The sequence below is a fragment of the Xyrauchen texanus genome, chromosome 24, assembly GCF_025860055.1.
Source record: "Xyrauchen texanus isolate HMW12.3.18 chromosome 24, RBS_HiC_50CHRs, whole genome shotgun sequence".
Classification (NCBI taxonomy): Eukaryota; Metazoa; Chordata; class Actinopteri; order Cypriniformes; family Catostomidae; genus Xyrauchen; species Xyrauchen texanus.
Window position 1 is genome coordinate 20,850,495 of NC_068299.1, and position 288,358 is coordinate 21,138,852.

The following is a 288,358-nucleotide window of genomic DNA, read 5'->3' on the forward strand; positions in this document are numbered from 1 at the left end:
CACATGAGACTACACAACGAAATAAAATACCTATATAAAAAAACCTATATATATCTATATAAAGTGCACGTGCAAACATGTGCAAAAAGTACAGGACAGTACAACAAATTACTGACAATGAACAGGACAATAGACAGTGCAGCGCCGACCAGTACTCAGTAGTGCAAAAAGATGACAGTTTCTAAAGATGTAAACATAACATACTATGAGATAGTGTTCTATGCACATAGCAGTTATTGAGGTAGCAGACAGTTATAAAGTGACAGTTATTAAAGTGCAACTCAGGACATGTGTGTGTCAAACCAGTCTCTGAGTATTGAGAAGCCTGATGGCTTGGGGAAGAAGCTGTTACACAGTCTGGCCGTGAGGGCCCGAATGCTTCGGTACCTCTTGCCAGACGGGAGGAGGGTAAAGAGTTTGTGTGAGGGGTGTGTGGGGTCGTCCACAATGCTGGTTGCTTTGTGGATACAGTGTTTTTTGAAAATGTCTTTGATGGAGGGAAGAGAGACCCCAATGATCTTCTCAGCTGTCCTCACTATCCTCTGCAGGGCTTTGCGGTCCGAAACGGTGCAAGTCCCAAACCAGGCAGTGATGCAGCTGCTCAGGATGCTCTCAATAGTCCCTCTATAGAATGTAGTGAGGATGGGGGTTGGGAGATGTGCTTTCCTCAGCCTTCGAAGAAAGTAGAGACGCTGCTGGGCTTTCTTGGTGATAGAGCTGGTGTTGAGGGACCAGGTGAGGTTCTCCGCCAGGTGAACACCAAGAAATTTGGTGCTCTTGACGATCTCCACAGAGGAGCCATCGATGTTCAGCGGAGTGTGTTCACCTTGTGCTCTCCTAAAGTCAACAACCATCTCTTTTGTTTTGTCGACATTCAGGGACAGGTTGTTGGCTCTACACCAGTTCGTCAGCCGCTGCACCTCCTCTCTGTATGCTGACTCATTGTTCTTGCTGATGAGACCCACCACGGTCGTGTCATCGGCGAACTTGATGATGTGATTCGAGCTGTGCATTGCTGCACAGTCGTGAGTCAGCAGAGTGAACAGCAGTGGACTGAGCACACAGCCCTGGGGGCCCCAGTGCTCAGTGTGGTGGTGGTGGAGATGCTGTTCTCGATCCGGACTGACTGAGGTCTCCCAGTCAGGAAGTCCAGGATCCAGTTGCAGAGGGAGGTGTCCAGGCCCAGCAGGTTCAGCTTTCCAATCAGGTGCTGGGGAATGATTGTGTTGAATGCTGAGCTGAAATCTATGAACAGCATTCGAACGTATGAGTCCTTATTGTCTAGGTGGGTGAGGGCCAGATGGAGGGTTGTGGTGATGGCATCGTCCGTTGAGCGGTTTGAGCGATCACGCAAACTGCAGTGGGTCTAGTGAGGGGGCAGCTGGGTCTTAATCTGCCTCATGGCGAGCCTCTCGAAGCACTTCATGATGATGGGTGTAAGTGCGACGGGACGGTAGTCGTTGAGGCAGGACACTGAAGACTTCTTTGGCATGGGGATGATGGTGGTGGCCTTGAAGCACGTTGGAACAACGGCGCTGCTCAGAGAGATGTTGAAGATGTCGGTAAGAACATCTGCTAGCTGGTCTGCACATCCTCTGAGCACTCTGCCAGGAATGTTGTCTGGTCCAGCAGCCTTCCGTGGGTTGACTCTACGTAGAGTTTTCCTCACATCTGCCGTGGTAAGACAGAGCACCTGGTCGTTGGGAGGAGGGGTGGACTTCCTCGCCATCACGTCGTTCTGCACTTCAAACCGAGCGTAGAAGTCGTTCAGCGCATCTGGAAGGGAGGCATCTTTGTCACAGGCAACTGATGTTGTCCTGTAGTTGGTGATGGCCTGGATGCCCTGCCACATGCGCGCGTGTCACCGCTGTCCTGGAAGTGACTGTGGATTCTCTGGGCGTGTGCGCGCTTTGCCTCTCTGATTGCCCGTGACAGTTTGGCCCTAGCTGTTCTTAGGGCTGCCTTATCGCCTGCTCTGAAGGCGAGTCTTGGGACCTCAGCAGCGTGCACACCTCCGCAGTCATCCACGGCTTCTGGTTGGAGCGTGTGGTGATGGTCTTGAGAAAGTGACATCATCAATGCACTTGCTGATGTAGCTGGTCACTGATGCTGTGTATTCCTCCAAGTTGGTAGAATCGCCATATGTTGCAGCCTCCCTGAACATGTGCCAGTCAGTACACTCAAAACAGTCCTGAAGAGCAGAGATGGCTCCTGCTGGCCAGGTTTTCACCTGCTTCTGAAGCGGTTTTGTGCGCCTGACGAGCGGTCTGTATGCTGGAATTAACATAACAGAGATGTGGTCTGAGTAGTCGAGGTGGGGGCGGGGCTCCGCCCGTGCACGCCTGGGATGTTTGTGTAAACAAGATCAAGCTGCTCAGCCTCTCGTTGCAAAGTCCACATACTGATGGAATTTAGGGAGCACTGTCTTGAGATTTGCATGGTTGAAATCTCCGGCACAATAAACAGTCCGTCGGGGTGAGCGTTCTGAAGTTCGCTCATAGCCCCATACAGTTCACAGAGCGCTTCCTTAGCGTTAGCGCTGGGGGAATGTAAACCCGGTTATGCAAACAGTGGTGAATTCCCGTGGTAGATAAAAAGGTCTGCATCTAACAGTCACAAGCTCCAACAGCGATGAACAGTAACTAGAGACTAGCATAGAGTTCTTGCACCATTCCGTGTTGATGTAAACACACAAGCCACCACCGCGAAGTCTTACCGCAGAGAGCTGTATTTCTGTCGGCACGAAACGAGGCGAGCCCGCCTAGCTGAATGGCGCATCCGAACTCTGTCGCTGAGCCACGCCTCCGTGAAAACAAAGACGCAGCAGTCTCTAAACTCACGCTGCGTAGCCTGCTGGAGTCGGATATAGTCCAGTTTATTGTCCAGGGAGCAAACATTTGAGAGCAGGATAGACGGGAGAGCCGGCCGGCTAGGGTTTGTTTTTAGCCTAGCATGGACCCCCGCCCTCTTTCCGCGCTTCGCTCGCACACCGCTACGACGCCCTCTCCCCGCCACCGGCATCAGGCGACGCCGAGGGCTGGAGGCCTGGTCTCCGCAGCAAGCCGAGCACGCGTAGCGCCTCCTGCAGGTCATCATGCAGCTTGGTTTTTGCATGAGTCTTATATTTGAGTAGTGTCTGGCGATGGTAGACACGAACACTGGTTGCTCCGATGTCCATGTGTTGCAAAAGTCGGGCTTTTTTAACAAAAATAGCACCATTGTGGATCCGGAGTGGCCGCTGCGTGCTACCGCGCCGCCATCTTGGATTTGAACGAACGAGTTGAACGAACGAACTCATGAACGAGTGCGCCCAGTCAGTGCCGACCTGTTTGAAGGCGTTCAGACAGAAGATGGTGGTTCCACTGAAACTATTTCAGAGGCTCATTGGGCATATGGTATACTTGGTGGTGGCCACACCGCTCGGGTTTATGCATATGAGACTTATTCAGCTCTGGCTCTGGACTCAAGCCCCGAGATGGGCATGGGGCCACGGGACACATCACGTGGCCATCACGCGTTCAGCCTTTTCAGCCCTTGGAACGACCTTGCATTTCTAGGGGCAGGTGTTCACCTAGAACAGGTACAGGCATGTCGTGGTTATGACTGACGCCTCCATGATGGGCTGGGGTGCTGTATGCAATGGGCATGCAGCCACAGGCTCCTGGTCGGGCCTGTGGCTATCAACTGCCTCGAGTTGTTGGAAATACTGCCTTGCGGAAGCTCCGGCCATTGATCCAGGGCAAGCATGTGTTGGTTCGGGCAACACCGCAATGCTGGCATATATCAGGCACAGGTAGACCTGTTCACCTCCCCAGAATCCTCCCACTGCCCGCATTGGTACGCCCTGACTGAGGCACCCCTCAGTATAGATGCGCTGGCACACAGCTGGCCTCATGGACTATGCCAATATGCATTTCCCCCAGTGAGCCTGCTTGCACAGACCCTGTGCAAGGTCAGATAAGACAGGGAGCAGGTCATCCTAGTAGCACCCTACTGGCCCACCCAGACTTGGTTCTCGGACCTCATGCTCCTTACGTTAGCCCCTCCTGGAAAATTCAGGGACGGGGCACCATCTGGCACCCATGACCAGACCTCTGGAACCTGTCTGGCCTCTGGATGGGACACGGAAGACCTCAGTGTCCTACCACCCGCCATAGTAGACAAGATCACTCCGGTGAGGGCCCCCTCTAATACGAGGCGCCGGTATGCCTAAGCGGTTTCTGTTCGCTAAGTGGTGTTCTTCCTAGAACGTGAAGACCCCCAGAGGTGCACAGTCGGCTCAGTGCTTTCCTTCTGCAGGAGAGGTTGGAGGGACGGCTGTCCCCCTCCACCTTGAAGGTGTACGTAGCCGCTAGAGTGGCACACAACAACACAGTGGGCGGTAAGTCCTTAGGAAAACAAGAACTGATCATCAGGTTCCTGAGAGGCTCAGGAGATTGAATCCCTCCAAACTGCGCCTCGTTCCCTCGTGGGCCCTCTCTGTAGTCCTGCAAGGCCTACGAGGGGCTCCCTTTGAGCCCTTAGAGTCAGCGGAGCTTCAGGCACTCTCTGAAGACTGCCCCCCTGACGGCGCTTACCTCCATCAAGAGGGTAGCAGACCTACAAGCGTTCTCTGTCAGCGAAACATGCCAGGAGTTTGGTCCGGGTTACTCTCATGTGATCCTGAGACCCCGACTAGGCTATGTGGTCAAGGTTCCCACGACCCCATTCAGGGATCAGGTGGTGAACCTGCAAATGCTGCCCCAGGAGGAGGCAGAACCAGCCTGATGTTGCTGTGCTGGTGTGCACTTTACACATCTATTTGGATCGCACACAGAGCTTTACAGTCTCTGAATAGCTCACTGTCTGCTTTGGCTCAGAAGGACTGGGACGTGTGTTCCGCATGAGGTGGTTCCCTGTAGGTAACCCCTTGCGACGTATAATCAGCTGAAAAACGTTTCCCTGTGGGTAAACTGCGTCTTCCTTGGGCAAAAGCCCCTCTGCCCCAGTCACCATGCTCGTAGAGCCTCCTTCCCCATTGGGTAGGACCTACAATGGGATTTCTCCACATGAACCCCCCTCTGGCCAGGATGTGGTCTCCGTGGGGTCTTCCCCTTGGGAGTGAACCCAAGTGGAGTGAAGTAGACACTGGTGTCCCAGTCGATTAATGCTCTCTCACTTTTTCTGGGAAGAAAAATAAAAAAAGGGAAGAAGCACGACTGTGCTAGCCTGTCCATATCCTTTGGGCAGTCAACTCGTCCCCAAAACTCGACATTCATACTAGCATCATGGCAGGTTATGTTCCGGTGTGCTGGCTATGCGGCACACAGTAGTCTGCCCATCTCGCACCGCCGATCCACGTAACACAGTTCAGCTAGTGTCACTAGATCAACACAACATTGAGTGAGTGACAGATAGGGAACATCCTGGTAACTTCCATAACCTCCGTTCCCTGATGGTGGGAATGAGTCATTGTGTCCCTCCTGCCACAATGCTGACCTACCCGCTGAAATGGCTGGTACCTTATTATCGGCTCCTACCCAGATAGCAATAAGTCGGCGGGCCGCTGGCGGTGCACCGGCGGCAGTAGAAGCGGCAGAATGGCGATATCGCAAACACGTTTGACGGCGACCGCCGGCGCCAGCCGCTTAAAAGCCGCAGCCGCCTTCCTACCGCCTTCGCTCAGCCGCCCGCTGGCTATCCGCCGCTCCGCCGCTATATCGACGGCGGACCGTCGGAGGCAAACGCTTTTTCGAGCGATCTGTCACGCTTATTGTATATATATATATATATATATATGTATATATATTTATAGCATGCAGTTTATCAAGAATAATGATTGATCAAACCAGACAAATTTCCATTTGGCGCTTTAATTCCACATTTCAAAGTACAGTAACTGTCATTGAAACAAGATGTCAGATCACTGAAATATAAATAACAGAAAAATACAAACATTATATATACACACACACACACACACACACACACACTAAATAACATGCAGGTTTCCAATTTTTTTAAAAAAACACTATTGTAACACTTACAATAATTGTTAATAATATAAAGAGGTCAGCTCTGGGATGAAAAGAATTACCAGTAAACATAAGCAATGAGGATATTTGGTACCAAATAAAGTGCAGGATACCAAATAAATTGAGGTATAACATCATATTTACAAGTCATTTCTAACAATAGGTTAAGTGGTAATAATTTAGAGTAAAGCTCTGGAGTAGAATATACCATTATAACTGCAATGCTGACCTGTGGCACAAGGATTTACAAGCTATATTTAACAATAGAATAACAGTTAAGCACTGTGACTGAATGAAAGTAGAATTTTTGGTACTAGTTAATGTGCAATATCAAGTATCAGAGGTATGAAATAGGATTTACAAACTATAATAGAATCATTAAGCACTGACGGAATGAAATAAGCAATGCTAAAGTCACGGTAAGTAGAATATTTGATACCAGATAATGTGCAAATATCAAGTATTAGATGTATAATCTAGCATTTACAAGCTATATTTAAAAATAGAATAGTTAAGCACTGTAACAATGAAATAAGCAGCAAATTGTATATTAAATAATTGAGATCTTTGGTATCAAGGAATGTGCAGGATAACAGGTATAATATACATTTTGACATTCAACTTACACATGACAACAAGTGGGAATAAATATAATTAATAGCAGAAAATCTGGCTGTAGAGAACACAGCCAATCAGAATGTCTGGAGAGGTTGGGGACTGCGTGGCGTAGTGGGCTAAGAATCACCGGTTTTCCCGACCTCCAGAATGAGGCAGTGCAAATTGGCATATCTTCAGTGATTCCTCGTGCGCCTGTATAAAAGGACAAACCATCCCATATTCATCCAAGGAGCTGCCCTCAAAGCAGGGTCACGAGAGAAAAAAAAAAAAAAAAGCAATTTCCACAGTGAACAGTGTGGATTGGGTGAGTGTAGTCTGACACTTTTAGCAGGCTTTTTTAGGGGTCTTGATGTTACTGACTGCAGGATAAAGAAAGGGTTCCAGTTGTCAGTGATGCTGGGGTGTCAGTAGTCAGCCTAGGTTTAAGGGGTCGGCTGTGGGTCCCTCTCAGCTGTGCGGCGCCTTTTTCCACCTTCATGTTCAGATGCTCCTTTCAGGTAACGCGTAACGTTAACCTGGATCGCCTCATCAGTGGCATCCTGGGTTGCCGGGTTCTTCCGGATGGCTCCTGTAGAAAATAAAGATCTGTCATTCCATTTGAATGGCATAAGGTCATACACATCTACTTAAATATAAAAAAATATCCAACTTACTTTGAACAATGGTCTTCAGGAACATGTCTCTAAAACATGCTTTATCCCCTACACCAGTCCAGGTTGTATTGATGGAAAGGTGATTAGAGAAGATACTCTGAAGCATTCGCCACACGGTTGTCTTTAGGTCCCTCCCACATTTGATTGCCAAAACCGAAGCTGAAAATACAAAAAAAACATGTTACAAATTACATTTCTCTGAAGCTTCTCATAAATTTAAAATGTGACAGGCTGTGGATTCAGACTGTAGAATATGCAGTGTACAATCTTAATTTTACTTTTTAGATTACCCTATGGCGCTATAAACTAAATCGGCACACTTACAAATCGTTGCTGGAGCTCTTTATCCTGCCTCAAACTGTTGTCAAGCAACGCCAAATCTTCCTGGGTGTCTAGGGGAGTAACAGATCCCCTGGCAGGGATAACTCTCCAACAGACACATTGGCACTGAAATGTTGCAGCATAGCATTTTGTTGTCCATGCTACGCACAACATCGCCAAACTCCAAGACGCCGCAGCATTAGGGTTTGATCTGCACCTACAGGGATTCCCAGAATAAAAGAATAAAGTAGTCAGTCCTGGTCCTTCAACTACTAAACTATGACATTTATATCTAGGTCTACTACATGTACAGGTGGCCCCAGTGGGAATTAAACCAACAACCACAGGTGTTGTTTGCAAGTTGTACCCGATTGCCCAGTGCGAGCAAATGTCTTCAACATTGTCCCAACTTGCTTCACCTGCTCTTGAAGTGAGCCGCTGTCACCTGGGAAGTAACAATATATTGATTAGCAATACACTAAATATAATAGTAATATAATATAACCACAATTATCATACCAGTAACTTTCCCTGTAATTTCTATCCACAGTATGTTATGCATGGCATACAAGTTCATAATGAAGAACCCTTATGATAACATCAATTTCATTTTTTTTCTTTGAAGCAGAATATTTGTTTGTAAAAGGGAGGAAAAAGAAAATAATGAAATATTGGTATACAGATTTTGGTTGATATATCATACTGTACAGTGAAATTTGCTATTGTTGTATCCCTACTCACCTGAAGGACGGATAGATCAGGCAAATCTCCAGTCAGGCCTTTGTAGAGTGTGTGCTCCTGCATATCCACAGGTATTTTAATTCAAACATGCAACATATTGTAATAAATCTACAATATTCAGCCTTTACCTTACACCCTCGGTTGTTGCTCTACACTTTTATTATATTAAATACTTATTTATATAGCTTGCTCACTGTATAATCATGATAGGCTAATACTTATAACACAAGATTGCATCTTAAACGAATGACTGAGTTGAAAACTTGAATAAGAACGCATTTTACACAGAGGGGACCAGCTAGGGAAACTTACCTGCCTACAATAACTGTTTTCATTTGATTTGAGTTACATTAAACATGAATAACCTTAGCCGAGTCCCCAGGAACATCGGGCTATTAAAGTAACAAGCCTGTAACTGCGGTCTTATCAATTCTAGCTTCACCATACACTCAAACTGTGAGGTTTATCTGTTTTCCCCGTGGACCTGTAACACAATGCCCTGACAGTGACTTCACCTGTGCCCTGATCTTTATTAGAAACTGAGAGGAGAGCAAGTTAATATAATTTATATTACAATTATCACAAAAATTAACAAACAGTCTGCTTTAAAACTAAGAAAAAACAAGCTTCTATACTAACCTTACATAAAAAATGTACACGTGGCTTAACTAGCTTAGCCGCTATCTGCCGGCACACCACATTAGATTAAAATACTTACCCTTGTAGTTGTGCAGATAACTCGATATGTAGAGTTTAAAGCCCTTGTCCCTCTTGCTTGTCGGAGCAGGGGACCAGGCATCAACAATGCGATGAACATCGCTGACGCGTATTTTCGGAAGATTCTGGAGACATCGAGTAAAAACAGACATTTTGGGCGACGCGCAAGTAAACCGGAAACAGATATGGCGACAGCAGAACTTCACAGTTCAGTCTTTGTAATGTGTTTTAGCAATACATTTAACATTTATAATGCGTTTAGATTTTTTTTTTATTGCCTTTACAGGGACTTTAACACTTTCTTAAACATTTGTACAGGTCATAATTGCAAAACCTGTAAAAGGTAAAATAACAAAAAAAAATCGAGGTTGGAAAAAATGTAGACATAAACGAAATTTCTGTGCAACTGTGAAACCAGAGGATAATTTCGCTTTTCATTGAGTTTATCCTTCACGTCAAAACAGGGATTTTCATGTTTATGACAGATATCACCATGGTTGCAAATTAATAAAAAAATTAAAGTATACCCGAGATTTTGGCCATGTTGCAGATGTCTTTCACTGTTCACTGATAGTCAGGCATTCGTGAAAAGTCTAACTTCATCAATTTATTCTGCTAAATTGTTCATACCATGAATTAAATATCTATTTTAAAACCTAATCAGAATCATAAAGATATTTATTGCCAAGTAAGTTTTACAAAAGGAATTCTTTTTGGTTTATTGGTGCATGTCTCAAATGCGCAGCAATCAAAGAAATGTAAACAATTTTCAAGTGCATAAAATAATTCAATATATTTTACATATATTACTGTATAATCGCTTCAGAGTTTCAAAGTAATTTAAATGTCATTTCCTAAACCTTACCTTATCATGGAATCAAGAGTCAAGACTCTGTTATAAACCCTAATGGCTTTGGAGCAAAAAATAATAATAGCCAACATGGCTGGTCGATTTTGAGAGTAGAAATCCTTGTATTTCAAAGCGGCTTTGCCGCCAGGGACGGCGGCAAAAAGAAGCCGTGCGGATATTTTTTGCTATCTGGGTAAGCACAAAACCTGAATGAGCGGTATGCACGCCCCGTCCTTTATACCCGTATGTCCGGGGGAGTGGCATGCAAATACCACTCGCCAATTCCCATTGGCCTTTTATAAAAGATCAGAAGGTGTCTCTGGATCCCAAGACTGACCCCTAGTGTCACTACATCAACACAACGTCTCATTCCCTCCATCAGGGAATGGAGGTTACAGAAGTAACCAGGATGTTTGTTGCCAGACTGACTCACCACAGCTGTGTAGTGTCAATTAACCATTCAGAAACGTCCTAGTTCATTCTCACACTTGTGACTTCTGCCGGAATCTCTCCTTCATCATTGCCTGACTCTGGTTCATACATATATGGCTGAATTCCGGTATTTATGCTGTAAGGCATATGGTACATACCTGAAAAGTTAGCGTAAGTACTAACAAAACCGTCTGCTCATGCTGCCATCTTGGATAGACCCCTCCAACCACTGATATATAATAAAGAACTGAATTGCTCAAGATGTCATAACAGCGAAGCCAGTGCAATGCCATATTGCCATGTCCATACATTCCAATGTCCCTATTGACTTAATAGGAAATCATCTCATTTCAGTGAGTAAACATTAGTCATTCAATCATAGATTTTATATCTGCATGTACATCCCCACAACACAAATGTCATAAACATGTAATTATTTATTTATTTAAATGTTGCACCCCCGAAAATACTAATTTGACAGAGGTATTTCTTCTTTTTGTGCAACTTTAATGACCCAGTTCATTACAACACATGTTTGTGGCATGCTCTCACTTCTTTCTAACAACTCTGCACTGTCTTAAAGAAGTGTTATTTTTTTCTACTAACAAGGGCTTCTTAAAGGGGCATTAACATAGAACAACTGATCAAGTGATTTGATGCAAAATACATTATAAAATGAAATAAATTACTGATACAATTATTAAAGTTAAATTGTGACAGCATAATAGTAGAATGTACATTTGATATCAGTGTTAGAATTGAGTGGGCGCTACACCCTCCCCCACTAAAAAAATTCATAAAACATTATACCGTAAACAATTTTAAGCTTCAGTCTCTCTCTGAAACTATAAAACTGAAGATGAAACACTTAAACACATATGACACATATGAATTTATGCTACGAGTATTGACATATCACTTTCTGACAAACGCATTTACCGGATGCATAATTTCAGTTCGACTCTTCTTGTAGTGGTGTATAGGTGTATAAAATGGTCCTTTGGAGATGTCCCTAACACCCATAAGTAAAAAATGGACAACTACCAATTGTCCATACCATCTATTACAGAAGGCTTTTGTCGAGCATTTTCCACTTCTGCCAATAGAACACATTTTCCCCTTCTGTCGCTCTCTCCACGTTGTGTCGGAGAAGCGACACTAGGGGTCTCTCTTGAGCGCCGATATTCACCTCTGATCTTATTGAAAAGGGCCAATGGGAGTTGGCAGTCAGTATTTGCATACCCGCCCCGGACATACGGGTATTTAAGCGGGGCAAATACGGGAGTTCATTCAGAAAATTTCTTCGAGCCGATGGTCTGTCTGCAGTTTGCTGCGAGTTACACGCCACTTAAACGTTCCTGTTTTCCTCTGACGATCTGCATGCTGTTGGATCTTGATGGCGCACAACAGCGGCTTTCTCCTTCTCAGTGCATGGCGTGCATTGTTGCCCCTGAGCGCTCGACAGCGCAGACACGCATCACACACACACTGTGTATTAAAAGAGTTTTAACTAAAAGAGTAATTTTCTCTAAAAGAGCAAACACAGCGGCGTTGAACGTCCTTTTAAGGACCCGTTGCAGTCGCGGCTTGCTTTCAACAGAAAGCAAGCCACCCCAGCTGCACCCGCATTGCTCCTTCTTCCCACGGGATTAAGGACGGTGCGGTTGCGCTGAGGGCGATTTGGGGCGGCAGCGGGTGCAGTTTCGCCGGGTAACCCCCTCGAACCTCCCGTTCCCGACACGCTCGCTGGTCTCCGTCCACGCTCGCGGCGATAGCGGCTCGCCTCACGGCCCAGCTGTCTATCCTCCCGAGTCTGAAGCAGATGAGCTCGCCGCTGCATCGGAGAGTGCGGTGTCTGATGCCGAGGACTCCCCTGGACTGCCGCCTTCGGGCCAGCAGGCCCAGGCTGAGGCCGACGCTCAGATGTCCGACATGCTTTCTTCCCGGAGGTGCATGATGAGCTGACGTCTACGTGGAGAGCCCCGCTCTCCGCTCGTCTAGGTGCCACCCGCTCCACTCTCTCCACCCTCGACGGCGGAGAGCGCCACTGGTACGACGCGATTCCTCAGGTTGATAGGGCAGTTGCGCACCATCTATGCCCCGGTAGCCCTACCTCCTGGCAGGGTCACCCCGTACTCCCATCCAAGCCCTGTAGGACAACATCCTCGCTTAACACGAAGGCCTACACTACGGCTGGACGCGCTGCCTCTGCCCTGCATGCGATGGCCCTCCTGCAAGTCCACCAGGCCAAAGCTCTCAGAAACATGCACAGGGGTGGACCTGATCCTGATGTGCTGCAGGAACTGCACTCAGCGACCGACCTCGCCCTGAGGCGACGAAGGCCACAGCGCAGGCAACTCGGACAGACGATGGCCACCCTAGTGGTCCAGGAACGCCATCTTTGGCTCAACCTGGTCGAGATGCGTGAGGCTGACAAAAACCGCTTCCTGGACGCACCTGTCTCCCAGATTGGCCTTTTCGGTGACACCGTCGAGGACTTCGCCCAACAGTTCTCCACGGTGAAGAAGCAGACGGAGGCCATTTCGCACATCATACCCCGCCGCAGACCTGCCGCCATGGGCCCTGCCCCTTCTGCCCGCCGAGGGCGTCCCCCTGCGAGGAAACCAGCTCCAGCTCCGTCTCAACCCGGGCCGAGCTCTCAGCCCCAGCGTCGAGCACTCCGCAGGCGGCGCACGCCCCCTGTCTCACGAACCCCCTCCAGGACCCGGAAGGCTCCCAAGCGTTCCTGAGACAGCCGACCCAGATCTGAAGACGTTAGCTCAGGAGGTGGTAAGACCGCTCCGTCCTCCTGCAGAGGGGGCTGTGGTACCCACATTCTCAATAAAAGAGCTATTTCCTTTGCCTCTGGGTCACCTGGCCCGCAAATGCCGTTTTCACGGCAATGTGCTTTCAGATCACAACAGTCCCGGTACACCGGACGCGGCCATCCCGCCTTCCGCCTGCCCACGACTGTCCCCCGGCCGGCCGGTTCAGACGAGTCCAGAGGATGCCAACATCAGACCTCCTCCTCAGTCAAGAACCCGCCCCTGCGGCGGCGGAGCAAGGTAAGTGCTTTGAGTCTATTCTCAGCACCTCAGCCTCAGGCCGCAACGAAGCCGCCCGACGCTGCATTACCTGTTCCGCCCCACTGCGAGGCCCCGCCGGGTATGTCCAAAATACTCATCCCTTTGGTGCCCCTAGCGCAGAGCTGGGAAGCATGGCTTTCGCTTCCCAACGCATCACGCTGGCTGTACCGGACCATTCGACTCGGTTACGCAATTCAGTTTGCCCGGCTCCGCCCCCTTCAGGGCGTCCGCTTTTCCGCAGTACACGGCAAGCACGCCAGTTCCCTGCGCACGGAAATCGCGACCCTCTTAGCCAAGGGCGCAGTAGAGCCCATCCCTCCAACCGAAATGAGGAAGGGTTTCTACACTCTCGAGAGTTACTATGCACACACAGAGACCAGGTGCTCCGGCACCTCAGCCGCTTGGGGCTTCAGGTCAACTGGGAAAAGAGCAAGCTCACTCCGGTTCAGAGCATCACTTTTCTCGGGTTGGAGTTAGACTCAGTCTCAATGACAGCACGTCTCACGAGCGAACGTGCTTAGTCGGTGCTGGACTGCCTCGCTTCCTTCAAGCCAGGCACAGTGGTCCCTCTAAAACTTTTCCAGAGGCTCCTGGGTCATATGGCGTCCTCACGGCGGCCAGCGCTGGGGTTGATGCATATGAGACCACTCCAGCACTGGCTCCAGACTCGAGTCCCGAGACAAGCATGGCACCGCGGCACGCATCGGGTAAGGATCACCCCGCCTGCCTCAAAACACTCCGACCCTGGACAGACCTCTGCTTTTTACGGGCAGGAGTGCCCCTGCAGCAGGTGTCCCGACGCGTCCTGGTCACAACCAACACCTCCCGGTCCGGGTGGGGTGCCGTGTGCAGCGGGCACGCAGCAGCGGGCCGTTGGAAAGGGGCCCCGCTGCATTGGCACATCAATTGCCTGGAGTTCCTGACCGTCCTTCTTGCTCTCAGGAAGTTCCTCCCGTTAGTTCGGGACAAACATGTCCTCGTGAGATCGGACAGCACCACGGTGGTGGCGTACATAAATCGCCAAGGCGGCGTACGCTCCCGCCACATGTCACAACTCGCCCGCCGTCTCCTCCTATGGAGCCAGCAGCGACTCAAGTCACATCCCCGGCAAGCTCAACGTCGTAGCAGACGCGCTATCACGACAACGCCTGCCCGGCAGGGAGTGGAGGCTTCACCCCCAGTCGGTCCAGCTGATTTGGGAACGGTTTGGCAAGGCCCAGGTAGACCTGTTCGCCACCCAGGAAACCTCCCACTGCCCGTTCTGGTACGCCCTAACAGAGGCTCCCCTCGGGACAGACGCGCTGGCACACAGCTGGCCCTCGGGGCTGTCAAGTACGCATTTCCCCCAGTGAGCCCAGTTGCCCACTCGGACTTGGTTCTCAGAACTCAGGCTCCTCGCGACAGCTCCTCCCTGGCGAATTCCCCTGAGAAAGGACCTCCTCTCTCAGGGACGGGGCACGCTCTGGCACCCGTGCCCAGACCTCTGGAACCTCCACGTCTGGTCCCTGGACGGGATGCGGAAGAGCTAGCCGGCTTGCCGGCGACCGTTATGAATACCATCAACCAAGCCAGAGCCCCTCTACCAGGCACCTTTACGCCCTAAAGTGGCGCTTTGTTCGCAGATTGGTGTTCTTCCCGAGCCGAAGACCTGCAGAGATGCGCGATTAGGTCAGTGCTTCTGTTCCTACAGGAGAGGCTGGACAGGAGGCTGTCCCCGGCCCACCCTCAAGGTGTATGTTGCCGCCACGCCCACCACGATCCTGTAGACGGCAAGTCTTTGGGTAAGCACCGACCTGATCCTCAGGTTCCTGAGAGGCTCGGAGGTTGAATCCCTCCCGGCCAGGCCTAGTTCCCTCCTGGGATCTCTCGGTAGTCTTGGCAGGACTCCAGAGACCTCCCTTCGAGCCGCTCGAATCAGTTGGACTCAGGGCCCTCTTTCTTAAGACGGCCCTGCTGATCGCCTCGCCTCCATTAAGAGGGTCAGGGACCTGCAAGCGTTCTCTGTCAGCAACACTTGCCTGGAGTTCGGTCCAGCAGATACGTCTGTGATCCTAAGACTGCGACCGGGCTATGTGCCCAAGGTTCCTACCACACCATTTCGAGATCAGGTAGTGAACCTGCAAGCGCTGCCCGGAGGAGGCAGACCCAGCCCTTTCGTTGCTGTGTCCAGTGCGCGCCCTGCGCATTTACCTGGACCGCACACAGAGCACCAGACGCTCTGAGCAGCTCTTTGTCTGCTTTGGGGGACGGCAGAAAGGGAATGCCATCTCCAAGCAGAGGCTCGCCCACTGGGTTGTCGACGCCATCACACTGGCTTATCACACCCAGGCCGTGCCCCTACCCTTGCGGGTCCGAGCTCACTCAACAAGGGGTGTTGCGTCCTCGTGGGCACTGGCCCACGAGGACGCAAGAAACATAGAGAGAAAAGAGGCCCAGCCAGGCTGGCCCGTTCCCATGTTGGCAAACATCGCCTTGTTCCCCTCCCAGGGTAACTAGAAGGACTCCTATGTTCTTATGGGGCATTGGGGAAGGGTACGTGCAGCCAGGTACAGACGATGCGTGGCACTGGATGAAATCCCTGCCCGCCTCTGTATCGGTGGTCCACGTACAAGGTTCAGCGCATGGCAAGATTGGAATGGGTCCCCTAGTGTCGCTTCTCCGACACAACGTGGAGAGAGCGACAGAAGGGGAACGCTTGGTTACGTATGTAACCTCCGTTCCCGAGGGAGGGAACGACACGCTGTGTCTTTCCTCCACCATGTCGCTGAACCGAGCCACTGTTGTGGCCGGACCATTTCCGGCTCCTCAGAAAAATCCTGAATGAACTCCCGTGATTTGCCCCGCTTAAATACCCGTATGTCCGGGGCGGGTATGCAAATACTGACTGCCAACTCCCATTGGCCCTTTTCAATAAGATCAGAGGTGAATATCGGCGCTCAAGAGAGACCCCTAGTGTCGCTTCTCCGACACAACGTGTCGTTCCCTCCCTCGGGGAACGGAGGTTACATACGTAACCAAACGTTCTCTTTAGATGTGTAAAGTTTTTTTTATTTTTTCAGAAACTATTCAAAGTCAGTTTTACTTGTTCAAATTCTCTAGTATGTACTTAGAATTCATTTTCTGAACACTCTTTTTAATTCACTGAACTAAAACAAAGTCCTTTATAGACAGGGTTGGGGAGTGACAGAATATTTTTCCGTTAGCCATTTTACATGCACATGTTACCAGGCACAAGCAAAAAATGTTATCAAGAAAATTCATGTTGGATCATAAGGTCTTTTTTCTAGTAAGACCTTTGATATCAGGGCAAAAATTATTCTTGATGATAATTTTTGTATTGTTTTCCTGTAAAATATCTAAAAATCCTTAAAACAAGAAAACTTTGATCTTGTTTTAGAAACAATACTGCATAATATATTTATGTTTTTTCAGAGAATGTATTTTTAACATGTGTATTTTGTCTTACTGTACTTGCAGAGTTCTTATAGTCAAAACAAGTGAAAAAAATCTACCAGTGCTGAAGAAGTAATACAAAATATTTAGAATACGTTACTGACTTTGAATAATCTAATGGAATACGTAAACAAATTACATTTTTCAGCACGTATTCTGTAATCTGTAAAGGAATACATTTCAAAAGTAGCCCTCCCAAACCTGTTTATAGATGCTGCTCCTACTGTATCCATCAGCCCTATTTGTTTGCAACAACATTATTTCAATGCTCTGTATGTAGGTTGTCCTAGTTCATTATGTGTAAAAAGTTCATTTTGGTTGATGAACTCTGACAGAACATCTTATCAACTGATTCTTCTTGGCTTTCATTTTCAATTTCAATTTCTGTTTCAACAGCTTGACCATCAAACTCACTTTGCTCTCTTTGTTCATCCTCAGATCTAGACTAATCCGCTGGATTCTCATCCTGAACATAATCCTGATTTACATACAGCTGATACCTCAATGTAATCTGGATACTTCACAACAGGTACGAAGGTAGTTGCTTGAGGATTTAGATTGCTTTGGACTTTGTGTCTAGGAGTCCACAGTGTATATTCTCCATCACTTGAATTATCAGAGCTTTCATGGTAAGTAAGAGTCTTGGGTTGTTCCTTTGTAACAGTTGCTTTTGAGTGTTTGTGGGATTTTTTGTTTTTCTCTTTCAGGTTTTATAAGTTTTCTCCTTCGACAAGGTAAGGACAGGGTAAGAGAAGATTCCAGTGTAGAACTCTTTCTCGTCCATCTCCATCAAGAGGATTGATTTCATAGACAGGAATACTTTCTCCTTTTCGCTCTTTGACAACATGGATTTTTTTTCCCAGTAGGCCGATAAATTCCTCACTAATATATGATCACAAGGCTTATGGACTGAACTCCATGATTTTTTATTGTAATATTTCTGTCCTCTTGCAGCCTTATTACTGACTCTGTGGCAGCAGAATCTACCAAAAATTGTATTGGAGTGTTTCTTATTGTAAATGTTATCCCCATCAGAAAACATGATGTATTTCGTTCCCTGTGTCATGCGTATTTGTGTGTGTGTTTTGATTTTGCTCACGTGTTGATGTATTTTGCTGTTGTCCTTCAGATGTCACCTGATTCGTTCCCAGTCCTCCAGACAGTCAGTCAGAATCCTCTTCGTGCTCTGCTGGTCCCTTAAATGCTTGTTTTGAACATTCTTTGTTCCTAGGACATTCATTTGCCCAATGTTCAAGCTTACCACAAATGAAACAACTTCCCTCTTTTTTTCTTTTTAGGGCATTCTCTTGTCCAGTGCTCCATAGACCCATATCTGAAACATTTCCCATTGTTTCCGCACCCTCTGGATCCGCCCCTCATTCGTACTCCTTTTCCCCTAACTTTCTCTCTGACCCTCCCTGCATGGGATCCCTGTGCTTCAAAGGCATTCAGCTGAGCCATTTGCAGGCATGCTGCCATATTCTTTTATTTTTTTTGTTGTTTTCTCATTCAGAGCTTTCTCAGCATGTACAGCATATTTTCAACATCAGCCAGTCTGCCAGTATCACAGTCAACACAGTGTTCAAATACGTTTGCTCTGATATCAGTTATCAGTCTTTCAACAAAACGGTCGTGCAAATGCACTTCCCAAGATGACATAAATTTAGTGTCCGGTGGCTTTTCAGTGAGGCGAGCCAGATAATCATACACATTTTCATTTGGGCATTGTTTGCATGCTGATATTTTACAGAGACACATGCGCTGCTGGAATGTAGTTCTGATGCTGTTCATCAGGTCGTATACTGAATGTGTGTTCGGCAAGCCGTGTTCTTCATCATATGGGAGATCCAGATTTGGGAATCCAGACGATACTTCTCCAGTGAAGGGTCGAAACTGTGAGATTAACTCTTTCAACTACCGCACATACCCTTCCGCCCCAACTTCCTCCACATCAGGCAATGTTTGTGCCACTTCTTTGATATCAGCAAAAGTCCATGTTCAATATACATACTGAACCTCTCCATTTCCAGCTGCCACCTGAATCTGTGGCATTTGGACTGTTGCTGCACGGGGAGAGAGTTCAGCTGTCAATTTAGACACCCCTTGTTTGCTACGTAGGCGTGTCATTACAGGCGATCCGGGGTCCCCATTATAGAGAGGGGGTTGCTTTTTGGGTTCTGCTGGAAGCACTGGGGCAAATGGTGACACTGATCTATTGTGCTGCCCCTGCTGTAACCCATATTCCTCTTGGTGATATCGTGGGCGAACTCAAATCAGAAGTTCAAATCAGGATCGTCTGAATATTTCAAATATTTGTTTTTCCTGCCCCTGCCTGCATTTTCCTTTCCCTCAAATATGCTTCTGTCTGCCAGTCTGCATATGCTTTCCAGTCTGCTTGTGAAATTACATGCTTCTTTTGTTTCCTTTTTGACATATTGTTATGTTTCTCCCTACTTATTTTTTCCTTTTAATCTAGTTTGTCTCTAAGTTGTTTGAGCTGCCTCATACTAAAACTCCCTATTTTAGGAAACCCACACTCCACTACCTAGACTCGCAGTTGATCACAACACCCATTGCCATAATTAGTTACTATGTTCTTACAATTTGGAGAAACCAAATTGGGTTAATCTACAACCCAATAATCTTGTTTTTGTTCGGACCCATACCTTCCAACTAGCGGTGTCGCTGCAACAGCCCTAGTTGTAAAATGTACAACTAGCAGAGCATCCAGGCCCTACAGTGACTGGAGTACTCGAGTAATTTTCTAGCGGCCTGCCTTGACCTGCTTTAGTGATCTGTCTGATAAAATAATTGCCTGAATTATTTATATCACTGCCTTTTACCCAAAATGTCTTATGAGGTGTTTTCTCTGACCAGAAAGTAAAGTCCTTGAGTCAGTCTTAGTTAAGCACCTTGGTTCTTTGGGCCATGCGGTGATCCAACCCCGTTTTCAGCTGTCCGGGAGCTGCGTCTCACCCACTTTTTCCAGGGAGGTTTGGCCACAGGGGACTCCAACCACTGCCTGTGCACAGTTTTTTCCTTCAGCACTGAGTTTGTTGGTCAGATCAGCTAACGACCCACCCAGGCATGCCAATTATTGTGGAAATTCTGAAATAATAGACAAAGTCTTTCTTTAATTATTTCATTCACAATTTGGAATGCTAAAGCTTCCTCTTGATGAGTGAACACTGAGTTTCTGTTACATTGGTTTTTATCAGTATCTGTGGAGTGCAACCCCCACCTTCGCAAACTCCACACACATCTGCTCTTGCTTTCATCTCTGAGAGTTTCGGCTGGTAATTGTCTCAAGTCGTTAACCTTGCTGTTATCTTAAACACCCACACTAGAGTAAATCAAAAACATCTTCAACACACACACACAGAACATTAGTTCAAATAGAGGACAGCAAAGTTCAGTAGAAGACAGCATTAAAAGCAACAAGTAGCATTGAAGAATAAACTGTAAAATTATAAGACATTTGTGGAATGAGCGTAAATTCTATAACACATGCTAAATGGATTATATATGCAGTATATTTTAAATAAACAGCAGAATCTACAGTTGTGGTATGATGTTTACCACACGTGTGCTGCAAACAAAGGACCTCTCTCATCTCCCAGAATAATTACAGTAAGGTGAGTTTATGTGTATATCTCAGTTTACACGTGGCGTTAATTCTTTTAAGAACAAATTTACAAACACTTGGATTCATTTTGACAGGATGGTATGATGTCCATTTATCATTTTGCCATTAAACGGTTTAAAACTGAAAAACAATACTGAGCATGCACTATTGAGCATTCATTATTGAAGTCTGAAGTAGATTTATTTATTTAGATATTATGTTTACAAGGAACTACCTAATTCAGTATAAATATGTGATTCTATATGAAATTGCTGAATGAGCATACCCCTTTGATATCTCAATATCTTGTGGTATAGACTGATAATTGGTCAAGATGACCATCAAATTGATTTTGAGTGTATGCCCTTTTGGATTAATGCATTTGTTTTTCTTTAAAATGAAAAAGATGTTAGCTTAACGATGAATATGGTACTGAAACATTCAAAACAAACAATTTACAACAGAGGGTAAGATTGTGCTATTCATGTTTGAATGCTTTTGTTACTTGAAAGTCTGTAAATAATTATTTCTTAACTCAAGCATTAATGGTTTGAACAAAATAATACATATGTATGTTTATGTTGTAAGCAGAAACTATGTGCCTGTTATTTGGGTGAATAATGGTGTGTGCGTCTAGCCTCCATATAAAAGTGAAACAATTCAGATGGGCAATAAAGGCTTTGGAGCGACATCAAGACAGTTGGACTTACTAAAGTCATGCATACTTCAAGTATTTCTAAATACAGTTCATAATCATGTGACTTATTAAACAAATGCTAATAGTAAGTAACATTAGCATGGATGTATTTGATTTTGGAATTCTATAATTCACAGATTTTTACAGCAAAGCATGACAGAAGCAGTGTCTGACAGAGCAGCAGCAGCAAGCTGATATTCAGTCAGAGGAAGATATAGATTCTTGAAGCCAATAAAAAGGAAAAACAAGCAAGATTTTGAATCTTAAGTTGCAGAGATTGGTGTTCATTTAAATTTTTTGTTTATTTGTTTGTTTTGAATAACTTGTTTTGTATGTTTTCTTCTCCAAGGAGGGGTGGACCAGTGTGTAACACAAGCATTCAAAAGAAGCACTCCTTTGGTATCTGACGAATCACAACATAAATGCTCATTTGAAAGGTCTCAAAAGTCTTCAGACACTACTTCAACAGAATCAACACTATCCATGGCTTAAAACTAATGGGGCTTTTCCACTACATGTTACAACTTGACTCAACTCGACTCTGCTCGCTTTTTTGGGGTTTTCCACTGTGGATAGTACCTGGTACCCTGATACTTTTTTTAGTACCACCTCAGTCGATGTTCCAAGCGAGCCGAGCCTATGTCCTGCTGAGTCCCAGCTAAGATATCATACTGCGATCCCTTCCCAAGATGTTAGATTGTTTTTTCTTGATTCTTAATATACAATAAATTGTCTAATCATATGTTTAGTATAACTCATATGTTCAGACTGCCAGAAACGATGATATATTAACCTTAATACTGAGTTAAATGTTTCATCATGAGACGTTAACAAAACAAAAAATTATGATGGATCAGATAAGGAACCTAATAAGAATGGTGCAAGATCAGTCTTCAATAACACGACAGGGAAATCGCAGCTGCTATCGTTTTGGATCAAATATGCCTTCCCATTGGGGAGCTTCGATCCAGTCCATAAACCAGAAGAACGGTGGTAGGTATTTTTATATCACATAAGTCTGTATCTGATTATTATTGTTTAATGTATCATAAGTTGTGGGTGATTTACTTTTTGAATATTTGATTGACTTATCAAATCTGGCAGGTTTCGTGTTGCTTAGCATGCTTTAGTATTGCTGGCTTAATACTGACTGCATGTTTCTACAAAATTCCAGGTACTTGTGCTATGGTAGTTGGGTGGCATTGAGGAGTGTTGGAATTGTGTGATTGGAAGATGCCTGGGACTTAAAAGAGTGTTGTGACTGGTAAGTGCTTTTGTTGTAAACATTTAAGGATTTAACCTTAAATCTAGACACTTTTTGTCATGAGCTTGTGCAAATACTGTAGAATATTCCATTCTTTTGTTATGATGGATAGCCAGTCCTTGGAATGTTTTAAGGCCCTCTTTATTCAGAGTTAGATTTCATCTGCTGTTCAACAATGTTTCTGTATTTACTCTAATCTTGTATGCTGGAGGTGGAACAAAGGATACAAAAAAGTTGACTTTACATCTTTCTGGTATGCTATATATATAAAAAATGTTCTTAACAAGGAGACCAAAGACAAGCACTGGATGCACGATGAACAGCATGTTTGCATATATCTAAAAAAAATCTTAAATCAAAATTGTTTTTGAACGATAGATTACAAGCTTGTTATGCTGCTTTTGTTTTTAACAGGTAAAACTTTTTCAGTGTATTTCTCAATGGTTTTTTGTCTTTTGCAGGTTGTTTGTTAATTTATATTTCACATAATTCTCTTTTTAAAAACCTTATATATATATATATATATTGCTTTAGTTTTCTATGGTCATTTTGCAGCTTGTTTTATAGCTTATTTTTTATTTTATTTTTTATTTGATACGTTCATTGCATGCTTTTGTAATTACATATGTTATATTTTTAATTTTTTTACCTTTTATTTTTGAATGTTTAACAAGTTTTATATTTATTGGTTGCTTTTGTAATAGTAGTCTCGATTACATACTTTAAATTTGTAGATATTTTTTTTTTTATGTTTTCACACATATGAATTTTAGTGTTATAGAGAATGGAGAAACATTCTTTGCTCCCCCTTCAGGTTGTGGGTGAGTTCTGGTGTGGGTGTGGCATGTGTTCGGCTGTGCTATGTGCTTTCTGATGTAGTTGTGGTTCAGTAACTGCTGCTTTCTGGGGATACAGAGGACATGGGAATGTTATGGATGAGTTTGGTCCGCTTTCTGTTGTAGGTCCTGTCAATATTCGGCAGGTGATTTTGGGTCAATTTTGGACCGCAATTCCATGTGGTATTTTGGCCAAACTCGCTCTCGAAATGCTGCCAGATCCGGTCCAAGCCTATTTTGCTATTTGCGTTTACTGACATCTTTTTTATTTTATTTTAGAGAAGAAAAAAAACACTGAGAGCGAGGAAGTCAGAAAGAAAGAGAGAAGTTGTCAAATAACAGCTATTAGGATCTGAGATTATCCTCAGCATCTTTTCACAGGTGTAAGAGGTGGGTTTTATTATTCAGGTGACCATCTCTAGCTTCAAGGCATAGGTAGACATCCTATGATTTCTGTAATCATACAGCAGAAGGGTAATTCAGTAACATCAAGATAGAAGCATAACAACTTAATACAACGTGGCTCTAATATCTGTGGCATTTTGTTTTAAGAGGGGTGAAATCTAAGTCAAAGTTGGCTGTTTTACAAGCTGTGCAATAGAGATGACTTAACATTATGAGTTTTAAAATGTTTTAGAATATATAAACAACCTAATAAAAACTGAAAAAAAAAAATCATTGATGACTTTAAAATGCCATTTTAATTATTAACAAATCCAGATGTACAGTATGTGATCTGGCATTATTATTGTTCATATTATGCCTCACACGAGGCACTATAATGGATGTGTTATTTAAAGCATGAAAACACGCTGAGTAAATGTCAGCTCTTGATAAGAATACAAAAAAGGGAAATTGAGGGGATATTGAAATATGCATTAAGACTACTAATATTTAGACACTGGCTCAAACTCTGGAAATTTCTGGGTATGTGCAGTCACCATTATTTTCAAAAGCACTGATGGTAACATCTGTCAAGCAAAACAGTCCCCTGACTCAACTAACAGCAACATAAAAAACATTAGCAACTCCATAAACAGGGGACAGTATCTACACCTCACAGGCATGATGAGGACCATAATGGTGATAGAGGTGGTCAGTTATGGTGACTTATCGACCAAAGTTCTGTGGTCTCAGTGCCTCCTAGTGGATATCAAACCTGTGTTACAATAGTGGTTTGTAACAACATCTCTTCCTAGCCTTGAATTTTTTTATTTTTATTAAACCACATAGTAATCTTTGAATACAGGTGTTTAGTCTTTGTCCTGGACTTTTTATGTGTAATTTATTTATAATAAATGCATCTCTATAACTTATTTAAAGCAGGCTTAGAGATTTATCAAAAGTTATGTAAAAAAAGAAAACAACACATAGGCATAAATATAATCCATTAACATATTTGTGTTTTATTAGTTGATTTATTCATTTTATTTAACCACACCATTACTTTCTTGTGATTATTTATTTATTTATTTTAATACAATTCCAACTCATACAATACAGACACATGTAACCTGCATTTTCATTCCAGTTATGGCTGTGGTTTTTTTTTTTTTCCTTTATGTTTTTGTTGTTCAGTAATAGCTCAGCATAAAAAAATATATCCATCACACCTCAACATACAAAATGCCAGTCAGATAACCTACAGATATGCTTCTTAAAACCAAGAGAAACATTATATTCATGGCTTCTTGGCTAAATTGTAACACATTGTTACTCTGCTCTTTTGTACTCATTTCAAGCACATCTATTACAGTAACTACAAGAAACCAAATGCTTAACGCATCCAATAGTTCTAACAACCTATCAACAGTTTAGAGTATTTTGACTCCAGTCATATAGCCTTTTACGTATGTGTTGTTGTATATTTAATGTATTACTGCAGTTATTGTGAGATAGTCGAATCTCAGCCTGTCATTGCACCCCTGCCTCTGCACCCTGTCCGCAGCTCGCGCTCCGTGAGCTGACAGCTCCGCCGCGCATGCGCAAAGCGTCTCCACTGGCTCGGTCGCTCGGTGCTGAAGTTGGGCGGATGGACGGAAAACACCGCTGATGGAGATAAAACGGCAGCATGCAATCTCAACGCGCGATACCCCCGATATCCGCATAAACGCGTGTAACGACACCCTTTTAGAAGACTGACACCTAGAACTAAAGGGGTAAGGCGATATACGCTCTTTAACGGTCTCAGATGTCCCGCTAGCTCGTCAGCTAACCCGCTAGCTGTTGCCTCCTCGCGCTGAGAAAATCACAGAGGCAGCGCGAGAATACAAAATAAAGTGTTAATTACGTTTCGGCGCTCGCTTGTCTGAAATAGCGGTGCTTTAACGAACATTTTGCTCTTTAGTTTCAATTGCACGGCAGTGTAATGTGATGGTAATGGTTTGGGCTTTACCTGCGATCACTTTAGCAAAGATGCTGGCTGCGTCTCGAAACCTAGCGAGCTGCCTATATAGACAGCATTTTGGGGCATCATTGGCGCGTTTGAGACATTCAAACAGCATTTGGAAGATTTTCTACCATTTTGGGGCTTCACATGGTCGTTTGAAAGGTCGATCCGACCGTTCCAACATTCATACGATGTCTTATAATGCTCTCTTATGTTCTATACTAGAGTTTGAAACACTGCCGCCGCAACGGAGAGTGAAGGCGAATAACGGGATGACAGCCTCCTAGAAATATATACATGCACGACGGAGATTTGCAATATAATGCTGTATTTCAGATCCTGGAACAGAGTTCAAATTTTAGTTTGAAGTCAAAATTTACCTTAACGTTTTCTTTGGGGTAGTCGACCTGTTCCCACGCTTGGCTTGACCTTAAATATAATAAAGCGCAAAGTCTGTGTGTTTTTATTCTTTCACTTGCCTACATTCAGTTATTGATGTCAACCTTCAAGCGCTGTTTGCATCGTGATACTACGGTTAAGAAGTTCCTCCCATTCAGCTGTGCTTCTGTATTTAAAATGCAGGTGGTTTCGTGAAGTAAAATCTCTGTAAATGTAGGGAAAATGGCCAAAACTAAGCTAATACCCCAGTTCTAACTTTTGTACACTAATTATTTTGTTTTAAAATATAACTCTTAGAATGTGCACAAATAGCAAATAAAATTCAGTTGTACATTTCAGTAAAGCCTACTTGTGCTTACTGCTTAATATGTCTGATATCATGTGATGCAAACCGCTGTGATAGATAATGCAATACATATTTGTGTCTTTATTGACTTGTAAATGATACATGGTTAAAACATAAAAAGAAAAAAATAACTTGATTTTAATTTAGCAATTGTTTATCATAGCAGTAAGGGTTATGCTCTAAGCATTATGCTTAGAATAGCATTACAAAGGGGATTACTATGATTTCTTTGTTTTGAGGTAAGCTTAGTTTAGCAATTTATAGCCGTATTTATAGCCCAAGGCAGATTACAAGCTATTCTGATGTTTCCTTTATGGTTTGATCTATTTCTTAGATGTCTAATCCTGGATCATTTTGCCCTTGACTCAAGGAAAGGGTGTGCCTGCAAACAGGTGTTCGAAACCTACCTCCATCCACCTCCTGTGTTCTCCATCAGGCATGATAAGAGAAGTTACAAGAGGCCACTACTTGTATTCCAGCACTCTGCCCGTCACAACTTTTGACATTACCGCCATGATTTTCTTACCTGATCTCTGGATGAATAGCTGCTAATTTGCATGGTAAGTTTGAGGTGGTCCTTTTCTTTTAGATTGATACAGCCATGAGGAGATGATGGAAGCAAGTGATTGGTTGTGCACTGATGATGTGGAAAATCATGAAAGTGTTTTCAACATTTCAACCTGTGCTGCACAGTTAATTGAAGAAATAATCAAGATAACAGTTACAGCTGCCACAATTAACTATTTGTGAAAAATGTCAATTATTGATTTCCAAAACTTTGTTGCTTACTTTCTGTGTATAATTTATTCAAGATTTGATAAAGAGTTTTGTTTTTCATGCGGGTAAAGGGGCCATTGTGAAGTTGACCACTTATGCACTTAGGTCTTGATTTAATCCAGGAATAATCCAGGAACACTGCAGCTTGCTGTGTGTAGCATACATTAAGAATATGGCATGCATATTTCTACACAAAATAAGTATTTTAATATAAATTATATTAAATTAACCGAATCACAATTACAATATCAAGGGGGACAATATTTATGTTTTTTTTCCCCCATAATCGTGCACCCTCTATTTGAAGCAGGTGAGAATTGTGGGCAAATCTAGGGCCTCTGTGTGATTATCACTTTGATTGGATCTACTATGTGACATGTCTGTTGAGCGAGGCTTTGTGGGTATCGGCTGTAGGAGGCTTCTGTTGTGCAGCCAGCCATGGTCTATGCTATGCATCACTTGCTGCCCTGGAATGTGTATGGGGAAGTGTACAAGGGTGCACGAGACTTCCAGTGGGAGAAGGGGGTTAGAGGCGTGACAACTGAGGCCTCTGAGCATGCTCACACACATAAACATTTTCACACATTGTAATGAGATTCAAGAGTGTCAGCTGTGATGTCTTTTAGGCAGGCAAGCGAGCACTCAATTGCTTTTTATAAAAATGCATATTTAAAGAATCTCTCATTTTATTTTGTTTTAAAAATGTGTTCAAACTATAAAAAAAAAAAAATTGCAATTCATTCAGCCATTGGCCAAAAAAAAAAAACTGGTCAAAATAACAAAAAAGATGCAGTGTTTTCAGAACTCGAATAACGCAAAGAAAACAAGTTCACATTAATTTTTAAACAACACAATACTATTGTTTTAACTTGGGAAGAGTTCAGAAATTAATATTTGGTGGAATATCCCTGATTTTCAATCACGGCTTTCATGCATCTTGGCATGATCTCTACCAGCCTTTTACATTGCTGTTGGGTGACTTTATGCCACTTCTGGTGCAAAAATTCAAGCAGCTCGGCTTTGTTTAATTGCTTGTGGCCATCCATGTGTATGCATATATATATATATATATATGTGTGTGTGTGTGTGTGTGTATATATATATATATATACAGTAACTCACAAAAGTGAGTACACCCCTCACATTTTTGTAAATATTTGATTATATCTTTTCATGTGACAACTGAAGAAATGACACTTTGCTACAATGTAAAGTAGTGAGTGTACCGCTTGTATAACAGTGTAAATTTGCTGTCCCTCAAAATATATGTACACACACACACACACACACACACATATATATATATATATATATATATATATATATATATATATATATATATATATATATACACACACAGGACATTTTCACTTACGGTTGTACTCACTTTTGTTACCAGCGGTTTAGACATTAATGGCTGTGTGTTGAGTTATTTTGAGGGGACAGCAAATTTACACTGTTATACAAGCGGTACACTCACTACTTTACATTGTTGAAAAGTGTAATTTCTTCAGTGTTGTCACATGAAAAGATATAATCAAATATTTACAAAAATGTGAGGGGTGTACTCACTTTTGTGAGATACTGTATATATATACATACACACACACACACACACACATATGTGTGTGTGTGTGTATATGTATATATATATATATATATATATATATATATATATATATATGTGTGTGTGTGTGTGTGGAAAATTTTATATATATATATTTGTAAATGTGCTGTGTGTGTGTATGTATAGGCATAAATCAATCCATTATAGAATGACAAAGACTGAAGAAAAGATATGGCCTAGTTAGATTATTTTATATTACGGTTATTATTTAACGATTATTATACGATAAATTTTAACCTGTTGTTTCAATTGTAGCCTTCCCTCTTTGAAAGTTTAATGCTTATTTGGACATAAAGCTATATTAATGAATACTGCTAATGATTTCTGTTTGATTGTATTTTAATTTACAAATGATGCAGCCTAACCAAAGTTAGCAATGCCACCCAGCTTTTTAGCTACTTCTTTTTGAAATTTGAAGATCATAATATGATTACCCATGGAATTGGACCGGGGAACATCCATGGACGACTGCTTTTACGCAATACTTCCTGTTTTACCTATTATGCAGAGTTGTTGGTGAGTGCGCTAGCTGCAAACAAAGGGACTCCTCAGTATTTTGCATCAGGGTGCATGTTTTCCAATGCCTGCAACTGCATAACTGATGATAGAAATGTTTTGCATATCTCTTTTATTTGGCTCCATGATTAGGGAACACTCTCGAAGGGTGCACACATTATACCAGGCCCAGACACACTTGATCTGTTATCAACTGGTAGAAGGGATCTTTATAATAAAACTTTTACATTTAAAGATCAATGTAGAGGTAAGGAAAAATCTGTTTCAAGATCTATAATTTACTTGCATAGATTCCTGTTCAATTTACATATTTTCCAAGACATTGTTTTTCATGTATTCATGTTTAGGTGGGGGAGGGAGGGTCAGGCAAAGTATAGTTTAGTAATGTTGAGTTGTCTGTGCTCAGTATTGCATACGCTGGGTTTGTGGAATATAGAAATGTATGAAATCCAACTCTAAATTGTTTCATTGGCTAGAAATTGCTCTTTGTGTGAAATTTCTGTACAATTATTTCAAAAAATGTGTATCCCGTATTCACGTAGGCCCTACATCTGGAAAAGTCATCGAAATTCATTGGTCAAAAGGTGTGGGAAACCTGCTGATGTAATTGTGTTTCTTATGACAACACACATTATTTTTCATCACATTCACTCATCTGCAATGCAAAAAGTTTACAAAAAAAAAAAAAACTCTTGTGAAAATAAGCCACACGTGTATAAAAATATATATATATATGTATTAAGTGAGACAATTATGGAATAATATATGTTAATACTTTTTTTTTTTTCTTACATCAAAATTTAAGGGCAACATTTTTTTTGTCCTTATCATGGCAATGCATTTCAATCAGCAGTGATCTTTAAATTATGCACCACACGTTGCGACTAAAAGTCAGCCAACAATCCCCTGTGGTTATGTCATACAGTGGGATATTTACCAGTGGCATACTGGGAAATGATAATTTGATACCTTCCCAGACCTCCAATTCCATCTAGTGCCCAGACTGTTTGTCCCAAAATATTGGGATCAAATATCTATGTGATGTGATATGGTGTTTGTGCTGTTAAATCCTGATTGTTTTCCAGAAAGCTTTGTGGTAAAATTAACAAATTGTTTATGGTGTGAGGCATCATGTTTAACCGTGTTAGTTATCACTTTATTCATAATCTTAATTTGTAATTCATGGAGGACATTTGTAGAGCCTACAAGTGATTAGAAAATAGATTTTTAATTTATTTTTATTATGTATTTATCAGTTATTCAGTTTCATATCTAAAAAAAAAAAAAAAAAAACTTTTGAATTATTATCATCTATAAAGTTCCAAGATGCTTTTATGATATGATCAGTTTCAATAAAATTGTCTAACAGAATAATGTGTTTAAATAACAATGGTAAGGTGATGGATCATTGTGATCAACAACAACACTCTTGCCTATTTACTTTCCCAAAAGAAGGCTTCTCAGAAACACATGCAATTAAATGGCTTGTTTGTGGTTAGGATCCATTGCATACTCCAATGTTGTGTTAAACAAACTAGTGATATTAGTAAAGCTAACATAGAAGAATAAATTGAAAATTATTTTAGTTCATGTTTGGTCTCTGCTTGTAAATGTAAAGGAAAAAGTCCCAATGGGAAGTGGAGCAAAGCCTCCAATGTACTGATCCTCATGGATCCCCTTTATCATCAAAAAGCCAGGTCTGAATAGACTTTCAGATGACCAGATATAGAGGCACCAGTGAATTTAGTTTCATAGACATTTTTACCCTGATTTGATCCAAATTGTATGTATTTATTTGTGAAAGTTTGTTTAAAACAAAAAAAAAAGCACAAAAAAAGAAAGAAAAGAGAACTAGAACATACAACAAACCATAATGGGGGAAGGGAATAACAAACATGCCAGTATCAAAGAGCAATCGGAGTAGAACGTAGAAAAAAACAAAACTCACAGAGATATTACAGAGTAACAGAGCCTGAGGCAAGTGGATAATTTATATCTAATTTTTAATAAATCTTTTCTTTCACCTTTGTAGTTTTCCCTTGAAGAATATAAATTTGATTGAGGTTATATTTAGTTTAAACATTTATAAAACAGGAAATAACCGCCATTACATTTTTACAAACCATATGCTTAAAAGAGTAGTTCCTGCAAAAATGAAAATTCTGCCATTTTTACAACATACATGGAAAACAAAAAAAGTTAAGATATATTACATTTGATTTCTATCCACTTGCTCAAAGTACATGAAGCTAAATTCACTGCTACCTTTAATGGTCATCTGAAAGTCTCTTCAGACCTAATCAATGAAAAGAATGTCGGAGGTGCTCTCTTCCATGGAATGAAAGTGGATAGGGGCTAGGGGGTGTCAAGATAAAAAAAAATAAAAATAAAAAAGCAGCATTAAAGGATCATAACATAATTTTTTTATGGCTTGTGCACTATTCAAGTCTCCTGAAGCCATATGATAGTTTTGTGTGAGAAACAGATCGAAATTTGATTGAAAATATTGAAAAAAGTTTGAAACCTTGCTTGACAACTGTGGTCATCATTCTTTTTCTTTGCATGGAAAAGAGCAGCTTGGACATTCTGCTATAATGAACCCTTTTCACAGACTGTGATTCGTTTCTGCCCGATTTAGCAGTGTAAAAATGTATCGAACGTTTTTATACTTGCAATTTTTTTAATATTTATTTTAAATTTATAACATTATACCTTGTATTATATTACCCTGGAATTAGTTAAAAAAAAACCGAGTTACCACAGATGTGATGAGGTTTCTAATACAGCTGTTGAGAAAGTGAGAGTACATTTTCCATCTTCTCTATTCTGATGGCCGTAATCCATTGTTCTCTATTTTATTCTTTAGTTGGAATGTTGAGGAAACGTAATAGGGGCATTTTTCTTTTGATGACAGAGCAAATATGTTAGCAAAAATGATATTAGGTACAATGTCCCAATCACTCCCATTCATCGCTATTGAAGTTCATCCTGCAATCGTTTTCTTTTGCATTCCAAAACAAGGACATGTAAAAAGGGTCCGTTAACTCCAAATGGGTTCCACAGAAGAAAGCAAGCCACACAGGTTTGGAACTACATAATAGTGAATAAATAATTAGAGAATTTTAATTTTGGGTAAACTAAGCTATTCCATTTAATGATTTACATCCTTAAGAGAAACGGTTGCAACTCCTCATGTGTTAAAACATGTCCTACACTACTACTACTACTACTACTACTACTACTACTACTAGTGTGTGTGTGTGTGTGTGTGTGTGTGTGTGTGTGTGTGTGTGTGTGTGTGTGTGTGTGTGTGTGTGTGTGTGTGTGTGTGTGTGTGTGTGTGTGTGTGAGAGAGAGTGAGCGTGTATTTATCACTTTGTGGGGACCAAATGTCCCCATAAGGATAGTAAAACACGAAATTTTTGACCTTTGGGGATATTTTGTCGGTCCCCATGAGGAAAACAGCTTATAAATCATACTAAATTATGTTTTTTGAAAATGTAAAAATTCAGAAAGTTTTCTGTGAGGGTTAGGTTTAGGGGTAGGGTTAGGTTTAGGGGATAGAATATAAAGTTTGTACAGTATAAAAACCATTATGTCTATGGAAAGTCCCCATAAAACATGGAAACCAAACGCGTGTGTGTGTGTGTGTGTGTGTGTGTGTGTGTGTGTGTGTGAGTGAGTGAGTGAGTGAGTGTGTGAGTGTGTGAGTGTGTGAGTGTGTGAGTGAGTGAGTGAGTGAGTGAGTGAGTGAGTGAGTGAGTGAGTGAGTGAGTGAGAGTGTTTCAGCACTCTCTCTCCATTCTAAATCTCAGACTTATTTGCCATCTTGTCAGAGGAAGGAATGTGTAGTTTAAAGAGGGAATTTCTTTTTCAATCTTTATTTCTGTCTGTCAATCTCTGCTTCTTTCCTTTTAACCCCTACGGACATCCTCTCACATGCATTCCTGCAGATTTCAGTTGAATAAGCATCTAACAGTAGTGTAGGAAGTAGGCCTAGTTCAGCATAATTTCCATTGAAATAGTTTTCAATGCAATACAATGCAATTGTATTAATCCCTATGGTTTTGGGTACAGGGTGCAATAGACAAACAGATACAGACACTGGGGTAGAGGCAAAGTGAAGATGTGACTGTTTAGTATTAAATTAAGAAATATGTATCTTAAAAATATTTATAAAATATATAAATAATATCCAGATCTATATCCAGAATATAGAAGGTAGTAGTTACAAACTTTTAATAGAGATATTGCACTATAATCTTAATTACTTTCATCTAGTGTTTTATTTTATTTTTATCTTACTTCATCCTAAAGGGATATTTCACTTCACCCTAAAATGAAAATTCTGTCATTGTTTCATAATTTACCGTTCTCTTGCCCTGTTCCAAACCGTTAGCCTCAGTCACCACTCATTTTCATTGGATGTAAAAAAGATTAAATGAAAGTTAATGGTGACTGAGCACGTCAGTATCTGTAGTTAACAAGAGCAAAGGCACAGGCACCCACTATTATGTCTCTAATCAGATGTGTCTCTCTCTTCAGCCTCAGAGTGTGAGTGGAGTTGAAATGAGGAAAAGGCAGCAGGGACACATTGAAGGATCCCCACAGGCGCCAGGTCACCCGAGGCCTAACACCTGCTGTCTGTGCTGGTGTGGATGCTGTAAATGCCTTTGGTATGCCCCATATTTCATAACATTTTGCTGTCAGTAGAAAGATGTGATTGTGTAGTCACTAACATTTGCTCAGAAATGAGTTGTGGTTTGGGGCTAAATTTCAGTTTTTCCAGAGGGACAGTTCACCCCAAAATGAAATTTCCATAATTTACTCATCCTGATTACTCACCCTGATTGTGTTCCAAACTCATATGACTTTCTATTCTATTCTTTAGATGAACTCAAAAGCAGTGTTAGGCAGTATGTTAGTCTCCATACAATGAAAGTAAATGAGTTTGGAACACATGAGGGTGAGTAAATAATTATTTAATATTTTGGGTAAACTATCTCTTTAAGTAACATACAGTCATTGTAAGTGTTCTGTCATTGCCACTGGCCTCAGGCATAGACAACATCGGTGTAATTTGCAAAATGTTAGTGCCAGTTATTTATTTATTTGTTTTATGCTTAGGCATTGTTGTAAGTAAAGCCTTTTAAAGTCCTCCTGCATGAATATCAAGAAAACCTCAGGATGTCATGTAAGACGATTTATCAAAAATAATGTCTCATTATGCAAGCAAAGTATTGTGCATTATTTTACTATTATAATAATGCTCATAAATATACAAATACACAACATTGGGATCTTTACAATAGATATTTTATTAATCCCATATAGGAAATTAGGTTGCATTAAGCAGTACAGAATATGCAGAATATAGATTGTGTCATAGAAAAAGTCTGTATTTAAAAAAGATTCACAATGTACACCATATACATTACAATAAATAGACAAAATTAGACTAATAAACATAGACAAGAATACACCACACAAATAACATATTCTACAGGTTTTACAACAGGATATACACAGTGTGCACAAAAACTACCTATTGCACATTTTACAGCCATACAGTGTATAGTGGTTGAGCATTGCACATGTAGTAAATTGCAAAGTGATTTACAGTAAACTATTATGACTGCCAAGGTTCATAATTTACATTGGCAGTCTTGCTTAGCCATAGCTGTTAGTGAGGCTGAGAGCCAATCAAATTTGGCCTGCCCCTACAAGTTTGCCCTTACAGTATTCATATTGTTTACAAGGCAAAAATGGTCTTGATTATTTTGAATCAGACCCGTGAAGAAAGTAACCTCTCAACATCCACTGCTGAGAGAGTTTGCCTGTATGTTTATTATTTATTCATTAATTTCATTCACAAATATACTGTTATTCTTTGACCAAAAAAAAAGAACCAGTGTTTCTTAAAGAGTAAAATTAGCTTGTTAAAAGATAAAAGTCCATAGTTTGAGGCTAGCTGGGCCATTGGACAAAGAAAGATTGGATAGGCTGTTGCGCAGCTTGCAGAGGAACTATAAATAACATGAATGTGTACAAGTATTGCATGAAATAAAGAAAACATTTAGGAGGCAGTACAAACGCTTGTCTGTTACCTTGGGTTTCCACATCCATCCCCCCACCTGCATTATCTGCTCAGAACAGCTATTTCTGTCCCCACATCACATGCAAAACAGCTGTGTAGTATGTTATATATTTAGAGTCTTTTCAGCATGTTGGACCCCATGGCTAACATATCCAGTTATACTTGCTCCATGGAGACTTTATTTGAGAAACGGAGTGGTTGTGCACCTGTACAAATCCCCCAACACTGACAGATTCTATGACTATTCTGTTGCATTCATATATGAAATTAAGCTAAAAGTCTCTTGTTGAATTTCACCTCAAGTTTGGCAACTGACATGTTTTTTGCCTTATTTTGGGCCAAGAACCCATGTATCAGTGATTGTGCACGTAGCTGAGAAAGGTGAATACTTTTGAATCTATGCAAGAATGTCTGATTGGGGATGTTGCTTGTCAGTAATTTTATAGATAGGAATGGCACCTGTCTGTAATTTGGCATAATAGTGTCGATTTCATGGTACACAAACATTTGGAATCAGTATGCCGATTTCCTGTGTGATCATGTTGGTGGAAACCCTGTTGCACGGTAATCAGTGCAACGTGCAAGTTTATTTTAAATACCACTGTGACTTTGCTGTGTCCAATGCTTTTCTGCTTACCCTAGGAATGAAGACAGAAGGGAGCGCTCAGAAAGGCAAACTTGTACAAAGATGGACAGCATTGAAGCAACAGAGGAACCGTAAGTAGTTAATAACATTATATATTTTGTATAATTTTATTTATTTTTGCATCTGTTCATGCCTCTTTGACCACATACTGTCTGTCCACTTGAAATTATTATTTGTTATAGTTTTTCTCCAGTCTAATGTGTTGTGTAACAGATGATGAAATATTAGTGCCATTATAAGCAAGATCAGATTTTTATACTGAAGTCAGTAGATTTGTAGCCATGCAAGTTTTAATAAAGGAGAAGGTAAGGATGTTATTGAAACTCACTATTATTGGATGAAAAATAATGCTCAGTCTGAAGGAAAGACTATAGATCTGCTTTGTTCTTTTAATGCTTAAACACTATAAAGTCTCTTGGTAGATTTCGATCATGAACGACTCAAATGATTAATTGCCTCACTCATTGCACATAAGACACTCATTTGCTGCCACCTTGTGACATTTCCAGAAGGGGTCATTGAACTAATCAGTTCATAAAATTTAACAAATTTGTGAAACAGAAGAAAGCCTCACCAAAATACTCTTTATTTTGCAGCTAATTCTGCACAATTGTAATCTTGAATAAACTTGAATCACTAAAATAGCTGGAATTGATGCTTTTAGTTTATTCATAAAAAAAATATCCCCAGAAAAAATGTCTGTGGTCCAGTGATTGTCTTAACTTTTTCACCCCTCATGAGTTTGCAAGAACAAATCTACAAATTAGAAAAGACGCAAATTTGTTGTTTTTTCACTACTCCTTTAGCGCTCTTGCCACCTGTGACCTCACACAGCATAGCCATGTGACTTGTTTTTATTTTTTATAATATAAATTGTTTGTATATTCAAACATACAAGCTACTAAGACGGACAGAAAACATGGACAAGCTCTTGAAAAGGACAAATATTGACAATGGCTAGCCTATGTGGAATAGTGGTGTGCCGTAGAATTTTTTTGTTGTAAAAACTGTGCCGTTGCAGAAAAAAGGTTGGGAAACACTGCCCTAAGCCACACTTGCATTGTCTAGGCTGTGTGCTTAGGGTCATTGTCCTTTCAGAAGGTGAACCTTTGGCCCTATCTGAGATCCTGAGCACTCTGGACCAGGTTTTCATTAAGGATATCTCTGTATTTTGCTGCGTTCAGCTTTCCTTCAACCCTGACCAGTCCCCCAGTCTCTGAAAAACACCCCCACAACATGATTCTACCATTACCATGCTTCACCGTTTGAATGATATTGCGCAGGTGATGAGTGGTGCCTGGTTTCCTCCAGACATGATGCTTGGAATTGAGGCCAAACAGTTCAATCTTCATTTCATCAGACTAGAGTATCTTGTTTCTTTAGGTGTCCTTTAGGTGCTTTTTTGCAAATTCCAAGCGGGTTTTCGTGTGTCTTGCACTGAGAAAAGGCTTCTGTCTGGCAACTCTGCCATAAAGCCTAGATCGGTGGAGTGTTACAGTGATGGTTGTCCTTCTGCCATTTTTTCCCATTTCCACACAAGATCTTTGGAGCTCAACCAGAGTGACCATCAGGTTCTTGGTCATCTCTCTTACCAAGGCCATTCTCCCCAATTGCTCAGTTTGACCAGACAGTCAGCTCTAGGAAGAGTCCTGGTTGTTCCAAACTTCTTCCAGTTAAGAATTATGGAGGCCACTGTGCTCTTGAGAACCTTCAAATCAATCAAAATCAAATCACTTTATTGTCACACTACCATGTACACAAGTACAACAGTAGGTGAAAGTCTTGTGTGCCGTTCCGAGCAACATAGCAGTCATGACAGTGACGAGACATATACCAATTACAATAAACAACATATTTACACAACACAATTATAATATACAATGTACAGTAAACAATACACACAATATAAAATACACATACAATAAAAATAAAAAATAAGAGTATATAAAAAATATATATATATACAGTAGTTGTATTGTGGAGAATATAATTATGACAGTCCAGTGTGAGATATAATATTAATAAAGTGCAGTGCTGATTATTGATCGTGAGAGATCAAGTGTTCAAAAGTCTGATTGCTTGGGGGAAGAAGCTGTCATGTAGTTGGCTGGTGTGGGTCCTGATGCTGCGATACCGCCTGCCTGATGGTAGCAATGAGAGCAGCCCATGACTCAGGTGGCTGGAGTCTCTGATGATCCTCCAAGCTTTTTTCACACACCGCCTGTTATATATGTCCTGGAGGGAGGGAAGCTCACCTCCAATGATGTGTCTGGCAGTTCGCACCACCCTTTGCAGGTCTTTGCGGTTGTGGGCGGTGCTATTGCCGTACCAGGCGGTGATGCAGCCAGTCAGGATGTTCTCTACAGTACTGGTGTAGAACCGTGTGAGGATGTGGTTGTTCATTCCAAACTTCCTCAGCCGTCTCAGGAAGAAGAGGTGCTTGTAAGCCTTCTTCACAACTGCCTCAGTGTGGACGGACCATGTGAGTTCCTCAGTAATGTGGATATCGAGGAACTTGAAACTGCTGACTCTCTCCACTGGTGCTCCGTTAATGGTGATGGGGCTGTGTTCTCTGTCTTTCCTCCTGAAGTCCACTACAAGCTCCTTGGTCTTACTGACATTGAGGGAGAAGTTGTGCTCCTGACACCAGCGTGTCAGAGTGCGCACCTCCTCTCTGTAGGCTGTTTCATCATTGTCAGTGATCAGACCTACCACCGTCGTATCGTCAGCAAACTTAATGATGGCATTGGAGCTATGTGTTGCCACACAGTCATGTGTGTATAGGGAATACAGGAGTGGGCTGAGAACACAGCCCTGCGGGGCTCCAGTGTTGAGGGTCAGTGATGAGGAGATGTTGCTGCCCATTCTAACCACCTGACGTCTGCCTGACAGGAAGTCTAGAATCCAGCTGCACAGCGAGCTGTTTAAGTCCAGAGCCCGGAGTTTCTCATCAAGCTTGGAGGGCACTATGGTGTTGAATGCTGAGCTGTAGTCTACAAACAGCATTCTCACATATGTGTTCCTTTTTTCCAGGTGGGAGAGAGCAGTGTGTATTGTAGATGCAATGGCATCATCAGTGGAGGGTTGTTGCAGTAGGCAAACTGCAAATGGGTCCAGAGAGGTGTGCAGCACAGAGCAGATGTGATCTCTGATTAACCTCTCAAAGCATTTGCTGATGATGGGGGTCAGAGCAACAGGACGCCAGTCATTTAGGCAAGTGATTTTGGCTTGATATGGTACAGGCACAATGGTTGATGTTATGAAGCATGTGAGGACTATAGACAGGGACAGGGACAGGTTGAAAACGTTTTTATTCCCTTTGTACTCCGTGATGATGTTAACTCCCTTCCACATACTTCTAGAGTCGGTGGTGTTGAACTGTCCTTCAATTTTGTGCCTGTACTGGCGTTTGGCTGCACAGAGTTACGGAGGGCATAACTGGCTTGTTTATGCTTCTCCGCGTTCCTGGAATTAAAAGCGGAGGTCCGCACATTAAGTGCTGCGCGAACATCACCGTTAACCCATGGTTTCTGGTTGGGATATATCTGTATTGGTTTGGTTGGCACAATGTCCTCTACGCACTTCCTGATGAAACACGTTACGCTATCAGCGTAAACCTCGATATTGTCATCAGAGGCGGACCGGAACATCTCCCAGTCCGCGTGGTCAAAACAGTCTTGTAGCATAGGGTCTGATTGGTCCGACCAAAACTACAGTCTTGTAGCATTGAGTCTGATTGGTCCAACCAGCACTGGATCGTTCTGAGGGTGGGTGCTTCCCGTTTTAGTTTGTGCCTGTAAGCGGGCAGAAGCAGAACAGAAGAGTGGTCTGATTTGCCAAATGGTAGGCGGGGGAGGGATTTGTAGCCATCCCGGAAAGGAGAATAGCAATGGTCCAAAACCTGGTCCCCTCATGTGTTGAAGCTGATGTGGTATTTTGGTGCGACTGTTTTAAAATTGACTTTGTTAAAGTCCCCGGTAACAATGAATGCAGCCTCAGGGTGCGTGGTTTCCTGCTCACTTATACTCCCATACAGTTCCTTGAGTTCCCGGTCTGTGTCGGCTTGTGGCGGGAGGTACACAGCTGGTCGACACAGAAGCATGAGATATTCCAGATCAGGAGAGCAGAAAGACTTGATAAAATGTACGTTCCTCTGATCACACCATTATTTGTTCAATGCAGCTGACATATTTTTTGTAGCCTTCCCCAAATCTGTGCCTAGACACAATCCTGTCTCTGAGCTCTGCAGGCAGTTCCTTTGATCTCATGGCTGGGTTTTTGCTCTGATATGCATTTTTAGCCATGAGACCTTATGTAGACAGGTGTGTGCCTTTCCAAATCATGTCCAGTCAATTGAATTTGCCACTGGTGGACTCCAATCAAATTGTAGATACATCTCAATGATTGTCCAGAGAAATGGGATGCACCTGAGCTACATTTCAAGTGTCAGAGCAAAGGGTCTGAATACTTCTGTCAATATAATGTTTCTGTTTTTTATTTTTAATAAATTAGCAAAGATATCAAAAATCATTTTTTTGCTTTGTCATTATGGGTTATGGAGTGTAGATTGATGTGTGAGTAAAAAAGCATTTTAGCAAACATAACAAAATGTGAAAAAAATGAAGGGGTCTGAATAATTTATGAATGCAATGCATATATATAACTGGATCACTGATGAAACTGCTAGAAGGAGGTGAAGCCACCCAAAGTGTTTGAGCGGCCATATTGGCGTGCCCAAACTGTCATAGTGCATCAATGACTGACGGGCAAAAATGCCACCTGTTTCACTGTCTCTGACCTGCGGGTATGACGATCACATTTCACCCTCTAACGACAATTATGTTTAATGTTTAATTTGCTCATTATGGATAATATTCGTTATGAGGGAGAAAAGATATACACGGATTGAGATGTCGGAGCAGTCACCTCCCACGGTGTGCAGCTTATTAGTACAGCACGATTACCAAAGGAAACGGAAAAACTGTCCACAAGTTGTAATGTATGTAAAAAAAAATCTGTAATATCTGCTTGTTTTAGGGTGACAACATGTCCTTTTACTCTGAGGGACTTTAAAAAAGTCAGACCGGGATTTCTAAACAGGCGCGTAGATAGCCCTGGGCTTTTTGGGATAGAGCCCCAAATTATTTTTCTCCTGCCCCGAATTATTTCTTCCTCATTTCCATACCGTGCATCTGTATTTTCCCTATGGTTGCAAGTAGCTGTAGCATCGCCCCTCCCCTGATTTTAGCATGAGCAGAAAATTGCCAGTGTGCGGACTCTGTGGCTGTGTCCACAATAGCACATGAGCATACTAATCTTACTGTTTCTGCAATACAAAGATATGGCAGAACTAGTAAGAGTAGTATGCAAGTATGCTATTCCAAACAGCGAAAGAGACACGCGCATCCATTTCTCTTGCGTATTTGAGTGAGAGACTGAAACCAGAGTGTAATGGAGAAAGAAGGTGATCAGAAATGGATATCCAACAGTTTTGTGATAAAAAACACACATTCGTCAGATGAGAAAAAGGAAGCAGGAAAAACCCTCATGGTTCGGGCAGCTGCAGCCCCAGCACAAAGATTACTTTGACCCAGGTAGACTGGTTGTGGTAGGGCAGGTTAACATGATGTTCCAGAGCAGCTTTAGGCTGGAGACAGTAAACCAGTAGCAAAGAGCTGTTCAGGTTGTGGTCCACAAGCCCGGAAGAGAATTAACCATTGGTTCCCTTGGGATTGTCCCTTGGGGTGTTATTATGGGAGTTTATTAAGGTCTGTGGTAAAAATTACTTGTCGATACGTGGACATTTTGTTCTACAACATATATTAACACACTTTCATATGTCAAAGTGAATTTTTTTTAAAATCACACGACGGCTTCAAAATTCATGTTTGAGGTATAAAAGTGTGTAATAGATGTTTTAGAATATAACTCATAAGTTGAAAAACCCCATTATAAAACCCCAAATGAAAATCCAGAGTTCGCCTACAAATTGATGTCATGACTGTACAGCTCTATAATGTACAGTAGGGCTAAAAGGATTAGTCGTCGTTATTGACAACGTCGACAATAAAAAAATTGCCGTAAAATGTTTTAATTGTGGATATAACTGCATTTAAGATGTAATGCCGGGGTGTTTCCTTTAAAGAGCTCTAAATAGTCGTTTGAGCTCATTTAGCGTAACATGAGATCATATTAAACTCTAAAAATGATGCACGAGAACAGCACTGCAGCTCGCGCCTGACTGAGGAGAGAAAGAAAACAGCTCACAGTCCAGATGCACTCTATACTTTACAAACAGCTTCAGGTGATGTAGATCACAAAGTATGAGGGAATTATACACAAATACCAAATAAGTAAATACAGAAGCACTCTCATTGTGGAATAAGAGGAGTCGGAGCTCTTTAAAGGAAACACCTGGTGTTACATCTTAAATGCAATTATATTTAATGCATTATAGCTTTAATAAAGTTCAAATAATACGGAAGCAGGTCATGTTATTAACTACAAACTCAGACTCTGGCATTTCTTTGTGCGGTCTGCGCCTCTTCTATGTGTTGCGCGAAGTGTACTAATCTAAGGGGGAGAGACTGGAACTGCACCCGGCTGATGCGCACACTGTTGTGTGGATGCTCATCCCTCGAGCACGCACTTGCTGCAGCTAGATTATAACGCGATGGCTCGCGACTTATTGAATCATAAAATATGTCACTGTGCATTTCTTGTTGTGAAGAAAATTGGCAATACACAGCTTTATTAATAAGAGAGAGTTTGTTTTTTTGTGAGTTAAAGATGGATTGAATTGAACAGAAAGGTGAGAGAGGGTAGTCTTTGCCCCATTTTACACAGCAACAAAATACATTAATGATTTGTTTTCCGATAAACAATTTATTGGAATGTTTTCCAATAAAAATATCTAAAACTCTTTTAAAAGAATGTACATTTTCTTTAGCAGCTGTACTGCAGAAGAAATTTTTTTTATCTAAGAATATTAAATATAATATTATATAATATTACAAATATTTTAAAATATCTAAAATCCTTTAGAAAAGATGCATTCACCTGAGAAGCAGCATGTAAGATATTTATACTTGCTTTTAGAGAACTTGAATACAAGTATATTTTGTCTTTACTGCACTCGCAGAAGTATAACCAAGTGAATAAAATACACGTATATACAAAATACATTTATATTTAAGATACATCCTCTTAAAGCGAGTCTATCTTATATGTTGCTTCTCAAGTAAATTCATCTTGTTTTAAGGATTTTTAGACATTTTTTCATGTAAAACAAGACAAAATCACTTGATAACAATAGGTTTTTTTTTTTGCAGTGAATATCTTTACTGAATTAAACTTAATAAAAGTTATCTTTTTCCTCTTTATTGTTAGTAAGCATGCTTAATACAATCTTTTAAGCTGGGGCACGTGCAGAATAATCAGTTAAGAGCTAATGATTAATCTTTCCAATAATCGCAGAATAGTCGAATAATCGTTCTAATAATCGTTAGATTAATCAATTGTCAAAATAATCATTAGTTGCAGCCCTACTATACAGTATATAAACTTCCTCGAAGCTTGTGAATGAATTAAGCTGTATTTAGTTTTTATGTCTTCTGTTAAAGCAGCTGTTTTTACACAATATAAGCTGTTATTATCAATATTACTCTGGTCAGTATCAAATATGTCATGTCTCATGTTTCTAGGCATCCCACACTGGATGAAGTGATTGCCTGGTCACGGAGCTTTGAGATGGTGATGCGCTCTCCAGAGGGGAGGGATGTTTTCCGGGAGTTCCTGCGGTCTGAGTACAGTGAGGAAAACCTGATGTTCTGGATTGCCTGTGAGGAACTGAAGAAAGAATCCAACCCATCGGCTATTGATGAAAAAGCCAGGATCATATATGAGGACTATGTCTCCATTCTTTCACCAAAAGAGGTTAGATGTGAAACTTAACTTTCTGTTAGGGTCCTATTTTAGCTATGCGATATGTCATACGTGCAAAATCAGTAGGGTATCTTCATGACATTTTTTTATTTACTTACAAACAGGCGCTAGTCTAGGTGCAAGTGGGTTGGCGAATTATGCATGCAAATCACTAATGTGCTGAGTCAAGTGCAGTTTAATTCAGAGGTTCTTCTCCGGTTAATGCACCGTCTGCTTCCTATTATATATTCCATTCCCTTTCAAGCAATGCCAATATAAATGAAGACAATTGAAGACTACCTATTAATAATAATTTTGTAGTGTAAAAGGGCTGTATATAGTGCATTATAAAAATAGAAATACATTGTTCCGACTTACATTGTTCCAGAGCTATGGTGGTTAGTGGTAAAATATTATGGAAGATGTTTGTTTTTCCTCCTGCCTCTGCACCATGATGTATGTGTAGACTAGCAGTCAAGACGACATTACAGAATAATGCTTTCCTGCTCTCCCATTGTTCGTTGTTTTGTAATGTATATTTGTTTTATGTTTCTCTGTTTTATGTTTTATGTTTCATTTCCATCCTTGAGCTTTGGAAATGCACTATACAAAATAAACTTATTATAATTATTATTATTATTGATCTACTGACACACAAATCATGGTTTTAAATGGGTTTGATAGCTCTTTAATATCATCTGCTGGAGGAATCCCCAAAACTGCAAATACAGAAAAGGAGTTTAGACTTTGCACTGAAAGCTGACGTGCTTCACAGATGCCTTTGCACAATGACCTGTTTCTCAGGAAAATATCAAATTGCGCTTTGCGGCACTTCATTGTGCAGTTTAACGTGCAATGGCAATGCGCTACCTATTATACAATTTTTGAGAGAGCTCTTATTCTAAGCACAATTAGAATAAGTAATTCTAAAAAATAAATAATTCTGAGCATAATTTTCGTTTCAGCATAAAATGCTAGTGGGTGTGGGTGAGAGTGTTTGCGCTACTGTGGGTGTATGCTAGGGATGTGCAAGACAAGTTGACTAAATGGTTCTGATGCTGCTAGTCGAAACTGGTCGGCTAGTCGAAACTAGTCGGTTAATATTTTTTCCCATTAAACTGTTCAACATTTTTATACATTTACGTTTGGCTTTATATTTTTACAAATGCTGCGCTTAAATTACTGTCATCTTAATGTTACAGATGTTAAATATAATTAATAATACAAATATTTAGGCCTGTCACGATTATTAAATAACCATCTGATCACGGTTATTTTATCTGTCCAAGGTTATTTGAGACAACCGTGATTTATTGGGTATTAAAATTCCATTCACATTTTATGGGAATTTTAAGCGAATATATGTGTGTCATTCAGTTGAACATACCGAGACCGAGTGTCACTGAGCCGCACCACTGAGGTCAACCAGCTCCTGTCCTGAAGAGGCCGTGAAGCACTTGTGCCAAACTCCCACGAAAATATAAACTAACAAGTATAAACTGTGATAGTGAATGCAAAGCTCTCCGGTTTCACTTTAAACGATTGGTAATTGCAAATGTTCCTGGTTCATACATGCTGTGTTAATGTCACGCATGCAGTGACAAAGAGGAGACGACACACATTTACTCTATTTCTGTAGAGTGACAAAAATATGAAGTCTCAAAAGTTTTACTTGATGACAAGTAAGGACTGTGGGTATAAGAGTATTCAAATAACGTGTGAAATTGAAGAAATTGGGAAAAAATAAATTATTATTTCATATTTTAATAAAAATATATTATAATAAAAATTATGAAATATATGGGTTAAAAAACAAAAAGTGTAATGTTGAAGTCATAAGTTTACATTCAACTTAGCCAAATACATTTAAAGTCAGTTTTTCACAATTCCTGATATTTAATCATAGAAAATATTCCCTGTCTTAGGTCAGTTATGATCACTACTTTATTTTAAGATTGTGAAATCTCAGGAGGCCTGGGTAGCTCAGCGAGTATTGACACTGACTACCACCTCTGGAGTCACGAGTTCGAATCCAGGGTGTGCTGAGTGACACCTGCCAGGTCTTCTAAGCAACCAAATTGGCCCGGTTTCTAGGGAGGGTAGTCATATGGGGTAACCTCCTTGTGGTCGCGATTAGGGGTTCTCGCTCTCAATGGGGTGAGTGGTCATTTGTGTATGTATCGCGGAGAGTGGCATGAGCCTCCACATGCTGTGAGTCGCTACAGTGTCATGCACAGCAAGCCACGTGATAAGATGCATAGATTGACTGTCTCAGAAGGACAAGGAAGTAGTGTGAATTGGGCATTCCAAATTAGGAGAAAAAGTGTCAGAATAATAGTAGAGAGAATTATTTATTTCAGCTTTCTTTCATCACATTCCTAGTTGGTCAGAAATGTACATACACGTTGTAAGTATTTGGTAGCATTGCCTTTAAATTGTTTAACTTGGGTCAAACTTTTGGGTAGCCTTCAACAAGCTTCTCACAATATGTTGCTGGAATTTTGGGCCATTCCTCCAGACAGAACTGGTGTAACTGAGTCAGGTTTGTAGGCCTCCTTGCTCGCACAAGCTTTTTCAGTTCTGCCCACTAATTTTATATTAGATTGAGGTCAGGGCTTTGTGATGGCCACTCCAATACTTTGACTTTGTTGTCCAAAAGCCATTTTACCACAACTTTGTAGGTATGCTTGGGGTCATTGTCCATTTGGAAAACCCATTTGAGACCTAGATTTAACTTCCTGGCTGATGTCTCGAGATTTTGCTTCAATATATCCTCATCATTTTCCTTCCTCATGATGTCATCCATTTTTATTAAGTGCACCATCCCTCCTGCATCAAAGCACCCCACAACATGATGCTGCCACCCCATGCTTCACGGTTGGGATGGTGTTCTTCAGCTTACAAGCCACACCTTTTTTCCTCCAAATATAACGATGTTCATTATGGCCAAACAGTTACATTTTAGTTTCATCAGACCAGAGGGCATTTCTCCAAAAAGTAAGATCTTTGTCCCCATGTGCACTTTTAAACTGTAGTCAGGCTTTTTTTATGGTGGCTTTGGAGCAGTGGCTTCTTCCTTGCTGAGCAGCCTTTCAAGTTGTCAATATAGGACTCTCTTTACTATGGATGTAGATACTTGTCTACCAGTTACCTCCGGCATCTTCACAAGGTCCTTTGCTGTTGTTCTGGGATTGATTTGCACTTTTTGCAAAAACTACATTAATCTCTAGGAGACAGAATGCATCTCCTTCCTGAGCGGTATGATTGCTGCGTGGTCCCATGGTGTTTATACTGGTGTACTATTGTTTGTACAGATGAACGTGGTACGTTCAGGCATTTGGAAATTGCTCTCAAGGATGAACCAGACTTGTGCAGGTCCACAATTTTATACTGAGGTCTTGGCTGATTTCTTTGTATTTTACCATTATGTCAAGCAAAGAGGCACTGAGTTTGAAGGTAGGCCTTAAAATACTGTACATCCACAGGTATAAAAAGAAAATTGGCAATACGCAGGTTAGTCTTCGAAAACAAGCCAAAACAAAACAAATAAAAAATAAATATTTTGTTGCAGTGTACAATGGGACAAAGACTACCCTCTTTCACCTTTCTGTTCACTTCAATCCATCTTTAACACACCAAAAAAACACTCTCTTATTAAAAAAGCTGCGTATTGCTAATTTCCTTCACAATAAGAAATGCACAGTGACATATATTATGATTCAATAAGTCATGAGCCATCACGTTATAATCTAGCTGCATTCGTGCTCGAGGGATGAGCGTCCACGTGACAGAGTGTACATCAGCCGGGTACAGTTTCAATCTCTCCACCTCAGATCGGGACACTTCGTGCAACTCATAGAAGAGGCACTGACCACACAGAGAAATGCCAGTTATGGAGTTTGTAGTTATTTACATGATCTGCTTCCATATTATCTGTATTATTTGAACTAAATATAACTGCATTTAAGATGTAACGCCAGGGTGCAAGTTTTGCTACAGCGAAGCGTCAGCTCCAGTTCTACTTATTCCACAACGAGAGTGCTTCTGTATTTAATAATTTATATTTTTACATTATAATTCCCTCATACTTTACGATCTAGATCACCTGAAGCTGTGAAAGTTTAGAGTGCATCTGGACTGTGAGCTGTTTTCTTTCTCTCCTCAGTCAGGCACGAGCTGCAGTGCTGCTCTCATGCGTCATCATTAAAGTTTAATATGATCTCATGTTACGTTAAATGAGATCAAACAACTACACAACAATGAAAATTTGTGTCTACAATTTTTTATTGTCAACATTGTCAATTACATTGACTAATCGTTTCAGCTAGAGGCTACATCACAGGCCTATTTTTTTTGTCATATAGCTATTTTGTTTTTACATCGTATCTGTTAGGTCTATTAGTTAACGTTCTTTACTGAACAGCTGTTATATTAGATCAATGCACGTTGTGAAATATGCACAACTTTTCAGTTAATTTTTTTTCTCTCTCTTGTAGATTTGGCTTACCTGTTAATTATTTTCAACAATGTCCTTAACTATGTTATGTTACTTTTAATTGGTGAATTCCATTTAGAACAGGCTATTAGTTTTGCTCTATTGGTCCTGCACTATTTATTCAATTGTTTTTAGTAAATATGCATGTACTCACAAATGTTATTTCAGTGAATGTGGGTTATGTTCTTTATTTAATGTACTATGATCAAAATGCAAGGCAATCACGTCACAGATAAATGCCCCTTTTCTGCTGAATTTGGCGTCGGATTTGGAATAGATTAAGCATTTTAAATGTGTCGCATCGACACATTTGGTTTCTTATTTTTTAGATTAATCGACTCCAAAATGTTAGTTTAAACATCAGTGAAATCAGTTGTTCCGCACATCCATATGTGTATGTGGGCAAACTGTGGGTGTATTTTATCTAAATGAAGTAGCGCAATTTGCTATTTTCCTGAGAAATAGGCCATTGCGTCTCAGCGCAATGTCCAAATTCAGTTCCTGCATTTGCAGTTTGGAGATTTCACCAGCAGGTGGTAATACATTTCAAATCCTTGACAACCACTGTCGTAATCACAAATCATATATTTGTGATAAACTATCTAGAGGTCAAGGTTATTTTACAATTATTATTATTATGTTTATATTTACAATTGTATTTATGAACTAATTTATATTGGTATTTTTCCACCTGTTGTCATAAAGTGATTTTTTAAGTCACTGCAATAGGGGCCGGTAGAAGTTAGAGAGTAAAATGTTTGGATTTGGTTTGATTTTTTAACCACTTCATTATTTTGATTATTGTTCACTTCGTTTGAAGTGTAATTTGAATTTATAAATATTTTGGGTTTAATTTTTTTGTGCTTCAATAAATTAAATTTTCTTATCGTATAAATCACCGGTAGAAGTATACGATACAATCACTAATTAAAACTAGCCATGATTTGTGTGAAAATTATTAATAATACTTAACATAGCCTACATCCAATTTCTGATGAGAATCACATTTTCCATGCATATAAAAGGAGTGTGTCATTGTCATAGAAATATGCCTGACATTCAACAAGGATGCAGTTAATGCACAAATGAACATAATTTTCAATTATTCTCATTTATTGCATACAGTCCATTTACACTACCAACCTCTTATGAATGTGCTGTCTTGGTTTATATTGCTAGTGTTTGAGGGATGAACTATATAAAAGGATGCAAATAGTGGAATAACCATAGAAGAACCTCCGAATTAAGTTGCACTTGACCCAGCCCATTTGCATGTTGTGCAGGCGATTTCGCCAAGCCCACATGTGCCTAGACTTAGCACATACTTGAACGAAAATACCAAAAATTCATGGTCATACCCACTGACTTTGCACATAGGACATAAAGTATTGCACTGCGCTTAGTGCTAGCACTCTTAAAATAGGGCCCTATGTCCCAGTGCAAAACACCTTAACAGTCCTAAACGTAGGCTTACTTTTTTTTGTATGGGTTTAGGGTTAAATATGACCAGAACATTTTCTTTAAAAGTTTCATCAGAATCACCAACATATAACATTTTATAAGATTTGTTTGTTTACTTTAAGTTCTAAAACTGAATTCATCTGTACAAATTTCCAGGTTTAAATTAGAAATTGAATCCCAGATTTTCTCTCATACTTTTGAAAGGCAGTCTATATTTGTAAAAATATAAATACATTCAAAAACTGATCAGACTTAAACCTACAGCACATTTTCATTATTCTCCGTGGAGAATAAATAAAAAATCTGCCTAGCCTCTGAATGAAAAAACTGTGAATATTTGCTAACTGAAAGAGATATATTGTTTTTGTTTTCAAAACTTGTGAATTGGCCTTTTGAGGGGCAAGTTACATGAGCTATACTTGTATTGTCCGTTGACAGGTCAGCTTGGATTCACGGGTGCGGGAATGCATCAACCAAAGCCTGGCAGAACCCAACAATTTGATGTATGAGGAGGCCCAGCTCCAGATCTACACCCTCATGCACAGAGACTCCTTCCCCCGATTCCTCAACTCATCTGTTTACAGGGATCTCCTTAACAGCAAGAGAGCCTGCTTAGACACCTAGCTTTCAGCAAGAACACTTGAGACAAAAAAGCCCCAAGGTGCCACTTTATAAAGGTGTGATGTTTCTTATTTGAAGAGTGAGTGGTTAAGCAATTCTGAGCATCCACTAGTGACCCTGAAGTTCAGTTCTGTTTAAGTGCCAATATGAGCTGCTCAGGCAACTGTGACACAGACAAACATGTAGGAAAACAGACCGATCCATGCTTCCTACTCTCAACTTGTGTTTTCATCCACCTGTTTTGTCTCTCTTTAATCCTCAAAGCCTTTCTCTTCTCTCTTCTTGTTTACCTCACTATCACCTTTCTCTTTCTCTCTTATTCCCATATTCTTGCTACCTGATCCTTTCCATCTTTTATGCCTCATATGTTTGAGGACAGCTGAATAATGTTTTTTACAGAAAAACAAATGGAAACGTGGTAGACGTTAAGCTATACTCAATCTTTGCATGACACAAGGTTATGGAATTTACTCCAGTTTGACAATTAAGCCCGGACTACAATGTTTTTTTAATTAAAAATGTTTTATATGCTGTCATGGGGATACAACATTGTAAAGCTCTTGTAAGCGAAGGGAAAATTAGCTGTGCCAATTGTTTTTTTAAAGAGAAGCTGGAAAGTGTAATCGCCGTCTTGCCATCTATACTCTACTTTTTTTTCTTTTCTTTTTTTAATGCGTGTTGACAGTTCTTTAACTGGGAAACATAAGGGCTAGCTAGTAGTGTTGTGATTGGGCAGCTAAATGAATCATGAACATTTCTTTCTCTCTGCAAAAATCACAATGCCTCAACACTGAATAAGGGCACAAAAGCTGCTGATGCTGGTGACAACACATTTTATTGTGTGAGTTGTCCTAGCCCCTCCCAGTCCATTGCTAACCAAGAGAAGCACAGGTACTGTATGTCATGGGCTGGAAGCTTCGCTGAATTGAAAAAGAATTGATTGAAAATAACTCACTAACGTTCTGGAGGTTCTTCAGAGAACTTAGATTGTCTTACACATTAAATACATTTATTTTATTAAAGAAAAGTGTAGTGAAAACTATGCTTTGTTTTTGAGAGTTAAACTTGCTCTACTTAAAATAACTGTGATAAATGAGAACTGCTCATCGATACATTTTTCTCAGAGGTGGCGTTACGGTTTGGTGTAAAATGTCTTTGCGGACTGTTTTGTGTCAACACAAGATGGTTGGATCCATCAGCAAAGCTTTTGAGGAAAAGTTTTCTGTGCCTCAGATTCGAAATGAACGTCCTTGTTTAGTTTTGTGACTTTGCCGTTTTAATCTTGCTAAAATACGGAGCAGTTTTAGTCATTTTCAGACTCCGACAAACAGCAGGTTTACAAAAAGAAAGTAAATCATTTTATAATACGTATTCCAGCATGTGTTTATTTTGTTGTGTCACGTACACTTTGCAATACTCAACCTAAATATGATGTGAACCACTGTGGCTAGCATCATGTTAAAGACACTATTAGGATGATTTGCTTAAGAGGTTTAGACTTGTGTCCCTTAAGAATGACAGCTTTTTCAGCTCTGTGTTGTTGGATTCAAACTTGAATGTTGCTGTAAAATGTTCTAGACATTTTTGTGCTATTGCAATTGCAGCAGCCAGTGCATGGTAACACAGTATTTTAAATAATAGTGTGTTAAACCACTATCTTACCTTTTAGCCGAGTAATTCAAGAGTGAATTGCATTTAAACAGACTTTTTTTTTGGTCACGATACCCAACCTCAAAATGTCACTTTTCTCCTGAAATATTGTGCCAATGAATTAACATTTGTTGAGTAAATACTGATCAAGAGTGTTATTGTCGGGTTTTCTTATTGGTACTCTGAGAGTTAAGTGCCATTCACTCTGCAGGTTAACCAGATTAAAAAGAAGACCTTTGTCGCTTTACCAGGTGCATAGATATCCTTCTTTGAAATATCAGTGTATTTGAGCATCAGCCAATGTAGGTCTTTGATTAATGTTGCTATACAAATAGAATAGGTGTGACCTAGTAGTTTACAACATTTAAGCAGCGAACCATCATGGGAAGCTTGGTTTTCCCACATTTCTAAAACAAATTAATGACATTTTCTTGTTTGTTTTAAAATAAAAAAAATGTATGTAATTAAAGTAATGAGCAATAAATTATTATCATCTTGCTCTAAAACAGAAAGACCCTGCATGCCACATGGACAAAATAAGTGTCTCCGTGAAAATGGAAAGTGATGTATTTATTCATTTTTCTACAACTATTTCAAACAGTTTATGACAGATATCTGTATGGTCCAATATTCTGCGAACCGTTAGACGGGGAAAAGTGGTATAGCTGAACGAATGTGTTTTTACGATTTTTATGGGTCACTTAAAAGCAGACATGTATCAGTTTTGTTTAAAAAAAAAATAATTAACAATGGAGATAATCGGGATTTGTTTATCTTAAATGATGAGTTCAGAAATGTTTATACCTGTAAGGTATTTTTCAAAAAATCCTTTCTCAATATTGACTAATAATTGAGGCACATAAGGCAAGGAAATTAGTCCAGTATTATACTATCTTTCGTTGCAGGCAAATTGTCAGTGTTGTGGGATCATACTTAGATAATACTGTAAACATATCACAAACCAAGTCATAAAACTATTATATGTGATTCCATGAGTTTATGATTGATATTTAGCTACTGCCACAAAGTATTTATATAACAAATAATTTTTTTAATGCTTCTATCTGTCAATGGAACGTTTACCAGAGAAGAGATCCTATATTTAATCTTTTTGTTTTGACATCTTGCACCTTTTTGAGTGTGATTCAATGTTCTGTAAATTACAACAAATTCTGACATTAAAATGAGTACAGATTAGCCTATACAAAAACAGTCAATGTAAAATGTTGTCCCATTTACAAATAACCATTATCGTGTGAGTAGTTATCTATTTTAAATGACATTTTCTTCATTTATGCTGCTAATGATCCATCAGACTATAGGAGGGAGTTTAGGAGTTTAGCGAACAGCTGTTATACGAGCATTGTCTGCATGGACAGTGTCTCTTTTTTGAAGACTTTGATGTTGGTTTTCCACTACCTCTCGTTTTTCTCATCTAGTTGTTAATATTAAATGTTTATTTTGATCTACTTGAAGCCTAATACTGTAAATGAGATGTACGCAGGTATACTGAGGGTTTATGACGAGAAGCAATTTCTTTTGTTTGTTTTTTTAATTCTTTTCAGCAGAATTATGATATATACTTACAAAGAATTCAGGAAACATACTATTTAAGGGCTAATCCCATATTGCCTATGCAAATATCGTAATTGTCATATTGGAATATTTAGTGATTGGGTGGAACACTGGTTAACATTGCCCTTTTCTGATATTCTTAAGACTAAGTCACTCAGTATGTCATATATATATATATATATATATATATATATATATATATATATATATATATATATATATAAAATCCTTCTTGAAAAAAGCTACTCAATTAAGATTGAAATAAATTTGTGTTGTGTCCACTGTGGGTGCGTTTTGACATCTTGATAGGTTGACAGTTCACTATTGATGTAAAATGCATATACTGAATGTAAGGTACTGTGCATGCTAAAATATATTTGTGCACGTGATTCATCTTTAAATGATGACAAAACTCCGGCCTCAATATCCACACAGTGCACGGTGCTGTAATTGAATTATTTTGGGATGAAGCCAGTGTCTATTATTGTTATGAAGAGTGCTTCATTCTTTTTTCAAAGGTTGAAAGGCTACTTTGGGCACGTTAAACATGCTTTCCAAGAAAAATAATATCTACCTCTTGGTTCTGTTATTTCCATATGCTTAAAATAGAAGATTCAGCCTTGGAAAAACATTGTAGCTTGCAAACATCTTGATTGTTTAGACTGTCAGTATGGAGCATAGAGTTGTTCTGGCAGATGCTTTTTAAGGCTTTGCCTTGTTGACAACAAGACTGAAATTTAGCTCAACCCCAGATTAAACGTTCATTATTAAGTTATTTTACTTTTCTCTCTGTTTAAACAAAGGATTGACTTGCAAAGTCAAGATAATGGGCAACATTTACTCAGCAGTACTTGCTCTGTAGCAGCATTGCATCATAAGTGTGCTAAGATTTAAGCACATGAAATATGTTTTTTACATTCATAAGACACTATTGATACTGATTTGACAGGTCATGTGGGATAGTGACCAGTATGTTACCTTTTGGTGACCCTCAATATTTATGAATATTGCAACTGGGAGGAAGGCTTCATGTATGGCAGCTTTTTTGACACATTACTGTTGTTTTTCTTTAGTCATCAAAATCATTTTCACATTCATATGGAATTAACAAAAGAGGTCAGGCAATGTCATTAATGTAAAATATGACACCGTCCTTGTTAATTTACTGTATGTTCGTCATGCTCCTTTTTCCAGATGGGTTAGGATTTAAGCAGGTGTTTTATACTGCTAAACACTGGTTGAACAACTTTTTAACGTGGGATTAAGGACACATTTAACCCTAGTTTAAGCAACGTAATTTTGAAACCGGGTGGCATGGCTTTTAAACTTGTATTTAAACCTGGTCCTGAAAAGGTATACAGTGTGAGTTATTAACCAAGGGTAAAGTGTGAAACATGGAAGAAGACAACACAGAATTAAAAATGACCGTGGATTAACAATTGCAAGTGTGAAGGTCAAAAGTAAACAATATTTTGAGGCATGCCATCATCAACAGCTGTTCTTAAGGACAGATTAGTATTAAAGAACATTCATTTTGATGTCTAATTTCATTGCTGTTGCTAGGATTGTTGGAGATTGCCGGAATGGAATCACTTTAAATATATCATATTATAACATAGTATTATAATTTGTGCAGTACCACAACCAACCTGCCATTTACCCAAAATTGTTAAAAGTGACAAAGAAGCACTGTCAGTTAATGCTTTGAAGGATATGAAGAATTAAGTGAGCTGGTAAAAATATTAAAAACTGACTATTGTAAAACCCACATCACAGTTTATCACAGTCACCCCAAAGTGCCTTGAATGTTTAGGCCAAGATCTACAATTTGATTTCTTATTAATATCAGAAGGGAAGGTGTTTGTGTTTTGATAGTCTGTGCTCTTCTCTAGGATTGAATACATGATGCATGTTTGCTCGTGTGGAAAACCATTAAAGCCAAAATCTTTGGAAATACTGAAACTATTTGAAAATGGAGCTCATCACCCTTTCAGCTCAGACACTCTTTATAAACCATCAGATGTGTCATTGTCCTCTGCATTAAACAAAAAAACCATTGTTCATCATTCAAAAGTGTCTGAAGTGTTTGGTGCTCATTATATGTCCCAACCTTTTCTTATTTCTTTTTTCTCTCTCTCTCTTAAAGAATACAGCCCTTCCCTTATGTTTGTTTTCCTTAGATCAGACACAGATCACACCTTCACTGAAGGTATTCTTTAGAGCTGTGTCCTAACTAATACTGTTTTGTAAATACTATCACCTATTTTAATATAAATATTTTACAATGAACTATTATTGGATCATAATGCTGTTGTTTTTAATACCAGATGACAAAATATAATGTCTTTGTAAAATATAACTGAAGAAAAAGATGAGTCTTTTATATTTGGCATGCTTTTGCTATTTAAAATAGTCAACACAGTACTGTACAAGTATATGTAGAAGTACTGCAAAATGCTGATAGGATTACTGTATCTCATGAAGGAGCTTTAGAAATGGACATTTAAATATTAGCAATTTCTTTATAAATGAGCAGACAGTATTCTATGCTGTACATTCAAAACTTTCTGGAATGACTTAATACTTCTTATTGGCAAATAGCTTATTGTAAAGTGATGCAGTTCAAGAATGGTAGTACTGATGTACAAGTTTATTAATAATTGATCCTGAGAGGATGGGTATCTTTCAGATCACATGTATTCCTGCATGAGCACTATTAAAAAGAGAGAGAAAAATGTGTTTGTAGACATCAAATAAAATGACTTAAAAAATTGTGCCTTTTCTGTCTGTCTAACAAATGATAACATGCACTATACAACTAAAGTGCAAAACTACAGGATTTTGTTTAGAATACATATGACTAACAATTTCATACTCTTTTCTAGATAGTATTTATTTAATGGAATAGCTTGTGTATATAGTTTTAATGGAAAATATATCTTGATGTTGTATCATCATCTTCTGTATGTAATTGTGATTTTGCCATTTAACTTATAACAAGAATTACTGCATAAGCAGTTGACAGTACATGTCCTTGGATCCAGATTTTTTTTTAACCTAGAATGACAAATGTTGTAAAGTAGAAATTCTCCTTAGCTTCAGATGTTAAAGACTAGCATATTTTCTGCAAACATTTTCTGTAAATATTTAGATTAAAAGGTCTGCAGAATTTAACATATCTATTCTGTCAATTCCATTTATTTGGAATTTTTCCATTAATTTATTTTACATTTAAGTTTGTGCCCATTAACAGAAACCTGAAACTAATTGGGATTCTAAAATTGTACATAGCTGCAACAGCATGTTGCAGTAAAAAGATTTCAATTTAACACATTAATTATGTAAAAGATAACTCAATTAGTCATGTCGCCGGACAGTAATAAGAGTATGTCTACCATCGAAGCAGTTCAAACTTGAGGTAGCACTTGTTTTCAGTAGGGGGCTATAAGCGAAACACCAGATGTATATTCTTGTGTTCAAAACATTTTAGAACATCTTGGTTGAAACACTGCAAGATGGAGTGCATTTCTGAATCCAGGAATCTAAAGATTTCTTGACACAGCAACCTAAAAACAAATGAGGTTCATGACACGATACAAGTATCCGTCTGACGCATGAGTAAATTAAAGTGTCCCTAGAAAAGCATTTATAATAAATATCTCAGACAGAATGACAAATTCAGTTAACTTAATTATTATATTAATAATGTATATTTTATTTATTATTATTTAAATATAACTATAAGAATGTAATCATTATATATTGAATTATTGTTATTTGATTAATTACTGGCATATCATGTAATTAATTTGATGAAATATTTTTATTGACAGCCCTAATGAAGATGTAGAATTTCTGATGACAAGTTTGAAGTCGGTGACAGCTTATCATGGTAATTTTGTCTGATAGATGTTCACGTTTTCCATATATTTTGGAGAAAAATAAAATGTTGGCTGCTTTTCCTTCACTGGTCCAAATAAAAAAAACATTTGTAAAGAAATTCACACATAGACACTATTTAAATTTTTGTCTACAAAATATTTTTCATAATTAAACAAGAGCCTTAGATCATGGGTCTTGATCAAATAAATAATTAAGACCCCTTTCATTTTAATAGGTTATTCTTAAATTTTTTTTTTTTTTATACATAAGTTTCCTTAAAGGACAGTAGCAATATATATATATATATATATATATATATATATATATATATATATATATATATAGTATCTCACAAAAGTGAGTGCACCCCTCACATTTTTGTAAATATTTCATTATATCTTTTCATGTGACAACACTGAAGAAATGACACTTTGCTACAATGTAATGTAGTGAGTGTACAGCTTGTATAACAGTGTAAATTTGCTGTCCCCTCAAAATAACTGAACACACAGCCATTAATGTCTAAACCGCTGGCAACAAAAGTGAGTACACCCCTACGTGAAAATGTCCAAATTGGGCCCAATTAGCCATTTTCCCTCCCCGGTGTCATGTGACTTGTTAGTGTTACAAGGTCTCAGGTGTGAATGAGGAGCAGGTGTGTTAAATTTCGTGTCATCGCTCTCACACTCCCTCATACTGGTCACTGGAATTTCAACATGGCACCTCATGGCAAAGAACTCTCTGAGGATCTGAAAGAAGTATTGTTGCTCTAAATAATCAGAAACAGAATCAGCTTTATTGCCAGGTATGTGTACACATATGAGGTATTTGACTCAGGATTGTACATTTCTCATGATGTGCTTACTCATACAAAAAAAAACACAATAATAAAATAAACTCAGACACAGGCTACAGTGTAGACAACACAAATATACACACTATGAACAAAAACAATATAGACATATTGACAAATAGTGCAGTGATCAGAGTGCAAAGGATGCAGCAGTAAAGTTATTATTATCATACATTATGCATACATGTACACAGTGTGATGAAAAATAGTGCAAAGGATGCTGGAATAAATAGTATAGGTATTTTGTGCAGGAGTTGTGACTTGAGGTAGGTGGATTGGTATACAGTATATACAATATGGCAATATAACAATATGAACAGTATGAACATTATGAACAGCTCTGAAATAGAGAATAAGTAGTAACCAGTAAACAGGTGGCTGATTAGAGACAGAGTTACTGGGTTATTGCACAGGAATTGTTCCTCACACTGTGAGTCAGAAATCAGCTGTTCATCTGAGTGATGGTTTGTGGGAAGAAACTGTTTCTGTGTCTGTTGGTTTTGGCATACATTGCTCTGTCCGGGGTGAGATGGATCTGCAGTGATGTTTCCTGCCAGTTTCCTGACTCTGGAAATGTATAAGTCCTGAATGGAGGGCACCTTAGGTAGGTTGAGCTTCCTAAGCTGGCGCAGGAAGTATATCCTCTGCTGGGCCTTCTTGATGATGGTGTCAGTGTTGGACTCCCACTTCAGGTCCTGGGATATAGTGGAACCCAGAAACCTGAAGGATTCCACAGCAGACACAGGGCTGTTGAGTATGGTGATGGGGGGCAGAGTGGGAGGGCTCCTCCTGAAGTCCACTGTCATCTCCACTGTTTTGAGCATGTTAAGCTCCAGGTTGTTCTGACAGCACCAGAGAGCCAGCTGATCAACCTCCCGTCTGAAGGCTGATTCACAGTCCCGGACGAGGCCAATGACCGTTGTGTCGTCAGCGAACTTCAGGAGTTTGACAGATGGGTCTCCTGAGGGTCAGTCGTTGGTGTAGAGGGAGAAGAGCAGTGGAGAGAGCACACACCCCTGGGGGGCGCCAGTGCTGATAGTCCGGGTGCTGGATGTGATGTTCCGCAGTCTCACCTGCTGAATCCTGTCAGTCAGGAAGTTTGTGATCCACTGACAGGTGGAGGCTGGCACAGTGAGCTGGGTGAGTTTGGTGCTGAGAATGTCTGGGATGATGGTGTTGAACGCTGAGCTGAAGTCCACTAACAGGATCCTTGCATATGTCCCTGGAGCGTCGAGGTGTTGCAGGATGTAATGCAGTCCCAAGTTGACTGCATCATCTACTGACCTGTTAGCCCTGTAGGCAAACTGCAGGGGGTCCAGCAAGGGGACTGTAATGTCCTTCAGGTGGGCCAAAACCAGTCTTTCAAAGGATTTCAATGACTACAGGCGACAGGCCTGTAGTCATTTAGTCCAGAAATGGAGGGTTTTTTTGGGACCGGGATGATTGTGGAGCGTTTGAAGCAGGCTGGAACTTCACACAGCTCCAGTGATCTGTTAAAGATCTGTGTGAAGATGGGGGCCAGCTGGTCTGCACAGATTTTCAAGCAGGATGGTGACACACTGTCAGGGCCAAGAGCCTTCCTGATATTCTGTCTTTGGAAGAGGTGGCTCACATCCTCTTCACAGATCTTGAGTGCAGATGAGGGGTCAGAGAGGGGGGTTGACAGCATGTCAGAGGGGGAAGGTGGTTGTTTGAAGATGATGGGGAGAGGTGTGACTGTGGGCTTTTCAAACCTACAATAAAAGCCATTCAGCTCATCTGCCAGTTGTTGAGTACCAGCAATGTTGGGGGATGGTCTCCTGTAGTTAGTGAGTGTCTGCAGGCCTTTCCACACTGATGCAGGATCGTTGGCTGCAAAGCTGTTATTTAGCTTTCCGGTGTAGATCCTCTTTGCAGCTTTGATCTCTTTAGTCAGTGTGTTCCTGGCCTGGTTATACAGGACTCTGTCCCTACTTCTGAAGGCCTCCGCTTTGGTCTGACGAAGCTGCCTGAGTTTCGCTGTGACCCAGGGTTTTTGGTTGTATGTGCGGAAGGTTTTAGTCGGCACACACATGTCCTTACGAAAACTGATGTAAGATGTCACAGTGTCGGTTAGTTCGTCCAGGTCAGCGGCTGCAGCCTCAAAAACACTCCAGTCAGTACAGTCAAAGCAGGCCTGTAACTCCAGCTTTGTCTCGTTGTGGTCCATCTTTTCACAGTCTTTACAACAGGTTTAGCAGATTTCAGTTTTTGCCTGTGTGTTGGGATAAGATGGACCAGACAGTGATCAGAGAGTCCCAGGCCTGCACGGGGAGCAGAGCGATAGGCATCCTTTAATGTAGTGTAGCAGTGGTCCAGTTTGTTAGTGTTTCTGGTGGGACACTTAATATGCTGTGACCAGAACAAATGAGGAAAACTCCCGCGGTGAATAAAAAGGTTAACAGTTTATAAATAATGTCTCTAAGTGAGGGCTGCATGATTTTTTCAACACTGTGACATCTGTGCACCAACCTTCGTTTATATAGAAACAGAGTCCGCCTCCCCTTGTTTTTCCTGTGAGCTCCTTTTCGCGATCCGTGCGGATGAGATTAAATCCCGGTAGGTGAAGTGTGCTGTCCAGGATGTGAGGGGTGAGCCAGGATTCGGTAAAACAGAGGGTGGCAGATCTGCAGAAGTCTGAGTTAGATTTGTTGAGGAGAAGCAGTTCATCCATTTTGTTGTCCAGAGAGCGGACATTTGCCAGGTGGATGGAAAGGAGCGCAGTGCGAGAACCCTGCTGTCTCAGCTTAACCAGTGCGCCTGCAAGTTTTCCCCTTCGGCATCTCCTGAGAATCCCAAACAGAGCTGCTACTCCTCCAAATAATAACTCCAGGAAAGTTCCGGGTTCGATAAAGAGCGGTGGAATAGTATGAGCAGTTGAAAGTCCAATATTTAAGAGCTCTTCTCTGGTAAATGTTACCAGAGAGGGATGGCAGAAAACAGCGTTAAAAAACAAAAACACAAAAAACACTACGGAGCGTAATCCAGAGACGGCCGTCTGCAGTGCCATTTTTTTATATTTCTTAATGATGGCCTAGGCTATAAGAAGATTGCCAAGACCCTGACACTGAGCTGCAGCACGGTGGCCAAGACCATACAGTGGTTTAACAGGACAGGTTCCACTCAGAACAGGCCTTGCCATGGTTGACCATAGAAGTTGAGTGCACATGCTCAGCGTCATATCCAGAGGTTGTCTTTGGGAAATAGACATACGAGTGCTGCCAGCATTGCTGCAGAGGTTAAAGGGTTGGGGGGTAAGCCTGTCAGTGCTCAGACCATACGGCGCACACTGCATCAAATTGGTCTGCATGGCTGTCGTCCCAGAAGGAAGCCTCTTCTAAAGATGTTGCACAAGAAAGCCCACAAAGGGTTTGCTGAAGACAAGCAGACTAAGGACATGGATGTCCTGTGGTCTGATGAAACCAAGATAAACTTATTTGTTTCAGATGGTTTCAAGAGTGTGTGGCGGAAACCAGGTGAGGAGTACAAAGACAAGTGTGTCTTGCCTACAGTCAATTATGGTGGTGGGACTGCATGAGTGCTGCCGGCACTAGGGAGCTACAGTTCATTGAGGGAACCATGAATGCCAACATGTACTGTGACATACTGAAGCAGATCATGATCCCCTCCCTTCGGAGACTGGGGCGCAGGGCAGTATTCCAACATGATAAGGACCCCAAACACACCTCCAAGACGACCACTGCCTTGCTAAACAAGCTGAGGGTGAAGGTGATGGACTGGCCAAGCATGTCTCCAGACCTAAACCCTATTGTGCATCTGTGGGGCATCCTCAAATGGAATGTGGAAGAGCACAAGGTCTCTAACATCCACCAGCTCCATGATGTCATTTTCACTTAGGGAGTACTCACTTTTGTTACTAGCGGTTTAGACATTAATGGCTGTGTGTTGAGTTATTTTGAGGGAACAGCAAATTTACACTGTTATACAAGCTGTATACTCATTACATTACATTGCAGCAAAGTGTCATTTCTTCAGTGTTGTCACATGAAAAGATATAATCAAATATTTACAAAAATGTGAGTGGTGTACTCACTTTTGTGAGATACTGTGTATATATATATTTTATTTTTATTTTTTTTTTCCCAACATGGCTTTTAATCAGTCAGGTGTGTTCAAACATTTGATTGGTACTGTATAAAGAGATACAATGAAATAAGCAAAAATTCCTTGTTATTATTTTTTATTAAAATTGTGTTATTGAGTGGATTTTTTTTTATTTATTTATTGCTTTGTTTTTTTTTTTGTTTTAGAGATCTCCCATTTATGGGAGCATTATAATATGCAAATATTATTAAAGGGTTCCAGATCCGTTAATCTCCTCTATCCTCAATTTGCTTTCTTATTATAGGTACTTACTAATCTGAGCAAGAAAAGTACATCCTCTTAAACACTTAGATTGTGCTTGCAATAATATGTAAAGACCAATTTTCAACAATCCTCCATGGGTCGGCAGCACACTATAACTCTGTTTTATAATATTTGCTCCTTTTTAAAAACGATTATAGTAGGCCAATATTCACCTTATAGTTAATAAAGGTATTATAATTTTAGACAAAGATTTCGCTAGAATGTTTTATGACATAACATTTTTGCTTGTCAAGTTTTGATGCATCAGTAACCAGTTTAGAGTCCTAGAAGTGCAAGTATGTTCATATATACTAATGACACACCTGGATCACAACTCATTTCAAAATAGCAGTGTGCAGCAAGAAATGACTATGTAACCACACCAGACACTTTCTTTAGCCAAGTGATCTTACATAGCTTGAGCAACAATCATTATTTTGCCACTCCAGAAAATCACTACTGTGAGTGACGGTGTAAATGTAGTGCATTACTAGCAAATGTAAATACCATTTAACCTTAGAGACCTTAGAGCAACTGGTTGTGCACATCTCCAACTACACATGCCCACGTATTTATGGATTTAGCCATCCAACAATTGGTTTTGTAGAGTTCTTTGTTTGTTTTTGGAAAAGCAGTTATTTTCCCTTAAATAGGATACTTACACTTCTATACATGGCAGATATTTAGCTTTAAAAAAAATGTACGTAATGAACATTACTGTCAGGGCTCAGATGTTTGAACAAGCTGAAGTGAGGCATTTGGTGATTATGGTCTTATATGGTCTTCTGCTCTGGTGTCTCAAAGAAGACTCAGGAAGAGTCATCTTGGCTTTTGTCTGTGCTCCGTACCTTGGGTCCTGTGGCAGAGGTGGCGTATATGCTTTCGTAAGCCTCTGATGTCCACTGCTGAAAAGAAAGGAGATGCTAAAAGGAGATGCAGCTTGATTTCATAGCAAAGTCTAAGAGGAATAGTCCTCCCAATAGCATAATAATATAATTATTTACTAACACTCATGTCATTCCAAATCTGTATGACTTTCTTCTGTGGAACAAAAAAGATGATTTGCTGAAGATTGTCCTGACCACTTTTTTATGATGAAAATAAATGAGAACTAGGGCTATCAAGCTCCAAAATGGAAAAAAGCAACATAAAAGTATCTTAAAAGTAGTCCATTTGACTTCTGCAGTACATTTCAAGTCTTCTGAAACCCTATAATTATAGCTTTGTGTGATGGACAGAACAAAATTGAAGTTGTTATTCACTAAAAATCTTGACATCTACACTAGCTCTCCTCATAAGAGAAGTGGCGATGTCTGCTTTGTGAACGAATCATTCGTTTCAATGAATCGACTGATCCAGTTCACAAACCAGTCTGAATGATTTATTTATGAATTGCTCTTTTTAATTTATTTTTGTTCAAATTAAAGGATTTGGTCACAGCGGTTAACAGTCCACAGGATGGGAATATTATCTGTAAATAACTTAAAAAAGATGCCAAGATTTTCTTCAATAGATCAGCAGAAAAAAGAAGTCAAACAAGTATGGAATGTCATGAGTGAAACTAAATGTAAAACACTTGTAAAAGCATCTCACCTGTGTTACACGACTTGCTGAGAGACAGGACAGACCCAGGGCGATATTGACGGAGCTGGAAGACTGCATATTGCTGGTGTTTCCAACCTCAGCTGCAGAGAGGCCACAGATGACCAAACCACTGGAGAAGCTCCGCTTGCCAAAGAGCAGGCTCGGTGTGGAACTGGAGGAAGACACCTGGCTGGAGCGATGGTGACCTGTGGCTGAAGCCAGAGGCCCTGTTGTGAACAGACGAGGCACCTGGGAAAAGAGGCAATGGAGGAGGTGTTGAAGGACAGTTGGTTATTGAATGTGGCAACATTTATCACGTATGCTCAAGCGGCTATTAAAACAAAATAAGTAAATGTTATTAATCTTGTAAATAGACAAATTATTTCTATCTGGAAGCTTTCCATAATTACTTTTTAACCCTGGTTGAAGTATGAACAGTGTGAAACAGAACAAGATAACTCTGAATGAAGCCAATCAAAACTGTCTACTTCAGAAAGCACTTTAGTCAAGTAATTCCTCTTTATATTAACAGAAGAGCCAATTCCATGTTTGTTCTGACCTCCATGATGTCTGGACTGGGAGCTGCAAGGACGGCCGTGATAAAGGCTCAGGCTGTGGAAGGTGGCAGAGTTATGGTTTTGACTTAATGAGTTGCTGGCACAATCCACATCCTCCATGTTCATGCCACTGTTACAGCTGGTAAGGTTCTGCTTACTCACCCTGGGAAGTGCAAAGACTTTTTTAAATGGAGACAGACAATACTGAGAGAGAAAGGTTTAGAGCCTGCTCGTGTCTACATACATACTGAAACCACCTAGAGGAGCCAGGAGCGGATACTCTCCCAACTGAGAGGGCCACCCCATATGTTCCTGATCTGCTTGTGAGTTACCATGTAGGAGCTGGTGAGTGGGGACACAAGTGTGTAATTTCTGAGCCACTAGCCTCACCAAACATACCTGCAAACTAGTTATATTTCAAGGGATGTCCCGATAAAAATCTTTTGGGAACGAAGAACAAGTACTCCATATCAACAGTTTATTTCAATTTTATCATCAAAATGGTGTTTAATTTTTTTTTTTTTATTAAAACTTTCATCAAATGAAAGTATAACAATTAATTTTGAACATGATATTGTATTATTTATATCAAATGAAGTGATTTTATACAGAACCTCACAGCACAATCCAAAATAAAACAGCATCGCAGATTTAAGATATTGCTTACATATAATTATATTACTATTACTATTATTAGTAGTAGTAGTATAACTGAATATTACATAACTATACTGTAGAGATATATTTCTGTCATAATTTTTTCATTTAAATTGAGCTTTTATTTTGGCTGCGCTTTTATTTTGAAATGTTTCTGTGTTTTTAGACCAAGGAGCTCTGATGTTATGATGATAATTTCCCATTTCGAAAAAGACGGCCGCTATGTAACTCAACTTGAATATAGAATTAAAAAAGGCTACCATTTAAATAAATAAATATGTAGTATGTATGTGCCTCTTTAAAAAAAAAAAAAAAAAAAGCGAATCAGCGCTCTGCCTAATGTCATCTGCTGTTTTGAAAATGCCTCATTAAAAGAGTTCTCATTAAGGTAGACTACGTATTAAATTTATTATTATTATTATTTTATAATTTTCTGATCTGATGGTAATTTCCTTTTAAAGCCCTTTCAAACAGGTAAAGTTTCAACTCTTGTTTTAGTGCAGCGGTTGATTGACAGGCGAGGGGTTGCTCTTCGCTGCTGTCCGGAACACATTCAGGACGGATTAGCGTTTACACCTCAAAACTGATGTGGTCACATGTGTTTTTGACTACCTTCATATGTGATAGGATCACAAAATGATTTTCAATCCATTTACACCGTATTTAACGCTGACCACATGTGATTGGATCACCTGAAACCAGGGCAGAACTGGTAATCTGGCATGCCGGGCATTTTCCCGGTGGGCCGACGCACTTTCGGGATGATCAGGGGCGGACTGGCCATCGGGAGAACCGAGTGGGCCGGTGGGTTGGCCGCAAAATGGGCCAAATGGGCGATCAAAAGTATAAGCTAAAATGAGCCGCCGCGTTATGCAGAACGGACCACAAAACGGCGCCGCGATATGCAGAAAAGGACAGCAAACACTCTTCACACTTATTACTTTATTATTACACTCTTCAGCTTTAATTATTGGTCTGTTACTCAAACAAACCCATTCTATTGCCTCAGAACACTTTAGAAGAAATTAGTTCATGAGTACGGACTTCTTTATTCTTTTTGAAGCTTGACAGCCACTGTGTACTGTATGCTTTTTTTGTATGAGATAAGAGCAGCCTGGATATTGTGCTAAATAACTCTTTGTGTTTCATAAAAGGAAATAAAAGTGATAAAGTAGATAATGACAGGATTAATTAACCCTTAAATTCCTGACAAACGTTAAATTTAGCTCTCTTGCCTATATGACTTTAAAGAGCAACATGCAGGTTGAATTTATAACTGAATTAATACTTTATATTGTCTGCAGAGGTCTTTTAAAAACACATATGTAGAAATTACTAATGAAATCTCATTTGATGTAGAGATTTTGATGAAAATGTGCTAGGCTCTGGAATACGCCTTTCCCGCTATAGCAACGCGTCATATGACGTAGGGCGAGGCAAAATAAAAAGAGCTCGCTGTCAGCTCTCTATTGTTGGGTGTTGATGTAGTTAGAGCAGTAGTGAGAGACAGAAAGTTTTAGATCGAGTTTTAGAAAAGCTATAATGGTCAATTATTGTGTTTGTGCTGGTTGCACGAATTCCAGCCTGTCAGGACATCGTGTCCATTATTTTCCTTCTAGGAAAAACAAGGCTTTTCGGTCTTGGGTTCGTTTTGTGCAGGTGAAGAGAGCAGACTTCACTGCCGCGTCTGTTACCACACACTCGGTCATTTGTGGCGCACATTTCACCTGGAGATTTGTTGGAGTCTCGGATGGGATTTCGGAGTAAGGATCACGTGAGGCTGATTACTGATGCTGTTCCCTCGGTGCACTCGATGGAATCAAGTCCACCGTCAAAGTTTACACCGGATTTTGGCGCGGGCGGGACTGGAGGACCAAGTGCTAACGTTAGCAGACATTCTGTGCAACGAAAACGAGCACTTAGCAGAGTAAGTCTTACTTTTAATTATTTTAACTCTTAATTTGTGTAATTTCGTAATAATAATAGTATAATATTTTTATATAATATATATTTTTAATATTAAATATTTAATATTTATTTAGTATAATAATACAGAGAGAGGGAGAGAGACTGAGCTTTAGGACAGGTTGTCGTAACGTAATTGTCTGCCTTCTGAAATGAATTTAGTAGTTTGCACAATGCCATCATAGGCATGTTCGTCCACACCGGAGAACTCGGTTTCTTCATTCGCATCCATTGTAACCTGAGCTTGAGCTTGACCAGACTCCCTCGGCCATCGTCACTTCCGGTTAGTGCTTTATAGACGCGGAAGTTATTTTAACACAATTTATCTAAAAATATCGTTAATGGCTAAATATATATTACTCCAGTTCAGAAAATCTAGTTGTTTTATCATCAACATACACTATGCTATATGTGTCCAACCTGCATGTTGCTCTTTAAAGGAGACATATCCAGCTGCAGACCCGCAGCACCACCAGTTTCAGAACCCCAGCGCCAGAACCTGAAGTGAGGGGCGGAGTTATTGACAATGAGACAAGCATGGCTGAGAGCATGGTGAGTTGTGTAACGTTTTTGACATCATGTTGTGAAAAATTATCGCATATATTAAGTTCAGCGTTTATTTGCTAAATATTTAATTTGTGCATAACTTTATCATCTTAATGAAGCTTGAATATGTTGTCATACGTTCGATACATTTTTGCGTGTTGTAAATGAGCCTTGCGGTGACGTTTTGAAGACAGCTTGTGAAGGTGTTAAAGTGTTTGTTCCACGTTCCTCTGTTATATGCATTGTTTGTGAGTTAATGTTACCTTATAGTTGAGGTTTTTTTTTTACGTTGAGATTATTGTGTGGTGCTTTCATCTCTTGTAGAGACATTTCGAATGAATGAAGACCACAAGGAAAAGGCCCGCAACAATCTCCTGGAACAGTCAGAAGCTTCCAGAGAGCCCTTTCTATTTCATTTTGTGTTCAGGGATGACATGGAGTTATTTTTGCAAGAATGTAAGGACAAAATGGGCCTGAGAGTGAATTCCTCATTTGATACATTTTAAGTTTAATTTATACAGGATTGTCATGATAAAATGGGCCTAGGGGTGAATTGGTCATTTGTTGTATATATTTTTATTGTTTCTTTTAAAATTATGCTGAATTTTCTCTCTTTTTAGTTTTTTGACATGTTTTATTTTACATAAAGAAAAATGCATGCTGCACATGTTCTTGTGAAATAAAGTGTATTTTATATAAAATGCCCATAAGTTTCAAGCATTTTTTTTCACCATCATGATCAGGAAGTAACTCTCATAATACAATGAAACGGATAACTATATACAATTATATTACACAAGATCAATGTTTTAAAGTGCTTATTGTACTGTACCTTAAAGAATCGTTATAACATACGTATAAAGTATGATGTTTCGTTTGTAATAAAAGCAAAGTACTCTCCAAAACGTTAGGTGGCGCTACTCTGTTTCGAACGTAAGCTCCGCCCCTCACTTGAGGTTCTGGCGCTGGGGTTCTGAAACTGGTGGTGTAGCCTACTCTCCAAAACGTTAGGTGGCGCTACTCGGTTTAGAACGTAAGCTCCACCCCTCACTTCAGGTTCTGGCGCTGGTGTTCTGAAACTGGTGGTGCTGCGGGTCTGCAGCTGGATACTATTGCTTTAAAGCTGAGATGGTGTTTGTAAAGCATGATGATCTTGTACTCATCAGTGCCTTCATCGACCATGTGACGGAGCGTGAACAATGTGTCTTGGCTGGACAGTACTGCTCTATGCCAGGTGGGGTCGCTCTCATGACAAATCACCAGACTGGTTCTATAGTTGCTGATGGCCTGGTGAAGCAAAGCAGGCTCCTCTGTCTCCTCCAGGCTTGTGAAGTGGTCCTGAATAATGAGTAGATATTAACAAAGAGGAATATGGGCTGTGAATCGTGAGCAATGTTGTGCTATATCCCAAACTGATGTTCAATATTGTCCAATGATCTCACCTGGTGAAGATTCAGACTCATTCGAACTGCAGGGGCCACCACAGTCTGCAGCAAGTCCATGTCAGCAAACACCCATTCATCCTCAGCAGCAATGCGGAAGTCAACTTTGAACAGCATGCTATAGCCATAGAGGAATGACTCCAAACTGTAAAGGAACCCATCGGGTGTTAAACACTTAAACCTAAAAACTCTTTTATCAAGGGTCTTATTAGAAGCTGCATGATAGTGGCACACATATTATTGATAATTATGCCACTGCATTGTTGAATTTTTGGAAAGGAGATCGTTTAATGAATATCTCTGTCTTCTCAATACAATGGTAGCGGATAGGCACTCACTTTGAAGCAAAAAAAGGACCTCAAAGTATAATAAAAGTAGTCCATGTGACTCGTGCATCATATTCCATGTCTTCTGAAGGCATATTTTAGGTTTTGGTGAGAAAGAACCTGAAATGTAAGTTTTTAAAATCTAAGTCACTATGCACAGTATTAAAAAGATGAACCAATATATTAATTAAAACACCTCCTCTTGTGTTTTGCATAAAAAGAAAATCATACAGGTTACGAACGACATGAGGGTGAGTAAATTATTACAGAATTTTCATTTTTGAGTGGACTCTCCCTTTAACCTATATTAAACTGGACATGACTTCTGAAAAATGTAACATTTATGCTGCAAGATGCTGAAAAATAGCGAGAAGTGGTTCAACAAATAAAGATGACGTGTTGTTTAAAGTATACCTGCTGGATCTTTTATGTGCTGCTGTGCTGAGGGACCTCCGGCCAAGCACAGAAAGAGCAAAACGCAGAGTGACCAGAGGAGAATCTTCATCGCTGTTCACTGGCTGAGGACAACAACAACAACAGAAAAAGTTATTTGTGTTTGTTTTGTTTTTGTTTCATAGAGATGGTTTGGACAGCTATGCCATTCTCAAAATCATCCTTAAAAGGATAGTTCACAAAAAAATTACAATTAAAATTGTCATTCTTCTTCTTTCCTAGCATTTTGTTCCACGTGGGTGCAGGGTCCACTTCACATATATATTTTATTTGGCACAGTTTTACTCCAGACGCCCTTCCTGACGCAACCCCAATGGCTGGGGACTCACACTCACACACATATGGAGCAATTTAGAGACTCCAATTCACTTAACCTGCATGTTTTTTGGACTTGTTGAGCCGGGACTCGAAATCAGGACTTTCTTGCTGTGAGGCGACAGTACTACCCACTGAGCCACCGTTATTAAATAGAATGTCCCACCATTCACTTGCATAATATAGAAAAAAAAAAGATTCAAGATTCTATTATCTACTTTGTGTCCCAATGAAGAAAGTCATAATGAATTGAAAATGACAAAACTTTCATTTTTGAGTGAACTATCAATTTAACTATATTAAGTTGTTTTGTTCATTCAATAAAATGGCATTTGGATCTGTTCTCACCTCCTCCAGCTTGTTGGTACAGTACTGAATCCACTCCAGGTACACGTTACAATAGCTGGCTCTTGTGACACCCTGCAGACAGTGGACATAGTCCTCATCAATCTTCATGCTGAACACAGCTGGTTCTTTCTCAATGTAATGCCATTTAGTGTAAGACTGCAGGGCTTCCAGTGTGGACTGGTCTTTAATCCATATCTGCAGCTTGGGGTTGACCACCAGATTTTAGTGTGATCAAATTCTTACTAACCTTATCTGTGTAAGGATATCACTGATAAACTCTGTAATCTGGTAAATGCCTATAAATCCCTGATTTTATTTAAATAAAATCATGTTAACATGTATAATATTTACATCTTGTGGCTATACTTTTGAAACAGTGAGTATGTTAATGGACTGACCCAATTGACTTCCATTGTAAGTGCCTTCCTTTAAATGTGATTTTTACTTAAAAAATCAACATTATGACACAGATGTGGATAATTATTAAACTTAATTGATTAAACTTATATTGAACCCGGAACATCCCTTTAAACTGTATTGTTAGTACCTTAAGGTAGTAAGTGATGAGCAGCTTGCACATGTCATAAACTTGCAGCATGGTGGCAGCATTGTTCTCACTGATGCTGTAGCCCTCTAGCAGATACTTAGTGGTGGTCACTTCCCAGGCCAGCCAGCGTAAATTGAAAGCAGCATTGCAGGACAGCACATAAGGCAAATGACCAGGTTCACAACAGCAACAAGAATCATCCTCTTCCACTCCCTCTGTGATTGCCTCCACCTCCCACTGCTGACATTATGTACCTGAGGAATCAAGAACAAGAGAGTATGGAGAAGACGTCTGGAACATTATATAAGATTAATTATATAATAAGATTTGTCACATGGGACTTATTTCTGAAATGCTGTAATATTTTTTAAAGGGATAATTCACCCAAAATGTACATTTTTCATAATTTTTCAGTCACATGTCATTCCCAACTTGTATGATTTTTTTCTTATGTAGACCATAAAAGGAGATGTTTAGCAGAATGTTCATGCTGCTATTTTCCATTCAATGAAAGTGAATGGTGACCAGGTACCGTCAAGGTCCAAACAAGTCAAAACGTGCTATATTCTTTCTTTTTACTTGTCCAAATGATAGCTTTAGGGGAGGAACAGACTGAAATTCTTGTAATTATTCACTAAATCTTCTCCTCCATCGCAGCATTATCAGTGCACATTATCAATGAATAACAATTTTAATTTCAGTATGTTGCTCACTGAAAGCTTTTGTATGGCTTCAGAAGACTTGGAATATAGGGCACGGGTCATATGAACACTTTTCTGGAGCTATTGCCATTTCTAGAAAATGAAATCCCCTGGTCATTATTCACTTTCATTTGATGGAAAAGAGTGACACGAACATTGTGCTAATCTGAGAACTCCTTTTTTGTTCTACAGAAGACAGAATTTCATACAGGTTTGGAATGACATGAGTGAAAGTAAATGATGACATAATTGTAGTTTTTGGGTGAACTGTCACTTTAAGAGCATTTACCCCTGAACTCCAGGCCTCTGAGTTGGAAGGTGACCAGACAGTTACCGACCTCGATGAGGTGAACAAGTGCATTAAGGTAGTCAGAAGTCAGGATGAAGCAATCTCCAGCGCAGTAATTTCCCCAGCGGCCCAACAGCAGATACCCACACAAAGAATGCTGCAAGGAGTGTGTCAAGTACTCATAGAAGATCGAGTTGAGGTTGTTGTCATCACATCCTACATGGTGAGCATATGCATCTCTGAACATGTTTTAAATGCAATGGATAAAAGCATTTTTAAGACAAATCTAAATCATGTATAAGGACTCTATTGTGTCTTCAGAAATAGTACATACTATGCCATCATAAGACAACACTTAGGATATTTACAGTGAAAACTTCCTTGCAACTCAAAAATAAAAATTCTGTCATCACACTCATGTTGTTCAAAGCCCATGTGACTTCTCTGGTGAAACACAAAATGTTAATTTTTTTAAACATTTCCTGTCTGCTTACATACAACAAAAGTGAAAAAGGAATGGGCCAAAAATGAACCATCACAGTATAATTAAATTAGTCCATACAGCTTGTGTGATATATTTTAAGTTTCTGAATTCATTATTGGCCTAAATTATGGTCCGTTACTCATACAAAGCTTTTCAATGGCTTCAGAAGACATGGAATAGATCCCACAAGTCATTTGGACAGCTTTTATGAAACTTTAATTTGGCTTTTGTCTCATTTGTAGCAAGGCAGACCCACTACATGGAAATGAGTAGCCAAGATATCCTTAATAAATTCTTCTTCTGAGTTCCGAAAAATAAAAAAGATTATATGGGTTTGTAAATGGTGGCTTAGTAAATGATGACAAATGTTTTTGGGTGAACTATTCCTTTAATACAAAGAAAAAGCATTGTGGTAAAAGTGTTGTTAAAAAAATGAATAGATAAAGACAGTATTTACCAGTCTCTTTGTCAACCTGGGACACCAATCGGCTGTTAGAATTGTCAATTCGTTTGGTGCTGAAAATGTCAAATCAAAGAAAGTTTTTAATGTCATGTAAATCACCCCATTTACTCTAATGCATTTGCCTGTGTCACCATTCAGTTTTAATATCAACAGCAGCAACATTCTGTGTCATCACATTTGTGTTTGGAAACTACATCAATAATTGAAGATTATCTTTCTCCATGCACGTACAGGCTGAATTCAGATAAATCCCATCCACCATAAATTAACTTTATCCAGGAGGAAACAACACAAGCACACCTATTAAAAGCAAGTCAAGCAAATTATGAAATATGCACAACATTTTTCTAGTGTCCTTTAAGCCTGAAGACTACATTGGCCTCAGCCTTTGCGGTCCCCCTCTGGGTATACACTTTCGCCGCTGTGAAGTTCGTACCAGTCTGTAGGAAAGAAAAAACACAAATTAGTCAATATAGACCAATTGTTCCCAATATCCCAATTGTTTCTCCCAGAGAGCAATGAGATTCATTGGAGACAGTGGCACAGCAAGAAACATGGCTCTGTTTGCCAGTGCAAAAAAGATGTACAAGAACTGATGCACAATAAAGTGACATGTACTGTTAACAACCATTTTATTCATATCTTTTTAGCTCTAAATTCCTTTTTAACCCTGTGTTGTGTGATAATGTGGTAATGCCACTTCTATAATTGAAATAGGTAGGCCTATTAATGTATTCAAATGTAGAGTTTAATATTTAATCATGATATCTGAAAATCTGCCATGATTACATTATTTTGGAGAGATTAATTTATTAAAATGTACTGAATACACAAATGTAAATTTAGGGACAATTTGCACTATATGGGAAAATTGACAAAAACGAACTTCTCCTGAGATATAAGAAAGCAACCTCAGAGCACCAAAAAATAAAGGAGAAGAAAAAACAACACTCCTCTGGGAATGTGGGTTCGGCAAAAGGGTATTGATGATACAGACTGGCCAAAAAGGAGGCACTCAGCAAACTTCTGAAACCTAAAATGACAAATGGGATGTGTGCAAACAAAGGCCACAAGTCTGCAAGTTCACATCAAGTGCGCCATTTAGCGACAGGGCCATTAACGCACTCACTCAAGAATGCTGCTGGCTGAGAATGCATCACATCACTCTGAGACTGAATGCATGTTCCATGTACATGAGGAAATTGCAGGGAGCTTACTTGTAGTTCCTCTCCCAGAACTTTACTGGCTGTGGATAGGAATTGATAAAAATTGCACTCCCGAGAAAGGGGCTGAGAGGTGTGTAGAAGAGTGTAGTGATGAACGTCTGAGTCAGGAAAACAGTCCTTTAACATAACTGAACATAATTAGGAATGAACATAGCACTGGGGCCAGGCTAGACAGATTGCAAGGATATGAGAGGTACAGCAAAGGGTTGTGCAAATGCATGAAATGCACTACCCCATGCTATCTGCCAGGGGGCAATATATACCCAAATGAAGTGCAGCTTGTGCAGAAGATCCCAAAGCTTTGAACAAAACAAAGAGATGTTGTCAAGTGTCTGCAAAGAAAAGAAAGCTAGTTATTTTGGGACCAGTAACTGAATGTACAGCACTGTCCGCTAAGAGCTATTTTAGACTACAGTCAGGCACTTGTGTAAGCTTAAAGATTGTGGAAAACTGTAGTCATTGACTTTATAGATTAATTTTATTAACTTCTCATTTATTAACAAGCTATTTTACTTTATGAAACAAAATGAATCCTTTTGTAATATATCAGACCTAGTAATTAGAGCATAGTCTCTATTTACTTCCATTGTCCAATAGTGCTCCAATGTTTTGGGCCTGGTTGCAAAAAAACAAAAACAGAATTTTTTTTTTTTTTTTATGATTGTTATAGTATTTTTTTATTAGCTTAAGGAGTTTCTTGCAACAGGGCCATGGAAATTATATAGTTTCAGCTTCAGATGGCGCACACACACAGTTTGCTCACTGACCAGCTAATAATGTATAATTTCTTAAAATTGAAGGCAATCATATTGCCCCACTGCAATGCAACTTCTAGGAATGAGGTGGCATTGTTTCTTACTTGGAAAGTTATTTGTGGTGAAAAACGAATCACTGTATGTTTCAGTATTTGCCAGGTTACTAGTATCAAATCTTTGAAAGATAATAAAAAAAAATTCCAGGCAACTAGTTGCAAGCATACTAGATAGATATTGGATATTTTGCATAGTTTCTCTCTGTGACATAATCAGTTATTATTTATGGAAGACTACCAGTACCTAAATAAAAGCAAAGGGGAAAAGTTGAAAAGAAACACAAATTTGCTATTGCTCTTCTTATAGGCCATAGACCATTTCATGGATGTTAACAATAACAAAGGAATTAGAACGCTACTGGCCTGGGAGCAGGCTTTCGTTTGTCCTAGGCATCCAAGGAGCATCCAGCAACCAAACAACATGGTCCACATTTTAATCATGATATTTTATGACAATCGTCTTAACGTTAGTATTGTTTATCATGTCAAATTCACTAAGAATGAAGTGCCTCCTTCTGTTGTTTTGAATGAACATGACAACTTGTAGGAAATGGGACAAAAGGGCCAAGAAGACACTTCATTAAACAGTCCTTGAAATGGTCTATAAACAAAAATTGTGTCATAATTTAAAGCAAAATGCAAACCTTTTTTTTTTTTTTTTTTTTTTTACTTTGTGTTTTGCACACACTGAAAGGCAATCCTGGCTGGCAAGTTGCAACATTGTTTTTTCATTAACAGAAACACGTTTTTCATGCCACTTTGGAAAGTCAATTCAGCACTCTGAATAAGCTATTGCATTTCACTCCTGTGTCCATAAAAATGACAAAGAAATGCAATGCATAACATAGTTCTTCAACATTGTACTTTCAACATATTGCTTTACCCACTTGCTTTTATTTATGCATTGAACATTTTCCATAAATAAGTACTGATTATGTCCAAATATAAGCAAAATAGACAATATTATTATCTATCTAGTTTGCGTGCTACTGGTCGTGCCTTTTACATGCATTACTTTTAGACAGCCAGAAATTCTGATCACAAAGTCTACACACTTTATTTAGGTAATTCCTCCATTGTTTTCTGTCCAACTGTTCATGGATTTACCCCACCCTTAAATGATACGTAAAAACAAAAACTGTGGTTGGTCACTGTGCATGTCGGTCAGACAGTCTCTTCCTGTCTATGTGGGTGGTTCTTAACAAGAACAAAGCTGCAATGTTGACCAGACTTCTTAAAATTTTGGCTAAACAGGACTATTGTCAGACAATTGCACTAATGTTGCCTCTTAAGCCCCTAGAACTGACCTTACTGAAGATGATGGACATGAGAAAGAAGTTGAGCAGGAACGTCTCAAAGAAGATGATGATGAAGATAAGCGTGAGGAACTGGTAGCTGGGATTGCAGGAGACACGAAGAAGCTTCATCCCAGCAACTCTCATCAAGAAGACACAGCTGGAGCGAGACAGACATCTGAGCCACTAAGCATACATCCAAGCAAAGCAAAGAGCAATAACGGGGGCTCTGAAACAGGGTTACAACTTCTTCAAAACTGTGAGGGTTGAACTAAAAACTTACATTGTAAATATGCATTTGATGGACATCTTTGAATGTTTTGCCATATTTCGCTGTGTTTCCAGTCTCACACATTTTTAGGTGTCAGGTTAAAAAGGACTTCAACTGTTAAAGGGATATTTCACACAAAAACTCAAAAATTCTCTCATTTACTCACCCTCATGCCATCCTAGATGCAGATTACTTACTTTCTTCTGCAGAACACAAACAAAGATTTTTAGAAGAATATTTCAGTTCTGTAGGTCCATACAATGCTTGTGAATGGTTGCCAACATTTTTACACTCCAAAAAGCAAATAAAGGCATCAGAAAAGTAATCCATATGACTCCAGTGTTTTAATCCATATCTTCAGAAGTGATATGATATCCCTGCCCAGAAGGGGGCAATATGGATGACGAATGTGAATCACCAAAAACACAAGAAGAAGAATGTGAAAGTTAAAGTGGAGACTGACTGAGCAGGGAGGAGCATTTATAATAAAAAAGGACTTAAATATTGATCTGTTTCTCATCCACACCTATCATATTGTTTTTGAAGACATTGATTTAACCTCTGGAGTCTTATGGATTACTTTATACTGACTTATGTGATTTTTCGAGCCTCAAAATGTTGGCACCCATTCACTCGCATTGTATGGACTAAAACAGCTGAGAAATTCTTCAAAATATCTTAATTTCAGTTCAGCAGAAGAAAGAAAGTCATACACATCTGGTATGGCATAAGGGTGAGTAAATGATGAGAGTATTTTCATTTTTGGGTGAACTAACCAGTACACTTCTTGAGCCACCTGCGTTCGGTTCCATTCGAGGACGCTTTCGGTCTCAACAGCCACTTAAAAGACTAAAATATTAATAATGTTGTCCAAAATCTGTATAGAATGTGCTGTAAGAATAAGTGAAGAGAAACTTCCTATATTCCTAGTTTCTTACGATGGCTGAGGGCAAAGCCATCGTTGGTAAGTGCACTGAGGACAATGGCTGGGTATACCACATACATTTCAAAAGTCAACAGCCCCACATAGAGACGTTCAAACCACATCAAATGAGCATCCTCTGAAATGAGGGTCTATTTCAGGAATATCAGTGTAATTTGCAAAATTGTTTAAGAAAAGCAGTGGTCCTCAACCCTGTTCCAGGAGCGCCAAGGAGGTTTACAATTTTATAACAGTTATAAATAGACAGAGGTTTAGCGTGCAAAGTTTTTGGTAACATTCCATTCTCTTTAAAATCACATATTCATATAACTCTAAATCTACTGTATGTGATCGCACAGGAGTAAAACTGAGAACTGACTCTGGGTTCAAACTGCGAGTACTCTTTTCTCTTCAGCACAGGATGGGAGATCCACAGCCAAGGATGGTGTTTAGGTAACTGAGAGATGAGATAGTGGGTGACAAAGCCCACAGTGCCTGCTAAGGCATACAGCACTATGGACACAAACAGCTGTATGACAAAACATAAAAAAACAAGTGAGTGATAGTTGACAGAATGATTATGACAATTAAACGTGTGGTCCCCTATACTGATTAAGAACTGAGAGGCCCATGGGCTGTTACAACATGGAGGCCCCCATGACACGTCACGTGACTTTGTTCACTTTTATCCGCTACAGGATGCTTGCCAAATTTGGTTGGATTTTTCAAATTGAAGGAAGAAATGTTTGGAGCAATGTCTTACACGGCCAGTTATATATACTTTTTAATTATGAACTGATCCAAAATCATGTGTTATTAATAGGGATGTGCATGGTATTCAATACCAAAATCACAATTAATTTATTCTGCTCGTGTTTAGAGATCTTCAACCCAATCTGAGTCCGACGGTACCCGACAAACCTACAGGTTTTGGGCCAGGTTCGGGTCAGTTTTTCAAGCAGGTTATAAGCAGGTTTTGCGAGTTACGGGCTGTTCACACGTGTGTTGAGGCTATGTAAACACGCACTGGATGGATGTCTTTGATCGTTGTGCCACAACTCACTTTTTTCAGCGTAGGCTACTGCACAGTTGCATTTTTTAGACACTTTATATACACATCTCAAGACACTTGGGTTCTGTTTTAAAATTCATTGAGCAGGACCATCACATTTGTTTAGACTGTTTACTTAAAAATAATTTCAATATTTATGAACACATCTCGAGACACCTGTGTTCTGTTTCATAATTTGTTGCGCTGCATCAAGCTTTATTAACATTGGTGTCACAAATCGACATTCTGATGAAGTTAAGTTTGCAAAATGGACTTAATGTGTCTTGTTACACATGATTCCAGATCGTTTTTCACCTGGCAAAGTTTCAGCGCTTGATAAACGGTGAGCCAATATTTTTTCCCCCTTTTGCTCTAGTGTGCAGACAATAATTACACAAGTTAAATGCTCAATCATTTAAAATCAAAGCATCCCCAAGAGGTTTATAACCCGTAGCATTTGCTGCATCATGGAAAGTGAACCTGCCCAGGCAGAATTATGCATTTTCCACTGATTAAGAATAGGCCTAGTATGTTGCAGGCAGTGACTGAGATTATTGTTTGACTTTAATGTTATTTTATAATCTACATATTAAATGTACATAGGAAAAAGAAATAAGTAACCACAGGAAATAATGTTTTCACAACTCACTAAGTGTAAAGAAGACCACTGCTCTCCAAAACGCAGAGTAGAAATGTGTATTACCAGCGACATGCAAAATGAACCCAATTTCACCAAACTTTTTGTACAGTATGTCAAAGTTTTTTGTTATATTTTTCACAGAAAGTGGCTTTTTCCTCTGACATTTCAGGAATTCCTCAATTAACATGAACTATTTTTTACATTTCTTTTTTTTCTTTTCATTTTGCATTTGGTATCTACAGTATTTATGTAATTAAACACATACAATATTAAGCATCATGTCCCTGTTTAGAGTTATTACTGTAAATGTGATAGCAAATAGCAAGCTGTCATTTAGCAGATGCTTTTATCCAAAGCAATTTACAGGTTAGGTAGACACACAGAGTCTAAATTATAAATAACATTTATTTTCATTGGAAAAACAAATAATTGTAAAAAGGATATGCATCTAATTCTACCTTGTATAACATACAGTATAGTACACTAGGGGGTAAAGTTAGCTATGACTATGGAGTTAAAACAACAGTTTACATATTACCACAGATAAAACAAAAGAATGTCAAACATTTGGTTTGATGTAAGCTGTATTCACACCCTTTGCACACCATTTATATTCTTTTGCAAAACATTTTTGCAACCACTCAAAACTTCAGTATCTACCTGTCCAGCACAAACTGAAATGCTCTTAAGTAAATTGTAGGGCTGTCAATCGATTACAATTTTTTATTGACTTACATGGTGTCCCGATTAATTAATCACGATTAATCGCATATACACATATTTGCTGAGAAAGCCCCTCATATAACAATAATTCAATATATAATGATACACACATTATTAACGCGTTAAATCAACAGCCCTAGTAAATAGCTACTGCAGGATTCTTATTCATCTCAGCTGTCATTCTCCATGATAACCTAAAGATGCTGTAATACCCACCTTTCTGGAGAAACAATAGGAATGAGTGTTTCTGGAATGGTTTTCACTGTATCAGTAGCCAGACTTTTGGGGGATTTGGACACTCCTGTCTCCCTGTAGACTCTGAGATTTCAGAGCTATTCTCCATTACCATGTTTTCCTCTGAAACGTAAATATTAATGATGTGATAAGTGTGTAATTTGTGTAACACCAATGGAATTGCAATAATAATAATAATGATTGTTTTCAAACAGATTTCCCAAATTACATTCACCACCTTTAAAGGCATAATTTGAGTAAAGATATTAAACTTAGTGCCAAGCATATACGAACAGTCACCCTTTTTCTCTTCTTTATCCTCTGCCTGATTTCCACCGCCGAATCTTGCACAGTTGATAGACTCCAGCAAAGAGACAAACTCAACAAAGTTGGACTCATTGGGTATCTGGCCCTACTTGGCTTCTAGGTCTGATTTGGAGGAGGTCCTCTTGCAGGGCTTTTCTTTGGCTCTGTTGCTAATAAGGACTGCATCCCGTCCACTGTCAATGCTGAGTCCTCTACCATGTGTTCTTCCACTTTGGGTACACCTCATATATGCTGATGGAATCTACAGGAATCCATCAGCATCCAACTTAAGCTCTGGAGGGTCGTTTTCATCAGGATGTGAGTGCACATCAATGCCAGAGGTGCTGTTATTTGTCAACTGGGGATTTATGAGATTGGACATCTCATGCTCATTGCTCTCAATTTCTTTGCATTCCTGAGTGGAGTCAGAGCTTATTGGTTCTTTGCCAAGAAGGCTGTCTTGATGCTCTGACTGCTCCTGAAAAAATATATCTCCTGCAAGTTGCATCTCTATTTTGTCATCATCGGCAGATGGATCTTTTACTTCATGAGGCGAATCAAAGGTGATGATTAGAATTTTGACAGTAAAGTCTGAGTCTCCGTGATGATATTGAGCTGACTCTAAGATGCTAAATTTGACCGACTCTTCCAGCTCAGCTGCTGTCTGTGGATCCCAGCTCATTGTAATAATGATATTTACTGTGTCACTCTCGTCTAGGTGGGGAGAGGGACACGAGTTATCCACCAGCACCACAGCAATTTCATCAGAGCAATAATTATTTTCAGGTCTTTCTACACTATCGCTATCTCGTGTGATTCTAGGTAGGCATTATTGTTGTTGGGGTCGGTTGGGGGCTTCTCTTTCTTCTCTATATTGTCCTCAGTAGAAGGAGGCAGATAATCATCAGCTTTGTCTGGGTCAGCTAAATGAATCAGCAGACTGGTCAGTGTTGGGACTGAATACATCTTCAAGAGTGAGTCTCTCCTCACAATCTGGCCTAGATCTTTCATGACAGAGCACATCACCTTGGCCTGCAAAAGCCACACAGTAGACAAACAACATCTTTGAAATGTCAGATAGAGATATGGTTTATGAAAGATTTAATTTGAAGGAGCTACCAAGTGGTGAACCTTGTAACATTATGTCACATACTGTTTTGACAAAAGGAATTTAATCTGAACAACGTCAACCTACTTCATTAAAGGTGAAATGTGACATTTCTAAACCACTAGAATAACTAAAAGGAATAATATTTCTAAAAAAAACTCATGCCATTGTTTGATTCAGTGTTACTATGTCAGGCTAGTTAAATTCAACCACATATTGTGAAATGTCCATGTTTGAGATCCTCACAATATAGTTGTATTTGGGTTTTCAAGAAAAAGCTGTCTCTCATTTTAAGAGGTGCTGACAGGATGTCACAATGATATCCTACACTCAGCTGACATGTAATTTAGGCTAGACTGAAAGCTGTCAAGTTATTCTTCAGCCCATATGATCGACTCTGATATACTGTTTCTGCAGAGCCTGTTTCCAGAATTGCGAGGATCTCTTACACTGCAGTAGAGCCAGGCCAGTTCTATAAATAAAGCTGTTACATACCCTCAATGTTCTTCAACTCCTCAGAATTTGGACACTCCTTCATAGTTGTAGAAAGCAAGATTAACAAAAAAAAACATTAACATTAAAAATGCAGAAAAATATTACACATAACAATATACACAGCAAGATTTAATTTCTTCTTATTTCTTTCTTCTCATAAAGCCATTATGTTTTACTGTATATTTTGTAGTACAATTGCTGGAAAAGGTAACTAATTGCCATGGAAAAAATGTGTTACTATTTTGCAAGTAATACATAAACATATAGTTCATATTAAATGAATAAAAATACTACTTACTTCAATAAGGCCAGGGTCTGTTTCAGTCTGTTTTACAGTGATCTGTATTATTGGGCTTTGTCTGATTTTGGCCAATACTGATGATGTAGCAACACTGTCAGGTACTCTGCTGCTCTTTCTGTAGACAAAAGCAATTCAGTAAATGGGACAACATTTTTTTTTACTTACCTCAAAGATGGAACGCAGGAATCAAACACATTGCTTTTCTTGTCTACATCTTTGCTGATTTCACCATGATCGAACATCAGATGAAGGCGATAATTGATCATCTTAATGACAATGAAGAAGACACTGAGGTGCAGTAGATGCTGAGGGTAGTGGTGGTGGGTGGAAGAGCCTGAGGAAGGACAACAGGAGAACATACACATCACAACCAAGACATCTTTGGAGCCATTTAGGATGGCCAGACAGACAGCGGGGGAGGGAGGGAGGGAGGGAGGGAGATAGATAGATAGATAGATAGATAGACAGACAGACAGACAGACAGACAGACAGACAGACACACACACACACACCCGGCTGCTAAAATAATACCATGCTCACATGCGTGTGTCTGCCCATGCACTTGTGTCTTGTGATGAATGCAGTGCTCCTGTACGAGAATGTGCACTGCTTTTAATCAAAAAACCTCTTTAGGTGATATTAATGTAAACACAGCTGTTAATGAATTACCAGTATAAACAGACGTGATTAAATCTGCACTGTCTTTACGAGATATTAAAGCAAACACAGCCATTAATGTATAAGCAGACTGGACAAATTCTTCAAAATGTTAGATCTGTGCAATGTCTAAATGCTCATAAGCTGCATGATGTCTGTTATAGGCATTCAGGCACTCTTACTGCATCAAATCAGTATTAATGTAGATCTAAAAATCACACAGTAAAGAGTTTCAAATATTTAAGTACTGCATTTTAATGTTTTTATATTACTTTTTTTTTAAATGACTAATTGCTACTGTTGCTAAAAAAAAACTTAAAGCACTGTTTCCTTGGTTCTCTATTTAATTACTGGCTCTTGAATAATTCCTTTACAAGCTCGAAGCAAGCTTTAAGGCCTCATTGTTTTAATTTAAATTGTTCATATTTTTTTTTTACTTTTGTAAAATAAAATATTTGATTGCATATTTGCTTACAAGTCCAATACCCAGATAACACAGAACTGTTTATTTTTTTTCAATAATCACAAGGTACTGTTTGGTTTATAATGTAGGACGTAGTGGACGTAGGATATTTTTATATTATAAATGTATATATTTGATTTACAACTTTATTGCATTTTTGAATAGATTGAAGCAGAGAACATTTAGTCAGAACCACTAGTAAATTACATGTTAATTAGTACCCTTATTTCCAGGTTTTGTATATCACTGAAATAAAAAACAATTCTTTAGACCCGTGAGAGAATCGTGATCTTTATTCTAAGCAAAACAATTGTGATTCTCAATTTATCCAGAATCGTGAAGCTCTAATAGATAGATATTAAAATAAAGTGTGTTAATATGTGAAGTGATAAGTTAAATTACATTTTTTATTTTTGGTTAACAGCCATGTTATTATTTTTTAAATATGAAATGTATTCACATTTTAGAATAATAGTAAAGTCATCACAACTATGGAATAATAGAAAAGGAAATATGGAAATTATGTTGTGAATAAAAAAATCCTATGTTATATTTTAGCATCTTCAAAGTAGTCACCCTTTGCCTAGATTTTGCAGAAATGTACTCTTGGCATTTTCTCTTCTTGAGGTATCACCCTGGGATGCTTTTGAAACAGAATATTTGCTGGGCACTTAGTCGCTACAATTCTTAATTATTTGGTTTTGCAATTAACTAAATTAATATGGTGGCACAATAATACATTTTTGTCTACAAAACTAATTTCAAACATTTAAGCATACGCCTTCAGATCAAAAGGTTTTTAAGATCATGAGAAGACAAGTGACCCCAAATATTTGAACGGTCGTGTGTGTGTGTGTATATATATTATCATAATACATTATCAAAATTGTTAATAACGTACTATATGAATGTATGTATTATCTTGTTTTTTTTCTACGGCACTTTACTTTAGATGATGCAAAATAAATTGTGACAGTGCCAGCATTGCACGTGGAGCATCTGCTCCTAAACTGAAGTATAATAAAATACATTTATGACGTAAATCTATTTTACTTATTTTGAGAATTATTTCGCGCAAAGCCGGAAGTAGCCTATACATATTCGCAGACCACAGTGCTATCGTCGGCCTGCGACATGATTTCACTCACCAGATGAAGAGATAATGGAAGCATTAGCAAAAACATCCATAAATAGAGGTGACATGAATTGTTGAATGAATTTATTCAGGTCTGGATCATGATACTATCCGCCGGTCAGCGAAGCCCAGACCCCTTGGCGTAACGTTTGCACAACTCGAGCCCATATTTGCTCTAATGTCGCTACAGATATAAGATCATACTGCAAGCTACGAATTTACACCGGAATGCTCTACTCGCCTCCCCTGCGCGCAATTGCATAGTTACAGAAGCTAGCTCTACATCCTATTACACAACATAAAAAGTATTTTTCTGCGGTGCAAGGTGCACAGCAACATTCTCCTGCGCCTGCTTCTCTGAGACTGGACTGATTCATAGCGATGCTCTCTTCTCCCCACTGAGTCATGTGTCCCCACCCTGTGCTCTTTGTCAAATCAAGTGTATAGCCGTGGCAGTGACAGATCAAGTATTGCCAGTGACATAAATTTTGTGTTTTGCAAAGTTTGCTGCAGTATTTGTAGATCATTTTTCACATGTTTCTATCGTATACTGGAAAACAATGATAAGCATTTCATAAGTTTTAAAAGGCTTTTATTGGCAAAAACATTCAATATATGCAGTAAATATTTACAGTGTTGACCCTTGTTCTTCATAACCTCTGCAATTCACTCTGGCATGCTGGATATCAGCTTCTGGGCCAAATCCTAACAGATGGCGATCCATTCTTGCCTTATTAGTGCTCGGAGTTGATCACAATTTGTGGGCTTCTGCTTGTCCACTTGCCTTTTGAGGATTGACCACAGGTTCTCTATGGGATTAAGATCCGGGGGGTGCCTGCATGGCCACGGATCCAAAATTTCAATGATCTCAGAGCCACTTCATTATTACTCTTGCCTTGTGACATGGTGCTCCATCATGCTGGAAAATGCACGGATCACCACATTGCTCCTGGATCGTTGGGAGAAGTTGCTCTTGCAGGACGTTTTGATACCATTCTTTTTTCATGGCAGTGTTTTGGGCAGAATTGTGATAGGGCCCGCTCCCTTGGATGAAAAGCAACCCCACACATGGATGGTCTCAGTATGCTTCACTGTTGGCACAACACAGGACTCATGGTAGCGTTCTCCTTTTCTTCTCTGGACTATCGATTTTCCAGATGTCCCAAACAGTCGGTAGGGGGCTTAATCATAGAAACTAACTTGCACCAGTCTTCTGCTGTCCAATCTTTGTACTTCCTGCAGAATTTCAGTCTGTCCTTTATGTTTTTCTTGGAGAAGTGGCTTCTTTACTGCTCTACTTGACACCAGGCCATTGTCCAAAAGTCTTCGCCTCACTGTGCATGCAGATGCACTCACACTAACCTGCTTCCAATATTGAGCAAGCTCTGCACTGTTGGTGACTCAATTCCATAGCTGACTCCTCAGGAGGAGACAGTCCTGGTGCCTGCTGGACACTCTTGGATGTCCTGAAGCCTTCTTCACTGCAGTTGAACCTCTATCCTAAAAGTTCTTGATGATCCGGTAAATGGTTGTTTCAGGTGCAATATTCTTTGCAGCAATTTCCTTGCACGTGAGGCCCTTTTGATGCAAATTGATGATGGCAGCACATCTTTCTTTAGAGGTAAACATTGCTAACAAGGACACAATGCTTGGAAGCACTTCTTCCCTCCTTTTATAGCAAACAGTCTGCTCTTATAATCCAATCAGAATGATAGAGTGATTTCAATTGACTAGTACTCATTCACACTTTCCCAGGTGCTGCTGATATGATTAGTGAAATTATGTTAGCTGGTCATTTTGTGCCAGGGCCAAAACACAGTGAAATTTGGGTTTTTGTGATATAGTAAAAAAACAATTGTCACTTCAAAATAAAAACAATATTTATTTAATTACTCCAAAAATCGAAATAGTTTATTGTGTCCACAGATCCCCTATTAACAAATAGACATAACTTTTAATATCCAACATAATAGAATGTCACAGATCACTATTTTCCAGTGACAAAAAATAAGATAATTTAACCTCAAAATTGTTGATATTCAGATGAAATATCAAGACTAAGAGGAGCACAGACATTTAGCAAAGGTGTTGAGATTATATTTAGTGCCGTCTATGGTCAAAAAATGATAATGATAATTTAGCTTAATTTTTAGCTTCTTAAATTTAGCTTAAGTTAGAAGTTTACTGAATATTGTTTTTTGTTTAATGCATTTTTTCACAAAATGTACTTAAGATTATTTTATAGATTTTTATATTAGCTGTATATATGTCCATTGTTTTATACAGTATATCCCAGACAAGGCCGTAACCATGTCTTAAACATTGGGGGGACCAAACCATTTTGGGTAGTGGGTCACAGGTGTTGATGTCACAAATATAATGGTCCTCTTTGTTTCTTTAATATAGGAATCTTGGTGTGTCTCTAGAGTCAGACCTTAGTTTCAGTAGTCATGTCAAAGCAATAACTAAATCAGCATACTATCATCTGAAAAATATTGCAAGAATTAGATGCTTTGTTTCCAGTCAAGACCTAGAGAAACTTGTGCATGCTTTCATCACCAGCAGGGTGGATTATTGTAATGGACTCCTCACTGGCCTTCCCAAAAAGACCATAAGACATTTGCAGCTCATACAGAACACTGCTGCCAGGATTCTGAGCAGAACCAGAAAATATGAACATATCACACCAGTCCTCAGGTCTTTACACTGGCTCCCAGTTACATTTAGGATTGATTTTAAAGTATTATTACTGATATATAAATCACTCAATGGGCTAGGACCTCAATATATTGCAGAAATGCTCACTGAATATAAACCCAACAGATCACTCAGATCATTAGGATCACATCAGCTAGAAATACCAAGGGTTCACTCTAAGCAAGGAGAGTCTGCTTTTAGCTATTACGCCAGCCGCAGCTGGAACCAGCTTCCAGAAGGGATCAGATGTGCTCCTACGGTAGTCACATTCAAATCCAGACTCAAAACACATCTGTTTAGCTGTGCATTTACTGAATGAGCACTGTGCCACTGTGTGTCCGACTGTTTGTACTGTATTTTATTTTATATTCTAAACTGTTTCAATTATTCTTATTTTTGTATTCTTATTTTAATCTCTTCTATGTAAAGCACTTTGAATTACCATTGTGTATGAAATGTGCTATATAAATAAACTTGCCTTGCCTTGCCTTGCCTAAAGGCACTGAATGCAATAATTTTCTGAATAAAGGCTTGAAATACAATAAAGGCCCAACATTTGTATAATTTTTTATTTTAAAAGATACATGTTTTTTTAAACTTCACACAGTACACGACAAACTATGTCTGCATTGCTAGCAATTTGCCTTGAGCTAATTTTTCTTTCTTTTTTTGTGCTGCCTCAAAGAAAATATAAATATAATTTACATTTCTTTTCATCATTGATGTATCTGTAAAAATGACATGACTATGTCAGCTGGCTAGCAAAAACAAAATACATACAATTATTTACTGCCCTCAAATAATTTTTTCCTCCCAGTAGAATCTTAACATAATAGTTTCCTCAAGAATCCTAACGCTGCTCTTTTCCATACAAAAACAATTCATATTGACCACTACTGTCCCCCCCAAAAATAAAAAATCATTATACAAATCTGTAAAAGTAGTCCATAGAACACACAGCTGTTGTATGGCCCCAGAAAGCTTGGAATATAGTGCACATGTCAGATGGAGTAATGTTATGATGTCTTTATACTGAACCTTTAATAGTGCTTTATAGTATACAGTTTGTCCTTTTTGAAGCTTGACCCCTCCTGCTCACTATAAACTGTTAATCTCTGGAATAGAGCTGCTTAAATATCTATTTTTATGTTCCTAGAAAAAAAAAAACATCTTATGGGTTTTGAACAACATAAGGGTGAGTAAATGAGTGAGTAAAAATAAATTAAAAATGTTTTGGTGAACTACTCTTTTAACTGGTGGCTCATTTTTTTAGCACAAACCTGACATTACTCAAATAAAATGGTCTCTTTTCAAAGAAGACTCTTAGGAGATGCTGTGCTAAATTCAAAATTAATTAAAGAAAAAGAAATTATTTCGAAAAACTTAAATTGATTTTAAATTATTGCAAACAAATAATGTTTGCATTAAGAATATCAATCAATCAAATTATTATTTATAGAGCATTAAAAACAACTACCATTGACCAATGTGCTGTACAATAAAACATAAAGTCCTATCAGATACAATCAGCACTAAGTCACACATAATACCAAAACAGAGCAAATACAGTAAAGCATCACATCACAAATTGTAGGCCAAATCAATTAAAAATGTTTTAGCTTAGATTTAAAAATAAGTAGTGTGGGGGCAGTTTTAATTTGACTTGGTAGGCTGTTCCAAAGATTGGGAGCTGCTATGGTGAATGCCGGATCGCCCCATAGACTTAAACTTTGATTTTGGAACCACTAAAAGGCTTTGATCGGCAAACCTGAGAGCTCTTACTGGGTGGTGATCTATCAACAGGTCAGAGAAATATGATGGTGTTAAATCTTTTCTAGACTTAAAAACCAATATGAGCACTTTAATATCAGTTCTATAGAGAACAGGTAACCAATGCAAAGACCGTAAAATAGGGGTAATATGTTCCCGCTTTTGATCTCCTGTTAAAACTCTAGCAGCCGCAAGCTAGATATAAACTAGCTTTTACAACCTAGTTAACTTGTCTATCAAGTTTTAGCGCACTGTCCAAACGGACTCCCAGATTTTTTACATAGGGCTTAACATAGGGTGTTAAGGCATCAACATTTTAATTGCCATTACTCTTGGTGTTTTAAGAAGTAAATACCACAATCTCTGTTTTAGACTCGTTTAAACGTAAACAATTTAAAGACATCCGTGTTTTAACATCCACAAGGCAAGCTACCAAGGGGTCTAAACTGCTCTTTTGAGTCAGTGGAAGATAAATATGTGTGTCGTCTGCATAACTGTGGTAAGATATGCCATGTTTATTAAAAATAGAACCAAGTGGTAGCATACAGAGTGAGAACGGTATGGAAGCTAGAGTAGAACCTTGGGGGACACGGCAAGTCAAAGGAACAGACTCAGAGTGGAATTGGCCTATATTGACAGGAAAAACTCCTGTTTGTAAGGTATGATTGAAACCAACTTACGGCTGAACTCTTTATGCCCACAACTTGTTCTAGGCAAGACAAAAGATCATTATGATTCACAGTGTCAAAAGCAGCACTCAGATCTAACAGTACTAGTGCTACAGAATCTCCGGAGTCAGTGGCTAATAATACATCATTTAAAATATTTAAGAGAGCTATCTCAGTAGAATGAGATTTCTTAAATCCTGATTGAAATGTATCAAAGATCTTGTTTTCAACCAAGAAACTCAAAAGTTGATGGAGAACTAAAAAAGAGAGGTTAGAATTGGGTTTAAAATTTGATAGAACTGCAGAATCAAGATTAGGCCTTTTAAGTCTGGGTTGTACCAAGGTATGCTTCAAGTAGTCAGGGACAACTCCTGATTCAAGGCACTTATTAATCAAATAGGTCCAACTACATCAAACACTTGTTTAAGTAGCCATGGGGGAATAACATCTATGGAAGAGCAATTGGGCTTTAGTTGGTTTACAACATCATGCAAGTGAGAAAGAGAGATAGTTGTAAACTGGCTAAAATTACCAGTATAATTTGATGGGACAGCAGGGTCATAAACAACATGGTGAATATTTTGCTTTATCTCAGTTACCTTATTAATAAAGAACTTGCAGAAACATTCACACATAGCTATCGATTCTGTAGGATAATACAAACAGCCAGGTTTAACACAGCATTAACTGTAATAAATAGTGTACTTGGGTTGTGATGATTCTTGTCTATAAGAGCCGATAAATACAAAGACTAAATATATGACACTGTCCTTGCCAAAACCTAAAAGCACATCAGAAGTCACAAGTCTTACATGTTCTAGTTCTGATCTGGGTGATAACGCTCGCCTTTGTGTTTTTCTATAGATCATTTTCTTAGGCAATGTGAAGAGAAGTATCTAAAAAGCTACCTCAAAAGCATACCAGATTACCACATTCATTAAATTCCTACAATACAGACACATTCGCTCTATTTTCTTAATCCTGACAGGCTGAAAACAGCTCTGTTAATGTTTTCAATCTGGCCATATCTTATTATCCCCTCAAAGTATATTGTGGTTACTGCCCAGATCCCAGAAAGCACATGTACATCACCAAGATGTCTGGTTTAGATCCTTTAATCTGGAAAGCATCACCATTTTAACATCTTAAGTAGATCAGATTTACAAACATTCAGAACCATAAACATCTCAAAGACATCTGCTGAATGTCTTATTAACATCTAAGACATTATTGACATCTTATAGACATAATTAGATAGACAGAAATATTCCTCTAGATTAAAAAAAACACATCAAATAAACATCTGGGTGATGTACATGTGCTATCAGGGTATATCTCTTTAAATATTGACATTTGAGAGAAGCAGGATATATTTTATTAATGTTTTTTTCTTTTGCTAATTTCAAATATACTCATTCTGTATAAGCTAATTAGCCTACACGTGTATAAACAATACAGAGTTTTGTCTAGTGCTAAAATTGTTTAAAAGTGCCAATTAAGCGTAAAGTTGGTATATCTGCCTAGTAACAAAGCCTAGTCGTATTATATACATTGCATGTGTAAAATGGTAAACTAAAGAGACATGTTTTGTTTTTTCACAGACAGTCCCCTATAGTTATTAGTCTTGACAGCATAACATCGCAGACTGAGAGGAAAGTTTCCTCTTTTGTTATGCGCGCACGCATAATTGTCACGTGAGCTCCGCCAGCCAATCAATTTCCACTTTTCCCTGCTCGTCTCTCGGGTCAGTCGAGTTGGAGGAGCGAAGAAGTGATGGCGGTGCACTCGTAGGCTTATCGATCAAAGTTTTGTTGCTCTAAAAGTCTTGGGAATCCATGATCGATGGAAAAGACCTTACTTTTTGGAATGCTGTCGGTTTATTGACGTGCGCGCGACTCTGGGGAGCGTTTCCTGATGTGCGTAAACGACGTGTCATTGGCGACAGGAGAATTTTGGGAGCCGAAGAAACTAGTTTTTGAATGAACCTCGGCAAGAGAAATACGTGAGCTAACGCGCTAGCACAGCTCAGCCTGCTGTGTTCAACTCATGCCAACAGTGTCTGTTTTTGTTCTAGTTGACAAGTACGTTAATAACTTACTTGAATTCGTTTATTTAAAGAGTCTTCGGTTGTGAAATAAACATAAAGATATGTAGCTTAATTCAATCGCCTGGGATGAGCAGGTACTTTGCACCTGTAGCTCAAGGCTTGAAAATTGCTGTATTTCTTTTTTTCTTTCTGAATTTTGTATTTACAAAAATTGAATTAGCTAAGGGACCACTTGAACTAATAATGTAGTTTTTACTTTAAAGATTATGTTTAAAACGGTGGACGTTCGTTTAAAAAACACTCTGGCTAATGTTTATGTCCGAGCTTCAGAGACACTACACTGCCAGATTGGTTGACTGGTTTACGCGGAAACAATGTAATGCGTCTCTTAACCTCTCTTAAGCAGGACTTAACCTGAGCCTCTCGTCATTAACGACACGTTGATTTGATATAGTGACCAGGAACATTTGTACGGAATTTTGTGTGTAGATGTTTCAAATGGGAATACAACTAGCGGACTACTTTTTACTTTGATTTGACATAAGCGCACCCTATGGTGCTCCTGCAGGCACCGAGACATGGATGTTCCCCAGGCCGTTTTCCCAAACGGTGAGGGACGCCTGAGCCTTGAAGACCATGTCTGGACGGAGTCCTCCAACTCTGAGTCTTGGTCTCATTCTGCTCCCGTGTGTCCCCGCTCGCTCTGGACCGCAGTTTTTGACTATGAGGCCAGCGGGGAGGACGAGCTCAGCTTACGGCGAGGAGACGTGGTGGAGGTCCTGTCTAAGGACGCTGCTATCTCGGGAGACGAAGGGTGGTGGACTGGGAAAATTAATCGTCGTGTGGGCATCTTCCCATCGAATTATGTTACATACCAACCAGCTATTTATAGACTTCCCACCGGTGGGTCGATTGGGGCTCGGGTGAGTGACCCGTCCGCCCCTGTTAAGATACCTTTTTCTGAACTTATTTTAGAAGAAATAATCGGCGTTGGTGGTTTTGGCAAAGTTTACCGGGGGACTTGGAAAGAGCAGGAGGTCGCAGTGAAGGCAGCTCGGCAGGACCCCGACGAGGACATTAAAGCAACTTCAGACAGTGTGAAGCAAGAAGCCAAACTTTTCTCAATGCTGCAACACTCTAATATTATTAAACTGGAGGGGGTCTGTTTGGAGGAACCGAACCTGTGCCTAGTCATGGAATATGCCAGAGGAGGGACTCTGAACCGCGCCTTGACGGGCAGGAGGATCCCCCCTCATATCCTTGTGAACTGGGCCGTCCAGATCGCCAGAGGCATGCACTATCTCCACGAGGAGGCTGTAGTTCCCATTATTCATCGAGATCTGAAGTCCAGCAACAGTAAGAGAATTATCATACATTCTTGAGCCATTAAAATGCTCCTTATCTTTATCAATAATTGCAGGTATTTACTCTGCAGAGAAAACACTCCGGTTTAAACAGGTTGTCACATAGGTATTTCCTTGAAATTCCTAGCATGCAATTAGCATGTTAATCATTAATCCCCACCTTCATTTACAAACCTTATCGTTGGCACACAGCATGTCAACCTTTCCCTTATAAGCCTGTGTTTGTACCAGAAAGGAGGGGAACAGAAAGCACTTGTTCTTTACACATTCCCAGACAAAAAGCACTGGGGAATATCATGTGAAACCTTTGGCATCATCCCTTTGAAACCCTTACTATGATAACACAAGACATCCAGGAAAGTTTTGCCAGGTTTGTTGCAAACGATGATATCCTATGTCTATCTGTTTAATGAATATGGAATATGTCTGCCTAAGACATCCATCCATCCATCCAATTCTAGTTCAAAGCAATATGATTCTTAAAGGACATTCAACAGCCATTTGCTAATGACATCTAACACCAGAAGAAAGCTATAAAAATTGATGGATGCTCTGAGATTGAATGGAGCCTTTGTAGTTAATGTTAAAAGACACTGGATCTCTTCAGGCCCTTTTGGCAACTGCAGGATTCCCCCATCTCAGAATACCTAGGCTGTGAGACAAACGTTCAATATTTTATTGCAATTCATTCTTGAGTGGTTTTTGCCAAAACCTAAATAAAAGTATGTACCTTAATTTCCCTATTATAATGTATGCTTACATGCCCAATGCTAAACCACTAAATGGGAATTACCATTGTAAATCTCGGTCCACAAAAGTCATCAAGATTTAGGGTTTAATTTTTTTCCTCGCCCAAATTGTGAAAACAGCACCTGCACTTTAAACAGTAGATTTAAGTCATGTGCTTCAGCAGAGTTTCTTAGTCTAGAGTCGCATAGCTGACAAATGAAAAATCACAGGCTCTTTTCTAGCCTTTCAAAGAACTAATGATGGCTGGAAAGTTTCTGAATGAGTTTGACCCTTAACAGGTTGAGAGCTTAGAGTTTGAACAGTTGGCATCTTACTAGATAAACTGTCTGTCTGCTAACTAGGTTCAGAAAACACTGATTTTGAATGAGGTCTGCTGAAAGAAGCATCAAGTCTGAATACAAATGCTTTTTAATGGAAAATTGACTTGTTACACAAGTGCAACAGTAGGTGAAAGTGTTTTGTGCAGTTCCGAGCAACATAGCAGTCATGACAGTGACGAGACATATACCAAGTACAATAAACAACATATTTACACAACACAATTTACATATCAAATGTACACATACACAATAATAATATACATTATACAGTAAACACACAATATAGAATACACATACAATAAAAATATATATATATATATATACAGTAGTTGTATTGTGGAGAATATAATTATGACAGTCCAGTGTGTGAGATAAGATTAATAAAGTGCAGTGCTGATTATTGATCGTGAAAGATCAAGTGTTCAAAAGTCAGATTGCTTGGGGGAAGAAACTGTCATGTAGTCTACTGAAACAGCATGAATATGACTGTCATTTTACTGCATATTTTTATACCAAATTTCTGCAGTGGTCTGCATGTTTTGTTGGATACAATAACCTTATCCTGGGGATCAAACTAATATAAGTTGTGGGCTAAGGACAGACCAAGTCCTAATTAATCTCTGTGTCTACAGAGTAATTGATATTTATTAGGCAATTTGTCCTGTAGTATTTTTGCTCCCTTATATCCCATTCAAGCTGTAGAGATTTTTTTTTTGTAGACTGCAATATTCAGTCTTTTTAAATATAAGATATTTAAACATAACATATGATCATATGAACATATGACATTTGATCTTTAAGACAAACGTAATTGCCATTGGTTGTGCTACATGACCATGAGAATGTAGTATTGTGTTTCTTAAGCCCCTTTCACACAGAGATCCTGGGATGAATCCTGGAAAAGTAATCCCTGGATCTGTTCTGGGACTGCAAAATTTTGATCATTCACACTGCCCGGGCTTTCCTGGAATCTGTGCTTGCATTTACACACGTCCCGGAAATGGAACGAAGTGACATCTATGCACTGCATCTCAAGTTTACTGATAAACCGCGTTTTTTCGTACCTTACCTAAAAAAAACCCAGTTAATTTCATCGTCTGTGCTGATGGTCCCGGTGTGAGATTTGCATGATAGATAAGATCATTGTGGCAGGGCGGAGGGTGGGGCCGGGTCGTGATCATACACACCCGGTCCCTTATCAGGCTAATCAAGCCTCCGAGAGGGATAAAGGCCGACTGCAGAGGATTGTGCGGGTGAGAGAGAGAGTTTACGGACATGTCTGTCATGTGTGTGTTTGTCTTTTGTTTGAGTTTGAAATTAAACTATTATTTATATTGAAAAGCTGGTTCTCGCCTCCTCCTTTCCATTGGCTGCTTTACAATGATTTATATTGTTTGATGTAAATTGTTTTTGGCCAATAAAGGACAATAAAGATTGAAAGTTAAAGTGAAACCTGTCAAAATATTAATGTGCCACAGTGCATTGCAATATTATTAAATAATAAATAAATAAACAATTTTCATGTGCTGCAACAGTTGTGTACTTGATTCAGCGTTTTTTTATTTTGCATTAGCTCAATATTTGTATGCCTAAAGCATTCTTTTTTATATATAAAAAAAGTAGGCTATTTTACTAATAAAATGTAGGCTAACTCTTGTGCTACACTTGCATTTAGAAGCCTTGAGGTAAATGTCCAGGTATTGTTTTCATGATTCTACAAGCTGTAAAATAAAAAAAAAGTTATATCCGGAAGAGAACCCGAAATCTGAGACAATGTATAAAAAAATAATTTTCTGTATCGTTATGTTCTTGCCCTTTTAGGGTTAAGAAAATAAATGAACAGTTTTTTTTTCTTCTCCCAACACAATGGATTTGGGTTATCTTCAACATTTTATATAACCAAAGTATTCACACATCTCGGAATTCAACCACACCGTACTGCTCCGACATTAGTTGTGCGGTGCTTTGAATGCAAAAGGAATTAATTTTTTCATTTCAGGTTTGTGATGCTGTAATTGTAGCCGATTGTTGTTGAACGTATATTTACAATGGGAGCATTAATTCTTTTACTTGGTTTGGGGGGGACTGACTGACTCAACTGAATTTTTATTAACACAATGCCACGAATGAGAATTTATGGAAATATATAACATTTTAAATAATTTTTTTTTAAACCCGCGCAGTACAAAGTAAGATGCTCTTTAAAAAAGAAATCTTAATTTTAATGGTATAAGACTGTAAAAATGCTACAGTATTACATTTGTTAATGGGTAGTTGCCTTATACTTGCAGTGAATTTCTGGCAACCACAGCTGCCAGTTTTTTTTTACAGTAAATTTAACAGGATTTTTTTAAAGTGTGTTAAATCTCTATTTTGCAAACAGAATTTATCCTAGAGATAAATATGTCATCACTAGGACACACATCATTCCCGAGAAAAAGTTACTTGGATCTGATCCCTGGACCAGATTTTCTGGGATTCTGGCTCTGGCTTGCATTCACACAGAAGGCATCCTGGTATTGACCCCGGCAGTGTCCTCTGATTGGAGCCCAGTGTGAATGAGGTTTTAGTCATAGATGAATTTGGCAAAGGCCCTTATCTGCCTCCGGTATACTACACATTGGTTAACCTAACACCTACAAGAGGCATTTCAAATGTTCAAAGTGTAAGTTTGTAAGTGTAATTTCTTAACAGAACAGATTAGCCTGTCTGATGTACTACTACTACTACTCCTAGATCATTTACAAAATGAACAAAACAATTGTAAATCGTAATGAAATGTAAATTAAATAAATCTCTTTACTCAAATTAGAGTATTTAGTGCTTTAAAAATCTGATCAGTTGATGACACTTGTTTAATATTGTACATTTATTTTGTGTTAATCCATTTTGGTTTCATTTAATGATATTATAAATCAAGCGGTTTCTAATATTTCAGATCTCTTTCTGTAAATTCACTATAATCTTTGTAACCATGTAATTCTCTCTAACATATGAAAATTAGCTGAGTATTTCCAGAACTGAAAAAGGCAGCATTCCACTATCTACAATAGACGCAATGTGGCACCCTGCCCCCGTGCAGCATGGTAGATCTACTGTTAACACAACTCAGTTTGTTCATCTCTCCACAGGATTGTGACAAACAACACTGGAAGCTTGCTGACCTTAATTGAAAAAATAACGTGTGTTTACACAGGGCTGCACTCAGGACAGCACCCATTATGAACCAGACCTTTTCAACCATGTTCATTTGCCAACTCAAGTTCCAATACATTGTTTTGCAGGTTAAAGGTGGAGAGTACATTTTTGGGGAGGCACAAAACATAAGGTTTTCCTTTAGGAAATACATTTTTTCTTTCTTTTATCGATTTGCTTGGTATCCAATCTTGTCTAGCTGATCAATGATTATTTTTAGCAATAATAATAGCAAATAGTGAGTGAAATTATGTTTTTGCAGCCTAATCTTTTAATACCTCACTCAAAGGAATGTCTCTAACGAGGGGGCAAAAGCTTAACATAAGTTTGCACAATGGAATGGTCAAGCACTGGTTGCTAGGTGACTGCCAGCCCGAGAATGCCTCGACTCCTAAGCCTGAAAGGCTTATTTTCATTATTTTTAATCTCCTCAATAGCTGCTATTTTCTCTCCAAGACAGGGAGCTTCCCCTGATTGGGGGTATAGTATATAGCAGAACTGTAGCCAGCAGTCCCTGTGAAACTTGGCCTCTCCCCACACTTCAGAACTCACTTTAATTTAGCAATTTTGCTCACATGAAATGAAACCTTAAGGAATCTTTAGCATGTGTGCTCTCCAGAATACACACACTCAGGCTGACAGCGTAGAAGACAATGAACTTGTTTGGGGGGGGATAGGGAACGGTCCACGATAATCATACCACAGGCAATGGTTATCTGAATATAAAGGTGATTTTCTGCCCCATGAAACAGTCACCACTGAAATCTGAGCCAAGTAAAGGCAACTAAGAAAAAACTGGGGTCAAGCAGAGCAAGATTGTTTTTAAATTTAAAAAGTATTTAAAAGTAATATTTAAAAAAAATATTTTAGTTTCACATTGCTGTCTGCAGAACTTGTTTGACCCGGTCAATTTTGCCTCTGTCTGGGTATTTAAAAATGTGGTAGGCTTAAAGGAATAGTCTACACAAAAATTAGCATGCTCTTATAATTTCCTCACCCTTATGTCATCCCAGATGTGTATGACTTTCTGTCTTCTGCTGAACTCAAATTAATATTTTTTGAATAATTTCTCAACTCTGTAGGTCAATACAATGCAAGAGAATGGGTGCCAAAATTTTGAAGCTCCAAAAATCCCATAAATCAGCTTAAAAGTAATCCATAAGATACCAGTGGTTTAATCAATTCTTCAGAAGTGATATGATAGGAAGCAGATCAATATTAAAGTAATATTTAAGACTTCCTGTTCTGGTTGCTGCCGGCACACTGCATGAGTCTGTGTTTGTAGCTTGCTAGCCTGCTTAGCTGCATTTTACTGTGTCCTTTGGGTTTATCTTCTTTTCTACTATTTCAACAACGTGTATTTTACTACTCTCACCCATTTCTCTCTTTTTATTTTCTTTTTTCTGCTTCTCGCATCTCAACTGCATGCATTCGTTTTCTCCATTGTGTTTTACATGGATTATTGCACCAATCAAAATCATCTGCTGATTAGCAACCACATCAATCTCTACCCCTCACCACTCAACCATAACAACAACAAACAGATATGGTAAGTCATGACATTTCTTCCTTCATTGTATGCCAGATGGTTACTAGAGCTTCATCGGTCAGTAGAGAGAGATTCAGGCTGGCGGAGAAGATTAAGTTAGAAAAATTCATCCAAACACTAGTGGAGGTCAGTGAGACAGAGAAGCTGGTAGATACGGTTTCGGATGTGGGTAGGACAGTGAGCAATACACACACTTTGTTTCCGGCTGTAGAGCTCCCGCAGCAGGGCATTTGGGTGACGTCTCTGCGGCATACTCAGCAAAGCGACACCACTCTCCTGTTCCTGTTAGTGTTTCCAGTCGTTTCTTCCCACTCGGCGATGCACCCACTGAGAATTATGTTGAAAGAGCCCTTGTTATTGGGGATTCTATTGTAAGGTACGTGGAAATCGAGATTTCTACCACCATTGTTAAATGCATTTCCATGGCTCGAGCATCTGACATCAGATCAAATTTACAAGTGCTGGCTAATACTAAGCATTTAGATTTTCTAAAATGTAATCACTTGACAATTGAGTCACTCAATGGCTGGATAAATCACTAAAATATTATTTGACTCTTGATGGATGTACTGTTACATCATCTGCTACAGCGAAGAATTTGGGTGTTATATTTGATACCAACAGCATTCTGCCACCTCAGAAATATTGCTAAGTTACGACACATGCTTTCTGTTACAGATGGGAAAAACTAATTCATGCGTTCATGACCTCAAGACTAGATTATTGTAATGCATTACTGAGAGGATGTCCAGCAAGTTCAAAAATAAATGTTGTCACATATTTGACAAAATCCATCTTTCTTGTAAATATTAGCCTGTGCTCGTGATGGAACGGTATTGGAGCAATGAAAATGAGATAAAAAAATGCTCTTCTGTGGTGGCCAAATTTGTCAGTTTCGCTTCTATTCCGCAAAACTCCCGTAACGTGTGTCACGTTCACTGATCAGGACGATTGGTAACACAGTCGGCTATGATGTATATCGTGCAGTCTGACATAATGTCGCACAGTGTGCCATGGCGATATCAATGCTTTCATATAGTACAGTCTGACATGCAACAATCGTAAAGGGCTATTATAAATCGTACAGTGTGCACCCGCCTTAACACTGTTCGGGATACAGACACACTCAGTTTAAATCTAGACTAAAGACTCCTATTTAGCCAGGCATGCACCTAATTTATCCATCAACTCACAATTAGGCTGCTTTAGTTGGGTCTGCCGGATCCAGAATCATTTATCATGATCTATAACTCTGCATAAAATGAAAGGGCATCTACGCTAATATTATTACATATTTTTTCCATGTCTCAACCTCGGGATTCAGATCCAGAGCCAGCCAGATCCAGCTCCGTTCCTGCTTGGTGTTGGGCTCCACTGCTACATGTCACTGAGCGATGACAACAAACTACAGCCGGTGCTAGCCAGACATCACTTCAGTCTTTTGACTTGAGAGGATGATCTGATGCAACTCCCAACTGTAAGACATCGGATACTTGATATGCCACTGCCTGAACCTTGGACATAGGATGGACCTCACCGAAATGACCTGCATTGATCTCTGCCTGCATCACCTTTTTCTATTAATGGAATACATAGACTATCATTTAATTGTCAACAAAAGCCTTCATCAGCCAACTACAAAGGACAATGCATCTATGTGAACTTCTGCAGTTAATCCAGGATGGACTTCAAAGACATTAGTCATTACATTTAATAAATAATATTTTTTTAACTCTGGACCTTAACGCTTGGTTAATTTTAAACCATGACTTGCACTGCAAACAAATAACTAATATTAGCATTATTTTCATGTTGTTTAGCCAAAGGGGAACTGGCCCCCTCAGTGAGTCTGGTTTCTCCCAAGGTTATTTTTGTCCAATGACCAACATCTTATGGAGATTTGTTTTCCTTGCCGCATTTGCCTTCAGCTTGCTCACAGGGGTTCTAAATACAATTATTTAATTTAAATAATGCTTATACACAATTTACAATCATATTTAATCAAACTACACAATGATCACTCGAAGACTTTATAGATATTACAGTTTCATTATTTGATTTTGTTAATGCATGATTTTGCTGTGAAGCTATACAAAGAAAAATTAATAAACTTTACTATAAATCCTCCTCTCTGCTCAGTCAATCTCCTTTTTTACTTTCTCTTCTCGGGTTTTTGGTGATTCATATTCTTAATGTATATCACCCTCTACTGGGCAGGGAGAAGAATTTCTTGCAAAAATGACTTAAATATAGGGCTGGGTATCGAGTTCGATACATTCGTTACCTCTAAACAATCGAGTATTGAAAAATGTCTTGTTGTTCAATACCTAAGGGGTTAATCTCGTCAACGTCAGTGATAAGCATGTAGCATGTTAGATGTACACAAATCTAAAAGTGCCGGTGATTGACTGTGTGTAATGGCATCAAGGAAAAACAGTAGTTTACGCCGGTTACGCCCAGAGACACGGCTCACATGTGAGGCTGTAGTGTGTATGTGTCCCAATCCCCATAGATGGAAAAGATGTGGAAAATATCTAAAGTGTGGCTACGTTTCACCAGGCTCGATGCCAACAGCGCGTGATGCAATATTTGCAACAAGATAATTGCTGCCAAGACCGGCAGCGTATGATGAAGCACTTGAAAGTGCACGGAATAAACTTAAGAGCAAAAAGTTGCTCCGTCTTCGAATGCAAGAGACCGAGCCGGTGCAGTCATCCTCTCAGCATCCTAATACCACTCGAGTCCTCATCAAAAACTACTGATGAATGCAGCGGCGCTATGGCTGTGACACCGAAAGGAGGTCAACGTTTTTCAAACAAACTTGTGTACATGTTAAATTAACGTTTCTGTGTGCGGTGACATATAAACTTGGACCTACATAACGTTAGGTATTGTTTGGATTTATGGCTATAGATAGCTAGCTAAATCGATGCTAAAAATGCTTTAAGGTTGACAGTAACTGATCAAGTTTAATGTACATTAAACTAGTTATCTTGTTAAACCATACTTATCCTTAGGGTTGGCTGAATTAACAGTTCTACATTTATGCATTTGGCTGATGCTTTTTATCCAAAGCAACTTACAGTGCACTTATTACAGGGACAATCCCCCCGGAGCAACCTGGAGTTAAGTGCCTTGCTCAAGGACACAATGGTGGTGGCTGTGGGGATCAAACCAACAACCTTCTGCTTAACAGTGTAGTGCTTTAGCCCGCTACACCACCACCACTCCAATACTTCTCGTATTGATTCGATCCAATACGAATCAATACTTAACCACCTCTATTACTACCCCCCCCATCCCCAACCCCACCCACAAGAACACCCCAGTGGTCCCACATGATTGTAGACACAAAAAGAAATATTAAAAAATAAAATATTATAATCACACACAACATCTACACCTCTCTCTCCACTGTCCCTCACCGAGAGCCCTCCAAAAATATCAGATTTTTGCCCCACTTTCCCTCAAACAAGTCCAAATTAAATTACCCAATCCTCTAGATACCCCTTCTTCAAAAGCTGCCATCCTCCCCATCTCCTGTGGAAGATAGAAATGGCGCTCTGTCCAACTTCCAAACCCTTAAAATTACTTGTCTGCCAATCATAACACTTTTCAGAACCCAATTTTATAAATTTGTCCCCAAATGTATGACAAAGTAAAACTTGAGTGCCCAAAATGTCACACAAATAACTCTGAACCCTCAACCAAAAATTTTGAATCTTAACAAGTCCCCAAAAGACAGGAGTTGTGTCTCCAACTTCTAATTGGCAATTCCAGCAAGTGGGTGTGTCTTTAAAACCAAGCCTATATAATCTAGAGGGGGTCCAGTAAAGTCTATGTAAAATCTTAGATGCAGACTTGATATTGTTTAGAATCCTAGTCCACACTCCTTCCTCCAATACCAAATTCAAATCTTTCTCCCATAATCTCTTGATAGAATTTAAAGCTCCATCCTCCAGACTCTGAATTAGCAGGGAGTAATACACTGATGCCTCATGACCTTTTCCAAAAGCAATAATCACCTCTCCCAAAGCATCTGGTGCATTAGGGGGTTGCCTCTCCACCTCTGGCCTGGATATTAGACAAAACCAATCTTTGCCCCTGAGGTTCTGCTAAAACAATAATGATTCTCCCTAATTTATCTTTAATCTGTTTGAGAGATTTGAATTGTAGATGTTTACTTGTCAATGTAATGACTCTCCTGCTCTTACTTGAGTGCTAAAGAAAACATGCCCACCCCATTTCTTCCCACATTTTTCAGCTTCCTGCGTGGAAAGATGTTTTTCTTGAAGAAACACTATATTACATTTCTCACACTTAAGAAAAGAAATAACCTTCCTTTTTATGGGATGCCCCAACCCATTCACATTCCACGTGGAGAAAGATAACCCACTCATAATAACATTTGACATTTTGATATAATATAAAAAATAAATTATGTGTCAAAAAAAAAGATTATAAAGACCACATTCCAACATTAGTGCAACAATCAAACCCCAAACTCCCACAATTCACAGAACCAAATGAACAGAAAAAAGAAAAATGTGTGGATTAACCCTGTGCATGACAGTGCCATCTGCTGTCAATCCTTCAAACTCAAAAGGTCCATGTATGCCTACGAGAGCCCCCGCAACAACTTTGCCATCAGATTGCTCAAGTCCGGTGCTTCTACACAAATTCTGTTAGGCAAAACTACATAACAGAAAATACTTTGTAAAACAAAACCCAGCCAATAGGCAGAATAAACCCAAAGAACATGTAGATTCATTCACAAAACTGTCTCGAAGGTGTGTTCCTCCACAAAACTAATTCCAGCCGATATAAAGCCATTCAGTTTCCTCAGACAGACACACAGGTGTTCAGTGAGCCGGCTGTTTATGAGTGCAGCAGATGATGTAATAATTCCAATGTCCTGCAAAAATACTCCACAAAACAAACTCCAACCAACAGGAGGTTATAACGAACGGATTCATCCGTCACTGTCCCGAAGCAGTGTTAGTTCACAAAATGAGCCAGCACAAAAAGAAACAAAACGGGTATCCCGGTTCCTCGGGTGGTCAAGAGTCAAATTCACTCAGAGGCCGCATGAAAAATCACACCATGAATTACTCAGTCTGTCAACTTTATAAAAGACATCCTTTGTGTGGGCATGTCGATATTTTGCAGCCATCCTCAGCATCCACACTCAATCTGTCTGGGAACCCCCGTGCAAATGTGTTCCTTCGTCAATGCAAAAGTTTCTTGAAGGAGAAGTGTTATAACACAAACAGAAACTCTTCAGACAGTGTGTATGTTTAGTGAGTCAATCCACTCACATGATAAACACCAAATGGCTTACACACTCCAATGTATTTACGAAGGACAGTGCTTGTTTGGGACACGTAAATACTTTGCGGCCATCCTTCGTATCTGTTCTTAGTTTGGCCGGAAACATCAGTGACAAAGCGATCTTCCGTTGATGCAAGAGTTTCTTACACTCATTGAATCTATCGCGTTTCTCTCTTGTCGAATGCACAAAATCCTGGAACAAGAAAATATTGCGATTCTTCCAAGAAAGCTTTCCTTTGCTCCTCGCCTCGCGCAACACAAGATCTTGATCGGATGATCTAAAAAATTTGGCCACAATTCATCGGGCCTGTTTACCTCAGCCGATTTGCGGACATGGACTCTGTGAGCTCGCTCGATTTCCATCTTATAGCCTGTTATGTCGAGCAGACTCTGGAAGAGCTCTTCTAGGAATTTCACCATATCTCTGCCTATTCCTTCGGCTCCTATTTTTGAGATTGAGTGGATTAGCGGATAATTCCCTTTCTGATGACTCCAGATAATCGATCAATTTCTCAACATCTGCCTCTCTTGTAACCAACTCCGAGAATTTTGTTTCCATCACCATAATCAATCGACGCATTACAGCGAGATATTCCAAGTCAGCAACAACCTTCGTCAGCATCACAGACAGTTGACGCTGGATTTCTTCTCCCGTTGCACCATCCAAATCGAGTCCACGGTCTGCAGGCCCGTCAGAGGTTTCAGCTTGAGCACATAAGTGTCTTTTAATGTCTCCAGAGCCCCAGGATTTTGACTTCTTTGCCATGTTCACCTCACAGAACAAATACTAGGTGTATCAAATCTCACCAGATTATAACAAGAAAATAATTTAAAAAGTGCGCAGAGCTTGTCGCTCACACGTCTGCTCCTAGCATGGCGTCACGTGACCTCCAATAAATTGTAATCTTAAGTGTGAGTGTTACATTCAACATTTATAATCCAAACAAACTTTGTTGCACACATTTTACTGAAATGTGTCCAAATTCAAATTATGACAGTTTATTCGTATGTTAACAGTTTATTTACTTAAAAGAGAGCAGACCTAGTACATAAAACCAACAGTTGAGATTAACCCCAAAGCGTCAAACAGCTGTTGGAAATGGAGTCTCAATTTTCATGTCTTAAAATAAGTTTTGTGAACATAATTTTTCATCAGAACTCGCTAGCAAGCAAATATTTTATCTCTTGTTTAAAATAAGACCTGACTCCCTGTTCAGCATTCAAAAAGAACCAAACTCATCTCTAAATATGTATAATGTTACACTAAACTGTTACAGTAATAGAAAGAAATGTTACAGACATTCTAAATGCCTTCTACTGTAACATGTAAATAACTGGGAGTGTAGTCAATGTCAGTACTGTCCAAAGTAAGCTGGTTGATAACTATGAATCAAAAAAGCATGGGAAAGTTAAAAACTGTTTAATGATACATGACTACAGATAAAAGTGTTCCGTTACTCCCTCAGGTTGTAATGGAAAGGGATCCAAGGTCAAATTAAACAGGCGTCTGGTTGTTTTCTGTCAGCTGAGGGCCTCCTTTTTTATTACATACTGATATTGATAAAGGTTTGCAATTGGATGTTTGTCAAGGACAGAACTAGTGTGAAATAATACTACTCCTGACCTCCGGATGTTCCTGACTTCAAAGCAAGCTGACCTTTATTCTCGTGTTAGTTGTCACTTAGTACATGACTGTATTGTAAACTAGAGCGACTTGAATGTCACTCTGAGTTCTTTATGTAGGCCTGTGTCCTCAAAGATTCCACTTCATGATAAAAGTGTGGAAATATGATTGCTCTCTTTGCATTCCTGTATTGTTATTCACTGACAAAAATGCTCAAAGGCTAATGCTCTTGCATTGAAAACATTCCCATCATACCTTAAAATGGCTGATCAGAACAGACCGGTTAAAACATTTTGCAAGGTCTTTTCAATTTCTTTTTACACTAAAATATAGTGAATAAAATGTTAAACATTTCTCTTGTTTCTGTTCTCTTTAGTTTTGTTACTTGAAAAAATTGAAAATGATGACATTGGTCGAAAAACCTTGAAGATTACTGACTTTGGCCTGGCTCGAGAATGGCACAAAACGACAAAAATGAGTGCAGCTGGAACTTACTCCTGGATGGCTCCTGAGGTTATCAAGTCCTCCCTGTTTTCCAAAGGGAGTGATGTTTGGAGGTAATATTTTCATTTAGAAGTGAATTGCCTTGTCAAAGCCTATTCACCAGTAATGTGACTCTGTGATTTGTTGTTGGGTTCAGAGAAATGTAGGATCAGATTCAAATGATTAGAGCATTGGGTTGTGTTCTAACTGGCCCTTTAGTCTGTTAAAGAATAGTTCACCCAAAATTTTTAATTATCATTTATTTACTCACCCTCAGGCCATTCCAAACCCATATGTTATGTTTTCAATATAAACCAAAAAAAGTAAAGAATTTTTGCATTGATCATTACCATTTAATCAGTGATCATGGGATGTCAAGTGACAAAAAGGAGAAAAATAAGCACCATAAGAGTAGTCCATGTAACATATTCCAAGTCTTCTGAAGCCATAGACATAATTTTCTGGTAAATTATTCCTTTTAGCTAATTTGTCAATTTCTCATACCACTTTGCTCAGTCATTGATTACTGCATGCCACCATATAATTGGCTTCACTTAGCTTGAGGAAACGGAACTCTTTATTGATAGGGGAAAAATAACTCACAGAGACATCTGTGGGCTGTATGCACACTTGGTTTAGGAATGTTTAAGCGGCCAACCTGGTTAAAGGAATAATTCACCCAAAAATGGAAATGTTATAACTTAACCCCATGCCGTTCCAAACACATGACTTTTCTCTCAACTCAAAGGAGATGTTTTAGCAAATATCGTGGCAATTACATTTTGTAGTGGATAGCACCCTCACTGTAAAGCTTAAAGAAAGGACCCAAAAGCTTAATAAAATCTGTGCAACATTTGTCAAATCTCAAGGTTTTTTTGAAGGCATACAATAGGTTTTAAAGATATCCCATCACCCTCGAAATGTAAGTAAATTTTCAGTGATAAGACGTCCATTACATGTGCATGTGAGAACTTGCTTTATTTTATCAATAAATTATGACAGTTTTTTTTATTTTTGGATAACTATTCCTTCAATACTGTAGCAGGAGTGCACAATTACTGTTGTGTGATTAGAATAAACATATGGTGCACAGTTAGGAAATTTGATCCATTTTGTTCCCTAATCGTTTTTATTTTTCTCTCTCTCTATCCAGTTATGGTGTCCTCCTTTGGGAGTTATTGACTGGAGAGGTTCCTTACCGTGGCATTGATGGTTTGGCAGTTGCCTATGGTGTGGCTGTCAACAAATTAACACTTCCCATTCCATCTACCTGTCCCGAGCCCTTCGCCAAGCTCATGGAGGGTATGTCTGCTCTGCTATTAGATGGTATTCCACATATATTTGTTTTGTCCCACTGTGTAGTATGTTATTCCGCACAACAATGCCATTACCATTGACTGACATATTCTGACATTTAGCCATCACCTTTTCCACAAAGTTTCCTAATAGATGGACCAATCATACTATTAATTCAGCAATTAATTTAAATTGGGTCTAATTGATCATTCATTTCCATCTATACAAGTTCTAACACATTTTGTTTTCATAGAATGCTGGGAGCAGGATCCCCATATCCGTCCATACTTTGCTGCCATCTTGGAGCAACTGACTGCCATAGAGGAGGCTGTGATGGCCACAATGCCACAGGACTCCTTCCACTCAATGCAGGAGGACTGGAGAGTGGAGATCCAGGAGATGTTCGACGAGCTACGCACTAAAGAAAAGGTCCGTGGCTCCTCTAATTTTGCGATGACCTTGGGTTTTAATTGACACCGATTTAAAGGTCTAATTATGGTCTTGAGGGTTATTTTCAAGGCCAGTTGAGACTGTTTGTTATTGTGCTGTGTAGCTTTGTTGTTTCAGTTGTTGTTCAATGGAAACTTGACTACAATAAAGCCCAAAGTATACTTCGATTTTGTCATGACTGCACAGCGTCTACGTACAATCAAACACGAGACGGTCAAAGTATGCTCCATTTGACGGTGCGCGCATACACAGGCGGTTGGCACATATGCGCTATGACTGTTGTTTTTATCTTCATCTCCTGTTATTTGCTGGCAATTACATCTAGCGTTTCTTCGTGACAATAATGGCCACTTTTTGGATCCACTAATTTGTGCAAATAATTCCAGGCATATGTGCATTCTGCTTTTTCAAAGATGTGAGTTTAGAAAAATCATGCTGCACATGTTCAGTGCTTGCGCAATCTGCTGATGATGAGATTTGCGTTACACTTGACCGAAGTATACTTTGGGCTTTAGTCATAGGTAAAACAGTGACTGGGGTGTTATAGCCTTGTTGTCAAGGCTCTTGGCTGGTAACAGAAAAGCTAATCCAAGGTAGAAAACACATTAACTGGGGAACTGCTGAAATTAAGTTTCACTTTTATGCCATTGATCAAAACACTTTACTGTGGTTTTGTCTGGGGACTATACCTGGATTTAGAGTATTGTAAGTTTCCTTGGACAAAAAGTATCCACTATATTACAAAAATTTGACGATGTCAAATCTGAGCTGTGGCTCAGATGGTAGAGCGGGTTGTCCACTAATCGCAGGGTTGGTGGTTCGATTCCAAGCCCACACGACTCCACATGCCGAAGTGTCCTTGGGCAAGACACTGAACCCCAAGTTGCTCCCAATGGCAGGCAAGCAACTTGCATGGCAGCTCTGCCGTCATTGGTGTGTGTGTGTGTGTGTGTGTGTGTGTGTGTGTGTGTGTGTGTGTGTGTGTGTGTGTGTGTGTGTGTGTGTGTGTGTGTGTGTGTGTGTGTGTGTGTGAGCGTGTATTTATCACTTTGTGGGGACCAAATGTCCCCATAAGGATAGTAAAACCCGAAATTTTTGACCTTGTGGGGACATTTTGTCGGTCCCCATGAGGAAAGCAGCTTATAAATCATACTAAATTATGTTTTTGAAAAGGTAAAAATGCAGAAAGTTTTCTGTGAGGGTTAGGTTTAGGGGTAGGGTTAGGTTTAGGGGATAGAATATAAAGTTTGTACAGTATAAAAACCATTATGTCTATGGAAAGTCCCCATAAAACATGGAAACACAACGTGTGTGTGTGTGTGTGTGTGTGTGTGTGTATGTGTGTGTGTGTGTGTGTGTGTGTGTGTGTGTGAGAGAGAGAGAGAGAGAGATTGGGACACAGTTAGGGACACAGTTAGGTTAAGCTAAGCTACCGCTAAGGTTAAAAAGGCGCTATATAAGTGCAGACCAATGTAACCTTTTCTCCCAGGACCTTTTTTGTTACTGGTATTCACACTTGCATTGTTCATCCTGCAGTGCTCATACCTGCTTTCTGTTATTCAGATATTGTTTAGATTTTAACTGAATAACTGTTTTTAGTTTAACTGATCCTCTCAACAAAGCAAGCTATTTGCAATGAATCAGGATTTAGTGTTCAATAAAGTTAATATGATAAGCTGCTTCCGGTCTAAGCTGCTTGTTATGTTGAAAGGGATTTGTCATTGCTTGATCAAGAATACATTTTCCTGCAAGTCAGCTAAAACTACAAGTAGCTATCTTGACTTTGTGTGCCATTTAAAAATCAGTGAATTTTCCCACCGCTTTAGGTATGGTACAGTCCTGTCACAAAATTATTTCCTTTTTTACGTGGTGTATCAAATGAACATTTACTCAAGTAAATAAACTATTTCTTAATTTGTTAATTGTCATTGTAATCCAAATTATCTGCCCTTGTGTGTTTCTTGGCAAAGTTCCCCAAAGCTTCTTATGAAGTTATTCACTAGAGATTAGGCCAAACGGCTTTACTCAATGAGAGCAGAAACTGTTTTGATTAATGCTTAACAATTCTGTTAAAATGTAGTTTTGCACTTGACTCTGTATTTTAGGCGATGGGGCGTTCATTAAACATATGTATATGTATTAATGTGTTTCTTTTTTTCTTTTTTCTGTGTATACTCATGTGTGACCATAGGGATGTTTGTTGAGGGTCAGGTTGGGGATTGGGAGGGGTAATAGTGGGGGTTAAATATTGATTCTGTTAATATATGTTTTGCTTTTCTTTGTCAATTTTGTGAGTCAATAAAAGAGTCTCTGTTCTGTTTCAGGCTTGTATATACAAGCCCCACGTTCTGTACCAAATCAATTTTTTTTCTCTTTATTTTTGGGATTTTGGATGAACAATAAACTGCATCTGGAATTGTATTTATTTAGGTCTCTTTGTCTGTGCCCTTCATAGTAAGGAAAGAATAAGAATTTTTTTTTACATTCTATAAATTATTTTTAAAAACTATCAGCTGATTAATCTGTTAATCTACTGGTCGACCTCCACTCTAAATAACTGTGCATGCATACACAGGAGATTGTCGAATACGTGCTACAACTGGTATGAAACACCAGACTATTTCTCTTCAGGAGTTTAGATCCATAAAGGTGTCTTCATAGTCCTTCAGACTCGAATTATACAAATGCTGGTATCTCCAGACCTCTTCACACACACACACACACACACACACACTCTTGACTTGCACATCCGCTATTGTTGTTGTTACATCCATCTGCTGAAGTTCACCGGGGATTACATCATGCGTTTCTTTGTGAGAGCAATGGCTCAAATTTGAGTGTTGCCAGTTTGTTGAACTACTAATTAGTGCAAATAATTCTAGGTGCATGCACATTCTGATTGTTCAAAGATGTGTGGTTATAAAAAGTGCATGAGCACTCCACTGATGACAAGAATTGCGTCACGCGTACTGTAGGCGGACACTCAGCATTTGCATCTGACCGAATATACATTCTGCTTTATTCTCTTGAAAAGATGCAATCACATAGCATTTCCTAGTTAAATAAAAGCTAATAAAATGTTACAGTATTCTAGTTCACTTAATTTTCCACATTCTTGTTGGTAAGTTGAGTAGAAAAGGCATCAAACTTTTTTTGTGTGCTAATTTACTGTAAATTACAGTTTAATGTGTTTGCCTCTACTTTGTGAATAACTCGCAGGTCTTGCATTATAGTCATGTTTGTGGTGCTCAAGGGTAAAACCAAGAACAAAATCTGATTTTAAATCAGCCATTCACAGCTAGATAGGAATCTGAGATCTGTCCTCCAAGGCCAAAGGTAGTGAGACTGCCATTCATACTACTGATGTATTTTTGCTGATGGGCACATAGTAGATAATCAGCTAGGGAATAGTCAGGTTTTGGCTCCTTTTGTTATGATTCTGTACATCAAAAAAATGTTTAGCCATTTTGTTATATAAATACATAATTACTGAATGTACTTGATTGTAACTGTTCTTCACACCAACAGGAGCTTCGTTCTCGAGAGGAGGAGCTGACACGTGCAGCCCTTCAACAGAAGTCTCATGAAGAACTTTTGAAGAGGAGGGAACAGCAACTGGCTGAGCGAGAAATTAACGTGCTTGAGCGAGAGCTCAACATCCTCATCTTCCAACTCAATAAGGACAAGCCCAATGTTAAGAAACGGAAGGGCAAGTTCAAGCGCAGTCGTCTCAAGCTCAAAGATGGCAACCGCATCAGCTTACCCTCAGGTAAGAGCTGGAGAAGTGATCTTATCAGTGAGCTATTGAGGACTGATTAAAACTAAAAATACATATTTTTAAAACGGACTAGCCTGTGGGTTGCTTGAACGACTAGTCAACTGATTGGTCTTAATAATTAGGCTGGCTTCGGGTTCACCCGATACTGATCAGACATGTTTCTTAGGGTATATTTACCTAAGATTTGTTCTTGTATTCAAAAACAAGTAGATGGTGCTCAAAGGAAGGGAACTGCTAAAATGTAGATATACTGTAGTCAAAATGTTTGCATTTTTAAATGTGTAATTGACTAGTCAGTTGTTGGATGACAAGTCAACCAACATGACCCACCCCTAGAGCAAAATGTATTTAGTTCATAGTTTAGAAATGAATGTCTTGTGGGACAAATTTATCTGTCATCATTTCAACTTTATTTTTATTTTTTTACAATCACAACCTTTTTGTGTGCAACAGATTTTCAACATAAGATCACAGTTCAGGCCTCGCCCACTATGGACAAGAGGAGAAGCCTTAACAGTACCAACTCCAGCCCCCCCAGCAGCCCTACACTGATCCCCCGCCTCCGAGCCATCCAGTGTATGTACCCCCTCTTTTACACAACATCTGTGTTTGAATTTAATTTTATATTTTACCAAATATTTTTTTTTATATTGCTGTTATGTAATTATTGTTTGAATTTCAAACTTTATTCTCTTGTTTTCCTCTTGATTTTCTCACTCTCTGAGTGTCCAGGGATTACACAAGTACATAAAATGTAACTTTAGCAGTGATATAAGTTTGTTAGCATCGCTGTTTTGTCAACCTAATATCACGATTAGGATAGCTTTCCTTTTTAAAGGTTTACAGTACAGTGAAACAAGATCATGTGCCAAGGAAATGTGATTACCCATGATTCATGGTTTGTTTTCAATGTGTTGTGTCTAGCAAACATTTAAACTGAGATATTTCTGGCCAATCCTGATATTTGGTAATTAAACACCGATTCTATCAAACTAATTAAATCAATCATTCAATCTATTTGTCAGCATTTTTGACATCAACTCAATGTGACCGTACATGCATTCAGGTCATAGTGACATCCAGGTCATTGCCAATGGTTGGTGAATCCTTTGTCTGTCACACATGTGTAACATATTTTTTCCCCATCAGTGAGCCACCCAGTTGACAGTAGCCAAAGACACAGTATGTTTGTGTATCACCAAGATGTGGATATCACAAGCGAGTGTAAACCACCTAGCGGGTTTAGGAAGAAAGGCAAGGACACTTTAGTCCTGTGGGATAAAAAAACACCCAATCCACTGTGTGTTGGTGTGATTTCTGATCACTATGGCTTTGGTTTAACAACATCTCTTTTTGTTTGTTGCCTATGGGAAACAATTTTGGCAAAATCATAACGCATTGCTTGTGCATGTGTGTGCCATTTTGCTTTGACCGCTTTAGGGGTTCATGAACATTTTTGTAGATCTTGAGCTAGTGCTGCCAAGCATTGTTGAATCAACTAAATGTGATTGGTTGCACTAATAGCTTGCCGTTGCAAATAAACTAACTCATCTCTTACTGAATTAATATTAACCTCTTTAGGAAATGTATCTAACAGATTCCATCTGTATATTGCTGGGTGGTGGAGGTTGCATTAATTGCCTATTTCCTTAAATGCTTTTGCTGCTCTGCTATGAAAGACTAATAGATTGAATCTCAGTCTGTGATGAAGGCCTAGCAAATATTGGCCACTGATACTTTTGTGAACTGTCAGTTGGAGAAAGTTTCATTTAGTTTAGAATGAAAGATTCTGTTTTCAAATTCTGTGTACCTTCTTTATCAATAGTGACCCTGGATGAGAGCAACAGAACATGGGGGCGGAGCACCAATTTCAAACCAGAGGAGTTTGAAGATGTTAAGAAAGGGTTTAAGAAGAAGGGGCGCACATGGGGACCAAACTCCATTCAGACAAAGGAAAGGGGAAATGGTGCTGAAAGGTTGGAGCATGTTTTGGAATCTTTTTTTTTTATTTACTACTTTGATGCCTTTCAAACAAGTTTGTCTTTGTGGAGAATCATCATTTTATCTAACTGTCTTCAGAGTTCGACCTCTCTCAGATGGAAGCAGTCCCTGGTCCACTAGTCTTCTGAAAGCCCAGAAATCTGTTCCATTAGCTGCCTTATTTGCAGAGCAGGGTATGTTAGGAAGACTTATCTTCCATTTACTCCTTTCTTTTAATCATGTAGAAAAGTAGTCTGAAACACATTTAATTTTAGATTTAAATGTTCAAAAGCCAAGTTATTTAAAGTCATTAACTGGAAAATGCTTTAGCTGAACTTAGTTAAGTTTCTTGCTTGGCACAACTGTTGAAATTATGGGCAGGGCAACTCAGCACTTAAGCATCTCAGTTTCTGAACCTAATAAACATCTACATTATATTTGACTTCTATTTGTTCCAGGAAACGATAAAGATGAAATATGCTCTGCAGATGGATCCGACAACAAACCAAAGCAACTCAAGTTCCCCAACCAGGTGTATATTGATCTATCTCCGTGGAAAGATGAGCAAGGTGAGAGCCAGGGGCCGGGAGGAGGTGATAGCCAGGAGGACCCAACAACATCCACTAGTTCCACCAGCACCACACCGCAGCACACACCCACCAACAGCCTAAAGCGTGTCGCCACACACCGCCGCACTGACTCTGTTCTCTATGGCTGCGCCTCCATCCTAGCATCTGTCGCATTTGGCTTTGACTTGCGAGAGGTCTATAAGGCCGCTGCCAATGAGGAACCAGAACCACGAGAGGAGAAGAAAAAACGAGAGGGCCTTTTTCAGCGCGCCACTCGCTTCCGCCACAGCACCAGCCCACCAAGTGGCCGCTCACGCAAGGAAGAGGTCACCACCGGGCCTGTTAACCTGCTATCCATGTCATCGATTTCTGAGTGTAACTCCACCAAGTGCCTCCTTCAGTCAGATTTTGTGGGGTCTTCTAGGAACAGCCCATTGAAAGAGTCTCCATCCAATTCCCAGACACATCAGAATATGAGTGTGAGCTCCAGTGTGATGACCCCTGTAAGAAGTGATGTTATCCCTGCAACCCCCTTACAAGATCATAATTCTGGATCCAACTCCAGGCTTCGAAGAAAAAAGTCTAGTCCTGCTGTGTGTCAAACCAGTGAGTGTTTTGTGTGTGCGTGTGGGGGGGGAGACTCCAAAATTAAACTTCTCTCATCTTTTACTCGCCTCTGAAAAGAATGCATGAGGGTCAATCTCAGCTTTGTAGGTACTCACAATGCGAGTGAATGGTGACCAAACTTTGAAGCTCTAAAAGCACATAAAGGCATCATAAAATGAATCCATAAGACTCCAGTGGTTTAATCCATGTCTCTAGAAGCGATATGATAAGTGTGGGTGAGAAACGGATACATTTTTAAGTCCGTTTTTACTATTAATTTCCACTTTCACATTCTTCTTTTGTTTTTGGCGATTCACATTCTTCATGCCAATCACCATCTACTGGGCAGGGAGGAGAATTTATTTTAAAAAAGGACTTAAACATTGATCTGTTTCTCACCCATACCTATCAGATCACTGGAGAAGACATGGATTTAACCCCTGGAGACATGGATTACTTTTATGATTCCTTTATGTGCATTTTAGAGCTTCACAATTTTGGCCACCATTCACTTGCATTGTGATGATCTATAGAGCTGAAATATTCTCCTAAAAGTCTTAATTTGTGTTCTGCAGAAGAATGAAAGTCATCCACATCTTGAATGGCATATGGGTAAGTAATTGATGTGAGAATTTTTATTTTTTTGGTGAACTATTATTTTAAATGGTGGAATGAAGGCATAATTGGTTATTACTTTTGAAAACAAATAGCACCCAAACGTTTTGAGGTTTTACTAATTTGTACATTTCTGCATTAACTTAAATTGGGCTCAAATTGACATTTATTTGAAATTATTTAGTTATTTGTCCATCAAAATATGTTTGTGTAGACAAATACAAGTTGTTCCTACAGATTAATTTATTTTTCAATACTACAATTATAATTTAGGGAGGGGGGGGGGGGCAGGGCAGCCAAGTACTGAGCATACAGGTCCTTCTCAAAAAATTAGCATATTGTGATAAAGGTCATTATTTTCCATAATGTAATGATACAAATTAAACTTTCATATATTTTAGATTCATTGCACACCAACTGAAATAGTTCAGGTCTTTTATTGTTTTAATACTGATGATTTTGGCATACAGCTCATGAAAACCCAAAATTCCTATCTCAAAAAATTAGCATATCATGAAAAGGGTCTCTAAACGAGCTATTAACCGAATCATCTGAATCAACTAATTAACTCTAAACACCTGCAAAAGATTCCTGAGGCTTTTAAAAACTCCCAGCCTGTTTCATTACTCAAAACCGCAATCATGGGTAAGACTGCCGACCTGACTGCTGTCCAGAAGGCCATCATTGACACCCTCAAGCAAGAGGGTAAGACACAGACAGAAATTTCTTAACAAATAGGCTGTTCCCAGAGTGCTGTATCAAGGCACCTCAGTGGGAAGTCTGTGGGAAGGAAAAAGTGTGGCAAAAACGCTGCACAACGAGAAGAGGTGACCGGACCCTGAGGAAGATTGTGGAGAAGGACCCGATTCCAGACCTTGGGGACCTGCGGAAGCAGTGGACTGAGTCTGGAGTAGAAACATCCCCGCATTCCCCAGGTCAAGCCACTTTTGAACCAGAAACAGCTGCAGAAGCGCCTGACCTGGGCTACAGAGAAGCAGCACTGGACTGTTGCTCAGTGGTCCAAAGTACTTTTTTCGGATGAAAGCAAATTTTGCATGTCATTCGAAATCAAGGTGCCAGAGTCTGGAGGAAGACTGGGGAGAAGGAAATGCCAAAATGCCTGAAGTCCAGTGTCAAGTACCCACAGTCAGTGATGGTCTGGGGTGCCATGTCAGCTGCTGGTGTTGGTCCACTGTGTTTTATCAAGGGCAGGGTCAATGCAGCTAGCTATCAGGAGATTTTGGAGCACTTCATGCTTCCATCTGCTGAAAAGCTTTATGGAGATGAAGATTTCATTTTTCAGCACGACCTGGCACCTGCTCACAGTGCCAAAACCACTGGTAAATGGTTTACTGACCATGGTATTACTGTGCTCAATTGGCCTGCCAACTCTCCTGACCTGAACCCCATAGAGAATCTGTGGGATATTGTGAAGAGAAAGTTGAGAGACGTAAGACCCAACACTCTGGATGAGCTTAAGGCCGCTATCGAAGCATCCTGGGCCTCCATAACACCTCAGCAGTGCCACAGGCTGATTGCCTCCATGCCACGCCGCATTGAAGCAGTCATTTCTGCAAAAGGATTCCCGACCAAGTACTGAGTGCATAACTGAACATAATTATTTGAAGGTTGACTTTTTTTTTGTATTAAAAACACTTCTTTTATTGGTCGGATGAAATATGCTAATTTTTTGAGATAGGAATTTTGGGTTTTCATGAGCTGTATGCCAAAATCATCAGTATTAAAACAATAAAAGACCTGAAATATTTCAGTTGGTGTGCAATGAATCTAAAATATATGAAAGTTTAATTTTTATCATTACATTATGGAAAATAATGACCTTTATCACAATATGCTAATTGTTTGAGAAGGACCTGTACATGGGAAATCCTTCAGTATGGTTTAAAAAGCATCCCAGGTGGATGCCTCAAAGTTGGTTGAGAGAATGTTAAATTTAGGTTTGAAAATTTTTTATTTTGCAGGATGCAAAATAAGACACATCATTTTACAGTTTTGGGTCTACATAATTACCATTTGTGTTATCTCATAGTTTTGATGATTTTACTATTACTCGTAAATGTGGAAAATTGTACAAGTAAAATTATTATTAGGAATGTCCAAACATGTGACTGGTGGTGTTGGTTAACAGTGACTATGTATGCAGATGTTGTTGATTAATGATGTTACTCTCTTTCCTTTAGTTAATGGCAGCAGTATCTCCCAGCCCAGCCCAGCTGATTCTTCCACCACTTCTTCGTCCTTAAGAAAGAAGCCTGACAGCGAGTCTGCTCAAGAGAAGCAAGCTCCCAGCGAATCAGTATCCAGACCCAGACCGCTTTCCCTTAGAAGTAAATCTCACTCCTGGGGTCTTCTAAAGAGCTATTCACTTGGGCACTATTCTGGGGAGAAGAGTGCTCAAAACTTGGACATTGTCCTCCCTGCAGAGGTCACAATGGGGTGCTCTTTGCTGGACATGGACACAGAGGGTCAGAAACGAGACTGTACTGTTCCACTCTGTCGAATACAGAGCGCTCCTGGTCGGTCCTCTGTCTTTGAACTAGAGAAAAAGTTTTTATCCTGAAATAAGCTGCCTTTTTCCTGGAGCACAATCGTAATTTTGTCTTGAATCTGTCTGTTCCGCATGATATTTAGTTTTGTTTTTCCAAGATTAACATCATGGCCTTTGATCTTTATTTGAGCCATTGCTGCTGTAGTTATTCTGTGGTACTTTTATTTATATTCTGTTTGCTTTATGTAATTTAATATTAAGTGACATTCCAGTAAATGTACTGTAGAATTGCTGGTTTGTAGTTTTTTAAGCAAGGACTTGAATCATACATTTTTACACTGATAAACAATATCTCCGATACTTTTAGAAAGTATTCAGGCATTTTAGTCTGTCACATAGTTTCATATGAAAGACATGAACATCACCAACAGTGTTTATAAATATTATATAGATGTTGGAAAGAGGAGCTATTAGTAATCTGATTAAGTGGCATAGCTAGTTAAAAGATGCCAATACTAATGTCTATACCAACACTACCTTGCTTTGGAAGGTTTTGTCTGTTATGACTTGTTTGAAATTGATTCCTGAACCATGCAGTTGACTGCTTTGTTTTTAAAGCTCGATTGGATACCCACTTGATTGACTTGCTGGATGAAATGAATGCACCTTTTGACATTTTTAACATGAATTCAAATTCATTTTCATGTAATTATGTCTGCCAGAAGTGCACATTTCTGGATTGTATATCTGTAAGTTGCATTTCTAAAATTCAATTTGGCATGAATTTAGTGTTGTTAATCAACTCAGTTGGGAGGCACTCAGAACTTTGTATATGGACATCACATTGTCAATCTACAGCCAATTTGAATAAAACGAATATTGATAAAGTATGTTAGCTATTGTTCAATCATTGTAATGTGATAAATATCACATTCCAACAATAATTTCATTCAAATGCTAGAATGCTTTTAAAGTTTACACTGCAGTGGGTTCATTAAAACGTCAAAATAAAATGTTTATCAACGTAATTGGATGTTATATATGTTAAATCATGATTTGGTGCATCTTTACCTGTACTGTATCTTAGTTATTTAAGGCTGCTGCCATGAATCAAAAATGGTCTTTTAACTGTCAGTCTTTTTATTCTAACTGTACTTTAAATCATTACCCTGTTTAGTGGACTGAAAGATTTTGTTAATTGTCTATTGTTGAATTTAGTACATCACCTTGATTTCAGTTCTCTCTGTGACATTTACAATATCCTCCTAAAGGATTAATCATTTTGTATCTTTTCAAGAAGTGGAGACTGTGATTTGAAACATGCTTAATTGAACAAAATGAACAGGTTTTTTGGGTTATATGGTGTCAAGTGGAAGAGTATTATAACTGTTTGTTTGTTGGAATAGCTGTGTTTGATGAGACGTGACTTCCCATATACAGTATTGAAAAGCTTTTCTTAGTTCTAGTAAGGACTGGTAAATTATATACTGTAAATTACTATAATTATAGAATTCAGAGTAAATATGCTTTTTGTTCATAATTCACAGGTTTTCACAACGACCAGCATTTTCTCCTGTTCAACAACAACCATTGTGCAGTGATGTGCTTTGAAGAACAAATTGTGTTTAAGGGTAGCACTGGAGTTAAAAAATGTAAACTATGTAAATATGGTTGCTCATTACTTTTATTTTGTTATCTTAAGATGTTGTAAAAAAAAAAAACAATTCTCACAGGACTGGATTAGTGTTTTGCTAACTGCACGTTAATTCAATGTATTCAAGAGACATTGTGGTGCCTCTTTTTTATGTCTTGCAATGATCACTACTTTTAAAATGAAGTAACATAATATGATACCTGTTTTTGAGGGATTCATCTGGTATTATTTAAGCACAATCATTTCTCCTGAAATAGGAGAATTACATGTATCAAATCTTAATAGTTGTTTCATTTGGTCTGTGAAGGACACAAAATGTGATAGACAAATCTTCAGTGGAGTTGGGAATTAAGCAAAAGAAGAGTTGTTTTCACCAAAGTTGAAGTTGCCCATACTGTCTTGGGGTACGTGGTTTCCATTTGGAGTGCAAAGTGGTTTAGAAAAATTGTTACATGGTACACATGCACTGCAAATAGTTTTGTTTTTATCCAATGGATTACCCATGTGACCAATTTAATGTTTAAAGTTGTTCTATTCAGAGATAGACTGGTGATGCTTCACCAAACTGGTCATTTGCTCCAGGAGGGCTCAGAGAAAAAAGGGCTGAGCCCACAAGCATCTCATTTATATCAAATTCTACTATTTTACTGTACACAAGTGACCAATAAATCCTTTATACAACATTTAAGTTTTGGTCTTCTCACAATTTTCTTTCATGATTCCTTCCACTCGTCAAGTGCTGGATCTCTCTTCGTTTACTGTAAATGTGGTATGTTGGAGCATTGGGTTAAAAAAAATTGTTAATCTTTCTGCCTTAAAACAGATCACTGCATTTGTTTATGCATTTATTTTCTGTAGGCATTAACGTTAAAAGGATAGTTCTCCTGAATGTATAGTTTGTCTAGCATCTTTTCCAAGGAAGAAAGTCATGACAGAATATTCATTTTGGGTGAACTATCCCTTACCTAACATAATGTATACTAAGGCCAGGCCTCGATCTTGTAGTAAACATGACATTTGTGGGAATTTGCAGTGTGTGCACGTATGTGTGTAATGTGTGTTTAAGAAATTTCCAGAAACAGCTTCAGCCTGCAGGCAAATAAAAAGAAGAGAAACCGAAATGTTACAATCGCTACAGTTGAAACCGGAAATAAAATATAGGTACATCTTGTAAATTGAGATGGAGAATACAAAAGAAGTATCAAAATTCTTTGAATTGATTCTCTTAGGAAAGTTCACAATCAATCTAATTTTAGACTAAGGTGGATGGAACTTGATCTGAGGGTGTCTCCAGGGTGCAATCTCTCAGATGACAACTAGCGTGCCTATGCTCATTTTCTCTGCCAACCATCAATGTCTGGAAGGCAACCTGGAGAAAGCACAAAGGCGGGATCTCAGGTGTTCCCCATACTAAAGAAACCATTCCAAGTGTTACGTAAGGCTTACTTGTGGGAGACTCCCTTGCCATCAGTGAGTTCTGATACAGGTGCTGGAACTCCGTAAGCTCTTGCGGCCTGTGAGAGGAATCACAGACACAGCATGGAGGCAGTAGGTGGTTTTGGGACGCAGCCCCTGGATCACAAGCTCCTTTGAGCAACTGTCAGTTTCGAGGACTTCCTGTTTGGGGAAATGGAATTGGTGACTCCAGGGTGTATTTAGAGAAAGTCTATTGTATTTGAGGATTAGAATGAGCTAGGTTTAAAGAATTTACAATAAATATAGTAATTTTAGAAGCTGGTCTTATTTCAAAATGTTGTCAATTAAAAAAAATACTGTATATAATAATTATTAATACCTATGTAATACCATAATAAATATGGAGTATGGTCTAATCACATTAGATTTTGTAAGATAGGGCCTTCTTACCTCTTCTACATCATTGTGCATTAGGTATATCCTGAATATTAGTTTCTGCAGTTTTGTCACTCGTATCCTATTGCCATTCTGTCCTAGCAGTGGAGATCTTGGAGGTCGGATCTGAACCGAAATGACTTGTCCTGTCACTCTCGGCCTTATCCGGGGTGGGCTGAAGCTGGCTGTGATTTAAAGGAAGTTTTAAAGTTCCAAGTTTTTATAGAAACCTACAGTGTAATGCATGTTATGGCTATCACAAATTTCATTGTGAAATCTTTCCTCCTCTCAGACTCGCACCTCTGTTGCTAAATCAACCATAACACATAGGAAAATATGTGTATGGATGATCATTTTCAGTGTATGCTTTTCAGAATTTTTGATTTAAAAGTTTCTGAAGTAAAATTAGAATTAAACTCACTATCCCACTGAGGGTGAAATCTGGGGCTGATGACCCACAATGAGGGGCCTTTAGGGGAGTGGGAACGGACCTTGGCGTAATACCATTCTCTGGGATCTGATGTCACCTCACTCAGGTCACACTGGAGCATTCTGGTGCCTTGACAGTGTTCACAATTAGTCCATTCCTTGTCTCCATATCTGCAATCAAGAGAAGCCACCAACCACAATTTCATAGGTGCCATAATATGAGAGTTACTTCTAATGGGAATGTTCAACGTGCCATTTAATTTTTTTTTAATTTGCGTTGCACAGATATATAGCAATATTACCAAGTTATACAATTTTTGGTTATCATAATGAAAATATTTATAAAATTTTCAAGCACTCAGAATAGCTTACACTTTATACTGAACAAAATATTTCAGGCCGTTGGCAGACATATGTGGGTGTTTCCAGTGTAAGATATTTCTGAAGTCCAAGGAATGGAATTCAACTTTAAGAGGTGCCATATCATCCTGCTGAGAGGGGCTACCTTAAAGACAGTACAAATAAAACTTTGCATGAACTACTGTGAACTTAGATGTTATTATGTAGCTGCAGGCAGCAAATTATACTTTCAGATGGTTTACTTTACACAAATGCATATTTTTCTTATGCTTAAAATTAATAACTTTTTTAATCAATTTTCAAAAATGTTACCTTTTTGCAGAACAGTATGTAATAATAACATGTCACAATAATTAATACAAGAGAAAAACTATAGAACTTACAATCTGCCCAACAGAGAATGGTGATCCAACAAACAAGTACAAGAGGTCCACTTAGGCCAGACATGTTTGCAGATGAAAGGCAATGGGTGGTTCATCCCTCAGACCTTTAAACCTTACTAATTTCCTCTTTTTTAACATATGGACATTTGCTTTCACTGTGGGCACATGCGTTTACACGTTTATTGTAACGTGATGCCTAAATACATAAGAAAAATGAAGAACAAACTAGTATATATTTTAATAGATATGCAATATAAGGTAATAGATAATGAGCAAAGATATGAATTTAAAACATGTATGAACAATGAAGGCCTACACCCATAAAAAAGACCCAAAATAAACTCTGAAGAAATTATTATTATTGTTATTATTTTACTTAATTTATTTTGAATTCTTCTGTTCTCTTTTTGTGGACATCACACTGAAGTCATATTCCAGGAATAACTTAAACGATCAGTAACTACAGAATGTGTACATTTTCTTAAAACAAAAAGAGTGGTTTTATATTTAGATTTATACACCTAAGACTGAACACATCTGCTGTCTCACCAGCTCATATTGCAGCTTTGAACAGGACAGGGAAATACATGCACTGTAAAAATGAACAAGCTGTGACGCAAAGGAAAGATCAGCTGTGACCTGCATGAAGCTTGGACAATGCTGTGACCACATTTCCTCTTTCATGTGTGCTTTGAAATGTATCTACCTGCTTGTATTACTCTGGTCAGGCAATGACCTTTCGTTTTGTTCCTCAGCCTTTGTTTTTCAAATTCTCACTTCACTTTTATTGTTAAAAGGCCATTCACATGTCTGATCTCTTGCAAAGTGTTACGTAATACAAGCCAAATTCCACTTTTTGCAAACATTTTAAACATACAATCCAAGTTTTCGCAATGGAGAGCTGTTATTTCCACATAAATAAGAGCTAATCATCTTTAACAGCAATACGAATTTGACAATGACAATGAAATTATTGGTATGTAATTCCATACTTGATACCACAAATGACTTCTGCTTATCCAAAAGTAGGGAGAGATGGATGAAAGGTTCAAATTATTTAAAATTTTGGTCAACTAGATTATTTTACATATAATATTTTACGTATTTTTCTATTATTTTAGACAGATTAAATAGAGTTTAAGACTATTTCCCAAATATACAAAGAAAGTTTCATGACTGGTTGTAGTTTATTACATGCAGTGGCCCCTCAAGGGTTTGGATACATACGCCACACGTAAAATTGTATAAATGTCATTATATTAGATATTAAAACATTAAACCAGGTGACATTTATAAAAATAAAAAAAGATTGAAAGTCCATTTTTATGCTATGATACATTGCTGCTTTAGTCATACCCAGTGAGATATTGAAGCATTACAGCAGAAACTTCACACATCTACTAAAATGACCTTGGAACCAGTAGGTTAAAAGTGATTGCAAAAATGGTTCAGAAAGGTTTAGTCTGGGAAGGTCTATCATCACTTGCAGATGCCACTTGGTTTGATAGTTTACTATCTAATGCAGTGAACATTATACATTACATATATTATTTTAAAGGGATATTTCACCCCAAAGTGAAGATTATGTCATTATTTACTCACCCTCATGCCATCCCAGATGTGTATGACTTTCTGTCTTCCGCAGAACACAAATTATGATTTTTAGAAGAGTATTTCAGCTTTGTAGGTCCATACAATGCAAGTGAATGGGTGCCAAAATCTTGACGCTCCAAAAAGCACATAAAGACATCATAAAAGTAATCCATAAAACTTTAATTGTGTTTTAATCCATATCTTCAGAAGTGATATGATAGGTGTGGGTGAGAAATAGATAAATATTTAAGTCATTTTTTTTCTTCCCCCTGCCCAGAAGGGGGTGTATGCATGAAGAATGTGAATCACCAAAAACACAAGAAGAAGAATGTAAAAGTAATCTGTTTCTCACCCACACCTATCATATCACTTCTGAAGATACTGATTTAACCACTGGAGTCTTATGGATTACTTTTATGATAACTTGTGTGATTTTTGGAGCTTCAAAGTTTTTGGCACCCATTCACTTGTATGGACCAATACAGCTGAGAAATTCTTCCAAAAAACCTTCATTTGAGTTCTGCCGAAGAAAGAAAGTCATACACATCTGGTATGACGTAAGAGTGAGTAAATGGTGAGAGAATGTCCATATTTGGGTGAACTACTCCTTTAAGTGTGACTTAAAGGGAAAGTTTACCCCAAAAATAAATATTCTGTCATCCTTTACTCACCCTCATGATGTTTCAAACCCAAGATTTTATTTATTTTGTTGAATACAAAAGGAGATGTTAGGCAAAAAGTTAAGGACTGATAGCCTCATCAGCATACATAGCATCTTATTTCCATATAATGGAAGACTATGTATTTACAGTAATATTACTTCACAATTATGTCATGCTCTGACTAACAGAAGAAAAATAAATATATAACTTGCACTTGCTAGATGATGTAAAATAAAGACCGGGGCAACATCTCCCCTTAAAGGCAAGGTGTCAGGATTTTTAAGCTCTTGTCAGCGCCCACCATGTGCTCATTCATTTGGAGTCTAAAAGCTTCCAGATGGGCAGGGTCAAGACTACTTTTGTTGATTGATCAAACTACCTTTGACCCAGTTACCATGGTTTCATTATCATTCCCTACAGTTGACTACCCTGCCCCACTCTGTTGTTTCCCATTCTCCTCAATCTGATTTACTCCCTCTCCTGTGAGGTCTATGTAGCGGTGAGCAGTTAGGCATCCCCTTGACATAATTTCCCAGGAAGAACAAAGGCTGTGTCCCCCTCACCTCTTAAAAGAAATCTTTACAGAAAGCTCTTTTCCTGGCAAAATTATTCAGCCCACGAGTCACGCTATTCTGAGACAGTGCTGCAGAAATTATGAATCATAGCTAAGAAAACCCCCTTAGAAAAAAGAACTCTGAAGAAATCTTCATGATATAGCATTGGAAAGAGCTGACGATATTTACATTATGTTTTACTGGTTGTCTAAATCGAAATGTTGTTCTGTTGTGTGACAGTACTGCGACTTGCTTCGTCAGCAAAAACAATACAAAAAGACAAAAAAATACAATAATTAAAAACAAAAGAAAAATACACATCTTCAACTTTATTTGTTATTTAAGAAATATCACACGAGCAAGAGTGCGATATGGGCCTACATCAGCACTGCCGTGATTTGGCCGCAGGCCGAGTGCCGTAGGTAATCAAAGCAGTGCTGATTTAAGGCCATATAGCAATATTGTGAGTGTGATATTGCTTATATATATTATAACATTGAGTTGAACAAGTACATTTAAAAACAATTGGAAAAACTGAGTACGGTCAGAAAAAGAGCATTTGTGCATGGAACTACTTTCTTACACGTTGGATCAGAATCTGCCACTGCTGGTTCAAACCAAATGATGCATCCAAGTTTTCTTTAGTAATTAAAAAATGTCACTTTTTTGCTGAATGGAGAATCATGTCTGTCGTCCAATCAGATTCGAGGACCTGAACTAACTGTTGGATATCAACAAACATAAAGCAGATTTTATTTTTCCTGCTTAACAAGATGTGTCCAACTTAATATAACTAAATGGTTTAGGTACACAAAGAGTGGAATTCATGTTTAAATTTGCTTATGTACTTACCGTCTTTGCATAACATCCCTTATAAAAGGTCATATTTTTGTCCCCATGAATAATAAATATGAAGAAATTCAAATCTTCAATTAGGTGTACTTGACATCCAGTTTTATGTTAAACTTATGTGTCTATTTGTCAGATTTAAATTCTGACCAGCAAAACTCATGCTGGTGGAGATCCATGTAAATCAACATTGTCTAATTGCTTTTAATAAACAAGCTCTCAATTGCATTACAACAACATTCCCCTGTAATTCTTATTTGTAGTCACCTAAACATAATGCTACATCAAGACACATTTTATTGCTAATATTTGTGTTAAGCTTATTGGCAAAGGAAGACATTTAAAAGAAAATAAATACTACTAATGGATGGCCAATGGAGGGCAGTGTAAGCTGAAAGCTACACCCCCTCAAATGTTAGGTTTCTGCATGCTATCAAGCAATTTGCAAGAAGCAGAAGTTATTTTAACCCTCTGATCCATGATGTCAGAGTGGACAGATATTTAAAAGTAATTTTAACCATTCAAGGTGTGATGTATACATCCAATTGTGATTAGCCACATACCCATAATTCTATATAATAGTCATATTTATATATACGTTTCTTTTTAATTCTGACAACATAAATTCAAAATGGCTAACAAAAGTGATGATCCACAAGTATCTCACCAAATACTCTTGCCCCTTATCTTCTATTTCAATGGAAAAATGTGTAACTCTCTCAATATATATATATATATATATATATATATATATATATATATATATATACAGGTGAAACTCAAAAAATTAGAATATCGTGCAAAAGTTCATTAATTTCAGTAATTCAACTTAAAAGGTGAAACTAATATATTATATAGACTCATTACAAGCAAAGTAAGATATTTCAAGCCTTTATTTGATATAATTTTGATGATTATGGCTTACAGCTTATGAAAACCCCAAATTCAGAATCTCAGAAAATTAGAATATTGTGAAAAGGTTCAGTATTGTAGGCTCAAAGTGTCACACTCTAATCAGCTAAACACCTGCAAAGGGTTCCTGAGCCTTTAAATGGTCTCTCAGTCTGGTTCAGTTGAATTCACAATCATGGGGAAGACTGCTGACCTGACAGTTGTGCAGAAAACCATCATTGACACCCTCCACAAGGAGGGAAAGCCTCAAAAGGTAATTGCAAAAGAAGTTGGATGTTCTCAAAGTGCTGTATCAAAGCACATTAATAGAAAGTTAAGTGGAAGGGAAAAGTGTGGAAGAAAAAGGTGCACAAGCAGCAGGGATGACCGTAGCCTGGAGAGGATTGTCAGGAAAAGGCCATTCAAATGTGTGGGGGAGCTTCACAAGGAGTGGACTGAGGCTGGAGTTACTGCATCAAGAGCCACCACACACAGACGGGTCCTGGACATGGGCTTCAAATGTCGTATTCCTCTTGTCAAAGCGCTCCTGAACAACAAACAACGTCAGAAGAGTCTTACCTGGGCTAAAGAAAAAAAGAATTGGTCTGTTGCTCAGTGGTCCAAAGTCCTCTTTTCTGATGAGAGCAAATTTTGCAGTGTGTGTTTCCACAGTGTGAAGTTTCCACAGTCTGTGTTGGTTTGGGGAGCCATGTCATCGGCTGGTGTTGGTCCACTGTGCTTTATTAAGTCCAGAGTCGACGCAGCCGTCTACCGGGACATTTTAGAGCACTTCATGCTTCCTTCAGCAGACAAGCTTTATGGAGATGCTGACTTCATTTTCCAGCAGGACTTGGCACCTGCCCACACTGCCAAAAGTACCAAAACCTGGTTCAATGACCATGGTATTACTGTGCTTGATTGGCCAGCAAACTCGCCTGACCTGAACCCCATAGAGAATCTATGGGGCATTGCCAAGAGAAAGATGAGAGACATGAGACCAAACAATGCAGAAGAGCTGAAGGCCGCTATTGAAGCATCTTGGTCTTCCATAACACCTCAGCAGTGCCACAGGCTGATAGCATCCATGCCACGCCGCATTGAGGCAGTAATTAATGCAAAAGGGGCCCAAACCAAGTACTGAGTACATATGCATGATTATACTTTTCAGAGGGCCGACATTTCTGTATTTAAAATCCTTTTTTTTTATTGATTTCATGTAATATTCTAATTTTCTGAGATTCTGAATGTGGGGTTTTCATAAGCTATAAGCCATAATCATCAAAATTATATCAAATAAAGGCTTGAAATATCTTACTTTGCTTGTAATGAGTCTATATAATATATTAGTTTCACCTTTTAAGTTGAATTACTGAAATTAATGAACTTTTGCACGATATTCTAATTTTTCGAGTTTCACCTGTATATATATATATATATATATATATATATATATATATATATATATATATATATATATATATATATAAATATGACTGCATTGTGGTTTATAAGTAAACATTTTTATTGTTACTTAGTAATTTAATAGTTAATGCATCAGAGGGTTAAAGTGTCACTTATAAACATACTGATCCTTTTGCATAATAGAAAGAAAATATTCGAGCAATTATAAACAATCAGCATGTGGCACAATACACCATCTGAATCTTCAATAATAAAACATGTCAGAGCAAATATGTAAAATTCTGGTAAGGTGTAAACCGGCTTAAAGGTCAACTAATACTCTCAAGCAGGGGTTGCGCTGTTCCACTTGAGAGGTGAGTATAAGAGAACATCAGTTCCCATAAGATCTGTTCAAATAATGCATAACAGAGATTGATACAGTCAATTGGCCTGGCTGAGTCTCATGTTTAGAGAGTGCTGTGTATGTGTGCGTGTGTGTTGGAAACGGACAAGGAAGTACACAAATCTCTACATTGTTTTCTACCTTAAAATTAGATTATGATGCGGAATGAACAATCTGTCTCTTTTGTATTCTTGTGTTGAAGGACAATTTTTTTCAGTACTTTGCTCTCATAATCCATAAACAAGTCATATGGAATACAGATTCAAGTGGCCTTTGTTATACTGTAAATTGGTATGTCATGAATTACTTTTGAGAAGTCGACCACGTTTGGCATGCTAGGCCAGAGCTCTTCTATCTAGGGGAGCCTACAAGGTTAGCAAATCAATGCATAATGCGGCGCTCACAAATACATTCATTGGTCGGTACACTGGCGAGGAAACAATACTTTTTTTAATGGATGTTTATGGAGGAGAAGCTTCAGTATGCTGAGTAAACTGCTTTTGTGAGGAAACAGCTCATCACTTAATGAATTGACCGCCTGTCCACTAGTCTTCAACATGTTTTACACTAAACAATGATTTTGTTATTTACTATGTGTACAAAGAATAAATTGCTGTTTTATACACAGTTTTCCTGAGCGGTCAGTAATTATTCGAATTGCTTTTTTTCTCTTTCTGATCTCAAGAAGCAATGCAAAAACTACGAAAACAAGTGATCCGAATGGAAAACAACAACCATTTAAGTATTAGCTGGAGTACAAATACATATCTGGCTCAAATTGTGCAGTTGTTGACTGTCATAGCAACATGTTAATATAACTAATTAACAAGTAAATTGTATTAACATAACTAACGTAGGATCATCGCTTCATGTCATCTACACACTCGAGTGGTGCACTGTGAAATAAAAGGTTTTCTCGACTGTGGGAAGTATTGGCAATCGAGCCACATGACTTTTAAAAATATAGCACTTTAACATTACATTACTCGCTATTAAGAATACACGCTGATGCGAGTGAAAACACCGAAGACAAAATAATACAAATATTGGAACACTTCAGCGTTTAGGAAAAAGGTGGATAAGAGAAGCCACGGATTTTATAAATTATTTTAAGCAGTACTGCAATATTTAGTATAAGTGTAAAAATAAAAAAAGCTTCCAGTGAATGTAATTTTTTTTTTGCAAATTCAAAATTGATAGATTTATGGCTTTATATCTTTTATGTTTGTTTTGTTCTATATTACTCTGGCATTTTTATTTGTTTAGTTTTTCTATATTTTATTATTTGAATAACTGAACCCTTTGTACCTGAGATGGAAGTTATGCCATGTTGATTTGGTGGAATTTTCTATTGATGTTATGCAGTTTAAAGAAAAAATAAATAAAAAAAGCGAGAAGTCGCTGACATATTTTGCGACAGGTTGGTGTCAGTTTACGGCTCTCCCCATTAATTTGTACAGTATCCGCAAACGGTGACTTACTAACGTAACATGCTAGATAACCGTTACGCTGTCTCCTATCGTAAAAACGCGAGGTTGTTATATCGGTGTATAAGATCTTTGGCAACGCACACGCCAGGAACAGCCCGTTGCAGAAGGTGTGACGTCATATACCCGCGCTTTGTTTAGAACATCAGGCACTTGGCGGGAATCGGGCTCCTCGGGAAGAGACATACAGCAAGTGTTTTGAGAGGTGAGTTTTTATGTTTCGTTATGATTTACATGATGTAGATGTTTAATTTTCATAAAGTCGTCAGATATTATTTATCCAGCAAGTAATTATGTAGAACGTTGACCTGTGACAGAAAGCATCTTGTTCGCTGCGAATTATGATCTATGCTAGCTAGTTAATATAATTTGTAACACAGCATGATTCTCCACTGTCTACTCTCTGCTGTCTTTAGTCCCTCTCGCTCTCTACTGTAAATTCGTTTTTTATTGAATTGAGAAAGATAAGACCAAGAAGAATATTTTACAAGTTTTAGTATGTTTTAGTAAACTTTCTGTTCAAACTCTGTTTTTGTCTAGAATCACAATGCAGTTTTTAGGCAGAAAAAAGAAGCTGATTGGAAGCTCACAGAATGATCTCTACGATCACTGTCTTCAGTTCTATGGACAGCCTCCCCTGGAGAACATCTCTCTCATTGAGTTTGAAACCTTTGCAGTCGAAAGGTTGAAATGTGAGAAATGTGCATGTGTCATGTGTATTGTAAGAGTGTCACTGTAATGTCTTACAAACCAAGTAACACGTGTTCCTGGATCAACATCTTTTGTTAGTCCAGCAATAACATTCCTGTCAAAGAAACATAGTCCTTATTGTAATCTTTCGCTAAAATCAATGGGAAATTATAGCCCCTGTGCCTTGCTCGAACATTAACCCTAAACCTAACCCTAAAATCTAATTGGTTTATAAGAATGTTGTAACTGGACCAACAGCAATGTTGAAAGCTGAACATGTGCTATTTATTGAAATCAAGAGCTTGTGTCTGTTGATTTATTGTTATCTATTTGTAACATATAGTTGTGTGCTTTCCCCAGTGCTCAAAGCTGTGGAAAACCTTGGAGTGAGCTATGTGAAAAATTCTGAGCAATACACCAGGAAATTGGATGCTGAATTTTCCAGTCTGAACTTCCCTCTCAGAACAGAATTGGTGAGTACATACTCTTCAATTACACTTGTAAACTTCAACTCAGGAAAGTGTGAATGGCCTCGGATGGATTATCAGAGAGTTTTCATGAACTCTTTGGACACGTTTGTTAGTTTAATATGTATGATTGTACTTCATATGTGTTTGATGCCCTCAACAATCTCTTCTTATAACCTAGGATGACCGAAAGGTTCAAGGAGGGTCATCTGAATATGAGAAACGAAGGAAAGATCATATCTCCCATTTTATTCTTCGCTTGGCATACTGCCAGACGTAAGTATTATGTGTAATTAGGTGTATACTCCTACAGTCTACATTTACGCATTTGGCAGACGCTTTTATCCAAAGCGACTTAGAGCCCTTATTACAGGGACAATCCCCCTGGAGCAACCTGGAGTTAAGTGCCTTGCTCAAGGACACAATGGTGGTGGCTGTGGGGATCGAACCGACAACCTTCTGCTTAACAGTTTAGTGCTTTAACCCACTACGCCACCAATTGCAGTTCAGACTGAAATTGCGAAGATTTACTTAGCAGTGAATCTATGCCACTTATGTGATTTTTAATTATTCTGAAATGAGTTTATTTTTAAGGTATGTGTTTATGCAACATATAGGCTTTGATGTGGAAGAGTTAACACTTGGAGGTGTTTGCTCTTAATTCAGATTAAGTTAATTCATAGGCACATTTTTAATACCCAGTACCCTGGCAGTCAGTTATGACCAAATGTTTTCCCTGTATTTGTTGTGTTGGCCAGGAAGGTATAAATTAGGTTGTGAGGTGTAATCAAACCACACACATTTTATTTCCTTTTAGAGAGGACCTCAGGCGATGGTTTATACAACAGGAAATGGATCTTTTCCGTTACCGGTTTGGCTGCCTTTCTTCAAAGCACAAGACTGACTTTTTACATAAAAATAATTTGAAGTATGAGACGGTAAGGTCATTTTTTTAAAATTAATTTCTCTGTTGAAACCCACCTAATTTCCTTGCCTTTGATGTTACCAGAATACAAAAAATTATTTTAGATGACAAAACTTGAAGGCTGAAATAATTGACATTACTCACATTATGTATTACTTTATTAAAACTTCTAAATATTTAAATATTTCAAAGTTTATTTTTTTATGCCACTGTCAGAATTGTCTTTTTATTTTTCTATTCTGTTATAAACAATTGAAGTCAGAAGTTTACGTTCACTTAGATTGAAATCATTAAAACTAATTTAACCACTCCACAGATTTCATATTAGCAAAATATAGTTATGCAAGTCGTTTAGAACTTCTACTTTGTGCATGACACAGACAGATTGTTTCACTTTTAATTGACCATATTATAATTCCAGTGAGTCAGAAGTTTACATACACAAAGTTAACTGTGCCTTTAAACAGTTTGTAGAATTCCAGAAAATTATGTCAGGCATTTAGCTTCTGATAGGAGGTGTACTGATTTGAAGGTGTACCTGTTGATGTATTGTAAGGCCTTCCTTCAAACTCAGTGCCTCTTTGCTTGACATCATGGTAAAATCAAAAGAAATCAGCGAAAACCTCAGAAATCAATTGTGGACCTACACAAGTCTGGTTCATCCTTGGGAGCACTTTCCAAATGCCTGAAGTTGCCACGTTCATCTGTGCAAAAGGTAGTATGCAAGTATAAACACCATGGGACCATGCCACCATCATACCGCTCAGGAAGGAGTTGCATTCTGTCTCCTAGAGGTGAACTTAGTTTGGTGCAAATCAATTCCAGAACAAAAGCAAAGGACCATGTGATGATGCTGGAGGAAACAGGTAGACAAGTATCTATTTCCACAGTAAAATGAGTCCTATATCAACATAACCTGAAAGGCTGCTCAGCAAGGAAGAATCTACTGCTCCTAAACCAGCATTAAAAAGACAGACTACAGTTTGCATATGCATATGGGGACAAATATCTTACTTTTTGGAGAAATGTCCTCTGGTTTGGCTGTAATGACCATTGTTCTGTTTGGAGTGAAAATGGTGAGGCTTGCAAGCTGAAGAACACATCCCAACCTTGAAGGATGGGGGTGGCAGCATCATTTTGTGGGGGTGCTTTGCTGCTGGAGGGACTGGTGCACTTCACAAAATTGATGGCATCATGAGGAAGGAAAATCTCAAGACTTCAGCTAGAAAGTTAAAGCTAGCTCTCAAATGGGTCTTCCAAATGGACAATGAGCCCAATAATACCTCCAAGTTGTGGCAAAATGGCTTAAGGGCAACAAAGTCAAGGAATTGGAGTGGCCATCACAAAGCCCTGACTTCAGTCCGATAGTACATTTGTGGGCAGAACTGAAAAAGCGTGTGCAAGCAAGGAGGCTTACAAACCTGACTCCATTACACCAGTTGTTTCTGGATGATTTGGCCAAAATTCCAGCAACTAATTTTGAGAAGCTTGTGGAAGGCTACCTAAAATGTTTGACCCAAGTTAAACAATTTAAAGGCAATGCTACCAAATACTAACAACGTGTATGTAAACCTCTGACCCACTGGGAATGTGATGAAAGATATAAAAGCTGAAATAAATAATTCTCTCTACTATTATTCTGACATTTCACATTCTTAAAATGAAGTAGTGATCCTAACTGACCTAAGACAGGGAATGTTTTCTATCATTAAATGTCAGGAATAGTGTAAAACTGAGTTTAAATGTATTTGGCTAAGGTGTATGTGAACTTCTGACTTTAACTGTATATAGTGTGTTTTTAAAAAAAAATTATGTGCAGGTATTATCTTCTGTCCTAGTTAAGTTCAAAACTCATGCAATGAGCGTCTAATTTCTATTTATAAGATTGTTTCAATGGCCATGGCAATCTCCATCCTGCTGCTGTCAAATCTTTCTGTCATTAGTCTGCTGCCTTTAAATATTAAAATGGGAATTTTCAGTACCATAGCTTTGATTTCACTCTTTATTTCCTATTTGATTATTTCCTCCAGCATGAATCTTGGACTTAAGAAATGTTAAAATAGTTTTTTCTTTCACAGTCCTGTAGGGGGCAGTTGTTGCACACTTAAAACACTTAAGTGTGAATCAAAAAACAATTAGTGTAGATCAAAAATAACAAGCATGAATCAAAAATATATAAACCCATTTAAAATATGCTGCAAAAAATACAACAGAAAAATTAACGCAAAGTCATCAGAATTGCAAACAAAATCATGTTGTATTGGTTATTTTACTGTTTTTTGTGCTCTGACTATTTGTCATACATTTTTTTTTAAGCTTGTGCTGTATTTTTCTTTGCTTTTGTTTCCAAGCTCTGTGCTTGGTTTTTCAAAACTTGTGAGTAGATTTTCATTTAAATCAGGGGCATATTTCATACCCATTGGTCCACTAGTTCTTGATCGACAGCTCCTCTAGCCAATCATTCGAAGAGGGGAAGTGACGTCACTCCAGTGCAACTCCGATGGCTACTGCTCAATCGCACAATGGTAGATGAAGATGGATAACCATTATAATCCTGGAAAATCACGGGTAATTCAATATAACTATATTATTTGTGGTTGATGGAACACTGCTTGTGTCTGTTTTGAGTATTTTCTGCCAGCTCTAGGGAACATTGTGTTTCTGGTTTTGCTGCAGTATCGTGGAAAAGGTAACTACATGTAGCCATGCCAACCTAGGATCAGTACATAACCGCACATTCAGCAACATCAACTCACGACTACATTGGTACAGCTAGTAAAAACATGCGTCACACATCCACACCAACCCAGTCTTTATATTGCCTAAACTTAAGACTGCTAACTGAATTCAGCTGACTAAATACATGTTCACGGACTATGATAATGGCCTACTCGAATAACAAATTCTTTCCTAGAGCTGGCAGAAAATTCTCAAAACAGACAAAAGCACCGTATCTATCAACCACAGATAATATAGTTATATTCAATTACCTGTGATTGTTCAGGATTTGCCAACTGACAGTTATCCATCTTCATCTACCATTGTGCGATTGAGCAGTAGCCATCGGAGTCACATTGGAGTGATGTCACCTGAATGGCTAGAGGAGGAGCTGTCGATCAAGAAACTAGTGGACCAATTGGGAAGTTTTGGAAAATCAAGCACAGAACTTGTAAACAAAAGCAAAGAAAACTACAGCATAAGCGTAGAAAAAAAAAAACGGTAATCTAACTAAGGAAAACTTGATTTTGTTTACAAAATTACTTTTCTTAAATTGTTTTTTTTTTTCAGCTTATTTTAAACGTGTTTATATATTTTTGATTCATGCTTGTATTTTGTGATTTGCACATTATTTTGATCTGCGTTTATATTTTTGACCTGGGCTTTTTACTTTTGTGTTTCCCCCAAATGTTTCCTCTATAAATGCTCTTTCTTTCCAATTCACAGGTAAGTGCAGAGGAAAAGAAAAGCCTCCGAGACAAGCTCATCAACTCAAGTTATGGTTTGAGTGGAATCACAGTGGAAGAATATGATTTCTACAAAGTACGTTGGTGTAGACATATTTATATAGTTTATAATGCACTTTTAATCTTAAATATGCGGGTTAAAAGCATTTGTCTTAACCAGAGTGAGATGTTATAAACTTTTTTTATAATCTTGTGATGTTTTGGTACTTTACATAAGCTCTAAAATGTTTATCTGTGAGCAGTAGATGGTTACAAATAATAACTAATACAGTGTAGACAACTTAAAACTTGTCCTAATTATAATTTATTTGGTGGCTAAGGTCCCATTTCAGGATGCCCTTGATTTAGTGCGGTCCAGGAAAGTGTACTTGATGGCGGGCAATGCCTATATTCCCCACCAGGAGATTGTCACGATTGTCCTAAATGACTACCGCACGAGACTGTCCAAAGCACTTGCAGTAAGTAACTTACTATTATTGACAATTATTGAGCTTGCATTGCATATGCATTTTATGAATTTGGCCAGCTACATAGATCAGTTCATTTTTTATTTGAACTAATTTCAATTTGTTTTAACTACTTTTAATCTCATGCATGTCTTCAAGGGATAGTTCACCCAAAAATGAAAATTCTCTCATGATTTACTCCAGTGGCGGTTCTAGCTTGTATGGTGCATTGTATCACAAGTGATAAATACAGGCGTCTGCAAAATGCATTCAGAGATGGTCAGGGACACATAGACAATTTTAGAGACTAAACACTAATGCTTTCTGTTTTAACTTAACCGGTTAGGTGCAGCTTTAAAAGTAAACTATAAGCCATTCTATACATTTGGAAAACATATGCAGTACATGCAAAATAATTCAGTGTTTTATACCTGTAAAACTGACATCAACATGCAATGACACACTGACATATAAGTGAAATCAGAGACCCTCCCCTTGACAAAATCAGATCACAAGTGATCACTTTGGAAGTTTGTTGAAACCAGGTGTAAATAGCAACCCTTGGTGACCACTTAAGATCAAATTACCTGAGACAGATGCTGTAAGCAGTATTATCCGACTTTGAATGAAGTCAGTTTGGGTGTTAATTCATACCAAACTTTTAAATGTTTTCAGATTTGGTCACATTTAGTTAAAATCCAAAGAGAGTCAAAGAGTCCCTATTTTTTTAGGTTTGCAGGGGTTTAATGTGAGTTCCAAAAATAGAGCTAGAGGAGCTAGAGGAGCTGCATTAAAGAGGCACTATTATGATTTTTGGATTTTACCTTTCCCTTAGTGTGTAATAGCTGTTTGTGCATGTAAAATAGCTGAAAATTTACAAAGCACAAAATCCATGCCAAAGGAAGTTACACTTTCCCACAGAAAACACTGCTTCTGAACTGCTTGAAACGCCTGGTTTGCAGACGAGCCGTTACTTAATGACTTAGCTATGTCCCTGTGTAACACATTTGCATAATGCCTGTCTCAGGAATGCGCTGCTCTGGAAGCCTTGGGAGCTGAACCTCTGTTAAGGTAAGGGGCGTTACATTTCCGACACGTGCTCCATGCGGTTGACCAATCACAGACTTTGCCAGCTGACCAATCAGAGCAGACTGGGCTTTTCTAAAGGGGGGATTTAAAGAGACCGGTGCTACAACAGAGCGTTTCAGACAGAGGGTGAAAATAGGTTCTGCAGCAATGTACATTATGAGAAAAATAATGTGTGTGAACATTAAAGCATGTAAACCTATTCTAGTAGACACCCAAAATTATATTATGAACCTGTAAATGAGCATAATATGGGCTCTTTAAGGGGGTGTTGGACGACTAGAATGGTAAAGTGATCCAGAGGCTAGAGCAGTTATGAGAATTTTTAAAGGTGTGCAGAAGAGTGGCGTCATAGATGATAGTTTGGAGAGGCTGAGCTTGGAGTGCTTGATGGCACATCCTAAAGTCATGGGTCATTTCCAACTTCAATCTTAAATTAAAAGGCGTCTGGGAGATGGAGGAGGTCGTTGGGGGGGGGGTGTTGGTCAGGAAATCAAAAGCAGCTTTTTTTGTTAGCTCCGGCTGAGATTGCTCTGCGCTCTGTAGAGGCGTCTCAGTTTTTCCCAGCCCTGCCAAATGGCGGTAAAATGTGCTTCCTTACGATAGGCTATCATCCATTGAGAAACGTTTGTTGTGAATCTATTCGTGTATTCATACCATTTGAGTTTCTCTGCTTGCTTCATATTTATAACAAATATAAATGTAATGTGTGTCAGGAGATTCCCAGCAGATGGCACATTGAGAGCCTTTTATATTTGATGCAGGGCATGAGATTTGCTGCTTCCTTTTTGTCTTTTGATCAGCTGCACAAGCACAAATTTGAAAGAATATACAGATTCATACAGGGCCTGTAGTCTTTTGAACAGGCTAATATTTATTAGTTGCACAACTGTTGTCAATTTTAAATTGATATCTTTAAATATAGCTTGTTTTAACATGAGCTTAAAATAGGTTTTCAGAAATATCTTCACTGAACAAAAGAGGTTTTTTTTTTTTTTTTTTTTTTTTTAACCAGTACAACAACTCTATTGCGAGAGTGCAATTGCGTAATTTATGCAACATTTCTGAAACAAAAGGTTAATATTGTGTAACATATTTTGACCCTATTGGCAGTTATTTTGTCTTTTTGTTCTGCTATCAAAAATAGTTTCAAATGAAGCCAGAGCAGGATCAACTGCTGTGTGTTGCTGAGAAATACACAGACCTTTGTTGAACACTGCAAACACAATTGGAGTAATACAAACGGTGTCTATAATAAATATCAGCCCTTTTGGAACACTGCTTGTCCAATCAGACCAGAAGACTGGAACTGTACTTTGTGCAATACAGTATGGCATGTTGTTAAATTTATATTGGATGTTTTTTCATGGAACAGCCTCAATTCTATGGAGAGGCATCTAACAAGTGTTTGGTAACAAGTGAAGAAAAAGCAGTTTAAAAGATGTATAGTCCATCAAGTTTTTCCTGAGCTTTAGATTACCCATTATCTAATGTTATTTATTTATTAAATAAGTGCGGTGTCATCCATTCTGTGGAACGGTGTGTTAGCTTTTAGGATAATAACTGCCTGTTTGTCATCTTCACTTCATTAATATCCAAAATTCAGATGAGAGATTCTGTAATGGTAAACAAAGCAGCAGGTTTAATTGCAGCTATAACTGGCAAAATTAAAATGTGCACAGGATATGGCGAACAATAATAAATCGGGCAGCTTTGTGAACTCCGATTACTTAACAGCATTAGTCTGCCCAGCTTGGATTTAATTGGGCATTTTAATTGAAACTGGGGAGCGGTTGTGTTCAGTTGATCACTGGTAAGTGGAGGAAAGACAGGCTTTGTTCATTTGGTGCTGGCATGTAGTCTGAATACATTTCCACGGCTTCTGGGATTGAACACTCTGTGTTGGTTGGGGGATAGGGAGTGTGCAAAACTACATATTTTTAATTTTTTTTAAATCGACTACTTGGTGGGTTGCTGAGTAGTTCATGACTAGTGAACTCATTGGCTTGTTTCGGGCTCACTTGACCATTAGACATGTTTCTTAGGGGGCATTAACACAAGATGCCTTGCATTAAAACATCTCTAAATGGAGCACAGCAGAACAGGACAGAAAGCAGGGCAGTCAAGACACATTTTTAGAACATTGGACTAGTTTTAAAAACATAATCAAACAGTGCACAATACAATGGCCAAAATGTCTGTCTGAATGTGTATGGCCAGCCCTCTACTAAATTTTGCACTATGTGATTGAATTATGGCTGATAATAGCCACTGGCTAGTAAATATTCAGATTTTACTCGCCAGAGATTGAGTTGGCGAAGAGGAACTTCTGCATCGTGATCCTTAACCTGAATAAGAAGCTTGCGATTTAATAAATGTGCTTACGAGGACAAAATCATCTTTAAATATTCCTCTAAATGACATTAATTGAATTAATTATATTCAAGATCTATTCCCTGAAAGCAAGTCTAAATGTATTATGTTTCTTCAGGTAAATGTATCTTGTTTTAAGGATTTTTTTTATTTAAAATAAAAACATTTGTTATATTCAATATTCTCAATAAACACATTTTTTCTTTTGCAGTAGAGCTCCTAAATTAAATGTATTTCATTTGAAAGGAGTTTTAGATATTTATATTGGGAAAACAAGCCAAAACATCAACAAATCAAACAAGTATTTTGTTGCGGTGTATAATGGTTCGAAGACGGCTCTCTCTCTTTTTGTTCACATTGATCCATCTTTAACTCTCAAAAAACGAAATCTCTCTTCATAATAGAGCTACATATCGCCGACTTCACGATGAGATACACACCGCAACGTATATGTATTATGATTCACTACATGGCGAGCCATCACATTATAATCTAGCTGCAGCAAGCACACGAGGGACGAGCGTCCGTGCAACAGAGTGTACATCAGCCGGGTGCTGTTGCAATCTCTCCACTTTCGCAAATCATAGAAGAGGCGCTGACCACATAGAGAAATGCCAGTTTCAGAGTTTATATTTATTTACATGACATGCTTCCTTATTATTTGAATTTTAATAAAGGATGCATTAAAGATATAACAGATGCTCTGACATGTGCCTCTAGATTGAGTTATTTGGTGTTTTTGTATAATTCCCTCATAGTTTGCGATCTACATCACCTGAAGCTGTTTTTGAAGCTGTAAAGTTTAGAGTGCATCTGGACTGTGAGCTGTGTTTTCTTCCTTTCCTCAGTCAGGCACATCATTAGTATCATATATGATCTCATGTTGCGTTAATGAGAGCAAATGACTATTCAAGGACTTTCAAGATGAGATGGAGGAGTTTCAAGAAGACAATAATGTCGACTAATCCTTTCAGCCCTATTTCCAACCAGAAAGCGTATGAAAGGATTCCTGGAGGGAGGGTGTTGCCCTTTTGACCGTGCCTCCGGCAGGTCTTCCCCGCCTTTCTGGAGCCCTACAAGAGATGAGGGGAGGGAAAGAGCGAGGCGAAAACTGGCTTTTCGGTCTCCGGACACACTTTCACCTGGTCCACAGCCGCCACTCCGACCTCTGGCGGATGGCAGCGAGTCCTCCAACCTCTAGTGGACGGAACAGCTCCTCCCCTTTCTCGGTGGACGACAGTGGTTCCTCTGACTCTCTGCAGCTGGCTGCAATTCTTCTGTCCCCAGTGGTCAACCTGGTGGATGGCAGTGGCGAGGACTCCGTGACAGCGCATCCCTCCTCCTTCCCGGGTTTTGGCACAAATGTAACTGGGTCAGGTGGGCAAGAAGGAGGCGGGAACCGACTGAACGGTAAACGTAAGTTTTAATATCATAAATGAACTCCTATCAACTTAAACACATAGACACACACAGCGCATGTGGCTCTCTCTCTTTCTCACTAACTGGGGCCTCCGGCTCATCTTTATCCTCTTCCCGGCTTATTAGCCCGATTCAGGGCCAGATGTGTGTCCTCAAGGCCAGGCCTCGCCCTCCTCCTCGTCACAGCTTGTTATACATTACATATCAATGTAAATGGCACAAGTGCATATAAACAAACATGTAACAAAATGTAGTGTGTAATAAATATGTAAATACATATTTAAATATACAATCAAAACACTGTAATATGAAAGAATTGCCATCTATGCAGGGGTTTGGTAAAAAACATTTTTTTTAGAACAGCTTGTATCATTATTGAAAATGCAATTTCATGGCATTATATAAACTGATATAATGTGAAATATGTACATTTGTACACAAGCTAGTGAAATTTCAAAAGTGAAATATGAAAATAAAATGTACAATCTTACTATATTGCGTGAAGTCATATATATATGAATACTCCATACTGAATATAAGTGAAGATGCCCCCTTCTCGGTTCACTTGATATCTTTTTCCTTTTTCTGTTGTCATCATCATGCATTTATGTCATCAGAAGTCTGGCGAGTAAAAACAAAGAATTTCCATTGGTTAGTAAATGTTTCTCCAACGTGTCCATGGGTGTTGATGGTTGTAGTGGTGATGCTTAAAGGGACGAATTTAAAGATGCACCTTTTCCAAGAGGGTTTTACAGTGCAAACTTTGTAATGGCTAGATTTAAGAGAAAAGTTGTGAAAAACTAGTTAACCAGTGTTGTTATTGTTGTTTTGTCCATTTTTGTTTGCATGTATGTAGATCAGTATTGTACTGGGTTTTGTGTCAACAACAGCTGAATTATTCTTGGTTGCTAACGGTGTATATTAGAAATGGCAGAAATAGATGGATAATGCAAAATTGAAAAAGGTTCTTTTTCAATTTAATTTTTTGGAAAATTATCTTTCAGCTTGTCACAATTTTGTTTTATCTTCATGTCACTCGTCATGGCAGGCCATCTTTGTAAATCTGCCAGGCAGTTGAACAGCTGGTGGAATAGGTTTTATTTCGGCAGAATGTTTACTGGGAAAAGTCATTCAAATTATTATTCGTAAACTCTTTACTGACTGAGGCAGAGATCAGACACTGCTAGTCAACAATCTCCTTCCTTGCCAGTATATTGCTGTATAAGCCATGCATTAATCCATCTCGGCTAATAAAAACATATGTTGCCTACACATTTTCTTTTTGATGGTGTTCAGGATAGCTGGTGCAGGAAGAAAATGAAATGTGTAAATCTTGATATTCCTGCCGATTCCATAAATCAGGTTTGGAAAGAGTCTTTTATGATACTTGAAATAATTTCCAGAGAAACTGTCTGAAATCAATTGGCAGGATGAAAATCTCACCTGACACTAGAGGTGAAGGCCTCACCTAGTGTAGCTCTCTTTCACTGTGCGCTGTGTGTTGAATTACTATTTTAGTGAAGCTGTGTGTGTTTTGAATTACTATTTTAGTGTGTGTGCACGAGTTTTGAATGACTGTTTTCGAGAAGGTGTAGTTGGTTGAAGGTGAATTTTTTTTTTTTTTTTTTTTTTTTTGGTGTGGTAGAGTGCATTCTTTATTTGCATCCATTTAAGCGTTATTATTATTTTTTTATACATATTGTTAGTCCCAAAGTCTACAATATGAGCATGTGCATCTGACATATTAGGTGCTCATGCAGAGACACCGGTTCAAGTCCAGCATGCATCATGTCGCAATTCAATTTCCACACTCTAGCTGTACTCTGAATGCGGCTGTCACAATACCAACATTTCAGTAGTCTGTACCAATAACATTAAAATTTTGCGATTCTCAATCAATTTTAATACCAAAAAATGATATACTATTGAACACACTCCTTTAGCTATTTAACAAAGATGAACATATAAATGTAATTTACTACGTGGTAGTGGTGTAGTGGTCTAAAGCGCATAACTGGTAATCAGAAGGTCGCTGGTTCGATTTCCACAGCCACCACCATTGTGTCCTTGAGCAAGGCATTTAACTCCAGGTTGCTCCGGGGGGATTGTCCCTGTAATAAGTCCCTTTGGATAAAAGTGCCTGCCAAATGCGTAAATGTAAATATAATTAAATGAATTGCATGCTTTCTTGCAGAGCTTCTCTAAGAATACATTGCTTCAAAGTTTTTTTTAAAGTTGGACCCTATGTAATAAGTTTTATTTAAATTCTTTTCTAAATTCAAAAATTAGTTTTCTCCCCCAAATTAGTTTTTCCATTTCATGTTTTAAAGGTTAATTCTTTTTCATTTTTTAAAGGTTAAAACTTAAAATAAAAAAATTACAACTCATGTTGAGGAAAGATCCTCACTCACATCTAAAACACAAAATTTGTCTTATTTTTGTCAAATTGCTACCCAGCAGAGCATCACATTATAAATAAAAACATTGATGAAAATGTATATTCGGAACAACAGCATTCTTGCTTGTGAGATATTCCTTGAATATAATTATTAATATTAGTGCAGTAAACATTGCATTATATTAGTGCTGTCATGTACCAGAATTTCAGTAGTCGGTACCAATACCAGTGAAATTTCACGGTACTCTATACCGTTTTCGGTACCAAAGCAAAAACAGGTTACTAAACAACACTCTTTTATTAACAAAGTCTACAAAACATTTGCAGCAGAACTAAGAACAGAAATATGCCATTGAGCAACACTTTAATTTAAATATATTATTTTTTAATTATAACAAAACTGAACAATGTATGCTTAAAGTATTTTTGAACACTTTATATAAGATTTGCTTCAACTTTTGCAACTTTTAATTTAAGTTTTTACCAAGTACTAAAAAAAAAGCCTAAATAAACAAGCATACAATAGAATTAATAAAAAAGTATTTACAAACTAATGTGCAAAGTGCTCTTATTAATAAAGCTGCATACTGCCAATTTTCTTCATAAGAAATACATAGTGATATATATATATATATATATTTTAGATATTTAGATATTATGATTAAGTCGCGAGCAACCGCATTCTAATCTAGCTGCATTTTGCGTGTGCGCGCGAGGGAGGAGCGACCGAGGCAGAGTCTCTCTCAGCCGGGTGAAGTTTCAATCTCTCCCCCTGAGATCGGGACATTCGCGCAACTCATAGAAGAGGCACCGACCACACAGAGAAATGCCAGTTTCTGAGTTTATAGTTATTAACATGACCTGCTTCTGTATTATTTGAACTTTAATAAAGCAATTTTACTGCATTTAAGATGTTACGCCGGGATGGTTCCTTTAAAGAGCTCCGCCTCCGCTTATTCCACAACGGTACATGCTTCTGAATGTACTTTTTTTTTTTTTTTTTTTTTTTAATCATTCCCTAATACTTTGGGATCTAAATAAAATAAACTGTGAAAGTTTAGAGTACATCTGGACTGATCTGTGTAATTCTTCCTCCATCAGGCGTGAACTGCTGATCTCACGCGATATCGTTACAGTTTAATGTGATTTCATGTTACGTTAAATGAGATCAAACGACTATTCATCATCGAACATTTTTCTCGACGATGTCGATAAGGTCGATTAAACGTTTCAGCCCTATGCAAATTATAATATGCTTTTAAACTCACCTGCTTTATTTGCTTGAACAAATACAGGTGTCTGTCTTTCACTTTTATGATTCAGTTGAGGCTCCGCAGCAGCTTTGCTTGTCGTAATTTTTTGCTTGTTGTGAGCGTTCGAAGGTTCCCGCCTCTGCATGGGTACAGGGGTAGACCCGGTACCTTCAGAATTTCTGGTATCGTAAATAAAAAAAAAAATGTATCGACTTGTGTACCGGTATTTTTGACAACACTACATTATATTATGGAGTAGTAATTGCTATATTTTGGTAGCGATTTCTTTAATTTCACACATCAAGCTTTTATTTTGAAGGGAAGGTATTTTCCATGGTCTGTTTTTAACAGTAGTTTCACCTTTCCTTATGAGATGTTAGTTATGCGATTTATTAAAGCATAAAATCCTGAGATATAATTATATATCGTGCAGGAGTTGCACGCTTTACTGTAAATGTGCGCTCTCTTCTGTTATCATCTACAACAACCACAACGTGCAATGGTCATAAAACGTGTTTTCGGCATATGAGCGACAGCAACAATTTTTTGTTTTTATTAAAAGTATGGTTTGACTAAGTAAAGCCGAATGGCCCAGGGCCACTGTGAGAGAGATTCCAGCCAGTTGCTAGAACTGCCACTTTCCGATCGGGCCAGTGCTGCACTTATAATGTTCAGACAACAAGCAAGAGAGAACAAAAATTACACGGAGCGATCACAGTCTCCTAACCGAGCACTCGGAGACAAGTGATTGTAATTATTACTGTATATCGGGTGCGTGCATAATATACTGAATGTGGCAAGGCACAGTCACTTCAGCATGTGAGTGTGCAGGCAGGCACAGAGCTCTCTCCGAGAACTCTCCTCACTCTGTTTCAAGTGTCTTAGCAGCATCTATTACTAATGTGTTGAAAATTGCAGGAGATATAAAACACCACTTCATGAATTTTGGAGCGGGATTGCACATCTTGCGCGTAAAATTTTAAAACATTAGTATGTGCAGGGATCACATGTTCACAGTGTGGGAAAGTCCCCAATGTTTTTGTTTTAACACGTTTGTGATAATTATGAATTCAAACACAAGAAATCATTAGTTTCTTTCTATAGGACTGTCCGTGCATCCGTTTCATCAGCTCTCTCTGTGTGTCTTGGATGCTTTTTAATGTGCATGCACTCCTGTAAAGGCACAGAGTGCTATGGGTTATGCGCAACAAACTTCCATATTCTGTAAAACAGATTTTATCGCTTCCGGTTCAGGTCCTCTGTACATGATACATTGAATATGGTATTGTTTTACTCAAGATGGCTTCATTGAGGTTCACAGCATAAATCACTGTTAGGATTATCCCATTTCTGGTATCTTATTGGTCTTGACAGACTACTACTACTTCTCACTAACATTCAGAAATTAATCGAATAAAACTGCAAAAATAAAAAGCACTAACTAGGTTAGTTGATTACCTTAAAGTTCATAGTTATTGCTGTCCGTTCATACTGCTGTTTACGTCTGCTTCGACAAGCGGATGTGATAAGACCAGTGTTTCGGTTTGGTCATGTGACATTCAAAATAAAGCCTATAGTTCTCACCGTAAAAAAAAAAATTATAATAAAGTGTTTCTCTCATTTTGTTTTGGGCCAGTGAAAATTTTGGCAGGGCAAGTACAAGTCTGAACCACTAGACCAGTATAAAAAATTCTTAGTGTTGAGCCCTGAAAAGGCATCCTTTTGCAGTTTAATAATCACACTAGGACATATCACAATTTTAATGTGATTTTTTTTTTTTCCTCTTTTTTTTTTTTCCTTTCATTTCAGTGTAAAAGGAGAAATGGCACATGATCATAAGTGTGTGAACATTTGAAAGCCGTTTTTTGTCAGTCAGACTGCATACAGGGAGCATACGGAATCTGTTTGGCACCAAAGTACTGGTACTTTTGACATCCCTTCTAATAAAAGGCAGAAAAATGTTGATCAAAATGGCAACAAGATAAAGAAAGCTTTTGTGAGTGATGATATGTGTTTGGACAGGACAGTTTTAGTATTTATGCTCCATATTTCTTGAACTTCCTGACTAAACCAACCATATTTTAAAGATTTCCTTTGCAGGTATGCTGCAACTTTCCAATTAGGATTTAATAGTCATGTGTTATGGTGTTTTTTTTTTTTACATTTTTTAAATAGTTTTAGCCGTCTTCACCCAGCAGAATGTGGTGGAATACAAATGTAGTCATGTTGAGTTAATTGTGTCCATGAGGAACAAACCGAACGTCTGACATGGGGATCTGTGCCTAATCAAAGCTGAGCAGCTTATGTTCCGACATGTAAAGCGCTATTTCCATCAAAGTCACTGTAATTCCCTCTCGTTGTTTAAAAGTCATCATGGATGAAGCGGCATGCTCAGTAAATATGCAACACTTTGAAAATAAAAATATTATATTATGAAACTGTCCATTTACGGAAATTATTATTAGACTGAGAAAGAATGTTAAGGACTTCCCCATCTCACTAAGTCAAGTGGCTTTTATTGTCATTTCAACCACATACAGCTTGTACTATGCACAGTGAAACAAAACAATGTTCCTCCCGGACCATGGTGCTACATAAAACAACACAAAAACAAACACAGAACTACATGAGACCTACACATTACTACATAAAGTGCACGTTTGCAAACAGTGCAAGATGGTACAATCATTTCTAAATGTGTAAATTGCAAAGGATGGTGTTCAGCTGTGAGTGTGTGTCAGACCAGTCTCTGAGTATTGAGGAGTCTGATGGCTTGTGGGAAGAAACTGTTACACAGTCTGGCCGTGAGGGCCTGAATGCTTCGGGACCTTTTGCCAGATGGCAGGAGGGTGAAGAGTTTGTGTGAGGGGTGCGTGTGGTCCTCCACAATGCTGGTGGCTTTGCGGATGCAGCGTGTGGTGGAAATATCCATGATTGAGGGAAGAGAGATCCCGATGATCTTCTCAGCTGTCCTCACTATCCTCTGCAGGGCCTTGCGAGCTGAAATGGTGCAATTTCCAAACCAGACAGTGATCCAGCTGCTCAGGATTCTCTCGATTGTCCCTCTAGAATGTGGTGAGGATAGACCGTGGGAGATGTGATTTTCGCTGCTGAGCTTTCTTGGTAATGGAGCTGGTGTAGAGGGGAACAGGTGAGGTTCTCCGTCTTGTTTTATCTACGTTTAGAGACAGGTTGTGGGCTATGCACCAATCCGTTTGCCGCTGCACCTCCTTTCTGTTTGCTGACTCATCGTTCTTTCTGATGAGACCCACTACGGTCGTGTCTTCGGCGAACTTGATGTGATTTGATGATGTGTTTCTTGTTGTGTCATATTGGGAATGAGATTTTTTTATAATCGCTTCGGTGTACTTTCTCAGTGTTCCTATGACTTTTGTGTTTAAAAAAAAAAAAAAAGACCTTTATTGATGCGGATACTCCAGAGAACATGAAAAAATCTAGGAAATGGTTATAGTAATTTGAATAGTTTTCTTTAGCAAATTTGACTTTGAGTGATCTAGAAAATAAGTCAAGATTGTTGAGTTGATCATGTTAATGTTTGTTTTCTCATTGCACTGTGATAATATAGTTTGATATGAGGGAGAAAATATATTATATATTTTTTAAAGAAATCAAATAAGTTTTAAAGTGTCTATTTCCCTTAAGATCTTTAACAAATGAGAAGCTGTACACACACGGCTCATGGAAAAATCCAGTTCCTTGTAACAAGGGGTGACCGAATGGGATTAACATTTGATGTTCAGTCTCTCGTACTGTCTGTGAAGGGTCTACTGTGTACTATTTAGGTTTGTTCATGATTAATCAATAATTGGTTGATTTGTTTTTATTTAATAAATGTAGGGATAGTTGACTCAAAAACTAATTCTGTCATAATTTACTGACCCCAAGGCATTTCAAATCAATATCACATCCTTCCTTCTGTCCTTCCTCTGCTTGCCAATGATTCAAGTGGAACTATAAATCCAGATCCAAATTTTAGACATTTGGCTTTAGCTGGCATGTCTAGTTGGGCTGGGAAGGTGCCGATGGATGGATAGACACATGCTGAAAAACGTGGCAATGGTGAGCTCTCAATCATGTTGGTCCTTTCCTAACTGATAGGCCATCTTGAACAGTTGAAGGTTTATTTTTGCCTTGTCCTTTAAGGTGATTAATGAGTAAGCATAGCTGTTGTGTGTCCAGACGAAGGGCTGATGGATTCCTTACTTCATAATCTGATCAATGCGGAGGGAATCCGAAAGCAAGTTGAGTCAACAAAGCTTGTGCATTGCCTTGGATTAACCTGTTTTTGTAAAACTGTTCGCACCAGCAAGCAGGGTTCAACAATAAATTTGTCCTCTGACACAGTTGGGCCATTATTTAACTGGCTTCACAACATAAATGATAAATGTATATGATAAAGTATTTTTATTTGTTTCATTAAAGTAAGTTTTCTTTATATGATACTAAGAACTAACTGTTGCTTTGAAGACAAATAACCTTGGTGATATTTAAATAAGCAAAACTTGCAACAGCAAATTTCAATGCATTTCAGATTAACCAAATTAAGTTTGCAATGAACATAAGACAGTAAAATGCAACTCCGGTCTGATAGTGCATGTGACCGTTCCAACATCTGGCCTAAAATGCTTGCTTACTGTCAACTTTTTTTAAGAACATTGTAACTATTATTTAGCCCTGCAGCAAGTCAAAAGCTTCTGTTTTGCTCTGGATAGCCCAAACTTTAGCTGTACAAATTGATTTTTACAAAATTTGTCAGACGTGACAAAAATCTCAAACAAGCTAATGATTTTAATGAAATGCCCTCTTTTATTAATCAGTTGGCTTGTAAATAATCTTAAATGATCTTTGTTATATATAGCCTTCTCTGTTAGTGCATCAAGAAAATTATAATGGGACCTAAAGTATATTTTTCTAGCCATTGATTCCATATCAGCATCAACATCAGTTGTATTAATACACAACAATGCAAACACAAAAGACAGTGCATATATTTAATAAGAATATAATGTATAGGCTTATGCAGTATATTAATATTTTCTGTAGTCTATCATGTGTGTATATATGGGATCATATCACTGAGCAAAGTGGTAGTAGTTGGGAAAGTAGGAAGGGGAGGCATTGTCTTATGTGATAGCATCATGCAGGAATGCATGTGATAGCATCACCTTAGCAGTAAATTACATGTGAGTAATTACTATTGAAAATTACAGGAGGCAAATTATGTCATGACAGTGGTGATGATAAGTGTTGTCCAATGTTCATACAGTTCTTACCACAAGTACAAAGTCCAGTGGTCCTCAGCGGTTGATTGATGAATGTGTAATGCTAGGCAAGAGATCTGTGCCAAACATCCAGGTGAATGCAGGGGGAGAGATGACCTCCTCATGGGATAAAGATAAGATTGATTTGGGTTCCTTGTCAGCAAGTCTTGCCTGGGGTGTAATAATGTGAATGCTCCAAGCATTTATCAATGCTCCACTTGTAGTCCTGTCTTAAGTGTCTCCTCTCTTGTTCAGTTGCAGGGCAGCGAGCACTTTGTTTTTTCCAGGGGCATCACTAGACCCCTTTTACTGGGGCACTTGCCTCAGTATATAAATCTGCTGTGCCCCAGTAAAATCTCAAGTTTGAGTTTTAACAATTTACTTTATTTGTCAGTGCTTTCATTTAGATTAATAATCCTGGGAAAAAGAAATGGATCCATCTAAATGCAACACAGTAACCCACCCAATCAATGCTTGTAAAAGCAACATAGTTTAACCGAAAACAGAAATCTGATGCATGATCGCAGAAATCTATGTCCGTGCAGCATGCGCCTTTTGCACTTGCTATAACCAAAGCGACTGCAGTGCGCACAACCACACACAAAATTCCAGGGGCCGGTTGCACAAGCTATACGTACATTACAATTTAGCCTAGCTGTGGGGTAAATGGGCACTAAGTCACAACTTGCACACTTCTAAATATTTGAGTGTTGCGCCATTAAACTTCGGTAGAATGTAACCCTACGTGTGAACTAAATATTTAGTTAGGAAGCCTCTGACCAGGTTTCAGTCAGGTTTCAGACATCAGATGAAAAAGCATCAAGTCTCAGGAAAACCTCTGTGAAGTTTATGGAATTGCTGCACTGTCTATTGTCCTGTTCATTGTCAGAAATTTGTTGTACTGTCCCGTACTTTTTGCACATGTTTGCACGTGCACTTTATATAGGTATATATAGGTTTTTTATATAGGTATTTTATTTCGTTGTGTTGTCTCATGTGGTCCTGTGTTGGTCCTTTGTTGTTTTTATGTAGCACCATGGTCCTGGAGGAACGTTGTCTCGTTTTGCTGTGTAATGTACTAACTGTATATGGTTGAAACGACAATAAAAACCACTTGACTTGAAATAAACAAATTTTTGTGTTCTGTAGTACTGTCTCTTTGATTGTGTATGATAACAATGAATCTATCTTTTGGATATGAAATTAACAATTTAATTAGCTAGTTTAGGACACCACATAAACAGTTGGCAGTAAATATGGCTTAGGGTTGTGCTGATGGACGATATCATCGTCCATCGTGATGGCTGACCAACATCACGATGTAGAGCCACCATCGTGATGCCACGCCCCCTTTTGCGAGTCTTGCTAGTGTGACTCACTAATCCTAGTCTCTTCTATAGTTAACCTAAAAACTTTGCAGGGATTGCTCTGTAAATTAAATTGAGAATATAACTAACGCATATATGCTATTTTAAATACTGTAGTATATGCCAGAGACGTGACGTCTGTGAAAATACTGTGTCAGGCAGGCTACACAAATATTGATCTTGACATTGTTAGCTTCTTGTCTTTTTTTTACATGTCTTACACTGTACATTTAGATTAAAATATTTTATGTTGTAGGCTACAAGAAAATAGCCTTTATTAATTAATTATTAGTAGTTGTAGTGTCTCAGGAAATCTTGCTCATTGTCACATAGCTCTTGTATACACTGAAGCGGCAGTTTAAGATAAACCCAGACCAGCGAACGTCAAATAACTTTTGTCTGGTTAATACTTTTAAAGAAACATTTCCTTGGCCATAAATCCATAATGTCAAATCAAATGAAAGAAACAAGGTGAATATGAATAACACACATTTATTAAAACATAGAAGAACAACAAATAAAGAACAAGAAAACGGGTACAACACTCAGACCGAAACTCAGCATTAACATTTCACTTATAATTAGCAGCACAATTAACTTCAGCACAGGCTACAAAATAAATTATGTTATTGAAATATTGTGAAGTGGTCATATGAACGTTTAAAAAATAATATGCAAAATCGAACAGCTCCGCAACGGATGGCGAAAAATGCGTAAAGAAGTCTAATATCTTTCACCATAGACCATGTTTAAATTTCGATGTTTCTGGCCAGAAATACCAACATATTCACTTTATCTGGTTTTAATAAGCTGCGGATTGGAGCAACTACACTACCCGCTGTGCTGAAGACCCGCTCTGATGGAGTACGGGTAGCACATATGCACAGATATTTCCGTGCTAATCTTGCCATGAACGGAAACCTTGTCGTTCGTTTTCCACCAAGTCAGCGGGTCCTCTTCCCCATCAATGGCCATTTCCTGCAGGTACATGGTCATTTCTGCCTCCACCTTTTGCTCATCAGTGAGTAAAATAATGAAATTATAGTTTTTAAGTGGAAAATAGTATTTATGTAAAGATATATATTAAAATAAATAGTGCACAACTCTTCTTAAGTGAAAGCTAAAAAAAAAAAATGCTTCGTGTCGTGCAACCTACTGATAAAGCGCCGACGAGTCATTAGTTGGGTTGGTAAAATAACGAAATTATAATTTTTCATATAATTTTTGAAAATTATATGAAATTATATCCCCCCCCCACGACGATATCATCGTCCATCGTGATGTTTTACTGTCAACATCGTCAACTGCCAATTTGGGGGACATCGCCCAACCCTAATATGGCTGCTGTGTGCAGTAAGCCCGTTTATCGGTCCAATGGCGGTCTCCAATAATACGGGTGAAGGTCTCCGCACGTTACTGTCTTTCCATTTACGCAACACAACAAGATTAAATGAAATAAATTTTATCTTATGTATTACAACGTTATTTCATCTGACTCCATAAATGAATAAGGTTTTAATGATATCTGAGCATCATTAAAAGTGAGTGAATGTATAATTATATTTTACCCATTAAGATTAGGAAACTATGTCGCTTTGAGGTCCTCGCATGTTTTTAATTTACGCGGGTCTCACGATCACAAGCACATCAGTTTTGGTTCATCCACCAGAGGTAATTGCTATATACCTAAGATCGGTCACATTCATGTTTACACAATCAAAGATACTTCAGTATAGCCCCCATGGAATTGCATACACTTGAATTTAACTTTGAAAGTTTTCTTTAGTAGAGATCAAGCCACTATTACAGATGTAAGTTGACCAACATAACTTCTCTTGTAATTGCTTTGGATTGGCCATGGTGGTTTCCCGCATACACTTATCTGGAGAAACATCAAATTAGAACAGAGGTAAGACACACCCGAATTTAGATTGATCAAGCAGCATTTGCTGTTCTAAACGGAAATTCACTTTTTGTCTTTCCAAACCAAGTACACTTGAATTGATGCCAAATATTAGTCGTCACTAATCTGACGCAGACTTTCGGTAACAAAACGAATAATTAATCTGCTTGGGAAAATGTAGTTTTTATGGACAGAGACACAAAAGACCGTCTGGCTCTGTACTCTTAGTTTATTGAACTGCCGGCTCTACCGCCGTGCTCTCCGTTACCCATCCTAGAAGGCGGGACTGACCTTAAGGGGACATACACATAACTCTACATCCCCCCTCTTTTAGTAGAAAACCAAACGGAATTGCAAAAGACAAACAACAACAACAAAAAAAAAAAAAAACTAAACATTGGATAACAAAACATGTGCAATAAGCAAGAACATCTAACTACACAAAAATCAGACATAACATCCACACCACGTACGAAGAACTATGAGACAGATAGCACATTTCAATCAGGTCATGACATAGTCTTTGTAACCTTGGTTAGGACGACTGACTCTTCCAGAACGAGTCACCACTGAATGTTTGTCAGTGTAACACTCCACTTTAGGAGAACGTGGTTGCTGCATGGGCCCCTCAGCATTGGATGGTGTTGCGAGTGTCTCATCATTAGTCACCACTGGGAGATCATCCTCAAAGTCAGCTTGAAGGGATTCTGAGACATGGAGTAAATGCCGTCTGTTCCTGATGTACTTGACACCTTGTGATGTCACAACATAGCTATTTGGTTGCTGGGCAGGGGAATTCACAACTGCTAGCCTGTCAAAACCGCGTGCTGTCTGCATTCTGACAGTTTGCCCTGGCTTCAGTGCAGTGAGCTTTTCCCCTCAGTCTTTGTTTTGTGATGGTGTCCTTTACGTTTGTGTGAACAACAGGCTGAAGCATTGCCTTGGTCATTGGGAGGAAAGTCCTTGTTTGTCTGGAAAGAAGGCGTTGTGCAGGGGATGGTAAGCCATCTCGGGGAATATTACGAACATGGAGAAGTGCAGCACGGATCTCAGTATGATCACGGTAGCATTTTTCCAGAAGATGCTTGGCAGATCTAACCGCACGTTCAGCCAGTCCATTGGATTGAGGATAGTGAGGGCTGCTGCGAATATGTTTGAAGTTCCATGTGTGTGAAAAATCTTCAAATTCTTTGCACACAAACTGAGTAGCATTATCAGTCATTAAAGTGTGCGGGACACCATGTACTGCAAAATGTCTTTTCAGCTTTGCGATAACCGTGACGCTTCTCATGTCAGGAAGGTAATCTAGCTCAAACCAGCCTGAGAATGAATCCACAAGAACTAGATGTGTTTTCCCATGCCAATCAAACAGGTCAGCAGCCGTGAAAGACCAGGGAAGATCCGGGATTTCATGGAGCTGCAGAGGTTCTTTTGTCTGATGAGGTTTGAGAGCATTGCAAGGTGCGCAACGAGAGAGTTCAACATCAATATCAGTGTACATCGATGGCCAATACATAATTTCCTTAGCCCTGCGCTTTGTTGCTGTGGTACCAGGATGGCCCTGATGTAACTGGCCTACATAAAATTTCTGCAGTGCAGGTGGGATAATCAATCTCTCCCCACTAAGCAACAGGTCATCCTGAATGGTCAGCTCATCTCTCATTGAAAAGAAAGGACGCAAGGAATATGGAAGTTCTTTTGAGGTGGCTGGCCAGCCGTTTCTAATCATGTCAGAAAGCTTTTGGCATGTGACATCTTTTTGCACAGCAGCCCTGAGTTCATCTACCCGATGGGAAGATAGAACCTGGATGGTCATGACCTCCAGCAGGTCATCAGTGAGTTGTGGGTCAGATGTGGAGAGGTGGGCCCGGGACAAAGCATCAGCCACAAACAGCTCCTTACCACGTTTGAAGATGACATCGAGGTGATAATGATGCGATTTCATCATCATACCCTGTAGGCGGGGTGAGGCCGTGTGGAGTGGCTTCTTTAATATGGTTATTAAGGGCTGATGATCAGTTTCTACAGTGACAGGGTGGCCATAGATAAAGTCATGGAATTTTTTTGTTTCAAATACAAGTGCCAGCATTTCTTTTTCAATTTGGGCATAACGAGACTCAGTGGGCGTGAGGGCCCTGGATGCAAATGCCACAGGCCGCCCTCGCTGTAAGCATACTGCCCCAAGGCCATGTTGGGAGGCATCCGCAGAGAGAACTACTGGTACGGACGTGTCAAAATATTGTAACACTGGGGGGTTTGTCAAAGCCTGTTTCAGTCTTGCAAAAGCCTTGTCATGAGTCTCATGCCAGCACCACTCCGAATCCTGATGAAGCAACTGTCTTAAAGGACCAGTGATATCACTGTTCTGGGGAATGAATTTGGATAAGTAATTTGTCATGCCCAGGAACTGCTGCAGAGCTTGTTTTTCCTGAGGTGTTGGCATGTCACATACCGCTTTAGTTTTTTCAGGGTCAGGTTTGACACCTTCAGCAGTCAGCAGGTGACCCACATAATGGACCGAATCGACTCTGAATCTGCATTTGTCGGGGTTGAGTTTCATGTTAATGGCACGAATTTTGTTCAGTACCCGTCGCAAACGATCATGTTCCTCATGCGTATGGCCCCAGATGAGAATGTCATCAACTACAATTTCACAAGGATGTCCTGCAAACAATTGCTCCATTGATCTTTGAAAGACCTCACTGCCTGTTGAGATTCCATATGGCATCCTCAAGAACCTGTAACGGCCAAACGGGGACATAAATGTGGTTAATTTGGATGAAGCTTCATCAAGGGGGATTTGCCAGAACCCACATTTAGCATCCAGAATGGTAAACACTTTAGCACCAGGCATATCTGCAATGATCTGTTCAATTGTTTTTAGTGGGTGCCGTGGTCTGAGGAGGGCTTTGTTAAGATGAACTGGGTCTATGCAAATCCTTACAGACCCATCTTTTTTTTTGGCTGCAACCATGGCTGATACCCACTCCGTTGCCTCAGTTATGGGTGTTATCACACCCAGCTCAGTCATGTGATTCAGTTCTGCTTTCACTTTTTCTTTCATTGCTATTGGTATTTTACGGGGTGCACAGACTACAGGGGTCACTGTGTTATCCAGTCTCATATGATATATAACTGGCAAGCTGCCAATGACATTACAATCAAAAAGATCACTGTATTCATGCACCTCTGGTGCCTCATGATGCAGCATGTGTACATCAGGTCCCAGTTGGATGAGTCCCATAGCAATGCTATCCCGTAGACCGAGAAGGGGTTTTACATCACGATCCACTACATGAAATTTAAATTCCCCACGGACATACTGCAACACTGTTGTTCCCTCAGTGTCGATTGTCTCCCCTCCATAAGCCACCAGATTGACTTTCTCTGCTATGTTAGTAGGGATGGTGTGATTCAAACCTTTCAGTATTCGTTTTGATATTACATTACACTTGGCGCCTGTATCAACCTTTACTTTCAGTTGACCATTTCCATTTTTTAATTTCAGAGTTGTGAAAATCTCACCCTTTTGATTGGTGAGCTCAACAGGGTCACAGAAGAAAGTTTCCTGCATATTGTCATCAGGTTGTGCATCCAGCTCATGTATTCTATCCCTTTGCTGGGTTCTAAGCTGATAGAATATTTTAGCACCTACTTGCTGTGTTGGTGCTGACCTGCAGCATCTCGCAAAGTGGTTTAATTTACCACAGTTGTTGCAGCGTTTGTTGTATGCATAGCATTTGTTTTTTTCTGAAGGATGTTGGCCATTACAGTTTAAGCAACGTGTTTTTTGCAGAGCACATACCTCTGTGTCTTTTCTCAGCTCTTTCAGACTTCTCTCAGACTGTTCATGCAGCAAACATATGCTAACAGCCAAGTCCAGGGTGAGTTTTTTTTCACGGAGTAACTGTTTGCGAACAGTGTCATTTTCTATACCGCACACTATGCAGTCTCTAATGAGTTAATCTTGCAGTGATCCGAATTCACATTTCTTTGCCAGAATTTTCAAATTGGAGACGTATGCTTGCACAGATTCGCCAGTGTGTTGAACAGCGGTATTAAACGCGTGTCTATCCATGATGAAATTTTTTGCGGGTAAGCACAATTCAGAGAATTTAGTTAGAAGTACCTCTGGATCCTCATGGTCTTCCTCGTCATCATACACAAATGTTTCAGACTTGTCAACCGCTTCAGGACCAGCAAGGTTTAGCAATGTGTAGGCTTGTACTTTCTTTGATTTATCTGACAGGCCTGCATAGCAGTAAATGCGCCATTTCCTTTTCAAACTTTCTCCAGTTATCAGCAATGTTGTCATCAAAGACCAATGGATCGATACGACGGAGCCCCTGGGCCATATTTATCCCACTTCTTACACCATGTAGTTTTTATGGACAGAAACACAAAAGACCGTCTGGCTCCGTACTCTTAGTTTATTGAACTGCCGGCTCTACCGCCGTGCTCTGTTACCCATCCTAGAAGGCGGGACTGACCTTAAGGGGACATACACATAACTCTACAGAAAACAATTTCAGAGTCTGTCAGAATAAAATCAAATGTTTACAATTTATTGACCAGGTAATAGAACAATAATTCAAAAAGATTTTCATAGAGTAAAATCATCGATCAATCAAATATAATAACAACAATTCGGATATCGAGGAATTTATAGAAATATTTCCCTGGCAACTAAAACTACACACAGCGATCATGTGGAAAGTCTACCTACAGACTCCCTGAACATTTTTCTTATAAACCCAGATAATTCAATATGCTTACCAAATGGTGGTGTCTGTCATTATAATTAGATCTTGGTCCCCTATTGAGGGGTTCACAACTGTGGGATCAGAATTTGTAATTTAATGGGTTCTTGATTCCTGTAGATTTACATACAGGAGGTAGTTTGTATGGAGGATCTGGGAAGGATCGCCTTAAAGGGGCACACCACATTTCTCATATTTTATAGCTTCTTTTAGCTTTTCATTATGGCTGGGAGAATGAGACCAGTTTACCAGGCGCACTGAGATACTTTAAATGATACCAAACATGTATCGTTACTTTTTGTACACACTTAACATTGCATAGGTTTTTAGTGAGCTTTAAGTGAGGAGGAGAAGGGGGAGTAGGGGGAGATGATGAGACTGTAGAAGTGAGGTGTGAGCTGCACTGTTTGCTACATCTCGGATGTTGCTGTTACATATGCAAGAGAGAGTTCAAATGTTAATTCTCATGAGAGCCTTTTGTTTTCTCGAGGGGTAGCTCAGATTTGCTGCCACTCGCATTTATTGTGCTAATTACCTAGCGACTAAAAAGGACTATAGTTTGACTTGGAGGAGGATGACTTGTCTGTGGACACAGGGCCGGAGCCATATCAATTCGAGCCGCTGGCTCAAACTGCGGTTTTAACTCCCGCATCGCGATCGGCATCCGACGATGCTAGCGAAGCAGCCACGCAAGGGAGAATGGGGCCAGTGTCTGAATGGTAAAACATTAGCATTATGGCTATATTAGGCTAATGCTTATAGCAAATGCTAATGGAATTATCAAAAAATTAAAACCCATGCATTTAGGTTAATTTTGGCATGATGTTGTGTTAATAATTAAGCGAAAACCATTTATTTCAAGTCTCCCTCTACAATTACAAATGACAGGTGCACCTGTGGGCACTGCAGCTCACTTTCCCTGGTAGAGAATGTCTGTTGTAGGGAGATACCCAAGGTATAGCTATGAAATATGACCAGACCAGAGTGTTAAATCCAGTTAATAAGTACTATACACAAAACCAGGGTTCATACAGATAAATAGGTAAACAGAAATAAACAAAATAAAATAAAGGTACAAAATTTCAATATTTTAAGTTCCATTTCATAAATTTCAAGTCAAATTCAAGTTCAAGTATTTTAAGCACCTTGTACGAACCCTGAAAAAACACAACCTCCACATACCAAATATTAAATAAATCATCCTAACAAAGTAGTAATAAACAATTCTCATGTTGTAGGTAGTACACAGGTGTGACCAGATTGGTGGAGTGGGCTGTGTAACGGCACATCCAGGCTTTGAGCCTGTAGCACTAAACCCATATGTGTTACAAGCTGTATATAGCACTTAGGTACAGTTATATGGTGAGATGGAAGAAACAGTTACAAACAGGTTAGTTCCAGGAAGAAAGGTTACATTTTATATAAAAAAATAAATGTATATAAAAAAAAAATGGAATAATTGATTAAAAACCAATGTATCCTCCATTTCAACATACATGTGCACTACCTGTCTTTCAGCGCTTATAGACACCTTGCATATCGTAATGTCGTTAGGTGGTGTTGGGGGTACCTTGGCCAACATGTTCCGGTGGTCATACCTTCTTGCGTTGTGACACGGATCAGGGAAGAGTTTCCTGAAGAAGGACCATACAGAGGTTTCCTTCCCCCACTGCATTGAATATTTTTTTAATAATATAAAAATAAAATAAAAATGAATTATAAAGAAGCATTTTTAACTGGAGTTACACACTACACAAATAAAAAAATAAAAAAAATCAGCTACAAAACTCAAAATGAATATGTACTGTAAGGGGGGGGTATACAGTCAAAAGACCCAGAACCAGATATGAAGAATGAAGACCCGGAGTCAGAATTATAATTGATTAAAGAAAAGTTTTACTGAAGATAGTTTGCAGTTTCATCAGCAGAAGTCAGCTTCAAGACTCACACAGGAGTTCGTAGGCTGCCCCCTTACAGTTACAAAGATCACAGCAGTTATACCATCTCCAAGGTCTAAGCTTGGTCATTGCTTACAGGTTGAATGATTCTCATTGGCTAAGAAATAGAGAAACACAGTAATTTTCCACACATATACAGATAGACGGACAACTCAGTCAATCTCCAATAATGCCAGTGGTTCCTTAACCTGTAACTAGGGCTGGGCGATATGGCCTAAAAAATGATCACAATTATTTTTTTTATATCAGTCGATATCGATAATTAATCACAATAAATGTCAAATTTTTATTTCTTTCAAGTTTTAAGGCAGATGTTTGCTCCTAAGTGAAAGTTGTAGAAACCAGAGCATTAATTGCGGTTTTAAACTACTCTTTATTGTCAGAACGTTTCACAAATCTCAGGTAGAACATTAATACATTTGTCATTTTTCCTTAACAAAATAAATATCTTAATAGAAAAATATATTTCTTAGTTTCTACGTGTGCTAATGGGGGATATTGTTTCAAGTCTTGAAACAGGTTTGTGTTGCCTGACTGTGATGGCACGTATCTTTAGCACAGTTTGCAGTGCAGGCTGCAATAATAATATTACATGTTTTGTCTCGAAACGCATATTTCACAGTAAATCTGCATCATAACTCAAGCTAATACTACTGTCAACTCACTAAGTTAAATTTATGTTCATTAACAAAAACAGTAACATCGGTTAAAAAAAATTAACAACTTCAATTTTATTTGGTAAAATGTAATATTCTGACTTAGAGTTTTATTAAAATTAACCATTGGTCATCCAGTATCATGCATTTAGATCACGAGTAAAAATTATATTGCGATAATTATCGTTTTATCGCCCAGCCCTACCTGTAACCAGACTAACACACCAACATTAAAGAATACATGAAAAGAACATGTCAGTAATCACATTGGTAACTTCTATAACAAAGTAAAATCTCAGAGTGCTTTTTCTGGAATGTTGTAGATGACAGACAGGTGTATCCAAGCTGTCAGAGTGGGTATAACCTCATGTGTTTTTAAAGAACCTTGACCTGTGTCTGCTCACTGCCTCCTCCTTGTCGGGCCGAATAAACTGAGCACACAGTTTTTCTGGTACAGCCATTTGTCCAGAGAAGTCCAGGTACGGCTGAGGGTCTTCCACCACATGGTGGAACAGCAGCTCCATTAATTTGTCAATGTAGCCTTCAGAAAGAGAATTATTATAATATATATTATATTTTTTTTCTGAGATAACTCAAGTATAAGTTACCTGTGGTAGGATTGCTCTTCAGAGCTCTCACTGTAAATTCTCCATGCTTGAATTTTGGGAAACCTATTGAGTATCGCAGATCACCAGCTGCAGTGGATGCCTGTGATCTGCCTGCATTTTCATTATAATGCATCGCAGCAAGCTGTAGTCTGAAAGGGAAAAATACATGAATCAATATCATAATGAAACGATCTCTAACATGATTTAAGATAACTATAATAAGTTACAAATGTGTTTTTACAGGTTACAAAATTGTAGTGTATTTAGTAAGCAGCACTAAATGTGTAATCCATTATCTTGTTTACCTGCACAACATTCCTCTGAAGGAGAACACCACATTTTTGACTGAGAACTTCAGAATGAGGCTGTGGAAACACTCGATTCCAGAGGTGTGGTATTCTGGACTAATTTTGAGCGTGTCTTTAAGAAGATGTGGTGACAACAAAATTGCTGTGAATTTTTCACATGCTGCTGTGCCTAAACAAAAGATTTAAAAGTTCTTAATACAACAGTTAATCACAGTGTTTTATAATTTGGATTAACTTTGACTTGATTTAATGAAGATAGTTCAATATAAATCTAGAGAGTGACGCAACTACAAAATAAAATACAGCGTTACAGCTTATCTGTACTTACTTGGTTTGAGCCAGTGTCTTGTCTGATCACCAACCAGAGGCTCGTGAAGACAAGAAGGAAACATGGTGTTTTCGTGGCAGTGGATGTTCTGAATATGGTTTGCTACAGAGCTCCACTTGGCCACTACCTCCTCCCCAGATGTTGATGTGGTTGCAGACCAATAAAGGTGATTGACCACACTCTTTCTCCACAGCCCCACATCCTGCAGTCCCTTACCCTTACTAAGGGCATCCATTTTTTTACCAAGCCCTGAACACAAAGAATAATAAAAACAATTACTGTAATCAGCGTTTCCCACTGCACTTTATAGACCAAGGTGGTGGACTAACATTCAGTATAGGCTATATGATAAAAATAAGTTGTGATATATGTTAAACTTTTTGTGGCATCTTAAAAAGTTCACTTTGTGCAATCTTCCCGTATAATTGTCTACCACTTTAACTGAAAAATGTTCTGTTAGAAATACTGGTACTGTTTTCGTTCTATTCAAAATACTAACCTTTTCCCATATGCCAAGGGTCGAAGAAGTGTCTAATGTCCTTTTTTTGCTCCCTCATAAACTTCTGTACCCCTGTGTGACGATCAGTCACCAAAGACTGGACCACAACACCTCTTTCCTCAAGAAGAGACAGGCTTCTTTCAAATCCCTCCTTCTCCATTCTTTGGCTGTTTCCAACTTTATTGCTCTGCAAACACAAATACTTAGATCAATGCACAGTATATAGTAATTCACATAACAAAATGTTTTCATTGTGTAGTTGTTTACCTGGACTAGTTGGATGTCTATGACCCTATTGGCTTTGAGGTCCATCATGGTGTAGCTGCCATATTTTTCTGAATGTCCTACAATTGTGTTATTTGCACAAAGCCAACGTCAACAAAGCCTGACAGCAGTCTAATATATATATATATATATGTATGTATGTATGTGTGTGTATATATATATATATATATATATATATATATATATATATATATTAGGGTGTAACGATACATGTATTCATATTGAACCGTTCGTTGGACTCTATATATACATACACTTACATATAATTAATGAGTTATTTATTACCAGGTGAATCAGCTCTCATGTCCCCACCAAGAGTCACAGCCCCATCAGCAATGGCATTTTCAATAGCTTTATCCTGCTCGATCTTCCACTGCCAGTTTATGGTTGGGATAAGGAGCTTGGCCTGATGCTTGTGGAAGCACGGCTCAGAGATCCCCTGGATTTTGAAGGCATCCAAGAACTAAAAGAGAAAAAATACATCTTCATATAATAACCTGAGGGGTGATGTGCAAATATGACAGCGCTATGTTATTATCTCTCACCTTCGATATCTGGCAAAACGATGTGCGAGTGAACAGAACAGCTGCACAGAGCTTTAGGTTTCCCGCTGGTATATTGTTTACCATTGGCTGGCTCCACCAATCACTGGAGTACTCACAGTAAGCGCAGTGCTGTTTGACACGGAGAAGTGTCCCAATGGTTGTTTGTGAAACAACCAAACTCCGGGTGCAGACAGCTTCTAAAAAGCTCCAGCAGTTTATCTTCATAAACAATGTACTTAGTCACTTTGTGGGGTAATACTTCATTAAAGACTCTATGTAAAAGGAAAAAAAAAAGAAAACAAATTTAAATAAAAGCATAAATAATCCTAATTTGGTTATGTAATGTGTATGTATCAGAAATAACTTAATGACAACAAATCAAAAGTATTTAAAAACAAGTAACGTTAATTGCTAAATTAGAACATTCAAATATAGCCTAACTGAAAAACATAACGGGACTAAACGCATTACCTTAGTACTGTTCATGGTGCTCTCACTTCCATCTTGATGGTAGCTGGAGTCATCAGTGGACACCTCACATCTTTTCCTCTTTATTGGTGTAGAGGTTGCCCCGGGACAGTCTGTGAAAGGCTCCATCAGTGTGCCTGTGTCACATGACACACTCCTGTTAGGCATTCTGGCCTGGGTGGCTGCACAGATTAATAATAGATTTGTTATCAATAAGCAGCGAAAGTAACAAACAAAATTATATAATCTTAACTATATGATGAAAAACATTCAAAAGCTCCATAGTATTCAAAATCACCTTTGCTTCTCCTCATTGGCTTCATGTTAGCCTGCACACCTGCCGATCTGGAGCTGACTGGTTCAGTCTGGCACCCAATGTCTCTGGTCATAGTAGGCTAAAAAAAAAATGTGTTATGGTTTTCAATTACGGTCTTATATTCAGTAATTTTAGAGATTTTAAAATGTTTATAAATACTATTAGTTAACGTTAATTAACTCACAAACTTCTGAGGTAATTTTCTCCAGGAGTATTACTATTATGTTATTATTATTCCTCACATGGTCGCAAGACGACATGTACGTGAATCTGATGAGTTTTATCAAGTTGATGTCAATAGCGCGCGCTCTGTAGGCATATTCATATTTTGCCGCTATGTGAAAAAATCCAGCAAAATGCGCCGGCGCGTTTGTCGACCCCAGAGGATTAACTTTAGCCTAACCATAAATTGTGATTCAAATATATATGATCACTCACCTCAAGACGCCGCTCGTGGTGGTGGAGTCCATGCAGGAGGAGCAGCGTTTGGCACTGCGTCGCTTTTCAGCGTGAGCTGTTTGGAGAAGCCCATTTCCACCTCCATTGCGTTGGAGAAGCAATCCAGCGTAAAATGCAGTTTGCACACTCCTCCAGCTCTAGGCGGGAACTCATGGTCTTCCAGGCCAAGGACATGCAACCACTGGCGCCTAATTTCCAAGTCTGCTGGAAAGCTATACAGTCCAGCAGTGCTGTTGCAACCAGCAACACTACACTTACGTACCATCCTGACCACTGTACTAAATACAGATAATCTACGCTAACTTGAAGCTATCCTAACTGACGCAATACTATGCTACTAACTAACTATGCTTCTAACAATACTACACTAACAAATATGCTAGTTAACTACCTAGGCTACACAAAATAATCTAAATAACTATATAAATGCTATGCTAAATAGATGCTAAAATACTCTATCCTGATCCTTTTCAATACTCGCAATTCCAACTCCTGACTCGCTACAGTGGTTTTGACGAAACAAGATGGTTTTTATACTGCCATGGGCGTGGTAGCTCGTACCAAGGGCGTGGTGAGCTTGAACCTGCTTACGTCAGCTCTCACCGCTTACGTCACGAAGTACCGCAAACAGCCAATAGGAAAATTCAACTGCAGTAGCCACGTTCAACCTGAAGAGGGCAGCACTCAGACGTTTTTACACCATATATTGTAGAATTAAAACACTTTATACACAAATGTCAAAAAAATTACTTGAATCAATGACCAGTACTAATAAAGCCCCATTCTTACAGATCATTAACTAAAAATAGTTGGTTTAGGGTTTAGTTACCCTTATTTTCATAAAGATTAATATCTCTACATGTTTACCTTTTACCAGTACTTGTTCCTCTGTAGGAATAGGGGGTTAAGCAAGGGAAGTTTGTATAGTGCATTGTGTTGCACACTTCTTGCACGCAGCAGGCTTGCAAGAAAGAAAAACAAAAAGTGATATGAGTAATGGGGGGCCTGTGCCCCAGTAGAGCTTTATGTCTAGCTACGCCCCTGATTGTGCTCCCTTTCCTCTTGTGTTTGTCCGATCGTTTTATTCCCATGTCTGTTGACATGTGTTTGTATGTTACCCATCTGTCTGGTTAGTTATCTTGTTTAGCATTATTCAGTTTATCGTGTTCCGTTTGTTTTTGGATCTGGTGGGGCTTACTTCGACGCAAAGTCTTTGCTCTGGATCCATACTCCTGGATAGGGGATGGACTCTATTCTTCTCTGGAGTTGCCCAGGGTGAGGCGACAGGCGGGTGTGGGATACTTGGGAGTCCCCAGCTGAGCGTCACTACGTTGGAGTTTACCCCGGTGGACAAGCGGGTCGCCTCCCTACGGGTTGTGGGGGGGGGGACTCTGACTATTGTCTTTGCGTATGCACTGAACAGCAGTTCGGAGTATTCTGCCTTCTTGGAGACCCTGAATGGAGTCCTGAATAGGGCCCCAGTAGGTGACCCCATAGTGATGCTGGGTGACATCAACGTGCACGTGGGAAATGACAGGGACACCTGGAGAGGTCGTGATTGGGAGGAACGGACTCCCCGATCTGGACCCGAGTGGATGTTTGTTGTTAGACTTCTGTGCTAGTCATGGATTATCTATAACAAACATTGTTCGAACATAAGGATGCTCATAAGTGTACGTGGTACCAGAGCACCCTAGGCCGACCGATTTTGTAAATGTGTCGTTGGATCTGAGGCCATAGGTTTTGGAAACTCCAGTGAAGAGAGGGGCAGAACTGTCAACCGATCACCATCTGGTGGTGGGTGGTATTGAATCTGGGGTGGGGAAAGTATCTGGACAGACCTGGGAAGCCCAAGCAAGTAGTGCGGGTGAACTGGGAACGTTTGTAGGATGCCCCTGTCTGGGAGATATTCAACTCACACCTCCGGCAGAGCTTTTCAAGCATCCCTGCGGAGGTTGGGGACATTGAACCGGAGTGGGCAATGTTCAAAGCTTCCATTGCCGAAGCCGCGGTGGAGTGCTGCGGCCTCAAGGTCTTGGGTGCCTCAAGGGGCAGTAACCCTCGAACACCGTGGTGGACACTGGTGGTCAGGGAAGCCATCCAACTGAAGAAAGAGGCCTTCCGGGAAAGGTGATCCCGGAGGTCTCCAGAGGCAGTTGCAAAGTACAGACAGGCCCGAAGGGCTGCTGTGAGGGAGGCAAAGCAGTGGCTATAGGAAAAGTTCGGAGAAGCCATGGAGAAGGACTTTCGGTCCAGCTGGAAGGAGGCCTCAGAAGACCCAGGACTAGGTGGAGAGATTACATCTCCACACTGGCCTGGGAATGCCTCTGGTTCCCCCAGTCAGAGCTGGTTAATGTGCCTTGGGATAGGGACGTTTGGGGCCCCCTGCTGGAGATGCTGCCGCTGCGACCTGACTTCGGATAAGCAGTTGAAGATGGATGGACAGTACATTTTTTGTTGTGACTATTCAAGTCTAACTCAGTGGATTTGTGATTTTATTTTTGTACCTGAATATTAAAGTTAAAATAAGCTATTACACCAATCTAAGTAGAAGTTGAATTTATGTGTGAGTTTTATAAAAATGCTAGCTGCACTATGTTAAATGCATTTAGCTGAAGACATCTTTTAGTTACTTTGTTTAAAAAGTTATTGTTGTAAAAAAAAAAAACGTCTGCAGCTCTATTATCTAGGCAAGTACAAGTATCGGATCGGGTCTCGCTATCGGCTGATATTTGATATGTAAATATAGGATTGGGATCGGGGGCCAAAAAAGCTGATCGGGACATCTAGGCCTCTGAAAGTATGCACATAAAAATCATACAATAATTATCAAATACATCTTTGTGCTTTTCAAAAAATTATTAAATGCAGTCCAAATAGGCAATTACTACATCTATTATCAGTATTTAAACAATACAAATATTTATATTGCAAATCTACACAGCCTGTAGATTCAAATGTTTAATCATTTAAACTGATTTGTCTGTCTTCGATCTACTTCTATTTCTTCACTATAGGCCAAAGATATTAAGTCAGAATAACTTCCTTTAATATTAACAAACATTATTACATAATAATAATGCAATAAAATATGTCATCACTAAAAGCTGCTTGTCTGAACACCATGATGGAGTGGTTGATTGTTGAGAGAAAACGATGGTTTATCCTATAACCTTTTGTCATTTTAAAATAAAGTTCTAGCCTTACACAGGAGGATACTGCAAAGTTCCTAAATTGGCCTTCAGGCTTTTTCTGTTTGCTTTTTTCTGCTTTTTGAGAAGTGAACTTGGCAGATAGGCATCATGGGAAATGCTGAATTGACCTCCAGTGAGAATAAACTTGCAGTTTGTCAAACTGCCCTGTACTCTTTCTGTACTTTGTGGCTCTGGACACACACTGAGTCAAGGGCATTCAACTGCACACGGTAAGGGGCCTGGAATTGGATCAGTGTTTGCGTTTCATATCTCACAGAATACCATTTAAGGATAGGAAAAAATGATCCTAGATAAAGCACTACCTTCCTCTACCTAGTGCGAACTCTATATGTCCGTGTGTACAAAATACAGTACAGACCCAGTGGCGCTGACAAAAGGGTTTTGTTTTATGCCACTGGTATTGTCCTGTTTGCTCTGGAAGTGGATCTGTTGGATTATCTGTGACGTAAAGGATTATCACCAGGTGATGATGCATATAATATGTGGACACAATGGAAGTAAACATGGCCAATGCCATAAATTTGCTTATTTGATTAATGACCTAGGAATATTGCAGAACCTAAAATCTTTCATTTTCTTCATAACATAATATTTATTTGTTTACTTCCAGGTGCATTAGATCCCAGATTTCCCATACGGACTTTTAAACCCCACTGTATATATTTTGTGAAGGGCTGTCAATCAATATAAAAATGATAAATGTGCCAATTAATTAATCAAAATTAAGTGCATTTGAGTATTTAATGAGGAAGGCCCCTTAATAAAGATTATTTATTATATATTAATTAGGGATCGACCAATATTGGTTTTTTTGTTTTTTTGCTGATACAATACTGATTATTTTTGTGTGTAAGTGTTTGATAACCGATATACCTAGCGTTTTTTTTTATTTTTTATTGTTTTATTTCAGCTTTTAGGCACATTAACAACTTAATTATTTATTGCTTTACAAAACTGATATATAGACCATTAAATCATAATCGGAAATGAATTTTATTGCTAAGTATGCTTATACACACAAGGCATTTGTCGTGGTGACAGAAGCTTCCATTACAAATCCAACCGTATATACATACATACAAACATATACATTTATACATATATATATTAGTGATGCACGATTAATCATATCGCAATCACGATGTCAGCCTGTGCGATTATACAGGTGAAACTCGAAAAATTGGAATATCGTGCAAAAGTTCATTAATTTCAGTAATTCAACTTAAAAGGTGAAACTAATATATTATATAGACTCATTACAAGCAAAGTAAGATATTTCAAGTCTTTTATTTGATATAATTTTGATGATTATGGCTTACAGCTTATGAAAACCCCAAATTCAGAATCTTAGAAAATTAGAATATTACATGAAATCAATAAAAAAAAGGATTTTAAATACAGAAATGTCGGCCCTCTGAAAAGTATAATCATGCATATGTACTCAGTATTTGGTTTGGGCCCCTTTTGCATTAATTACTGCCTCAATGCGGCGTGGCATGGATGCTATCAGCCTGTGGCACTGCTGAGGTGTTATGGAAGACCAAGATGCTTCAATAGCGGCCTTCAGCTCTTCTGCATTGTTTGGTCTCATGTCTCTCATCTTTCTCTTGGCAATGCCCCATAGATTCTCAATGGGGTTCAGGTCAGGCGAGTTTGCTGGCCAATCAAACACAGTAATACCATGGTCATTGAACCAGGTTTTGGTACTTTTGGCAGTGTGGGCAGGTGCCAAGTCCTGCTGGAAAATGAAGTCAGCATCACCATAAAGCTTGTCTGCTGAAGGAAGCATGAAGTGCTCTAAAATGTCCCGGTAGACGGCTGCGTTGACTCTGGACTTAATAAAGCACAGTGGACCAACACCAGCCGATGACATGGCTCCCCAAACCAACACAGACTGTGGAAACTTCACACTGGACTTCAAGCATCTTGGATTGTGTGCCTCTCCATTCTTCCTCCAGACTCTGGGACCTTGGTTTCCAAATGAGATGCAAAATTTGCTCTCATCAGAAAAGAGGACTTTGGACCACTGAGCAACAGACCAGTTCTTTTTTTCTTTAGCCCAGGTAAGACGTTTGACATTTGAAGCCCATGTCCAGGACCCGTCTGTGTGTGATGGCTCTTGATGCAGTAATTCCAGCCTCAGTCCACTCCTTGTGAAGCTCCCCCACACATTTGAATGGCCTTTTCCTGACAGTCCTCTCCAGGCTACGGTCATCCCTGCTGCTTGTGCACCTTTTTCTTCCACACTTTTCCCTTCCACTTAACTTTCTATTAATGTGCTTTGATACAGCACTTTGAGAACATCCAACTTCTTTTGCAATTACCTTTTTGAGGCTTGCCCTCCTTGTGGAGGGTGTCAATGATGGTTTTCTGCACAACTGTCAGGTCAGCAGTCTTCCCCATGATTGTGAATTCAACTGAACCAGACTGAGAGACCATTTAAAGGCTCAGGAACCCTTTGCAGGTGTTTAGCTGATTAGAGTGTGACACTTTGAGCCTACAATACTAAACCTTTTCACAATATTCTAATTTTCTGAGATTCTGAATTTGGGGTTTTCATAAGCTGTAAGTCATAATCATAAAAATTATATCAAATAAAGGCTTGAAATGTCTTACTTTGCTTGTAATGAGTCTATATAATATATTAGTTTCACCTTTTAAGTTGAATTACTGAAATTAATGAACTTTTGCACGATATTCAAATTTTTCGAGTTTCACCTGTATGATGGCAAATGCTGCGATTTTTATTAAATAAATAATTGCATGTGTGGACGTGACAGCCCATTCTCTCAGAGCTGTTTGCCACAGCTTGGCGATATGTCTTTATTGCATCAATAATTAAAGTACAGGAGCGTGACATGTAAATAAGCTCAAACTCATTCTCGCCATTCTCGGTGCGGTCAGAGCAGCTTCAACCAGTCACGGAAGAGACACAATCTGACCGGGAGAGATTTAAAGTTCCGCCGGCTGATGCGCACTCTAACACAGAGACGCTCGTCTCTCACCCCCGTTGTCTGCAACTTGCAATGTGTTGCATCAATGATGAGATCATCATAAGATCAATCTTATGTGAAAAATAACATTGAAAATTACAACAACAATAAAATGTGTGTGTGTGTGTGTGTGTGTACACTCACCTAAAGGATTATTAGGAACACCATTCTAATACTGTGTTTGACCCCCTTTCGCCTTCAGAACTGCCTTAATTCTACGTGGCATTGATTCAACAAGGTGCTGAAAGCATTCTTTAGAAATGTTGGCCCATATTGATAGGATAGCATCTTGCAGTTGATTTGTGGGATGCACATCCAGGGCACGAAGCTCCCGTTCCACCACATCCGAAAGATGCTCTATTGGGTTGAGATCTGGTGAATGTGGGGGCCATTTTAGTACAGTGAACTCATTGTCATGTTCAAGAAACCAATTTGAAATGATTCGAGCTTTGTGACATGGTGCATTATCCTGCTGGAAGTAGCCATCAGAGGATGGGTACATGGTGGCCATAAAGGGATGGACATGGTCAGAAACAATGCTCAGGTTGGCCGTGGCATTTAAACGATGCCCAATTGGCACCAAGGGGCCTAAAGTGTGCCAAGAAAACATCCCCCACACCATTACACCACCACCAGCCTGCACAGTGGTAACAAGGCATGAAGGATCCATGTTCTTATTCTGTTTACGCCAAATTCTGACTCTACCATCTGAATGTCTCAACAGAAATCGAGACTCATCAGACCAGGCAACATTTTTCCAGTCTTCAACTGTCCAATTTTGGTGAGCTCTTGCAAATTGTAGCCTCTTTTTCCTATTTGTAGTGGAGATGAGTGGTACCCGGTGGGGTCTTCTGCTGTTGTAGCCCGTCCGCCTCAAGGTTGTGCGTGTTGTGGCTTCACAAATGCTTTGCTGCATACCTCGGTTGTAACGAGTGGTTATTTCAGGCAAAGTTGCTCTTCTATCAGCTTGAATCAGTCGGTCCATTCTCCTCTGACCTCTAGCATCAACAAGGCATTTTCAAACACAGGACTGCCGCATACTGGATGTTTTTCCCTTTTCACACCATTCTTTGTAAACCCTAGAAATGGTTGTGCGTGAAAATCCCAGTAACTGAGCAGATTGTGAAATACTCAGACCGCCCGTCTGGCACCAACAACCATGCCGCGCTCAAAATTGCTTAAATCACCTTTCTTTCCCATTCTGACATTCAGTTTGGAGTTCAGGAGATTGTCTTGACCAGGACCACACCCCTAAATGCATTGAAGCAACTGCCATGTGATTGGTTGATTAGATAATTGCATTAATGAGAAATTGAACAGGTGTTCCTAATAATCCTTTAGGTGAGTGTATGTGTATGTGTGTGTGTGTGTGTGTGTGTGTGTGTGTGTGTATACGTGTGTGTGTGTGTGTGTGTGTGTGTGTGTATGTGTGTGTGTGTGTATGTATATGTGTGTGTGTGTTGTGTATGTATGTATGTATGTATATGTGTGTTGTGTGTATATATATATGTGTGTGTGTGTATGTGCGTGCGTGTGTGTGTGTGTACGTATACGTGTGTATATATATGTGTGTGTGTGTGTGTGTGTGTGTGTGTATATGTATATGTGACATAAAAATAAGATATAACGGATGAAAAAGGACAAATAAGAGAGAATGGAGAAATATACAATAGAACCATATACAATACAATGTACAATACAAAATATTTTTGTTTCCTTCCCATATAATTTAATATAACCACTGTATCAAGTATTAAATGTAGTTTGAACTTAAATTAAGTTTAACTGTTGTGCTCGGTCCAGCTGTCTTTGAGCTTCTATGGAAGACTGTTCTGCCTGTTTGGTGGTAGACCAGGAGTGTTGCCTGCATAGCTGATCTCTACTGCCACAAATTCACAAAAACCTCAGTTGTACATCAAGCTTGATTTGCTCTGATAGTAGGAACATTCCTAAGTACAAAATGTATGTACAGGTGGTGGGCATAATGAATTGCGTACATTTTAACCCTTTATATTTCAAATTATTATTTGCACTAAATTAACACGTTATATCGACAACGCTAATTTAGTGACTATAAAATCAATAAATTTAAAAGGTTTGTTTAGTGATTTGGAGACCTTTTCATTATTCAATTTCAAAGGCTTCGTTATACCGCCATATTAAAGATTACTTTTGTGTGTCCATATAGCAATGCAGGTCTCCTCACAAATATGTGAAAACCTTGAAATGTCGATAAAGTATTGTTTTGTTGAATTGCTTTGGATCCTTAAAGAAAGGCAGCCTGTGATCTATGCGGACCAAAGGATAGTAAATGATCCTGCACCATACATCAATTCACAACAGTCAAACTGCTGTACTCTGCCAAGTTTTAAAGCCAACTCTGCAACTCTGCCACTGTCCCTGAGCTCCTGTGAATTTGCATCCAATGACATTTTGCTGTAACACTAACAAGAGAGCCAGTGTTTTCAATCAATCAGCCTGTGAAAGGCTTTTGAAGTCAGCAGTACAGGTATTCTGTACAAAATGGCTGAGATTATTGTGCTTATGCAGCAAGTATAATTCTAGTCACCAAGGTTACCGTTAAATTACATCTGCGTCTGTCATTGCAAGAACCTTGTGAAGCTTATCAAGACATCAACATCTTGTAATTTTAGAGTTTGCCTTTGGATTTAAAGTTTCATCCCATTTGAGGCAGCTCCTTTAATGAACTCATTGCAAAGTAATGCTTTATAAAAAGCATTTAAAGTCTAGTGTTGCAGGGGAGTTTGAGTTTTCAGTGTTTTTTGGTCCAATGTCCTTAGGCTTTCTTGACAGGACAGAGAAGAACAGAGCAATACTCATAGCACACCTGTCACTGCTTTCAGCAAAACATTCCCATCTGAATGCTGTTAGATCGCAACAGGTATGAGTGAGCTCTCCAGACCATGTATTAAGCTGTATTTCATATCAGTATGAAGACTTTTGTTTCCTGGAATGCTTTGCAGACACTATTTTGAAGTATTTCTTGGAGTTAATGTTTTGAGAGCTGAAGCAATCACATCATTGCAAGCTTTTGCTTTAAACTGAAACTTTGGTATAGTTTATGTAAAGGCCTTTTCACACCAAATGCAAACTTTTGAAGCAGTACATTTTTTTTACAGTAACAATGGATTGCTAACAAGCACTTTACACCTGGAACTAATATTCGTGCTGACAAAGCAAAGCTTTTTTTTTTCTTTATGGTTTCAAATTTTTGACCAATAAAATTTGAGCAGTGAATCAGATGTCAGGAGCTGCTGCACTTCCCAAAGCCAGCATAACAGGTGGCGCAAAAGCACAAAGCCATTTTGACCACTGACATTGAACACTGAAGCAGTGAGGATGTTTCATTTGCATCAAATGCCTATGGATTCTGTTAACATGTAAATTATATTGCTGCTTCACTGCCTTGCTTCTCCTTTAAAAAGCTCTCTGATTATACATGGAGTGTATTTTTTTCCCCCCCTTGGCATTTAATCCTACATGAGTTCTCTTATATCTCTAATATTACATATATCGTGGAATATTTGGATACTTTTTTAATAAACAACTGTACGGATCAGTTTTTATTTGCCAAATATTAATAAAATTAATGCTGTGACTTGCAGAGCACTGTATGTCTTTACATTCCTTTGTATAACAAGATGTGGTATTTTTGGTCCAATGTCCTTAGGCTTTCTTGACAGGACAGAGAAGAACAGAGCAATACTCATAGCACACCTGTCATTGCTTTCAGCAAAACATTCCCATCTGAATGCTGTTAGATCGCAACAGGTATGAGTGAGCTCTCCAGACCATGTATTAAGCTGTATTTCATATCAGTATGAAGACTTTTGTTTCCTGGAATGCTTTGCAGACACTATTTTGAAGTATTTCTTGGAGTTAATGTTTTGAGAGCTGAAGCAATCACATCATTGCAAGCTTTTGCTTTAAACTGAAACTTTGGTATAGTTTATGTAAAGGCCTTTTCACACCAAATGCAAACTTTTGAAGCAATACATTTTTTTTTACAGTAACAATGGATTGCTAACAAGCACTTTACACCTGGAACTAATATTCGTGCTGACAAAGCAAAGCTTTTTTTTTTCTTTATGGTTTCAAATTTTTGACCAATAAAATTTGAGCAGTGAATCAGATGTCAGGAGCTGCTGCACTTCCCAAAGCCAGCATAACAGGTGGCGCAAAAGCACAAAGCCATTTTGACCACCGACATTGAACACTGAAGCAGTGAGGATGTTTCATTTGCATCAAATGCCTATGGATTCTGTTAACATGTAAATTATATTGCTGCTTCACTGCCTTGCTTCTCCTTTAAAAAGCTCTCTGATTATACATGGAGTGTATTTTTTCCCCCTTGGCATTTAATCCTACATGAGTTCTCTTATATCTCTAATATTACATATATCGTGGAATATTTGGATACTTTTTTAATAAACAACTGTACGGATCAGTTTTTATTTGCCAAATATTAATAAAATTAATGCTGTGACTTGCAGAGCACTGTATGTCTTTACATTCCTTTGTATAACAAGATGTGGTATTGTCTCCTCAAAATCATTATTTCTATGCAATTGTTAATATTCGTTAACCGATGTCATTGGCAAGTATTAATATCTAATAATGGGTCAGAAAAAGCCTTGTGAGAATTTTATTTTATTTTTTTAAACTATTTTTCATTAATCCACTGAAATATCCATGATCCAATTTTCCAAGTTTGGATCTAATTATCAAAAATTGTAGGTGAGGATGCTTTCATTTGTGATTCAACATACACTACAACTATACTTACAATAATACCCCCAACCTGCACACTATCATTGTCAAGTTAAACACATCTTTTTGTCTGTATCTTTGTCAGACAGATTCCCCTCAGTGGTTCCAGTTAATCTTGTCTGTTTTAGAATTGCTGATTATCAAGATGCTGATGTCTTCAGCAACAAAGCAGAGATGACTTTTGCAGTATCGTTCAAGACTTTGCTAATCCAACACTCAATTATATGGCCTATCTGGGGATTTAGGAAAGCAGCAGTGGGCTTTCTGATTTATGGCTTTACACTGATCCATCTTCAGAAACACGCAGAAAGGTCTGCTCAGTATGTTATCATTTAATCCAAACATTTTAACCACAGAGTGTGGTTGTTCAAGATTTAAGCAGTTTGCAGGTTTCCTGCCTATCCAATTGAACATTATTATTACATATGAATGCTTTTCCCCTGTGTTGGTTATGGGTTTTGCGAATGGCAGGATTAAGCATATGAGAGGTTTGTTTCATCAATGACCTCTCCAAGGACTTTACTCCTTTCCCCTGAACATTTCCACTGTGCCACAGAAAGACTTTTCAAACTCTTGGAACTCTAAAAATTATGCCATTCTCTCTTGTGGTGAACCATGTGATAACTTCATACAGGGTGCTCAGAGTTTCTGCTTTCAGTAATTGTTGTAAGCTGCTTATGAAATTGCATGAAATGGCAATTGTCCAAATGCTCCCCTTTAAACCCAAAGCAGAGTTTAATTTGAGAGTATGAATTCTAATGCTAGAATTTAGAGCATTTAAGAATTAGACTGTTAAACTCCTACATCCTTTTATTTGTACACTTCATTATATTTAACACCATCAAGACTGGCTTGAATAAATCACATCAATTAATTGTACTTGGACAAATCTGACTTGTATTGAAAATATAACTGACTTGTGATTTAAGTTTTACAAGGTCCTAATCTTGTTCTGTTTGCAGTAATGGGGGGGAATCTGTAGGGGCATTGCATTATTGTGTCGTTATCTTGGTCACGAAACAATAATATTCTTACAAATTCTTTGTACGATTTTTTTAATGTATTTTGATTCAAATCTATGATAATGCAATTTTTTGCTTGTTTATTTCATATTCTTCTTCATTGGACTTAAGTGCTTTGCACAATTATATTCTTGGCTCATTCCAAGTTTGGATTTTGGATAAATGGAAATCGTGTACATTGATGCAATGCCAAATATGATTTATGTTTTGCCTTGTCACAGAATCTGTGGGCAACATTTGTTTTCCCTCAAAAAAACTGATGTGCAGATTATAGTTGATATAAATGTTTTCTATATGCAAGGTAAGATATTGCAATACTTTAAATTTTCATTTTTACCCCCACCTCTACAATGTAATGCCTTGACTATACCTTCAAATGTCCACTAAAAATTAATTGTCCTCTTTTTGAATGTGTTATTGAAGGCATAGCAATAGACCAATCTGTTGGCACTTTTGTTAACAAGAAAAATCCAGAGTGCCTAGCTGCTCCTCAGAGAGCTGAGCATGCCACCGTAGGACCTGAATGATGCCAATTAGCCACATCGTCATCTCACTATTTTGCATAGCCTCTAGCTGTGTGCACAAGGGCTTTTCAGGAGTTAAAGTCCCTGACAAGTATGGCTCTCAATTACATCTTTTTTTATGTTTCATCACAGTTGAGTTACCATCTGGACCAGTCTGCTCATTAGCTTTTCCTGTCTGGACAATTTTACATGTTTTCCATTGCCAGCTCTTGAGTCAGAAGGACATTTAATGTATGTTCAGAGAGGAGGCTTGTTTTTATTACACAGTGGTTTTTGCTTGTATAACTCAGGGTGTTTGTATAGCTCAGGGCTTTTCAAAATGTTAAGACTTTGGGGTGTCCCCTCTGACAAAACGTACAAGACGCAATATGTACTGCATTTGACGAAGAATGCACTTTTTGAATGTTAATTATGTTGTCAATATTTTTCGGGTCATAATATTTCCGGTAATGTCGGTATTATATTTTGACACACATGCAAGATGTAGAAACAACAACTGCAAAAATATTTTACTGTTGAAGAATGACCATCAGCAATTTCATGTTATACTGTATAAAAAGCACTTCAAGTTGAAAGCAAGGTTATTATCGTAAACTAAAATGAAAACTAAATGTAATGATACATTTTCTTAAACTGAAATAAACATCAGCATAATTAGAAAAAATGAAACTAAACTAAAATACATTTTCATGGCTCTGAAAAACCTAAAATTAAATAAAAATCATCTTCAATATTTATTTATTTTTTGCGATAGGATTTTAAACCCTCTATTACCTTAACATGAAGATGCCACTAGGCGTGATAGCACAAGCAGATGGCCTATTGCCCTCATTACATTAGCAAAGACAGAGTGGAATGGAATCACTACAGTACATCATGGAGAGAAGCAAAGCAGGTAGAAAACTAGGGTGACCAGAAGTCGGTCCCAGTTTTACGAGGTGTATTAAAATATTGAATAATCTCCTGGTTTCAGCTGTTAGACTAAATTAAATATCCCCAATGTCCTTCTTGGTAACAAGTAGAATGCTCTTTTATGAAGTTACCTCGTTAAAGGACTTATTTAATGAGATTGTGCCTGAAAAGGTTTTGGATTTCTTATCATATATTAATCTTAAAAAAAATATTGTATAATATGACTTGCTATTTATATTTGTTTTGTTTTTATTGTATTTATATGATATTTGTTTTTTGTAATTGAATTCTTGCCATGAAAATAGCTTTGATCGCTGACATGGCATTAAATAAAACATACTACTACTACTCCTTCTTGGTATCGTGTCTGGTATTGTTTGCAGGGAAGTAAAGACATTTTATTGCATTGCACGATGATTTGATGATACTTTCATCAATCTGTTTACCATAACAGCGACTAGTACGCTTGGTGCTCTTTGCTGCTCTCTGTCATCGTCCAACAAATGCATGTTCAACAAGCTAAAAAAAAGCCTATCTATTTCTTTGCACAACACGTGAAAATGTAATTGAAATGTTTTGCTGTCACTGTAAACTGTCACTGTCACTTCCCCATGGCTACAATGTTAAATAAGAGATTGTAGGTCATATTCATACAGCTGTATTATTTTTAAATGGTACAATCACTTAAATGTGGAATTGTATTTTAACTTTTTAAGTTCTGATTTTTTTGTAAAAATGTGTTGCTGTCAGTACTTGAAATTTCTTGTCAAGTCATCATTATTACACATGCAATATGACACATGAATGGAATAGGCTGTATGGAATTTGTAAATTATTCAAATATAAAAAAATGTGGTTCAAATCGTATAAAACAATATATAATAAATAATATTTCACCTGCTAAAAGATATTTGACATATTTTAATACTGTGTGTGTGTGGTGTGTGTGTGTGTGTGTATACATGTATAGATACATACATAGATGCATGCATACATACACACAACAGTTAGTTCCGGTCCTCGAATCTGGTTGGTCGAGAGACGTTCCATGAGCACTGATGTTCTGACACAGTAGCACTCTGACGCTCACTGTGTGTATCACTCTGCTTGTGTTCATGCCGTTCTAAACTAAAGTGTAAGAGCAGTGCAGATGTGTTAAGAGCTTGTGTTTGTCTTTTTGACATGTATTTGTTTTAGAAATTATATGTTATCCAGCAGGTGGTGGCAAAAGATCATTTTTATGTGTAAAATTAGCCAGTTAGGTGACATGAAGTGAATCCGCGTCAGCCAGTGTTTATATAGAGCACTCCATGATCGCTTGTATTACTACTACACTAATAAAGCTAGGAAATGGCTTTAAACAACTTTAAACAAACAATTACGGCTCATCACAGCTGAGAGACACAACAGACTGATTAATTACACAAACTGCTTACCTCTTATCAGACTTTCCACATTGGAGTAGACACACTGTTTAAAATGGCGGAGGACATTGTGGTTTCTATAGAGAAAGACTCTTGCGCACCGACTACCGCAAATAGGGAAAAATACCCCCGCTTGGACAGCTGATTTTCCACTGAGAAAGCTAATCTTCAGAAAGCTGACAGCATCTCTGCTTGAGTGTGGCAACAAGTGATCGCACAAGTTCTGTTTCTGTCACACACATCATTTCATCCTTGTTTATCCAATAACTTGTTAGAAACAGCACAAGCCGTGATACTATTTCTGAAGTGACTTTTTTTTTATTATTAATTACGAATGCTTGGACGCATCATTTGGTTTGAACCAGCAACGGCAGATTCTGATCCGCTGCGTAATAAAGTAGTTCCATGCACAAATGCGTTTTTATGACTGAACTACATTTTTAAAATGTACTTGTTCATTGAACTGTTGTATATAAGCAATATTACGGCCCTAAATTATTATTAGGCCTCGTGCCTGCATCCAAAGCACAGCAGTACTGATGTAGGGCCATATCGCACTCTTGCTCATTACACTGGGTGTCCCAGTTTGAGACTTTCAAAATCTGGTCACCCTATAGAAAATGCCCTGGCCTTGTCTCGGACTTCAATTATGACACATTTGAACCTTTATTGGAATGACTGTTTGTTGTGTTGCCAATGCATGATATTAAAACAAAGGAACCGAAACCAATATTCAGTAATTTATTCTTATTTCTCCCTCTCTCTCTCTGTCTCCCACACAGTCTTTTCACTCATTCTGTCTTACACCATCAATCAGTGATTTGTTTTACATTTCATTTGGTATTGGTGTAGAGGTTTGTGTAATGTTCAGTTTTCAGTTGCAACAAGACTTTTTCATGTCAAGTGCACTAAAGAGGCCTTTGTAGTTGAAGTCTGGTAAAAAAAGAAGCATTCTTAAATTGGAATTATGTGCTTTCTTCTACTGTAATATCAGTAATGAAACTCTGTTGGTCTTATTAAAATGAAGATTTTTTTTATATAATAAGTATAATTTACAAACTGTACATTTGTGTATCCAGCTATACGATCCACGTTGCACAAATGCCTGTTATCCCCATTCTATATGCATCACTTGATATAAAAACAAAATGTTATGGAAAAACTAAAAAAACTATAAAATATTTAAAAACTAACAAACAAATGAAAACTAAACTAAATTGGAGGGAAACATTTACAACAAAATGGAATTAAAAATGGAAAACGTATAACCTTGCATTAACCACGATTCAACGTTTTTATTGTAAATCAAAATGTTGAATCTGATGTCTCTGCAGCTCTTGTGGAATTATGAGATAGCAACGTGTCCAGTGTATGCACACTTCAAACTCTTGCAGATGCAGTTGTTAATTATTTCCGCATACGGTTTTATGAATACTGAGGATTCAAACATCTTTCTTACATACAGCTTTTTGCATTTTTTAGAGTAGGCAATACTCTGGCATATTTGGAAGAGGGGATTTTGTTAATCATATTTCATTTTGGAGACTTCTTTCATGGCATATTCCACGTATGCCATGAAACTTTTATGGTAAATCTGTCACTGAGGTTAAAGGTAAGAAGTGTGAATTGGAACAGATGGTTTCTTTAATATACTGTATATCATTTGAAAAACTAAATTCAGATTCACATGCAATTTGCTGTGTAATTTGACAATTCTTGCCATTTTAGCCCTGTATTATGTTGCAGTTATTTTTGAATACATTTTAAATTGCAATTACTAATTTTTTGTTTGTGTCAGTGTTGCTCCCTGATATGCTGTTACACTTTGAAAACCACAGGTATAAGTGAAAAGGAAACCTCAAATGGAATGTGCCTTTTATTTTTTTTAAGGACTTTGAGCAAATATACTGCAGTATATAATAAGACCGATGTGCTTACAGAATGTATTGCTCTGATATTTGCTGTTTATCTCTGAAGTGACACCAGCTGAAGCAAATACATTTTTATATCAAGTATAAAGCTTCAAGGAGGCATGTTAGATTATTTTCTTTTCTGTCCAAATAGCATGTCAGGCGGGGATGTTTTATCGAAAACTAAATGGAATATAAGCAGATATTCTCTGTATGAAAGGACACGCTGTACATTATTTGTTGAACTGAAGTGTCTTGTAAAGATATACTGCATTACTTGCTTTGGCCTGATGGGGGAGTTGTCTTTCTAAGTTATGTGGTGGTTTTCTCTGCAAGCATATTTTATAGACATCTGTTCTCTTGTAATGTGTCTTAAGAAACCAACATGATAATCAGTTAAAAGGGAAGTCTTTCCGTATATTCCACAATGTGTTTAATTTGTAGATGTGCAGAATGTGTTTCTGATTCGTTCAAGTCAAGTAACAGAAAATGAACAAATTAGGTTCTCATTTTATGGGTAGTGACTTGAATTCAGATGGAATTCTCCTTGAGTTTCATTCTCGATTTCATTGTAATTGCTATTTAGAATTCTCTTCAATGGAAAAAGAGATGCTATAGTAATCTCCCCACAAAGGGAGTGCGATATGACCAAAATCTTATATCACGATATGAGTAATTTTGAATCACGATATACAATCGGGGGGGGGGGGGCCTCAAGTAAAATTGGCTTATGTTTTTAAAAAACAGATTGTAATGTCTATGTTTGGGTAATTTTGACAGTGAATTAAATACTTTCTCTTATATATATATATATATATATATACACACTCACCTAAAGGATTATTAGGAACACCATACTAATACTGTGTTTGACCCCCTTTCGCCTTCAGAACTGCCTTAATTCTACGTGGCATTGATTCAACAAGGTGCTGAAAGCATTCTTTAGAAATGTTGGCCCATATTGATGGGATAGCATCTTGCAGTTGATGGAGATTTGTGGGATGCACATCCAGGGCACGAAGCTCCCGTTCCACCACATCCCAAAGATGCTTTATTGGGTTGAGATCTGGTGACTGTGGGGGCCATTTTAGTACAGTGAACTCATTGTCATGTTCAAGAAACCAATTTGAAATGATTCGAGCTTTGTGACATGGTGCATTATCCTGCTGGAAGTAGCCATCAGAGGATGGGTACATGGTGGCCATAAAGGGAAGGACATGGTCAGAAACAATGCTCAGGTAGGCCGTGGCATTTAAATGATGCCCAATTGGCACTAAGGGGCCTAAAGTGTGCCAAGAAAACATCCCCCACACCATTACACCACCACCACCAGCCTGCACAGTGGTAACAAGGCATGATGGATCCATGTTCTCATTCTGTGTATGCCAAATTCTGACTACCATCTGAATGTCTCAACAGAAATCGAGACTCATCAGACCAGGCAACATTTTTCCAGTCTTCAACTGTCCAATTTTGGTGAGCTCTTGCAAATTGTAGCCTCTTTTTCCTATTTGTAGTGGAGATGAGTGGTACCCGGTGGGGTCTTCTGCTGTTGTAGCCCATCCGCCTCAAGGTTGTGCGTGTTGTGGCTTCACAAATGCTTTGCTGCATACCTCGGTTGTAACGAGTGGTTATTTCAGGCAAAGTTGCTCTTCTATCAGCTTGAATCAGTCGGCCCATTCTCCTCTGACCTCTAGCATCAACAAGGCATTTTCAGCCCACAGGACTGCTGCATACTGGATGTTTTTCCCTTTTCACACCATTCTTTGTAAACCCTAGAAATGGTTGTGCGTGAAAATCCCAGTAACTGAGCAGATTGTAAAATACTCAGACCGGCCCGTCTGGCACCAACAACCATGCCACGCTCAAAATTGCTTAAATCACCTTTCTTTCCCATTCTGACATTCAGTTTGGAGTTCAGGAGATTGTCTTGACCAGGACCACACCCCTAAATGCATTGAAGAAACTGCCATGTGATTGGTTGATTAGATAATTGCATTAATGAGAAATTTAACAGGTGTTCCTAATAATCCTTTAGGTGTGTGTGTATATATATATATATATATATATATATATACACATCCCTCACATTTTTGTAAATATTTGATTATATCTTCATGTGACAACACTGAAGAAATGACACTTTGCTACAATGTAAAGTAGTGAGTGTACAGCTTGTATAACAGTGTAAATTTTCTGTCCCCTCAAAATAACTTAACACACAGCCATTAATGTCTAAACCGCTGGCAACAAAAGTGAGTACACCCCTAAGTGAAAATGGGGCCCAAAGTGTCAATATTTTGTGTGGCCACCATTATTTTCCAGCACTGCTTTAACCCTCTTGGGCATGGAGTTCACCAGAGCTTCACAGGTTGCCACTGGAGTCCTCTTCCACTCCTCTGGTGGATGTTAGAGACCTTGTGCTCCTCCACTACCCATTGGGGGATGCCCCACAGATGCACAATAGGGTTTAGGTCTGGAGACATGCTTGGCCAGTCCATCACCTTCACCCTTAGCTTCTTTAGCAAGGCAGTGGTTGTGTAGGAGGTGTGTTTGGGGTTGTTATCATGCTGGAAAACTGCCTTGCGACCCAGTCTCTAAATGATGAGAGAATTAAAATTTTTTGTGAACTAGCCTTTTAACAGTGTACTGTATGGTTTAGATTTATTGCCCCCTCTTGTGGACTAAGAAAACTTTGCTGACTTCAAATTTTATGCAAATTTTGGTCATATACACCCTCTGGGGTCTGAGGGTGTTTTGGGCCCTGGAGAAGTTGACATGCCTTGACATTTGTGCTTTTTTCAGTTGCTTAAAATTAATGGTTAAAGTGTGATAACACTGTATTTCGCACAAACTGGGCTACAATAATATGTGAGCAACATGTGTACAGGTTTGTATTTTTAAGAAAATAACGTTTATGCATGGTTTTTGAAAAAACAAATTTAAGTCATTGAAATAAAGCCATATAACACATACTAAACATTTTTCCACAAGCCTTTTGGGAACTGGATCTTGTAGCCTAGAGTTTTTGCTACAAAATTATGTGAAAACCATTCTAATCACTCATGCATGCAATACAATATAGTAATTTAACTTTTGTAACTCACCTATCAATGAAGAATGTGACAGAAAGAGAATGAATGTGAGGAGACTTAATGATCAAAATCAAGTTTTAAGTTAAAAGAAGTAATCTGACTATACATTTTCTTTACATAAAGACTTAATTTTAGACCTACACTACTGTTTAAAAGAAATCTCTATTGCTCACCAAGGCTGCATATATTTGATCCAAAATACAGAAACAACATTGATATTCTGAACTCCTATTTACAATTTAAAAGAGAGTTTTCTATTTGAATATATTGTAAAATGCAATTTGTGATCATAGCTGAATTTTCAGCATCATTACTGCAGTCTTCAGTGTCACATGATCCTTCAGAAATCATAAGATGGTGATTTTCTAATATGGGCATATTTAAAGTGCATTTTACTAATTTAACCTTAAAGGTGGGGTATGTGATTTTCTTTTTTGACCATTTTTTCAAAATAACTTGAAATCCTATTCCTAACCCACTTACTGGCTGTAAATTAGAAGCACTGAAATGAAAATTAAGCAATTTAATCATCTGTGGAACGGGCAGGACTCGAAAAACTCCAGCCAATCATTTTCAAGACCATCTAGAATCATTGGACAGAAAATGTGTCAATCAAACGGTCGTACCATGCCCCCCTCCCCCCACCACCCTGGCGCGCGTGTCCCGTTCGTGCGCATACTCAAAGCTCGTGACCCAGTAACAGGAAGCGATTGTATTTATGTATGGAGAATAGAGCTTTTATAGTGCTAGTGGGGTTGTTCCACATTTCTATGAATCCTGTTTTGAATAGAAGACCGCTGTACAGACGCCAGGGCTGGCTATGTTCTTTTTTTTTACAGTTATGAGAAAATCAGCTCTACACCTTTCAAGAGTGGTATGCGAACCCCTCCTCCTGCTGTGTCAACAATTTGCTCTGAAAAATTGTCTGACAGGTGAATGCACTGTTTGACTAGTGAGTCTAGAACACTGCTAGAACACTGCGCATCTGAGTTTTTGCTCGTGCATGATTGCGCGTCCATGTTTTTCGAATGGGTGGAGTCAGGGCCAGCGTTGGAGGAGAGAAGGTAGGACCTTAGAGTTGTGTATTTTCAAAATCTGCCGGCCGTTTTGCAAATCACATACCCCACCTTTAACAGATATTTGCAAGCACAAGCTTCGTTGATGATAATGAGGCATTATAAACACTAGATAAAATATAATCTAAACATTCAAATTATTTTTATATCATATTACATATCATACTTGTATCATACAGCATGCAATTTAAATACCTGCTTTAGCCGAAAAAGCATTTTAAATGTAACTAAAACTTGCTTATGGCTGGCAAGTCTGGAAACAGTCCCACTAGTAAAATATGTACATGTTTATATAAAATAGCATGTCAAGTAATTAAAACTAAATGACTTACTCGTCCGAAATTGTATCCTCGGCTGGATCAAGTCTCTCTTCAAAATATAAATGTTCATTGGATTCCCGCTCTTTTTCTGAGGAAAATTGTAATTCTTCGTCACTATCCAGAAGCTTTCTCACTTGTGTATCGTGCTGTCTTTCAAATGCACAGAAAAGTGAATGACTTTGTTTTTAAGGCACAGTCGGGGGCGTTTACCATTTGCATTGATCGCCTCAGCACATTTCCGTATGAATTAGCGTGCTCTGCTGGTGGGTGTGATCACATTAGAGATAATAAAATCTGTACATTGCTTTGTTTCATACAGATTGCATTGCAGGAGAATATTTGTTTTAAATTTGAATGGTTTATTTAAAAGTAGACATATTAAGCTTTCTTTAGACATATGTTTGATGTTTGTGTGATAAGTATTCACAGAGTTTCAGTTAATGTTTTTGACAGCCCTACATACGAAAGGTTTTGGTGAGAAACAACCTTAAATTTAAGTAATTTTTCAATGGAAATCTTGGTGTTCTGAGTTCATGAATGCATGGAAGAAGCTCACATGACAACTTGCGTTGTTTAATACTAAAAACAACAAAAATGTTGCATGGACTACTTTTGATAATTTTGGGTGCCTTTTAAGCTTTAAAGTGAGGCACTATGAACTGCCATTGTATTGAAAAGACGGACCGGGAAGTGTTTTTAATGAAAGTCATGCGGCTTCGGAGCGCAACGACATGAGTAAATTATGACAGGATTTTCAGTTTTAGGTGAACTATCCCTTTTAAGACTTTGCAGCAGTATGCATAACAATTATCTGGATCACCAACATGGCTGTTTTGGAGTAATGACTTTCAGCCATTAGTGAGCCATCGTGGCTGTTGTGTATTGCTGTAATGGCTTCTCATGGCCATGGTGGGCAGAGAGGAGACATTACTGTGAGTGTGTCATTAAATGAGCATGAAATTGAAAGCTGCTTCCCATCTGACAAAGACCATGTGCTGAGCTTTAATCTCAGATGGCATGCGGTTTGGTTTTCAGTTGATAATACAACAAGAAAAATTATTCCATAAAGTCTGTTTTATGGGGTTTGTTTGTTCTCTCTGTTTGATTTCAGCAGAGCTGAAATGTAATACAAAATCATATGTCAACATCTTAAAGGGGAAAAGACAAAAAAATAAAGCCATAGGGGTTCAGTTCTCAATGTTTTGAACACCGCTAGTTTTTTACAGAATAAGCATTTTGAGGCATTGTATGTGTGCTCCCGATCCAAAGGCTTTTCCCAAAAGTAGACATATATATTGTGCCAACTTCCAAGGCAGGATTGCACACATACGTTGGCAGTACCAGACTGCTTTGTTCAGAGTGTCTCATTACTAAAAATAGTTCAGTGTAATTAAAAATGTTATGTTATTATTTTTAGAGGATTAGTTAGCTGAACAACATTCTAATGTTAAATGTATTTATTATTATAGTAGATTCCATACAGAACACTGTTTGCACAGTGTGTGTGGAGCTGCCTTTTTGTAGTGCAATCAAAATCGTCACTTATGAGCTTCCATGATGGTTAGAATGCTGCTTGAGGAGGAAGCTGTCTATACAGGTTTTTAGAAAAGACCTATCTAGTTATTCAATTTGTTTAAAGGTTCAGAAGTTATTTGGTTTATCTGCAGAGACTGTGGTGGAACACTGCCTGGGGTGGTTATGTCTAGTATTAGACCTATATTGTTTTCTACTTTGCTTGTGAATTTATTATTATTTTAACTTTTAATTAGAACAGTGTAGGAGTGATAGGGAACAATAAAGAATGACCAAGGATGACTGGAATCGAACTCTGATCGCCCACACAAACCAAACTTGTCTCTGTCATTAATGTTATCTTGAGGCAAAAAGTTGAGTCTTGGCTCTTATCTTTTGTGGAGTTGTGGTTCCTGCTTATTTTTCCCACACTGCTGAGCTCTTGTTGCTTTCTGATTAATGTAACTTTTAGCCCTTTTATTCATCGAAATCCAGTAATTGCGTCATTTGATATTTGATACATAAATTTTAATGAATCGGTTTTGTGAACTTTTATATTGGTGGACAAGCTCGTTCAAAAAGGTTGCGTATCAGTGGTCACTGGACTGGAAAGTTTGCTGCCTACGCTACAGTTTGTCACCGTCTCAAAAGCTTGATCATCCTCAGACTTCTGCATCTCTTCATCATTGTCTCTGTTTTGCTTCAGTTAACTGATATCCTGCCACTCGAGCGATGAAGTTGATTTATGTTCTTGTGGTAGAGATATTTAAGAAAATAATTTTTTTTTTCTACTTGATTTGTTCTTTAAAAAAATGCAACTGTTAAAGACTTCCAATCTTGCTACTTTGTGTTTATTGATGCATTTTTGGATAATATATTTAGTGTATCTTTTGGTCATCTTGCAATTAGAAGTCATTTTTGGTTCATTTAGTATCTTTTATTTTCTCAAGAACAAGGCAAAATGATACATAATGAACCTTTTATAAATTCTTAGTTCATTGGGATCTGTTTTTGACCATTTTGGATTTATCTTGTTGCGCTGCTGTAAAATGCTTTAACCTCTGACCCTGAGAAATAATATCTCTCCTTTTCTTCTTGTAGATGACAGCACGATCCCTGCCAGCAGTACAGTCTGATGAACGACTCCAGCCAATTTTGAACCACCTAAGGTAATTGGCATCATTAAAGAAATTGTCATCTCCTCTGGTGTAAAAGTATTGTATATTCTTTATTGCATTATGCTTATAGCTGTCATTTGAAAGTCATCCATGCACACTGTGGTTATATTACTTAAAAGGATAGATCACTCAAAAAATAAAAAAGATCTGTCTGAATTTACTCACCCTCATGACGTTCCAAACCTGCACAATTTACTTTTCTTCTATGAAATACAAAAGTAGATATTACTGTATTATCCGGAAATATAGTCTGACGTGGCCATAATCGTGTTGTTTGAAAATGAAAACGCAGATAAGCCGCATCTCTGTTTAAGTCACACTGACGGAGATTACAAGCAGCAGGCGCTAGGACCTGGGAGCAGCCGCATGACTTCATTCAGTCACTCACATGTCTATCTGTGGATTTATCTGACATTACTCTCTTATATAATTAAAGTATGCATTAATAGTCTGTTTCCCTGACTGAATGATTTTACTATGAGTGTGATGAAACGTCACTTGTAAGGAGATGTGTTTGACAATGGCTTAGAGTTTGTTAGAACAGTAATATTATCATGGGGTAGAATATTTAAACTGGTTGCATAAAGTACTTTGTAAAGGAGAAATAGTCTGAATTGGCCACTTTAAAAAGGTTTTACCCTCACTATGACTTATGTTTTCATCAGTTTGAATGTAAGCATGTGTGTTTTGGTGTGCGTGTGTTTGAACAGCTTACATCATTTACGTATAAATGACCTGTCGCTTCGGACTATAAGTCGCAGGACCTTTCAGATTAATTCTTATATTGCGGAAAATATGGCAAGTAGAATGACTTCAGTTACCATTCACTTTCATGGAATGGAAAAAAAAAGATGCAAGGAAAGTGAATGGTGAGTGAGACTAGTATCTCATTTTGTTTTTCATTTACATTTAACATTTACATTTATGCATTTGGCAGACGCTTTTATCCAAAGCGACTTACAGTGCACTTATTACAGGGACAATCCCCCCGGAGCAACCTGGAGTTAAGTGCCTTGCTCAAGGGCCCAACAGTGGCATCTTGGTGGTGCTGGGGCTTGAACCCCTGACCTTCTGGTCAGTAACCCTGAGCCTCAACCACTGAGCCACCACTGCCTTACCTTCTCTTTTCACAAAAGAGAAGGTAAGTCTTACAGGTTTGAATTGATATGAGGCTGAGTAAATGATGACAAAGTAATATTGGGGTGAACAAGCCCCTTAAATGCAGCCCACAATTGTATATTATGAATTACGTACTCTTGTTTCTTTTATATCTTTAAAGAAAACATTTTCTCACCACATGCACACAGTAATTCGTATTAGTTGTTTTGCAATTTCCATGGACTAGTGAGGGTGAGGCAAATGGTCCACTAAAGGCCAGCCAGTCTGCAAAGTGTCTCTGAATATTTTTCTTTAGCACTTTCATTCAGTCTCTTTCATTAATGGCCTGCACACGGAGCATTATGATGCACCATGGGTCCTCCGTGTGTGAACCTGGCCTTGCTTTTGGCTGCAGCCCAGTGGGGATACCAGTGCAGATTAAAGGCTTCTCAATCAGTGGCCACTGCATGTGCGGACGATTTTGTCCCTCCACTTGCTCGCAGTGAAGGGGAACAATGGCTGCATTCCCAGCAGTCAATTCATTTGCTTTTTGATGGACTCTGAAAAAGAGCATTATAATTGGATGTGTCTTTAGAGGCGATGGTTGTGGCTGCGGATGATTGGCTGGGAGACATGCTCTTCCTTTTTGTCATCACTGGGCCTAGTAGATAAGAGGGTATGAAGGACCAATGTGGACCTGAACAATGAGGGAATGTCCCAAGCTACAAATGCAGTGGAAAGGGAGAGCAGGGCCTGGCAACAGTTTAATTATTCATAATATCACTCATATCCTCTGTGGATTTTGCACTGTTTGGTAGAACTAGACCAAAAAGAGTCTGTTTTTTGCAGCTGAGCCTTTTCTTGTATGAGCTGGGTGTCTTGCAAAAAGGCAGATATTTGCCGATATCATGATTGTACTATCAGTATTTTGAATTTTTGTGGAAATTCAGCAAAAATATCTTTGACTTTTTGTTCTGACAGGCATATTGTAGAATGTTGTTTTTAATTTGTATTTGCACAAGTAGAGAATGACTCGACATCTTTAAATGGAATGTTTTGTGGGAAATTTACTTGCACTGTTTGCTCGGTCATGGAAATATGAATGATTTCCAGGCATGGGAAAGTTGTGGAAATTTATGTAGTAGCTATACATGTTTCTTATGCTCAACATTTAAAAAAAAAAATCCTTGTGAATCATGACTGTAAGGATATGTGGAAATATAATCAGTACATATTGTCCAATAATGTTTAGTGGTGTTTCAAAGAAAGTAATTGTAAAACAGTCTTTCAGAATTTTTTTTTATTTTTCCATAATGGTGCTTCGGGCTGTATCCATTTCCGTGTTATAGTCTTTATGCAATTTGTATTTTATTATTTTTTACATCAGCCTAACATTATTCTAAATTCATGTTTGTGTCATGTTAAAACTACATTTGGGGTTATAAATCCCAAATATACAGTAGCTCAAATGTGATTGAAATGTAAAGGTCAAGTACACTTTCTAAAACGTAAAAAATTCCTCTGCCAAAAAGAAAGGATTTCAATGCAAAAAATGTGACTGTGATTGTCGTATAAATGCCACATTGTGTCAAACACATTAGATATTCTGAAAACTGCTTTTTTTCTTGAACCATGTAATAAAGGAACTAATTAAATTATTCCAACACAATTCAGCTCCAACTTTGATATTTACAAATGATGTTGCATTTATTTTTTAGCAGATGTTAAGACTTGAATATTGAATTTTCCCTGTGTTATGGGGAATCTGTATTATTTCAAGGTGTGTGATTCACTTCACTATCGATGTAAAGTGTCCAATGTTAACCTCTAAATGTTGTAATTCTCCTTCACTGGGAAACAGAAATGCTTTCAAATAATACACATTTTAGTGAGTGTCCTGTTTTACCTTCATTAATTGGTTCTCATCATTATTTGTTCCCTTACCCTTTGTTGTAGCCATGCCTATGTCGGTCAGGACTACAGCATTCAGAAGAATATTGGGAAAATTTCACTGGAGCAGATCGATCCAGTAAGTATCAACTGAACTTATTGACAGCGATCTAAAATGAAAAAGCCATTGATGGCTGCACCTCTGCATTACTTAATTTTCAAAAATGCTAAACATGCCACAAAACAACATTGAACAAATCCACCAAGATTAAGTGGGACTAAATATTAATATGTCTCAGGAGCCTGTACTTTAGTGCTTAATTTATATTTGGCACTGAATGAGACTGTAGTTGAAAGTTAAGTTTTTCGTTTATTGAATTCTCAAGCTACTAGGACATTGAGCATGGCCTATTTTGGTGGTTGAAATGGATGCGCAGATGTTTCTAGGGTGGAAAACAGTCTGTGGATAGCACAGCTCTCTGTGTGTGTGTGTTCCTGTTTTGTTGTGTATGCCATCTCAGGGGCGAATGCTGTTCCAATTAAGTAGCTCATCAGCACATGCAAATTTTGTCCTTCACTTTTTGCTTTTATTTAGACACATTAATGGAGGCATGGATTTCTCTTGTAATTAAAAGAATTTGTATTAAAACAAGGGCTTTTGATCTCAGTACCTCTGTTTCTGAGTCCTCATGTCAGTATGGTTGGGCAAAATGTCTTAAATTATATCTCAATATTTTCAGCCTATTGATTGTTCAATATATATTTAGATAATTATGTATTTGCTCTGAAATGGCTCAATAGTGTTAGTGGTTTTTAAAAAAAAAATATATATATATATATATTATTTAGTAACCATCATTTCATCCAAACTATTGTTTGAAATTATAGATATGCTATTTATATTTCATATACTGTGAAAGTATATTTCTGCATTTGTAGATTTGTATAACTTGTAGCGGTTACTAATGTTTAGAATTGCACGAATGCTTGAACCTGCATTACTTTGATTTCACAATAAATGTGAACAGAGTCACAAGCTTGTTCTGAATCACAATGTTCCACAAAGTGGATTAATAATCACATATGACCAACTTGCCATTTTGATGTTATTTTGATTCATTGTGGAGCCCTGAAGAATCGTGAAATTAGTTTACCGATGCACTCTTTATGCAACATAATAGGCAAATGAAAGGACATTAAAATAATCACGATAATCACAATGTTGGTACATTTTCATTGTCTGGAAAATCTCGTATATCATTAATATTCGATATATCGTCCACCCCTACATGTCAGTCTTGCATGCACACGTAGACACACAAACACTCAAGTTTTCAAAGACAGATTAAAAAAATTAAAACAGATCTGTGCTTGTACTTTTTTTGATTAACACTTTTTATTGATTCACACATTTGGAAAGGAAAAGCAAAACAAATAACCCCTATTATTCCCTTTCCCCCCACCCAATCAGACCCTGACCCTCAACAAATATCCCTGTGGTCACAACTTGATTTACAGACAAAAAAAAAGAAGAAAAAATATATATATAAAAAATAATAATCACACATTTAAAATTGCACTTCTCTCTCCACTGCCCCTCCCCGAGAGTCCTCCAAAAAGGCCAAACAGCAGCCCCATTTTTTTTTTATTGAACAAATCTTAAGTTGCCCAGCCTTCCACATGACATCTCCTCGAATACCGCCACCTGCCCACCACTGCGGGTGAAATACAGTTGCCTAAACGAGTCTGGGGCTAAATTTAATTTGAGTGCCCAAAACGTCACACATAAAACTCTGAACCCTCAACCAAAATTCCTGCATCCCAAAAAACATCTTCTGATATTTTATTTATTTTTTTGGTTGTGTGTCATTAAGACCAAGCTTATACAATCTAGAGGGGGTCAAATAGAATCGATGTAAAATCTTAAATTGCATAATGCGAACCCTTGCATTACTAGATGTAGACCTGACGCTTTCCAGAATCCCAGCCCATACTCCCTCCTCCAATACCAAGTCCAAATCTATCTCCCACAATCCCTTGAGAGAAGCTGAAGCCCTGTCCCCCAGACAGAATTAGCAGGGAGCAATACACTGATACCTCGTGACCTTTTCCAAAAGCAGCAATCACCACACCCTGAGCACCTGCTGCTCCAGTGGGTGTATACTACATTACCAAAAATAGTACGCAGCAGGTGGCGCAGTTGCAAGCACCCGAAGAATTGAGACCCGGGAATCCTAAATGCTGAAACACATTTTCAAAGGATCCCAACACTCCACTCTCACATAGGTCACCAAGTGCACCAACCTCTCCCACAATCCACCCCGCCCAGCAGAAAGGGTACTCACCAACACACAATCTGTGGGTTCAGCCATATGCTTGAAGCAACATCTAAATAAATGTCCAAATAAAACACTCTGGACACCCCTGTCCACATCGCGTGCAAATGTGAGACAACAGGGTGCAGCCCAACTTCTCTGGCTAGTTCGATAGAAATGCCCCGCAATGTGGAAACGGAGGCAAGAACCTCCCGACCAATCCAAAATCGTCAGTCGTTAAACAAAACACCCAATGCCCTGCTTGGGCCACTGGCAGGTGCTCGGCCGAAAAGCTGCCACTGGGCAGTACACTGTCAGAACCAAAGCCTCGGGCCCAGACAAACTCAATTTGTATCCTGAGATCTTAGAAAAGGAATTAATAATTCTGTAGAGGCATGGCATAGATCTAGAAGGGTTGGAGACAAATAAAATATCTGTGTTTAGCAAAGCTTATGTGCCACACCTCCCACCACCACCCCTAGAAAATCATCCTCCTTTCTTATCACGGCTGCTAATGTTTCCAGGGCAAGACAGAACAATAAGGGTGCCCTTATCCAGAGTAAAATAATCCAAAATTAATCTATTTGTTTGAACCACCTCCACTGGGCATCCATAAAGTAACCCAATCCATCCAATACAAGTATTCCCGAATGTTTCCAAAATCCTAAAAAGATAATCCATTCCACCACATCAAATGTCCCCTCGGTGTCAAGCAAGATTGCAGCAACTGGAGTCAAATCACCCACCACTGACCACATGACATTATTAAAACATCTAACGATATCAGAAGAGTTACGGCCCCAAATAAACCCCACCTGATCTACATGCAAAAGAGATGTCACAACTCTTTTGCAAAACAATTGTTTTGCTCAGTTGTCAGTTGGTTCCACAAAGCTTCCAATATCCTCTTCAGTAGATGAATTTAATTTTATTTTAGATACTTTTTAACTACAAATGTTCTCTTCTGTACATCAGCAGGGGCAGAGTCGATTCAGATATCGACCCTTTGTTTCTTTCGATGATGTGAAATCCTCAGGGGTAAAATGTTCACTGCACACCCTCCAATATTTGAGATTTTCCAGCATTTTCTTTGGGGTTTCTGAAGGTTGAAGCATCCAGGATACACACTCCAAACAACCATTTTGAACAAGACACTTATACAAATACAAATCTACAGCAAAGACAATTAAACTGTTGCACAGTGCTCCTCTTGTAAACAATAACACGCTTCCTGCCTCCTCCACATGACACATGACCTTACCCCGAGCGTCACATAGATGTACGGAAGCGAACATTTGTAGTTAAAAAGTATATAAAGTATGTTTCTAAAAATAATCAATTGGGTTCTGAAGAACTTTATTTGTCGACTGGAGTCATGCGCATTAACCTTGCGCATGACAGCGACAATTGGCACTCATCCCTTCAAACACAAACAGTCCATGTACGCCTACGAGAGCCCCCATGAAAACTTTGCCGTCGGACCACTCAAGTCCAGTGTTTCTATACAAATTTTGTGAGACAGAATTACACGGCAGAAGATAATCTATAAAACAAACTCCAGCCAATAGGCTGAATAAACACAGAGCGTGTAGATTCATCCATAAAACTGTCCTGAAGGTGTGTTACTCTACAAAATAAACTCCAGCCTTTAGGTCAAACAGCACAAAAAAAAGCACTCTGTTTCCTCAAACAGTCAAGCGAATGTTCAGTGAGCCATTCCACTTGACTGCAACACGAGTACCACAAGATTACTTACTCCATTGACTTTATGAAGGACATCGCTTGCTGTGGGCATGGGAATGTTTTAAGGCCATCCATAGCATCTATTCTCAATTTGGCCAGGAATATCAGTGCAAAAGTGACCTTCCGTTAATGTAATCGTTTCTTGCATTCCTTGACTTGATCACTCTTCTCTCTTGTCGAATTCTCAAAGTCTGGGAAAAGAAAATGTTGTGGTTCTTTCAAGAAAGACACCGGTTTATATTATAAAAAGAGTTAAAAATTACTTGGTTATGGTTTATTTGAATTTTTGAATTTTAAGGAAATTTTGTTTACGTTTGTATAGTAGTTGTACTGTGGCCATTTGATATCCAAAACAAAATCTTGGTCCTGAAGCAAAAATAGCTGTGAACCACTGCTTTAGGGGATTAGCTTGCTGCCCCTAAAAAATTGGCTATTTTATGAAACAAGCCATTTTCATTAACCGCTCCTCTCTTATCTTCACTTCTTTCAGCTCTCAGGCAAGTCTTTTCCTCTGTGTATGAGGCACCTCCACAAGGCACTAAGAGAGAACCATCACCTGCGCCACGGTGGACGCATGCAGTATGGCCTCTTCCTCAAGGGCATTGGTCTTACTCTGGAACAGGCCTTGCAGTTCTGGAGGTCAGAGTTTGTCAAAGGGAAAGTCGATGCAGACAAGGTAACTTCAACCTCGGCTCCTACTCGCTCACATTGTCCTTGCTTTCCACAGGCCTGTTTCCCCAGGTTCTTACTTGGTTGTACATTTTAAGCTTTTGTTTGAGAGATTCTGTGATGTTCTACTTTTGATTCTGCTGATGTCGTGTTAATTTTTTTAATCCCTATATAAATCTTGACTAGAGAGGTTTACTCGAATGAGAAGATATTGGTGAGTTATTTGACTCTTCTATTCTGATGTTGAAGATAATTGGCCACCCTTCCATCGTGTCCTTAATTACATTCTAGAGGAGCGCTTGATCTTATATTTTTCCGCATGGTACATTAAACAAGAAAATTACACTCGCAATCAGACCTATGTTTCCCTCCTCCCTGCACTCCACAAATGAATATTTGTTCCCAGCTGATGCTCAATCAAGGAGAATCAAATGAAATTCACATCCATACCTGAGAATGGTTGTCCTGTTGGGCAGGCTTAAAATAATCGACTGTCTCACTAGAGCTCAGTACCAGCACAGAAATCCCTCATCACACATGCTGAATTTCTCTCTGGCTGCTCCTGAAACTCAGTTTTATGTTTTCCCATTTTTTTTTTATTTTTTATTTTTTTAAGTATGGCTGCCCCCTAATAGTTGACCAAACATTAGTGGATGAGAAGAGCCTTGGTCGACGAAGTTTTGATTGATTGGTCGGTCAGTCGCAGAAAAAAAAAAAAAAACTCTCAGGGTTAGGGTTAAGCCTACACAATAAAGCAAGACACCTTGATTTCAACCTTTTGAACTTTATTATTTATTTAAATTAAAAATTAAAATGAAACTGAAAGAACAATTAAGTACAATTAAAATATGTTCAACTGAAAAATGGCTTTACAACATTTGTGAAGGACAAAATCTCTCTGGCAAAGAAGTTTATTCATCCGTGCATTCTCTACCGGTCAGATATTTCGTTGTCCGGGAAAATGTGTGTGAATAAATTTTTGTTCCCTTCACGACTTCTGAAAAAGCTATTAAAATAATGAAGTGTTCTAAATTATAATATATAATAATAATTATATATAAAAAATTAAATAAATAAATAAAATTTAAAAAAAATATATATATATATAATTTCTATTTTTTCAAGTAACCTCCTTTCCATTTACCATCAGGCAAGTATCAGTCTAAACATGTAGGCCAACAATGTCTTGACACAAATGAAGACATTATAATAATCATAATATAATGATTATAATCACTGAAATATAAATCATGGCTTGAAGTGACTGTGTTTTTGTATTTTATGCTTTAATCACAGATGTATATAGGCTATAAAGTTGTGATCACAATGAACTGCTCTGTGGAAATAAAGAGAACTGAACTCAAAACAACTCCTGAGCTGAGATGTCTGAGGTCATTTGCAGCATTCTCATAGATGACAATATTCTTGCAAAATAAAAAAATTAGAAGACAGAAACAAAGAAAGAGTAAGAACCTTTTACATGCATGTGTTCCACGAGACTGTACACCTCCGTACAAACAGCGCATCATACATGCGCATACATGGCTTTTCTGTCATCTGTTCTTAAAAATATAGTAAAATGTGTTTCCTCAAGCGCGTGTCTGTGTGTCTATGGACATATTTTTTGTAATATTAATTTGATAATAATAATAGCCTGATAATAATAATTGAATACATTAATGGGAAATCGAGCCAAATATCATCTTGACATGGTCAAAGGCATCAGCTATTGGTGATTACTCTGACCATCATCGATCTCAGATTTCATCGTCTGTCGGCACAATCCTAATGTGCATTTCTCTCTATAAATTAACAATATTCTATAAATTAACAATATTCAGACAGTCTCCTTGCTGGTTTTTCCAACACAGAATCATTACCGCTTTTGCCGGTGTCACTGCGGCTAGCGTCATGCGTGTGCTTGTAAAATTTGAATGGCTCATTATTACGGTTTAGTATTTCTCTGTAATGTAGAACAGTGTTCGCAATATTTTGCTTCGATGCCCCCAAAATATATATATTTAAGTAATTAAATTAATATAATAAAAGAGCGATGACGTTAAACTAACGCCTACTAGTCGACAAGGAAAATCTTTGGTCTGGGTCAGACCTATGTTTTAGTCATGGGGCAGTGGTGGCTCAGTGGTTGAGGCTGAGGGTTACTGACCAGAAGGTCAGGGGTTCAAGCCCCAGCACCACCAAGAGGCCACTGTTGGGCCCTTGAGCAAGGCACTTAACTCCAGATTGCTCCGGGGGGATTGTCCCTGTAATAAGTGCACTGTAAGTCGCTTTGGATAAAAGCGTCTGCCAAATGCATAAATGTAAATGTAGTCACAGTTGCTGCCAGTTTTTTAGCTATTTCCTCATTTTAATCAAGCGGTTTAGTCTATTTAATATTTTAGTTTATGTTCTTATTTAGTGTTAAAGTCCCTTTAAGACTAAATTCTCCATTAAAGTTTCCAATCAGCATTTTCTTAAAGTAGGTAATAAGCATATAATTAGTAGAAGTACAGCTGAGGGAAATCTCAAAAATTGAGATCAAATCTCAAACTGTTCATCAAATTACATTTTAATAAATTATTTCAAATCCACTATAAAATCTGACAATAATATAACTGCAATAACTAAACTATTATTCTGTCTGGTAAATGCACATTCTAAAGTAAACAATTTCAAACTTTCTTAAAAAGGTGATTGGCTCTCTGAACTGAATGGTGGAATACATGCATTCATATACAATTTGTACAAGGGGGCTTCTCTTTATACTGTCTTTGGTCTTGGCATTCTCATTTGAAAATAAGACATTTTGTTCTGTTCCAGAGAGCTGATGTAATGCTGAACATTTTTAGATTTTTTGCTTAAAACATTTCCATCTATTAATCTACAAAGCCTTCATGTCAGCATCTCTTTTTGAGCAAAAGTGTATGACTGTTCAAGAAATTTGAAATGGAGTGTTTTTTGGCGCTAACATTTTTCCTGTGTCAATGGCAGAAATTCAAGAGTAAACTCTTGAAGCTCTGAACAATAAAGCTCTGTTTGGATGCTATGGAAAGTTTCATCACTGAAACAGGGTTGTGTTTTGTTATTGGACATAATTTATTTATACTCTTTTTTTTTTTTTTTTTTTTATTATTTTTTTTTATTATATAGTACATCATCTAAAACGTTTATAGTAGCGTTTTAAGGTTGTTTTCACAACTTGCTTATTTGGAGTGTTTGTTTTTAACCTGGAACATTTTTTCCATTAGTTTGCTTTCTTTGACACACATTCAGAAAATACAAGTGTATATTTTATATATATTATAACCAACCAATATCCCTTTAAAAACTATAAACATACCTGGTGGATCTTTGGTAAAGACATCTGTAGGCCAGCACATCACTTTTATTCATCAAAACTTGGATATAGATTTTGCAGATTATATTACAAATAATTGTAAGTTTAAAATATGATTTGTTTTATAATTCCAAAGATAATTTTAGTATGATTGCTTTTCAAGATAGTGGGTAGCAGAACACAAGTAGGATGGCTGTAGCAACTTTTTGACAGATAAAAAAAAAAATTGTTTTGTGTGTGTGTCCGCACGAGAGAAAGGCAGAGCACTGTGAATGTTAGGAAATGCACTTTTAATGCAAAAGCAACCAAATAACCATGCTATAAATTTTAAAACTCATCCAGCCGAGTGACAGACAATATTTATTTGCTGCACAAACTCTATTTTTTAACACAAAGGCTTGGCATCCTGCACTCAATGTGGAACTCTGGAACGAGCATTCTGTACCATGTTTATGTGATGTAAACAATTCTCAAAAATGTGTAGCGGTAAACAAATTGTTATAGGTATGTATTTTTAACCTGTATATCAATGCTATATCCTGAAAGAGTGCACAAACATTGTGACCAATGAGGGGGACATCTTGCTCACACGTGACATTTATTAACACATTTTTTATCCGTTTTGAAATATTGCCTTGTGAATGTCAACCAAGAAGAAAATGCAACATTGAAACAATTTTAGGTCTGAAAACGCCCTACTATTCACTTGAGTTTAAAAAATTAATGGATTAAAGGGACCACATTGAGGGTCAACAAATACCATCATATTGTTTTGTTGTGCATTATTCGTGGGTAGATACAATGCCAAGCCTTTGTGTTAAAAAATACGGTACTCGTAACAGCATGATAGTTTTTTGGTTCAGCTGCAATTGAGGTGAATATCAGCATGCAACGTAATCTAAAACGAATAAGTCACACAATGGATCTGTCCATTTCTGCTTTCACATGCTGGCGGATGAAAGGGTGGGCAATATTCTGTGACATTGTAAAGCAAAATAGGAGACAAATTCAGGTAATTTGCAATAGAATTGTGCACTTTCCTTTTGGTGGAAATAAGATGTCAGTTTACATCGAAAAGCAATGAAAGAAGATCAAGCGGAAAGATAAGACTGGAAAAGTATTTCCAAACACCTTCGCAAAGCAAAGAGGAAAATAACCACAGATGGCTGGGGGTTCATAATATAATGTGACATTCTTGAATGGTAAGATTGTGCATAAGTGATATTGAATATTCTCATTAATTTAAAGAATTTCTTTCAAATCACTATCATTTCACTTTCAAAATAAAACAAAATGAATTGTATTAGTAAAAAATAAAGACATAGGCCTACTTTATAATAAGTTCGTAATGATGCCATCACAAAAGACTCCAGATAAAATTATATATTTCTTGAACATTTCACTCTTATCAACATCAAATACAGTTTATTCTGACCCACTTATCTTATCTAAAATATACATGTACTTTCTGAGTGTGTGCCAAAGATCAATGATATTTGGTGGTCAGTTACTTTTTCATCAGCAGGCAACAGATTTGCAGTTAATTGCATGTCCGTGGTCTAAATTTATTAGACACATGTTGTAACACCCATTCTAATTAACCTCCACACACCCTCTTTGTTCCCAATTCAGTATGTATAGTAGATAAAGTCAGTGGACACATGCCACCCTACATGTAAAGATCAGTGCCCCCTTGCAAAGCAATTACATTTTCCTGTGAAATAGTGCCCTGGAGCCATGTATTCAAGCCTCGAACAGTGCTATCCCAGTTCTTTCTGCTGGACTTCTATACTTGCTTCCACTGCAGCAGCTTAAAATAGACTCGCAGGATGAGAAGTTAGTGGTGGCCGTGCTTCAGAAAATCAAATCTAGGCCAATTTTGTTATATTGGAAATGCTGTGGCACAAGACCATCTGAAAGTTCTGTGCAGTAGAGCGGAAAAATCTAATTTTCATACACCGCGTGTCCTGTTCTTTTTTTGGCCTTGGTTTTAGCATGTTCCTTGCAGCAATTTATTAAAGTACCACTGTAGTTTGGATGGGCCAGAGTAGATAGAACCAACATTATCTAAGATTTTGTTGGGATTTCTTTTAAATGGTGATTCTTTTTTTTTTGGAAAGCTTGTACTTTGTCATTTTTTTTTCAGCCTTTATTAACTATTGATTTTGTGGTTTAAATTGGTCAGAGAAAATTGGGAAAAGCTGTGGTGTAGTTAAGAAACTTGCACGGTGTGCCTCTTCTGCTTAAACTTGAAGCTGCTTTCTTAAACGCCAAACATTTACCATGCTGCGTTGCCGGCACTGAACAAGCTGAAGTTCAAAGAGGTGCTTTTGCTTAGACTACTGCCAAGCCACTTTCACAGTCTCAAAAGCAGTCAGTGGGTGTCCATTTACAACATACCTTCTCATAGCCTCTAACCACTCCTCTGAAAGAAGTCGGGAGGTTAAAAAAAACAAACAGACAAACACATTCTCTGTTGGTCACGCACCGCCACTCGCAAAAGTGCCCCATTTCCAGGGTGGCTGGATCCCCTCAGTGTACCCTCTCAGGTGGAACTCGGTCCACCCACTCACAATGAAAGAAGCTCTCCCTTCTAGCCAGAGGTTGCCGTAATCGGCATGATGCAGGTCACGGCTCTGTGAGTGATGTATGCGAGGTGTCGGGGATATCAGGTGGCACAAAGTCCTCATTAGCATTTCATTTTCACTTGCCAATAAACAACCATATCAACATAACATTCTGGGCCCCTGTCTTGATTCTGGTTATACAGATTTGGTTGTGGGTGGGTAGAAATATAATTTAAAGGTAGTAATCTATGAATCTCTTTATGAAGGAGTTGCTTTGTGGATGAGTTTGTAGTTGGAAGGATGCCATCATTTAGCACCTAGTGTTCAGACATGCTTTTTGTTTGTGGTAGTTGCACATTATATATGCAGTACAGGTTTTATTCACCCTGAGGAATAAAAATGGCACTTAGCTGTTTTGAAAAATAATATAATATATTTTCGTGTGCGGTTCGATTGATATATGAACGCAACATGGTCGAAAGATGTCCTGATGGACCAAAAACAGGAAGTAATTTGCCTAATACTGACCTCAAGCATACCTGTTTTTTCTCATCATAGGAGCTTTGTTGCCCATTATAGTTCGGTACAGGCGTCGGAACCGCCGTTAGCTTTCCTTGCAGCAAATCTTTGTTTGTGTGTGCAACGGAGGAATTCCTGGCACTGTTTTGACACCTTTACACATATTATTAGCTCTTCGTTTGTTCTCATCTGGTAAAAATACCACCATGTATACATGTATAAATATAACGAGCGCATTTTGCCCAGCAGCCAGCATTGTTTTGGATGATCTGCAAGTTCCATAACAAAAATATACGTCATAAAAGCTGTCCAATCAGGTTGTTTTTTTTCCTGATGCCTTTGGTTTTGTATCGTTAAGTTTGGTGTTAAAAATGCCAGTGTGAACACTAAGCGAACTAGGACTAAATGTATAATTTTCTTTTTTGGTCCGGACCAAGAGAACTGAACTACAAGTGTGAACACACCCCTAGTCTAAGAAATCAAAAACCGAAAGTATGATCACTTCGAAAAGTAATACCACCTCTCTCCTTGACAAGCTGTGTGATCTGATGTATCCTTTATGTACGTAATACTGTACAAATGGTGCAGGATGAGTTACACACCAAAATGCTAAACTTGGCATTAGAGATTTAAATGAACCCCAAACCTAAAGAATGAGCAATAGTAATAGTGATGCTCATCTTAACCAACACCACTAATTATATTATGATATACTTATAATTGTGTATTTACCTGACAGCATTCTATATGCAACAAAATGGATTACATTCAAAAATAAACTCATTTTGTCATGAGTCATTGATTTTATATGAATCAATTACAGTTTACCCCATGGCTGATCTGTCTCATTACTGCATGGAGCACTGGACTCTAATAGCACCTGCTACATATCAGTGGCATGGACCTTGTTTGGCCTCTTATTCATGCTGCGGGCAGGGAACTGCTGAGGGCAGACTGCTATGGCCTTGTGTGCTCCTCTCTTGCTAAATGGTCGGTGTTAACACTCATTTTGATTGAGTGAGCACAATGCTGAGGTGCAACGGTGTGACGCACATTAAACTTGCGCACACATACCGGAGAGATTACGCTCTACACTGCCAAAGGGACAATTCTTATTGACTGAGCACTAGATTTTCATCCTTTCAGCCATGTGGGAGAGTGGATAGATTTGTATGAACAACGGTTCCTTTTTTTTTTGGTTTACTGACTTACAATGTACATACAGTAAATTAAAAGATTTGCACATTTTAGATCAGTTTTTGGTAAGTACTTTAGGAAGTGCAATCTTGTGAGAACTCCTCTTACCACCAAGACTACCATGTTTTTAATTATTTGAACATTGTGATGAGACCAGATCTCCTCTTCATTCCTTATAACCACTTACTAAATATTCTTAGACAAATAAAGCCCTATGACCTGGCCTTCTATAGCTGCATTCACACTGCCAGCGACCGTCGCTGCAGGTCTCCAGTGGCTGTCGGTTAGGTCGCTAGTGTTCCCACTACTGGTTGCCTAGTAACATTTATAAATGACAATAATGGATGCCATTCCATTGCTGTTGACAGCGAATCAGATTTCTTGATGCTAAAAACAAACATTTTGGAGGGAAAAGACTAAATATAAATGGAATCAGTACATAAAATGCTTTATATCAAAGATGAACGAGAAATGAGGCGTGCTCTTTGCCATAGCCAGCTGTTAATCTGCGGCGAAAATGCAAACGCTGGTCTGTCTGGGTCCACAAAACCATTCAATCTCAGAGTCAGCACGTTGAGTACCACCGGCTGGTGCAGGAGCTGCGTCTAGAAGAAGTCCGGTTTCAGCAGTACTTCAGGCTTGATAGGACCCAGTTTGATGAGCTGATGCAGAGGGTGGGTCCCCTGATCTTTCCATTACTGCAGGAGCTGAGAGAGAGTGAAGGATCACGTTAGCTCTACCGTCTTCTCTCGTATTGTCGCTCCCGTAAGTCGCTCTTCATTTGAATAAAGTTCAACTTGTCTCAACTTTGTCGCGTCGCTGGACAATCCCACATCTGGTGTCGCTGCTTAATCGTGATTTACAGAGCATTCAGAAAGTATTCTGACCCCTTCATTTTTTTTCCACAATTTGTTATGTTGCAGCCTTATGCTAAAATGCTTATAATTATTTAGTCCCCCCCCCCCACCAGTCTACACTCCAAACCCCGTAATGACAAAGGGGGAAATGTTTAACTTTCACTGGTCACTGGGGTGCGGTCTTGTACATTTTCTCAGAGGAGGGGCTTACTGTCCAAGACTTATAAACCTCTGGTTTAAGCCAATTGGCACTTTTCCACCGCACGTTACGGTTCGACTCAACTCTGCTCGCTTTACTTTTCTGAGCTTGCGTGTCCATTGCAGTTTAGTGCCGCCTCAACGTGGGTGGGATTATAGGCTGATCGTCATAGCTGCGCCGACTCTACCATCGTGATGTCATTTTATACGCGACACAAACACCAAAACAATAACAACCGCGAGCTGTTGGCTACTAGATCATTGTGCTGAATAAAGCAGATGTTGCATGGTGATTTTACACCATTGTAACCATTAAATTGGTCTGGTAGTTTTAGAAGCAAGCTTTCCAGTAGCTTTCAAGCAGAGAATAGAGTTAACATAACAAAACTTACCATCTTCCATCGTGGATCCACGCTGTGGCACTCTCCCTCCCATTGCTCACCGGTTTAGTTAGATAGCGTCCATTAGATCGAACCACTTTCACTTTTCCTTGATGGTTCTGTAATCACTTAAGTTTTTAAACTTTTCCCTACACTATTGGTAGGTCCGGTGGTAGCCGTGTGCGGAAATACATTTTTATGCGCTTGTTGCTAACGAGTGGACCTTCTGCACCTCGTTTATTGACCACGGCGTGGTTTTGCGCACAGTCATTTCTTTTTCTCAATTCAAAAGTCCCGTGAGCAAATGAAACCGTTATCACTGTTGCTAACTTTGATGTCACATTTAGTATCGACTCTGCTCGCTTGGATCCTCGACCGAGGTGGTACTAAAAAAAGTATCAGGTACTATCCACAGTGGAAACCCCCCAAAAAAGCGAGCAGAGTTGAGTCGAGTTATACTGTGCAGTGGAAAAGCCCCAAATGTCTCTGTGTCTGACTTAATGGGTCGCTCAAACAAACACTTCAGCTTTAATTGTCCAATAACTGGTTTGCATTTTGCATACATTATTAGTTGTTTTTCTGCTTTTTTAGGCACTGAGAGCTAAATAATTTAACCACAACAATAAAAACATGGATTTAGTATTTGAATAATAATTTAGCTTAAAATTCTATGCATCAAGCATTTCTGTAACCCATCTCACTTAAGCATGATCAATAAAGGAGTAGTTCACCCAAAAATTATAATTTCCTCATCTACTCAACCTGTAAAGGTGCTCTGCCTATGTACATGTGCTCTACACACATCAAGCACAAGCAAGTGTAATCAAGCTTCAAGTCATGATTGCGCCGTTAAGACTACAGTTTGTAAAATTTATAGTAACATAAAATAGTTGCATTTTAATCTGTAATCACACAAAACCAATCGTAACAAATGGAGTAAAACATGAGTTGTATGGATTATACCATTATGCTGCTTTTTATGTCCTTTTTGGAGGTTGAAAGTGTGGGGCCTCATTGACCTGCATTGTGTGGATACATATTTGCATCATATCTCCATCAAAATATCTTTGTTTGTGTTCTGTCATACGAGACTAAGACTTTAAAATTTTTAAAATTATGATTTTTGGGAGAAATATTCCTTTAACTTTATTATAAATATTAGGTTAATTTACCTGTAAACATTATTGTTTCATATTGAATGCACAGTAGTTATGCCATTGTCGAGTGCTTTATTCAGATTACATTTATTGGTCCACCCATAATTAAAGAACCAATTACTGAAGAAGAAAAAATTAAAAAAATCTACTTGTCAAATCAAGTTTTAGAAAATGTTGTTATATTGTGAAATCTATTTGTGTTGTATCACCATTGTTTTATCAGTAATTTACTTTCAGCAGTAAAATGGGAGCTTATCAGCAGGGTGGTGTTTGAAAGCTTTCCTGTTAAATATGATTGAAGAGCGGTACCTCATTATCTGGATATACTTAATCCATTGTTAAGTAACCTAACTGAAGTATGTATTCTCATTAATTGGCATTCTATTAGGTTTGTGTTTTTGTACATATAGCTATTTTATTTGACAAACATCAATATGGAAGCGATGGAAACAGAAATCTTAAGTTCAGAGGTCTAATGTCTTCTGATTCTTGGATTTAATGAATAACTAAAAGTTTTTGCTGGGAACAATGCAGCTATGGGTTATTTTACGAACATGTAGCATTCTAAATAATTATGTGGCTGGTCATCTTGGTTTTCGCTAAATTACATCATAGCCACTTTTAGTCTTAACACAGCATTGAATCATTTAACATTCAGATGGGGTGAATAATCTACTAAAAGAACATTAGCATGCAAAATAGTGCGCAAAAAGGCAAAGGTAATTAAGGTACGTTTTAGCATTTTGCCAGTAACCTTTAAGGCACATGAATCACTGTTTGGCTTATTCACCCCTTTGGAGGGTTTAAAGGATGGAAGCGAGAAGCGGGGCATCTGAGGGTGTAGAATCACACCTCCCTATCTCTCCTCCATCCTTCGATATAATTGAATCATGATGCTTTTTCAGTATTCCCCAACCAGCCAGTGGATGCAGCACCAAAAAGCCCCAGCTTGTGGAGTTGCAGCACAAGTGCTTTATTGTTGTGGATTGCAAGATTCACAAAATTCTTATTAAGATTTGAATCACCAGTTATGAGAAATGTTTCTGTCATTTATCCTTACATTTGTGCTATAAAAGTTAAAATGTATGTTTAGTCAATTTATTTGTTGAATGTCTGTCAGTTACTTTATTAAAGGGCTGCGTTCTCAGAACTCTATTTTTTTCAACTGCACAATTTATTTTTGTAATGGTTGGTCAACCTACACATGCAGATGGACGTCTTGGGGTTAAAAATAGTTTTTTTCTCATACCTGTCTGAGATCTTTTTATGTTTTCAAATTCTTTCCTCACCTCCATTTCTTAATGTGTCCCTTAGGGAGAGTGTGGAGCATAATTTATGGGAAAAAAAAGTGATTTCCCTCCCCAGTGTCAGAAAGGTAAGTGCTCTACAAGGAGCAGTGATGGTGACAAAAGTGGCTGCGTTGTTAACAGGCGTGGCTGTCTGAAACATCCCCCACACCCCTCATAGCAGCTGCCTGTTTAATTAGAGCACTGGGCCCCCCTGAGACCACAGGCTCCTCCAGCACACTGTACAGAGTAAACTAGGCCCTCTCAATCATTCAGACCCCTAACTGTTCACGCCGTTTACTCCGCTGAGTCTGCAGATACTACAATAGCTTAACAGATCTAATTGACAGAAAAAAGCCAATACAGAACAAAGGAACATACAGGACTTGAACATTGAAGAAACATCATCATGCAATTAGACACTGGAGGACGGTAATTGGTTAAGATGTTGCATCGATTTAGAAGGCAAGATTAGAAGAGGAAGGAACAGATATGGACAAATTATAGATGGTCAAGAACATGACCGATTCACATGTGCAGATTGTAATTATTTCTGAATTTATTCACGTTTGATTTGTAAAACGTGAAAAGCATACACCGAGAAAACCATTACAGATTACACATCTGTGTGTAACACACACGTGTGTTACGCTGCAAAAACGGCATACATATGATGTAAATGTGTGCTTGCACTGTGAAAACAAACATACGTGGAAGCATTCTGAGTCATACTGTATATACAGTATATAATTTATATAAAGGTAATGCATGCATTTACACAGGAATTACAATGAATACATAATGTATCGGACTCTGAACAGAAAGATTATTCTCTTTCATATCCACAGAAAACAAGACGTGCACTGATTGACAATGACAAAGTTTAAGGTTGCTCTGCAGAATTTAAAGGTATAGTTCACCCAAAATGAAAATTCTCTCATCATTTACTCACCCTCACGCCATCCCAGATGTGTATGATTTACTTACTTCAGCAGAACACAAATGAAGATTTTTAGAAGAATATTTCAGTTCTTTTGGACCATACAATGCAAGGGAATGGGTGGCAAAAATGTTAAGCTCCAAAATGACAAAGGCAGCATAAAAGTAATCTAGAAGACCCCCGTGGTTAAATCCATATCTTCTGAAGCGATATGATAGATGTGGGTGAGAAACGGATTGAGACAGTAACAAGAGCCACTTTGTACTAGATTATTACACCTGAGCGGACATGTTTTAATATGGCTTTTATGCAGAATCTTTACACAGAATTTGGCAACGAGTCAAACACTTTCACCCCATGCTGTTGGTGGAAAATTTTGTTGCATGAGAATTGTTATGTAAACTGATAATACTCCCTTAATCGAAATTAAATTGTATGGTGCCTAAAAATGTAGTGTTTTCAATTTTCCAATAATCAAATGGAACACAAACAGCAGTTTGCATACTAACTTTATGAAGAGTACAATAATCATTCAATTATCATGTACAATAACAGCATATCTGTGGCATTTTGTCCATGGATGTCATTGAAATTCAGTGCTCTCTCTAAAGTCCAGCAACAACCCCTAACCTCTCTTTTCATCTGGGTTTGCGGTTAATGTCTCTGTGGAGACATCAGACTTTTGAACTCACATTTTGTCTGTCTGTTTCTTCTTTTACAGAGCAATCTTAAGAAATTGTAGACATTTTCTCCCACCCACATCCCATTCTTTAAGAATACAAAGCATGGCCTTTTTTCAGTGATATAAAATACTGATTGTACCACCCTGGGCAGTGATTTATGTATTTCATTGGGTTTATGTACATATCCCACAGTTGCCTTTACATTTCCCAGATAATCTCATCTTGTTCTTTAAATCAGTGCCTTTTATGATTGTTTCTACACTTCAAAGGTTATCTGTTTCAAGTTTTATAATGGCACTAAATTTAATATAGATTTGGGTCTGTTGCTGCAGTCCTCACAATGGATTGTCTTGCTGATGGCCACGGCAAGATTCTGCCTCTGTCTGGAGTGCATACAAACAGTATGTGTGCTCGTGAACAAAACAGAGATTTCCCGCAATGTTATCTGCTGTCCCACATGGAAAGATATGAATTCACACAGACTTAGCAGCTTTGCCAGATACTTATTTTTCCCTAATAGAATCACCTACTCCACACTAAGTTCTGCAATATGGTGGGTGGACTGTCGGAGCTTAGATAGAGTTATACTAGCCGTTGGTTGCAACATACTCAATCCCCTTTGTTTGGCTAGTGCATTTTTTGGTGCCAGTCAACTGCAGAAAAATGGCTGCAATAACTCTGTGCCTTTTATGACCATATCCAGACTTTCAGTCATTTAGCAAATGGTGATATCGTAGTCTTGGTGATAGAGCGAAACTCACAGGCAGTGCTAGGTTCTCTTTCTTTTTTGGCGATACATTAAAGCAATGTCAATGGGTTAAATATTCTATGCAAGTACACTGAATAAAAAATTATTATAAAAATAAAAAAGGTTTTTGGAGCTATTAAATACTATACATACAATTTGGTTAAAATATACCCAAGGGAAAAAAAGTACTTCAATTTACTGCTACCTATTATTTAACAGTACAAATATTTCCTTCATGAGAAGCAGCACATTTAGCTTTATGAAATTACATAACACATATTATATTTGGTACATTGTAATTTTATAGTTATTCATGGTAGCAAGAAGATTCAGAACAGAATAATAAAAAAAAGAAAAAGAAAAAAATGGTTACAGCTTTATAAATGACAAATTCCAGAGGACATAAGACTGAGGCTTTCCAGAAGGTAGCATGGAACAGGTCACGTCAGGATTGTTTTCTTTTTTAAACTGCAGGGTTGTGCACCTTTCAGAATTGAATTAAGAGTGCTTTTTTCGTTTGTTATCAAACTTAGATTAGCAAACCAGTAAAATTTTAAATATGTACAATTAGAATAGCATATTGCTTTTATTGTACGTTTTAATATTATTTAAGAATACATATACACAACATGTTTTCCAGGAAAAAAAATATTTTAATTATATTAATACATTAGAAAAGAGAAGAAAACGTTTTTAAATACAATCTACAGAAACCAACAAAAATTATTATGTTGACATGCCTGTATATTTCACTTAATGGACCAAAAATGCTTATTACCATTTATTCTGGTACACATTTTTTTTCTTCATGTTTACTTTGGAATGAATACGAAGTGCATCAGATGTGCATTTGCATACGTTACTGGAGAGGCTGTTGACATTAATACTGTAATTATTTTTATTCTAATTAGCTGATTGTGCAGAGAATAGCAACCAACTGTCTGTAAGGATTCCGGCTGACAGTACAGAGCTGAGAGGTTGGAGACCCTATGCATTGATTGTTTTGCCATATACCATAAGATACTTTGTTGTTCTGGTTGTGTAAACATTTAAGAGGACAGAAAAGATGTGAATAGGTCATTTCCCATTTGAATCAGAGTGCACACATGCAACAGGGAACATTTGCACTTGGTGAAGTCAGACTACACTCTGCTTGTAGAGCAAGCATGTGCCATATTCAGAATTTAATTTAAATTGAGGCTTTATATGTTTTCTACATATCAGTGTTAAATTTAAAATTGCATTTCAATAAATTCCTCTTTCTGCCATTTCAATTCAAATTCCAATTCCACATCCTGTTGAGTGTGGCTAGATCAGTTGCTGTACTGATGTAAATTAGAAACAATTGCTTGTTAATTAGGGGTGTAACGATTCACCAATGCCACGGTTCGGTTCATATCACGGTTTTGGAGCCACGGTTCGGTTCGGTTCTGTTTGCTGTGGGGGCAGGGTTCATGGCAGGGCACCAGCAATAATAATAACACTAGATTCACTTTTAACTTAATAAAAACAACAACAATAATTTAACTTATTAACTTTATCTTTATTAACTTAACTTTATACATTGGCTTCACATTTTCTTTACAGCAGTTAGCACACCTGAGTTAACTAAAATGAAATAAATGCCTCCACTAACTAGTCAAAAATAAACTGCACACCTGAGTTAACTAAAATGAAATAAATGCCTCCACTAACTAGTCAAAAATAAACTGCACACCTGAGTTAACTAAAATGAAATAAATGCCTCCACTGACTAGTCAAAAATAAACTGCACACCTGAGTCAACTAAAATGAAATAAATGCCTCCACTGACTAGTCAAAAATAAACTGCACACCTGAGTCAACTAAAATGAAATAAATGCCTCCACTGACTAGTCAAAAATAAACTGCACACCTGAGTCAACTAAAATGAAATAAATGCCTCCACTGACTAGTCAAAAATAAACTGCACACCTGAGTCAACTAAAATGAAATAAATGCCTCCACTGACTAGTCAAAAATAAACTGCACACCTGAGTCAACTAAAATGAAATAAATGCCTCCACTGACTAGTCAAAATTAAACTGCACACCTGCGTCAACTAAAATGAAATAAATGCCTCCACTGACTAGTCAAAATTAAACTGCACACCTGAGTCAACTAAAATGAAATAAATGCCTCCACTGACTAGTCAAAAATAAACTGCACACCTGAGTCAACTAAAATGAAATAAATGCCTCCACTAACTAGTCAAAAATAAACTGCACACCTGAGTCAACTAAAATGAAATAAATGCCTCCACTAACTAGTCAAAAATAAACTGCACACCTGAGTCAACTAAAATGAAATAAATGCCTCCACTAACTAGTCAAAAATAAACTGCACACCTGAGTCAACTAAAATGAAATAAATGCCTCCACTAACTAGTCAAAAATAAACTGCACACCTGAGTCAACTAAAATGAAATAAATGCCTCCACTAACTAGTCAAAAATAAACTGCACACCTGAGTCAACTAAAATGAAATAATGCCTCCACTGACTAATAAAATAAAATGTATAATACATCTAAAATGTTAAATTAAAATTTTAAATTCTTCTTCAAAAATACCATCATGTCCACATTCTCAGGTGAGAGGCTTGCTCTCTGTGCTGTAACAATGTCCCCTGCTGTAGAGAACACTCGCTCACTGGGGACTGATGTTGCAGGGACTCCAAGGAAGGATTTAGCCAACCTGGTTAAATGGGGAAACTGGCTCTCTTTGTCCTTCCACCATGCAAGTGGATTTGACTCCACTTGAAGAGTCGGCACTTCCTTGTAACGCTGCACCTCCTCTTTCACCATTTGAGACAGAGACTTGGATGCAGGTGTGCTCGTCTCCACTGGAAATAACTTTCCAAACAGTTCCGCGATTGGTGCTCTTTTGGCTGGAGGATCACATTCACTGCTGGATGCCACTTCTGACTGCTCCTTTGAGGCTTGGGCCTAACATTAAGGAAGGACAAAGCCACAAAATATTTTTAAGCTACTATTGCTAATTGCAATTCATATCTGACAAATAAAACTACCAAAAACATAGTGATGCTCATCATTTCTGATGATCTAAGTTTCTGTTTAGATTTTAGAGTTTAAAAAATTATATATGTAAAGTGCTTTTCAAAGGACATATTCACTACTAGTAAGATATATGTTGCAGGTCTGTGGTATTTATAAACAATGAATTTGTATAAAATGTATTTTTTTTAAAACGTATTAATTTAAATTAATCAAATTTATTAAATTAACTCATTTTGGAATTAAAACAATTAAACAAAAATACCTGTGAGGGATGGTATTCCAGAATCTTCTCTATCAGGCTGTTGAAGACGATTCTGCGCGTGGTCTCATCCAGAAACGGCAGAGATTTAAAACGTGTGTCAAGTGCAGTACTCGTATGAAGAAACTGCACAAGTGTTGAGTCAGAGTCTGGGTATCTGTTGATGAAGTCGGACACAATGGCAGATTTGACATCTTTCACAACTGCTGTATCTGTGCAACTCACGTTCATAGATTCCAGGATGGTGTGTTTCAGTGGCATTATCATTGAAACGGTTGGCAGCTGTTCAGTGCTCAACAGAGCTGTTACCGTTTTCAGTGGTTTGAGAACCTGAACAATGTCCTCAGCTACTTTTACATCTTCATCAGATAGAGTAAGAATGTCCTTAATGTTCCTCTTAACATTCTTGTCTGTAAGTGCTGAGAAAACAGCAGCCTGCTGTTCAAGGTAGCGCTCAAGCATGTCATAGCTTGAGTTCCACCTGGTGGGGACATCCTGGATCAGCTTGTGTGTAGGCAGTTGGAGCATCTCTTGTTTGTCCTTGAGCACTGCTGCAGCAGTAGTGCTTCGATGGAAAAAAGTGACAACTTTTCTCACTCTGCCTAAAAGCCGTGACATCTGGTTAACGCCCATCCCCCGTTGTGAAGCCAGGTTAACAGTGTGTGCAAAACAGCGAATGTTTGGTGAAAATCCGGCTGCTTTAACTGCATTCACTATGTTTTTGGCGTTGTCTGTTGTGACGGGAACAGTCGCGTTTTCTCTGTCAATTTTCCACTCAGCTACAGCTCCCTGTAATATTTCCGACAGATGATCACTTGTATGGCTTTCATAGACAGCGCGTGTGTGGAGAACGGGATTTGCAATTACCCAGTTGTCGGTAATATAGTGCGCCGTGATCGTGATGAAGGACTGAGTTGCTTGTAAAGTTGAGGCAAAACATTCTGACTAAAATGCGGTCGGCTCTTTAGTTGATATCTGGGCTCTAACACACGTAGCAAATGCGTGAATCTGTCGTTCTCAACAACTGAAACTGGGCGCATATCCAGCGCCATGAAAACACCAATTGCCTTGGTAATTGCTTGAGCACGGTCTGAGTCGGCCTGTAGCTTAATTTTAAAAGCAGTAGAAAGAGTTTCCTGTTTTTGAGGTCTCTTATGTGTGCTGCTGATGTCAATGTCGGGATGATGTCTCCGGAGATGCGCTTGCATGTTAGAAGTGTTTCCCGTCGTATGAGCAACTTTTGTGAAACACATACGACAGACGACGCGCGTTTTGTCTGACACAATTTCCATTATTGTAGTCCACTGGAAAACCAAAATTTGCCCACACAGGAGACATATATGTGACCGGAGGGTCTTCAATCTCAATTTGCCGCGGAGTTGCCATCCTGAAGCGCGTATGTAAACGTAAACTCCCGAGAGTGATCGATCACACAAATCACGTGACATGCACTTTATTTAGTAAATAATATTATAATAATATTTAGTAAAACTATAGCTCTTATTAGTTGTTAAAAGTGTACTCATTAATTACTATTTAATCAAATGTCAAGGAAGAAAAAATAGTTTTGTGACAAAGTGAAGTGAGAGTTGGGCCGGGGCAGGAGGGGGCGGGGCGCGTTCGGTTCGACATGAGAGTATCGCGGTTCGAACCGTGGCTGTTGTATCGCGGTTTTTCGGTTCGGTTTGAATATCGTTACACCCCTATTGTTAATAATGTACGTCAAATGAACAAAATGGCTAACAAGAACAGTTGTAGGGTATTGATATTAAAACTGGAGGGGTTGCTTGAGTCTATAGACCCATAATATAATTAATTTGAGGTTAGGTAAGTTGATTTTATGGCCTGTTTAATTGCAACCTTGCTGATAGTCACCTTGTCAAGTTCACAGGTTTTATTACCATGGTAATGGCATCTTAATGCAGCTAATGAATACTTCTGCATTCTTTGTTTCACCCCTTACTCTTTTTTTTTTTTTTTTTTTCCCCCTCTCTAAACCCAGACATTACCAGCTCAGGGAGGATAAGTTACCCTTTTGGATAGTTACCAGAGTGTACATGATTGGTGGATTGAGTTCAGCACTGAGATTAAATGCGCTGACCCTCATCAAATGCAAACAGTGCATTGGTTTCTTAAGCATATACCATATTTCTAAAGGTGGAAGATGATATACATGGCAGCTCTAGCATGGAAAGAGCTACACAAAGCACAAATAAGACTCAGTAATGCTCAAAGAAGGAAATTTCATGTCAATATTAATTTGTATGATAGTAGCCATTTGAGATTTAAGGTTTTTTCTGGTCTTAGGACTTGCTCAAACTGAAGTATGTAAATAATTTGCTTGGTGAACCAGGGTTATTACAATAATGAAAAGTTTAATGGTTTTTATTTATATTTCATTTTGAATTTTGGTTTTCAATTTCAGTTTAGTCAGCTTTAATTGTGCATAAACCATTTTTATTTTTATTTGACTTAAGTTCCTGTATAGTTGCAAAAATCTGCAATGTTTTTTTATTTTCTTTTAAACCATGAGGATCATAAATGTATTTAGTATTGCCCCGATGAAGCTGTTTGACATAACAGATATTTATATATATTCCACAAGACAAAATAATAACTGAATGTACACAAATGATCCTGTTCAAATGTTACATCCCCTTGGTTCTTAACAGGAACTAAAAACTATTTTTTTCATTTTGCTTAGTTCTGACTGCAAACAATATTTTTTTGTTCCGGTTCTGACATTCCCGCAGCCTCCTTTCCAAATGGTAACCATTAGAACGAAATTAAAAGAATGGGTAATAACATTCTTTTAAAATGACAGGACTCTGTGCTAAGGGTTATATACCAGTTGCAGTGTTTCCAGATCTCACAAGAGACAAGGCACCCATTTTGAAATAAGCTTAAAATAAGGGGCTTGCCTTACCCAAAGTAAGAAATAAGCATTTAAATGTGTTCCTTTTGTGGGGGTATTTTCAGGATAGAAGTCTAAAGCAAAGTAAACACTTGCCTATACCAAGTAACATATTTTCAGTAAATGCATTCTTAATATTAAATAGATACCCAGAAGTCTAAAAATATATCAAGTAGTCACTTGGCCACCATAAATCATTTAATAGCCTAAATCTCTCTGTCCTTCATGCATGTGCACACTGCTGGGTGCGTTTGGACTAAATGTCACTTTGTTGCCCAAATTATATTTCTATTTAACGTTGGTTTTTAAACAAATCAAATTTTTATGTTCTACTAAAAAGAGAGAAGCCTATTTTTTTATGGCTAACAGGACGTGGTGTAATTCTGAACATTTGCTGTGATTAACCCTCTGCTCTTTGGTTTCATTGAAAAATTATCAGAACAAAATTAACCAGTTACTAGCATTTAAAAATATTTTCACACCAAAGCTGATTTCGTTCCCATTTTCTGTTCTGTTCTGCAAAACAATTTAGGTTGTTTTTTGTTTCTTAAACCGTTTTTATTCCCCGTTTCTTAATTTGTGTTTTTGTGATACTTCACACAAGTGCATGAGTCCCTACTTTTTGTCGGAGCAGTACAGCTGCCTCTGATTCTTAAGAAAAGTCCTCCAGGTACTGTGCGTTCTTTGGTTTCTTTTGCACATTTTTACCTAATAGTGGCTATTTGATGTTGACATCCAGCTTTTGACACTTTTCTGGAGTCATGCGCACATACTACAGAAGGTGCAAGCATTCATTAATGCTCAATAAGGCAACACACTAATAAGAACCAAGGGGATATAAACTTTTGAACAGATTCTTTGTGTAAATGATTTGTGTATTTTCTTGTCAGATATATATCAAATATCTGTTATACATCTTCTGAATATCACTACTAAATAGTTTTCTTATATTTGTATAAATTCTGAAAGACAATAGAGGAATGTAAATGTATGCACTCAACTGTAGCACCACTCATTGTTCCATCTTCCTTTGATGATCAATGCTACAGTCTGTCTCATTACTTTTGGTCCCTTAAAAAGTGGGAGGCACATATACAAACTGTTGTAATTCCTACACTGTTCACCTGATTTGGATGTAAATACCCTCAAATTAAAGCTGAAAGTCTGCAGTTAAAGCACATCTTGTTCGTTTAGAATTGTGTCGATGTCCCAATATTTATGGACCTGACTGTATGATTGAATAAAATAATGACTGGACATTTTTTTTTATGTTTAGAAAAAATACCCTCATTAACATGAAATGCACCTGTTAATTTAATCCAATTAGACTATATTAGACTTTTTTTTATCCAATTAGACTATATTAGACTTTTTTTTATCCAATTAGACTATATTAGACTTTTTTTATCCAATTAGACTAGTTTAATTATGTGGGCTTTGTTACTGTGATGTTATCGCTTTTGAATTTACCTGCCCCAATTGTCACGTACATAGAGCTAACTGTAAACAGTTGATTTATGTCTTTTGACATGAGTTTGTGAAAATTACATATATTTTCTTTGTAATTCCTGAATGTTATAGTGTAAATTCATATTTATTTATTTATTTATTTATTTATTTTGTGATCTTTGTAGTTAATAACTTTAATGTGAGCAGTTACACTGGTATTTATTTCTACATATTTCTTGTGTTGTAGCTCTTAAACTATGACTAGATTTTCCTTTGCATGTGTCAATTTTTTATTCTATTTGATGGCAATACAGCAGAGGTTTGCATGTAGAGATGGTTGAAATAGAGACGGGGAGGGGTGCAAGAGTGAGAGCAGCCACAATATCCATAATCCAGTCACAGCTGTCTGCGGTTTAGCGACAACACTACAGCAGGTCCCTACTAATAGCTCTATATTTCATAGCGGAAAACACCCTGCCACAACCCACTTGATGTACGACAATGTCTTTGGTTCACAAATAACCTCCCCACTCTTCTTACCCCCTTTTCTGTCCTCACCCACAAACTCATAGTCCCTCTCTCGTCTTTGTCTCGCTCTGCAGTTTGACAAAGCATATGCCTACAGCATCCGCCACATGTTTGGGAAGGAAGGCAAGCGCACTGACTACACCCCCTACAGTTGCATGAAGGTGATTTTGTCAAATCCACCCAGTCAAGGCGACTACCATGGTGAGTCATAGTCAGGCAGACTGTTGATTTTTAATGTTATCGGTTCCCCTAAGGCCTGTGTTTAATTCTGTAGCGAAGAGAATTAATAATATTTGGATAATGACTGCTGAGTATGCAGGTGGTCTTGAATTCATAATAACAAATTCCTAATTTCTCAGCCTAATTGATAATCTGCTTTTAACAATGTGCATAATACACAAGGTGGATCGTGTTCTACTGTCCTGTAGAACATGTTTTCTGAGATTTGTTCAGGGATTTTGTTGTGATGGTAAACTTATAACCTCTTTCTCTTCCCTCTCTTTCTTACAGGATGTCCATTCCGCCACAATGACCCTGAGCTGCTGAAACAGAAGTTGCAGTCCTATAAAATCTCCCCCATTGGGATCAATCAGGTTGGTCCAACCAGTACAACACATTTAAGCAAGCTCAGCAAAATGTGCAAAGATACAGAAGTGACCGTTGGGTTAATGAGGGTCATAGAAGGTGTGAAGGGCTTTAAAGACTAAAACTTGGGCTGTTCATTTAGTGAGTTCAGCACTAAATATAATAAATAAATACATTATAATGTCTTAAGTCTTCATTTTCTTGCGAACCACTGTACAATTAACTTGACAGTAGTTTTTTCATTTATTAAGATGTTTGATTGTGATTGGATTAATTCATCTGCATATGTCATATTCATTCTTTTTTTTTTTTTTTTTGCTTTAAAATATAATTTGACATTACATAAAAAAAGATTTACTTTTAAATGTCTCTTCTACTCAACAACATATCAAACAAAATAATGATTAAGAAGACAATTAAAATGATACCGTTATATATAATCTTACAAAAATGCAATGATTCATTCTTAACAAGGCATCCCTGAAAGGTCTTTTCAGCTGTACTTTTGGAATATTAATGATTTTGTTGGACTTCTGGAATATTAATGATGAAAAGAAGTAACGTTCTGGATTCCTGAGTGTAAACGAAGGCTCCAACTCTCTGTGTTGATTGCTTTGACCTTTGCTGTATCCGGTGATTTCGAGCATTATTTAAAGTACACTTTAAAGTCATTTCAGCTGACTTTTTCCACATTAAAGTGCTTCAGTGGGCCAGGCAATGAAATTAGATGGTCCGGCCTTGCTGTAATGTTCTTGGAGTTATAAACCTTAGACACTAATGTAATTAACGGACTGCTTTTAATAAGGCCATTAAGTTGAGCATTAAAAGGCTATTAAAAAGAATATTTAAATGAAGTCAAATGTTGCATACGGTCTCTTGGGGGTAGTCTTAAGATTTTAGCTAATATGGCTGAAAGAAGCAATCAAAAATACAACTACATCATAGAGTTGCAATTTCTTTTGGAATTTTTTAATTTGAGCTGTAAATAAGCATGACGATATGTGCCAACTAAACAATTTCATGAAAAACACTTTATAAAAAAAAAAAAAAGTTAATTTAACCACTTAATGTTGATAATAATACTGTATCTAAGCCAGTGGTTCTCAAATAATATTGTGTCAGGACCCAGATTTTACATTAGACATCAAGTAGCGACCCAACACCGTTTTATAATTGTTTATCCTACTAAAGTAAGCAATAAAACATGGAATTTTATTAATATTTCCAATGAATTGCATGCAACATTTTTTACATAACATTAAAATGTACAATTTTGGTTTCTAAATGCCTCTTATAATTTTAAGCTTAGAAGGGACCTTTTTCACAGTGATGAAGCATTTCTGCCTTATTTAGCAGAATTTCATATAAATTTCATATAAATTGCAAGTGCGTTAGTGTGCCCCTGGTTCCTGCTTTAAGGTGTTCCAGTTCCACCCATAGTGCGGTTGAGGGAAATGGCTTAAAGCTGGCAGTAAGTCACCATTCCAAGGGTAGCACTTTTCCAATCCAATTAAATTCATAATTTCATTGGAGACACCAAGCAGTGTCCTTATAGACTGTGAGTGTTGGGAGAGTCGTAGACCTCTGGGTGTGTGAAGCAACAGTTTAATGTTCACCCCAAGCTCTCGCAGCATGTGGCCCTCTCGCTGCAGAGTCCACCTAGTGCGCTGGATAATTAAAACACAGAAAAAGTGAAAAGCCTGGGCAGTAAGGTGATTAAAATGCAGAATACCAACCTTCTCAGTCAACCTGTCTTTTGACGGAGTGATGATAGTCAAAAGAGACTCCTGTCGGGAAGGAGAAACTATTGTGGAAAACTGAGCTCAGCTCACTCACTCACTGTTAGAAACAATCACAGCATGAGTTCTGCCTCAGGAAGCACAGATTAAAGGACCACATATGTGGTTCACAGTTCAAACAGTGGAGGGAAGTAGTGAGAACATGCAGAGTGGCATAAGTGTCACTTATAAACCTATTCCCAGCATTTGTCACATCTTAATACGTGTACATCCAAAGCAATTATTGTTTAATTAAAGATGTTTGTTCGCTATTAGGTTACTAAACCAGAGGCATTTTGTTTATTACCAAAGCAACATACAAAAGAATAATGGTATATGTTGTAATGTGACAATTACAAAAAGGTGAAGTGTCTGCGCCACCAAATGGAATTGCAAAAATGATGACCAATGGAATAATTTCCAAACCTTCCCCTGTCTGCTAAAGATCGGCAAACATATAGCCCCTTTCAAATTCATGCCACTGGTTGAGCAATACGTAGCGCCTCAGTGTTCACTGTTTTCAAGGAAATCCGCCCACAGATAGCTTGCTTATAGTTGTTCCTGCATATTAAGCTGGGATAGGAGAAAGTATTTTAATATTTAGAAGAAAAAAAAATCAAAACCACTTCAGAGGTAGCAAAATGTACAAAGCATATTTAGCTACATGCAAAAATAAGTGCCAATGAAGCACAGCACAACAGCAGTTATAGCGACACATATAATAAGTGCCATGTTAATGTTTAATGTATTTAGTCTGCTGTTTCTGGCCATGTTATCCCAGCCATTCTGTTAAAATAGTGATATGCAACTTGTTTTTCTCAGAATATTATTAGACCCCTACCCTAGTGCTTTGCAGTGTATACTGTGTTAGCTTCATTTCCAGGTAGCTTCTGTCTCCGGAGCTCAAGTTAGGTGTCTGATGATGTTGGCTCTCACCTTTAAATTCATGTATTATGCATTTCTGCTCTTGCCGATATGCTTGCTGAGGTGGAATGCTATGCTTTACCACTGGGAATATACCATGTTAAAAGCATCACCGGGGGAGGTCAGAGCAAAATAGAAGAGAAATAAAGGTTTAAAAAAAAATGGCATATTGTCTCACCTGAAACCTTCCTGTGTCAGTGTGTTTTGGAGAAGTTTGAGCACATTGTTATAGTTTAGTAAGATCTGACTCTGCTTAGATATTGATTTAACATTTCATCTAATGCTTTTACCTGGATTGTGCCAAAGTGTTTTATGATTAACACAACACAGATTATATATACTAGGGATGTGCAAAGCTACATATTTTCAAAAACGACTAGTTAGCGATGCACCGGCTGAATACGTCCATCGGAATATGTGTGACTAGTGGTGGTGCTTTAAAGGGTATGTATTTTAAAATGTGTTTTACCATTTTTGGGAGGGTTTTATCATTTCAACTGGCTTGCGGCTGAAGCACAGCATGCTAATTAACTTGTTGACCAATATTACCCATCCCTATTATAAATTAAAAAAACAAAATGTTAGTGAAACCAACTGTTATTATATTCTTAATTGCCCCCCTTATTATTATTACTCTAACTGCTTTCCACATTTGTTTCCTTGCTCTTCTTAATTTCTCTTCCTTTCTCTTGTCTTGTTAATTTTTCGTTGTCTTCGTTCTTCCTACCAACCCATCTTTCTCTCTCTCTCTTTCTCTCATTCTCACAGATTCTGGAGCTAGTCAAGGGAATGCACTATCAGCTGGCCTGCCAGAAGTACTTTGAGCTGACACACAGTGTAAGGATGCATTTCATTTTTGCCTGTTGTAATTGGGCCTGCCTTTGTCAGCTCAGGGACAGCCCTGAAACTCCAAAGAGCCCTGCCATTGTAGTCATATCTGCCATAAGCTGACAGAGCATCTTAATTTTGTGTGTATATATATATATATTAATTATTATTAATTTTTTTCATTCGCATAGCTCTTAAAGGAATAGTTCAACCTCACCATCTTTTTATTACAAAACCATATGGGCATATGCAATTTTTTATTTATTTTTCTAAAACTTTATTAAAAATTTTATGAATGTAGCCCCGTTTCCACCTGGTATTTAGATGCCTTTAATGATTCAATCAGTGGTCAGCCGAGACATATTGCTTTTGTGTGTGTCTCTTCGTGGCTTTAAAATCAAAAGCAGAGGATAACTTGATTATCTAAAATCTCATGTACAGTGAGGAAAATAAGTATTTGAACACCCTGCTATTTTGCAAGTTCTCCCACTTGGAAATCATGGAGGGGTCTGAAATTGTCATCGTAGGTGCATGTCCACTGTGAGAGACATAATCTAAAAAAAAAAAATCCAGAAATCACAATATAGGATTTTTTAACTATTTATTTGTATGATACAGCTGCAAATAAGTATTTGAACACCTGTCTATCAGCTAGAATTCTGACCCTCAAAGACCTGTTAGTCTGCCTTTAAAATGTCCACTTCCACTCCATTTATTATCCTAAATTAGATGCACCTGTTTAGCTGCATAAAGACACCTGTCCACCCCATACAATCAGTAAGAATCCAACTACTAACATGGCCAAGACCAAAGAGCTGTCCAAAGACACTAGAGACAAAATTGCACACCTCCACAAGGCTGGAAAGGGCTACGGGAAATTGCCAAGCAGCTTGGTGAAAAAAGGTCCACTGTTGGAGCAATCATTAGAAAATGGAAGAAGCTAAACATGACTGTCAATCTCCCTCGGACTGGGGCTCCATGCAAGATCTCACCTCGTGGGGTCTCAATGATCCTAAGAAAGGTGAGAAATCAGCCCAGAACTACACGGGAGGAGCTGGTCAATGACCTGAAAAGAGCTGGGACCACCGTTTCCAAAGTTACTGTTGGTAATACACGAAGACGTCATGGTTTGAAATCATGCATGGCACGGAAGGTTCCCCTGCTTAAACCAGCACATGTCAAGGCCCGTCTTAAGTTTGCCAATGACCATTTGGATGATCCAGAGGAGTCATGGGAGAAAGTCATGTGGTCAGATGAGACCAAAATAGAACTTTTTGGTCATAATTCCACTAACCGTGTTTGGAGGAAGAAGAATGATGAGTACCATCCCAAGAACACCATCCCTACTGTGAAGCATGGGGGTGGTAGCGTCATGCTTTGGGGGTGTTTTTCTGCACATGGGACAGGGCTGACTGCACTGTATTAAGGAGAGGATGACCGGGCCCATGTATTGCGAGATTTTGGGGAACAACCTCCTTCCCTCAGTTAGAGCATTGAAGATGGGTCGAGGCTGGGTCTTCCAACATGACAATGACCGAAGCACACAGCCAGGATAACCAAGGAGTGGCTCTGTAAGAAGCATATCAAGGTTCTGGCGTGGCCTAGCCAGTCTCCAGACCTAAACCCAATAGAGAATCTTTTGAGGGAGCTCAAACTCCGTGTTTCTCAGCGACAGCCCAGAAACCTGACTGATCTAGAGAAGATCTGTGTGGAGGAGTGGGCCAAAATCCCTCCTGCAGTGTGTGCAAACCTGGTGAAAAACTACAGGAAACGTTTGACCTCTGTAATTGCTACTGTACCAAATATTAACATTGATTTTCTCAGGTGTTCAAATACTTATTTGCAGCTGTATCATACAAATAAATAGTTAAAAAATCATACATTGTGATTTCTGGATTTTTTTTTTTAGATTATGTCTCTCACAGTGGACATGCACCTACGATGACAATTTCAGTCCCCTCCATGATTTCTAAGTGGGAGAACTTGCAAAATAGCAGGGTGTTCAAATACTTATTTTCCTCACTGTATATGCAGATTTCTTGCTTTGTCGGAGTTTTAAAATAAGCTTCTTTTTTTATCAGCGTATCTTTGTGCATGTTTTGAGCAGAATTCTGATATCAGACATACTGAAGAATATCCATGAAATTATCGTGCTACAATATGTATCCACTTTTTTACATTTTCAGATCGGATGGATATTACCTTTTAGAGCAGCACATAACCGGCAAATTTGAACTCTTGTTTAAGTACAGCGATTTACTGATAGGTTTTCCGGAATGCATTTAGGACGGATTAGAGTTTCACACCTTAAATGCGATGTGGTCACATGCAAATTTGACTACCTCCGTATGTAGTTTCAGTGACCTGATCATAAAACATTTGACCATTTCCACCTAAGGCTGGGTATCGCCAACAACCTCATGATAATATACATATTGCGATACACATCATGATATTATGGTTCGATTTCGCTTTTAATTTAAATTAATTTGGAGATAGTTATAATGTCCATTTTGCTCGCATACAGTTTTAAAGAAATTCTTTTTCATCTAATGCTGATATGCATTATACAGGGGACCTTCTAACTTGTTAAATTACAGACATATACATTTTAAAATCTTTATATTATAATTCGTTCATCATTTAGGTGACATTTTAGCTTTTTAAACAATATTGTCCATGTATTACATCAATAAATGTGGTATAGTGAAATTGTATAAATTATATTGCATATATACAGGATATTGTTACATGTTTGATGTCTAATTTATACTATTTACAAGTATTTACTTATATCGTCACCTTCCTAAAATAATGTCGCAAGTAATTTTTGGCCAAAAATGATTTTTTTTTTTTTGCTTAAATCATCTCCTCATGATATTTGGTTCAGTTTTTTTGTGTTTTCTGAAAAACCTGAAAAAATGACTGGGGACATTTGGTCGAATGGCTTCTTTACATCATCTATGCTATGTGTTATTAGAAATAAATGTTTGTATTGTTCTTTTTTATAAATAACTGACTGTAGAGAACAGAACGGATTTTAAAAGAGACATTATTAAACAACAAATGGTTTGCTTGAATCTAGTCTTTGGACTCACATTACACAGAGAGAGTCAACTTTTACTCTCAGCACGTAGTGAAAAGATCTCTGTTCTGAACTTTGGTGAGTGAAATCTAAAAAAATGACTGGCCCGGCTCTAGATCCATACGTGTGAGAGAGGTCCAGAATATCCGTGAGAGAAACCGTGAATCCTGCAGGATCCGTTTTTTCTCTTTAGTGCCTCTGAAAATATCCCGATATATCTTGATACATGGCAATCAATACAATATCATGAGATAAATGATCACAATATAGTGAAAATTCATTGTATCGACACAATTAATTATTTCTGTATTTCCATCCGTATTTAGCACTGACCACTTGTATTTGGATCACCAAAAACACATCTTAACAGCAGGTGGAAACTGGGTGTATATCATAGTCTGTTTTTATTTTCAGTGCATATTTAAAAATAGTCATATTTTCAGTGCAAGGAAGCACAAACTCTTACATTGCATGATAAATGTGGTGAATCTTTTCTTTTGTATTTGGATTGCCTTTAGTGATTGGACTTGGGGCTTTGCGGTTTCATTATGCTTTCCTTTGACTGGGACATAAAAGCAGTGAATTTGTGGGTCAGAGCAGGTTGAAAAGCTAATAATTACAGCTCTATTACAGTGGTTGTGAAATGGATTTCTTCTTATTTCCTGTGGTATTTTTATATTAGAGACCGTGGAAATGACTCTCGCTGCAACCTCTCTGTATATTTATTTATTTATTTATTTTTTTGTGGAGCAGAGCAATGTTTCAGAGCCAGGTAACTCAGGATTACCTATGTCATATCGGTGCATTGTCCCTCTGCTAAGAAAGCAGCCCAGCTGACAGGTTAAGGTGCATATAGCAATGCCACACAAACAGCTGCTTTCTGCTAGGTGACAGGTTAATATGAATGGGGAAAAAAGATAGTTTTGTATATGAATGGGAGAGCAATAAACCTTTTTAAATGTTTGTCATCAGTGTGTTGCCAGATGGATTTTAAACAGGGATGCTTAAAGGGATAGTTCATCCAAAAATGAAAATTCTGTCATTCCTCACCCTCATGAAATCCCAGGTGTGTATGACTATTTTTTTTTTTCTTAAGCAGAACACATTTGAAGAAAATTCAATACGAATCCAGCGGTTAAATCTCAATGTCTTCTAAAGCGGCACGATAACTTTTTGTGCAAAAAAGATAAATAATTAAGTACTTTTTTAACTCTAAAATATATTCCAGTCTGCAGCAGTATACACATTCACAAGAGGGCGGAGCTCATGCGATCTCTCCTGTGACGTATTCGCGTTGCATGTTACGGACAATCTCACTTCTGCTCTAGGTTGAGACATCCAGGATAAGCATACAAATGCACCATTGTGAGTAACTGGATACAGATCTAAACCAAACAAGCTTCTGTACAGCGTTGTTCATATTCAGTTGTAAACAGTGCTGCTCTTCTGGATGTGATGCACACGCGTCAGTTCTCGCGTGAACATGCCAACGTGATTTGTTGTAGTTAAAAATAACTTTGAAAAGATATTGATCTTTTTTTGCATTTGATCGTATCGCTTTTGAATACATTAATTTAACCATTGGAGTCATATCGACGACGTTTATGTTGACTGTCTGTGATTTTTGGAGCTTCAAAAGTCAAATCAACATCCACTTGCATTTTAAGGACCTACTGAGCCAATTTTCTTCAAATGTGTTCTGCTAAAGAAAGTCATACACAGCTGGAATAGAATGATGGTGAGTAAATGATTAGAGAATTTTCATTTTTGGGTGAACTAATCCTTTAAGTTACAAGCCTTACCAATTTATTTGTTTTATTGAATACATTCATGATCGTGACATTTTTCAGTATCTAACAAAAGCAATCAGACAAGGAAAGGTTACAATGTTAAAAGGTATAGTTCACACAGAAATTACAATTCTCAAATAGACCATCTGGCACCAACAATCATTCATTTTATTCTATGTAATTCAAAAGTACATAATTTTTTGGGAAAATGTAAAAATCCTAGAAAAAGTGAGGGTTGGGTTTAGGGGATGGAATAAATCGTATAAAAATCATTATGTCTATGGAGAGTCATAATGATGATAGGGGTAACTGTGTGTGTGTGTGTGTGTGTGTGTGTGTGTGAGTGTACTGGTTTAATCTATGTATGTCTCTGAGATTTCTGTTTTAGATCTTTTCATTTTGAAAGCATCTAACATCTACTAAACCTCTTAAGAATATCAGATTTACAACATTCTAGACATAAATGTCTGTTATCTGCTGTCTTATTGACATCTGATACATCTTTTTGACATATGTCTTTAGACATAATGCAGATGAGCAAAAAATATAAAATAGACATCTGGATGATGTACGTGTGCTATTAGGGATAGTTTGTACAGTATAAAAATCATTATGTCTACGGAGAGTTGTGTGTGTGTGTGTGTGTGTGTGTGTACATTGTCACCTAATGTAAAAAAAGATGGCTGGATTGGAATGATCACATTTCCCTGATGTGTTGACTGCATATAGGTGAGCTGTTGCCTGTTATCATGGTGTTTTTGTGACATTTTGGCTGTCTGTTTCAAAGAACAACCATACTGTGTGCTTGAAAAGACTGTTGAGTTGCTGTTTGAGTTACTTATGATTGATAATGGAATGGCCACCTAATGTAAACAGACATGACTGCTTGAATCAGTGATCATATTGGTGTTGACTTGTATATGAGCAGTACATTTTTATAGTGCTACTTTTGTGACCATTTGGATGACCGTGTCATAAAATAAACATACAGTGTGCTTGAAAAGACTGTATGAGTAACGAATTACAGGTGAATTTGAATTACAGGTGCTTGGGCAGTGCAGCTTAGTGTTGGCATGAAAACCGGTTCAAATCGGGCAGCACTGGCTGTTGCAGAAACACAAATGTGTGATGCTACTCTGCGGGGGCCAGGCGTTAACACCAGTATGTGTGAAAGGGTTAAGTGACAGATGCTTGAAGATTATTCTTTGGAATTTCTTTCCTAAAAAGTGTAAAAGTTAAATTCTAACAACATTTCTTGATTACAAAAATATCTTCATTCTAATGAAACACTATATTTCTTTTGTGTGTATTTGTGAGGGATTTTTTTTTTTTTTAAAGTAATAAATGCAGGTGCTATTTCAATCTGCATCCAGATAATCTGCAAACTCAAACTTTACCAGTTATATAATTTACAAACACATATCAACAGTCAGATAATCTACAAAAACACACTTTACCAGTTATATAATCTAAAAACACACATCTGGCACCAACAATGCAATTCTCTAATCAGCCAATCGTGTGGCTGCAGTGCATACAATCAGGCAGATACGGGTCAGGAGCTTCAGTTAATGTTCACATCTACCATCAGAATGGGGAAAAAAATGTGATCTCAGTGATTTGGACCTTGACATGATTGTTGGTGCCAGATGGGCTGGATTGAGAATATCTGTAACTGTTGATCTCCTGGGATTTTCACACACAGCGGTCTCTAGAATTTACTCAGAATGGTACCAAAAACATCCAGTGAGCGGCAGTTCTGTGCACAGAAATGCCTTGTTGATGAGAGAGGTCAACAGAGAATGGTCAGACTGGTTTGAACTGACAAAGTTCTGTCAGTTGATGCTATTTTGGAAGCACGAGGGTGACCTGCACAATATTAAGCAGGTGGTTTTAATGTTGTGGCTGATCGATGTATGTAGATTCACTGTAAAATTCACACATGCATCTTAGTATACCGTTTAAGCTGCTGTTGTGATAGTTTAGTTGAATGTGTCTGTTGAGGTGAGTAAATCAAAGTGTGTGTGTATAAATTCCTAATCCCTTGCTTGTCTGGATTTATTCCCTCAATAAGAAAGGTTTATAACTGTGTTTGTGTCTGTGCCACCCCTCTTTTAATGCCATAATGCACTCAAAGTGTCATTGATGGGATATAATGGCTTTTAATGGCTCCCAGTGAAATGACAGTGACTTTGCAGTCCAAGTGCATCATTTAGCTGATGGCCCTGGGGCGCTTGGCACTGGGGTCATTGCAGATGACTAATAGCCCCAAGCCAAATATTGCAAACAACTTATGATGGGCCAAAATGAATTAGATGGCTTCTCTGATGAACAGCCTGCAATAACAGGATTTGAAAGATAAACTGTCCCACTTCCCCACCCAACCACAATGAAAATCACATCTCTGAAATTCATGACTTACACTTTAGGGTAGGTGAATGAAGAAACCTCTGACGTTAATATGCACAATAAAACATTCTTGTTTGTGCATCAGTGGATCCCCTCCATCCTCCATCTAATATGGGATGCCAGAATCATCATGGCCCACATGAAAACGCTTGTTGGATCCGAGCGTTGGAGACTTTAATCAGTGCCATATGTGCCCTGCGCTTTCACAACCATGACACATAACAAATAGACGCTTCCATTCCCCCCCTCATTTGCAGCATTTATTTAAAGGTCAAAATGTAATACTTCACTGATGAAATATTTACACAACTGCAATAAATCAAACAATAGAGAGAATAATGAAAAGGAGGAGAGGAGCTGGGAAATGCAGAGCTCGGTAGAAGGTCTCAGAAATGAGCTTGTTGCGCATCCGCTGGATTGATTCGTTTCTCAGCCGCGGCTGGGATTGTTTCAAGTTTATGCATTTTTCATTTGCCACTGAGTAGCCAGGCGAGGGTAGTCCACTGTAATGTGCTAACTTTGAAATGAGTCTGTGTAATGGAACTTTCAGTCTGCAGCTTAACTACTGCAGGGACCCCTGTGCACTCGTCTCAAAGAGATGAGCTTGAAACTTTGATTCATGAGGAGCATCAGGGGCGTGCTGTGATTGAAGCATAATTAAACGGCCATATTCTCTGCACTTAAAAACAAACGGATTGGACAATGTTCTGAATGCAATACAGCTTGCAGAAAGACATCAGTGAGACTTGAGTGAGTACTCTATAGATAGTCTTTTTCAACTTGAGGAACAGTTACAAGCACATAGGAAACCAGAGCATGTGAGCGGTGCAGTGTGACACTCCGCTCAATAAACCGTTCCATGCATGTGCGCTCCGTCCAGCCGTTCCGACGCTCCGCTCAAGTACCGCTCACGCTCACTGGTAAAAAAAGTGTTCGCTCAAATCCCGCTTCGACATTAAAATTCACTGTAGTATACTTGGTTCCAAGCACGTACACAGGGGGTAGCTACCGTGCTCCAAGCAACTGTCCCTTTCCCCACATGGGCTGAGTTGCCCCATTGGTGAAATATAGGCCAACATTTATTAAATTATCAAATGATTAGTAACATACACATCTGAAATTATGATTGTATTGTGTTTTTGTATGTAAAATCACGCTGTTAATTTTGTTAACAATTTTGTTAGATAATCAGGTCTACCAGACCTTCTTATCTATTTCTCTGTTAGCACATATGTCATCAACATCTTCAATTAATACTTAAAAAAAAAAAAAAAAAAAACATTAAATTCTATATCACCATTATTTACTTTAAACAAGTCTTCAAACATGCCTCTACAAGTGATAATTTATGTGTGTTGACACGGAAACCCGCATACTCGCAAATTTGTGCTTTTCAGTTTAAACTGGACCCGAGTGATACAACCGACCAAGAAAAACAACCTTTTCAACTATAAAGTTAGTTAGTCATTTATGGCAATAATGAAAACATGGACTGGTACCAGGAAACATATTGCAGGTAGTGAAATTGAAATTCATAATAGTTTTTCAGTTGTCTCCACGGAATCATTATACTGTAGATTTGATGCTTTAATAGGTTTCTGATATAAGGATGTCAGACTTTGGGTCTGTAAATTAAAATGAGCAATTTCTCATCCTAATTTTTTTGTGCTTGTTGCGCATCCGCTGGATTGATTTGGTGTATTAAGTTATCCAGAAAAGTGCAGTGAATGTTTTTCTCTTTTTTTTCCAGTGTTGTTGCTTTATTAATCTTCCCTACAATTTTACATTTATGCATTTGGCAGATTCTTTTATCCAAACCGACTTACAGTACACTTAGTTTAATGATCTTAAAACAAATAAAAATTATTTAATTCACAAATTACACCTACGACTTTTGTTTAAGAAACGTTTTTTTTTTACAGTCATTTATAGCTTTTTCCTCTGCGCATGAAGGCAGCAAGCGATGTCGAAGATGTTATCTGCAACTACTAATCTAGAATCGTTTTTTCACTCGTTTAAGGTGTGAATTTGAATTTGGGAAACTGACCAGCAGTTATGTGCACTTTATCTTAAGGCAGAAATCGAAAGCAACAGGCGGTAGATTAAGTGAGATAATTCCGCTTTGAAAATCTCTATGCGAGAGTGGACATTTTTACCAACCAAATGCTCAATTGTACAATAGAAGCGTGAAAGCAGAATGCTTATAATCTAAATAAATGCAATGTTAGAGCTGCATAACCTTAGGCCTATTGATTATTTCATAGGTTCCCAAACCAGCATATCACAAAGTGCATTCTGGGTTAAGCGAGCGGCCTGAGCTTGCGGAGCGCAATCTTCAAAAAGGCGCTCTCCGCTCTGTTAAAATGATCAACGCTCCGCTCACATGCTCTGTAGGCAACCACACTAAAATACTCTGTGCAGTCCTTAAAGAAATGTTCAGGGTTCAGTACAAACTATTGGCAGCAATTGGTGACATAATATTGATTATCACAGAAAACAGTTTAGAATTGTTGGTTTTTAAAAACAAAAACACACTACATATTCACATGAAACTATTGTAATTTTAATCGTTTCCCAATTTTTTTGTGCAGTGTTAAAATCCAGTCATGTCATGAACGTTTAAAGGCTGTAACTTTTGCATTATTTTTGTAAAGGTACCAGAGAAAGACTGTTTACATAGAAAAATTAATTCAAAGACTGGAGGTATTAAATAATTAATGAATTCGCTAGAAGATTATCTGCCTAGAGCAGTTGTCCCACTGCAAAAATGAAAGATGTGTTTTAACAAAATATTTCAGCTTTTTAACTATTGATTTGCAGTGCACAGTTTGTCTTTGTTGTCTTCATGTGTCACAATAACCCCATTTTTTGCTTTTTCTGTAAGTCAGTTTTCTGTAGAAATCCACATTATGACACAAATGCTGATGTAGTTTTACTTTTATTGAACCTGGAACAGTCTTTAAACCTGTTAGCGTGTAAACTCCATAAGTGACCAGTCTGTTCTCTCTGTCTAATACTTTTTAAACTTTTATATTTTATTGTTACAGATTGAGGATGCTGGATTTTCTCTTAATCACCCCAACCAGTACTTCATGGAGAGTCAAAAGCTTCTTGGTGGAGGCAGGGACATCAAGAAAGAGGTTGAGATGTCCCAAAGAGGGCAAGACAATGTGTCAAATAATGCATCTAACATGCCCCAACCACCTCAACCAAACTCCAAACCAACCCATGATGAGATGGGGGATTTAGACTCTTTCTTCCAGGATGAGTGATTTTGTACAGCCTAACTAAGGAACATATAGAGCTCTTACATGCATTCAGTGTATTTTCAATATATTAGATTAAATTTTCTGAAATGTTCATCTTTTTGGTGATGGAAAAATTTCCTGGTTTTATTAAAAATAATGCTAATAAATAAATTTTAATTTTTCATAGACAAAACCTTTCCGGGGGTTTTTTTTTTCCCATCCTAATACTAATCACTGTAGTAATCATCTGGGATAGATTGTTTTTCTGTCTCTATTTTTTCTTCAGGTTGGAACTATGATGTCTTTTATTTTTTGGAAAGGGAATCACAGAATTTACATTTATGTATTTGACTGACACTTATCCAAAGTGACTTGCAATGATTTCAAGCTATACATATTATAACAGTGCATGTGTTCCCTGAGAATAGAACCCATGACCCTGCATTTGTTAGGACTATGTTCTACCAGTTAGGATGATCTACAGGAGTATTTTTGACAAAAGTTTGCAGCTGCTGATTTGGCAAGGTAAGGGTAGGAAACAGTACGATGGACATTTTACAAGGGAAATTTAGATGCCAAATACCTTGGATCAGAGATTAATTAGTGTGAACCATCTGCACCTTGTTCTCTCTTGAAGACCCCATGAAATTGTTTGACAAGTGCAGTGTTCCTTCCTGTGTTGAAGTATTTCCGGTTACAGGTGGTATTAGGGGGAGGGATATTATTCTATAAGAAAGCATTTGATTGGACATAAATCTGTGTAGTGAACCATGAGTCATCAATATAAGATAGACTATATTTTAAATGTGTATACTGTATCTGCATAAGTGATTTTATAAAAAAAAAAAAAAAAAAAAAAAACTTTTAGCAGTATGCCAGCATATGGATGGCTTCAAAACTGGACAAAAAGTAAAATAAAAAAAACTCTTATTTTTATTTAATGGGGTCTAAATATAAGTTCTAAACTTGGTAACAAATTAAAATATATTATTTTGGGAATAGAAAACTTTGATTTCTCTCCCTTGCCCATCAAGGCAGAAGAAGCAACGCTGTGAGTTATATTGTGTTACAGCGGTGTCCTCAAGGACATTGAGGGATGTTGATTTTGGCCTATCAGGAGGTGCTTCACCCATTTCAGCAGTCACATTAAATCTGTACACCCTTCATCCTCACTTCTGACTCTTAAACATAATTGTGCTTGAAATGAACATTTGTTTTTAATGTCAAGCATCATTAAGGGTAGGAAAATTTCTTCTTTGTATGCAACAAACGTTAAGTCTAAATGTCTTGTGTGGGGGTGCGATTGCAGTGCAGTATCATACAGTTTTATCTTGCTGACAACGTCCTTGAACATTGAAATATGCCCTTCACATGATCAAAACCCTCCTCCTTAATTTGCCTTACTACTTGTTCCCTCCATAATGGCTTAGTTCTTGCCTCCTTTCTTACCGTGTACCCTGGACAAGCCAATGTGCTAAATATAGAGGCAATTAGAGGCACTGTGGAGTTAGACCTGCATTGTGAATGCAAATGGGTCCCCTTGGTAGGGCAAAGGCAAGTAATGATACTATTAAGGGACAAATTTAATGAATGCTCCTACCTTTGAGTGTGCTTATAGTTTCGGCCCAATTGTTATTCTCCAAACGTGTGCACAGTTATTTGTTATTCTGAGTTGATATGTTTATGAATCACTTAAACTTACAGTGTTTTTTTCCATCCTGAAGAAATCATCGCCAAGGTGAGAATAACAATCTGCTGTCAAAATAACCTTCCAACAATGGTGTAATATGGATATTTAATTATACCAATACTTCATTTTAATTCTGATCAACAGTATCTGAGTCTTTACCCCGTTTATGTTCAGTTGCAGGCAGACAAAATCTAGTAACATGGAAAACCTCACCATGTCACTACATTTACTCTCTTAAACAATTATTTATATTTTTCACATTCAAAACTAGATCCTATGGCTTGCCAATCTGATGCAAGTTGACTTTAGGATGGGGAAAAAAATAAACACTTCTTGCATTTATATGCTGTACTTTTTTTATTTTTTATGGACTGGCTGTATACAATATAAAGGTTTGTTCTATACGGCCATAGTGTCTTACTATGAAGGTTGTTGTGCTGCTGGGTTTGCTGCAATCCTTCACCCCGTCACACTAGCTGAATTAAATTGGCTTTGGAGTTTAAATGTGGAGCTTGACAGACAAGGGATTAGTGCAAAATAATATGCATCTGGATATAAGCAGTTCATAGCTAGGGTATTGTCAGTGAGAGACCTTCATGTTTAATACTTGGTGGAGCTTGACTGCATTTGACAAAGCTATTCCCTTTCTACACGCTTTCTTGCACCAGGACCCAATACACTGGAGCTTCTTTCACTTCAACAAATGGATTTAATGTTGTTAGCCATATCATGCAGTACACAGTTCCCACAAGTGTCAGAAATGTACTTTATATTTAATTAAAGTGCATATTTGCCTCTTGGAATTGATTTTTTGTGTGTGCCTATATTAAACCACAGTGGGTCATCCACATGTCCAAATATATTCTCAGTCTGAACAATGATTATTCTGTTACTTGGAAAAGCAACAAAATAGTAAAGTAGCTTTAAAGAATACATACGAAATAACATGATGAACACTGCAAAAGTGCATCCAATATTATATAATTTGTGCGCTCTGACAATTTATTTTATAGTATTTATTTTCTTTATATATATATATATATATATATATATATATATATATATATATATATATATATATATATATATATAAAACAGTATATTTTATTTTCAAGTTCAATAAGTTTTAAAAATTTTCAAGTTCAGTGTTTGATTTTTATTTGTGACTGGTATCAAATGTTAGAAAACAGATAAAGTCTGTTGAGGATTTTTCCCCATATATTAAACATCAGACTTTGTTTGCACTTTCTATGCCATTTTTGCCCTGAGCCCTAGTCAGTTTCTAACCATGGTACTCACATAATATAATTTACTTGCTGTTTAGAAGAGAGGCCAATTGGCGATGGTGCTTTTGGTGGAGGAAGCATAATGTATTCAGTGACGTGCCTGTCCATTCTTGAAAGCAGTAAAGCCTTTTACCTATATGTGTGTGGGGAGACTCTCCATTTATCTGGGGAAAGTTAGATAAATCGGTTTCTTCTGTTTACATGTGTTTACTATGTATTGTGCTATGTAGAATTTTTTAAAAGCATGCCCAGTGGTTTATATAAAACAAGACCTTCATGAGTTGAAGGTTGCCGAGTGTGTGGTTGTCCTCTGTGAGCATCAAGAGGTCTCACGCCACTGTCTGAAAATTGGTTTCATTTGTCAATCTTTCATGAGGTTCATTTCTGAGAATGGCCAATCTGAGACTGTAACGGGTGCAGTTGTCTTTTGGGGTAATAGAAGAACTTAACCTAACTTTACACTGCTATACTTATGCTGTGCAAGGTTTAAAATTGAGTTGCTAAATCCTGTTGAATCGCTAGAAAATGATTTTATACTTTTGTATCTCAATTGCTTTAACAGAACCAATTTCCATTGAAAATGGTCTTGTAGGGAATTTCTGATGCAACCCTCATATGAATTTCTCTGCCACATACTGTTTGGAATTATTTAACAATATGGTGCATGGATTATTAAATCACAAAGTATAAAACATTTTATGTTTCTTTTTACTCCAAAATGTGAATATTATCACTCCACTTGTTTTGCCCAAAGTGATGTTTTTATAAGTAATAGTAATATTCCAGATTTGCATTATCACTTTTTTCAGCATGTTGAATTGGCTTTCATAAATAAAAAAACAATTTTAGTTTATATAAAGAGAGATCTAATAAATGGAGCAGTCCTCTAATATTTTGCGTACAGGTCAAAGGTCACCCATGGGATTTTGGATGTACTGTAGGTTACTCTGACATCACACTGAATTGTTCAAAATGTCCTTTCTGTTCACTGTAGTGGACACCATGCATCAGAGGGTTAAATTTTAGATTCAGTTGAATGTCATGTTGAATAATTTTAAAAAGGTTTTTAGAAAATTTAATTTGAAACATTTCATTTCTGGGAGTAAATGATGTTGCCGGCCAGTAATGATTAATCCATCTGGCTGTACAGCTGTTTACTGTGACCTCATGACCACAGCTCCTCCTCTTCACACTAAACTGTGGCTCCATCATTGTTTTGCATTCTCATATTTATGGGGGAAAAAATCCACTATTTCCTCAGCTCTGTCAGCAGAAACTTTCTTTGTCTTGATGTGTAGGGCTCTTTGTGGTAGCTTTTATCGACTCCTGGTGTAATTTCTTCACCTCTAATCTTGCAGAAAGTAAGCTTGAAATGTCATAGATAAGCACTTTTTGGAAGTTGTTTGGCCCATGGGGAATAATTTGGTATTCTCAGGCATTCCACCTTGGTGTAAGCAGTATAAGAGATGAAGTATAAAGCCCTGCATTCATAGAGAAGTGTTTTGATTCACTATGCTTTAGCAGTGGACAAATATAGCACATTCCGAAAGGGTACAGCCGTTTATCTTTAAGTTTTTGTGTTTTCTTCTTTCTAAAGAAAATATCGTAGATCTATGAATAATAAATTTGTGTGTGTAAACATTTCTGAATTGGAATGGGCTGCAAGTTATTTGGTCTTGTTTTCCTTATCTACAGTTTCGAGGTATAGAGAAAATAACAACAGATAATTTGCAAAAGGCAGACTCAGGCCTATTATTTGTCCTCATTACATTGGTATATTTCCATAGCTAAATTGCTTTTACTGATGCATAAAATCTATAGATGGATCCTGGTTTGATGGTTCAGAGGCCAAATATATTCATATATAGGGCTCAACAATAAGGACATTCCAGGGCCAGTGTTAGAAATTTGGTCCAGTTGATGGAACTGTGACAGTAGTACATTGTCACTGTATCTTGCATTCATTTAACATGTACATGCGATTTTATGCCATGCAAACCTAAAAAAAAAAACATGGTTGTTGTGAATTTTTTAGTTTGAAATATAATACCCAGGTAAAGTTATCTAGCAGGCTAACATTATTTAGGTATTGTTAAAATTTTTAGACTGCCTGAAAGCATGAGTTTGAATTGGATAGAATTATAAAATGATGCCATTGTTTCTCAGCAAATGTGTTTGTCTATTGAAAAAGTTTACTGTATAATGTCTTGTTAATATTGCAAATTAAAAACTATACTTTTACTGTCAATTGTATTTTTTTCTGATAGGTATAAAAAAATTCCAGTGTGACCAATTACAATGAAAATCCTCATTATGTCATTATACAGTATGTTCTATATTGGGAGTGTTACTTTTGAAATACATGCTGTAAAATGTCATTTGTAATGTATTCCGTTAGATTACTCAAGGTCAGTAACGCATTCTAAATACTTTGGATTACTTCTTCAGCACTGGTAGATTTTTTTACTTGTTTTGACTATAAAAACTCTGCAAGTACAGTAAGACAAAGTACACATGTTAAAATACATTCTCTGAAAATCCTAAATATATTATACTGTGTTGTTTCTAAAACAAGATAAATCAAAATAATCTTGTTTTGTGGATTTTTAGATGTTTTTACAGGAAAACAATACACCAATTATTATAAAGAATAAGATATTTGCCCTAATATCAATGGTTATGATCCAACTTGAATTTTTCTTGATAAAAAAATAAGATTGTGGCTGGTAACATGTGCATGTAAAATAGCTAGAAATAACTGTGGAGCGGAGGGGGGCGGGGCCGGTCGGAATATCGCGCACCCGGTCCCCAATCAGCCTGATGAGGCGCGCGAGGGATAAAGGCGGCCGGTGACGATGGTTCGAGAGAGAGAGAATTACGGACATGTCCGTCATGTGTGTTTGTTTATGTGTTTTTGAGTTTAAGTTTCTCATTAAAATATAATTTATGTTGACAAGCCGGTTCTCGCCTCCTCCTTGCCCATCCTTCAACTGTGTTACAATAACATTTTAGCTTAGCATAAAGCTGACAATTTACACAAGATTGATTTCTATTTCTTCTGCTCCAAACTTCAAATGTACTTCTCTGTCTGCTCGTAATGTGACACATAATAAGAAAGTGTTTCACTGCTGTTCAAATGCACTTTGGATCACATCATTTATATGTATAAATGTTTTCCATCTGAAAGGACTAAATATTAAATTAAACAATTGACAATAAAATGCAAAGTAATCTCTTCGGTAATCGAAATACTATTTGAATGTAACTGTATTCTAAATACCAATGATTTAAATTGTAACTGTAGGGGGCCTGGGTAGCTCAGTGAGTAAAGACGCTGACTACCACCCCTGGAGTTGCGAGTTCGAATCCAGTGTGTGCTGAGTGCCAGGTCTCCTAAGCAACCCAATTGGCCCGGTTGCTAGGGAGGGTAGAGTCACATGGGGTAACCTCCTTGTGGTCGCCATAATGTGTGGTTCTTGCTCTAGGTGGGGCACGTGGTGAGTTGTGCGGGAATGGCGTGAAACCTCCACAAGTGCTACGTCTCTGAGATAACGTCCTCAACAAGCCACCTGATAAAATGTGTGGATTGACGGTCTAAGATGCAGAGGCAACTGAGATTTGTCGTCCGCCACCCGGATCGAAGCGAGTCACTATGCCACCACAAGGACTTAGAGTGCATTGGAAATTGGGCATTCCAAATTGTGGAGAGAGAAAAAAATTGTAACTGTAGTGGAATACAGTTACTTATATTTTGTATTTTAAATACATAATCTCATTGCATGTATTCCGTTACTCCCCACCCCTGTCTATATAGTATCTATTATACTGATTTGAAACGTCCTGCAGACACTTCTACTCTTCGCCCTGCACCTAATCTGGCTAGACATTGACTAATTAGATGAGACTCCAGCACACTTGCTGCTCTGAAAAGAACTGTTCCTGTGCTGTCCTTTCTCTTCCTTTTTACCCTTCTTTTACTCCGGTTCTGCATAAATGTATTCCTCTTTCACTGCTCAGAATCCATGCATAACAAGTGTGCTGCAAGTTGCATCTAATCTTTGGTTCTTTGACTGTTTGCCTCAGTGAGTGTGGGAGCTGGCAAGAGAAGTGTGTGTGTGTCAGGCAGCAGAGAGGAAGAGTATTTGATCATGTCTTTGACGATGACTGTGACAGCCTGCACTTCTGGTGGAAAAGAAAGTGTGACTAGAGCCTCTGCCAGCGGTTTTCGTTTCTGGTGTGGGTGGAAGGGGGGTTAGACATACTGCTCTGATCTGCACACAGATGATGGGTCTGTGGAACAAGCTTAAATGTATTGAACCCGCTTTCCTTAGCCACATTGAAGACTTATGGTTATCCACAAAGCTTGGGGATTAAAAGAGCTGAAGGTTACATTTTAATGATTTTTAAACTCTTGAAGTTGCAGCTGCTGCAAGCGGAGACAGTATAAGGAAAAGGCAGACCACTCATATAGAAAAATGGACAGAAGAATCTATGCTAATTGTACATGTTTTTGAAATGTCATCTTGACAAACTTTTGAGATTTCAGTCTTTTCCCATTCAAGGAGATAGGATCCTCCAATCAAAGAAATCATAACAAATTGCAGCAAAGGAGCTCTGCAGTTACTGCCAAATTCCCATGAAGCATTGGGACTTGGCTTGGCCCCCCTGCACTCTCAAACTACTTAAATAGTTGTACTAATATATTTATGAATATTTTACAATTAACATAAAATACATAGTTTCTGTGTGGCAAAGCAGGAATTGGCCAAGAAGGAAAAAACTTGCTTACATACTGTATATATAAAATTGTAGAATTAAACCAAATATGCCACCATGGGACTCTACCAAGAAGAGGCAGAGAGAGACGTGGGCACCAGTACAAAAATAGATTTCTTTAAATGAAATGAAGAAAAAAATATAAATAGATAAAACTGGTGGTTGACTGGGTTGAACAGATGTTAGAAATGTTCACAATTTACTTAGGAAGGCTAGCTGAGAGCTTTGCTGATCCTAAAATACACACATTGATATATTTGATGCAACCGGCAAGGCATGGCACTCAGTGAGGAAACACCACTAGCAGGGGATGGAGACAGCTAGCCTCCCTACCCCGGGGACCTTCAGCTCCTAAAAAAGAATGAACTGAGTCAACAGAAGCATGTCCCTGAAAACCATAATATATGGTTGCTCAAATTATAAACAACAGCAGCCTGTTACCAGCATGTGAACGAGACAAACAAACTGGAGAAGACTCAGCCAACACACAGCGAGACAGGCAGCAGCGGGTCCAACACTAACCCAGCTTACACAAAACGGAAGACGAGTGATGACCAAATAGGGGCAGATCTCACAATGACACAAACCCAAGTGATGCAGTCCAGCCCCAGAACGGGCAGCCACACGACTGTGACAGACCTACAGGTGACATGTCTGAGACCTTTTTATACACGAGCATGGGTGCTGATTGGTTAATCATAATCAGTCACATGATTGGTGTGACAAATCACTTTTACATGGAGGTGATATCCTATCCTGCTACATATACGTATACTCGAAGACTTTTTTTTCATTGTTTTTAATTAGATTATGTTTTAACACTTTACAATAAGGTTATTTATTACCATTTGTTAACTATATTGGTTTTGTGAACTATGCTTTTACTGCATTTGTTAATGTTGGATAATGTTAACTTTAACATTTACTAATAATTTTTTTTTTTATTTAAAGTTGTTGCTGTTTATAATGTTCATTGTTAGTTCATGATACCTTATTCATTAACTAATAATTACGTCATTCATGATCCTTATATAAAATACAAAAACTGTAGGATTTGTGATTTGACTCAAACTCCCTGTGTGATAGCAGTAGAGGAATCCAAATCTGGCTCTGAATATGATTGATGCAAGAGTAGCTCAAATTTCATGCTCTTGCTAAGCTCTATATTACACGGTTTGCTCTAATCTGTTTCCTCGTGAAGAGTGATCGGTCCATGCCCTCCTCGATCTTACAATAGCAGCATCTTCATCACACTGCCTCAAAACAAATACAAGTGCAAAGAATATCCATTACTTTGATTTACTGGAAGCACATGATGAATTTTAATTGAAAGTGTTGTTTGATGTCATCATTATCCATGGATGCACTTGGTTCTGGTCCCATTACCATAGTTATTGGGAAGAGGTGCAGGTAGTGTAATAAGCAGCTGCATACAGAAACGTGATCTGCGTTGTGAAAGAAGGAATCAAAATATCAAGTGACTGAATAGAATGAATGAAAATGTAAGAATGGCTACCATGCTATTTCAGGAACTATTCAGTCATTACTTATTCGTCCATGATTCTTCACTTGAGTTTTCTTTTATTTAGCTGATGTACATAAAGTGGAATGTAAAATAATGACTCTTCCTTTTAAAAAGGGATGCATCAGTTCTCTACTTACTGTCTCCTATCATGTTATTCTCTTGGAAGTCTTAAAGGTATAGTTCACCCAAAAATGAAAATTCTCTCATCATTGACTCACCCTCGTGCCATCCCATGTGTGTATGACTTTCTTTTTTCGGCATAACACATTTGAAGAAAAATATTTCAGGTGGCTTGTGATCTGACATTTGAAGCTCCAAAAATCACAGACAATCAGCAGAAACAAAGTGAATGGATCCAAATTTGGATGGATTGACAAAATGTGTTCCTTCAAGCACAAAATATGTGATCTTCCCATTACAGATCTAGAGGGTGATAACCTTGTATTTACAAGCTTGCTGATCACAGAAAGCATTGTTATGCTCCTCAAAATTCAAACAGTGGCAAAGAAGGTGAATTAAAACCCAGTTATTCATTTCAAAGCCTGTGCCTTCCACAAAGACAAGTTGTTGAAGTTATTTCCTGTGCATTTCTTAGGCTGAAAAGAAGTCTGTGCTTTGCTGCAGCTTCTGAAGGTGTCTACCTTAGACTGAACATATTTCTTTAATAACTGTGTGCACTGTTTTAAAATCACAATGACTGGCTGACATGGCTTATACAAATTGAAAGGTGTTTCTCAGATTCCCATAACGCATGAGGGGCTGTCTACTAAATATAGTGCATTAAGATGCTCTTCATGAATTGAATTTGTCAGGCTAGAGCTTTGAGACTCTCTTGTCTTGCATGCCAACTAGCTCTCAAACATGCTTTGCAATTATTGTCCAACTCCCTGTCAAAGTATGTCAACAAATATGTGATTGTGTTTACCCATATACAAAGATTGTATTTAAATGGAGCGACAAGGTGTTAGTGAGCGTTAGTGTTTTTTTGTTTTCCTCAAAATCCATGTCTCTCAAAACCACAGTACTGTAGCTCTCCATACTCATTAATCAAGCTAGCTCGTGCTAATGTGGCTCTGTCCCACTGGATGGGCAGTTCCAACTCCCATGAGGGAGAAGAGTGCAAATTTACTGCTGTCCCAATTTAATCATTGAACAATGTCGTGACTTTTTCCCTTTAAAGCACACTTCAAATGACAGCCAAAACTTTTCACGCCACAGAGAGAGATTGTGCGTCTTTATTTAGAGCCCATGTGTGTTGGAAAATTAGTTTTTGACCTTGTCATGTGTTTCTTTTTTAATCTAGGTCCGGACTGATAGATTATTGCACTGAATGCCAAGAAAGGGGGTAGCATGTTTGTTTAGAAGGGCAGAGATGCATGCCAACAGCAAAGTTCACCATCTCCCATGGCACTCATTGTCTTTGAAAAATATTGCTGAATTCATAATGAATGAGGGCAAGGAGTAGATTTTACAAGGCCAAACTTCAAGTTACATTTGTCAACTCATCAAATTAAACTTAATTTAAGGTTTCATACAAAACAAGCTATCCTTGGATCTTCCTGGGTTCTCATTTCCAGGCCTGGAAAAGTCCTAGAAATTTATATAGAGAATATATACTGTATATTTAGATGTACTCTATTATAAACTATTTCATTTGCTATTGCTTTTTGAGTGCTTGCTTTTTGAGTGCTTGTCTAAATGTTCTGTTTGTTGAGGGACTTATTGGACGCATAAAAAAGTATAATTATTTAAATCTAGGAATTTGAATGTTTGGTATCCGACATACTAATGGAAATCTGCCAAGCAATCTGTTTGTTTGTAAAATGAGACTTGTGTTTTCAGCTGCTTTACATGATTTTCTTACTACATTGAGATCCCCCACTTTCATTGGATAGTTCAGAAATGTCCATCCTGGTTTGGAAATGGCCACTGTTTACATTGTGATTCCCTACATTCATTGGATAGTTGAAAAACATCCCGGTTTGAAAACAGCCACAGATTGGAAAACACCCAGTATTGTTCTGCAGAGACCTATACTTCAGTAAATCCTTATCAAATAATCATGAAATACTGAAAAAGGCATGGAAATGTATTGGTTATCCATAATCTTTGGTTTTTGTGATTTGCAGTGCAGTATATTGAAAAAGGAGGCTGTCTATTTGCAGTGCCAGTTATCATGGTCATTGATGTTCAATGCATAAACCAAACAAAATGTTTCTCAAACTACAGTATTAACCAATTGTCCTAAAAAAAAAAGACTAAATGGCTAAACAACAAAATATTAGTCACATTTTACTCTTGGTTACCTTTGTGAAGTGAATGAACAGCACACACTCAAGTAGGCCATGTGGTGGCTTGCTTCTTTTACTGACAAAGAAAAGCCAGTGGGATTTTGAAGCCTTGGTAGTACTTTAGTCTTCTGGTGTACCACAGATTTTTTCATCCATTCTACAAATGCAAATGAACATGGGAGACAGGGGCATTGGGAACTTATTAACGCTCTGGATGTCTTACAGGACACAAATGAATGGTGTGGACAGAAGAGGAGATTGTCACTAACCTGTACTGCTATATATTATTCACTTATACTTCTAATGGGAGAGCTCAGAGCTGTTACCTTGCTCCTTCTAACTCCCTTACAGCACCTCCATGTAACACACTAAATTTTTCATGACATCTGGGACGATAAATTCATCAGTTTTAAAAGGTACATTTCCTAGATATTACCTCTCTTAACCAGGCTGCTTTTGTCACTCTTGCCATATGTGAAAATTAGAAGGTCTGGAAGAAAATGTGTTAAATCAAGATATTTTTGCAGTTAATTAATATTCTTTGATGTAACTTTGAATAACTTTTAGTGCAGAAATATTATAATGGTAAGGATCATTGGCTCAGAGGTAAGAATCATTTCCCAGAAAGATTTTGTCAGTAGTAAACTAAACATAAAATTCCATTTTGATAAAGATTGCTTGTCCTACTCAGGCCTTCAGGAAATTGTACCATTGGACGGGAAGTGAAGGAGAGTAGTTGATTCTTATTTTAGACTAGTTCAGTTCACAGCACTCTTTGAGTAAGTTTTTTTATGACCTTGATTGGGCTCAGTGTTTTTTGTATGTCTTGATCAATTTCTTTTTTTTTTTTTTGCTTTATATCTTATTATATTCTCTTTTAAAAAAACCACTTGACACTTAATAAGATGTTTGCAAGTACTTTTGTTTATTGCATGCAGCCTGTGCTGTAAATATGCAAATGTATTTATCTGAATAAACTCACTGAGCATGTCATTGCTTTGTGCATATACATTTTATTGCATATTAAGCAGAATTCCTGGTTATGGCATATTGAATTATATTTGAGCAAAGCTCAAAATGACAACCTCAGGTTACAGTGCCGGGTTCTCAAAATCATTGAGTCAGTCTGGGAATACATGAAGCAACAGAAGCAATTTAGACAGCCTAAATAACCAGAGAAGTGACAAGTTCTCCATAACCTAGCTACCAGCAGCTTTGAAAAACTGTGTGCAAGTATATCTAGGAGGATTAGTGCTGTTTTAAAGGCACAGTGAGGTCACAACAAATGTTAAGTTTATGTTTACTGCACTTTGTATGACATTAACTGATTGTACATATATATATATATATGTATATATATATATATGTATATAACTCAGCAAAAAAAGAAATTTCCTCTCAATTTCAACTGCTTTTATTTTCAGCAAACTTAACATGTGTAAATATTTGTATGAACATAAAAAGATTCAACAACTAAGACATAATCTGAACAAGTTTCACAGACATGTGACTAACAGAAATGGAATAATGTGTCCCTGGACAAAGGGGGAGGGGGATACAATCGAAAGTAAAAGTCAATATCTAGTGTGGCTCCAGCTGCATTAACTACAGCAGTACATCTCCCCCACATGGACTGCACCAGATTTGCCAGTTCTTGCTGTGAGATATTACCACACTCTTCCACCAAGGCAAAGACATTTCTGGGGGGAATGGCCCTAGCCCCTCAGATCCAACAGGTCCCAGAGGTGCTCAATGGGATTGAGATCCGGGCACTTCACTGGCCATGGCAGAACACTGACATTCCTGTCTTGCAGGAAATCACGCACAGAACGAGCAGTATGTGTGGTGGCACTGTCGTACTGGAGTGTCATGTCAGGATGAGCCTGCAGGAAGGGTATCACATGAGGGAGGAGGATGTCTTCCCTGTAACATACAGCATTGAGATTGCCTGAAATGACAACAAGCTCAGTCCGATGATGCTGTGACACACCGCCCCAGACCATGACAGACACCTCCAAATCGATCCCGCTCCAGATTACTGGCCTCGGTGTAACGCTCATTCCTTCGACGATAAACGCGAGTCCGACCATCACCCCTGGTGAGACAAAACCACGACTCGTCAGTGAAGAGCACTTTTTGCCAGTCCTGTCTGGTCCAGCGAAGGTGGGTTTGTGCCCATAGGTGATGTTGTTGCCAGTGATGTCTGGTAAGGACCTGCCTTACAACAGGCCTACAAGCCCTCAGACCAGCTTGACGGAGGGATTGTGCGTTTCTGGTGTAACTTGGGCAGTTGTTGTTGCCATCCTGTACCTGTCCCGCAGGTGTGATATTCGGATATACCAATCCCATGCAGGTATTGTTACATGTGGTCTGCCACTGCGAGGATGATCAGCTGTCCTTGCTATCTCCCTGTAGCAATGTCTTAGGTCTCTCACAGTATGGACATCGCAATTTATTGCACTGGCCACATCTGCAGTCCTCATGCCTCCATGCAGCATGCCTAAGGCACGTTCACACAGATGAGCAGGGACCCTGGTCATCTTAATTTTGGTGTTTTTTAGAGTCAGTAGAAAGGTCTCTTTAGTGCCCTAAGTTCCCCGTCTGTTGCTCACTTTGACGTTGTGTCGAAGAGGCGACACTAGGGGTCTCCCTTGTGAGCCTCACACATCTCTGAACTTGAGAAAAGGCCAATGAGAAATTGCCAGATAGAATTTGCATGTCCCGCCCCGGACATACGGGTATAAAGGGAGGGAAATGCATCTGTTCATTCAGATTATTCCTTCGGAGCTGAGTGGTTGTGTGATCAGCGAACTGTATTCACTGACTGTTCACTCATCTCTACAAGAGCGTATGCTGTTGGATCTATGGCGCATATCAGCGGCTTTCTCCTTCTCTGCACAACAGTGTATGTTTGCCCCTGGGTGCTTCGCCAGCACTTCTAAAAAGAGAATAGTTTCACTAAAAGAGTTTATTTCTCTAAAAGAGCAATACACAGGGGCGTTGAAAGTCTTTTTCAGGATGCGTCTTTATAAAGATGCCCTTCCGCCCCTGTGTAGTTCCTGGATGTGGTCACAGATGCTGCCTCGTGTGTCTGGGCAGCGATCACACCGAGGCAGCATTTGTGGATGGTTAGTGTACTCACTGCGAGAACCTTACCATGGCAACGTTGCGGTCTCGGATTTCCTTCCTAAAAAGGAACGCCACTCCAGCCGCCACCCGCATCGCTCCTTCTTCCCAAGGGATTGAGGATGACCCGGCTGCTGATGGGGGCGATTTACTCATCCGCTCTCACTACCCTTGATGGTGGAGCAGCCCACGGGTTCTCGGCGGTCCCCCAGGTGGACAGAGTGGTTGCGATCCACCTGTGTCCCGAGAACGCTGCCACCTGGCAGTATCACCCGGTGCTCCCCTCCAAGGCCTGTAGGATGACGTCTTCACTGACCTCCAAAGCCTACAGTGCCGCTGGACAGGCCGCCTCTGCCCTGCATGCCATGGCCCTCCTGCAAGTTCATCAGGCCAAGGCACTCAAAGATCTTCACTTGGGTAGTCCTGATCCCGACGTGTTGCAGGAACTGTGCTCAGCGACCAACCTCGCCCTCAGAGCCTTGAAGGACATAGCGCGGACACTCAGGCAGGCGATGGCCACCCTCATGGTTCAGAAACAACACCTCTGGCTGAACTTGGTCGAGATACGGGATGTGGACAAGGCATGCTTACTCAACGCTCCCGTCTCCCAGTTCGGTCTCTTCGGCGACACTGTCGAGGACTGCATCCAGCAGTTCTCAGCAGTGAAGAAACAGATGGAAGCCATCTCTCAGATCATGCCCCGCCACACCACAAACATGGGCCATGCTCTGTCTGCTTGCTGAGGGTGTCCTCCTGCGGCTTCCAAAAAACGCGCAGCTCCGCCTCAACCTGGGCCCAGCTCTCAGCCCAAGCAGCGAGTGCCCCAAAGGAAGCGCACGCCTCCCGTCTCTTAAATGTCCTTGAGGACCCGGAAGGCTCCCAGGAATTCCTGAGACAGATAACCCAGGGAATGAGACGTTTGCTCCGGAGCTGTTAAGTAGACCACTCCGTCCACCAGTGGAGGGCCGGGAGGAGAATCCTCAGTTCAGTTTGTTTTCTTTGCAGCACCCCCTTTGGGCTGCGGTACCCACATTCTCAATACAAGAGCAATTTCCTCTTTCTCGAGTCCCGAGTTCGGGTGCCTCGGCACGCACCGTGTGTTCATCACCCCCACTTGCCGCCATATTTTCAACCCCTGGACAATCCTCTGTTTTCTGTGGACAGGAGTCCCCTTACAGCAGGTGTCCCGACGCATTTTGGTCACCACAGATGCCTCCAAACAGGGTTGAGGCGCCGTGTGCAATGGGGACACAGCCGCTGGCTCCTGGAATGGGCCCCTGCTGCATAGGCACATCAACTGCCTAGAGTTGCTGGCTGTATTTCTTGTCCTATGGAGGTTCTTCCCGCTAATTCGGGGCAAGCACGTCTTGATCCATTCAGCCAAGCCTGTTCCCCTCCTGGGATCTCTCAGTGGACCTCTCGGGCCTCCAGAGACCCCCCTTTGAGCTGCTAGAATCAGTCGAGCTCAAGGCCCTCTCCTTGAAGACGGCCCTCCTGATTGCGCTCGCTTTCATCAAGAGGGTTGGGGACTTGCAAGTGTTCTCTGTCAGCGACACCTGCCTGGAGTTCGGTCCGGCAGACACTCATGTTGTCCTAAGACCGCGACTGGGCTACATGCCCAAGGTTCCTATGACCTTCAGGGACCAAGTAGTGAACCTGCAAGTGCTGCCCCGGGAGGAGGCAGACCCAGCCCTTTTGTTGCTGTGTTCAGTACGTGCCCTGCGTACTTATGTGGACTGCACACAGAGCTTTAGATGCTCTGAGCAGCTCTTTGTCTGCTTTGGTGGACAGCAGAAAGGGAACGCTGTCTCCAAACAGAGGCTTTCCCACTGAGTTGTTGATGTCATAGCATTCTCCTGTCACACCCAGGCCGTGCCCACCCCTTTGTGGGTTCGAGCACACTCGACAAGAAGTGTGGCATCCTCGTGGGCACTGGCCATAGGCACCTCCCTAGCAGACATATTCCGAGCAGCGGGCTGGGCAACACCCAATACCTTTACGAGATTTTACAATCTCAGGGTTGAGTCGGTTTCATCCTGTGTTCTCTCAGGTCCGAGCCAGTAGAACTCGGTAATGCGGAAACAACTGACCATGTGTACTGCTTGCATCTAGCGCTTTTCCCCTCCACTGAGGTGATCATGCGCGCTATTATCCCAGGAGACCCCACTAACTCTGCTCCCTGGATGACTCCTCCCTAGCCCTCTGGTCCGTGAATTCAGCGGAGGAATTCCCCGACCAGACCCACTACGGGTGCTGAAACTACTCAGTACTGAAATAGGTGCTCCATAGGACAGGCCCCTGTGTGGATTAATCCCCCTGTGTGTATTTTCCACGGTATGGTCCCCTTACGAGCAGACCCGTGTCTCTCTTGGGCTGTCCCCGCTGCCCCCCGGTCACCGTGATGTAGCAACTCCTTCCTCGCAGCAGGTAGGATCTACCACCGCGCCATTTTCACATGTGGCCTGAAAACCCATGTGACGTATTTCGCCACTTTTTACCTCCCCCAGCCTGGGCAGGTGGTGGTCTCTGTGGGTTCTTTCCCCCTGAAAGAATAGGAGTTGGAAAAGAACGCCTTCCCCAATGTGTGTGATAGCGTTAAGATGGCCCCAGCCGCTTTAACTCTATGCGAGAAACATAGAGAGAGAAAAGGTGTGGCTGGTTCGGCCTGCTCCCATGCTTGGCACGTTGCTTTGTTCCCCCATTTGGGGTTCCGGGAACCTAAAAAGTTTATGATGATTTTATGGGGCTTTGGGGAAGGGTATGTGCAGTCTGACACAGCCTGTCACTTTGGTATGCAACTGCCTGCCCGCACCTGCATCAGCAGCGCACGTACACGGTTCAGCGCATGCCGTGATTAAAAATGGACCCCTAGTGTCGCTTCTTCGAACATCAAAGTGAATGACAGACAGGGAAAGTCTAGGTTACTATTGTAACCTCCGTTCCCTGATGGAGGAACGAGACGTTGTGTCCTCCAGCCCACAATGCTGAACCGAGCCACTGTTATGGCCGAACCTCTTTCTCGGCTCCTCAGGGCAAAAACCTGAATGGACAGACGCATTTCCCTCCATTTATACCTGTATGTCCAGGGGCGGGACATGCAAATTCTGTCCGGCAATTTCTCACTGTCCTTTTCTCAAGTTCAGAGATACGCGAGGCTCTCAAGCGAGACCCCTAGTGTCGCTTCTTCGACACAACGTCTCGTTCCCTCCATCAGGGAATGGAGGTTACAATAGTAACCTAGACGTTTTTATAACTGTGACCTTATTTGCCTACCATCTGTAAGCTGTTAATGTCTTAATGACCGTTCCACAGGTGCATGTTCATTAATTGTTACGGTTCATTGAACAAGCATGGAAAACATTGTTTAAACCCTTTACAATAAAGAGCTGTAAAGTTATTTGGATTTGTACAAAACTATCTTTAAAATACTGTGTCCTGAAAAAGGGAAAAACATTTTTTTGCTGAGTTTATATATACTGTGTGTATATATGTATATATATATATATATATATATATATATATATATATATATATATATATATATATATATATATATATATATATATATATATGACATTTTGGGACATGTACCCAATATCATAACTACAAAAAACATAGGATATAAAACGCACAATATTTCGGCAACACGGCATTTAGATCTGCGAACCATTAGAGAGTTGCAATTTGCTGTGCAAAATTTCCCTGTTCGTGCTTCTAATTGTTATTTGCATCATAGATTTAATTATCAGTTTAAAATTCCTGACAAAGAGAAGGCAAAAAATTAACATTATTTTCCACACTGAATGATGAAAGATATTTAGCAGTTATTTTTCATCACAGATAATGTTCATATGCAACATTTATTGGGTAGCTAACACCCAATTATAGGCTCAGATATGCTGATGATCAATTAAATACTTTCAAAATGAAAGGGAGGAAGTCATAAATTCAAAGGATGAGTTGAACTGACTGATTTGGATTCTAACGGTAGATTGTTTCTAAATGATAGTGAAGGTTTTAAAAATAAAAGACTCTTATCTCATACTCAGAGACTTTTTCCAAAGCTGATGTCTGATGTATATGTCTGAAATTACTCCAGTTCTCCTTTTTAACCAAGGGACATCATATTTCATCATCTGGCATGCAATTATAGAATCAGTTCACACTGAGTGGCATGAGCAGAGGATGAGAGGGCACAGAGTGTATTCTTAGGAAAGAAAACAAACAACCATGCATCTCTCCCTCTCTACCATAACCTCTGGCCTACGCAATGCATCAGACTGGCAGTGGTCTACTCTCTCTCTCTCCTCCTACATGCTTTTTTCTAAATTTGTCTTAAGGCCACAAAGATAGACACTGGCAATGCATTGCAGACATGTCATTATCCCAGTTGTATATACCTCAAATACCTCTAATAAGTATGGCCTGTATCACTGTGTGAGGACAGGGTGACTGTGAGAGAGCCTGGATCCCTAAAGTTGTTCTGCCGTGGCTTCAGAAATAGGAAAACAAATGAGCCACACTTTGCTTCCCCATTCATCAGAAACCTGTGCTTTTTCTTTCTTTGTCTCACTCTAACTGGATTTGTCCCTCGCTCTCCTTCTTTCCCCCTTCTTCCTTTCTCATGGGTCTTGCTTTACCTGGCATCTGAGGCTGAGACATTGCTTTCCCACGGGAGTCTTCTTAAAACAATTTTTCATTCAGTGGTGCACAAACAAACATATTTTTGCATGTTTACAGTGGTTCAAAAACAAAACCAACATTACCCTGCTTTAAAGTGGTAATACAAAACCACAGACACATGCTTTAATTTTTTATCCAACTCTTATTTTTGCAGTTTTCGGATGTATTGTTTCCTGAATTGGAATCAAAACCAGTCCTCTGATAAACCTATTTTACATCAATCAGCCACAACATTAAAACACTAATATAGTGTAGGATTGTATAATTAGACTTTTGACTCAAAACCTTATAATTATCATACTGAGATTTAAGCCTTCACCATTTGACAGCTAGCCCCAGTCTCCCCAAAACTTTAAATTCTCTACCACGGAACTTCCTTGGAGACTCATTAAAAGTGCATCTTTGTGACTTTATTGCAAATACAAATAGCTTTAAAACTGCAGAATGGTGGGAAATATTTTTTATAGTTGTTCTCTAGCCTTTAAAACACATAGCAGTTGAATAGCATATTTCAAGTTGAAGTTGTTCCTCTTGTGTTATGAGCAAGAATATTGAACGCTTATTTCAGTAACAGTGAGGGGCATTATCTTGATCTGATATGAATAAAAATAATAATAAAAACAAACACTTTCTGCTGAGCTTTACTTCATTCTATAGCAAAAGGTTAATTATCAACGTTGAAGTGCGCTGGTTCATGCTGATTAATGTATGATTGTCTTCTGATCGACGTTGCTGTTTTAAATAGCTCTGATTTGACAGTACAATTTTCAGACTGTCTATGGCTTGTTCAATAAAATTCAGTAGGGGGGACGCTGAAAAATATCAAGCCATCAGTATACTGCAAAAAAATATAATGCATGTCACAGTTTCTGGTTTAAGTTAAGTTACTAAAGTTACTGGGCAAAGGAGGAAGAACATGGCAATGGAGGAAGAAAATGCCTTGGATTTGGGTTGGCTCACATACTGTGGTCAGCAGCCTCCCTAAAACAGAGGAAATCAATGGTAGCAATGGAAGTAACTAGGATGGAAGAGGAAGGGTATAAGGTTAGGGCAGTCAGCCAGCAGCAGCAAGGGTGCTGGACCTCATGGGAGGGGACATCTGATTGAGTGTTTGGATGGGCTGACCTGTGGAAGGTGCCCCAGGCCAGGCTAAGTTTTCTCATAAGTTCCACCTACAAAACCCAACCAAGCCCTGGGAATTTGTCTCTACGGTATGGCAAAGAGGAGATTTATCCCCTCTGTGAGGTCCCAAGAGCAAACTTGCAGCACATATTGGTTGGATGCAAGGCAGCCCTGGCACAAGGGCAGTATAGGTGGCAGCATAATCAGGTCCTGTGGAAGCTGGCAGAGATCCTAGAGGTGCATAGATTGAAGGTAAACCCTTCCCCAATCCCCATAGGCAGGGTGTTGGTTTTGTTAAAACGGGAGATGCCGCACAAGGTACAGGACAGAGGTAAGCTAGATCAATCTTGGGGCCTTGAAGTGAATGGTCAATGATGGTCGACCTTGGCCAACAGCTAAAACTTCCTACCGAGGTTACCATTACCTCCTTGAGGCTGGATGTAGTGTTGTGGTCAACTTCAGCTATGAAAATAGAAATGATTGAGCTTACTGTTCCATGGGAAGAGGGTCTGCAGACAGCCTTTGAGAGGAAGAAGCTAAAATATGCTGATCTGGCCTCAGAGTGCAGGGAAAATGGATGGAGGACTGCCATTTACCCTGTGGATGTTGTGTGCAGAGGATTTATGGGAACATCAATACAGCACTTATTAAGAGACATTGATATCATAGGAGCAGCTTCAAAAAGTCTTTGAAGGAATTGGCAGAGGAAGCTGAGAAAGGGAGTTTCTGGCTATGGTTAAGAAGGAAGGACAAAAAGTGGAATTTGAAAAGGGAATCTGGGTGAAATGTGGTGAGGGCTTGTGCTGAGGTAGTATGCCATACGGAACCGATGGCACTGAGTTACTGAGAGATACATTGCCAGTGCCAGTAGTGAAGGGGATCCGGTGTCCTGCTGTGGGAGGTGGCAGGGAGACGTCCCTGACCATTGCCCCACCACCAGGAGATGATCCGGGATTAATGGGGCGAAACATTGAAGATAGGTGGCTTGCGGCTGATGACCCCACAGCTGGGCTGAAGGCACTTGTAGGGGTGTGGTAGACAATAATGCCTGGAAGGTTATCACAGCTACCTGTGTATCTGTTTGAGGTCGTGAAGAGAGATTAAAAGGCATTTAAAATTTTTTTTTTTTTAGCAAATTCACTAAGACTACCAATGCATCATGTTTGATTTGCATGCAAATTGTTTCAATACTACTAGCCTCAGCAACAAAGGGCTAATGAAATTGCTGTGCATATAAGCCAGGCAGTGAAATCCTTCAGTGAATGAGAGTAAACAGTCTGCCTCTGAGCCAGATCTGAAGATGATCACCTCAAGCCCAATGTATTAATAACATTTCTCATACATTCCTCTAACCTTTAGACACTGCTCTGGGCTGTGGTGACAAAGGATAGATAAATGAATAACTGCTCTGGCCAAAGAGCAAAGCCATAATCCTTACTTGCAAAGTGTAAATTTACAGATGTTTTCTCTGCCTTCATATTAATGGCAGGCCTGCTGTATGTCCTACAGCAAGTTCATCTTGTTTCCTCAACATTAGATGTACTGTATAGATGCTTTATGAACATAATCAGTACAACTCACTCATCATCACTCTCCCTACCCTCCTTCCTTCTTCCCTTGTCTCTCCCTTTTCTCTTCTTTCCTTCCTTCCTTCCATTTCAACTAACTTTACTATGTACAGAACAATTAGATGTAATACAGCTCTTTATCAAAATTGGGTTTCAGTGTTATTTCTTATTATATTTTCATATAAGGATACTATACTGTGGTTATCAGAAGTCCTTTTCAAATATTTAAAATAATATTAATATTATCTAATAGAAAAAATATGTCTATTGTGCATTAATCTTAATCTGTCTTAATTTTGATTAATGCAGAAATTATTGTATGATCCTGGAGCCAATTTTAATGATTTACCCATTAATCAGAATCTTTGGAATCTACTTCATATGGGCTTCAGGACCACTTTCATGTAGCAGTGGTTGCAAACACTATTCCTTTTTTATGTGCAAAATGCTTATTGATTGATCATAGTTCAGGATCTAAATATTTAATTGTTAACTCATGACACCACTTTTAGCACCAAAGTACCCTTGACAGAATTAGAGATGGCAGCCTGGCACTTAAAAAATCTGCTGATATTAAAGGTGGGAGTAGACCTCTTGGAGCTGTAGGTAAACTGTTCATTATTCGGCTGGTGTTCGCTTCATTAACCTCTCAACCAAATGACCTACCCAGCACATTTGATTAACTTCACTGCCTAACTCCTCTTATTTCAGTAAGTCTCACCTGTAGCACTGCTGTCAGAACCCATTAAACCTGCAGAAACAGACAACATCTGGACAAAGATCTGAAAGTAATCCAAAAAACACAAACAAACAAAAAACCCTCCTGGTCTGAGATGATTGGAGTCAACACAATGGTTTATACAGTGGCACATATGTCTGAATGTCATTTCATTAGATACAAAAAATAAAACAAATTGGCATCAGCAAACAAATGATGCTAGCCCTTTTTTCAGAACACAGCGATTTTTGCAATTACTTTTAACCAGCTGCTTCCAAGGTAATTTTTAGTGGATACATAAAATTTGTTCCCATCAAGTTACCAACCACTGTGCTGTGGCACACTAGTGTGCCATGAAAGATTGTCAGGTGTGCTGTGTAAAATTATAAAATTCCACAAAATAAAGAAATGCATGAAAAAGATTATAATTTCAGGGATCCAAACTCCTCACCTTTCGATTCTTTGAAACCAGAATCAGTCACATTTGTGATTGTGAAGAGCAATGATTAATGTGCATATGTGAGTGATATTTATACACATTAAGGGTCTTTCACATGACTCTCATCAGAGCTGCAGAATACATTGAAGTCTATGAAGTGACTTTACACCAAAGTGTTTTTCACACGTTTTTGCTTCACCAATAATGTCTTTGAGAGTGTTAAGCAACAAGAAATATTTAAAAACTGTCCAAATTTGTAAAGAGACATTGAATGTCTCATAATTTCTTTTCATTCAATATTACCTTATTGTTTATGCATATCAGAGACCCCAGTTATTGAACTAATTTAAATTCACCAAGAAAACGCTTCGACCTAAACATGAACGAGTCCTTTTATTACTTTCTGCTATCAAAGCAACTACTTGCTTTTTTTCTCTCTTCCAAATACATGTTTTCAATGTTTATTGTGCACACCTCCCACATTTTTACGTGGCAAACTCTTAAAATCGCCCCTCTGTGACACTTTCTGCAACTCTTGTCATGTGGAGTGCAATGCAGCGCTTGACGCTGGCACTGAACGGAGCGTTGACGCCTCGACCCATCTCATGTGAAATGCGCTTTACAATGACAAAAGAACATTAATGAAAATGAAATGTATTATTATTTGTCTATTATTGTGGTCTTGGATGAAAAATAATGCTCAGTCTGAAGGAAAGACTATAGATCTGCTTTGTTCTTTTAATGCTTAAACACTATAAAGTCTCTTGGTAGATTTCGGTCATGAACGACTCAAATGATTCACTGACTCACTCATTGCACATAAGACACTCATTTGCTGCCACCTTGTGACATTTCCAGAACGGGTCACTGAACTAATCAGTTCATAAAATTGAACACATTTGTGAAACAGAAGCAAGCCTCACCAAAATACTCTTAATTTTGCAGCTAATTCTGCACAGTTGTAATTTTGAATGAACCTCAATCACTAAAATAGCTGGAATTGATGCTTTTAGCTTATTTTAAAAAAAAAAAAATCCACAGAAATGTTTTTTGTGGACCATTGATTGTCTTACCTTTTTGCCCCGCATGGGCATTACAAGAACAAATCTACAAATTAGAAAATATTTTTTGTTGTTTTTTCACTACCCATTTAGCGCTCTTGCCACCTGTGACCTCACACAGCATAGCCTACCTATGTGAATTTTGTTTTTGTTGCATAGTATAGCCGAATTTCAAACATTACAAGTAAACACGCTACTAAGACGGACAGAAAACATGGACAAGTTCTTGAAAAAACAATTATGACGATGGTTAGCCTGTGTGGGATAGTGGTGTACTGTAGAATGGCATCATGAGGCAGTCATTTAAAAAAAATCTCTCTCTCTCTCTCTCTATATATATATATATTTAAATTAATGCCTCATGATGTAACATTTTGCAATGCAATTCATCCATTTTAAGTGTGGGTTAATTCTGTTTTATTGATCTTCAGTGTTTGCAAACACTAGACTCATTTAACTTTTTTCGTTCTTTGTCCTGCTTAATTTAAAACTGAATTTCAAAGTCCTGTAACATTCTATAATTAAAATGCTCTAATTTGTTACAGTCTTCCAGCAATACAAACCTAGACAAAGGGAATTTTCTTTCTATTCGTTACTGCTGGAGTTCTGTAGTTCAGGAAACGACACGTGTCAGGAGTTTATTCCATTTTATGTTAGTGGTTCTTTTCCCCAAAGATTCACTTTTGGGCTTGTAATTAATTTTAATTGGAATATGACATGTCATACACAGAAATAGCATTGGAGGAGCAGACGATGCGGCACTGGCCTGTCTGCCCCCGATTCTGCCCATGTGTGATGCACATTCACTTTAATTATTCCCACCATGATCTGCCTTTAAAGTCACTTCGCCTTTCCCAAATTTAAACAGTTGTACACAGATTGTGTTGTTTCTCTAGATAATTTTGCAATCAATTGTCAGTATGGATAAATGTAATGCTTAATAAATGGAACATCGATAAGAATTTATATACCCTAATTTTAACCATATCAGGTCATTTACAAGAATGGTGGACACAGATATATTTGAAAAAACAGTTTTGAGCGAATTAAGAATTTCATCCTTACAAAATTGTTCACTTTAGGGACATCATTTCTTTTACAATAGATCAGATCATGAAGAATTTTTTAAGAGTTATCGGTCCTTTGAAAGTTACATATGTTTTTGTGTTGTTCTCTGGTCTGATTAAATATCAATATTACACAAAATATGTAAATAAGGGTTCAGTGGATGTTCTGATTAAATCTGTATGTGAAAAATGCACAGCATTACTGTAAATAATCAAATGTGGATGAAGGGTAGATTTTAAATTACTGTAGTATGTTCCTGATGTTATGCAATGTAATGGCTGCTATAATGACGTGTCAAAACTTCAAAACTTTTTAAAGCTAAACAGTTTCTGAATAAATGAGCACAAACCAAAGAGTGTTACAAAAATCCCTGCACTCCTCTACAAAATTTCAATGTAGAAAAAGTGCTCTTCTTTTTCCTTTTTGCACAATTAAGTGGATACTGTCACATGTATTAAAAACAAGTCTACATTAGAGTGTGACACATCAAAAGGGGGAAATGGTGGCCAGAAAATCTCTTTTTAATAGAATATATTGCAAGAGTGGAGGATCCTTGGAGAATGCTGGGAAGACATGATGACCCTGACAATCAACTGGCTGAGTGCCTTCCTTGTTCTCTTTTCAGCGGCTGGGATTTGGGGGATGCCTGTGTCTGTGTCTGTTTGAACCTGACACAGAGCCAGGGAATCAGTTCAACTTAAGTGGAGCAGAGATAAGCACTAGGAGGTTGTATGGAGGCCCAGTTACCCGTAATCCCACAGACCGCCCTGTGACATTGATAGATTAAATGAAAAAGAAAAAGAGAGAGAATGAAGGCTCATATGTTTAGTGCTCAGTGTTGAGATTGTTGTGGCTGTAAATGAACACATCACAATATAAGTCTGATGTTTGCAAGACTTTAAACAAATCACTTCCATTGGAAAACGGCAACCATCACAGCTCTGTCTGGTAGAGGTAGAGAAAAGGGTGAGGGTCAATTGCTTTTTTCTCCCTGTCAGACCATGCACCTTTAACAAAACAAACAACAGTCTTAAAATCACCTTTGCTTTCTGGATAATTGTTTATCTCTTTGAAAATCATTAAAAATCTGACCATTGTCAAAATATTGACTATTTGTATGTATAAATAGCTCTTGCCACAAAGTACAGCTATTTGCACTCCAATAACCTGGTGGAAACACAGAATTTTAAGACAAACTGCACTGCTAGTGTTGCTGCAGTGGTGAGGGGTGTAGGATAGTGAGGATGTGCTATTCTCGTGCGGATGACCAGGGTTCGATTCTGCATTTTGTCTGCTTTTTCCCCATCCAGTTTTCTGTCTCCATTTTGAATACTTCCTTTACTTTAACTTATAATAATCAATAAAAATGAATAAAATGGTTGATTTCCTCTAAATGATTTGACCATGGTTTTACTATAGTAATATTGTAGTAACCATGTTTTTTGGCCATAGATTTAATGCAATTAACAGTTGTGTTAATAAAGTAATATGGTGTTAATGTAGTAACCATGTTTAATTTTGTAGTTACTGTGATTTCACTGAAAAAAAAAATCAATTTTTATACAAAGGTTACTGAAATAAAAACATCTTTAATGTTTGTAAGGGAAGTCAAGTCAAGTCAAATCATTTTTATTTGTATAGCGCCTTTCACAACACACATCGTTTCAAAGCAGCTTTACAGAAGATCAGGCATTAACAGAAGATAAAACTTTAATATCTTTAAAGTCAAAGAGTCATCATTGTGTAGTTTGATGAAATGCAATTGTGAATTGTGTTTAAAATAAGTAATTAAATAATAATTGTATTTATAACCCCAGTGAGCAAGCTGAAGGCAACTGTGGCAAGGAACACAAATCTCCATAAGATGTTGGTTAATGGGAGAAAAATAACCTTGGGCGAAACCAGACTCACTGTGCGGGCCAGTTCCCCTCTGGCTAACATCATGAATATAATGTAAATATTACTTATATATAGTTAAAGTCATGGTTTAAAATGATTAAACTAAGTGTTAAGGGACAGTGTTTAAACATAGAGTTTGCATGAACTGTAAGATTAATGACTAATGTCTTTGAAGTCACTGGGTGCAAATAGCATCTACCATTTTTTAAACAAAGAACCATTATGATTAAACATGAATACAAAATATTTAAGATTCTGTACTGTCACTAATCAAAATAGGCAAATTAGTACTATATTACGTTAGAAATATGAACAATAGAAACACCATAGATAATATACAGTATATTGTGGTGTGTGTAAAAGATGTTAGAAAAGAACAGCTTTGAGCAAGTTGACATCTGAGAGCCTGCTAAGGACACACGTTGTGATAAATTAGGTACAATGTTATATTCCGTTTGATGTCTCATTTAAATAACAGTAATTATCTCATTTGACCAATAGGATTAGATACCATGACTGAAATGAGCTCAATTCTACATTTTATAAACACATACCTTAAGTTTGCCATTTTATTTTAAAGATTCAAATATATATGTGAGATAGATTGTTTAAGAAATGTTTTGTAAACCGACATTAAGAGGGTAAAAAATTCCTGAGAATGTAATGTTGTCACGGTACCAACATTTCAGTAGTCGGTACAGATACCAGTGAAATTTCACGGTTCTCGATACCAATTTTGATACCAGTGCAAATAAATGCTGATATGATAATGTGCTATTAAACACATAAGTTTAGTTATTTTTAATAATAATTTTTAATAATTATAGTTTAATAATAATAGTTATTTTCTAGAACATTATTAAAATTTAATTTAATTTAATCATCAAAATGGTTATATAATAGATAATATAATTTTTTAACATGTCATTGCATTTTTTTTTGTCTTGCTTGTGATGAATTATTTTTTATTATTATAATTATTATTACTACTACTACTACTACTACTACTACAGAGAATATTACATTTTCCTATACCGTTGTAATATATATTATGTATAGAATATGTATTCCATGTTTTATATAATTTCTTCAATTTCAAGCACCTTGCTTTATTTTGAATCATTTAATTATGACGTGTTTTTGCCGGTAGCTTCACTTTTCCAGATAAACAGTTCGACACTGCCCAGTGTAATTAGACCTTTTTCACACTCTGGGGTTTGGAACGCGGAAGTAAACAAATGCAGGATAAACTTCGGCAGCTGTGAATGGGAGATCACAGCAAATATTATTTTCACTTACCAATTTGCTCCAAGAGCAAAAGAAAAAAATCCACTGTTAAATTTGAATGACTTAACAGAAGCTAATTAGAGAGCGGTGGATTAAGACAGTCAGATGGGAGAAGATGCCAAATTTACTGTTATGATGCCTTCACATGCTATCAGAATTATCATAAATACGAATTTCCCTCTAGAAGTTGCACATGAATGACCCCTCAAGTCGTAATTACGACCGAGATAATTTTGATACCCCCCCCCCCAAAAAAAATAATATATATAATTTTGATACCCGAGTTTCCGAAATGGGAGGAGTCGTAAACTTTCAACATGGTGGAGGACAGTTCTGTTTCTGTACTGAATGACAGGTTTTATTCATTTTTCTAAATACAGCTAATTGTTGATCAGCTGGTCTGAAATCTCATCTCTTTATACTGTTCTTTACGTCTGTCAAATGAAATGTAGGACACAGTTTTGGAGTAATTATATTTTAGACTATTGGTGTTTGTGTATATGGTAATTTTGAAATGTTATGTTTTAAATTCTATTACTGTGAAGCACTTTGGTCAACTCTGTTGTTTGAAATGCTTTATAAATACATTTGAGTTGAGATAAAAGCGCAAATGCTGTGATTTAATTATATAAATATATAGTTTACATGTGCTGCGTGGTTCACAGTGGATTAGTGCTCTGCTTTTCATCTCAAACAATGTGAATGATTCCCAATGTCTGTAGAGTTTCCAGAGTGAACGGTTGGATTTATATATTCATTTAAAGTATGCAGCTCATCCACACTAAGATTACATCCTTCAGCGGTTTAATAAATCACACTAGGACATGTCACTCGAATTAATTGTCCATTTCAGTGTAAAAGGAGTAACAGAGCATGCGTTCAAATTAAGCCTGTGAGCATTTTAAAGCTGTTGTGTGTCAGGCATTTTGCACGCTGGTATCGGATAGAGTCGGTGCTCGGTACTACCAGAAACACTGGTATCGTTACATAATTTTTATATTAGTACTGACTTGGTACCGAAGTACCGGTACTTTTGCATATAAACCAAAGCTTCAGTAACTGCTGATGATTTGAGATTCAGGTGTAAGATTATCAAACAAGATTATAAAGTTTTTATACACCTGTTTATGCAGGCATTTGTTAAATAAGCTTTAATATCATGTAATATGGAAATGAACTAATTTATCGATAATATTCAATAAAGTGAATGTTTATTATGTTTGTATATCTCCCCGAGTGTGGACGTGTTTGTTTGACATCATGCCCCTGCATCTCGGCTAAATCGGTTTTGAGAGAATTTCAGCATGAGCCTACAAGTTGTAATTCTAACTTCAAGATACATTCCGCTGCACTTTTCCTAGTAGGAAGTTGTAAAATCCGACTTTCAGAGTTGAATGTGACACAGCACTACTTTTCAAAACTTGATCTGACACTGAATTCTCAAGCAGCCTAATTTACACTTAGAAAACTCCTGATGTTGCTTTAACAATGCAAAAAGCACTTACAAAATTACTTGAAGTGAAAATCAGCCCTCCTTTCATTATTAATAACTTCAGCAATCACACAGTCATGCAGAACATCTCGTGTTTTTAAATCCATAAGGATCTCTTTCTCAATGGAAATAGGGGTAGTAACAGTCGACTTGTCGGCAAGATCTTGCCCTTTTCTCTTTCAAATGATGTCACTTAAAGCGTGATTGCATCACTCAAGGCCAGCTAGAAGGCCTTGACCGGGACACATCGCACGGCTTTATTCTATCGCGCATGCGAGCATCAATAACGCGCGTGGATTAATTGCGTTGAAATGCCTTCATAATGATGAATAAAATGATGAAACAGTAAAAAGGCTTATACATTTTACATTGTTATTATTAACATCACCCAAAATTGAACCTTGTTTTAAACTTATTTTGCAGCTTTGAAGATTTATTACAAGAACATGAAAAATGTTCCGTTTAAAATGATTCTGACAGTCAAACAAAAAATAAATGGCATAATGACTAAACATCAATAGTGATGTGCACGTGTGAGAATGCCAGTCATCCTGTGTTTGTAACATTTGTTGGAGTTCGGTGTGTAAATTAGCCATTAAATGCCTTACAATAAGCTACAATTTGCATGAAATTAATCGTATAATGTAATCACGCCTGCTAAATCACACACATCTGAATGATCATTCATGATGTTCATGTCTTGAGCTCAAAACGCACTTACAAACACCAACAAGTGTTTAAAATAACATTCGACTTGGATCTGATGTGGATTCCGATCACAGAATGAAGCAGAATTACAATAATTATTGAGTTATTGAATAATATATTAAAGCATTATTGAGATGCTTTCTCTTACGCATACTAATCACTTTCATACTAAATATACTTTATACTAAAACAAATACCAGAGGCCGCATAGACAAATGTCTCATGTGCTGAGAATGTGCTAATGTGCTAACCATAAAAATATAAATCATAAAAGTTTAAGAACCACTTCATGGTCAGTATGGCAACCTTTTGAATCATGCTCTCACCAGAGAATTATTGCACCTCGACCTGTAATTGGCCAAAATGCTCCGTTTGACTTTTCCAAGACCCTCTACTCTTCCCTGTGGAACACGGAAGCTTGATCTCTGACCCACTTTCTGTAGTTCTAAATTTCTATGGTTTGAATTTTAGAATATTGAATTTGGTGTTCTGAATTTCTTCTTCATCTTGAAAACTTGAAGCTGTATGTTTTAAAATGGGATATTTACAGTGCAAGAATTCAGAACCAAAAATTAGCTGTTTGAAAATACATATTTATAAAATTGTGCCATAAAAAAAACCCAATTCAATTTGGTTAAATATGACATGTCCAGGATTGGAGTTTAAAAAATTAATATTCAAACCTATTTAAAACACAACGTAATATTAAATTTGGCAAAATCACTCTCACAATTCTAATTCAGATTGTTTTGTCATATTTCTGGCTCCATAGTTATGGAGAATTATAATTAGGAACTTGAACCGAATAAATAATCTAAATGTCAGCACTGAGTTTTGTTATCTGAGCTGTTGTAAACCCTCATGACATAGCCAGCATTATTGGTGTCTGTACAATAGAAAACAAACAGTCAATCTCCCCTATGATTTAACACAATTCCTAATAATTTTGTCAAAACTTATTTACATTTTGTGCAGTCCATGTTAAATAGAACTTCTATCTGTGTTGGAACAGTATATAATTTCCATGTTAGTATTAATTCTTTATTGCATTGATGAAGAATTTCTCAGATGATTTTACCTTGGAAGAGTTGAAGATCATACTTTGGACTCTATAGAATTAGAGTATAATTCTACATAATTCTTATCAGTGGACCATTCTAGTTGGGTGGATTTAGTTATAAAATTACCTCCCAACACCAAATAAACGCAATCTCAATGTGGAGGGAAACCACTGAGCATGTAGCATGTTTTGTGAAGGTTAGGGATAGAATTAGGGTTTCTGTGTTACTCCAAATAAACACAATAAACTCTGTGTGTGCATGTTGGATGCGACTCTCACAAGACATTTCTCAGTTCGAGGGTATCCTTCTTGACATAACCTCTGGCCAATGGGCATGTTCAGTTCTGCATGTTTTGCAATGTGTTCAGTGTTCTGTTATGTTGGTTTTAAAATACAGTTTTTGCAAAATTCAGAAGTTCAGAATTGGCTTCATTTTAATTCATGAGTTGGAATTTGAATTGAATTGGTCATAATTTACAGGAAGTTGAATTACAGTTTAAATGACAGGAAGTGGAATTTACTGAATTGAAATTCAAAGAAATTCAACGCAGCCCCAAAACAAGAGACTTTTTGGAAAATAGGTAATAATTAGTTTTGACTAATATGTAGATTTATTTTCTAATATGTAGATTTATTTAGAATTTTTAGATATATTTCTCTAAACAAATTAAAATTAAAACAGATTAAAATTGTTCTATACAGCACATGCTATGGTCCAACACATATAACTTACTGAGAATTGAGTATTTAATATATCAAGTACATTTCAAGAAATTGTGATTTTCCAAGATGATCCAGAAAATGAAAATGTATTAAGTTTAGTGAAATATATATAATACAGATTTCTAAAGGTGGTATTTTAAATATTCTTTATCATATTTTATACGAAATATTTCCGTATTATTTAAAAAATTCTGTTAATTACTTACAAAGCTTTGAATGGTGACCTTCTATCATTCTATAATCCATCACGCTCACTACGAACGCAAAATTCCGCCCTGTTAAGAATGCAGAGAATATCAAAATCCACAAATGGAGGGAGATCATTTTCATATTTGGCTCCTAAACTATGGAATAGTCTTCCTAGCAGTATTCAGAACTCAGACACACACACACTCTCTCAGTTTAAATCTAGACTAAAGACTTATCAATTCAGCCAGGCATACATCTAATTTATCCCTCAATTCATATTTATGCTGCTTTAGTTAGGTCTGCAGGAACCGAAAACACTTCTCTTATTCTTTAACCCAGCTTTCCATCTAAATCTCAGGATTATATGCCGAGGTTACCAGAGTCTGCAAGATTTATCTCCGGTTCTGCCTGATGTCCGACTCCCACTGTGTCGCTGAGTGATGATGACCAACAGCAGCATGTGCCAGCCAGACTTCACTTCAATCTACTAAGACGTTCTTCACAGAGGATGAAAAGACATGGAATTCTTCATGAGCCACTGTCAGAAGCATGGGCTCAGGATGGAGTTCCTCAGAATTACCTGATATAAACTTCCAGCTGGACTATGATGCTTCTCACTGAATGATACCTATATCAACTTGGTAAAAGGACACACAACAAAAGAACACAACGAATTAACCATTAACAAAAACCTTAATTGGTCAAAATCAAAGGACAATGGATCTACTTGTATTTCCTAAGTTAATTTGGGATGATTTAAAGGACTTTAACGCTAAAACTTATTTTTTATACAAAATAATTTTGTTTAACCATTGACCCACAACACTTAATTAGTTTACTAATTTTAACGACTAATAGTTCTAAACAAAAATGACTAATAATGGCATTATATTCATTCATTTACCAGCATAATTTCATGCACAGTCCTGTTGTGAAAAGTGCTATACAAATAAATTTGACTTGACTTTATTTTGCATCTCTGACTCTGATTTTGAAATTTGTATAACATATGTTAAATTTCTGCCCACTTTAGGTCCAGCAGTTTGGATAACAGATCACAGTGTCACTCTTGGCAGTAATTGTCCTCTTGACATTGCAAGGTGAATAATATTGGTAATGTCAAGAAGACAGATCAAGCAGAAAAGATCAATTCATAATTGAGTTCTATTCACTCTGTTAAAACAAAAACAATAAAGAATAAATTAATAATAATACATAAATTAGGCCAGCACTCACCCAACTTTTCACAAGTTGTTTCACACAACGGGCCCCTAAAGCTAATTGTTCATCCCAGCTTGTGTTCTTCTGGCTTTTAGGTAGAAATTTCTCTAAGCAATTCAGTAAAAGTTAACACAACAGGTAGACTGAGAATTATGCCACAGCATGATGAAAACCATGGGTACGAGACCATAATTTTTCCTTTACTACAGGAATACAAACAGTTAATAAAAATAGCTTTTTTCATGGGGATTGTTTAAACTGAATGCAGCGATATTTCATACCAACTTTCCTATTTAAAGTTGATTAGTAGCATACATTCTATTCCATTCTATTCTATTCTATTCAACAGTCTTAAACCATAAAATATTACACTGTGGTTTTAGACTGGTAGATTTATGGTGTAGCTATCATTCCTAAAGTCTTACCTACCTAAACTACACATCCTTAAAAACTAAATGACAAGGTTTAAGGTTGTTTGTCAAGTCAAGTGATTTGGATAGCGCTTTTTTTTTTTTCAATCTCTTTATTGGTTTTTCCAAGTTAGTGACATTCGCATAAACAAAGTGTTGTACAGATAAGTAATAACATAAGGAGCTTCAAACCCATTTACTGGACCTTCCACACCTTCAGGTCCCTATAGCCCACCCACAAAAAAGAAAACAAAAACCCAGCACTCACACACACCAGGACAGAAGAGACAGAATAGACAAATCCACAAAAAAATAAAAATACAAGAAGGAAAGGAGGGGATTAGCTCAGGGCTCAGTTAAGACTGGTCAGTTTCTTCATTGATATCTAATGTGTTGACATGGGCTAAAAAGGGATGCCAGATTTTGCGGTAAGTCTTAAGGGAGCCTCTTAAAGAATATCTGATCTTTTCAAGCCTTACTCCTTGCAGTACCTCAACAATCCATTTGTTATGTGTGGGAGGGGAGGAGTGAGTCCATTTAAGAAGAATGAGCCTCGTAGCGAGGAGTGTGGTAAATGCAATCACCTGCGGAGATTCCAAAGAGGGCAGAGAGGGGGTCAAGGTGTACAGGTTTGTCTAGGACTGAGCTAATTGTACCAAATACTGCAGACCAGAAAGTTGATAACTTGGGACAGAGCAGAAAAATGTGCATGTAGTCGGCAGGCAATTGATTACAACTGTTGCACTTATCAGTTCTATCAGGGTATATTGTAGCTTATCTTGCGTTTGTAAGGTGGGCTCTGTGTAGAATCTTGCATTGTATAAGGCTGTGTCTTGCACATATCGAAGAGGCGTGTACACGGTCTAATATCTTCTCCCATTGCTCATCTGCTAAAGTGACACCGAGATCCCTGCTCCAAGTAGTCCTTAGGGCAGAGGTGCCCACACTTTTTTTGTGTGATGATCTACTTTTAAATGACCAACTCAATAAGATCTACCACAAATGAAAACACAGTTTAAATATAGAAACATTTAAAATAAGAAAATGCTTGTTGGTACTACTGCATGTATCCCTACGTGGAATTCATCTTCTAATTAATAAAAAAAATATATAACAATGTTCAATGTTGATATCATTCAGTTTTAACACTAAACCCAAAACACCTACAGCACAATAGATTACAATAACCAGGGCATTTACCTTATTCTGATGATGAGTAAATATTGACCAGGCAAGGTTTTGTTTATTCAGTTGCCATGACAACTAGGTTTGCGCATACACGCCTTCCACTTCTGAAACAGAGCGTGAAATTGCGATGCTACTGCCCGGATTAGCTACTGTCTATTTCCATTCAGTTTTGCCTAATCCGGGCAGTAGCATCGCAATTTCGCGCTCTGTTCTCAGAAATCCTTGGAAGGCGCCTATGCGCAAACCTAGTTGTCATGGCAACTGAATAAACAAAACCTCACCTGGTCAATATTTACTCGTCAAGTGCAAGTCAGACAGAAACTAAAAGAAGGAAAGACATATTTATTTGTATTAAAATTTAACGAAAGTACATTTAAATATTGTGCGATTTACCAGCATTGCCTTTGCGATCGACTGGTAGATCGCGATCGACGTATTGGGCACCCCTGCCTTAGGGCGTCCAAACAGTTTGACTTCATCTTTGAAATGAGATTATAAACTGTCGATACGAGGTTGATTTGAGTTTTGTGATAGGAATTTATCAATCATAGAACCTGGAGGTTGGTTAGGAAAGTTAGGTGATTGAGATCGTAAATAGTGTCGAATTTGGAAGTAGCAGAACAGATGGCTATTTGGAAGGTTAAACTTTTGCTAAATCCGAAAAAGAATAGAAAACATAGTCAGCATAGAGGTCGTTGATAGTTAGCAAGCCATTGTTTGACCAGATATGGAAAGCTGGGTCTGAGCAAGAAGGAAGAAATTAATGGTTATGTAGGACTGGAGCCAGACCTGATGAAGTATGTAGGCCAAACTGTCTCCTATACTGATTCCAGACTTTAAGTGTATTTCTCACTATCGGATTTGAAGAGAATTGCTTATTTGGAAGTGGCAATTGGGAGCAGATCACCGACCAAAGTGAGAGATGCGAGGAGGAAGTTTCTATATGGGCCCACTGAGGTTGATTGCTCTGTAGTTTATTTGTGTTCCAGAATGGAAGTCTACTAATGTTGCAGGCCCAGTAGTAGTGACAAAGGTTTGGCAAAGCTAGTCCTCCCTTACACCTAGGGAGTTGGAGGACTATTCTCCTAATGCGAGCATGCCCACCGCACCATAAGAAAGTGTGTGTGTTAACTGGTCTAGAGAAGAGAAAAATGACTTCACATTGAACACAAGTTATTAGACTCATAAAGATTTATTTTGTAAACAGAAACTTAGGAATATTTACAAGGAAGCAATAAATTAACCTCATGGGAAGGCAATGCCAAAATAACAAACAAAAGAGTCTACCTGTGTTAGTTCGACTAACTAATCTATATACAAAACAAAGATGCAAATAAAAGACAATACTGATCCTAACTCCCTATCTAAATAATAAACAGGAGAAAAAGATACGCTAAATAATTGGCGCCTACCTCCCTACAGCTTCCTAAAATAACTCATAAAAGATTTAACAAGATTTATCAACAAGCCCTGCACTCAGGTTAACACTGCTCTCTTACAACCCATTTATTCCAACGTACAATACCTTACACAGCATGTAACACAAGGAACAAACCAACGAGCATCTGGGAGAAGAGAAAGGGACTCAGCAAGAGAGAGATTGTCGTGTAATGTCTCTGATCGTAACTCCAAACTGGAGAGCTTTTATTCCAAAGCACACAGCCACAGGTGCCAATCAGGAGTCAATCAGGTTGATTCGGAACAGGTGCCACTACTCATCCTACAGGAGCAGAACAGACAGACAGACAAACATTTACGCACCCAACATATTACAACACAAGATACGTTCTGGAATGTATCAGGGAGGGAGGACCATTTGGCAAAATCTGATTTACACTGATCTAAAAGCGGGCTGAAATTTTTGGCAGAAAGCTCTTGGGATGAGTTGGTAACAAGGATTCCCAGATATTTAAAACCTTCAGTGGCCCTTTTAGCAGGAAGGAGATCTTGAGGAAGCTGCTCGGCAGAGGGGTTAATTGGGAGATACTCACTTTTACCGAGATTTAGCTTGTAACCGGAGTATTTCTCAAATCTTTCTAAAATGCCGAAAATTACAGGGAAAGAGGACTCAGGATTGGAAATATAAAGCAAAAGATCATCTGCATACAAAGCAAGTTTATGGGATATACCATAACGTCTGATACCCTCAAATCTTTCCTCAGCACGGAGCCATATGGCCAAGGGTTCGACAGTCAGGGCAAACAGCAATGGGGACAAGGGGCAACCATGACGAGTGCCACGAAACAGTTAAGGGTGCACCAATAGTGGCAGCAAGCTCTTCATTAACCTGGGGATATATTGGTTTACCAAGGGGGTTAGGAACTTCCCAGTCACGAGGGGAGGACTCAGAAGAGTAAAGGTAGGCAAAATAATCAGAAAACGCATGGCCAATTACTGTAGGATCTGTCGAAATGTCTCCTGAAGGAGATTTAATGCTAGGGACTAGTCTAGAAGCACTGGCCACTCGAGCCTGATATGCAAGCAGTTTGCCCGCCTTGTCTCCCTGCTCAAAAAATTGCTGCTTCGTCTGCAGAAGTTGCCTCTTGACCTTACCCGTTGATAATAAATTATATTCAGATTGAAGCTGGAGCCGCTTTTTATAAACCAAAGCAGAGGGATTGGTAGAATATTGGATGTCAAGTCTTTGGATATTCTCTTAATTTCACTTGCTCAGACTTCTTAAGGTAGGATACAAAAGATATAATTTGTCCCCGTATATAAGCTTTAAAGGTGTTTTCCACAGTGTTTTGTTACTGATGTCTGGCATGTCATTAACGTCAAAGAAAAACTGAATTTGTTAAGAAAGAAAATCAGAGAATTTGGGCTCGCATAGCAAATGGGAGTTGAATCTCCAGAATTTAGAAGGCTGGCTGCTGTGAGGATAATGGATTTCTATGGAAGTAGTGGCATGGTCAGATATCACTATGCTGTGGTAGTCGCAGGAAACGATGTTGTGCAGAAGCCTTTTGTCAAGTAAAAAATAGTTGACACACACACACACACACCAAATCACAAAAAAAAACCTTACCCTGCATACTTTCCTAAGTAGCAGATAATTCTGTCCCTTCAAAAACTGCCATCCCCAGAATAATAACCTAACTCCAACTTTATAATAGAATGGAAAAAGAGAAAAACAGAATTCACAAATTTACTAAATGAAACATTCTTAATACTCTCACCTATCTCAAAAGAAGCACTAGGGTGTAGCAGTTGTAGGTGCATTTTCCCATATGCCTATTTACATATATACACAAAAGAACAGCACCCCTAAAGCAACAGGGTGGATATGCATTCAAATATTGTAAACATCAGTTAACTGAGGCAATACAACTTTGCATTGGAGTGCATAGTACTGTAGGGCACCTCAGAGATCCAAGGCCAATGTAAATAACAGTATTGATAGTAACCGTTATAGAGAGAAAAATAGAAAATAAAACGAAAAGAAAAAGAGGAACCTACTGAAATTAAACATCTACAGCCAGCTCTAGCTTTGAGGCATTATCCACGTTGGCAAAAAAAAATTAAAAACATGGCTGCGAGGAACAACAACATGAGACCAATATGCAGCAGTGGAGTCCAAAGTCCAGGCTCTAATTCAGTTAGCGTTAGCAGAGCTAGAAATACAGCTAGTTAGCATTCAGGCTGTTAAGAGTTAGCATGTCAGACCATGCTAGGTATCTCGGGCTGTTAGGAACTTCTCGGCTTCTTTTACGGATGATAGCTGAACTCTGTCACCGTTCTCCGCCGTGATCACTAGCCTGGCAGGGTACTGGAGGGCAGGTCTGAGTCCTCGCTGGTATAGCGTGGCCATGATGTCTCGATAGGCTGCCCGTTGTTCCATAACTTCGGATGTATAGTCCTCATAAAAGGCTATAGGTTTACCCTGATAGCGTAGCTCCGCTGTCCTCTTCCGTGCCTCACGGATGACTTTGTCTTTGGTCTGGTAGCTGTGGAACCAGATGATTATGGGTCTCTGCCTCTCGCCCTCCTTCGGTTTGGCTGTTAGTGACCTGTGTCCGCGGTCTAGAATGGGAGGGGAGGGCAGTGTATGCTCGCCCAGAAGCTGGGGTAGTAGTGAGGAGAAAAAGGCAGTTGGTTGAGGGCCCTCGATCGACTCCGGTAGTATGACTATCCGGATGTTATTACGGTGGGTGCGGGCCTCCAGGTCCGCTGCTTTGGCCTTCAGCTTGGCGTTGCTAGCAGCTAGTTCTGCACACGTAGCTTCCAAGGATGACAGCCTTTCGTCAAACGAGTCGGCGCTGGACTCCAGCGAAGTAATACGTTGCCTGTGATTACACATAGTCGCTTGCACCAGGTCAATTTTAGACTCAAGGGCAGAGATGGTCATCTTAAATTCAGCAGAAAGGTCTGCTTTGTGGCCCTCCAGCAAGTTGGAGCAATCCTAACATTCATAGAAATCTTAGTGACAAATATTTGACCTCTGACTTATTTTGACAGCTTTTGCACATTAGATCATCATGTTAATAATTTTTGAATGAGATCCCTGTAGGACTCAGTTCAACAAATGGCCAATTAAATTGTTTCATCATGTACAAAGATAACTCCCTGACCTCATGCCCATTTTTGCGATGCTAAAAATATCAGAGGGAAAGTGTCTGAGATCTGCCCAGTCCATGAGCAATTGAGAGGAGAAAAGAAACATTAGAAAATGTCAAAGTGTCTCGGTTTGGAGGTCCTTGTGATTTCACTTTTATTCCGGGCAGAAATTGAGGTGCAGTGTTTTCACAGGAGAAAAAAGCCAAGCAAACACGGCTGCAGGGCTTGCCACATTGATAAGGTGAGGTCAATGCAAGCTCATAATCGACTTCAACAGCTTATGGCGCTTGGCCTCTGGGAATTTCCACATATCAACAAAAGCAGCTTGGCGGAGGAAGTAATAATCTGCTGATATCTGGACTGTGGCATGGGACTACCATTGCCAGCGGGCTTTCAGAAATGGTTTCCAAACAAATCCTTTCTAAAAAATTAGAAGAACATTTTAAGTGATTTATCAATACGTTATGAGGCCTTTGTCTTAATTTGTTTTAAACTCTCTGGGTCTTAGAGCACAAATACATTTCTGCACATTACTATCTGCATGATTCTTGTACGTACTGTATACCAACATATTTTTCCCAGTGTTATCACACTGGTTTAAGGAAATTAGATGGATGCATACACAAATGATACAAAGTGAATTTAACCTAAATGACATTCAATTAGTCAGAGGTAATGACTACTGACATGTGTCAAATCAGCTTTGTTGATCGTCACCAAATTGGTTGCTTGTATTCAGCATTGTTGTGTAATTAAAAAGGGTTATATTAAAATGTGTCACACAGTGTGAATCATGTTACCAGAAGTGTTACATTTCTGCAAATTGTGAGGTGCAATTGTAATTAATTAAATCATACTGTAATGAATGTGCATAACACACTGGAATCTATATGTTTTATGCCTAGCTACACAGTATGCAAAAAGCAATATGTCAAATGAGCAAGATGTCTGAATTTTCAGAATTCACAATACAGCAGGCTAACTATACCTAAATGATGTACTGTCTCTGCTGAGATTCAGAAATCATGGAGATTTAGAGAATCCTCGAGATTTCACCAGATTCGGAAGTTATAGGTAACAAAAAAAGTTGAATGTCGTGGCTAAATTGTACTTGTTTTACAACACCTAATTAATTGTTTATAAGTTGTTATTTCAGACTGATCCACAGTTAATTTGGAAACAGGATGTTAACTTTTCTTGAACTAAACTCCTGTAAAAGCCTGTGCTTACCAAAATTAGAAGCACTGCCCCAGTGAAATGTTTTTGAATGTAATGGCACATGCCCGGGGTGAAATGCCCACAGAGGGGCACCAAAAGCAACTTGTTAAGTAATACAGTACAGAGGACAGCATATTTTATTACCTCTATGCCCAAAAACCAAACCTAAACGTCAGTGAAGTATAAATGTTATCTTAAAGGGAAAATGGAACCACTGAATCACAAGTGTCATTTATTCTACATATGCAATCACTTAGAACCTTGGTCTCCCAAGCAACATGCTTCCAGTCGCACCATAAGAGAAGATAAACACTTTAATCAATGCAAAAATGTCTGATGGGAGATTGTACTTGTTAGCAACTTGGCATAATGGGGTCGTTTATATCGACTTCCCGTCCCATATGATCATGTTGGTTGTTATTAATAGGCTACTGTACATTATATTTCAAAGAACATACAGGTAAAAGGACAACAATTCCATGGTGGATGTAGTATGTCCATTTATATTAGTATGCATTTATACCACACACCTGCATACAGTACTTACTAGATATACTTCGAATCAGCAGTTGAGATGTAAGTACTTCATCGATTTTTATTCAGAGTATGTATAGCAATTCAGACGCAGTCCATAAATTTAAGTGGTAGATTTTCATTTTTTAATGCATCTCTATTTTTTGACAATTGATTATTCAGTAGAATATGTTGCCTCCAAAGTCAGATTCAGTGCAGTCAACAAACAATCCCACCTGACAAACAATAAGCAAAGGCTGCTGTTCCAGAGGACACATCACTTTGATGGACCATGAACTCTTTAGAGTGTGACATGGGGAGCATACATCATGCTGTCATGTGGTTTTATCCTTCATGCGAGAACACAAGTGTGTGACAGGGGAAAAAGCACACAACCTTCACAATACAGACCCCATAAAATTATAATTTTTTCCCATTCTAAAGAGCTCAAGAATTCATTTGCCCCAATATTTTGACACAGCAGTCTGTAGGCATCAGGATCAAACCCAGTTTCGGCCTAGCACCCATTTAGCTTTGACAATATTGAAGTAGAGCTACACCCCAGTGGTTGTCATTAAAACCATAGTTTCCATGAAAGCAAGGCTTACTGAAGGATGCACCCAGTGCACCCAATCTCACCCAAAAATAATAATTCTGTCACCATTTACTCACCCTTGTGCCATTCCAAACCTGTATATCTTTCTTTCATCAGCAAGGAAACATTTTGATAATGCACTGGTTGCTCATTTCCAAGCAATTACAGTAAATAAAGACTAAATCGTTCAAGCTTCAAAAAGGATGCATGTAGCAACATAATAAAACTAATCCTTATTGTCAGATTTCCCTGAAATTTGCTTTGTTAGATTACATGGTCACCACTGTCTAAAAACATATAATAACTAAACAAACAGACAAGTCCATTACATTAGTACAACATCATATCTTCACACATTCTTACAAATCACATCACATTATTTCCAATACAACATCTCATTATTACAAATGAAGTTCATTAAGTCATTAGTTCATTGTTCCCAATCATTGTAACTGCAACAAAAGTTGCAAGTACATTATTTAAATATTCTTCTTTTGTGTTCCACAGAAAAAAGAAACACAGAAAGTTCATAATGGGGTCCATACAACTTTTGCAGTATATTCTAAGTCTTCTAAAGCCATATAATAGCTTTATGTGAGAAAATTATTGAAATTTTATCCATTATTCACTGAAAATTGTCCCCAACAATGAGTTCTTAACTCGAGCACCTCTGCAACTGGAGAGTTGAACGGATCATTCCGATTTGTAAACAAATCATTCAGACTCGTTTAGTGAACTGCAACAACTGACTCATTAAAAAAGATATGTTTCAAAGAAACGATTCATTCATGATGACAGTGAATAACAGTGAGTTAAATTTCATACTGTTCCTCAGACAAATCTAAAGTATTGCTTCCGAAGTCTAGTAAAGAACGTACAATTCGTATAGCTTATTTTTAGATTTTCATGGTGTTTTTGTGTCCTTTTTGAATCTTGAAAGCTCCAGTTCCCTTTCTGTCACTCACTCGACATTGTGTCGAATGAAGTGACACAAGGGGTCTTCCTTGGGAGCCTTGCGTACCTCTGAACTTGAGAAAAGGCAAATGTGAAATTGACAGACAGAATTTGCATGTCCCGCCCCCGGACATACGGGTATAAAGGGAAGTGGGTGTGCATCTGTCAATCAGAATTTTTCTTTGGAGCCGAGGGGTTGTACAACAGCAAACTGAGTTCACCACTGTTCCACTCACCTCTACTGGCAAGAAGCACTGCTGTTGGATCTTACGGCACATTTCCAGCTTGCGTTCTCTCTCTCTGCACGCTGTGCAGTCCACGCCCCTGGGCGCTTCGACAGTGCTTTCACTACCTAAAAGAGTTTGTTTCTCTAAAAGAGTTTGAGTTTTCACTCATAGAAGAGCAACACACAGCAGGCGTTGAACATCCTTTTCAGGACGCGTCTTTTTAAAGATGTCTTTCCGCCTCTGTGTAGTTCCTGGATGGAATTTTCTCTCCACTTCTGACGGTCATAAAAGCTGCCTCGCGTGCCTGGGCTGCGATCACACGCAGGTAGCGTTTTATGAATGGTTTATGTTCTCAGTGCGAGAAAATAGCCATGGCAACATTGCGGTCGTGGCTTTCTTTCCTCACGAGAGAAAGACAATTCAGCACCCCGCCCCGCGTCGCTCTGAGGACAACCCAGCTGGCGATGTATGCGATTTGGGGATGATGACGGCTCGGTTTCGCAGGGTAAATCCCCACAAACCACCAGATTCCGTCCGAGCTGCCAGCTGGCATGTTGACATCGGCGCTGCATCGGGGAGCATCACAGTGGCGTCTGATGCTGATGACTCATCTGTGCTGCCAACTTCGGTTCTGCTCGCCCAGTCTGAGGCTGTCGCGTAGATGTATGCTATGCTTTCCCGGGCCGCTGTGAGGGCTAGGCTGGACTGGAAAGTTCCATCCCCGCCCTCACGGCTACTTGATCGGTTCCTCGGGTCAGGGCACCGCTCATAGCCATGGTTCCTTTCTTCTCGGAAGTGCATGATGAGCTGACGCAGTCGAGGAGGGCACCTTTTACTGCCCGGAACCGACCCCTCCGCTTGTCTGCTCTCACTACCCTGAATGGTCGGGCGGCCCACGGGTACACGGAGGTCCCCCAGGTGGACAGAGTGGTTGCGATCCACCTGTGTCCAGTTAACGCCGCCCCTCCCCTCCAGAGCCTGTAGGATGACGTCATCACTGACCTCGAAATCCTACAGCGCCACCGGAGAGGCCTCCTCCGCCCTGCATACAATGGCTCTCTTGCAGGTCCACCAACCCAAGGCACTTAAAGATCTGCACCTGGGTAGTCCCGACCATGATGTGCTGCAGGAACTGCGCTCTGCTACCGATCTCGCTCTCAGAGCCATGAAGGTCACAGCGCAGGCACTCGGGTGGGCAATGGCCACCCTCGTGGTCCAGGAGCGCCACCTCTGGCTGAACATGGTCGAGATGCGCAAAGTTGAAAGGCACAGTTTCTCAACACCCCTTCTCCCAGCTAGGCCTCTCATGTGACACCGTCGATGACTTCACCCAGCAGTTTTCGGTGGTGAAAAAGCAGACGGAGGCGATCTCCCGCATCATGCCATGGCGTCACCAAACCAGCGTACCCGAGGGCGTACCCCTGCGGCTAAACAACAGGCAGCTCCGCCTCAACCCGGGCCCAGCTCTCAGCCCCAGCATCGAGCACCTCGCAGGTGCCGCACGCCCCCCGTCTCCAGGACCCCCGTCTGTATGTCCATGGCACCATCCAGTTTTGTTGTTGTAGTGTCCTAATGTTGTGGCAGTTTGGTGAACCAAGCCTATTATATGTGAAGACCTTGGGCCGTCTGTGCTCTCGTCTAGGCCGCTGAAGCTCCTCATCACTGGGGTCACTTGAAACAAGCAAGGGGACAGCTTCCTCCAAAGGCATATCCTCGACAGAACTGTCCTCTCTCTCCAGTGCGTTTTCCGTTTGGTTTGTCGCTCCTTGTTCTCTATCTGGCTCAGGTGGCATGTTTTCCTCAGACTGTATGCATTTGAGCTCCGGAGGTGTACTACACACAAGGTTCACTGTCTCAGGTGGGCAGGGTTCAGATTGCTGCTGAAGTGGCACTGGATAATACTCATCACCATTGTCCTCTTCTTCTGACTGCTCCACTTCCTCGACTTCCACAATTCTTTTCCTTACTCGTGGCTGCACTGACATTTCCAGTGGTAGGTGGTCACACGGGAGGAGAAGATTACGATGTAAAATCCTTGATCTCCCTTTTCCTTTCTCAGGTCTGAGTTCATAAACAGGTATATCTGGACTAACTTGGCGCACAACTGTGTGGATAGTATCCTCCCAGTGGTTTCTCAATTTTCCTGGACCACCACAGGGTGTCATGTTCCTGATTAAGACACGATCTCCAGGCTGTAGCACTGAGCTTTTAACTTTACTGTCATAATGTCTCTTACTTCGGATCGTAGCTTTGTGAGCATTTTCTCTTGTGATCTCATAGGCTTCTTCCATGCCCTGCTTCCACTTTTCCATGTAGTGATGGTGATTACTGTTTCCATGTTCTGCGGTCAAGTTGAATACCATGTCAACTGGCAACCGTGGGGAGCGTCCATACAGCAAGTAGAAGGGGGAAAAACCAGTCACTTCGCTGCGAGTACAATTGTACGCATAGATCAGTTTGTTTAGTGAGTCTTTTCAGTTACTCTTTTGTCTCTCTGTGAGCATCTTTAACATCTGAAGTAGTGTTCGGTTAAACCGCTCTACCTGTCCGTTCCCTTGGGGGTGTTAGGGAGTAGTTCTCGACCCAGCAACTCCACAGTACTTTTTCAGTTGTGTGAACAGTTGGTTTTCAAATTCACCACCCTGATCGTGGTGTATCCTTGTTGGGAAGCCAAATCTCAGTGCATAGTCATTAAAGATATTGTCTGCAGCGGTTTTTCCTGATTTTGAAGTTGTGGCGTACGCCTGGGCAAAATGTGTAAAGTGGTCAATGATTACAAGAATATATACATAACCACCTTTACATTTGTCAAGGTGCAAGAAATCCATTGAGACAAGTTCGAACGGTTGAGTGGTGACAATGCTCGTCAGCGGTGCTCTTGTCTCATGGCTTGGCTTCTTGTGTTTGAGGCACACACACTTCCTTGCGACATAATCTTCTATCTCTCATTGCATATAGGGCCAGTAAAACCGGTCCCATATCAGTGACATAGTCCTGTCTACTCCTTGGTGGCCCATTTCATCGTGAAGCTCCTTTAATGCAGTACTTTTATGTTTTTCTGGAAGCACCAGTTGTTTTCTGCTTGTAGTTTTCCTGTACAATATTCCACTTTCATTCATTTCCAGCTTGTCCCACTCTCTAAGAAGGCATGTGATCTGTGGACTGAGCTGTTTTATTTCTTGACCTGATGGTTTATTCCCTGCCAGTTTGAACTGAACCACGAGTCCAACAATGGGATCATTCCTCTGGTCATATTTAATTTGTCCTGTTGTTAGTGGAATGAGTGATGTGTCTGTTGCTAGTGCTGCACATTTTACTGAGACACCCATGGACCAAGACACGTTGTACTCATCCTGACTTTCCACTGCTTGTGTCGCTGCTCCAATCACATCATATGACATTTCCTCTGTACACCCTTTCATAAACGTCTCCACATCCAAAGGCATTCTGGACAGACTGTCTGCATCAATATTTTCTTTACCAGGGCAGTATTTTATTGTGAAATGGAAATCTGCCAGTTCTGCTACCCAACGGCAACCGGTTACATTCAATTTATCAGTGGACAGCACGTAGGTAAGTTGGTTATTGTCAATGTAGATGGTGAAGAACGGTGCATAGTATAGGTATTCCGCCCAGGGCCGAATGCTGGTCGATATTCCTGCACTGCTGTTGGTGACTGCTGGTGGTGAAATGGCATGTCATTTAACTCAGTCTTATAAGGTGAGAATTGTGGGGGTAAAAACACTGGGTAAGGGGAAGGCACAGTTGCTGGTTCTCTGCTTGGTAGGAGGTACTGTGGGGGTGCAGGTGTGGGTCTTTGGGTGGTTTCCTTGATTTGGCAGATCTCAGCTTTCAAGTCTTTCAATAGCACCATGTCAGAGCGCATTTCTTTGATTTCAGCGAGCAGATCGGGGGGAAGTGTAGTTGGGCTTTGTGAGGTGCCATTTTTCTTTTCCACCGCAGCTTCACTTGACTGTACTGTATTCACATTAGTTACATGTGATGGAGCAGCATGTTTCTTTTTGTCCTGCCTCTCTTTTTCATTGGCACATGAAATGTTCAGTTTCTCCAACAGCAGCTCATCTGAAGTGTCCGTCTGCAGGAGGTAGGGCTGCAGGTCACCTTTAATATTGTCACACTGGAGGCCAGTAAGGACTGTATGCATAAATAAGCTCTGGACTATTACTGGGTCATATTTTATACTTGAATCAACTTCCTGAGAAGCAAACAGGATTTTTTTGTCTCAGGTCCATTGCCCTTATCAGAAAGTTTTACTGTTTTGGACCTCAGAGGTGAGTTGTTTATATAAATCTGTTGCGCCTCTCTCCTGGTAATGACATCTGAGGATCCTACGAAGGGCAGGCAATGTTAGTTTGTCTTTCCCTTCAAGATAACTTCGTAACTGCAGGCCTGGTGCGATAGCATGGATTACAGCATCAATAATCTCTGACTCTGGATAGCCTTTGCTGAGCCCACTTTCAATTTGTTTGGCCAGACTAGAAAATGTTAGCCTATCTTTTTGCCCTGGCTCGCCTATCTCGCCTGTGTCCAGTTGTTGCTCTTTGACGGTGGAAAGGGAATGCTGTCTCCAAACTGAGGCTGCCCGCTGGGTCGTCGATGGCATTTCCTTGGCCTTCCAGACTCAGGCCTACTTGCGGACTCACGCCTCCTTGCTGGTTCGAACATACTCGACGAGAAGTGTGACATCCTCGTGGGCACTGGACAACGGAACCTCCCTAGCACACATCTGCAGAGCAGCGGGCTGGGCAACACCCAATACCTTTGCGAGATTTTACAATCTCAGGGTTAAGTCGGTCTCATCCCATGTTTTGTCAGGTCCGAGCTGGTAGAACTTGTTAATGCGGAAAACAGCCTAACAGTGTTACACGAGGCTCCCAAGAAAGACCCCTTGTGTCACTTCATTTGGCACAACATTTCATTCCCTCCCTCAGGTTACAACAGTAACCATGACGTTCCCAGTCATTTTAACTTCAACAAAATGAGCAAGTGCATTATCTAAATATTCTTCTTTTGTGTTCACAGTAGAAAGAAACTCTGGGATTAAATGAGGGGGAGTAAATGATGACAGAATTCTCTACATTATTTTTATTTTTAAAGTGAAATTATGAAAAATAACAGACACATGACAGTAAACTAATGTTAGAATGGGCATTTATTAATGGATGGATTAAGGCATGTAAATGATGTGATGCTTAGGTGTGTAGCTATAGTGAATGTTAGTTTATGCCATGTCGTCACTGCATGAGAAAGTATCTTTAATGATGAACAGCTTGTGAAAACCTCACTGAATCTCATTACAAGGCTGTTCTCACTTCTGCAGACCTGCTGCAGAGCAATACATCAGGAAACAGCAAAGATTTTCACAAGCGGCTTAAATGTGTTATAAAATATTCCATTACAAGTGACTTTACAAGTGCTTCAGAAGATATGGTGTAACTTTAAAGTTAGTCATTGGGTTTGAACACACGCCATGTTCTTTTACATTTGTATCATATTTTCACAGAAAAGTCCACAGCAGGAAAAATGTCTAAGGCAAAAATGATTGGAATGATTTTTCAGTGACAATTCTGCTTTTATGTAAATCAGCGGTGTGTCCTTGACTACTGTCAAATTTTAACAGCTTTTTCATGGTTATTTTTAGCAGCTGTCACCACAAAATGGAGGAGAGTGTTTACATTAATTTGCCAACTGCTCACAAGTGCTCTCCATATTAAAAATTTGCATGCAACATAGTTTTAGAATGTTATAGTAATGTGGCTTTAAAAACAAATAATTTTTCATGTCTGTCATTTGTGGTTTATGTGCAAAAAAATTATATAATATAATAGTAATAATCTCTGATGTGACATATATTTGATGTTCTTAGTGTTCTAAGACCGAATAAGACAAAAAGAGGATTTTGAAGAAAGTAGTGTTGTGTTAAACCCCCTGTATTCACATGGTGTTAATAAAGTGCTACATTTGCATTTGTTAAAATAAATATCTGTGCTAGATTTGAAACGTACTAAATAATTTATTTATTCTACATACTATTAAGGAACATGTTGACAAGTTAATTATCATAGAAAAAGGCATTAGAGCATAAAAATAAAACTCTCTAAAAAAGAGACTTATATTATGACAGATCTTAAAGGGTTAGTTCACCAAAAATGAAAATTCTCTCATTATTTCATCCTCATTATATCCCAGGTATAAATGACTTTTTCTTCATCAGAACACATTTGAAGAAATGTGGCTCAGTAGGTCTTTAAAATGCAAGTGGATGCTGATTTGACTTTGGAAGCTCCAAAAATCACAGACAGTCAGCATAAACGCCATTGATACGACTCCAGCAGTTAGATTAATTTATTCTAAAGCGATACAATTGTTTTGGTGCAAAAAAGATCAATATCTTTATTTTTAACTATAACAATTAGCTTCTTGTCTTTGGCAGTACACGTGTGTGACGTAATCACGTTGCCACATTCACGCGATAACTGACGCACATGCGTCACATCCGGAAGAGCATCGCTGTTTACAACTGAATAGGAAAAACGCTGTTCAGAAGCTTGGTTGGTTTTGGTTTAGATCTGTACTTGTATCTGTTTGTTTACTCATTATGGTATATTTGTGTGCTTATCCTGGATTTCTCAACATATTTCTTAGCTCAGTATGTCCTATGTTCACTGTGCCTATTTTCCTGTTCATTGTCAGAAATGTCTTGTACTGTCCCGTACTTTTTGCACATGTTTGCATGTGCACTTTATATAGGTATATATATAGGTATTTTATTTAGTTGTGTAGTCTCATGTGGTCCTGTGTTTGTCCTATGTTGTTTTTATGTAGCACCATGGTCCCGGAGGAACATTGTCTTGTTTCGCTGTGTACTGTACTAACTGTATATGGTTGAACCACTTGGCTTGACTTGACCTTACAGTGCAAGTGAATTGTGATTTCTCATGTGAAGCTCCATTAATCACAGACAGTCAGCATAAACTTCATCGATATGACTCCAGTGGTTAAATTAATGTCTTCTGAAGTGATATGATATGTGAATTTTTATTTTGTTTTACTATAATCCAATGCATCAGGAGAGGGTGGAGTCCAAGCAGTCTCTTGTGTGATGTATTCACGTTGCCATGGATACCAAAGTAATCTCACATTCTCCACTCGGTTGAGACATCCAAGGTAAGCACACAAATGCACAATTGTGAGTAAAGAAACAGATAATAACAAATCTAAACCAAAATCAACCAAGCTACTGTATAGTGTTCCTCCTTCTCACTTGTAAACAGCGCTGCTCTTCCGGGTGTGACGCACGTGCGTCTGATCACACTTTTCAAATGCCAATGTGATTACGTCACATGCGCATACTGCTCCTGACCGGAAGCATGATATAGAGTTAAAGTATTGAAATATTCTTTTTCACACCAAAATCGATTGTGTCGCTTTAGAAGACATTAATTTCACAGCTGGAGTCGTATCGATGACGTTTATTCAGACTGTCTGTGATGTTTGGACCTTCAAAAGAGAAACTGCCATTCACGTGCATTTTAAGGACCTACTGAACTAAGATATTTTTCTATTTTTCTTCAAATGTGTTCTGGTGACGCAATATTTATTATTTTGTGATTATAATTACATTTCTGAGATGTTTTTCTAAACATGTTGAAATGCTTTTTGTTAAATATACATAGCAACTCTCAGTTCATTTGCATTGAATTTGCATTTCAAGAAAAGTTCTTGAGAACTAAAAAGGTAATCAAAATCTTTCAAACAAAAATTGTTTGGGGATGAGAAATCTGGTTTTAGGATGTTGAAATCTGGAAAATTCCACTAAGCTCTATGGTTATATATTGCTAACATATAAGCTCATAGCAAAGAGTACGCATGCAAGAGACAAATTTAAATTTGATAATGTCAGAATGTGTGTAGGAAATGTTTGAGCTGTCAGCACGTCCTTACATCCTTACAATCAAGCTTGGCTCCTTACCAGGCAAAAAATAAATAAATAAAAAATAAATGAATTTTAATAAACTGTTTCATCATTGAAGTTCCTATTTTGAGATAAGACTGCAGCTCATCAAATGACATTGGATGTTTAAATAAAGCTACGTCTCTCCAGCCAGCAGGAAACACACTGTTTGAACTAGTGTGCTGTGATATTTTATCTCAGTGAGTGATTCCACATGTTCTCTCTTTTGCTCTCTTTGTTCTAAAAGTTCACTATGCAAATCAAAGTTATTTCCTCCACAATTTTTCATTCTTAAAGGGGACCTATTATGCAAAATTCACGGTGTTTGTACATAAATGTGAGTTGGCAGTGTGTACAGAACCACCCTACAATGTTAAAAGTCCACCCACTCCTCTTTCTTATATGTGACCATGTCTGTGAAAACCCAGCTAAAGTCATTTTTTTGTGATTCACTGTTTTCTACATAAAATCATAATGTAAAGAACATTCTGTGAAAATATAGCCTTACTATCTTTAATACTGACCAAGTAAGGCTATGTCAAAATATTTGCTGAATTTTGGGCTCAGAAAATCATGTATTTGAGAAATTCCAATTTAAAACAAGCTTATTTCTAAAACTGCAACACATTTGAACCATAATTATCCTGACTATGTGCCATATACCACATTAAATCTGAGATTCTCCCATTTTCAGTGATATATGACACATTTATGGTAAAATTCTTAAAGTTTTAAGAAACAGGCATATTTGTTATTATGTGCATGTACAAAAAACATAAAAACGAATTTAAACGAATGGAGGTACCACAAGAGTTTGATTGTAGCAACAATTACCAAGTCAATTCAGTGGAATGATTTGTATAACTTTATTAGTAAAATGAAATATCAGTATAAAATATCTTTAATATATAAATTAATGAATTAATATATAAAATTTCGGTAGAAAATCTAATTCTCTTACTGTGCTACTGTGTAACATTTGGAGTAACTTTGGAGAAAACAAACAAACAAAAAAATAAAAACACATTCAAGGGATAGTTCACCCAAAAATGAAAATGTTGTCATTATTTACTAACCCTCAAGCGGTAATCAAACAGTTGAAGGTAGCCATTGACTGCTATATTAGAAATAAAAAATACTATGGATATCAATGTTTACCGTCAACTTTCTGGTTAACAACATTCTTCAAAATATCTTCTTTTGTGTCCAACAGAAGAAAGAAACTCATTCAGGTTTGGAACAACATGATGACAGAATGTTCATTTTTGGGTGAACTATCCCTTTAACAGGTCAGTCTCAAACTTTGTATACACAGAACCACACACTCTAAAATTGTCAGAGCTAAATATTTGATAATTGTAGGGATTCTATTCACAAAAGTATGTACATTTTGGAATTAAAAGTCTAATTCAAATAAAAAAAAAAAACGGTTATATCATAATTTGGGGCAATTCCACCGAGATTAATATCATACAAGCTGTTTAAGCAATCAGATATTTTCTGTTCCTGCTCACGCTTCATAGGTGCCATATCAGATATTTAATTCATCATCCCGACGTATCAGAATCCAGAAAAAGAATTATATTGACACGTAGCAGGCCTAAAATATCCTTAAAATAAGCTGATTATTATTGACAGAATGTTGAACTACAAAACATATAAGCTGTTCTTAAAATATCGGCTATGACATGAAAAAATCTCCACAGACATCGGAACCCGGTTTAAGTCGCTTTTTTTTTTGCCTTAACTGGTGTTGACCTGATTTTCACTCGTGCCGATTGATATTAAGGTCTATTCACTTTCTAATGGTAGAAAAAAAGTTCCTGAACTGAATGATACACGAATCAGCAGGTGTTTTTGCGCCAAAATAAACCCAGAGAAGATTGAAATCATTGTTTAGGAAACCCACGTCTGTTATTTTTTTCCCACAAAATTATAAAACGTAATGTCAATACAATCATTAATTTCAGTATTTCTCATTTTAGAAATGAAAATGTTAGTATTGTATCTCAAATCCCTTGGTATAATATATAATTTACAGCAATAAACACAAATTACCTATTTTCATAATTTTTATGGCTATGACTACTTTGATGCTCTTAATCTCATAATTAGAATATGCGACATTAGCCGGGGTTTCACAGACGGCGTCACATATTTCGAAAGTATTAATCAAAAACAGTGTGTCAAAATGAATGGTTTTCATTTCTGCTCTAAAGTGAGGTCACGATAGAGCAGGCCTCGCCCACGACTGGTGACGGACTCCACCTTATTATCATAGTTCCTCCCCTGAATGATTTACACACAGCTCTCTGTCTCAGCTTCTTAAGTGTCATAAGTGTTCTGTTGTTGGCTGTAAAAGTGAACATAAGAGTCTTCATGTACTCCCGGCATCAGAGCCACTGAAGACACAATGGACAAGTTTTGTTTTTGAAGGAAATGTGCCCCAAAACATACAATAATTTGTGTATGTTTGTGCAAAATTTTTTATACCGGACTGCTCTGTGAATGAGTGTAAATATAAAGCAGGATTTAAAAAAAAACAAAATATTCTCAAGCATGGATCAGTACCAACTGTTCATGTTCCAGCTTCATATCCTGAAGATATAAGTATCACACTTTATATTATGTGAATGTTTGCAAATCGCCTTTCCGAATGTGCGTGTTAGCTGATACCATGGCTAATGCAGCTCAAGTTACCATTGTCTCTGATTGTATTCTCAGAGACCAGAGCAATGTCAGGGGCAGGAAGCAG

The 288,358-nt window shown here is 38.6% G+C and overlaps 4 protein-coding genes and 1 pseudogene across 6 annotated transcripts; 3 read left to right on the plus strand and 2 right to left on the minus strand.

Moving 5' to 3' along the window:
• Positions 1-25,318: 25,318 nt before the first annotated feature.
• Positions 25,319-53,973, plus strand: LOC127617928 (regulator of G-protein signaling 17-like). 2 transcript variants are annotated; one of them, XM_052090102.1, is made up of 6 exons: positions 25,319-25,466; positions 26,776-27,001; positions 33,907-34,037; positions 36,101-36,175; positions 43,808-44,039; positions 50,422-53,973. In XM_052090102.1, exons 2-6 carry the CDS (start codon positions 26,999-27,001, stop codon positions 50,605-50,607), a joined length of 627 nt encoding a protein of 208 aa, XP_051946062.1. In that variant the 5' UTR covers positions 25,319-25,466; positions 26,776-26,998; the 3' UTR covers positions 50,608-53,973. The 2 variants fall into 2 exon arrangements, with proteins under 2 accessions (XP_051946062.1, XP_051946063.1); XM_052090103.1 differs by lacking the exons at positions 25,319-25,466; positions 26,776-27,001 and adding an exon at positions 29,523-29,608.
• Positions 53,974-63,561: 9,588 nt separating this feature from the next.
• LOC127617526 (pecanex-like protein 2) lies at positions 63,562-85,672 on the minus strand (annotated as a pseudogene).
• A 6,497-nt stretch (positions 85,673-92,169) lies between these two features.
• On the plus strand, positions 92,170-120,590 carry LOC127618157 (mitogen-activated protein kinase kinase kinase 21-like). 2 transcript variants are annotated; one of them, XM_052090449.1, is made up of 11 exons: positions 92,170-93,803; positions 106,957-107,137; positions 108,217-108,365; positions 108,613-108,788; positions 112,338-112,578; positions 113,041-113,163; positions 113,737-113,841; positions 114,413-114,563; positions 114,667-114,761; positions 115,026-115,742; positions 118,559-120,590. In XM_052090449.1, exons 1-11 carry the CDS (start codon positions 93,026-93,028, stop codon positions 118,936-118,938), a joined length of 3,096 nt encoding a protein of 1,031 aa, XP_051946409.1. In that variant the 5' UTR covers positions 92,170-93,025; the 3' UTR covers positions 118,939-120,590. The 2 variants fall into 2 exon arrangements, with proteins under 2 accessions (XP_051946409.1, XP_051946410.1); XM_052090450.1 differs by lacking the exon at positions 113,737-113,841.
• Positions 119,008-123,626, minus strand: LOC127618158 (interleukin-22 receptor subunit alpha-2-like). The gene is made up of 6 exons (XM_052090451.1): positions 123,544-123,626; positions 123,173-123,305; positions 122,793-122,971; positions 122,387-122,556; positions 121,967-122,137; positions 119,008-121,609 (listed from the first exon to the last, which is right to left on the minus strand). The coding sequence occupies exons 1-5, from the start codon at positions 123,605-123,607 to the stop codon at positions 121,988-121,990; spliced, it is 696 nt and encodes a 231-aa protein (XP_051946411.1). The 5' UTR covers positions 123,608-123,626; the 3' UTR covers positions 119,008-121,609; positions 121,967-121,987.
• Positions 123,627-131,458: 7,832 nt separating this feature from the next.
• Positions 131,459-234,251, plus strand: LOC127617429 (DNA primase large subunit-like). Its single transcript, XM_052089394.1, has 14 exons — positions 131,459-131,588; positions 131,924-132,075; positions 132,434-132,546; positions 132,722-132,816; positions 133,358-133,478; positions 136,910-137,005; positions 137,250-137,387; positions 189,542-189,609; positions 192,673-192,745; positions 197,155-197,340; positions 219,462-219,588; positions 219,898-219,980; positions 223,443-223,511; positions 233,834-234,251. The coding sequence occupies exons 2-14, from the start codon at positions 131,931-131,933 to the stop codon at positions 234,056-234,058; spliced, it is 1,539 nt and encodes a 512-aa protein (XP_051945354.1). The 5' UTR covers positions 131,459-131,588; positions 131,924-131,930; the 3' UTR covers positions 234,059-234,251.
• Positions 234,252-288,358: the final 54,107 nt, after the last annotated feature.

What these genes read in the sequence shown, in the direction of transcription:
- LOC127618158 (XM_052090451.1), bottom strand. Translation starts at nt 123,607, where the DNA reads ATGTCTGGCCTAAGTGGACCTCTTGTACTTGTTTGTTGGATCACCATT. An exon ending in CATTCTCTGTTGGGCAGATT is followed by an intron (nt 123,306 to 123,543) that starts GTAAGTTCTATA and finishes ACTGTCTTTAAG; the next exon opens with GTAGCCCCTCTCAGCAGGAT. An exon ending in TGCACAATGATGTAGAAGAG is followed by an intron (nt 122,138 to 122,386) that starts GTAAGAAGGCCC and finishes TTCCCCAAACAG; the next exon opens with GAAGTCCTCGAAACTGACAG.
- LOC127618157 (XM_052090449.1), top strand. Translation starts at nt 93,026, where the DNA reads ATGGATGTTCCCCAGGCCGTTTTCCCAAACGGTGAGGGACGCCTGAGC. An exon ending in AAAGGGAGTGATGTTTGGAG is followed by an intron (nt 107,138 to 108,216) that starts GTAATATTTTCA and finishes CTCTCTATCCAG; the next exon opens with TTATGGTGTCCTCCTTTGGG. An exon ending in AGGGGAAATGGTGCTGAAAG is followed by an intron (nt 114,564 to 114,666) that starts GTTGGAGCATGT and finishes AACTGTCTTCAG; the next exon opens with AGTTCGACCTCTCTCAGATG.
- LOC127617429 (XM_052089394.1), top strand. Translation starts at nt 131,931, where the DNA reads ATGCAGTTTTTAGGCAGAAAAAAGAAGCTGATTGGAAGCTCACAGAAT. An exon ending in CACTGGAGCAGATCGATCCA is followed by an intron (nt 192,746 to 197,154) that starts GTAAGTATCAAC and finishes CACTTCTTTCAG; the next exon opens with CTCTCAGGCAAGTCTTTTCC. An exon ending in GGAAAGTCGATGCAGACAAG is followed by an intron (nt 197,341 to 219,461) that starts GTAACTTCAACC and finishes CTCGCTCTGCAG; the next exon opens with TTTGACAAAGCATATGCCTA.
- LOC127617928 (XM_052090102.1), top strand. An exon ending in ATTGAAGCAACAGAGGAACC is followed by an intron (nt 36,176 to 43,807) that starts GTAAGTAGTTAA and finishes TCATGTTTCTAG; the next exon opens with GCATCCCACACTGGATGAAG. An exon ending in CCATTCTTTCACCAAAAGAG is followed by an intron (nt 44,040 to 50,421) that starts GTTAGATGTGAA and finishes GTCCGTTGACAG; the next exon opens with GTCAGCTTGGATTCACGGGT.